General features: G+C 39.4%; 5 protein-coding genes across 5 annotated transcripts; 2 read left to right on the top strand and 3 right to left on the bottom strand.

Annotated features, from left to right (window-relative positions):
• Positions 1-73835: 73835 nt before the first annotated feature.
• On the bottom strand, positions 73836-150845 carry HS2ST1 (heparan sulfate 2-O-sulfotransferase 1; the record flags this gene model as incomplete). Its single annotated transcript, XM_084265914.1, has 7 exons — positions 73836-74690; positions 75756-75913; positions 77116-77213; positions 80871-81009; positions 84488-84573; positions 90640-90878; positions 150722-150845. 7 exons carry the CDS (start codon positions 150843-150845, stop codon positions 74464-74466), a joined length of 1071 nt encoding a protein of 356 aa, XP_084122040.1. The 3' UTR covers positions 73836-74463.
• Positions 150846-151827: 982 nt separating this feature from the next.
• SELENOF (selenoprotein F) lies at positions 151828-179485 on the top strand (the record flags this gene model as incomplete). The annotated part of the gene is made up of 5 exons (XM_084266260.1): positions 151828-151896; positions 154497-154664; positions 167450-167513; positions 176388-176437; positions 178497-179485. 5 exons carry the CDS (start codon positions 151828-151830, stop codon positions 178626-178628), a joined length of 483 nt encoding a protein of 160 aa, XP_084122386.1. The 3' UTR covers positions 178629-179485.
• Positions 179486-195371: 15886 nt separating this feature from the next.
• SH3GLB1 (SH3 domain containing GRB2 like, endophilin B1) lies at positions 195372-217507 on the bottom strand. The gene is made up of 9 exons (XM_084266406.1): positions 217356-217507; positions 213086-213227; positions 210853-210981; positions 209353-209486; positions 208872-208964; positions 201404-201493; positions 200780-200880; positions 197317-197548; positions 195372-196332 (listed from the first exon to the last, which is right to left on the bottom strand). Exons 1-9 carry the CDS (start codon positions 217425-217427, stop codon positions 196225-196227), a joined length of 1101 nt encoding a protein of 366 aa, XP_084122532.1. The 5' UTR covers positions 217428-217507; the 3' UTR covers positions 195372-196224.
• Positions 217508-223473: 5966 nt separating this feature from the next.
• LOC311193161 (calcium-activated chloride channel regulator 1-like) lies at positions 223474-239507 on the bottom strand (the record flags this gene model as incomplete). The annotated part of the gene is made up of 14 exons (XM_084265887.1): positions 239343-239507; positions 238446-238586; positions 237726-237876; positions 236916-237027; positions 236074-236245; positions 234528-234755; positions 232614-232838; positions 231299-231476; positions 229444-229550; positions 227975-228199; positions 227563-227830; positions 226283-226447; positions 225205-225420; positions 223474-223892 (listed from the first exon to the last, which is right to left on the bottom strand). The coding sequence occupies exons 1-14, from the start codon at positions 239499-239501 to the stop codon at positions 223474-223476; spliced, it is 2766 nt and encodes a 921-aa protein (XP_084122013.1). The 5' UTR covers positions 239502-239507.
• A 10734-nt stretch (positions 239508-250241) lies between these two features.
• On the top strand, positions 250242-269349 carry ODF2L (outer dense fiber of sperm tails 2 like; the record flags this gene model as incomplete). Its single annotated transcript, XM_084265884.1, is given in 14 exon segments — positions 250242-250403; positions 251962-252024; positions 252272-252343; positions 254043-254159; positions 257217-257402; positions 258138-258247; positions 258691-258826; positions 259370-259480; positions 261293-261397; positions 264612-264647; positions 264649-264734; positions 264819-264981; positions 266267-266392; positions 269221-269349. Coding segments are annotated over 14 exon segments (1602 nt in total).
• Between the last annotated feature and the right edge of the window lie 19009 nt (positions 269350-288358).

Genomic DNA, 288358 nt, shown 5'->3' with positions numbered 1-288358 from the left:
GCCAGGACACCATGCACTGCTTTGGGGCTGGGCACCTGGAGCACCAGCCAAGCTTACAGATGGAGAGGGAGTGGAGAGCAAGCGGTGACATCAGCTCATCAGCAGGCCCAAGGATTGTCAAGACCTTGCAGGCACAAAGGCAAAGGAGAGTGGAAAGGAGGTAGCTGAGAGATGATACAACTGCTTTGGAGAGTACAGCCACAACAGGAGCTGTAATCACAGAGAAAACAGTGTGTCTGTCTGAAACCCTATTTCTGCTTTATTGTGTAAATACAGGAACTATGACTTCATGTCTCACACTTCAAGAGACACACTCTCAGGCTTGTTTTCTTCCATATCGGGGCCCTAAGAAACTCAAAATGTGTCTCTCTATTTCCATTCTGGCTCGAGGTTAATCTCTAGAAACAAGTAATGTAACATTTCCATCTATCTTTTCTACTCTTTTGGCATTTTTAATTATACTAATATGCTATGACAATTTAAACAAGACACATCTCAGCTTCTGGCCTGCTCTGTAATGGTTCAGCTGCTACATGTGCTCCAGCATATTTCGCTCAGACAGGCTGCTGCTGGAGGCAGGGGAGAGGCAGAATAGTGCCCTTCTGTCATGAGAGGTTTCATTGCACTGATCATTGTATGTTTGACAGATTCTTTGTCAATGTCAAGTGTCTTTTGTGGTTAAGCCCAGTAAAGCTAAAACAAAAGATCTCCTAGATATTAGATATATAGTGACATTACTGAATACACTTGGAGGCAGTAATTTTTTTTCAGTATATGAAAAGAAAAATAGAGCTAATGGGAAAACAAAAGGAAGATGCTGGCCTGCCTTTTTTGCTATTTTTGTTTATGTCAGACATTATGACTGACATCTGGCCCTGAACACCTCTTCAACCATTGAGGCTGGTGTCATGAAACAGAACAAAGAGAAATTGCCAGCCAAGAAAACACCACTGGTTCAGAAAGCACTGCTTTTTGTTTATTTTCTTTTAAGTGTTTCATTTTCAGTAATCAGAATCATTACACAAAAGTAGTTCACCCACATGCACCCCCCCCACTTACTAATTGGACTTTTAAGTTTCCTGCGTGTTTTCTTTTTTCCTGCCTGCTTGAATGGCACCAGAGTGCTGGTTTGGTTGGATGACAGTCTGTCATAACAGTGATGTTTGAGGTTAGTGAAAACTGACGTGAAAAATACAATCCACTGGCCTTTAACTGAAATAGCAGCTCTGTTTTCTGTGGAGTTGGCAGGCAGCATTTTCAAACCCCTTTCACGGTGAAGGCAGTTACAACATGTTTTTCTCTGTATCAAGCAGTTCCATCATGAAGTACATTATCTACATCTGTTGTCATATCAGGATATTGCCTTTGAAAAGCAGTTTGCTGTTCCTTGTGTGGGCACGTGTCATCTTGAAGTGCCCTAAAAGGGTTAAGAGAATTTTGTGGTCATCCTCAAGGGCCAGGCCAATTAAAAAGCTTTAAAATTTGTTTAAGAGTAGTTTTTGGAAAATATCAGTGACCAGAATAGGCCCTGCACACACACATCACCAAGGAGACTTTGTTACCAGCGTCTGGCAAGTGCTGTATTACTTAAGAGCCGTGGTCAAAATTATCTATCAGCAGGAAAAAATTATACCTTGTATTTCTAACTTTATCCTGAAAGTATGATGTTGAACATAACAGTAACAAAAGAAGACTTTTCACAAGACAAGGGCAAGTCAGTCCATCAGCAAATTCCATCCATACAGTTATATGCTGAACTAATATCAGAATTTTTACTTTACCAAAACGGGTCTTAATCATGAAAAAAATTCTAAGGAAGTTGGCCATTGAATGCATCACATGTGCTGGAGCTAAACATGTTTGCACCTTTTTAACAGGGTACCTTTCAGTATTGAACACTGGGGTATATTCTCCTGTAGAAGCACACACTTAACTCCCCTCAGCATTAATAGATATGCTCACACATGGAGTGGTGAATTTCTCTCTGTCTTTTTGCACAGTGCTCTAAAAAGAACTTTGAAGAAATTGAGAAAAACAGAGAGCACAGTATATTAATTTTAAGGAGATGAAAGCAGTACATGTCATTTCTAAATTTCATGGAAAATGCACCGTTAGTAACAAAGATGAGTAGAAAATTTCAAAATCATTTTGAGCAGCATTAAAATCAGTCTTCCCTGATTTTCTGTTTTTCCCTTCTTTTCAAAGCACATACATTAAACTCATTTTATGCTTATAATGTATATAATGATTCTAGACAACATAAGAAGGACACTGGGATTCTTCCTATTTCAACGTATAAAGTGGCAAGCCAATTTATGCAGCTTAAACCATTGCTAAAGAAGATGTATCAAAAATTGCCTGTGATCATTACAAATAACAGCCTGAAATGTTCACAAGAAGCTGTTTGCTTATCATATTTTCATTAAAACATCTTTTCACCTGCTTTGCTTTTCCCATGCCTGTAACCTGCATTGTAATCAGTCTTATTAACTGAGAACATAAATATGATTTATTATGGTCTGATAATGGAAGCTGCATGGACCAAGAGAAGGGATATATTGTCCTTTGATAAAATGGCTCTTTTCTCTCAAATAGAGCTCTATCATGAGAGCATGCAGAATGTAGTGAGTGATTATTTCCTGAGGGTGAATGATGGCAGAACCCTACAGAAAATCTTCTTGTTGGCCATGACAGCCTCCGAGTGTCCCCAAATCTCACTGAGTTTGACAACCTGCAGACACTTTTGATGAACTGTATTCTTCTGTCAGAGACAGCCTGTCTGGGAGGAGAAAAGGGAACCTTTATCGTCTGATCTGCTATTATTGTCTTGATCTTTTATAAGCAATCTCTAATGCACATGAATATAATATCCTTTCACACAAGTGCCAAACATAATAGAAATGTAGTTAAAGGACCCTTTTCCCGGTTATGTAAATGTCCTAATACCATAATTAGAAAAGATGGTTTGTGAATGATAGTGGTAAGGAAAGGGTAATCAAAATGTTTTAACATTATCTTTCTGTTTTAAAGACCAAAATTTGTGATAAATAGCATTTATGGTGGATATACGGAATCAGCTTGTGCTGAAGCTTTTAGGTAAAAGAGAATAGTTTTGAGCTTAAAACTGGTGTTATATTTTCATAAAACACATAAATGGCAGCTGGTCTTAAGCCAGGAATGATTACTGGCAGATATGACTTAAAGAAAATGAGTATTCCACTCAAAATCCCTCCATGGCTGTTACAGAAAGAACAAAGCGTTATTATTAAGTAGTGTATTTGGACAAAGGGGTGTTCAAGACCAACTAAAGTTCGCCAACAAATCTCTCTTTTATCTACATCCAGAAGAACAAGCATAACAAAATCTTTTTCAATTAACAGCCGTACACATTAGCAGAACACCCGTCTTTCTCAGCTCAAGCAGCCTGGCTTATCACAAAAAATGAAATGTTTGGGGGGAAGGTTTCCAGGTTGCCCAGTAAAAGCAAGACACTTGATTTTTCATTAACCTTTTGACATCTGGAGCTGGGATGTCCCAATATTAACTACTAATGGTCTTTTACATTACCAGTTGGTGTTGAGAGAGGTCCCAATTGTCAGAGTCAAGAGGTTAATCAGCAATTTCACACTGGTGATGTGGTCAGAGTTCGCATGTTACTGCCTGAACAGTAGGAAGAAGAAAATAAAGTCATTAACAGAAAACTACATCCCAACAGTATTCAATCCCGCTTGTATTTTCTTGTTAGAAAGTATTTAATGATCTATTTACTAAATATTCTGACTTTTTAGAGGCCTTTGCAAAACTTTTCTTAGAAGTCCAGGTCTGAACTTGTAACCAAATTGTTTAATTTATTCTATTTTTCATACCCCCCCTCCCTCCCCCCCACCCCAAGTATTCAGCCCAGGCCAGCACGAGGAAAAAGTCTTCCAGGGCTGTTACCTATGGAGATTTTAAAAAAACCTACCCAACTGGAGTTAATTCACTCTCAGAGTTGTGTCCTCTCTCCTGGCAGTGAGGACACCTGAGTGCCCATTCATTCAGGGTGAATTTCCAAGTGCAGATGCCATAACAGGGATAAAACATATCCAATAGGAAAAACCTGAGAGTAGACTTTCCCCTCCTGCCTCCTTCTGCCTTGACTGTAAAAAATAAGTCAACAGCGGCACTGCCTTAGCAAACAGGGACAGCAGTATTATTTCATGAGAAAGTACTCATATGAACAGTCATGCCAGTACCTCAGCTGGTATCGTTTGACCAGAAATAGCCATAGCATACTTTGACTTGTGTCCCAAGAGCTCTCCTAGCTGTAGCAAAACCAGATTTATGTTCCAAAAGAAAATAAAATATATTTCTGACTTTGAAGCTTGGCATTTGCTACCAATAAGAGTGTTCACACAAAATGACTCCTTATTTGCCCTGGCAATATCTGAAATTGTTGACCATTGTTTAGTTTGTGTTTAGCCCTGATCAAAAGCCCTCTGATGTCACCATATGGATCAGGCCAGTTGTTTTATGTTTTTCAGACATTCTATCTTTCTCCTATGGCTAAGACAAATAAGCAGTGAATCTTGCCCTAAACAACATCCTTCATCCTGGATATTTTCTGCATCACATAGTTCCTCGTCTCTCTTCAGTTCCAAAAAAATCTATGACTAAAATCTTTCTTCTCGTGATTGCTTCAGTTTTAATGGGAAAAGGATTTTACCCTGAAATGTTCTGAAAAAAATTATCAATCTTTCCAAGTGCCCTATTACTTAGTCCACCAATTAGCTGACTATGGAGCCTGAGTGTCCTTGTACATCTTCCCAGTCCCCATCTGTATACTTGGCTGCATATGTTTATGCAATTAGAAATGGTGAAAATCTAATAAAATTAGGACAAACCTGAGTGAGCCATAATTCTGTTTAATCTCTCAAACTGGATTGTTGAAAGCTTGCTGAATTCCCCAAACCTCTCTCAGGTGCCAATGAATGAGTCAATATCATACCAAAGACCTCACAGCATAGCAGACGTAAATTGTACTTCCAGAATCTCATACACACCCTCAAATAATGAATCTAATGTCTCTGAAGTAATGTCAAGGGGCGGGGGGGGAGGAAGCAGTTTCCTTCAGTTACCAGCATCGTACTTGGTGGCCCAGGATGGAAAAAAAGAGAACAAGTATCAGGAAGATCTGGTTGGTCACTTTAAAGGCTTATGTAGTAATAGATCAGCCCAAGCCTTCTACTTTCAGGGAAGGACCACTGACATTATCATCCTGGGCTTTGCTAGTTCTCCTATGATGACATGAAAAACTCAACAAGATGGGAGAATAGAGCTTTCTTTCATGTCAATGTGATGCCTCTCCTGACTTTTCTTTTGAAAGCCTGCTTTACACTTTGTTTTGTATTGCAGTAGTTTGCATAGAAATAATCATCAGTCTGGAAGGATCCCAGACCACTCCATACCTGTGTCCTCTCATCACCTCTCACCACCATTCAAGAGAAGCCAGGAAAGGAAGTGAAGAATTATTTTGACTGAAATTAGGGGCAATTTTCTTTGAAAGGCAGAACAGAACTATTTAGGATTGAAGCACAGCAGAGCAATTAATAATTCTGTTCTTGGAAGAAAGGCCCTGAGATCTTTTACCTCAAGTTGTAAGGGCTTTGGTTTTGCATCTAAGCCAAACCACGTATTTGAGGCAGAATGGAGCTCTTCTGTTTGAGAAGTAAGATGTAAGGGTTGTGGCCTTGGATCTGTAGCTCAGCAGAAAACGTTGTCTTTCAGATTGATCAGTTTCCTTTTTTTCCCCATATGTTCATTTTCCTCATAGATTTCATCTCCAAGTACATGCTGCTGTAAGATCGTACAGAATTTCAGCCATGAGGTGACCAGGCCAGAAACATAATAACACAACTGAGGTTCTGCTCGTACCCATACACTTTGGGATATTGAGGTCACAGAGAAGGGAAATGGAAGGAACTGTGAAAAATTCAATACTTCACAGTATTCTCCAGATTTTTTATGACTCTGTCATTGAAGTCCTCCAGTGATGAAGACTTCATCACTGCTTGTCCCTGGCTGGGATAGAGTTAATTTTCTTCCTAGTAGCTGGTATAGCGCTGTGCTTCAAATTTAGGATGATAATTATGGTGACAACATGCTGATATTTTGGTTGTTGCTACCAAGTCAAGGACTTTTCAGCTTCTCACACTGCCCCAACAGCGAGGAGACTGGGAGTGCACAAGAGGTTGGGAAGGGACACAGCCAGCACAGCTGAGTCAAAGTGGCCAAAGGGATATTCCATACCATATGATGTCATGCTCCATATATAACTTGGGGGAAGCTGGCTGAGACTGTCTCAGAAACTAGCTGGGCATTGGTGGTCTGCAGGTGGTGAGCAACTGTGCTCTGAATCACTTGTTTTGTATATTATTATTATTGTTATTATTATTAGACTTATTATCATTATCATCTTCCTTTTCTGTCATATTAAACTGTCTCTATCTCAAACCACTTACCAGTTTTACCTTTTTTTCCCAATTCTTTCCCCCATCCCCCTGGGGTGGGGGAACTAAGTGAATGGCTCTGCAGTTGTTTTAACTACCTGCCACATTAAACCATGACACTGCTCCAGCCAGTTATCCCAACAGCTAACTGTCCTTTCCTAAGTGACAAATACAGTCCAAGAGTGAGAGAGACTGATTGCTTCCTTAAACATTATGTTTTGCTCAAGTACAACTTACATGTATTTATGCCTTTCATCTTGTTTCTTCTTCATTTATTTCTGTCTCTGTTACCTCTCCTTTACCATTTTATAAACTTCATCTTTCTCCTTACTACCTTACTACCATTTTTTGTTGTTACTCCCTTTCCTTTTTTTTTGTCTTTTGAACTCTGCTCTTTGACACCCTTGTATTTCTTCTCTTCCTTGTGTCTTTCCAAAAACATGAAAAACAGACTCTCATGTGCCAGTGGCCTCACTACAGAGATCCATCTCTTGTCATCTCCCCAGAGGGGAGCCAAAACACCACATTTTCATTCATTGCATCAAAATCACTCTTCTTAAACAATGAAAAATTATACAGATGTATTCAAATTCAGGTCTAAAGGTGATGTTCCTGAGCTGTGACTGAAGAGCATAGCAACTGTGGGAAGCACATGATCTGCTCTGAATACGCACATGCAGGAATAGGAATTATCAACCTCTAAAAAGGAAATCAAACCTCCTGACAGCCATGTTAACTTCCAGACTTAAGGTATTTCATGTACAAGGTTAGTTACAACACAGGTCTGGACCTACAGGTTCAAGAGCACCGGATGAAGTGAATTTGTCTCTAATGCATGTCAGGGGAAGTACTATCAAAAAGAGTTGAGGTGGAACATCACCACAGGCAGAGAACTGTTATACTTTTGCCCCCTTAAGTCAGGCCCATCGCATCATTTTAATATAGATGTAATACGTAAGTATGGTAGTCTCCCTGTGGCACTCCAGGCTGCTTGGCCTAACAGATTTTTGGGAAAGTAAGGATAAACTCCAAAATTCAGTGCAGCTCAAACACCAGTGTTTCTTTAAAAACAACTGTTTCAACTTAGTCATTTAATTTTTGACAGAAAATTACCAAAGAGGTGACTACCCCTGCCATGGCAGGAAGCAGTGTGATAAATAAAGGGAAGGACTAAGGAAAGCTTACTCTCCACACTTAAGAGTAGAAAACAAGTTTGTTTTCCAGCACATCTGTTTCACAGCGTGTTGTTGCTACAATATAATTTTTTGGAACTGGAGTATTTTCCTATCTGCCTTGACCAGGGTCTGTGCTTGAAAGGCCTGAGTGCAGTGCTCTGAAGCAAGACTACTGTGGGCATCTGATAAAGGAGCTGTTTGCATTAGCACAGTGGATCCACAGTGACAAGATCTCAGGCTGTGCCTTTCCATAGAGGGTCCACACTTAAAGCAGGGAAACTAAACTTGGTCTTGAGAGGCAAAGGTTCCTTGTCCCCTGCACGATCTCAAAGAACATATTTCCTCTCTCCAAGCCTTAGTTTTTCCCTGAAATGGGAACTGAAAGCTTCCTGTCTTCTCTCCCTGGACTCATGGCTGTTTTGGTTAGTGGCTGTTCCTGATTATGGGTAGGTCTGATGACTCTGAGTCTGACCTCCAGGAGGCCTCTGGACACTTTTATATTATATTTGATAATGAAGCCTCCTGTCTTATCCAATCAAGACAAAAAAAGTAAGTCAGACCAGAGCAAACTGGCTCAGCACAAAATGGCAGCCTCCGTGGAGTAAAGTCAGAGCCATTAGCTATTGACTACTACAGAAATACTGAATCTGCATCAGGGATTTCTTTTTTTTTTTTTTTTAATTGCTATTTAGGGATTTAAATGAGATTTTTAAAAAGAAAGAAAGACAGAATGTTTAGTCTACAATCACTCTTTGCTGCCAATACAGGCTATCATATAAATTACTTAGACACTTTTAAAAATACATTATTTACTCAATAACCCATAATGGGTCCAGAGCTCCTTTTACACGCTATTATAGAAGTACATAATTGCTGAATTTTCAAATGGATATTTCTTCTAGGCAATAGTCTGTAATAGCTCCTTCAAAGCTCTTAGGCTTTTATCATATGAAGGCCTAAGTAGAAAATGTTTAGTTCACTGATCATTGACCTAATAGAGAGCAACAGCTTCTCTGGAACAACTATTGTCTGCTAGGGCAGATGATGTATGAATGACATTTTAAAAAATTCTTGGAAGTATGTGCGAGGGAAAAATTACTGTTCATGTGCAAAGCAAATACTGCTGATGAGATCCTAGACTTCTTTTGTTTAGCTCTGCTTGGTTTAGTTTTTTAGCTTCTGTGCAAGCCCAAGAACAAAAAAAACCACTGGGTTTTGTGTATGAAACAAGAACTCAGTCTAGGACCCATTCAGATCAATGAGAGATGTTTCCATGTTCTCAGAGGTCATTCAGCTCAATTAAAAGTTCTCTCAAATGAAAATGCAGGTATTTGGTACACATTACAATGTGAGAAGCTGGATTTTGAAATCAGGGAAATAAGGGATACTGTGATGAGGCAAATCACATTTCTTGAAACCATACTGAACACAGAAAACCCCACAGATCTATCCTGAATGTGGATCCAGAAAGGGAAAAGGCAACTTGACACATTTTCAGCACTGTTGCTAGGAATTTCTCAAGTATTGAGTTGCTGTTCTCTACTTACATTTACCTTTGAAGTTTGTTGCTTCCATTTCAGACATGAAGTAATGTTCAGGTTCATAAAAGCTTGGTGTAAGAAAAAACATTTTCTCTGCCAGCAAACTTTGGGTAGCAGAGCCCAAGGAGGCACTACTCCTAAATGAATGTCATATTGCAAGACCAGTGAGGATAGCTGTGAGCTTGGGCAGTCAGGCAGAGACCCTCAGAGACACTGAAGGACACCTCTAGCTCTGAGACTGATTGGCCAGGGGAGAGGTCCTTGCCGACTGGCAAGCACACCCATGGCCTTGGGGCTGGTGGCAATGAGAAGTGCAGCTCACCAAAGACAGCTACTGAACTGGATGTGATCTTAACAGCTTGTGCCATTAAACCAGATCAACTATCCCCACATAGCACTGGTTTGTGTGTGACCTGACGTAAGAAGCTCTCCCATGCCTTTTATCAGTGGATTTCTCCAGCTTAGTAAGGCTGCCTGGGACTCCTGCTGTTCTGGCGTGATTAACAGAAAAAAATACAGTTGCTGGCAATTCTAATAGTTCCTTCTGTTTGATACATCTGATCGAAGAGAAACTGAAATCACAGACCAATATGCAACCAGGCTGCACCAGTTAGCCTCATCATGCAAATGAGGCACACTTGCAGGCGAACTTATTAGAGATCAAATAGTTTTAGGCACCGCGGATAATGAAGGCAGAGCGCTTATGTTGCAACAGTCAGAGCTGGGATTTAATCATGTTGTTGATATCTACTGCAGCAGCGAACAAACACAGAAACAGCCACAAAAATCAAACCGTTACAATGAAAGGAAGGTATAAACCAGACAAATAATAACAGTAAAAAATGACTCAAACAAAAAACCGTAGTGGTTTCAGGAAGGAATAATCTTGCAAGTTAGAACTGCAAAGACTTTGAGCCCTGCTTTTTTCAGTGGAGCAGCTGGAAAAGTGGGGATTGCCTGGTGGTGTGTCAGTTTGTTACAAGAGAGAAAAGGGTCCTATGTACCTGTGGGGATGGCCCTGCAAGGGGAGAGGGGAATGCTCCACAGAACGATGCTTGGTAATAAACCACAAGGTGAAACATAGCCCGTGCTGGGAAGCAGCATCTCCTAGGAAAAAATTCAGAAAGGAAAAGAAAAATAGCCTCCTGGGGTTGAAGTTATAACAGAAGTTACATAACTGACAGGCTGGATTAGCAATCTAGTAGACACTAATAATAAATAAATTCTGCAGAGACATTAGCCCCCTCTGTCTCAATAAAACCCTCACATGTTCCCACCATCTATTATGTAAAGACCTGTAGACCCTGAGCAGACCCACAGAGGTTTTCTTGTTTAAGGAGCAAAGATGAGATCCAGCAGGTAAAAGCTGCAAAATGGAAAAAATTTGGATTCCTTTTGGCAGACAGAAACGGCTAAAAATACCGTTTGGCATTTCTTCTAATACCAGTTGGTAGTAGAAGAGCTCCAAAGATGTCAACAGGAAGCCCTGGAGGTTAGAGGGAATGATGTAACTACATGTGACATAATGCTTGGTGTAGAGATTTCCTGGAATTGATTAGTGCCATTCATGATAACAGCAGCCAGAGAGAGTGTGAGGACTGGGTGAAGGTCCAGGCAGCATTCAGGCATTGAATATTTTTCTTTCCCTTTTAACCCAATGTCTGGTCGTATTGTTTCAGATGCATAATACAACAACTGCATGGTATTCCCATGCAGCTTTGTCTGGAAAGACTTTGAAGTAGCACACACACCACCAACACACAGCTACTCCCACGCAAAAGGTCACAGAGACAACTGCAGAGGTGGAAGGACAATGAAGACTACTGTATCCTCCTTCCTCTAAAATTCCCCCCCTCCATTCCTCTCTTGTTCCTTGGAGTGTAAGATACAGTCAGGTCGTCCTCATCAGTATATTGTTTTATGCCTAGTCTATGTACAAAAGCTATGAAGTGCCATCTATATTTAACGGGAAGCCTCTGATCTATGTGAGTGGGTGGAAATTGATAGTGAGTGACATGGACACTGACAGTGGTACACAAACTCCATGGCACTCTTAAAACTTTTAATTGCATTTTAAAGTAATGTAACAAGGCAATGTTTAATGAGTACTTTGTTTAAGAAATTCTGACTTTATAAGCTAATTAAAAAGAAGGAAGGGTTACTGCACTAGGGCAACAAATCCAGGCTGCTGAATGTGTATAGTACAGCAACGCACAGTTCAGATTCAATTGCAAATTGAATCTCCAGCCAGCCAGCATGAATGATTTTTTTTTTTTTTGACTGGCAAATAAATTATTATTATCATCATGATTATGCTAATAGAAAAAAAGTAAAGGATAGACAAGTAGTTTTTTGCCAGGGCCGGTAAATTTTCGTGACACTTTTTGCAAAGCTGTCGTGTGGCTGGCTTAGATGAAACTGGAAGGCTTTATGTGCGTAGCATTTAACTTTAAACATTCTTCATGGAAACTTACACGGCACATAATTTACATATTCAATACCAGTGACAATTTACTTCTCCCATCTGAGCAGGGCTTTCAACTATGCCACTTGAACTAAATTAATAAACAGTAATTAGAGAATGTTGTGCGAGCGAGCTGTTGATGTTGAGAAGATTCTAATCAACACCTTCTTTTAAGGGCCAATTAAAGCTGAATGTATGCAATATAAACATCTTCTTGTATTTAGACATGAACTGGCGAACAAGGTAAAAAATAAAAATCAGAACAATTACAGCAGGTTAGAGATGATCTAATGGAATGATGAATCTTCATTAATCATAAAAGCAGCAGTAATTTCTAAAAACCACTGGCCACCTTCCATGGTGAAGCAGTAGCAACTTGTGCAAGTTAATTCTGACTAGGATAAATCTTCATGGTTTCATTGACAGGCTTTTCTCTGAAAGCAGCTCTGCATCTGCCTCCAATTTCCACTGCAGTATTCACCTGTCTGTAAGACAACCCTGCATCTAAAGTGAGCCCAGAGCTGCAGTAGAAAGAAAGAAGGCTTCCCTGGGGGGGAGGCAATAAAGGCGAATGTACCCATCCCATTAACGCTGCCTCGTAGCAGAGCGAGAGGCTCCAGCAGGTCATCTGGAGGAGAATTTGTACAGCACAGCCCCCACCAACACTGCTGGTAGGAACACAAATGCAAGGATGAGCCTGAGCGAGGGGTAAAGCTGCCCCAAATTGTCTAACATCTATTACTGGGGAAGAGCAGTGCAGGGGCAGAGCAGCTAACAAACGTGTACCTGTTGCCCGTGTACACTCCTTCACCCTGCTGGAAAAACAAGGTGGCTTATTCCTGAAAGATGAATTTAAGACAACCCTTGTCTCCAAAATTCCTGAAGGACAGAGGAAAGACCATCTTTGATTTAAACAGTGATGATCCTTAGCATACCAAAGGGAGCCTGCAGTAGCAACAGAGACTTGCATATCACTATTATGAACTGTCAGTAAGTTAAAAATAAGCATAACCATCCAAACCACAGCTCACTGCTTCCTAAAGCACAACTTAAAAAAAAAAAAAGAAAAAGAAATCATTTAAGCTGGTGCAATGAAGCACATGCAAAATTTGTCCTCCAAGTTAGAAGTTACAACAGACTAATAAAGGTAAGGGGAACATCTGTTCCAATACTGCACCAGTATCATTTGGAGAAAATGACTGCATCACTTACGGCCGTTTGGTATCCAGAAATACTACCACAGTAATAGGAGATGTTGTCACCTCAGGCTCTGCTGAAATCTACAGGAATTTTACTTGTTTAAGAATTATAGGATTAGGCACATGATCAGTGTTTCTTCCCTTTGAAAATAAACATTTCCACTTCTCATTTCTATAGCAGTGTGAGATCATTATCTTGTGACAGTATTTGGTTCCCCCAGCATTATCTCCTAATTAGCTATTTAAAAATATATGTAAAAGGGTGGAGGTGGCGAGTGGACTTGTAAACCTGACAGGTCTGGTATGTTCTTACAAGTTCTGCTAATCCCAACAAGTGAAATTATTTTAGTAAGGCCAAGCTAGCACTTTCAGGAACAACACAGCAAAAGCCTGACATCTTTAACTCCGGGAGTTTAGGACACAGCAGAAGGGCCCTTATACCCAGATCAAAGCCCTTGGGCAAGGGAGGGCAGTGGCAGCAGGGGGAAGCAGCACACCAAATGGGAACCAGACCTGGGAAGAGTGGCACCACTGAAAGGCTGACAAGGTCTACAGTGTGGCCAGCCCTGCATTACAGTGCTGTCATCGACTAAGGTGATGGACTTCGGGGGACTTCTGAAAAGCCAAGCACGGAGAAGCTTACCAGAGACGAGAAGATGCAAGTAGGGAAAAGATCGTACACAGACTGTGTTAGATATCCTCTGCACTGTCTCCATATCCTAAGAGATTACTGCATTTATAGGCAAAAATCATAAAACCTTTCTCCAAGATGCTTCGTAATATATGAGCAGGTTTGCGATTTCAGTCTGTGGCATGGTAAGAATTAGGAAGGTGACTATTCTCATACGCTGGACCCGTTTTTTCTTCCAAGAGTTAGGTTTAATTCCTAATAAACTCCCTTTGTTGAACACAGGTATACATGACAGGTCATTTTGGAGGTACTCAGACACATGCAGGTCGTGCCCCCTTGGCAACAGTAGTCTTCTAACCTTCAGCAGAGCGAAGAACTATGATTTGTTTCTGTTTCGGAGTTGCTTTTAAACCTCAATTCAGTAAATGTGTTGGTGATTTTCAGGGTGTTCTGAGCAGTAGAAGACAGCAAAGTAAATGTCTGAAGAATACTGATAGTATGAGACAAGCTTTAAACTGCCATTTACTCTAATATCTGCAGTTCCATTCGATATGCAGCATGCAATATGATTTTTATTCTGATTAGATGGAATTTCTAGGCCTGAATCTGCTTTCAATAACCATGGTCCATTGGTAGCTTCACAACAAACAGAGAAATGCAGAGGAAAAAAATGATATAAACAAGAAGGGAATGAGTCTACATTAATGTCCTCTAAAGATTTTTGTTTTCCATTGAAAGTTTTCTCTTGCCTAAAGTCACTTATGTCCTTTTTTCACACCTCTTCAAGTCCACTTGGTGAATAAATTAAATGAAGTTCCTCACTTGCCCTTAATACTTTTTAAGTGCAAGCCAAGTCTCTTGGTTTTTCATACCTGGACATCTACTTTTTTAAAAAAAAGCTCTAGGATAATTTCTCTCTGTTTTGTAGACTGGTGCTTTGGCCTGTATGGACCCTGTGCACTCCCTAAGGCTCATGCAGAACTGCAATGGACGATTAGTCCAATTAAGTCCCAAGCAATTTCAATGGCTTATGCAAGAGTAGATGGGGCACAATATGTAATTTCAGCCTTTTTTTGTGAGGGTTTTCAATCCTGCCATGAACTAAATCATTTTATCAGTTTCTCTTTCTTTCTTTCTTTTTTTTTTTTTAAATTTGTCCCATTAAACTACAGAACTGGAACATATTCATGAATAGTTTCTTTCTGCTTTAACTCAAGGAGTTCCTGACATAACAAAAACTGGTAATTAACTGGCTCGAAGACTTTTACAATAGCCTCTTTAAATAAGTTCTAGTATGCAGCACTTGTAGCACTGACTCCACATTGCTGATACCACTGCAATGCACCCTCTATTAAACAAGGTTTGTTACTCTACCTCAGCATCAGTTCCTGGCAATTTTCTCCACTGATGTCCTACTTGGAAACACCAGAGGCCTCCCACATTTCTCTGTGTGGCAGAAGCTAACCATCTCCTCCACAGTGGGTCCCTGCCCTCAATCCACTTGGCTTTGTGCTGCTTCCTTTAACACTCTGGTGTTAGAAGGTCACTTGCCACCAACATAGGCAGGTCTCCACTAGCAGGGCACAGCTCAGTCCCACCTCCTAGCTACTGTCGCAGGCTTTTCAATGCCTCTGGTGCAGATGTATTTTGGCACACTTTGGCAGTCCCCAGAGTCCCAGGAGTACCTGGCTCCCTGCTCCACACCCACTCAGAGCAGGGAGGGGCTCTTCCTTCTGGTAGAAGAATCAGCTTCTATTTTTCAGATTTCTCTCAGCAGTGTGTGATTTGTAGCTGCTGCTGCATGCTTGCTCTAAACATAGTCGGTTTTGCCTACTCATGCTTATCTCCCCTGGTTACAATACATTCTGTTTCTGATGAAAGTATTACTCTGATGAGTGTTTCTCAGGCTCTGCCATACTTTTATGCTTCCTGCTAACTAGCACAAGCCTTATTGTTGCAGTTCCTAATATTTTGCATCATTTGTAGCTCTAGCAATTTACTTTGTAAATAGCATGAAAGAGTTTTAATGTGTATCTTCTCCCAGTGTTCTTTGACAGACTGGTTCACTGTGGAACAATTACATACATATGTGCTAGCCTATATTTCTTGTAAAATCAAATCATGTAAGGATGCCTCAGCCAGAACAAGCCATAAAGCTAGACAAGTCATGGAAAAAAAAACATCCCCAAATATGTACTGCTTAAATTACATAATGATAAAAAAAAAAGAAAAGCAAAATTGAAAAGGGCAAGGGAGAGGAAATAGAAACACAGGCTTTTATACGCTCTGTGTAATACAGAGTGAACGTCATTTTGACATGCTGGTATCATGAGCTGCCAATGTAGTTCAGAAAATAAAGAAATATCTCCAGAATTATGGCAATGCTGCTTTCTTGCATCAAAGCCAGTTACAAAATCTATGTCTGTGGTTGGCAGATCTGTCTACCAGGAAACTAAACCAGGAGAAATAATTTCCTAAGTAATTATATTTCAAGTGTCCAGAAAGATCATGAACCTTTGGAACCCCCCTTGGAAATGTATCCCTTTTAGTGGGGGCTCACAACCACCCTGCTCAGTGCAGTGAGTGCATCACTGCAGCTGAGAGCCTCCCAAACCTGATGCACTCATGCCTTATGTAGGATGTCAATGAGGCAATTGTAACACACCACTAAGTTGATTTTGTGCCTTTGAAAAATCTCCTTAGAACAAATACTCCATCACTGTCAGCAGAACATGTTTAACTTTTGAATTAATGTTATTTCCAAGAGGTCAGACATGTGACAGTAACAACAGGCTTTTGCCAAGCCATGTACTTCAGGTCTGCATCTGAATTTCCCCAGAGCCCAGTATTGTTTAAATACAAATAACTGACTTTGGCTCATCGCTAATGCAAAACTTGTGTTCTCTGGACTTCTTCAGGGCTCCGCTTGTGGCTTCCATCCCCACACAGGCATGGGGGGGCAGATCCACTTGGTGCCCTCTCCTACAGTACAAACTGCTTAGCAGGTCAGAGGGACCTAACAGCCAGCAGTAGGAATAGCAGCAGTCATTTTTCTTCCCATTTTGGTCCCATCCCAAAGGCTTCCAGGTGTTCCTGCTGAGGTTCAAATGATGGCCATGCCGTTTGTGAAAGCTCATGCTTCCTCCAAGGGCCACAGCTGCCAGGATGCACTGGGCCCTGGGATGGAGGCATCTCCAGTGTGGTTGCTGGTCTGCTTTGCACTCAACAGGGTGGCAAAGAGGAGCAAAAACCTCTGGGAAAGGGGACAGTGGCTGCCTGCTGCCATGGCTGAGCTCTCATGGTGGAAGAGGAAGCTGATCTCCACTGTAAGAACAGTCTATTTTGTATTACATTGCAATTGTATGAAATACCAAATCAGTGCTCTGCACTGCATTTTTTGGTGGTTATACAGATCTAGGACATTTCAGAAGTATTGCGGGAAGTGCTATTTGTGGAGGCACATGCAGCTGGAAGGTGGTTTGGGTCTGCCTTTGGTGGAAACAAGTAATGTGTCTGCCCCACTGCACCAATCCCTGCAACTCTGTCAGCCATCAGTTAGTTGCAGCAGGCTTTGGGAGAGGGCTGGTGCATGTGTGGTGCCACAGCCCAGTTCTCGCCATAAATGAAATCACAGATTTCTGCTGTAGTTCTACAGTGAATTAACTGCTATCACTGAATTAACTATTAACAACACCAAGCAAGACTGCCTAAGTATAGACATTATTGTTCCCCATGCAGTAATGCTACATATCCCATTCTGCCACTGTAAGCTGCTGAGTTGACTTTGGGGGGCTTGGACCTACCTTCTGGGAGCTGTACATGGCCAGTTCCTGGGACTCCTTTCCTCTCTGTCTCTCAGCACAGGTGGGGTCCAGTTCTTCTGTCAGTTAAATGTTATTTTCCAGCCTGTTTTGTAATTCAGATAGTGTTTTGATTCACTTGGCTGGCATGGAGTATTTTCACCACACCCTTGTCTCTTCAGACAAACAACCTCTTTTCTAACCTCTGGCAGACCCACACCTAGTGAGTAAGAAGAAACAGTAGTTAAGGCATAATAAATAAAGCCACCCTGAAGAAATACCTACATAAAGCAAGATGAATGGGCATCATCTACCTGGACAGTGTTGCTGCTAAACATGGGAGGAATAAATCAGACATGTCAGGTGTACTAGGACACCTGACAAGGAGGGAACGACGTTTCTTGAAACAGTAGTTTTATCTCTGTTTGTTTGGATCAAACACTTGTAATAGTTGTGGATTAATTTCCTTCCTATAGTCAAAACAACAAAAGCCAGGCACCATTTTATTAATTTCCAAACCAGTGACAGATAAGCAGAATTGCATTTAAAAAAGTAAACACCCTGCCATAGAATTGGAGGATATGTAAGCGTTTGGGGCTTTTTTTCCTGTGTCTATAAAAGGAGGAGGTTTTTAGCATTATGAATAGATTTCATTTTGTAAGTTGTGCTACAAAGCACTGATAAGGCAACGGGAAAGCAGCAGAGATTGAGGCAGAGCAGGAAGAAATACCACCCATATTAGGAGACAGCCACTTACTTAGTCGCTCCCATTTGAATAAAGATGCCATTGTTCAGGCAGAAGAATGCACATATTCACAGGACCCACACAGAATAGCTCAGTGTATCTAGAACTCCAGAAGTGTCCAAATTACAGCCCCAGGGCCAAAACTGCCCTTGAGTCTTTCGGAAGAATGACCCTCTGCTTAATTAATCAGTGCTTTAACTGTGAGTGATCCCAGGACACACTTTTCTCAGGCCTTTTTCTTAGCCGTGCTTGTTCAGAACAAACCTTTAAATGTTCTCTGGCTGATTTTTGACCACTTTTTTCCCCTTTCAAGATTATTATTTCCTGTTTTACTGTGAAAGCTCATTAGAAACGAAGACCAGCATCTAGATGATCTCAGTTCAGTTTACTTGGATAGGGAATGATTGACTCGGGATGGAGAGACACTGGCTCCCTTTCAAGGCCTACCAAAAAAGATTAAGTCTAAAGGCTCCCAGAATATTGCTACTGCAATTTTCTTTCCATATACTAAGGAAGAATTATAGCAGGGCTGATGACTTTGTACATGCCATTCTGTTAGTCGTATTTGATCCCATCACCATAACTCCAGCTGTTGTGCATGGGATCCTTACCTAGATCTCTTTCCCATTTACTCTGCACAAGACACGTTTGACTTTACAGCACTGAGATCTTCTTGCTGCCACAGTCAGGTTGTCTGGATTCTCATAAGGTCTTTTTCTGTCTGTTACAGAACTGAGATTCGATGGCAACTAGAAATGCATGAAGACAATGAAAAACACTGTGCAAAACTTCTCTCCAAATTGGACTCCACCTTGTGTACTTAGCTTTGATGATAAAATTTATCTTATTATAACTGAAGTTAAACAGGGAAAGTCAAAGGTTTCGCTTAAAACTAAAACAGCAGTGCCCTTCTTTTTTTGTAACAGTGATCTTTGCAGTGAAAACCAAATGAATTTTGACCATCTTTACAAACTTGTAACAAAATATACAAACTAAAAAATGTCAAGGTTTTTTAAAAAGTCAGCATGAATGTTTTGAAAAGCTATAATGATAATATAATCTGCAGCTAGGGAAGCTGGAGCCATACTGTTTGATAGGCCCTATCTTATGATATCCAATATTAAGCTGAGTAAAATGATATGACCGGATGGCCTAACTAAATTTAGTAGTCTGGTGAATTGCCACTCTACTAAATTTAGTCAGTCCATAATGGGCATTAGATATCTACAGTCCAAATCGTAAAAATCCCTCTTGTATTTTTAGGCTCCTAGCGAATGCACAAGATACTATGTTGCACTATTAAGAAATAAGCAACTCTGAAAGGGAAGCCAGGGGAAGAAGGGAACCATTCCCTAAGGAATGCAGAAAGAATTGGGGTGTGCAAATCATCCTCATGCTCAACACTGCCCCAGCAGCAGGCAAAGGTACATGAGTGCTCCCCAGATACGTGACCTGAAGAGAGAAGGAGGATGGCTCTGCAGGCTCACTAATCCTCCCCACCATAAAGCTGCCAGTCCAAATGTAGCTTTGTGCCGGAACCATGGGAAGAGGAGTGGTTACAGGTAGGAGCTGGGCTCGCTCAGCCTTGCGGCTCTTACACAACATACGCTGGCTGCATTTTCCTGACATCCCTTCTACATTTTCCATTTTGGGCTTTGTAACTCTGATGGTAAACAGGGCAGCATGTTTCTATGTTGATTTCCATGCATCTGTGAGCCAGCTTTACAGCTATGAAAACTGCTAAGTCACTTTTCTCAAAACTACATTCAAAACTTACACAGCTCCTGATGTTTAAGGAGGTTTCTGCTGCTCAGTCCATGTGTGCTGTGACCCCTGTACTGGTGTGAAACCATGTAGGACACTTTCGCCTTCAAATGTGAAATCTAATATGGTTAGAAGCTTTTAAAAAAACTGGTATTACTGAGTATAGAAAAATAATAACTAGACATGAAAAAGAAGCACAACAGTATTCCTGTGTCTTTAAAAAGAGTTGCGTCCTAATGTCCTCATCGAAGAAGCTACTGGATGCCTCACGTAACTCAGTGATACTTCTTGACTACAGACAAGAAATAGTGCCCTTGTCCTCACTTCAGTTCCCAGTATAGCAATGGAGACATAGCCCTGATATTCAGCAGATTCTGCAGAACTAGCTTTATAATGAAGGTTGAATATCATAAACTATAAGTTAGCTTTGATCCCCTCCCTACCATAGGCAAATTTAACATGTCTGAAGTTCTATATGCATCATTCTATGCAAAAGGCAATTTTATTGATCATAGCTGGTGTACATGTTCAACAGTCAGAGACTCAGATAAAAAATAACACATCTCAAAATGATCAGTATAGAAACTCCCCATTTCCTTAACCCTTTACGTTAATAGGGAAGAAATAGCTCCTTGCAAAAATACTTTGTCCTTTTGACAAAGGAGGGAGTTTCTAAAACAATAACTAAGAAATAGGCATGAAAAGAAGATCACAGCAGCTATTATCTGTACAGTCCATCTTTGTACACATGGTGTTTTGGAAACAAGAGAAAGCAGAGGGACATAGTCTCAAAATTCAGAGCATTTTGTTCACTTGTGATGTTGCAATTTTCACTCAGAATTCACCCTTTTGCAAGATTCTTAAACCTTAGTTCCCTATAAATAGTTGTGGGAAACGTGAACACCCTCACTGAGTTCCCTGCTCTTCACTTTTGGAAAGGTTGGCCATTTTGACCCCAGGTGCATTTGGAGGTTGTATAGGATCTCAAACACACAGGGCTATCATAGGTATCACAAAGCACGACCTCACCAATATCCCTACTGAGGCGCCAGCCTACTCCAGAGGGGCTGTCACAGGGGAAACCTATTAGACACCAGAGAATCCAACCACAGCATCTCAGCACACCAGGAACCAGGGTGCCCTACTTCTGCTGCTCACACAGTAACTTGTTTTTCTTTTTATAATTATGTCTTAATCATTCTTTATGCTGAAATAATCATAACATATTTACAACCAGACTCTATTTTAATTTTTGTCTTCAGATCACTTTCTATGTGGCCTCATACTGCCATTTCCAGCCCAAATGACACTCTTCCTATCAAAGCCAATTTGGATTTCTTTTCTCAGACTCAATTTTGCAAGGTATTTTTGTCAAATGATTTACTCAAGTTCAGATGTTACAAATAGACCTGCTGGTGTAAAGAGGTAGAACAGCAGCTCTGGATCTGACCCAACACGTATTGAGTTTCTCGTTGCTGTATTTTGTAACTCTATAACAAAACCTCATTTGTGTAGCATGGCTTCATAACCCAACAGACGTGATGCTTGTCTGCTCACTGCAGTTGTGCTTCTCACTTTTAGCATAGATGAGTACTTACTGGCTAGTAACCAGTAGCATATTTTTTCCAAACATCATTAGCCTTTCTGTGGCTCTTACTTCTTCTTTTCTGATCTGACTTTTCCCCCATCTGCCACGGTTTTTCCAAACTACTTGCAAATATTTAGAAGAATTCATTAGTTTAGCATTGCTCTTAAAACAAGTTTCATCTAGACTTGCTCATTTACATATATTCATGTTTTACAAGTTTTCTCCCCTTGCTTTTTAATCAAACACCTGTTTTCACAAGGCCTCCGCTTCTTCCTAATTGTCAGTCCTTATTATTTTTGTTAAAGACTGTTTTTTTTCTTTTTGAAAAAAAAGCTGTTCTATTGCTCATCCATTTTAAAATCATAATTAACTTCATCTCCTTCGTCATTTTCTAATGGTTCTATTTTCTCTCCAGTATTTCCTTTTCCCCTGATACACTCATAATGTCTCTCTTGTTTTTCTTATCCCCTTTGGCTAACTTTAACTCATTCTGCCTTCAGCTGGAGAAAGGGAGACCTTAACAACACAGCACTTACAACTTCCACAACGTTTTATATTTTCAAAGTCTTTTGCAGGCATCTACTCATTAACTTTCATAACATGCTAGTGAGGTAAAGAAGTATTATTAACAGCTTCATTTTTGACAAGGAAAGTGAAGGGGAGGTCCTGAATAATCAATGCTGACTGCAGAGAGGCTGCTCCAAGGGCCCAAATCCCTGTCTGTGTACTCAGGAAAGTGGACGAATAAGCTTGGTAGTGGGCACAATATCAGCGTGATCAAAGTCAGAAAGCTGAGCTCAGGGGAGGGGACTGCAAAATCTCTCTTTCAGCTGCCTTTATTTCAGTTTATTTTTTAGGTGAAGACTCCATAGAGACTTCCCACCTTGGTTTCTGTTCAGTTCTGCTGGTCTGATGTTTCTACGTAACACTATTATATCTGGTTAAAAATGCTGTGGGAGAAAGCGGTGCAATTGTTTGCCTAGAGGATATTTTTAAAAACCTGTTGTTTTTACACAAGTGCCTGACAAACATCTTTACTCTTTGATAGCCATTACTCTTAGAAAAACAATTTCAAAACCATATGCTCAGGGTTCTTGAACTAAGATTTAACTAGCCCTGTTTACACAGGGGCATATCAAGGATAAGTATTCTCATGTAAATATGCCAGCCTGGGCTTCCTGAATTTTCCTCTAGTTTCATTAGACTCACATGGCAGTATACTGCATTCTTACAGTGTTTCTTAGATTGTGGTCCATGGACCACTGGTAGGCTACAAGACATCAGGAAATGGTAGATAAAACAACTGCACGTTTTCCAAGGAAGACTAAAAGCCTAAGCCATACAAATATGTTCCAGTGAGCAAAGAAAGAAGAATCATAGAATCATAGAATCACTTAGGCTGGAAGAGACCTTTAGGATCGTCAAGTCCAACCACAGCCTAATCCTGTCTAGTCCACCTCTAGACCATATCCTGAAGCACAACATCTACATGCCTTTTAAATACCTCCAGGGATGGTAACTCCACAACTTATGGGCAGCCTGTTCCAATACTTGACTACCCTTTCAGTAAAGAAATTCTTCCTGATATCTAACCTAAATCTTCCCTGGTACAATTTGAAACCATTTCCCCTCATCCTATTGCTTGTTACCTGAGAGAAGAGACCAACCCCCATGTATGTACACCCTCCTTGCAGGTAGTTGTAAAAAGTGATAAAGTCTCCCCTCAGCCTCCTTTTCTTAAGACTAAAAATCCCCAGTTCCCTCAGCAGCTCCTCAGAGGACTTCTGCTCCAAACCCTTCACCAGCTTCATTGCCCTTTTCTGGACATGGTCCAGCATCTCAATGTCCTTCATGCAGTAAGTGGCCCAAAACTGTACACAGTAGTTGAGGTGTGAATGAGAAGAAGATGAAATCAAATTAACAAACGAGCAAATCAAAGCCTGTCTTAATTTTTGTTGGGTTTCAAATGAAAAGCCTTGTGTTTAGACATCCAACACTGCCTGAGGATATTTTTTTCATGATCCTAAACAGTGGTTAAACACTACTTTGTGTGTTGGGAAATCTAAAACATTGAAATTATTTCATGAGAGTTTTTTCTTCAGCAACATCTTCATCACCCTTGCTGTACTGTGGTGCATCACAACACTGGTCCCTAGCACAGAAGGCCTAGAGCTTATTGTAATCCTGCCTCTTACACCTGGTCACCCAGTGGATCCTTACTGAACCCCCTGAGGAGTCACCTCCCCATCCCCTCTGTCCATGCTGCCCTCCATGCCTCTCTCCTACAGGCACAGGCAGGCCATGTTCCCCTGCAGCCAGGGGTTTCTAGAAAGGGCGTAAAGCTAGTGCAATGCTGCAAATTACAGCACAAGCAGCCAGATGAGGTACAGACCTGGGATTTTCCTCTGTCCCAGGTGACTTCCCAGGAGTAGAAAGCAATGTGTTGAGGTCTAATTCCCCCATCTCCAGTATGTTTTTTAGAAAGAGGTCCAGCTTAATTCCTGCATCTCCATTTCTGTGTGTGTGTGTACAGAGGGAAAAGGGGGGAAAGTATCCAGGCTAGAAATTACCTGGATAAGTGCTGCTGAGCAGGAGCAGCTCAGCACATAGCCTGCTTAGCACTCCTAAATTGTGCTGGCCAAATACCAGTTCAGATGTTTATGGAGGTTACTTTCCGAGGGCTGAAAGCTTGCATCTGTGCTTCCAGTTCAAGTTCTCTCACAAATTTGAACAAAAAGCTTGTAAAGTTCAGCATCTTCCAAATTGCCCCATATAAGTCACTACTGAAACCATATCCAAATGGCTTCCCCCCCCTGCCATACCTTCCACAGAAATGACCTAAACTTTGTCAGGTTCACATGTCCCTAGAGATGATCTCATTTCACTGCTTCAAAAGAGCTTTGGTCTGCACAGCCTGTAGCAGCAAATTTACACTTCAAAAAGCAGACAGCTTTTTCCACATCTTATTCACTTAATGGGTGAGAATGTAAAATTAGTTCCGTTGCTGATGAGGACCTTGAGCCAAATGAAAAGTGTTCATTTGTCAGCACAGACTTACAGCCTGAAACATGATTATATAGCTAATCCAATAATGGGTTTTGATGCTGAGCATTTATTTATATACAGTATGTCTTCTTATCTGTTGATAATCAGGCTCTACAATTTACTCTCTTTTGTGGCATTAGACATAGCAACATCTTCCAGACATATTACATTTGCGTGTCAACATACAAACACACACAAAACCTTTCTGACCAAAATACTCTCCTTGCCTATTTGCCTGGAAACAGCATTTGAGTTTGAGCTTTTTGTAGTTTAAAATAATTGTAGCAAATTAATCATTTTAGACTCAGAACCACTCTGCATCTTAGAAGTCTTAATAGATTAAAATTTGAAACATAAATTTTGTTGCCTTATCAGTAACATCATATTAACTGATTTATTCTTTTTTTGGCCTGATGTGAATACCAATATCTAATTATCTCAGGTATAAATTTGTATACATTAAATGGTCCCAGTTCTAAAGTATTCCACATTCTAACATCAGATGGTATCTTAGACTTTGCTAACCATGCAAACACCACTATTTGATGACTGAACAGGTTAATCTTTTATAGAACAGAAAGTAAGTATAACTTGTTAATATCAAGCTTAGTTCCTACGTGAAGTATATTAAAACCAAACTGAAAACCAGAAAGTTGTTTCTTTGTGTTTTCTTTTTCTACTTTTAAACTAATTTCAGCTAATATGCCTGAAGAAGTGTGGATGACTGTAAATATCTCACACAGAATTACTGGGACAGTTTACTCCTCATTTAAATATAAAAAACGTAAAATTCAAATATTTCAAATGGGAAGGCATATTCATAACTATGCTATAGTATGATACATTGCAACATTCACCAGATTATTTTAAAAAAAGTGTATGGGAAAGTAAAATCACTCCAGCATTAAACTGGGAGTTAATTGCAAATGTGGGGCACACCTGCAAACTCTGTGAACAATCCTGCAACACTACACAAGGCAATTTTTGTGCTACAGGATAATTCTGCCTGCAGAAACACCCAGGAACACCTCTGAGGCTTGGGTGACGTCTCCTCTAAATTTGGCTGTCATGAACCTTTTAGAAGTTAAGCTATTAAGTAAAATTTGCCTCAAAGGGTACTGCAAATCAAAAGTGCAGGTGAGATGCCAATGATGTATGACCCAAACCCGAGCTTTGCCACCACCTCTCCTTGGAGCAGGATCAGGCCTCCTTGTGTGCTTTTGTTTAGCTGAAATTTACTCTACAATAAATACTTATATATTGCTGCAACATGATGTTTTATTGGGCTGCACTAGTTTACTAAAAACAGCAGGCTGGTAATAGCAGTGCTTGTGGTTTTGCCTGTAATTCATTTGTGCATGGTAATGCACAGGGAGAGATATGATACAAGATAATAAGGCAAATTAAAAAAACTACTAACTTCAGTACTTGCAATATACAGTATATTAGGACAATGTTCCAACAGGCTGATTCTTTGGATATTTTTATTTTTCTGTTTTACCTCGGCAAGGTAATTCATTAGGTATTCGCTTGGGTAAAGAATAAATGAATATAGCATACTTTACATCCTCACTTCAGTTGCTGAAACAAATCTTTCCTGTACCCGCCAATGTAATCTTCAGAGTTTTCGTTATATAAAACACCTCAAGAAAAATGCACCTCGGTAAGATTTACACTTTATTACTCTAATGATTCTACAAACACTGCCACAATGTGATGAAAGGCAAAGCAGTCCTGATCTGATTGAGAGCTAATAAAAATCAGTACTGAAAACTGAAAATAGCACCCTTATCATCTTTCTTTCATTTAGACCTGATTACTAGGGGATTATAATGCAATCACAGCTATGTGTGAGAGGTAGCTATGGGAACCAGTTTTAACTGTTTATCTAGCCAAAGATCTTAATTTAAGTTTGAACACTCTGATTCATTTATATGTAAGACACCAAGGAGACAAAATGCAGAAGAAACAGATGCTCACTTGTTCTTTCCATTTAACTTCATAAGCTACCAGCCAATTTGTCTTTCAGGGACAAAATTAATTTCTGATGACAATGTGAGCAAGTAATAAACTAGGAGTTCCTGTCCTGGGAAACTTGTTAAGGCCATGTAATGTTCTGGAGTTATTTAGAAAAAAACAATTTGCTCATAGACTTGCAGGGACATCTGTAACAGAGTTTTCTTTGTCCCTGTGCTGTTACTCATTTCTGGGGGCTTTATGACACCTTTTCCAGAGGTTGATTTGAAAAAGTTCAAAAGGAAACATATTGCCCATTATTTCTTTCCTGTGGGGTATTTTTTTAGACTGCTCTTTTTTCCCCTTCATATTCACAAATCATGCAAACCTCAACCTACTTGCTTTGCTACTTCCCCACAGCCAGAGAAAGTAACTACCAGCCAGGATGCCTAACAAACAAAATTAATCAAAAATTATCCAAGGAAAAGAGTTTGTCGGAAATTTTGAGGCAGGTACACACCTGGAAACATCTGACAGCACTGTGAAAAAGTCTGTTGTGCATTTAGATGGAAGGAGCTTTGCCCATTAATGCTGTTAACTCTGTTAAGCTACCATCATTAGAAGGGGAAAAATGCCAAAATGAGGGGCGAAGAGAGAAAAGGAGAGAAAGAGATCCAGCCTAAGAACTTGCATTTTTGGTACAGGCCGTGTGTTCATGCTCCTACATCAGTTACTTAACCAAAATGTCTTTCATTATCTTTGCTGGTGCTATTTCCCCATTTTGGTATTTATTTCACACATACAGCTCTTTACTCCCATCATTTGGCTCATTCATTGGGGTTTTATTCCTGCCTGGCAGTCCCTCCACATCTGAGGCTTTCTCTTAGGTAAATTCCTACAGTCTAATGTCTGTCCATTAGCACATTTGAAATCGCCCAGTCTGATGTGCTTAACATTCGTTTACAGCTTATGTGCTTCACACGAACACTCCTTTTCCAGCAGTTCTTTTGAAGAAAGTCTAAAGTAAGTTGCAAAATGTTTCTTTTTCATCTAAACAGGGAAATGAATTTAAGAAAGGAAAAGAAGAGCCTGAAGGTTTAGCTCTTTCAAATTTTAAGCAGAATTCAAAACACTGGTGGAACACATCTGTCAGAGAAAGAACGAGAGCACCTGCATTTTAAGAATGAATATCTTCCCTAACTCCTTCCTTGATAATAGCTTGCACGAACAGCACCTTTAAACCACATCAATCCCAGGCGCTTTCCATCCATCCAGTTATTATTTCCCTTGGCACTGAAGTGCAACTACCTCTAGACTGAAGCTTCTCAGTGATGTGCAGCCCACTGTACAGCACCACAGCTCGCAAGAAGAAGTGATTGAAACTATTCAGCTGAAATTTTAAAACAAGGGGAATTTTAAACACCTAGTTCAGACTGGAGCTCAACCTGGGGACTGCAAAAAGCAATGATAACTCATGTTTTAAAAGCCAGATAGTTTCAAATATAAATGATAAGAAATATAATTCAAAGATTGTGGAGGAATAAAACTAACAATTCAATGAAAATTATAAACTTTACCATGGTTCTGTTTGCATTTACATAGCAGGACCTATGAGCACACTGCCTGAGCTCACAGTACATGGCCTGACTCTGCACGCAAATGCACACCACGGTTCAGCTGTTTCCTACTGCTTTCCTTTACCTGCAGTTAGTTTTCAGTGATCATGCTAGTGCTTTGAGATGTGTCCAACCAAGTGTGGTGGCTTGGCCATTAGCTGAGCACCAATAAGGGTGTCACCAGCAAGGACCACTGCAAACTTACCCATGGAACTCACAGAAACTTTAGGTTCATTGCTTTAACTGGGCTTTGTTTTCATATCATCCTTGCCACACAGCTTTGAAGGCTTGTGTGAAAAGGCAGCATACATACCAAGGCCATACAGATGAAAACAGAGCATTAATTCATTCTTCAAGAAGAGAGAGTAAGGGAAGTTCACACACTTTAGAAAAAAATGCAACATTTGCAAATTAAATTAGTGCTTGGGAGAGGTGAGATCAGCCAGTGCTCTCACTGCTCTGAGAGACAAGCAGGAGCTTGATGGCAGCAGGGACATGATGGCAGGATGAAATTTCCCACCTAAGACCCTCCCAGGCTTGGGACACCGAAGCAAGATTATTAAAAAAGAATGTAAGGGCATAAAAAACTCTGATACATGACTCAACATCACCGTGCAAAATTTCTTAGAAATATAATTTAAATATCTGCAACAGTCTAATGACTGACTTTTAAAAAATTGCAGATCAGGAAGACATTAGTAGAACAATGAAAAACTTGACATCTAAATAACTCCATAATATATTTCCAAAACCAAACAGATATTTTCCACTCTTCCACAAAACTCAATATGGTATAATATATTACACATCTCTATGCAGAAAGTCTTACATAACCTATCTTCATTTCAATGAAGCTGTAAATTTGAGGGTCACATATCACAAATGCAATTTTTATGAAGTTAAGACGTGGGAAAACAGCTATGCTGGAGTCAGGTGAGCCTGAGAAAAGAGGAAGAGTCCACAGGCCTCTCTAAAAAGCCCTCAACACAAAATTCACCTATAACACCACCTTTATGGCACTGAGCCCATAAGCCAGGAGGAAAACAGATTTGCTTAGGGTGGGAGATGTTAAAGCCCTGGAGTAGTTTAGTGTTTTACAGATTACAACCACCTTTTTCCTGTTACAACAGCAGCACTGTGAGCAACGTCAGCAGCGCGTTAGGGTGCAAATGGACAACAAACAAGGAAACATTTATTTTAGCTCCAAAAATCAGTGGAAGAAACATAGCTAAATGAGAGTAATGTCAGTAGTACTAGTCTTCATTGAGACAAATCCAGACTATGTCACCTCTGATCTTTGAGGACATCGACCTTTGGAAGACCAACAAGTCAGCAGATGCTCATCCTTTCTGCCATGCTGCAGGAGAAACTAGATCTTTGTTTCATGGCTAAAAAGGCTGTGAAATTCATGAAGCTCAGAAATCTCAAGGATTACAAAATAAATCCACTCCTGTGCAGTGCTCATACTACAGGAAATTCCAGTGCGAGGGAATACAACCTCTGTCCAACATACTGCAACGAGCAGAAGAATGTGGCTTCAGAGGAAAAAAGCTTTTAACTGGTTCCTGGTGGGCTCATCCATAAGTTGACTTTGCAGTACAGTAACAAGCCTATCCATCTCTTCAGGCATGGATGTATTTCTGCTGGCTTTGCCATGAGAGCAGCAGAGCTGCGGTGGATGGCCTTGCTGGGCACCCTTTGTGGGCAGGCTGCCCTTCACCTGTGAAACCAGGCACATGCAAAACATGGGCAGGATGAGTTTCTGTCCCTGATGAGTTCATGGGGAGGCAGGCAGTGCTGTGCAAGTCTCTCCCTTTGAGAGAAATTAGTAAAAACTACCCTGAGGCTACTCACTCCCCCCTTCCTTGTGAAGTTAATAAAAACCACCAACACCAAACATTAATTTAACTAAACATCAAATATAAATTGAAGCTTAACATGTATCATGAAAAATACTTTTCAGTGCCTCCTGCAGCTGGCAACACTACAAGTTAGCACACAATACTGTCTGTACTGGTCAAATAGAAACCTCACTACTGAGACCTGAGACTCAAACTATGCAGAATATACATGGCCTTCAGAGATAACTATTCTGGAAATGTTGGGGAGGAAAAAAAGGGAAAATATGAGAATTGGCCCCTGGACCTGGCATAGCTCCAATAACAGCATCTTAGAGCCTGCCACTCTTCATCTTTCCTCTGATAAACAGGTGGCAACATAAAGCAAAAGATGCCCAGGGGCACTGCAAAGGTGGTGGCAGAGCATACAGTAGGGTGTAGGTCAAATCATTCACCTCTTCCTTCCGTACAGCTCTAGCTGTCTCTGGTACGGGTCAGGGACAGCTCACACACACCTCATGCTTTGAATTTCTGACCCAGGACTGTCCCTTACAGCAATGTGCCAACTCATAGTAATCTAGGTTTTCAGTTTAACCAAATTATAAATGTTAGCCAGTAATGACAAAAGCCCTTTTTAAAGAAGGGCTCTCTCCATCACCCAGGTGAAAGCTAACAACCTGAGAGTGACTGTTACTGACACATGAAAGCTTGGTTGTTCCTGCTAGATGAAAGGCACCAAACCTGAGACAAATAGTTTGTCAACCCTCATGGGGAATCTTGTAAAACCATCTCCCATCCTGTAACCGTTCTGTGGTTAAATAGTAGCTTCAGTTCTCTGATGTTGCAATCCAGCACCTTTCACAGGCATTAAATTCCCTCTAAATTAATTCTAAGAAAAAAAAAGAAGCATTCTGCTCAGAGTTATTTCTATTGCCCAGTTATTTTATATGAATCTGATAACTGGTTTCCTGCTACAGAGATTACATCTTGAATACTTAATGCCAATTTGGAAATTTTTTAGACAAAACAAAAACAGATCTAAAATACAACACACAGAGTTTAGCTAAGTGTAGAACATTAATGCAAGGCATGATTGGAAAAACAGCAAGTAAATGGGAGGAGGAGAGCAGATTCAATGGATATCTCAGGGTTAGTACATGCTGTAACTGGTCATTCAGGCATTTCTGGTTCTGAAAGTACATTTTTCTTAGCATAAAAATCTCAGAGTTCAACACTTCAAAAAAAAGTTAGAATGAAGGATAGAGTGCAGCCAAAGGATAGTCTTTAACAACCATTTCAAAATTAAATCTAAATATGCTTACATATTAGATAAATGTTGGCTTCCAGGGAAGCTTTACAACACTTTAATTCCATCCTGGACTGGGATATATGGAAATGTTTTGAATTTCCATAAGTGTCCAGAGCTCTCTGCTAAGCTAACAAGCTGATATTTCTATTCATATAATAGAAGCTATTTTTTTCCCTGAAGTAACTCACTGAGCTCTCTTTGGTGACTTTTCTTTCTTTTTTCTTTTGAGCAGCAGTACAATTTCATTAGTAGAACTATACAATAATTATCCTTCTCATATTCTCATCAGCTACTGATAACTCAACTGCCCTATTTTTGCCACATGGTTTCCAGAATCTATATTTTTTAAAGGTTTTTTTCCCCCTTCTCATCACATAATACTCAACAAAGCTAGTGGGTTGCATATGGGTAGAACATCTTCTCACTGGCCAGTCTCACTCCCCCACCTCCTGCACATTTAAATTCTTTGGAAGTTTTTCTTATCTTTCATAGCCAAACCAGCTATGAAAGCGGCCAGTCCACACCTCACACGTGCACATATGCAGACAACTCTGGCAGAAGAGACAAATTAAGGCTGGCCTTAACTTTCCCTAGCTCAAAATATTATGAGGTGAGCAGAGAGACCCAGTGAATTGTCTGAATGCTGCCATGACCCAGAGGAAGTGTGGGCAATTGTACTCCCTGCAGTGGATAAGAAAAATGAAACCCTGAAGACAAAAAGATCAGCTCTAGCTGAAGAGCAGATTGGTACCTGTTCCTAAGACATGCTAGACAGCCCTTCACCTGCATTTTTGCCTTGTTCATACACAAATAAAACGATTTTTAAAATCCTGTAAATCAATTAATGATTCTTAAATGATATATTAAGAAATGTCTCTTGACACTGTACCTTCAGGCTGGTACAGGCAGCCCTTTCCTCACTGCTTGCCCCGCTGATGCTGTGGCTGGCTTCAGTTCATGCAGAGCCCGGCCAGCCACCGTGGCGGCTCTCACGCAGCAGCTGGCAGTGCCCCATCCTCCTCTGCTGTCCCGGAGCTCCTCAGAGACCTGAAAACACAGTGACAGTGGTTCCTCCCCAGGCAGAGCTGCTCAGCCACTGCTTTCATGGGTACAGCACCAGCAGCCTAACAGGCAAATCCCTCTCAAGCAAAGTATGGACACAGAGTCCTAGGGCTCATGTGTGCAGCCTGTAGTGACCATGGGCACTGGTGATGACAACTTATTTACCCACACAGACTTACAGTATTAATTTACAAGCAACAGACAGAAGCAGGGCTGTCAGCCAACCAGTAATATTTTGTAGAGCTGATGCCACATGTCATATATTAAGTCTTACTTCAGCAAAACATATGGTCTAATGCCAAACCCAAGGGTGTCCCAGTGAAGCCAGCTGCACTTCTCAGGGTCTTCAAGATGGTACCTGAAGAGCTCCATAAAAGGGGTTTTAGTTATTTTACTACAATTTTATCTTAGTCTTCATTTTCCAGTGTCTGTGTTTAAAGTTGAAAGACATTACATGAAAAAGCAAAAGAGCAAAAGATAATTAAAGTAGGTTTCATAGCAAAGAAAGCAGGTACTTTCATTTTAACTGTACTTAAAATTAGAGAGGAACTTGAAGGGAAAATAAAATGGCCCATGGTGCTAAACAATTTCTGCAACTTGTCATTGTGCCTTTAAGCAAGCCCATCACTGAAGGCTATAGTCTTGTAACTGAACCTGAAACCTTATACAATGTTTTTGTCTGGTCTAGCTTCCCATGGCTAGTGTACCTCAAGATCCGGGCGGGGGGCAGGAGGGGGTGGGAGATCTTATCAAAACAGATATTAGGAACAGCAAGCAAACCTGCTCAGCAAACAGATATGAATCTGGAGAAACACCCACTCCTTACAAAAACAGAGCCCACAGGTACGGGTTAAAGTGGGGAAGATGGAAAAACATTTGGCTTGGGAAGGTGATTCCACACTGTAACTGCTCATCGGGCACATGCAAACCCTGTAATGTGGCTGCCCAAGCAGTAGCCCAGGAAGAGCGGCTTTCACAATTTGGCAGCTGGATGTGGAGATAATGGTGTGGATATGGGCACTGACCTCTCTGCTACAACAGATAATAAAACAAAAAAAGAGGAAGATGCCAAGGAGATACTTCATTTCTTTAGGTTATTGTGACTTGCAGTTGTTATCACGCCCAAGTGGAACATCAACGGGCTTGGGTTTTTTGTGAATTTGTAGGGAAAATTGATAACATCAGCAGTCAGCTATCTCCTATTGCCACTGCTTTGGTTCCTAACACAACTAATCATTCAGACCTGATGGGCTCCTTATGATCATTTTGGGTCAAGGTCTGGGGTAACAGAAAACGATTGCAAAAGAAGGCAACTGAGAGGAGGTTGTCCTAGTCCAGGACACTAACGCTTTGTGCAACTGAAAATCCACACTACAGACACGATGCTGCCCTTTGTATTCTCTCCACTGCTGAGGACTGTGACTACCCTGACCAGGTGGCCTGTTCCCTGGATGCAGGAACCTGTTCACATCACCCCTTGCTTTCTCTTCAGCATCAGGGAGACATTCCTCCGCCTTTGAAAGACTCAAGTGAATACCTCATTAGGCCTTGATTATCCTGAAGCAATTGCTTAGATTTCTGCCCTATTACCGATCTGCCTTTTTTAGCAGAGGTCGTGGAATGGGCAGTGGCTGTCTTGTCTTCGTTATAATGCATCATTTGAAACTTTTCAATTAAGCTTCAGATCAGGCCACAGTACTGAGACCGCTTTAACGAGGGTGAGTAATGACCTTGTGCTGCACGTGATTTCTGGCACACCATCAGTTTTAATTCTTCTTGATCTTACTGTAACCCTTTGATACTTTGGATCAAGGGTTCTCTTGAAATGCTTTAAGCACATCGTAGGACTTTCAGGGACTGTTCTGACATGGTTTCTATCCTGCTTGTCTCAGTGTAGCCAGACTGTCACCTGTAAGTTTTCCATATAAATTCAAATTGCCAAAGATTAAAAGGGAGCTGAAAATCTGGCCTGTGCACAGAACCGGGGAAATCTAGTGTGGGTCCCCAGAGTGAGCAAACCTAAGGAGGATTCTGCTACGAGAGCAAGGTAACCCCTTTGATGTGCCATGCCCAAGTATAGCAGTGCTGTGATTAGAACAGAAAGCTACATTATGCTGAAGTAGTGAATTTAATAAGAATTACTCAGAGAAAGACTTCCAGAAATTTAGACTTCCCAGTTAATACCTATCTTTATATTACACATAGGTCAAACTAAAACTGTGGTTTAAAACACAGCATAGTCCCTCACCCAGTTAAGCCAGTGACAGAAATCACACTGGCATCAGCAAGATAACGATCTCACCTTTAAATTGAGGGATACTTGGACTCAGATCCAAACTGAAGCTTTTGTAGTTGGAACTGACTTCTAAACAGGCTGTGTGTGGACGAAGCTGATAAAAATTGGTATTTTCAGGGCACTTTCCCAGGTCTTGGAGCCTCATGAACCTGGATTTCCTGCTTTGGTGAGAAGCAACAGCATCTAACTAAAAAATCCAACTCAGTAAGAGTTCCCCAGAAACCCATTGACTTCTCCAAGCTTTGTGGGCTCCCAGCAGCTAACACAAGACTTCTGTGAGCATGAGGCAATGAAACAGACACAGATTTGGCCACAAAACCTCACAAAATGCTTTCATAGCTTTTAGGTATGAGTGTTTCACAATCTCTGGGTGCACAAATCATCAAAACACAGTCTTTTTCAACAGGAGCAATCTGTTCCTATTGACAGCATGAGACCAAGGACCAGATGCACTATAGGCCATGCTCAGTATTCATAAGGGACAAAAGCAGCTACAAAAACCCACCCCATACCATGGTCAATACCAGCAACTTATCAAGGAGAAAGGCAGTGAGAATGGAACTGCAACCTACATCTTGCAGGCAGATATACAGATATTGCTGTTTGGCCCATGACCCTGCTCTGTCCTGTTGAAGCACCCAGCAAGGGGGCTTTGCTTGCTGAGCTTGCCAGAGGGGTGGGAATTTTTAGGTAGCTGTTCTCATCTGAACTGTCCCCTCCAGACATCACAAAAGCTCTTCTGCAGGCTCACAGGGCACATCCTGGGCTGTTACCCCTGAGCAGGCTGAATTATGTCAGAGGCTGCTTACCAACAAAGCAAAGCAGCAAGATGTTTAATGGTTTCCCCTTCTGCTATAGTTTAGATATTGTCACCCTTAAAAGCAATACAATGGACTGAGGTTCCTAAAAATAATAACACCCTGTACCTTTTTTTACAAATAATATTCTTGAAGCTCTTCTTACATGCAGTATGAGGGGTGTTTATTTGCAAGGGTAGCAGAGAAATCCATGTGCTTTATTGCAGTTGGATGGCACTACCAGGGAACTGAAAATGTTTTCAAACTTGCTATCAATCACTTGATATATGCAGGAGATGACCTTTATTGATGTGCCTCTGGTCACCAACTGAAATGGTTTGTCTTTCATTATACCCTTTGCAGGGGGCCTTTTTCACTGCACTTGCCTGGTGGCTTCTGCAGGTCTGGTAACAGTGAACAAAACTAATTTTCCACACTAAGCTTATTGGATAGAATATACATTTTTTTTCCAGGGATGTAGCAGTCAGAAAACACTCTCATCTGTCACTTTCTTGGCTGCAAGGACAGTAGATCAGTGGTACCATTTGTGTCCTACAATAGCAGGCACAGACAAGAGGGTGAGGGAACTCAATGGATTTCACTCTAGACAAAATTATCATTGCAACGTCAGGATTGACTTCTTTGTTAAACCAACACTGTCACACCTATTAGCATGAGAAAAGGCAGGGGCCATTTAGCACAACCCTATTTACTGTGTGCTGGGAACACACCTTCCAGCTCCCAAAAGTCTTAACACAACTGCAAAGAGCAGATCCCAGCCATGTGCTGTGCCCCCATCCCAGGTCCTCTAGACAGCAATTATCAAAAAATGGTCGTGTTATCACCACATTTCAAAGTCAGAGTGTAGCCATGTTGATGTGTGATTCTGAACACAGCAGAGCTTGATCTATTAAACACATAAAGGGGTCTGTGTGTCACAGGAGTCTGGCCTAATCATAGGACAGAAACCACAAACTCCAAATTCAAAACCCAATTTTCTTTGGCTATCTGATCAACACTTCAGAGCACATCCATACGTTTTAAATTTCACACTCTAATAGGAATACACAGCAATACTCCTTTCAGAGGTGTTGCATTGATTAATAAGCTTGTCACTGAGGATGGAAATTGCTACATAAGTGTTAAGCACTGTTAACTAATGAAAGACAATTCCATACGTTCTAGTGGAATCCAGAGAACTTCAGCAAAATTTATTAGTTTCATTTGCATATACACTCTGTCTGACAACAGTGATCAAGCTGGTGAAAGTTATTTCAAATGTTCGTTATGCTCCATGATTGCAGAAAAAAATTAGAGTGAAAATTCTGGCTCACAAGGCAGAATTGTGCCTGCTGAAAAATCTTTAATTTCTGAAATATATGGAGAGCACAAACAAATATTTCTCTCATCAAATTTGCACACGCCTCAGTGATATTTAGCTTAATAACTGTGCAAAGAAGGAACAGTATTGATGAAGTTAAAGTACAGAACAGCATTCTGCAGGAAAACTGCTAATGATTTCCATTTCAGCCACATGTCCTCATTAAGGACTCAGGCTTCTTGGCAAACTAGAGCACATCTGGTTTAGGCACTTCTAGCTTGGTTTTTCTGTGACTCACCTTTGATGCCACATCACCAATGTGCAACACTAAGGACCACCTGAGACTTCCTAGGCACAGGTCTATGGGCATCGATTTTGGATTCTGAGGAGTCAAACTATGGTTTTCCTCAAATAAAAGAATTTGATGAATCTCTATTTCTAGATTGTATTGTCCTTTCTATGAGGACTTCCTGCAGCAGAGTTTAGGATTAAAAACTAAATCCTTAAACTCCCATTTCTATGCCTTTGCCATAAAACCATGGTTTCTCTCAATACCACTGTGAAAAAAAAAAGATATAAAGAAAAAAAAAAGTGATCCAGGGATCACAAAAGTGATCCAGAGAATAGGCCTGCTGAGTTTGGGAGCTAGCAGATGGGAGGCTGCAATAGTCTCAAGAACATAGGACACTTCTCTGACACTGGCCTACTCTGTGATGAAGCAAATAATTTTACCCTCAGATCCTTCCCTTTTCATTTTTCTGGGCCAAGGCTATCTCATAATTTATGTTGATGCTGCATCCCCCAGAACAATGGGGTTTGGATGGCTCCACGTGCTGATGGGGTATGTCCTTCTCTCTGTCTCTTGTTCTAACCAACCATTATGAGATGGAGAGAGATTTATATCAATTCCATCACATTGCTATGGAAAGAAAAAGGAAAAAAAAACCCAACATGCATAATTTCTCAACATATTTGTACACTCCCACTTTGCCAGAGGATGAGCTATGCATCTACTGTGAATTGCTGAAAACGTAAGGTAACTGTGGAACAAAATGTTCTTGTGTTTACCAAGAACCACCAGCCCTTTGCCTTTAACAGAATATCTGTACCCTAAACAGGCAGCTTTAAGAGCTCTCCTGACTCAGTTGCAATCAAGATACCATCTACTTAAATAAGCATTTGTACTCCCAGTGATTTTAGGAGATGAATTACTGATCATATTACCATAGTAAATACCCTTGAGGCAGTGCACAGGCCAACAGAATATTGCTTTCTACTGGTACAGTACCCATTTCCAGGAGAACTCTAGGAGTATTTCTAGCCATATGGTAATAATAAAAGATTTGCTTAGTCTATATTTGCCAGAAAGTCCCATTTGCAGAAGTGGCTTTTAAATCTTTGACACCGTTCATGGGAAACAGCTTGTCAGCTATGAAAATATTCCTACCAGCTCCTGTATATCAGCCTTACCAGTGGGATAAAGAGATTTGCAGGTGGCATAGCTCAGTACCAGGAAGAGACAGTTTTCAGCTGATATGATGACTGGCAGAGTAACATTAGCTGGATGGGCAAAAGCAGTGGTGCAGCCTGAGGTGCCCTTTGTGGACTGTGGCCCTTTCTCTGCTCCACATCCGAGCACCCAGCTGGAGAAGGGCAGGGAGCGAAAGCATGTGGGAGGCCTCCAGCCCAAGCGCACGCCACTTATTTATCACTGAACCATCATCTGGTCAACAGGAAAAGTTGATAAAACTGTTGCCTCCAGGGTTCTGTTCTCCTTGGGAATAGCAAAAAGGTGAAGCTGGTTAAGGTCAGTGCACAGAAGGCCCTATTGAAGGTGGGAGCAGGTTGGCCATGAATTACTGAGCATCATCTGGTGTCAAAGATAAGCAGAATGGGTAAAAGACAAGGCAGGCTCTACAATAAGGGATGGATTTAATTAACAATTGCACAGAGGGAGCAGACCACAGCATTTTGGCACAAGGACATCCTACAGCTGACAGTTACTTAAAGAGACAGGGAGCACCCTATTATAAAAAAATATATGAGAAACAATAACATGTTGTGTTACGTGTGCTCTCCAGAGCTCTCTGGTTACACCAGCACGGAGCAGTGCAGCTCTCTGCAGATATTTTACACTGGGGCCTATTTAAAAACACTGGTCCAAACTTGGTTCCAAAAGTACAACTGCTGAAGTCAGGGGGTCGTGCAGATGTAACTAAAGGCAGATGTTGACCCATATTAACTAAACTCTTAAGTATATCAATCTTATCCAACCATCTGATGCTGTGTCCCGTTTCCCAATATTTTGTTTCCCAAAAGTTTGTTTAAATTTAGCCAGATGACAATTTGCAAGCTTCTGGTTAACCATTTTTTTGTAAGTTTTTTGCTTGTGTTTGGCTGGTTTTCTTCTTTCACTTCTAAAGTTCTTATTTTAATGTTAAGTGAAACTCTGAATTATTTTGAAAGCTAAAGATGCAGTTTTAGCTTTTCATCTCTTCAGTCAGTAAAAAAAAGCCACCTCTACCACACCCAAGGAAATAAGCTGAAACAAACCAGAGTTCAATTCTTAATTCTTTTTAAATATGTGTAAGTGAAACAATTAATTAATTCACCAGCTCCTTACCTGATGGGTGTGTTCAGAGAAGAGCAGACAAGTGACTTTGATGAACACACCTTCCCAAGTAAATAACCTCTGTTCTTCATTCACCTGAATAAAGCAGTGACCAGTTATTGGAAACAATCAACGATGGGGGAAAATTATTTACTAATTAATCTATAGGAAAAAAAGGTTAACAGAGTTCAGAGCTTCTCTACTAGTAATGCTTCTGATTTTCTATGTTATTGCAGCAGCTTTGAAACCATATAATACAACTTAGTCTGGAGACTTTCACTGTTGAGAAGCAAGACCCACCACTGAATCTTTGTCCTTTTCTAAACACATCCGTTCACTAGAGCCCATCCTGGAGAAGTAAATTGCCTTTTTCTGAATCATATTTAAAAATCAGTGCTGTAAATTGTACTCTTAAAAAAAAAGTCATAGAAAAGGTGTGATCTGAATGCATAAGAATTTTTTGAATGAATAGAGCCCTTAATATTTAGTTTTGCCTAATGAAGTAAGGCATGAATGTAAAAGGATTACTATTCCCGTAACGTTCAATTCACACACACAAAGTGTAATTCATGGAATCTGGCTTTAATTTTTTCACATAAATAATTAATGCTGCATTTAAAGCATGTTAAAATGTTTTATTTCTTAATCAGCTAATTTGACTGAGAAACAAAGATGCCTTTATTTTCATTTTTCTTGACTAGAGTTACTGTAGTAAAAGGTCCCCTCTAGCTTTGGCCTTCACTCTCAAGTTTGCTGCTGCCAATTAGTTTTCTAAAGTCACTATTTTACAAAATGTTTCTCACTTTTTTAAAAATGTAATTGAATGTCTGTACATCACAGAGTTTCTTGTGTTCAGACATGGGGTGTTAAACGTTCTTTGGGTTGACTTGGGTCAGCTTTAAAAAATCTCAGACACTGAAACTTGAGAAGCAGTCGTGTGCTACAGTGTTTTCTCCACATCCTGTTAAGTATTAAGTGGTTATTTAAAATAGAGTTGTTATACTCAGCAACTGACTTAAAGTGCTCGATATAGTTTACAAGACGATTAATTAAATGAGAGCATTGCATGTGATGCACATGTATTTCCATAATCATTCACATTGGCCTATCGTTGCCCTTTAATTTTCATACTAATTAAAGTAACACATTGAACTGCAAATTGTAAATGGCTGCATTTCTCAGTAGATGTTAACACTGATGTAAGCTGAATGGTGAATAAAAAACCCCAAGAATTAAGCAGAGTGTTTTTTGACTCTGATCCATTCAAGGTTTCCTACTCATTCCATTACTGGGCTGTGTCCATATTTTAACAAGACTGCACTTTTTTTCTGGGTTTTCAGCCTCATATTTTTCTGATGTACAATGTGCTTATTTTTTTCTATTGTGGTGTCTGGTTAGTGGGTTTCCATCTGATACAATAGAGCAGTTACACAGGGTTTGCAGTTACAGATTAGGTTTTTTAAGTGGTGGTGGGACTGAGGTTTGTAATCTGATGGGCAAAAAGAAAGAAAACCAAAATTTGCAGCTATTTCACCAGTAGTTTTACCTCTTAATTACATCTGACCCATTATCCTCCTTGATTCTTGTTCCAATCTTGACACAGCTGACTTGGAATCTGAAATGCAAACTAGAGGGCTATACTTTCAGGTCACATCAAGGAAGGGGGAAGTTACTCCCAATAACATTTACTGGGACTTGGAAAAGAGAAGCAGCAGATAGGAACAATTACCCTGTGGCTTACACAGCTGCTGGCATTTCAACTTGGCACACTCTCTGATGAGGACCACTGCATCCACCTCAAGCAGACTCTAGCATGTAATGGACATATGGTAATTACTATTGAGTGAGAAGTAACCTTGGACTACAGGCATATGAAAGACACCTTTAAAAAAAATCCTTGACAAAAAAACCCCTCTGTCAGGGCCAACAGCTCAAAAATTATCAACTAATCACTCTTTTCAATGTGTCCTCCATCTAATTGCTTCCATGATGAGGTGTTTTTTTTTCTTCTTCTTTCAGAAATAAGCATTACAAAAGATTTCTTTTTAATTTAAAATGAAAAATTCCTCCACTCCCAGGTGACCTATCCAAGAGAAATAATAATAAGCACTCAATTGCTCAGAGAGCATCAGCTCTCACACATATTACAAGGCTGAGTGTTCATGCTCTCTTATAACCCCCCCACCTTGCTCCCTTCCCACAGCGTGTCCTATCTCCAGATCCTAACTTGGCTCGGCCCAAGATGTTATTTGTTAAAATTAACTTTCAGATCAGGCTAGAGTCAGTGTACTCTTGGCAAGGAGGAGAGGAACGAAGACTGCAAGGGAGGGAACGGTTTCAGGAGGCAGAGAGGGAAGCTGCAGCCAGAGTGGGGGTTTTCAGGGAGGGGAGCGGGCCACAGCAGTGCTACAACAGGTCATAGCAGCAGAGCCAGGTTTGCCCCCAAGTTTGTTGCAGCTGCCTTAAGGACCATGTTGTCCCCAAGTCCCATCTTGTTGGCCAGGCAAAGGCTTCCCCTACGTCTGCCCCAAGCCCCCTAGGCTTCAGCCATGCAGGGCTGAGCCCCAGCTCCTGCCTTGGTGGAGACACCCCAACATGACCATTCACATATTATGTTTTATTCTTGCAAAAGCCTCCTGAAGTTCAGCTGTGGCATTGCTGAACGGCCACATATTGCAAAATGAATGGAGTCACGCTGAGGAAAGACTGATAGACTAGGGTAATAATGCAAGACCTTTTTTTCCCCTCATAAACCAAACTTCCCATACATTTCTGGAAGATTAATTTAGATTTAGGGAGGTTTTGAGCGAGGTACTGGAAAAAAGACTCTAAATGCAAGGCTGGTTTCTACCTGACCTTAACTACTACATCAGCTACAACTGCTCCAGTACATTTATATATGGAAACGTACACGCACTTCAGCTTAATTACCTAAGGCCTCTACAAAAGAAAGCCTTTAAAATGTTTTAATTGCAAATCTAGTCTTTCCAAGAGCTACACAACAGTGGTATCACCCATTGACTAATTAACCATGTATTTGAGCAAAAAAATAAAATAACTCAACTACACGGACAGTCCTGCTTGCCTTAAGTAGATGATGCTTGTAAACATGTGCACATACAGAATTAAGTAGTTAGATGAGTTTGTTGGATTTTGTTTTTCCTTTGAGACTGGTTGCTGTAATGGAATGTTAGATTTATTTTCAAGTTTACTCTCAAAATCTGTTCTAAAAAAAGAAAGGGTTATAAAGGAAAAAAAATCCTAAAAGAAAAACTCTTGAAGCTTTCTGACTCCTGTGGCACAAAAGGACTTGGTGCCTGCTATGTTTCTGAGTGGGAGGTCCAGCTGACTTCCACTTGGACACAAACCTCCTCTCTCCATCCACCAACTCTCCTTTGCACTCTCCTACTAAATACAGTGAAGACTTTCTCTTCCTGTTTTGCCTGCAGAGATTGCCCTCAGAAGGGATAGGGCCGCTGAGGTGCAGTCGGGTGGCTGTAGCTGCTGGCAGGGCATTGTGCTTTGCAGAGTGCCAGGCTGGCACTGCAGCTCCAGCTGGACCACGGAGCAACCCAGAATAAAAGCAGGGCTGAGCAAGACTGCTGCAGCTCAGCAGGGTTCTGGGCATCCAGGAAAGGCACTTACACAAAAGCCAAGGGCCTAGGAAGTCTTTCATCTTTCCAAAATCAAGCACTTTTCACACAGACTCATGACAGCTGGTTATGATGAGGAAATTAAAACTAATTTCAAAGTTACTCTTGGGCACAATTGTCAGGCTTTCATTCAGGAAATTCTCTAAACAAGTGCTTAACTTTAAGCAGGTGCCTAAATCCCATTGAACACAGTAGGATTTATACACCTGTTTTAGTGCTTTCTTGGGCAGGGATGGCCCTCAGCAAGTGGTATGTCACATCCCAGGAGTCCCAAATTCCAGGTGGCTTGTTCTCATCCAGGTTTAATTGCCAGTGCCCAGCCAGCACTGGGATCATACCATCACTAACCAGATTTTATTTTAGTGCATAACCTGCTGTACTGCAAACCTGCCTCAGCCCTGTAGGCAGTTCTCCTGCTAACGAGCTGCAGCACAAAAATCTGAGCATGAGAGCTATCTACAAAGGTCCACAGACACAAACTGCCACCGTGGATGGCAATGCTGCTCTTTCAAGCCACGAACAGCATGTTAGAGCCATTCCTTGAAGTTGCAGCTGGGACTTTTCCCTTTTCCTTCCTCTGAAGACCATCATCGCAGCCCTAGCACAGCCAGGATAATGCCAGGGGCTCCAGTGCCAGAAGTCCTTTCCTACCACAGAAGCAGAGTGTGGAGAGGGCGCACATTTGTGTTAATCTCCCTTTTACAAGATACAGGTAAGCCTGTTCAGTGGCAAAATTAGCATGCTGAGAAAAAACCTTTGCTCACCCTTGAGAAGTAAACTGCAGAGCTGGTGGGAGGAGAAGGGAAAGGAAAAGGGGAGGTTGGCAATACAACAGGTACAGTGAAGTATTTTTTTGAACATTAACACTGACCTAAGCATGACACAAAGTTGAAGAGTAGCAACCATTTTAAATGAAAACCCCTCTGTGTTTCATAAACTTCCATTCATTCTTGTTACTTAATTGGAAACCAAAGCCAGTGCTGTCATTTCTTTTCCTCTTTCTCTGCTGGCAAGAGGAGGATGGGAAAGGAAACAAAGAAAGAAAGGGTCACCAAGATTTCTTAGGTCTTTCCTTTTGATACTGCAACTTGCTTTGGTTACTTTTTCATTACTTATTTTCACTAAAATAAAAGGGTTCCAGAAAAGCATTTGTTTTGGTTAAAAACAAAACTAAATCTGATTTATTAGAGGGAAAAAACCCACAACTGGCTCCAAGGGAGACAACCTCTATATCAGTGCACTTTCATTTTAAAGAAGGCACGTGCAAGTTAAAAATGCACTGACAGACCAGTAGAGGTGAAAAAAATAAGGGGGGGGGGGGGGGATTTTTAACAATCTTTCAGCCCTCTCTTTATTAAACCTTAATTAAATCAATGGGTCAAAGCAACAGAGGAAAAAAATGGTTCAGCTAAGGGACACTTACCAACATCTTTCAGCGGACTAAAAGGTATTTCTTAAGCTAGAGCTAAGCTTTAATCGAACATCTGCCTCAAGTAACACATAAATATAGACATGATTTTTTAAGAAAAAAGTATTGGTAGGACTAACTTTTCTTGAAAATAAAAACTATTTATAAAAGGAAGTACTGCTAATAATCACAAGGTACATCACTGAGCACACTTGAATGAGGGCAACCAGGCAAATCTTTTGTGTTTTGGTTGAACACCATCCTTACATGTATTGTGAGTTTTAGAGAACTCAGTGCTGAACTGAGCACCTGCTCTTAAGTCGGTTGGTGGCGTTGGTTCAGATGACACAGGCATGTTGATCATTAGATTTGTGAGTAGTAATTGAACTATTTAACTGGATTAATCAAAAGGCAAGATTCGCCTTTTCTTGTCCCCACAAACTTTGGCTAGAAGGCTGAACACTCACTAAGATCCAACCCTTATGCTGGAAGGGTCAAATTCAGTTACATCAATGCAGCTTCAGTAGCATCAGGAAAGCTGAAAGTCTTCATCCCTGTGATGGAGTGTGCCACTTGAGCCACAATGTGACTGACCGAGAGAGCGCTGACAATACTTAGCAAGAAGCAAGAGAGTCTGGCCCCCAAAATAGCATGTAGCCCCCCTGCAGGAACTGCACTGCAAACACAGACAATGCAGAGACTGAAAGAAAATGGTTGAGTGTTCTGCCTTGAAGACATAAATGATTACTTGCAAGGATACTCAAACACAGAAACACCATCCTTGTTCTTCACAGCATACGTACAGTGCGCTTGCCCTGCAGCAGCCAAGACAAGTGGTGAGGCCAAGCCAGCACACAGCATGGCTGTCCCCCTCTGTCCCAGCACAATACCAAGGGAAGGAAACATGACTCAGAGCTGGAGTTTTCTTCCCTGCTCACTCCTGGCTGCAGGGGAAGTCAACTTCCCCTGTGCCTAGGCCACGGCTGTGGACAGGGAACACCTCCCCTTCTGGGTTTTTTATCCATCAGGACATCTTAAATACATTTGTCTGATTCTTACCCTGAACGCAGACCCAGGATCCAGGAAGCTCCTGTTATGGCTCTACAAAAGAAGAGACACATTTTATTACCTTCTTGATCTATGCCACATTAGGAGATAATCTCACATCCTAAAGACGAAAAAATAGTTTTTAACTAAACTATTCCAATCAGCACTCAACAAAGTCTGATTCCCAGTATTTATCTAGTAAATCACATGTAATACCTCAAATTAGCTTACAACTGCAAACCTGCTGGTTCAGGTGCTGTTGGTTGTGGCTGGTTCTGTAACTCTACTCAGGGAACTACCCTCTCTTACAGGAGAACATTTGGAGCCACATTACATGCACCATTTAGCCCAGGAAAGCAGAGGTCTCTCCAAACACCCGAATGAGACTGTCTGGTTTTCATGACAGGATACATCCAGGAAATATCACCCAGTTGCCATACAATATCTTGCTTTATTATAATAATTATTATTTGTCTCTACTGCTTAAACCACTGTTGCATGTGAAAGTTAATATTTCCAAGCCACTGGGTGGGATACCTTTCCTGGAAAACATGCTCTCAACAGGAAACCCAAACACAGTGCTAGAGAGTTATCTCAAGTAGATTTAAATAATTAAATCCAAAATTCTCAAACCACTTGCTGTTTCAAATTTATTTCTTTAATAACAAGCTTGTTTCAGCAACACACTGGATTAGAGTTTCATTTATTCAAAATTTAAGGTCTGTCCCACTCTGAGTGTTATTTTAAGTATTTAGGGGAATTTTTGTGCTTGTGAAAACGAAGAGATTGTTGCATTATAAATTCATTTCCTCTGTTATTGCACAGGCCACGCACAGTGCAGCTGTGAAAGCGCCGTAAGAGCCCCAGCAGTGTCCTCAAGCTCAACCTAGACTGGTGAGCCTTTGTTTTCGCACAAAGCCTAGCTGGCCCTTTCTTATGTCTTCAGCTACAAGTACTTTATAAACAACCGCTCGGTCATGCTGAACGACGAGGGGATGTTTAATGACGGCGATGACTGTCCACTAGGGAGGTGGCCCAGGCGCGAACAACTGTTTTCGCGCAGGACTTCCAAGAGGGGTCGAGCTGGGTGCCCACAGCCCTGCACCAAGTGGCGTAAGCAGCTCCTCCAGCAGGTGTTACCCCATAAGGAAGGGCTCAGCAGTGCTGGCTGTCCGCATGAGCAATTTTACAAACAAGCAAGTTTCTTACACGTTCTTCATCACCTCCAGGCATTCATATTCTTTTTAAGTACAGGACCATTAATTAGATTTTGACCACAGACCCCGGATTTGACTTACCCTGACAGGGTTTCCATTAGCGTAATCTGTAGGGGAATTCACTGTTTTAACATCTGTGCGCCTAAGGCCTATCTCACATTTACTGCCGTAGTCTGAAAAGCCTCCCTTGTATGGCTGTGTGTTTCTTCATGCTCCCAATTTCACAGAAGTCATTTCAGCACCAAACGGTAATTAGCAAAGGGATGGGCCTCGGCTGACATGAATGCAATTTATTGTTTTCCACAAGGCCCTGAACCAAGCAAACAAAGAATGCAGTCTTGCTGTCTGGCATTTTATTAACTTGTATTGTGCGACGTACCTTACTGAAGGGAGATCTCTGAGTAAATGCAGCAGCTAGTATGCAGTAACATGCGTGCTTTTCAAGAATATTAATTTCAGTTCAATTAGGCAAGTTCTGCGGGACCTCAGCCTCTAAAATAGGACAGCCACTTTTATAATTATCTTCTGTATTAACTTTATCACCACCCGACTTTTTACATAAATGCAACCTTTCATCTTTAAAATGCCAACACTTCTTCAATTTTGGCAACCGTACAGCATTGCTAATTATTTGCTCATTATGTGTGGTTAACTGATGAATCATTAATAAATGAATGAATGGCTAATATATTTTTATGGTAATTGGAGATATAACTGATTGCAGACTTCCTTTGCTTCTCAGAACTGCCCTGAACAAGCAGTAGCTGCTTAATTGTTTACAGATTATATTTATGCCTCTGACGAGCTCTTCCCATCGCTGTGGTTTATCAGAGGTGAGCCTTCCCTGTGCCAGCCGCCACGGGCGCAGAAGGGAGATGCTCTCCCTTCCCCACAGCCCCGCAGCAGACAGGCACATGCACACATTTCAGACAGGTTTCCCCACCAGCCCTCCACGATGGCTGGGAGCAGGAGTACTGACACCATCACATTTATTGTCGGCATTTCCAAGTAATACCATACCGTGACATGGAAACGATACCTTTCTGCAAGTGTTCTCCTGCAGTCTGGGTGTCTGCGGTGAGTACCACAGATAGGGCAGAGAAATCAGGCTCCGGTGACATTTTGTTTTAACTCCATACTGTGCATTACAGTAAATGGCTTATATAAGCTCTCGCTGCCAGTGTGCAGTTAATGAATTCAGAGATAATTGCTGGGTTGATTTCTTTCTTTCTTTTTTTTTAATAACCTATCTTTCCATAAATCATTCTTAGGGTATACATTTCCAAAACACAGCATTTAAGTCTGCTTGACAATTCAAGAAAAGATAGTAAGATGGCCAAATAAGGCTCCTTTAGTTATGCACACACGTCCTGAAGATCAAGTTAAAAATGCAAAGGAGATTACCAATTCTTAATTATAATTATTTAACCAGGTGGGTAGTTTCTCTAATGAACATTTCTATGAAAACAGAATAACTAATGATGGTCTTAAAGAAGTCTTTGTCTTCCCATGTACTAATGATCACATTTATAAATATGCAGGAAGGCCCCCATGTACATTGCTAATGATAAGTAATTAAGCACCAGGCGTCAAAAGCTATAGAAAAGGGTCAGGGTAATGCAAGAGAAAATTAAAAATGCAATAAAATAAGTTGTGGAGCAAGATTAAATTTCTGGCTTCTGCAGGCCTGGCTATAAAGAAATCTTTTCCCCCTTCAGTATAAACCAGGGCTGCTGTGGGGTATCAAAACAAAATCTTCTAAGCACTTTCATTAGATTTTACTTGCCTCTGTGCTTGTACTCATATTAAAAATAAGTGAACCACCAGCCATTTAAAACAGACGCTATATTCAGCAAAGCTGCAGTTTCTCTCAATGTTTATGAGAAATCACTGTGGCTGAGATTATGACTATCACCAACCTCCTCAGAACCAATTCAAAACTCCTCATGAAAGAAAACAGGGACATATTAAAATTGAAACCTGATTTTGTTATTATTTTTTTAATCCGAGGTACACACATGAAAGGCTTGTGTTTCAATCCCTGGTGGGGTCCCCACCATGCCAAACTCAGAACCAAGAAGCGCGAAGGGCTGGTTCAAGCCCACACCTTCAGTTCAGCCACTGAACCCACACCACAACCCATCACAAAGCATTAAAGGCAGTTTCCAAATTAAAAAGGAATAGGTCAGCTTTGATAGCAAAGATGTCTTTGCCTCTATATATGTGAAGATGTTAAATTAGGGTAAAGCCAACACCCTTTCCTGGGAGCTCGGCATGGCGCTATGGAAGAGCGGAGGTCCCTGTCCTGTCCCTGGCCTCCCTCCGGCATCCTCTGGCCACAGCTCCCTCATGGCGGCTAATCCCACATACACTGAAATGCTGTTTGCTGCTGCTGCAGTTCAAGGTTCAACAAGATGACAGTCTAGGTCTAAGGGAAATAATTAACTAGTATTATTTCTCACTGAAAGCAGAACTAATTTTGTTTTTAAAATCATAGTAAGTAAACAAAAATGGGAGGAAGAGACAGAGCAAAGGGGACACAAACAAGCACTTTCCCCTTTGCCGTTCACCTCACAAAATGGCGTTTCTGTAGCTGCTGCTGCCCTGTCATGGCGCAGGGCCACAGTCTCCCTTGCCATGCTCCCCTGTGGGTGGCAACTTCACCTAACAAGATTTCTTGGCCTGACCTCAAATTTAAAATTAAGATTAAATTAGATTAAAACACACAGAGACATTGGATTTTGAGCTTGTGGAAACTGTGGCATGATTTGCAAATAATGCCATGGCATTTCTTTCAGCTGAAACTAGTGAGTCTCCCACATTTCTAGCATTCCAGAACTTCTTTTTGAAAATAGTATTTGACTTCCAAATGGACCTTTCATTGTCTCACACCAGGTATTTCCAGCATTGGCTTTATCTGGCCGCAGCTCAGGCTCTCACATGAAGCACCATGACCAGAAGAGTGTGTAGGCCCTCACCGGGCAGCGTGACACGTGCTGACAAGTCAGCTTGGTTTTCTCTTTTATGGGCTATGCAGGCCAGCCCGCCTGTTCAAGCTGTTTCATTTTGTCTGCAGCCGAAAATCAAATAACCTGAAATAAAGCCCTGACGGTGAGCCACTGTGGTACAAGCGAGCGCACTTGGCCTGAGAGTGGAGCTGAGTCCCGGCAGGCAGCCAAGCTCCACCCGGGGCTCAGGTCCAAATCAACCCTCCGGAGGTAACTGTCCCCTACAAAATGTCTGAAGGGACATCTCCGAAAGAGACATCTTCACGGAGTTCATGATCCCTCAGTGCTATGCTGTCGCCTTCTTCCCTCACGGGCTGAGCCTATACGTGGCTGTACTTGCTCTACCAAATGCCAGGCTGCCCAACACCTCTGGGACTGCCTGTGAGGGACAGCCCAAACCACTGCCATACTGCTGCTGCAGCCAGGGTCTACAGGGAGAAGGAACGAGTGTCTGCATTGCTGCTTGCAACTGCTAAGATACAAGAGGGATAGGAAAAGCAGGTATTGAATTACAGTTATCTTCAATTAAAAAAATGTTTATCTTTGAAAATACATTTCTGTTACTGACAAGCTCTGAAAACCGCCACTCCAAGCTCGTCAGTAAAACCAAATGTTAAATGGAAAATATTTGCCAGGATTTAAAATTAGACCTACACATTACTTACAGATGTTTCAATGAAAAACACTTGAAACTCAACCACATAGAGTAATAAACCCCACAATGGTGTATTTTTTTTATACTTCAAGTTAATTTTTATTATATAAGTAGCCATACGAAGAAGCCATTGCATACTGCTTAAATTAAATGTGGAGGAATGAAATCAGCAGTATCCCTTTACAGCATATGGTCCAGCAAATCAAATTACAAAGCTTTCCACATCTCATTAACTGCAATGAGTACAGTGAGATTTCTAATAAGTCACTTCTTTTTCATGTGAGAGGTGAGCAGTGACTTATTGTAAGTATTCTCACAGGATGACCCTTGCGCTGAAATTAAGAACTAATCTAAAATGGGAAAGGTCATTTGGTCAAGTCTGATCATAACATTTCCTCGTTATTGTTTTAGTTGGCATTGAAGCACATGCTTTCCCGGTGCACCAGCTGAAAAATGCCTTTGATAATTTCACTGACAGCGAGTAACCCACACACTGCCATTTAATGAGTTTGGGCAGGATTAGCTGACAATAAAGAATACAGTATAAATGTTTTTATAGAATGAATTTTTCAGCAGAAAAAATTCATACAGGCGTACTTAACTAATTTATTTGCATTCACCACTGAGATGTCAGTCTGAGTACCGCTCTGGTGAAAACTCCCTGTCCCCAATTAGACAGCAGCTTCCAGAATCTCAGCCTTCCCTCAGAGGCAACCTGCTCCCTGCTCCCTGCCCCCATTCACAGCCCACCTGTAGCTGCAGCTTTGGTTGCAGCGGGCACGCCAAGGAAAGAACCGCATTCAAACACTCACTTCCTCCTCTGCACAGAAAATCAAATCATTGTACAATTGCTCATCATGTGGCTTTGCTTTATGTGGATTCCTGATTTAGTGGCAGATCTGGTCCAGGAACTCAGGCATTCCTGGCTCTCCGCTCCAGGCTCAAATCTCTAACCTGAACCCAATCTCCCTTCCGCCATCAGCCTGAAATTGTTTGCTATAGGATATGTTGACCATAAAAATACAGCAGAGTGCACAATGAGAGAAACATCTCAAGACAGTGGAAAAGAGAAAGCTCAGCCAGGCCAGCTGAAACACTTGGGAGGAAAATCAACAGGCTGTTTTTAGCAATTACAAAGTTGTTGGCTGATCTGATGTAGCTGGGCAGGAAATTCCATAGTTTTTGGAAATCATTGACAAAAATGTTCTGGCACTTGTATGCTCCATTTTGTACTTCAAGAAGAGTTAATGCACTGTACCCAAGAAGCTCAACATGCAAAGGAAAATGGGAGAAAGCTTTTCAAATAAATATGGAGATGCATCATCTTCTACAGTAGAAGAAACACACTGTGACTTACTCAAACCCCCTGACGCATGTCTGGGCAGTAGCGGGAACGTGATCTTTCCCACCAGGATATTTCATTTGGTTATTAACCTCATGGAAAATTCTGGAGGACTGTAAACCAATCCTCAAAGGATGGATTTCTTATTTGGTCTACAAACATCGCTTACTTTTGAGCAGCCACTACTGAGAAGTCTGAAACCAGGCTACTGTTTAGATTAATTCTCCCTTAATGTTCATTAAATACTAAGTTGTTATTTTAGGGCACTTCAAGATGAGTTGCTAGAGCTAATTTGTTGAAAAAGCAGTGGCTGAGTGCAAAACCCAGCATGCAGGGGATGTTCGCGCCATTTCTTTTGAACTATTTTAAGCATCTAGCATCAAACCTGTTCAGAAGCCCTGAGGACCTCAGCCCCACAAATGGGGACCAGTGGGCAACTGCACTCACCACAGGCTCTGGAAAGTCTGGGAAGAGGGGGCCGTGGGTGCCTAGAGCACCTCCATCAGATGGCAGGCAGCCATGGGATTACCCTGAGCAAAGGCTAAGCCTGGGATCAGCTGCAGCAAGGTGAACAGGAGAAGGAGGATGGGCACCATGAAGCTGCCCACCCCATGGCTGCACCCGTGGAGCACCAACCCCATTGTCAGCTTGTGCTTCCCATGTACCCTCTGCAACAGCCAAGCCTGCTCCCACCCTGCTTCCCAAAATGCCGAGTGGGTTGGGTGGTAGTTTTTCTAAGCTGCATCTGAAAATTCAGGGGGTGGGGAAACCTTAAAAACATGAGTTGGAGCAGTGACACTCAGACTGCAGAATGCCTGAAACAACAATTTTTTTTGGCAAACATGGACAACTCTCACATATCTCACTAGAATTAACTTTTGACCTCCAGACCTCAGAGAGTCAGAATTTCAAAAAATGCAGCTTTGCATGTGTGCACTGAATTACTGTAGTTCTCATGCACATATAATTGGGTAATCGTGTATGCAAAAGGTTAGATTAATTAGGCCAGAACAGACAATGTACTTTAAAATAACCTGTTTTGCTGCAGTGTGTTAAACTGAATGCAACAAAGAATTTGCTAATAAAAGCTGAGCCTCTTCCTTTTTGCAATGGTCGCGTTGTCACCTGCAGGAGGACAGCATATGATGGCACAGTTGCAGGGTCTTCAGTGAAAAACGAACTCATTTAAGAAGTCATTTGCCTCTCTCCACTAAATTCAGCTCTTGACTATGCCTAAATACTACATTTATCTAACTACATATTGACATTCTGGGCATATGGGGAAAAAAAACTGGAAAAAGCTGAAGTGATGATACACTTGAACACAGCACCCTGCAGCTGTTCCAGAGGGATTATTTTTCAAAACATGGGGAGCCCCTAGTGAACTTCTAGCTCCTGCTCCAAGACCTTGGCCAGGCTGGTCTGCGTGGAAGTTCAAGGCACACGACATGGACACGAGGTCACCCTCTCAGGCTCATCAGAGCCATGAATGAGCAAAGTTATTGCTTTCCAAGCACCAAATGTAGGCAACTGCTATTAGCATTTCCATGCATGTTTTACTTTAAATAGGTGCCGGTTGCTCATCCTTCCCGTAGCTGAAAATTACCTACATACCTAAACGCATACACTTGTTATGTGCCTGCATATATTTATTTTAAAATAGCTTATGCATATATAACACAGAGACACAAAAGTTCTCGGATGCTTGTTCCTGGAGGGGTAATAACACAGAAATATTTAAGATGATTCAACAGTGGACAGCTCGGCAGATGTCTCCAGCATGGTGCAAGACATTAACGTCTGCTGACTCATCATTGGAGTTAATTCCTGCCTGGCTCATGTTCCCGTCATCTCAGCAGCAATTTAGTACTTGGTAAATTTTCTCTCATCAGGAGTAAATGTTATCACAGACTTGTGATTATGTGCTATTTGAAACTGGTAGAGCTGAAGCCATGTGTTATAATAAAAGGTAATTGTTTACCTTTGAAGTTGATATCTACGGCGTTTGCTGTGCTCTGCAGGAAATTGGGCCAGTCCACAACTGCTCGGGCGGCCAGGCTGTGTCTGACACTCCTCACCAGGGCGTGAAAATGAGGTGGGTGCACGTGCAGAAGTTGAAACAAGCTAGCGGCACTTTTATGGACCTGTGAGCCCTTACTGAGCGGAGCTGAACACAGAAAGTTCAGTAAGGAAAAATTCCCCTCCTATTTAATGTAATGACATTGCTGGCTAGCGTGGAGTAATCAAATTTCCTGCTGGTGGAAGGATGAGCGATGCAATGCCATTAACGAGTCCGTAAGCGTACCTGAGTATAGATGCAAGTGTCATAGTCATGATGGAAGGTATGGGAGTGCGTCAGCGTGGGCGTGCCGGGTGGCTCAAGCCCAGCCCTACGCCAGCAGCACTGCCATCTTTGCAGGGTCCTGCCACACTTTGGCTGCAAGCTGTTCCTGAACACCTGAGCGCACAGGTTCCTACACAGGCAGCCACTGTGTCCTGGGACACAGAGCAGTCATCATCACTTCCACGTCTGGGATGGGTCACCCCAGCACCCCTGCAGCTGATGGACACCCTGCAGGAGACAGAATTTTGGGTGTTCCAAGGGCAATTTCTCCTTCAGCAGGCAGAAGTCACGGTGCAGTTTCACACTGACCTGAGGAAGAGGAGCCATCAGTGCCTAAACCTGGCTCTCCAGTGACTGGCCTGACCCTAGGCAACCACGAGCTCCAGTTACCACGAATTCCCTGATCTAAGGAAATGGAGAAAGGCGTAAATCAGGAATAACAGTGGAAGGGATTTAGTGTTTGTAACATACACTATTAACATGCTGTTAGCTTTCACAACTCATTTTCAGGGGATTATAACTATTCCTAACAGAAATGGCCAGGGAGATGAGAGGTCTCAACATTTTTGCCTGCTTTTCCTTATTCCGCCTTATCCTCCCAAACAATCCACACTGGAATTCATAAATAAAGACATATGCACATTTGGAGCACAGTCAGATCAATTATCCCACATCTTTTTTTTGGAGCTGGGAAGAAGGTATATTGCCTAGACGCTAATGCCTATGGATCTTTAATATTAATGTGATGCTCAAGAGATAATTACTTCTCATGAACCGGAATGAGTCTGGCCAAAAAGGTTGAACACATCCAAAATTCAGCTGATTTCAGTGCAGCTAATTCTGGTTGAGTTTTTTTTCTCCCCCACTGGACACACTGCCAGATGTAATAGAAATAAGCCCCATTGAAACTGGCTGAGGATACGTATCATATTCTGATTGGTAACAGATTTGCAGATTATTGGAGGCGGGGAGGAGAATTTACTAAAACCCAAAAGTCAGTTAAAGTGCCATTATGGTTCAGGCATAACCCCCAGTGAAATAAGAGTCTTTTCCAAGGAGGATCCTCAGATGGAAACATACCTCCTGCCCTGGCACAGGATCCCAGAAGGAAGTGAGAGGAAACCGTTTACTGTAACCCTGCCCATGGCTGAACACAAGAAAACTCTGGCGCCAATGGGACTTCTGGAAAAAGAAGAAAAGATTAGGTTTGGATTGAACTAAAACGTAGGAGCAGCAGACCTGTAGCAGTATCCTTTGTGGGTAACCTACAGGGAATAGCAAGGTTCGAAGTCAAAGTGAATAAAAGCTACCTCTATCACTTTGCAGAGGAAGAAACATCTCAGTCTCTTGTAGCAAGGCACAGGAAAGGGACAGCCCTCCTATGCCTGTCCCACAAAGTGACACCGAGCCCAGCTGCCACGGGCATGCCAAGTCCTGTAGTCTGGCGAACGGCTCCTCAGTGTGGGACTGCCTTCCAGAAAGCTTCCCAAAACAGGGCTGGGAATGGGGGAAAGCTGCTCCCGGGCGGCCGAGCTCTGCCCTGGCTCCTCTGTCCTGCTATGGATGAGTCATGTATGGAACTGGAAAAGAAATAAATGCAAACACATGGCAGTCAAAATGGCTTTCACAGAAAGGAAAACATTGGGCTGGAGCTGCTGTAGGTGTGCAGCATGGAGTTGGTCCTGTGTGGGATGGGCACCTCTCAGCATGCAGCTTTGTGCATGCCGTGGCATGGGGAGTTACGAATGTTTCCTCACTTGCTAAAGCTGTTTTCCAAGGTTGGGTTAAATACCTCCTGTCTTCATAGCTGGGTTTGAAATGTTTGATTTACACGGTCCTGTTTGACATGAGGAAGGCTGGAAGATGGAAAATGGGGCAGTAGTGCAAAGGAAAAAGTCAGCAACCCTAAATATAAGAGTGGAGGGAAGCGAGAGGAAAAATCTAGCTGGCAAGAATATATCCATCTACTTCTAGTATTAAATGCAAATATACACCTAAGCATATAGGTTACAAATTCAGATCTGCAAACATCACATGCTTATCCCATGCCACTTTTATTTTACTTCCTCATACGACGATTGCTTAATGGTTTTTAATTGCACTATCATCAATTCTCACCTTTCCATAGCACCACCCTGCAAAGGAAGGTGGTAGCTGGGAGATTAGACCTGTGGTGTACCAGACCCCTGCTACTGGACTTCCATTTGCTTTGCGTTTGAAGAAGGCTTTCAGCTGAGCTTGGTCTTGTTTCTCCTCAAGAAGTACCCCTGCAGCTGCTTTTGCTGAGCTTTCTGCTCTGGCAGGAGTGTAAAAGCACCCATAGAATATCCCCTTAATTTTTATTTCAGTGACCTGATAGCATCTTCCCAAACAGTTAAAGGGAATAGATGAGTATATTTTCAACAAAATCTCACAAAATTTGATGGGACAATGGACAAACAGAATTTACTCTCCCAGCAGACTTTCTCTACTCTCCCTCAGAACGATGTGACTTTACAAACCATGCCAGCACTGCAGCTTCTTAAAAAGTTGTAATGTTTTTTCTATAAGCAGAGTAAACATAATGAATTCTACCAGGCTCTTCTACCAAGGTGGTCTGGACCCTGTTATGTGTTCTTGGGCCTTATTCCTTTTACCATCTAGGAAGACCTACCCATTAACAAAGAAGATATGTTGTTTTAGTGACTCAGCATGTCTTCAAAGTCAAAGAAAATACTCATAATTAAAGATACTCATGGAGCAGAGCCATGACTTTTTAAATGCCTGAGCGAAAAAAATATTTCAACCCTTTAATATCAGTACTTCAAAATTGAAAGGAATTCAACAGTTATTCCCACAGAAACTTTTCATATGTGTAGTATACTCTTAGATCTCAGGTTCTGATTTTAAGATGAATACACATATATTTCAGGTATAAAGGTGCAAGAGAACAGTTCAGCCATGGCCTGTTTTCTTAGCATGAGGCAAGATGCTCTGCTCAGCTTTTGCATAACGATTCAGCCATGATTTTAAGTATTCAATTCTACTTGTATGACTTCTTAAAATTCCCTGCAATATAATTATACTGATGGGAATGCAGAAAGATAATTGCTTTTAGAGAAAAGTTTCTCTTTTGTTTCACATTCATCTGGCTTCCATAAATAGAACGAGAGACCTTGAACAGCAGCAATATGCATCCATGTGTCTCTAGCTATTTATTTACAAAGCTAGACCTTGACAAATGTAATTTGTTCAATAAAATTAAAAAGGATGCACAATAATTCATTTAGACAAAAAGGCTTGAAAAGGAGCGTCACCGGGAGCGTGCCTCATCACTGGAAGTGATCAGCTGATTCCTGAAGAACTGGCAGGTGCTCTCCTTTTGGAAAGCAGCAGTGAGGTAGTACTTAGGAGAGGAAAAAAGTGAGCTAGGAATCAGAGCAATTCTTTATTCAGGCAATAATTATACAAATTAGATCCATGAAAGCCAGAGAATGACTGTGCCTTGAACCCTGTCTGTGTGCATAGAACAATGGAGAAATTAATAATTAAATCTATTACATATGCTCATAACTCAGCACAAAAGATACTTCACTAGCTCAAATAATTCTGCATTTTCATTTGAATAAAGCTTTCACACACTTTTTCTCATTATATATGTATTATATTTTAAATTTAACAGCTTATTTTGTTGCCTTTATGTCTTGAATTAATAAGGCCACACTTTAATGCACTAATGTTGAATAGCATTAGCATGCTTTACAGTCATTACTTGGGGGGAAAAAAAAATCCCCAGTTTCCCAGTGGTGAAATCAATTTGCCCATAACTTCCTGTCTCTCATAACCTCTGCAAGCACAGCTCAAAACTTTGTGCTGCTTTTCTTACCAGAAGACTTGTTTATACGTTCTGGCTGCGGACAGGGCAGGATCTGAAGGTAAAACTATTCTGTTAAGTTTGCACAAACAGTACAAGAACAGACAAAAATCTTTTCAGCCAGTTAAAGCAATTAGTGGGCCAGATACACCGACTTAATGCTATTTCCCTTGCAAGAAATAATTTAACCTCAGAAACACAGATGGCTCAGTGAGTTCTGACCCCGAATTATTTTCCTTGGGCCGGGCGGGGGGACGCAGACACCCACAGGCCTGGCACGGAGGAGGGCAGGGCCTTGGAGCACTGTCCGTCCATCTTCGCCCTTTCCCAGCTGGGAAGAAAGACCGGCTGCAGTATCTGAGCACTGAGGGTGGAGGGAAGAGGAGTTGGGGGAGGAAAAACCACTGAGAGACTTCAGATGTAAAAATTACCAAGAGTTCCTCCCAAGTCCTGCTTCCTAGACGGAGGCTGACTCCAGGCCCTCGCAGCCTGCAGCCCACGCAGGCCCTCCGAAGGCTGCCAAGTCAAATAACGCTAATTGCATTACAGATTGCGAGCAGAATTCGCTGTTCTTTTCAACTAAACCGAAGACTTTCCATTTCCATTTTGTTTAGGGAATTTAAGCAGCGTGCTTATTCCTACTGCCAGCCAGGATACGGGGGTTAGGAAAGGGGTGGCAATCGCTCGCTGAAAGACCAAAAGCGGATCTGCAAACTTGAGAAACCAGGGAGGATAACTGAAGGAGCACGTTAGAGACTGGCTGCTGTGGAAATTGCTGCCTTGGCTAAGGCTTCTTCCCCTCACATGCATTGGGCCTGATGGGGGTGGCTGGACCTGGGCCCCATGTGGGGCATGGGGACGCTGCTGTGGCTCTGCCTGCAAACCCAACATGGGGCATCTGCACCCACTTCTGCTGTCCCCAGACCCCCGTGGGAGGCACTGGTGGGGTCAGTCTGCTCAGGATACTGATACACAGCACAGCCTTCACACCCCTCCCAAAAAATGGGAACCCTGAGCAAGCAGTGCTGGAGCTGCTCCCCTGGCAGCAGTGGGGGATGTGCTGGGAAACACCTCCTCTGTGGGGCACAAAAATGGCTAGTGGTGCGTCCCATGGCAGCATGCACAGGAGTGACTCTCAGCTGTTGTTAGCATCGGGGCACAAAATTCCCCCCATTCCCCAGTACATTCTTTGGGAATTCTAAAAAGGTTTTAAAGCTCCAGTAGGAAAAACAGATGCACATATTTTAACTTAAAAACTTTACATCATCCAATTACTGCCTCAGAAACCTACAATATGGGAACGCATGCATGTGTCCTGTCTCTTTTTGCTTAGTTGCACATGTCACATTCAAAATCCCAAACACTACCCAGTCTTGAAGTACTTTGCAATTATTAGGATGGCTCCTGTTATCTGGCAGCTCCGAGGAGAAATGAACTCCAATTTTTGGAGCGAACAGAAATTCTGACAAACCCTCCCATCATTCATTTAATGTGGGAAGGCTCTAGTCCTCTTGAAAACCTCTTCAGGATTGCTAACCTCACTCCATCAGCTGCAATGTAATATACATTTCGCACTGCAGCATCCCTTTCATTGGTGTTTCAGCTGAACAGAGATGTTATACTGTCATGCTTATTTAAGCAGAAGGGTTATCACTGTTCCTTCATACAATACTATATAGCTCAAAGGTGCAATAAGAAGCCAAGAAATATGCCAAAAAGGTTGGGGAAAATAAACAACGTCAATTTGCTCCTCTAAGTATCATCATGACAAATTTACCGGGCGGCTGCTGAGATAAAATGCAGCACTTTAAATACCCAAACTAATCAATAGAGAGAACCGAGCATGCAATCCATTTTCTAAGAAGGGCAACCTTTTAAGGTTAATTCCTCATTCATATAAAAGACAACGCAAGGGCCATTATTTAACTTAAATCAGCCCTCTGTTGTATTATAATAATTAGGCTCAATTTAGCACTAGAATTAGCCACCATACTTAAAGTATGGGCTAAGCCCGGAGAGATAAAATAACGCCCGCGTTTATCCCGGGGGAGTTCCGCCGGCCCCCGCGGCGCACGACGCACGGCCGCGGCTGCCCAAAGCCGCTCGGGGCCGCTCGGGGTGGGGGGGCTGTGCGGTAGCCCCTCCCGCGCCCCGGGCGGCCCAGGGAGGGGGGGCGGGCGGCGGCACCGCCGTGCCGCTCCTCGTGCACCATCTAGTGACGGCTCGGCGGCTCCGCACCGGCCCCGCACCGGCCGCTGCCCCCAGCCTCACGGTTACTAACCGGGGGGGTTATGTCCGCCGCCCCCCGCCCCGGTTTTGTGGAGCTCTGGCTGTACAGAAACCTGGACAGGAAACGATTCAGATCAGTTTTGTCGTTTCCTTAACGCTTCGGTGTGCTCCCAGGAACCAAGGGAGGCCGGGGCAGCGGGATTGGGGCCAAAGCGACGAGTCCGTCCCCGCTGAGGTGCCCCGGTGCCCGGGCCGCAGCCCCGCAGCTGCCCCCGCGAGTTGTGGGAGCCGATAAAGACTGAATCTAGAAGCTTATGGCTTATCTGGCCCCGGGTTCAGCGCGGAACGCCATCAGATTAAAAAGCGGGCCCTTTGGCAATAGTTAGAGCGATAAAAAGCAGGAACGATCTGTGCGATTACCGGTCACGTCACTGTAACTGCACAATCGCCGCTTCCTGCAACGGGGAGAGGGACGGGGAGGGCAGCTCCCCGCAGGCTCCCGCACACCAACCCCGCGCTGGCAGCGCCCGGGCGCACACGGCCTCCTCTCCTCCCCGCAGCCGGTGGCTTGCCCGGGCCCAGGTCCCACTGCCACCCTGGACGGGGGCAGCCCCGCGTAGGTCCCTGGTTGCAGAGCTGGGACTCGGCCAAGAGTCGGCGCGCCCAGGGCCGCGTCCCGCTGGCACAGCACGCTCGCTCCCAGGGCTCTCCGGCAGCACAGGGCTCCAGGTGTTTACCGGCCGCGTCACTCCGACTGTCAGTGCCAACCCAAACCCCTCCTGTGTGCCTTCGGGGAAGCCACCGGATCTTGCCATGCCTCAATTTTCCCCCTTTATGAAACACAGTTAAGTACTTTTTCTAAAGCATATAATAGCACCATAAAAATCCAGTGCTGTTTCCATTATTCCCATCTCAGAACATCCTTCCTTTTCTAACACATTATCTGATTTCTGTCCCTGACAGGCTCCATCACCTTTCAAGTAATGCTTAGAGAAAAAACCCCTCCTGTTACTAAACAAACAAAGCTTTTTGCACACCTTTCCCTGGAATATTCACTGCTGTGACCTAAGTGACACCAGAGAGCGCTGGCATCACCATCTGCAGAGGTACAACACCCAAATGGGGAGAAACACAAAGCACCCGCACAGTCCCAGGACAGATGGAGCTCTCGCAGCTGCTGGCCCACTGCACCACTGGTGTTCATGCACATTGAGCCTCACAAGGAGGAAAAGGATTAGCAGCACTTCTAGTCAAAGCAAAGGAGATAGCTTGAGTTAAAAACAGCTTTCCTGTGGCCACACAGGAAGTCTGCAGCGACTCAGAGGGTATGATCGGAGACTTGAGGCCATGGCTCATGCTGGCAGTGGCAAGGGGCCACCCCTTCAGCAGCAGTGGAAAGGCACATGCTGCTGAGATACAGCTATGGAGCAAGCTCAGTGCCCTTCCTCAGCATAACCTATCGGCAACGCAGTTGTTGGCCTAAAAGGTGAATTAAGTGAACTCCCTCTCAGCATTTGCATTGGATTTCTTTGCTTCTGTTTCTCACAAGCCGAGCGTTACTTAAATCTAGCGAACTTAAGGAAAAATATTATTCTATCTATTTAATAAACCAAACACAAAATAGGTCTTTTGGCCTCCTTGAGAGTCACCTGTGATGTTCAGCCAGAGGGTCTGTGCCCTGTGCATGCTGAGCATTGATGGCGGCCACCAGCAGTCCCAGGCAGGAATTACTTGCATCAGCTTTCCAAGTGTGAGTGCATTAGCACAGACCTGAGAAGATTGAGAAGTCAGAGCAGATACAGGAGACACACAGCATCCCTGACAAGGAGGCCAGGAGAACCTGGTTGAGCACCACACACCCTGGACAGCAAAATCCTTCTATCTCCATAAAAAGAGAAGTTTCTTTTGAAGGGGGTGGGCAAAAAGACACAGAAACACATGGGTTCAAACAGAGTTTTATGAGGAGAGTTAGTGTACCCAGCCTGTAAACCAGCCTAACAGTAGTGGCAGGTCACTGAGTGATGCACTGCTGGTACCTCCTCAGGGTGAAAAATCAGGATATGCTTCAAGTTGTATGAGAGAGATACCACCGTCAATGGGCGATGACACAGCTTTTCACTAAGGAGCAAATGATGGACCATGCAAGGAATCAGCAAGGGGAAAGACACAGACGGACATTTACCATGACATGTTCCTTCCACAGGAGCCAAACTAATTGCACGCGTCAAAAGGAAAAGGCAACGCATGGCTTTCATCCGCTCCCAATCACCATCAGATAGGGCTCTTCCTGTCTTCTCCAGCAGCCCTTCCTCCAGCACAGCATGCAGAGGAGGAAGAAAATACAGCTTTGAAGGTCAGGTAATAGCCTAATTAAAATGGAACTCCGACTCCAACGCTGTGGCCCGGCCCTTTTAATGCACAGTGCTGGGTCAGGCTGTCAGCTGTGGTTTAGTGCAGTGGTGCTGATAGCACACCCCTAGTAATGTGCTCTTTGGCTTAACATGGGCCATTTGACATGCAGGTTTCTAAATAACTGCAGCCAAGTGCAGAGACACACGTTAATTTTAAAGCTGTTACTGCCCTGTAACGGGCACCCGCCCCCAGCCCCTCTGGAGAAAGGGACAGCTTTCAGAGGCCACGACAGCAAATCTCCCCTTTCAAAACCAAGCCATGGTGTGGATGATCGGGGAGGGGTGGAGCAATAGGAAGGCCTTTGCAGCCATGTCTGGGCAGAGTTTGAATCTGTTGTTTTCCCTGAGCCTCCAAAAAGTGTGCAGAGGTCCTTTGGGCATGGGAAGCCCAGGGGGCATTGCTCTCTGAAGCAGATGTGATGCTACAGCACTCGGCTTGCACTGGCACATATTTACAGCCCAACAATATTTTTTTAGAGTGCAGGAGCAGGTTAGATTCCTTCTGACAACGTTACTGCATGGCAAAGGCCCAGGTGCTCTTAGGCATGGTTTTACTTAAACAGAGGCCTGAACATATAGCAAAAAAATAAATTGTTTTTTTTTTTTTTGGCATGATCTCACTCCAATATCCTTGAGCTTTCATTTTGTATGACTGGTTCTTGCTGGATCTGGGGAAGATGTTTGCTTTCTTTTTCAGAATGAAGTAAAAATAACCTGTCTTTATCCTGTTAAACATGAATACAGTTTGGGTGCGAGGGATGTTGGTCTGGGAACACGAGTGGGCAGGTTCTATATAATATGTTGTTTTCTACGTTTCCCCAGTTCTTCCCACTGGTTATATGCTTCATCACAAGACTACCAAAACATTCACTAGACAGGACTCTGGAACACCACTGTTCTCAGTGGCTACAGGTGTCTCAAAGGATCAGATCATCTCCGACCTTTTCCCCCTTGTTTTTTAAAGTGGTTAATATAGCAGACAAATGAAGAAGGTAATTGTGGCATTTCTTTTCTCCAATCACACCAAACCTCTGAAGCAAGAGTAAGACTTCAGGGCAGAAAATCAGGCGCAATTGCTGCGCCCTAATCCCCTAACTGCCAGCACAGATAGCTGTTCCTGTCCTGCTCCTTTTCCCAATGAGGCAAAGGAGTTTGTTCCAACTCTCAGAATGTTGTTGTATGCTATATCCCACTTCAGGGGCTAGGATTCACTTTGGAGTCTCAAAGGGCAACATCTCATACCCTGATATGGCTTCAGCCAACAGCAGCAAGTTGAAGATTTGTAACTCAAGAGCAGCGCTGCAAATACAGCTCTCCCCAGACACCCACACCTGTTCTTTGACCCTTCCTGGTCCCTGAAGCATGGCAGGCCAGTACAAAAATTAAATTCCATATTAAGACATAAATTATTTTATTATATTAAAATGCTAGAGGTTAGTAGACATTAATTGGAGCATTAGTCATGCCAAGGTAGAAAGTTACATGGGAAGATAAGTGAAGAGACATAGGAGGAGCCCTTGCAGGGCTCAGGAGGTCTCAGCTGAATTCCTGGCTCCTCCACAATGTTATTCCATAGCTATAGGCAATGCACCTATACCAACATCCCTGCTGTGTTTGAAGGCACCACATTCCTGGCTTTGGAGTGCAATGAAAAGCTCAATCTTGCTGCTGTCTCAGCATGAATCAATATCAAAACACCTCAGCATGCATGGCCACCAGGTCAGGGACCTAGTCCTCAAAACGGTCCCTGTTTGCTGTACCCGATGGCTGGTAGCAGTGTTCTTGTCACCAGCAGAAATGGAACCCATCCAGCCACCCCACCCTGCATCGTGCACCCCTGCCAAAGTGCCAGCGAGTACGTGCCACAGCTGGGCAAAGGGTGACCCTACACACAGGCAGCAGGAAGGATCGGAAGATGCTGCTTCTCAGGACAGACAAATCCCACCGGTGTTTCGGTGCGTTACCTCTGGTAAAGCATAACACAGCCAGATTTTCTAACAAAAACTGCAAAGGACAAGAGGGCTCTGTTCAATACTATCCCATAATCAGATGTTACGGCAGCCACATGCCAATACCGCTTACCAACACAGGCTTCCTTTTGATCTGCAGCACTACTGGTTTATGTGCCAATATTTATGTGCAGGAGTAAGATCACAGCTACACCAAGTTATCTACAAAGAACAAGCACATATACTGCTCTCAAGTAGGAAAAGAAAGCTCTTACCTGATGGAGGGACTTCTCTCTATGGGACAGGTGATGATGATGACAGATACCCAGAGATGAGTAGAACGATGAGAAGTGCAAGATGCAGAAATTCGCCTCCTCCATCTACATTATTCTACTTGCTTCACACGTGCGGGGCGAAACATCTGTCTCTGATGGGTAACCATGGGGAAGTTACTTCTCAGTTATGCTCCACATCATCTGACAGACTGGAAAATAATAATTTCTAAAACTGGACACAAGTATTCCACAACTAACTTGCCTCCTACCTTTTAGTAGGCAAGTCTTTGCCCAGCAGCCAGTTTTACCCATTGCCTGCATATTCTTCATGGAAGTTTGAGACAGGAACAAATGTTGCTGATAAATCATTATTTGATGTGTCTCTAGACAGCTGATGTATGGGCAGTTGAAGCCTAGAAACCAGCCTGCAGAACCTTAAGAAACACCCCTGAAGGGGCATTGCAAGCATGGCACCCTATCAGTTTCTGAAGTGATGTGGGTGGGGTTTTGCCCCAGCTTTGGGCAGGTGGAGAATTTCCCTCCGTTTTTTGTTTATGCGGGTTATTAACATTGCTTCTCAAAAATCTTTTTAAGATTTTGTTGTTGGCCTGTTCTGGGGGGTTTTCTTTGGTTGCAACATCACATGAAAATCAGCTATTTGTTCCTTGAGGGCTCCCCCTGCCCCCACCTGATTTGGAAGAACAGCAGTACGGGGTTTTTTGATTTATATGGAAAGAGGAAACCACCCTGGGCAAAAAGTCTACAGTCAGCAGAAGCAGCACTTTGTCTTCAAAGACTTAGACACAAGGCTCCCAAATGATTAATGTTCCTAACTCACATTTTTCTTGCAGATGTGATTACAGAAGAGAATATGGGGAGGAAATGATTTTTAAAGAAAAAATATTGTTAGAAATGTATTTTCGTAACAAGGAACAACAGAAAACAATTTTCTGGGTCATTTTAAAAGAATAAAGTCAACAATTACAAACTCAGACACCAAACTATTGACAGATATTAGTACCTTGGCACCAAAACTAGGTATTTTGCTTTCCTAGAAAGTTACTGGTATTTGCTCAACCTGAAAAAAAAAAAGTAACCTGTGAACAATTAGCAGTTACTAGATAACTACATATTAACCTAAATACCAAAATTCAGGCTCCACATTTGACAAACTGACAAATGCTGTCATCACAACACTTAGTTTGCTTTGCTTTTACTACAGAACATCACAGACTCCCAGGAATTTTTGTATATCCTGTATAGCTGCAATACCCAGGTGCCTATTTGCAAGTTTTCTACAATATCATTGCAACTAGACAGTAAAACTTACAGTTATCAATCATGATTTGAATCTGGATAAATAAAATGAGTTTGGCATTGGGGAGAGTCTACCAAGGGAGCTGTAGAGAAAAGCACATTCTTTTGAACACATCTTTGTCATGCATGTGAGAAAACACAAGGAAGAATGAGTTTAAGTCTACACAGATAAGCAGAACAAAAATCATTGAATACATTTGAATAACCATCCCAATGTCTGCATAGCATCAGAGTTTCTCTACCCTCTCAGTCACAAGGTACATCTTTGTCTTGGAAAACACTGTGTTAAAGGAGCAATAAGCTTTAATAACAGGATCTTTCATTGCAGAAACCTCTTATAAAATACATTTCCTAGGTACTCAAATGAAGTAAAGCCCAAACTGGACGCTGAACAGATGCTGAGAGGCCGTTTGAGATACACGCAGAAGTTGGGTTTTGAAAGCACATTTGAGTGTGTGCCTGGGCACACGTTGCTCCCTCTGTTACTGACAGGGTTTTCAAACTTGCTTCCAAAACCGCCTGTGAATCTTTTTGGCATTGTAATTCACTCTCCCTTTATCTCAGATGATCAAGTGATGAGAACTATGACCATGCAGGGGTATACAAACACACGCACATTGTAGGTAAGAGGACATTCCTGGATGGTGAGCAGGGGAGGAGGAGACATGGGAACAAAGTTACATGTGAGCTGGCTGCAAAGCTTCAGTTCATAAAACCTGTTGATCGCAGCCTGATTCTCATCTTGTCATGCACTTGTCCTGCACAAAGGTTTTAAAGAAGCCTGATACACAAGCTGAATACCCTTGCTAGATGTGACTGTCAGATGCAGTGGGTGAATGCATCCAGGCTGCTGTACGCACAAGTAAGTCCACACAACACACACACAGTTCCTCTGACAGAGGAGAGGGACATCAATTGCCACCAGACAGAAGGTCAACCTGAGCAAACACCACGTTTGATAAACTCCATTTTAGAGCGTGATCTCATGCCTTACAACACCACCTGCAAGATAGACTTGTCCTCTGGATGGCTGGTGAAGGGATGAAACCTGTGATGCCATCTCACTGAGCCAGCTGAGAAAAGGGGGAGGTGAACACACATCATACACTCTAACATTTTTCCATAGACTTGGGGCACTGACAAAGAATGTTTGCTGGGTTGGAGGAGCACCGATGCTTTCCTGTTTTCTCTAAGAGTTTTTAAGGGAAAAAACACTCCCGGACTGACTTCAGAAAACCTTAGTTGAAAAGTTTTGTGGAAAAACAATGTTTATGGCAATTTTTGCTGAAAGTAAACCCCAGGTTTCCAACCATCTCTCCGAAGTAGCCTTTAGTATTAACAGATGTCTGGTTGGAATCTGCTGGAGCAAGTGAACTCATTCTGAATGGACACCAAAAAAAGCTCACAATTTTCGCTCCGCGTAACCCGAGCGTAGGATGCTTTCTCACAGACTTCATGGATTTGACTTTTATCATGCAATTACTATTTTATTTTCGAGAAGCACGGATCTTAAATGAAGGGCAGATGAGCCTCCCAGTCAATGTAATCTGCTTTTGCAGATCTATAGCTTAGCTATAAGCAGTACTGGAGCAAAAGTGCTGGAAGGAGGCATTGGGCCTGGGGTTATAAATAGGAGAGATTTCATCCGTCAGTGTACAGGCCTTGCTTATAATAGCAGCAGCCTTGGTGGCTGCAACTTTGAACTTGTTAATTCAGTCAAGGGAAGGCACTGACAACCCCAAGCAGATTATTAGGCCAAAGACTGCCATCATGGTTGTTAACTTAAGGAATTACTGCAACCTTACAGAGTAGTTTGTATTCCTGCCTGCACTTTCCTCCGCGTTCTTTACGTACTGTACGTACCCTTTATTACCATTATCGACTGCTTTGCACAGCTTCTGCCCTGACATTCACTCATCGTTCCACGCTCAGCGAGGCAGTCCTGACAAAGCCAGCCTGTAACTGCATATGTCTCTAGCAGTTAAGCATTCCTTCTCCCCTTGCCAATTCCCCAAGTCACGCAACATTTTAAAAGTTATTAAATTCTAAATAAAGGAGATTAAGGATGCCAAATTCTATTCTGTGCTAAAAATGTCAAGACAGTAATGTCTTTGGGGCCAGAAGACCATTATTCTCTAGACTCATTTTTTTTCTTTTTTTGGTAAAGAGACAGTTCATAACATTTTCCAGTAACTGCTGCATCAAACCCAGAGTTCTGGTTGAGTTATAGCATTTAAATTATCACACCAAATTAGGTATGTTTCTCTCTCAAAACAGAACAGCGCTTTTCCTTATTAATACTGAATTTATGTTTGAAATACAATGCTGATGAATTCATACCCATAGCAGGATTAAACAACACATCCAGGTATACAGCAAGGTATAGAACCAGTTCTTAAAGCATCAGAGAGGAACATGATACCTGTATACTTGAACTACAATTCCCATGAATCACCATTTTAATCTCTTTTGTTACAAGACATAGATATATTTTTTCAACAGGAAGACAGATGGTGGTTCTTTGTGCAATTATTTTGACAGTCATGTTATTATGAGAAGTTCATGCCTGTGTGCAGCAAATCTGAGAGTGAATTCTGGACCAGCCTTGCAAACATGCAGAAAATGGGCAGAGAATGTTTATCGCAGTATTTTCCATTTTTATGAGGATGCAGTTGGTTATTATGTCAAGGTGAAAGGTCTCAAAGCCTTCATTTTTAGGCCACAGGTGTTCTTTGTAGAGGGTTTTTTTAATAAAGAGTATTATTAGTTCTTTAAATTAGCTCTTATTGAAAGTTACCACATCTGCGTTATGTGGTAATGAAGCCAGGGGGAGGTCATAGCAGGGGACTTGTGCTTGAAGAAAACATCTGGACATTGCTTTGACATTCACTAGCAACTTCTTGTATTTTATTAAGAAGTAAGGAAATTATACTGAAATCAAATGCAAGATTCAAACAATAAATAAAATGAAAATACAGAACCTGGAAAAAATGTAGCTTTGAACGAAACACCTTTTTCCTTTCTTTCCCTCCAACTGAATGAGATTAATGAATTCCAACTAATGACATTAATTACCTGTGCAAATGGCAGCATCAGTAACAACAACCACCCCAAAAAAATCACCCACCACACACACACAAAAAGTTCAACCAGCATTTTTAAAACCCATATCTGTAACACTAGAGCTCCTGTCTTTCGCAGGAGAAGCTACTGTCATTTAAAATAAAGCATTTTTTTTGTATTGTAACTGGTCTTGACTGTCATTTTGTTTACTGTACCGTTTCAGAAAGAGGTGCAGTGACCTTAGGAAGTCCTGTGTCTTTATATAGGCAATTTTTTCCTCCACTTCCCCCTGGCTGATATAAGCAGAAAACTTTTGTTTCCTGCACACAATCACACCCATCACTTCCACAGAGGGAATTAAGGAAAAGGCTACTTGCAACGAAAGAGGGATTTAAAAGCCATCAAAATCCTCAAGTGGAAGTTGCTGAGTAACCGTGTGATGGTTCTTAATCATCAAAGCTGACAACTAAATATTTAGGACCTCTTGCATGAAGAAACTTGGCTGGATCAGATGACTGTTCAGTTCCATCATGCACACAGCAAGGAATGCTTACAGCACGCCTCCAAAATCCTAAGTGGAGCGGGGTACCCATGCTCACCATATTTTCTTGTTTTAAGTGATGGCTTCCAAATGCAAGTGACATTTCTGCTCTACTCAAGTTCTTATGCCATATTCACCCCTGCAGTGACTAAGCGTCTTCCAGTACCCCAGCAATTGGTCTGGTTACTTGTTTCCTCTGGCAGGCAAGCAGGTATGTAGGAGTGCACTGTTTTAATGCCAGCCTTCTGCTTTCTCACAAATCTCAGGGTTTAGTGTGTGTACCCTCTGCAAATTCGTTACATTTCTGGCCAGAAAGCCCAATGCAAATTCTAAAGGCCTATAAATGCATTTGGTTAAAGCTATACGAAATTATTACAGACGAGCTACACTCCAGCTCACCCCCTCCCACTCCAAAACCCACAATAGCTGCAAATGAAGCTCACAATACTGCATAACAACACCTCCTAGAAGGAAAGCATTTAATGGGAATGTGACACACAAATATTAAGACAGGACACCAGACTTCTTTTCTTTCCCCTTCCCACTGGGTGTTTTATTTTATAGCATTTGCATTAGGTAATCAACTGAAACACTTCAACAACAGAAAGCTGGCAGCATAGTAAGGAAAAATGGAGATTATTTCCCAACAGCTGTGACAAAATGGTTTCAAGTTGGAACAGTATTGCACAAACGAATCAGTTTACGGGGGGTGAGTGGGAGCGAGCATCTTCAACACGGATTGTGAGGAAAAAAGGCACTATTTAGCTGTGTGTGTGTGTTTAAAAAGAAAAAGTCATGAAGCACAATCCATGTTTTTTCAAAATTACATTCAGTACTGCTTTAGAAATGCTCACAAACCTGTCTCTTTTTACAGAAGCTACAGAAAGCTGCTGATGTAAGTATCAGACAGTACAAGTGTATGAACGTTTATAATTACGCTCCAGAAAAGTCTCAGGAAGAGGGCTCTTTCTATAAATACTGCTGCAAAGGTTGCACAGTTGCATAGGCTTACAGTAAAGGAAGCATCCACGCAACTAAGCAGCCTTACAGTTTTCTTAAGTTAAATTTCTAGTAGTCATAAAATGTGCTCTAATTTTGAAGAGCTAAATTGGCAGTGCACTTGAATCAGGCTTTTCCACTGGCTGCTTTAAGCAGCACAGTTCAGACAGCGTCACCTGCATACCTCTGTCATACACACGTTCAGCAACGTCAGGTAAGCCTAATGGGAAATGGTAACAGAATTGTAACAGAATATAATGGAATTTTCCCTGATAAAAAAATAGAACTGCTCTCAGACCATAAACAGGCAAATGTTTATTCCTGGAAAGTAAAAATAGCTAAGTATCTTCAGAAGGACTAAGTACCCAGAAAAGGCATTTCCAACAACCAGGATGGGCTGTTTCTTTCTCTCCTGTATTGTACAGCTATAGATTTTCATGCCTGACTGGCAATGAAGCTGTGATCAGTATACCATTAGTCAAGAGCCTGCTTGAAAATCAACCCAGAGAAGGGGAAATTCACACGTAGGACATTCTGCACCCTGGCCTCGTGTTTGCTTGTAGATGCACTAACAAAATAAGAGTGAAATTGTTGATGCATGGCTGCAGAATTATGATGGGAAGGAGCAGCTAAAACCACTGTTCCTCTCCTGTCAATACTGCCCGGCGTATCAGGAGAGCCCCAGGCATGCTGTGGTGATGGCTATGAAGTTACCAGCACAGCTGGACCCACTGTTGTTATGTTGACATCAAGAGTTTCAAGAGAGCTACAGTTTTGTACAAAAAGTACAGAACACCATAACAAAATCTAGTCTCACCTGTATATATGTTTGTGTGTGTATGAGCATCTCAGCACCTTTCAAACAGCCCTGCAAAAAACCCATCTCACTCCTGTGCAAAGATTACAGTGACTTCAGTTAAACGATCCATGTTCAGGAAGCTGCATAGCAAGCGTACTGATCATACAACCTGCAACAACAAAAATCCATGTACTGCTGCTTTTCACTGTAAGTCAAAAAGGGAAAATACACAAGATACATTCTACTTATGTACTGTGAAATATTTTTAATATCAACAATTTGGACTGTTTCAATTTCTGAATAGAAGATGAAAAGAGCAGGCTATTAAAAATCTGTATAGCTCCTCTTCCTAAACTGTCTTTTAGGAAACCCAAGTTTGATATTTCTGAATTAAAAGAATTCTAAAAAGTTCACAGTTGACCTAACCGTTGCATTAGATATAAAAGCAGACAGTTTTGATTCCTTCTGTGTTCCACAGAGAACAGTATTTTCAGAGTATATCTGGAATTAATACATCTCCAACTGTAGCTAGTATTTTTAAAACATATTCCTAAAATTCTTGTTTGTCTCAACTCTCTCAGTTCACAACAAACATGAAGTGATAACTCATTAAATAAAAAGTGTTTCCTTACATGAACTATGAAAAATACATTGCTCTTTTAAAAGTAAAAAGTGAAAAATAAATGTACTCTTCTATTATGTTTGTTACTGAAGACTCATAATGAAGAAATTCTAAGTCCTGGAAGGAAAAAAAAGAAACACAATGCTTAAAATTGCTTACAGAATAGAAGAGGTTTCTGTAGACCTTACTGAGATCAGCAGTTTTGCTTTTTTAGTTGTCTGCATATGAATTTCATTGCTTAAAAGAATATTTTGTTTTCACTTAGTGAATTCTTCTGCTCTTAGAGGTGCTCTTCTGAAAATTCTGAAGGACTCTCCAGAAGGTAAACTGATCCGAATTATTCTGAAAGAAAACCGCATTATCAGGATAATACCTAACATAAAGCTATCACCAAATGGATGATCTTTCCTGGGATTATAAATATTCATTTAATTAAAAAAAAAAGGTACTGCTTTGTTATGGAAATTTTTTAAGATCTTCATTAGCTACTTCTCGGGTTCGACTCCTCAGTTCACTTCTTTAGGTAGGAAACATGTTCTTCATGTGTGAACTAACACATCCTGTTCCCAAGCATCTCAGCATTATTAATGACGTCAATAGACAAGAACTAGAACAGGAAATCTTATGCATGGTTCATGCTATATAAATGGTTAGCTATCAGGAGGGACTTCCCTGACTATTTGGGAAGAACAAAGAGAGATCTATTTTTAAAATTCACAGGGAAAAATCCAAGAAAACAAAGAAAATGCAAGATGTACTTGATAGTCTCTCATTATCCTCACTAACTGGCCTGTTGCTTTTGGCTGCAGACATCCAGTTTGCAGACCATTTTCCATTTCCTTTGTTTTCATTACCAGAACAAGCTGGTTAGAGAAAATCCACTTCATAATTTTAAACTAAGCCTTCAGCATCATCCCTTAGGAATTTAAGCCTTTACCACCATTCCTTATTTTGTGTCCTCCATGCCTTCCCCCACCAAACCCTGTGAAAAGCACTTTAAGAAAAGGCAGGTGTAAGATGTGTAAATACTCCAACCTTTAAGAAAATTCAATAGAAAACAAGTTCTTGTAGTTCTCTACTGCCACTTGCCCTAATGCAGTGGCCCCAAACATCTGTTCTCAAATTTCAATTTACTTCATCTACCAGGTGTTTCACATTGTTAATAATGGCAACTCACAAATTTACAATAGTCACATAAGGCAGTCACATAAATACAACTATGTCAGTCAAGTTCACCGCAACTTTCTTAACCAGACTACACATGACATTGTTCTTCTTGTCCTCTTACCATAATAAAAGGACGAAGACTACATTTCTGTAAAGAGAATCCCTGGACAACATTCTGGTGTTGAAGTCAGAGAGGTCACTGAAGTGCATTTCAGCAATGTCCAACAGCTAACTCAACCAGGAAGCAGATGTGATGTTTTTCACTTCACACATAACAGAACTGGTGCAAAAAACCCACTTAAAACTAGTTACTTTAAGCCTTTTGGTCCAAATACATAAAATAAGCAGTATTTACAGCATTTTACTCCTTTTGTAAATGCAATGCTTTAAAACACGTTATAAAGCACCTTAGTAAAAATATTCTACAGGTAAAAGTATCGAAGTAGTAGGAAAACCCTAACCATACCACAGCTCACTAATGGAGTCATAATATGGATTCACCAATACCTCAGTTTACAATTATTACAAAGAATCCGTGGAGAAACTTAATACTGAATTTACGATTTTTATACCACTGTGTAAGGATCAACTAGAACTGCAGACAATACCAACTTCTTCATAGTTTTCCCAACCTCAGTCAGTGGTCATAGGGATAAAAAACAAACCAAAACCCCCACTGTTTTGTTTCTTTTAACTTTTTACAATAATAATGTGGAAATGATGGTTTAACATAAATGATTAGTTGTATATTTTAATAAAACCACATATAGAAATATGGGCAATTTCAGCAGCAGCATTTCTCAGAACATGATTAACCATCCCAATTAATATCATGTGACATGATTCACAAAAGAAAGCACAGATGTCAACCAGTTATTAACACTACTCATATTGTATGCAACCAAAATTTCCATGTTGAAAGCTGGGAAAAATGATTTCCTCTTCACAGAAGTATAAATGAAAATAAATTGCTTTGAAAATTAAAAAGAACATCAACAGAAACATTTTTTGTTTCTTCATATTTTCAACTAGAACTGCCATGTATTAATTGCTCCGAATTAAAGTGTAGATTTCTTCAGGTAAAGGATATTAAGTCCCACTGAAAGTATTAGTTAATAAAAGAAATGAAGCCTTTGCTTCTGGGTTACCAACATAGTTAGCCAGTAACGAACGCCCTGGAGGTGATCCACAGCCCACTTTTCTCAGGTCTATAAAGAAATGTCTTGGAGGTCTACAAGAAATCTAGTTTCCATGGCTGAGGACTAAGATGACGATGTGACCAAAGATTTAGGTCCATAAATCTAACAGAATAGGGTTCTTAGTTTGATTTAGGGTAAATCTTTTCATAGAAAAAGTTTTGAGCCAGAATATACAATTCTCCATCTTTTTCCCGAACTGCATGTGCTCTGACAAACTGAAATTGCTCCAGTGCAAATTCATAGAACTCATTCTCCATTTTCCAGATTTCAGACTGCTGTAGCTTGGCAATAGTTTCTTTTGTGGGAAGTTTTTTCTCAGTTGTTTTCCTAAGATGAGACTTCTTTCCTAAATGCAAAATGAGAGTAATAACTTCACTTTAAAGTTCACGTGATTAAAAAATGTTTATGGTCCTTTATTTATAGAGTTTTATACTCTCAGCAAGTTGATAAACTGCATCAGAAGTGACAGAATTTAATCCAGGATTTATTAACATAACATGCAAGGCTGGGAAATTGCAGTCTCTCTCACTAAATGTTAATGAATTTTGCATCAGTTCTTTCAATTCTTTCTCCTTCCTCTAATAAACCCAAGGAATGAACACTTCATTTAAGGAACAAGATTACTCCACATAATGTACTTGGAGCAAGATCGGTCTTTCAAAATTAATTATTTAGATGTTAATACAGTATTCAATGTTAACAATTTTACAAACTGCAGAGCAAGAGACTTCTTTCATATGACAGAGATGACCAAAACGATAACATTTGCCCTAAGAGATGCTATATGTTGCTTTAAAAGAAGCTTGTTAATACTACACATCTAAGCTGTATGCATCAGACCCTTTTCTCCCTCTGTTTGCAGACAGAAGCTCTGCTACGATGGACCTCTTCTTCATCATAAGTTGGATGGTCAGCTCCTAGAAACTGAGCTGCTAGCATTATAATAAATGTCTTATTATGACCCCAGCAAGATGAACACATACTTAGGCACTGTATCCCTTAATTCTTTTTGCACAGCCAGCCAGGCTGCATCAAGCACAGTTAATTTCATCAGAAGGACCTCTGAGGATAAGGAAACCTGCTCCTGCAAGACCTTTAAAAAATGTTCTGATAAACACCTGTCGTGGTTTTTCAGGTGTGGTATACCCACACAACTGCCTTTACTCCAACCTTAAATATTTACAATTTGTGTAAGGCAGGAAGGTACTTGGGCTGCCTTCAAAAATTTGTACTGAGATTCTTAAAGAGTCTCTTCTGCAGGAACAGCAGCCAACTGAGAAGCAAAGCTGGCAGAGACTCAAAACTACTCATCTAGGCCTAAAGAATTCACATTTAGAAAAAAAAAATAAATAAAGAAAAAATAAGTTATAAGAGGATGATCCATGTAACCTGTGGAAATCTATTTAAATACCTGTACGGTACAGTTCTGTGGCACCCCTGAAGAACCGGGGCAAAGCTGCCTCCAATAACATGATAAAGTCTTCAAGCTCTTCAGTAACTCCCACTAGGAAGTATTCATTAATCAGATTGTATTTGGCTTGTTCCAAAGCCCATCTGCTTCCCACATTCCTAAAATAACAGAGAACAATTACAGTAAGTTCTGATGTCAGCCCACAATCCTTGGTCCCTAGACAGAGATTACATCATAACAGGCCATTTATATAGGAAAGGCAAAACTTACTTCAAGTTATAACCATTCTTAACTTCATTTCCCTTTTCAGTAGTTTCTCCCATGTCTGTTCTTACCTAGTTATTTTGACTAATAAGTTATCCACAAAAAAGTGTCTCTGTATATGGTTGCAGTCTCTGTAATTTGAATTTTTGGAGGATTTACATTTTCTTAGTGTCAATACTCAGTCTCCACTACCACATTAGGTACCAGAAAATGGCTCTGGTACGAACACACCTTTTCCCTTTTGCATCCTGCAAGCACGATTCTGAAATAGAAAGTCATTGTGCTTCATGAGAGGACTTCCATATTCAATGACTGACAGACATTAAACTGAGAGTGTTTTTCTCCTTTTCATAACTTTAGACAGGGTGTAAAGGTAGGTTCAGAGATTCACTCTCTCTCCTTCTCCACCTGGTACAGGTCTCTCCAACAGCCACTGAAAGAGAAACTCTCAAGTGGCCATTTACTTTGGTTATGTTTGTATAAATGGTACCTTTGATAAATAATTGCCTTGATTTCATTCAGAATCCTTCAAATCATCTATGTTGTTTTTATTTTATTTTTTTTAATGTTTGCTAAAGAGCTTTTAAGGTCTGTACCACTATTAAAAATCATGCTGCATTGACAGATGGACACTGTTTACTTTTGTTTCAGTTTGTACTAAGTAACATTGACTACTGGATGCCTGATAAAGGTTTAAGAAGATAAATTTATCCTGATCTCAATTATTTTACTCTCCACGGAAACTCTAGGAGCTTGAGCAAAATATTTCCATTCAGAAAGAAAAATATTGTAGCCTGACACAAGAGAAAAATGTCGACTCCAAATCTACAAAAATTATTTTTTAAAATTGAAAACATCTGTTTTCCCTCACAGCACTGCTGATACAGTATCCAAACATATTGCTTGTGTAAAGAAGTGCAGGACTGTTTCAGTAAAATACATCTTCAAAAGAAAATACATTACTGAAGTACCTGCTGCTTCCCTCTCTCCAATCCCTCACGATTTCCCCAAGTGTGCTACATAGTCAGATTTGTTAAGTTAGATGTTGTCATTCATATACTTTGACTAACAACCTAAGCCACATTTATGTCCTTACCAACATTCGGAGCTGTGGCCACAGAAGAATGGAATTTGAAGCCAAAGTTTCTCTGGAGCACAGTCTGAACCTCCAGCTGCCACACATTCGTCAAAGGTCTGAAAGAAAGACAAAACTGAGTTGAGCTTTAAGATTTAGTATACATATTGATCATCTCAACCTGGTTAGTTGCTAAACATAACAGGGACAGAAAAACACAAGATACGATGTGAAAGAAAAAAACAACTTTTTTTGTGTCAAGCTTTGCTTTCACAGGGTTATCAGGAGGACCTATTTGTCTCAAAATAGTATGTGCACAGTCTTGTATGATGATTAGAACTAACGAACAATTCAATCTTACCTCATACATTTGAAATAATTTTTATGCATTTTTGATAAAGGCTATAAGTCAAATCAAGCAAAACCAGTCAGTCAGTGTTGGGATCTTGCCTTACAAAAGGAGTCACTAAAGATACAGCATCAAATGCCATCAGGATTCGTGGATACTGGAACAGCTGGATCTCCATACCAAACAACACTGTGCATTTTGTGTTTTAGATTAAACAATATCTATCACACTTTAAATAGTGTAACAAATAATTGCATTTCAGAGACTAATTTATTTTTGGCAATCGGAAGAAGTGAAAGCAAGTTGTTCAGATTGGATGTTAGGAAATAAGTTTTTGCTGAAAGAGTTGTGAGGGCCTGGCACAGGCTGCCCAGGGAGAGGGTTGAATCACCATCCCTGGATGTTTTTAAAAACTGTGAAGATCAGGTACTTAGGGATATGGTTTTGCATAGGACAGGAACAGTTGGACTTGATGATCTTAAAGGTCTTTTCCAACCTTGTAATTCTGTGATTATGTTCCCTGCATAACAAAATATTCCACACAGCACCACTCTACCTGGATAGACAGCTGTAACAACAGAGTTTCAACTGGAGTAACACAGTTAGAATAAGAAGGCCAGTACTGTTGGAAAGAATTTTTAAGTGTTTTACCCAGTTACCAGGAAGTATTTATGATATTTCTAATCGTAAGACATGTATCTAGGATAGATATTTTTAAAAAAAATATTTAATAACAAATAAGTGATCACAGAGAACTTTTTAGACAATTAGAAGTTTCTGTACAATTAGAAGTTTCTGCTCAAAGCATCTATGTAAAAATATATTTGCTTAATTATTTGCTTCTATTTCAAGGTGAAGTTCCTGAGATAATCTGAAAAATTCACTGATACCAGGCCAAAGCAGGGATTAACCTGTAGTGGCTTGGTCCACATTGCACTTGAGTCTGGAATAGTTCACGCGTGTCACTTATGACAGATAAAATGGCAACTTTACTAACAAAATAAGAAATGGGCATCCTTTCTCTAGCATTCCACACTGACCTATCACAAGTACTTTATAGCATCAGCATTACCCAAGAACTCAATTGTTTAAATGCACCTCCTAACTCATGAATGTATACACTAAATAGGAACTGGCATCTGCTAAAAGGCTTCTTTGCTTATACTTGCAGGTTATTTTACAGTGGATATGCAAGAGCAAGCAAGTAATTTTCTAAGATAAAAAACAACGGTCTTCTTTCCCCACTTCTTACAGACTTACCTGCTTTGCTCCATGCAAAGCTTTTATTATAAGAAACAGACTCCATATAAGCCATACTCTTATAAGCCAAACTATCTATAACTTTGGAAGCAGAACAAAAATTAATGAAGAACTCTTCCACAGAAATGCTGTGGTATGGCCTGGGAGGGGGCAAGGGTGATGAGTATGTTGAGATTCCTTTACATTTAACAAAGACACAATTGACTTCCATTAGAAAGATTGAATTTCTGACCTTCCCTACTTTTCATCTGAAGAGCTCTTAGTGAAGCTATTACAACACAGATTAGAATAGATATCAGTGTTAGAGATGCTGCGATTGGGTCAATCCATTGTTGAGCTTACTGAATTTTATATCGAACGTATGTAAAACCGACACCATCTAATATCTACAGCTCTCTTGGAAATACCATGGAAAAATAGCATCACCTCATATAAATGAAAGAAGTCCTAAAACTTGGCATATCAAATTAATTTCAATTCAGATGAACCAGTGATTCCTTCAGGACAAGCCTCAGACCCAAAGAAAGTGGTATGTTAGCAACAAAATGAAAAAGACCTCATCATAAATAAAGCCCCATACAATCACTAACACAATGCATTAAAAGCATTACAAATAAGAATGCATTTCAACATCTTCCAGCACTTCAGAACCTAAAGTGCAGTCTACCAGGCAGCAGCATTTGTGATTTTGGCTTAATGTTTTCCAATGACTATGTAAAAGCCTGCTCAGATTATAATTCAAAACCAAGCCAATTATTAAAAATAATGACATTTTAAAGTAAGTCCTATAATCAGTTTGAGCTATATAGATAGCATGCTGAGCTTTCCACTGCATCCATCTGTACCACGCTCCTCGTGAAGAGGAACAGAGTAAGTTGCAAAATTTGAGAACTTGTCTCCATTTTCAAAAATGCCAATATGACACCATAACACCAAATCATCTCTGTAGCCAGCCTGTGAAGACACATTCTTTTAAAGTGTAAGTTCCACCACTGTTCTGCTTGAAGCTCCCCTCTGCCTATGCCGTAGGATGTCTGAACAAACTGAAATGCAGTAGCTGAAGATGGCGCCAAAGCCTAAGTAACAGAGGAGCAACTGGTTAGTCCCGAGTGGAAAACGAGAGGAACGGTCTCTTCCCAGTATTTAACGCAAAGCTATGTTGATGGTGTGTCGGGAGGCTCACAAAATGATCAGTCATGTTTATTAGTTGTCATAATGTTTATAGATTAAGCTGTATTCAGTGTGACTTTTGTGCAGTTGTTTTTTCAACGACTGTATTTGTACGATGCTGTTTAATTGTCAACATCACAGAAAAAAATTAAATCAGTTTAAGAAAATATTGCCACTGAATTTTTTAAAAAGTGTTTGGCACTGTGAAGTACAACCCCCCCCTCCCCCCATACATTTTATAAAAACTTCCACACTGCCTTTACTATAGTTTTATAAACTATATTAATATAATAAATATCCTATTTTCTTCCTGATTTAAGAAAAATTCAAAGCAACATGCTCCAAAAAATGTCTTACTAAAAACCATGACAGCAGATGTATAAATTCTTTCCAGAATAAACATATCATGGAACCTAAATGATGTTACATTCTGAAACTGTATTAGTAATCAAGGTTTGAATACATTAACCTGAGCTACTCCCATCACCACCTAAGATAGAAGGAGGAAGTATAGAAATGTGTGACTCATACTGCGTAGTTTTCAAGCAGACTCTTTATACAACTCCATCCCAATACTTACATTAAAAAAAAAAAGGGTTGCTAATTATAAAAAAACCTAAACATCCAAGCTAAATCATCAGCAGTTCTACAGCTTTCGGTAAAAAAAAATTATCTTTCTTCAAGAGAAGATGCAGATTTCTTCCATAGTAAGACAGCTTAACTTGGTACTTATGGCTCTGCATACCTGAAAACATTATTATAAAATTTTAACTTTTTCAAAGCACATTGGAAGAGAAAGTAAATTTATAGGTTATAAAGAACATACTTAATGTTACACTCTGATCCAATAAGGACATGAAGGGGGAAACAGAACTTGCAAAGCCAGCATCACGATCAATGCCGATACAAAAACTATTCAGCTTTTATCAGGACATTAAAAAAATTCTTTTCCATTAACTTTAGTAAGAACAACACATTATAGTAAAGCATACTTTACCTTTTTATCCCCCTGTTTTCGCCTCCGTAGCCCTGGTCTGTAATCATCTCCAAAACGCAGAAAGTAATAATAAGAAACTAGTCGTTCTATAGGATCTCTTATGACATTTATGTAAATTGGTTTCTTTTTAACACCAAATCTGAAGTAAAAGAGGAGAAAATGTCTTTTAAAGGCGAAATCAAAGCTTCTCATCTAACACTTAAGAGCCTGTCTCTGTCAATACAACTGAAATCTACACACAGAGAAGACAATGGTGAGAGAAGTTTAATGATCACTTCCATCCCCATACCCAGTGGGTTATGTAGATGTGAAAGTCAGTTCAATTTCAGTTGTCCTAGGATTCGGATTTTAGGGGGCTTTATTAGAGACACAAACCAACTAGAAATATTCTCACACAACAGATACTAAAATTGTTTGTACAACCACCTAGACTTCAGAAATACCTTAATTAGGCTAGCAGCCACATATGTGATAGTAACAACTACAAGGAAGTTTTATACTGAGTTCCTGCCCTCTTGAACTGTGCTATTCAAAACTGGAAGTGGTTTTCCTGGCAGGTGTCCAGTTGTCAGAAACATGAACGCTAGCAGAAGGAAGACAGGGCTCAAGAGCCTGTCCATTACCTGGGTTGAATCCATATGGCTAGGTTTTATTAAATATAAGCATAAGATAGTATCTGTAACCATATTAACTTCTTTATCTAAAGATATAAATATTTCCTTGGACATTTACCCTAAGGAAATTTTGATTTACTGTGGTACAAACAGGATGCTTGATGAAATGAGCTGGTAAGCTCATGGGACACATGAGAAAGATTTAAACCACCAAAACTGTTTTGTGCAAATGTTACGGTTCAATGATCTACGTTCAAGACAGAATACCTTTCTCAGTTTTATTTCCTTTGCCATTTGAGACATTGTTGCAGCAAATAAATATGGTATCCAAACATTAAAGAGGCTATATCACAATGGAAGCTGTGAGTGTGTCAAGTGTCCTGAAGTAAAGCTAGGAGCTAGAAAATAAAATCTCTTCTGTTCCCATGTAAACTGGGAGGGTGTTCTGCATTGACAGGGGGCCATTCAAGCCTCCTTTGCTTGGCTAAACCACAGAGTGCTCATGGTTTTCAGATGCAGTACCATTATTGCTGAAGTGGTACTCTGTAGATTTCAAGCCAAAGAACAGAAACAGAATAAGCAGCAGAAAAGAGGAAGTTAGAAACAAACAATTAAAAGGGATCACTTTGCAGATACATAAATTGTTAAAGATCATGGAAAGAGTGATTGATTCTTCAGACGTTGCCAGCAGAGTACCAGTGAATCAGAGAGTAGCAGTTAATGGCAGCACTGCTGACATCTGTGCACATACCAGCTCTCACTGCCCAAAGTCTGCAAAATAGAAGTGTGTGAACGTTTCAACCATTTTGATGCACAGTCCAGACTCTGAACTGCCTCCTCTCTCAGGCTCAATGACATGCCTGAGACATGCACCAATGTCCCATTCTACAGACTCTACTGCAAGTGCTCTGGAAGGCTGTAACAAAGCATTTTGATACAGCAGCAGCCTCAGCCAATACTATGTGTCTGTGGGTTCAGTTAAGGTGTCCAAGCCCTTGGAAATGTTTGCACTAGATTGTACATCCATACGGATTTGCACATGACCTCCCAGGACTAGCTTCAGTTAGCTAGTTCATAAGCCACTTACTGATGTAACTTTATTAAGAATGAAAATGATCTGTCAATCACATTGTCAAAGAACTTTTCTTCTAACCATTTACCAGAGAAAACAGAGAATGGAGGTGGATCAGAAATGAAAAAGAAGCAAAAAATTAAACTATTATTACTACAGTTTCTACATGGATGGGTTATAACCTCTTATACTGTAAGTCATCAATTGAATCCATTACTTCAGGCTTCAGCATAATTTAAGAGGTATTTCCAATATTTGACAGTGGATCTAAGTGATGTCTGTGCATAAGCAGGCATAGACTTTTCTGAAATATTTTATACTTCCCAACTACAAGAATGTTTGCTAGATCATCATACCTCACAGCCAAGCACAGCCAGAGTAATCAAGCTATTATTTAAATAATGAAAACACAAAGTATGACAAAGCAAGCTGTTGTGGGAAAAAAAAGATCATTAAGGTGCAAGGATAACAAACAAACCACAAACACAAGGATAACAGTCCTGGAGGGAAGATGCAGACAAAAGAAGTTTGTGAAATTTCTTATATGCTTTCTAGATGCAAAATTATTACTTTAGTTAAAAAAACCCTCCAGTATCTCAGAATGTTTTCAGCTTTATTGAGTAATGTATAAAATAAGTCACCTTCACTGTTCCAGAAAGCAGTTAGTCAGTTCAAGGTTTTATTAATGTCGCAGCACTTCAACTTTAAAAAGGCAGAAAGGAAGCAAATGAAATTTGATGCATTTTATTTTATCAATTGAATTACAATTAAGACTTCTTGCCTGATACCTTTTGTAAAATTCAAGTTTTTCCTTGGTGACACTGGATATTTCCAGCTACTACAGTAGCTTTTAGCACTTTCTATTACATAATATACTGTACTGTAACCTGTGAAGCTCTCACTTCCCTTTCTCATTCTTTGTAATATAAAGTTAGAATTAAAAATCCATGTGCATAACGGAATGAATAATTAAAAGCAATGACTAAACAAAATACACTTTTACATACAAAAACCTATTTCATTTAAAAATGTTATACTACATAGAAACATAACATTGCTGAAGACTGACCATCAGCAGGAGGTAAAAGTAGCAGTTACTATTGTCTGTGTAGTCAAATACCCTGAGATCTGAAAATTCCACTTTGAATTCTAAACCATTTTCCACATGCTGCAAGATGAAGCCCTGCCTAGCAAGCACCTTAAGCAAAACTGACTTGGCAGTTCAAGTGAGGTTTCACAAGACTGAGCTTTGGAGGATCACTGCTTTAGATCCAGAAGCAAAAATAAGACAAGAAAAGACATGCATGGAAGTGGGAATACAGATATGGTCCTGAACCTTTGAAATTGCTGGGGGGATTTTTAACTTCATTTTCCTTTATATTAGTTTTAGAAGTAGTAGGACCTAGCTCCACAAGAATTATTTCAATGCTTTTTACTGCAAGTCAAATTACTATAAGCCAGAAAACTGCTTTATAATATAATTTAAAATATTTAGATGAAGTGTAAAGGGATGCTCTGATAGAGAACTACTACATAACCTAAGACATAGGTGGTACTACTTGTTATAGGAAACATATATGAGAAGAGGTATCTTAAACTTCCCAGAACAGGAAGCCAATCCTAAGGCAGATCTGCCTGTGTTCTTCAAAACAGCCAGGAGTTTCAGTAAAGTGAGCTCGTGAAAGTCAGGCAAGGAGTACTAGGCCTCGAACATAAGCAGTTTTGAAAGGAGAGTCGATTACACTTTATCATGCAAAAAGACAGGAGAAAATTGTGAAAATCAAACCCAAATACAGCTCATCACAGGTACTTCAGCGTGTTTTTGAAAACTGCTGTTGTCAGACCTGTATCACTAGAGGGCACTAATATTCCAGCTGCAGCCAAGCAACTAACTACATACTACTTAACGGATAAATCCAAGGGTAACATACTTTGCAAAGTCCAAATAAGATACATGTCCGTGGTAAAATCCTGGTTTCATTTCCTTCCAGGAAGTCACATTCTTCACAAATCGAACCTGTAAAAGTAGACAGCAGAAAGTATTTCTGTACAGCTGGCACACATTAAATTTCCTCATATATGGTGTTTTCTGGTTTGTAAGTAAAATCTTATCATGTATTAGAAAAATAAAAGTATATTCTGAGTATTACCAAAGAATTTATGCCAGCTAAAACAGACTTCTCTGCAAGCATACAGATGACTCATTTCAGATCATTACAATTCAATGATCAAAACTAAACAAAAGCAAAATACAGCAATCAGAAGAGCAATTCAAAGAAAGCTACCACAAAACTATTGTCAAGACAAACATTTAAATTTTTGTCAGTCCAGTTTATTTGTAATTTGAAAGGAATGCAGAATTCACCAAGCAGTAAGTAGAACTGCAAATACAAATTGATGGAATTGTCTGATCTGTATTCAGTCCCTCAAATAGAAGTGCATCAGATTTGCAAGCTTGTTCTTAGACCTGTTTTACCTGGATATAAGAAACAAATCTGATGGCTCGTTTGGTCCCCCATCCCAGAATGCAACATATAAACAATCCAGAAATTTTATAAATATATAGAGTGTAAATTAGATCTATAGCTTACCATTTTGAATAGTTACCTTAAGCCTAACGTTTCACTGAAACTTCCATGTCAAAGCATGTAGTAGCCCTTAAACAAGGGCTGATAAAGCGGTTATCGGCAAACTTCACAGAAATGGGACCAGCTTTACATTTCAAAGATAAACCCAAAATAAGATACACGCCCCAAACCAGAAAGTCAGATCAAATTAAGTGGGACATGCAAATCCTGATATAGCTTGGCTTTATTAGATGAACAGAGTATTTTATCTTCAAAGCATTTAACTCCAAAAGTTATTTCAAAACTAGAGAATTGGATAATAAAGAAAAGATGGTAAATTTGTACTGCCTGAGCTTCCTGACATTGATATGCCATTTCTGAAGCCAAGAATTAGAAGATAGCGTTCCCTGAACATCTACAATATCTTTTCTGTTACACAGTGATATAGACAACAACAAAGATACTAAGGTGAGACTAGAGAGTCATAAAATGAAAGTCTGAGAGCTCAAGACAACACACTAACATTCTATAAGGTCTAATGGCTTGTGAGTGTCCTGAGATATAGTATTTACTATTTATTATAACTAACCAATGTAAGATTTTAAGAGGCAAGGCTGGTCTGCTGCTGTTTCTTCAAATGTCCAAAACTTGCACTCTAGGATTTAAGAGGTTGATAACCGCTACTTATTTTTCAACTGGTTCTTGGATAAAAGAAATGGATATTACTTTTTAATAGCAGGCATCATTCCTTTTTTTTTTTTCAGTGTACAAGTTTCCCAGTCTGTGGCATTTCACAATTTAGACCCTATATTCCACAAGAAAATTATAGCAAATCCAGCTGAAAAGCAAGCAAAATGCTATACAATGGCATTTCATAAACCGTGTTGGCTTTCTGCCTAGTTTTGTCTGCAGCACAAACTGATAATATGAGGCTCTGAATCCACTTGAACCACCTTTACTGCTACTGAAACAAACCACACTTCCATTGACTGTACTGTTCAAAGATTAATGGCAAGATAAGTTCAGTGGAGAGCCTCAGCTATGAATATTTCCATACCTGGGAAAGACATTTCCTAAATGCAAAATATACATTATTCTCCCTTCCTTCACCACCAAACCTCAAAATGTCACAGCTGGTTGATACAACTCCACAAGTAAACCAGTTATGCTTACTGCAGGTAGTACAGCATGCATATTAAAGTGTACATTTCAGTTATGTTTCCTTGAACAAGCTTTCTAAAATATAGCACTAGCAAGATTTCAGTTTCTAATAGGCTAGAACTAGACACAGGGAAGTGCTAAGTGCAAAATCCCAAGGCTCAGTTTTGTCTTAGACCTCCATGCCAACATCTGGCATCAAACCTTACGTGTTCCAGTAATAGTTTTTTTAAAAAATCCTTTATTGTTTTTGTCTTACAATGTTATCTGATAAGGAAATAATTTTTATGAACATAGGATGGATGTTCTAGCCTTTTATTAACTTTAACACCAGGCAAGCTAAGAGAAGGTTAGGAAGGTTTTATAGGACAGCTGTGACATTTACATCTGCCTTAAGATGGACCAGAAACACGCTGTGCCCCTATGAATTTAAGTCTGTAACACTGATGACTAGCCTGCAGGCAAGAGATTATTTCCCACACACGCAGTTTGCAGCATTAAAAAAAAATCAGAATTGTCCCAGGTCACAGACAACCTAATGAGCTTGGGTTCACACATTTAAGGGTAGAGATGAATATTGCTTGGTGCTTCATACTGTTAAATACAATAAATTTTACCTTTCTTTTCAGGGTTTGGCAGATACTGGAGCTTTTAAGAGACCAAGCAAGCTTCTCCATCTGAACCCAACTGAATAAAATTTGAGGTTACTTTAAAAGTTCACATAGACGTGAATGGAATTCCTGTGAAGTTGTTTCATAGTGCTTTTATATAATCAGCTACAAAGTTGCTTCACAGCCTTTAGTAAGTGAGAAATCAGCTGAGCTTCACTGAATTAAAAAGCCAGATCAAACGTACTCTGGGGGCATAAGATGTCCTGGAAGGTAAGTTAAATACATTCAGTTTCTAGGACGATAAGATTTTAAAACAAGTCCCAGTGAGTCAAAAAAACCCCAAAAAACCAAACCAACCCAAAACCCAGCATACTCAGTGTGAGCAAAAAACCCTGGGAAATCTGTGCGTGCAGACCAAAGTGATGCTAGAAGCTGTCACCTCTGTCTGATGGGTTGATTGCATCTGAATCTCTCTGCAGCAAGGCACTGGTGGCAGAGCTATCCAAATTGTCATACAAGCCAGTAACTTATAGCCAGCTTTAAATCAGAGGGTCATGTATGCTGGCAGCAGACCAGCAGCACACCTTTGGCTGCATGCCATGAGAAACCACAGGCAAGCTCAAGGTAAGGGCTGCTGAGAAGCAATTCTGTGAGATCATGAAAAGACAAGAGTTCACCAGTTCGGCCACGGTACAGCCAGGACACCCAGCTGGCACATGTACAGCAGTGGACACCAGTACTCACTAGGCCATCTAACTCCAAGAGAAAAATTCATAAATGCTCAGGAGCACATGACAGTTACTTCCACTTCTAACTGAGTCGCTGCAACCTTTTACTTTTTCCATTTCTGACAGGCATTGAAGCCTTCACCAGCAGAGGAAGTATGACCAAAGTCAGCATGAGTATGCTGTCCTCTGAGAGGGCACTGTGTCAGAATACATTTGGAAGCAAGACTGTATATTTTCAGGTTGCTCTTTTGAGAAAAATGGAGAAACTACAGGAGAAAAGAAGAACAAAGAACAGCAAGCTGAGTGAGTGTTGGATAATTGTACCAGAGCTTTTCCATGTTCACAACAGTACAGAGAATGTGTTCTCATAATGTGTCAAGAATACATGCTGTAAGACAGAACAGTAATTTTGTTTGAATGTTTTAAATGACAAAGTCACCACATAACAAGAAAGCTGAAGTTAATGTGGCTGGTATGCCATCCAGTCATAACACAGGCACACATACAGGGACAAAACATATGAGGGCTGAAACACACAAGCAACAAATAAAATCTAACCAAACAACACTTCAATGTAACCAAAGCAGTTTTGTTACAGACCACCAGGTCAGAAATGCAACATGGGCAGCACGGCACTCAGCTTGCTGCAAAGAAAATGCTCAGCCTGTGGAAAGAGGGACAGTTCCCAGGGTCCTACTTGCCAGAGAAGCTGCAAAAGAAAGGAGGGGTGCTGGGTCAAGTGTCAGCTGAAATTAAAACGGATGTGTTAAGGACACTCATCGGATTATCTCAAATCAGATAAAATCCACTCCAAACATAATCTGCAAGTAGAGCTTTTTTCCAGATTGCATTCAAGAAACAAAGGTTTCATATATGGGCAGAGAACTCAAAATCTGTTACAGAATTAGAACAGTTTGGGAAAAGCACAGCAAAGTAGTGCATAATGAAAGGCTCACTCTTTTATAAATGTCAGGCCCAAGACAATCTTCACCTTACTTAGGGAGATTTGCTTTAACAGACACTATCACTGATAAACCAATTGTCCTTCTGTGAAGTGTTTATGTGTTTTTCTACTGGTGCATATACACCTAATGCACTCAAGTGAGCTATACTGATGAAGGTGGCATGTGAACATTTCAAGCCCAGAAAGAGCAAACCTTCATTAGCTACTACTTGGCATCCCTGGCATCTCCAGAATTGCGTGTTATGACTTACAATGGCAAGTTGCTATCTCAATGTACTAAAGTAATTATTTCTTCTTTCTTGAACAAGTGTGATATATCAATTTTTTCATTGTCAGCATTTTCCAGTTACTGGACAGTGAAGAAGAAGAGTACCCATTGTCCAATTAAACAGTGCAATTTACCACCTTGGACGATAGCATAGTACCAAATGAAGGCAGGACTGCCTGTATTGTATACATGCTCAGCACTGACGGATTTCCATTTATCTATAGGTAGCTATTATTAGAGGGAAGATGAAGATGATAGTTTCTCTTAGACAAAACTAAGCCAGTAAAGAACAAATTCAATTTGAACTAAATTTGAACAAAAATAGAAATGTAAGGCAAGGTTGCCTATGTTTAATTTATACCATCAATGACTAGTTCTTCTATCTTTCAGGACAGACCACAATAATTCAAAGAGACACCTTGACAGAAACAGAATGTGTGGCTGGAAGTGCAGCACTAAGTATGACTGACTTGAACATGATTTTTAATTAACATGTATAGGCTTGTCAAATAATTTGAAAAAAAAGTCACTCTGCTGTTGGTGCATAGCTCTTTAGTACTTGTTTAGTACAGTGGACAAGACCATAGGGATAGCCACCAGGTTTAGTCTTAGCCATCTTAATTGTGTATGACAACACCACGTTCATATTTAGGAAAAGATTTCACAACAGCAAAAACCCAGCAGTAACACAACCCCACTACCACAAAACAGGTTCCCAGTCCCACCCCAAGTACACTCTGTGTCTCCTGCTCTGAAATCCCTACCTCAATCTTTCTTCCACATACAGAACTAAAAGTGGAAGGCCCTACCTTCTGCTTCCCCTTGCCCCACCCCAGTAGCTGTGCTGAGCTGCTTCTGCCTCTAGGCATGCAGTTCAAGGAGCTGGAAGCCTCAGTGCTGACATGCTGCAATGCAGAACAGCTCCTGCCTCTGCTGCTTATCAACTTAAGATGATCAGCATACAACTGGTAGTACACACCCCGGAGTTTGGAAACATTTGTTTTACAGACAGGGATGAAGTCATTGTGATGCTTCAGGCCTCTGACCTGGGTTCCCTGCATGTGTGTTCGTGATGAGCAAAGAAATATTATTTTAAAAATTATAACAAAAAAACTACTCCCCCATCACACCCCACACCAAGAAGAACAGAGCATTGATCATTATCTCTTTTCCACTGCATCAGTGTAGTCCCATCTGATGCAGTGGGACTTTCTAGTCTGGGACTACACTGATATTAGTGGCAGCTTTAAGCCAATGCAAAGTGACCTACCCTTTAAATTGCAAGCTCTTTATAACCACTTCTTTCTACCTGTTTTTTATCACCTGTGAGACTTGACCAGACCTAGTACCAAAGGCAGAAGTGCAGCCCTGACAGCATGACACAGTACTTGTACTACTCAGAGGATAGCACATAAGAGTGCCTTCACTGCAGATGGAGATGAAAGGCAAATATTATTACACAGCCAAAAGGCAGACAGTTGGAAATAAAATAATCTTTTACAGTTAGAGCAACATTGGTCATTTCTGTCCTAGCTATGTTCCTTTTTAGCTTTGTTTTTACCCAATAAACACTTACCACCTTGGTAGCACAGCAAAAACCTAAACCTATTACTTAATGAATACTAGTAATTTTCTAGACAGAAAATATAAACACATTAGAATTCACTTATATTGGAAAATATGACACAAAACCCAATTCCATCAGCCCGCAGAAGTTTGTGACAGCAAAACAAGTCTTCTAAACTTTCCCCTTGTTTAATTAAGACATCCCAAACGCATCAGCTTACCTGATCTTGCAGAGACATAACAGGATTATTTTTGGTTGTATTGATATGTAGAACATGGTATTTGTTCTTTGCACAAAGATCATAAGCAATATTTGTGAAGGACGTGCTGGCAGTCTTAGGTACTCTGTTGTAAATAATCACCACATCATCTTCTTCATCCAGTGTCACATCTTGTCGGGGGCCATCTACTGTGTGACGTTGTTCTATTTCTCTGACTTCATGTCTTGCAATAGCCCTTTCTGTTAAGGATGACATGTAAAAATTCAACATAAGTATCACCACTTTTGAAGTTCAAACCACAGAATTGAAATAAGCCAGTGAAAAGCAGTAACTCAACAATAAAGGAAACATTTGCTGTCATACATATTTTCGACACATCTGAAGCAAACTGTAAACCTGTGAAATGCATGAGTGATAAAAGGTGAGCTAGTTTGGCACAGAACACAAAGACTAGAAAACAACATACTTAGGGTACACATACTGTATTCTATGACTCATACTAGTGTACTAAAAGCCATTGCCTCTAAAGAAAAATGTCTATTAAGCGTTATCAAAACGGTGACATTCTCAAAATATCCCAAATAATTCCTATAAAACACCTATGTAAAATTATCATAGGAGTAACTCAAGCCATTTGGAGAATACAAATTTTCTGAAAACAGTAGAAATACTAACACTAGAGATGCAGTCAATTAACTGTGTAGATGCACAGGAATTCAGATGAAACCACTGTTTTGTTATTTCAATTGATACAAGCCCCAAGTGGAAAGCATTACAATAAATGGGTTTGCAAAATTCAATTAGATTGACTAATTTCAAGTTTGACAAGAATAGAAGCAAGATGTGCTTACCAAACAGTTAACATTAAGGCAAAGAGTAATCTCTGACAACTGAAATACATCAAATACCTCAACAACAAAGAAATGGGGGAAAAGCAAGCTGTGAACAAGCCATTTTGGCAAGGTGAGTCCGTTGCAAACAAACTATTTTTCCTTTTATACAAAGGGCAATACTCTGAGCAATTGAACTCTGCTTCAAGTGCTAGAAGTCTGTTTTGAAAATAAAAACCATAGTATCACAGCATTTTTTTCCTCTGCTGCTGAATTTCAAACATTTTGTGCTGATTCAGACACAGCTTTGTTCTAGTTTAGATAAGTATATGCTTTAATATGATTTGTAATCCAGATGTCAAAGTATCTTTTCTGATTCATTTATTGGGATACTGCCTTTAATAACATATTCAACGAAATCTGTGTTGGCCAAAGGTGCAAGTTAAGTCAGTACCAGAAGAATAACCTGTTCCCTATTATGTTCTTACCCAGGGAATAGCTCTTTCTGGGTGACATACAGCAGAAACTCTTGGCCTTTACTTCCCTTGCTTCCGGTAACCCAGCTCCTTCTATTTTCTTTCACCATCTCTTTAATTATAACATAAAATCACTTTAAAAGCAGAATCATTAAGCTGTGAACACCAGTAGCCTGTAATTCCACATAAATTGTCTTCAACCACAAACTTCCATCTGTCTGAAATGCTTCAAAGCTTAAACTCACTCACTCTCTCATATGCTCGTATCTCACACCCCATAACTAAGTTACATCAGTATGAAAATGTTTGTAGAAAATGCTTATTGAGTATATCTCAATTTTCCACATGACATCTGTTGCTCCCCACTACATCAGTCACAGTTTTTGCTCCTTCTTTTCTCATTTGCTACCTCTCCCATCACTGCTGGCAAACGTCCTATTTTGGAAAGAGATGAGGCAACAGACTGAAGCTTCATCCATCTGAAGACGGCTACAACAAAAAGGGACAAGCAACTCTCCTCTTCCTGCCAGTAACAGATTAGAGGAAGCATTTGGTAGGGGCCGTAGTTAGCCACATGGCTGCCCAAGGCCACGTGGACACTGAATACCTCCTAGAGAGGCTGAAATGAAAAAAAATTAAAATTTGTATTTTCTATGCCAGAGTAGTAGATCTCAGCTAGATCTGAATCATAACTGCACAGAGCTCCAGGGCTGGTGTGGCTGGCTGGTGCAGAGTGAAGCTTCCCCTTTCACATGGAAGAAGTAAACATTTGTGAAAAACAGACCTGATTTGCAGGAAGAGTGATGAGAAGCATTCCTCTAATGAGGTATTTGAAACCGTGATGATTCAAGAATTAATATGATAAGTGCACTTTAAAGGCTACAAACAAGATATAAAAGATGTATGATTAGATGCAATTAGCAGAAAGGGTATTGCATACAATCACCTTCAAATCTGTACAGAGTGGAAAGTGAGAACCCATACAAGGAGAGGAACCTTCACAGGTGTGAAGCACACAAACAGTTCTGTTCCCAAAGAGTAAATAGGCATCAAACAACAAATTAGAATGAAAATTAATCTTTACGATAAAGAACAGAAATTACCTTTGATTTCAAATAACTGCAACAGTTAAAACCAAAAGCAAGGATAAAGTGCAGGACAGAAGCTGCTCAAGTGCAAGGGAAGCTAAAGGTGGTGAGAAACAGATGAAGCACCCGAAAGGGCCGAACCTGGTCAGCCATCCCAGTGACCTATTCTGTTACACTCTAATAACAGGACAACAAGGCAAATGGTAAGTTTTGTAAAAATGCATGGCTTTCCCAGTCATGAACAGTTTGCAGTTTTTCCTGTGAAGTCAGAAAGCTTTCTGTTACTTTCTGAAAATTCAGTTTCACTGTTCAATGGCACGTGATTTGATCTGTATGAATTTTATTTATTTGTTTATTGGGGAGGGGGAAGAGGTCCAGTAATGGTAACATGCTACTCTGGCTAGTCTTTGGGATAAATATGTTAATCAGAAGTTAGAGGATTTGAGGAATCGATGAGCCTTTGATTAACAACCACATTTGCTCTTCTATAAAATTTTAATTGTCCTGGAAGTAGAAGTCCTGTAATGGTTGGAAAATTAACATTGCATTTCTTCTGCAGTTCTGAAGACATGAAAGCAATGTTAGGCTTTTATGACTTTTTGCACATGGAAGATGGGGAAGAAGAAAATACTAGTATTGTGTATATTTTGTTTACCAAATATCTCCTTGGGTGACAGACCCACAAATTCAACATCAATTATGAGAACTTGCCTATGTAAGGTCAGATTGGTTACATTGAAATCAGTTTTAAAAAAATAATCAGAGATCCTGTGTAAAATTATGTCCTACAGTCTCACTGCTTTCATTGCATTCTGGTTAACCTTGATTTCATGAGAGAAACTTCTAGGCAAAATTATTAAGAGCCAAAAGTCTAAACTGGGTTAAGACTGTCCACACTCAGTTTCACACTAATTAGCTATATATATATAAATAGCTAAACAGCATTTAAGCAAGTGGTACTTTGAATACAAGGCAGTTTTACACAGTAATCTAATACACAATCATTTTAAAGGATAAAATATTTTTGTCTTCACTTTTTTATTACTGCCTGTTTAGGTTCAAACATAATGAATAATATAATTACCATACAGTTGGGAAAAATGCTGTTCTGTCATCTGCAGTTGTCTCCTGTGCAAACGTTCATCAACTACAAGGACAGTTTGTACACAGGCAGTACCATATATGGTCAGCCTAATAAAGGCTGTATACTGGTTATTTAAAGCAGATTAATTATTTGCAGAAAGTCTTCAAGTGGCAAAAGTGGTTGTTTTGTAAACAACAGAACAAGCTGATTTCCCAAACGCTACTCTACATGTTCTTTGAAATCCTCCTTTATCCCATTTCTATAGCTGCCAGCACCTTCCTATGATTTATGTTTCTTGAGCCATTATCTTGTAGCAACCCCCCATGAAATACCATGGCTAGCAGTAAGTTGGTGTGCCAGCCCGATGCTACCGGAAAGTAACATGTAATGGGCAAGTTACGGCTTCTCCTTCAGCAGATGCAGTAACAGCAGCATTCATTCCATATGCCAACACTGATTATGGGAAAATTTGAAATTATTTATTTTTGAAGTCAAAACAGTTTATCAACTTGAAGAGAAACAGACCAAGTTTGATTCCTTAGCCCTGGTGCAGCTTCTTGCCATTTCCCCTCATTCTGTCACCTGCCACCTGGCTGAAGAGGCCACTGCCCACCTCTCTACAACCTCCTGTCAGGTAGTTGTAAGCGGTGATAAGGTCTCCCCTCAGCCTCCTCTTCTCCAGGCTAAACAGCCCCAGCTCCCTCAGCCGCCCCTCATAGGCTTTGCCCTCCAGCCCCTTTAACAGCCTGGTTGCTCTTCTTTGGACTTCAAGGACCTCAACGTCCTTCTTAAGGGTGAGAAGCCCAGAACTGCACACAGTACTCGAGGTGTGGCCTCACCAATGCCGAGTACAGGGGCACAATTACTTCCCTAGACCTACTGACCACACTGTTTTTGATACAAGCCAGAATGCCATTTGCTTTCCTGTTCCTGGCTGCCTGGGCACACTGCTGACTCATATTCAGCCTGCAGTCAACCAACACCCCCAGGTCCTTCTCTTCCTGAAAGCTCTCCAGCCAGTCTCCCCCAGCCTGTAGTGTTGCATGGGGTTGTTATGTCCCATGTGCAGCACTCTGCACTTGGCCTTGTTAAACTTCATCCCATTGGTCTCAGCCCATGGGCCAGCCTGTTCAGATCTCTCTGAAGAGCCTCCTACCCACAGGCAGATCAATACTTCCTCCCAGTTTAGTGTCCTCTGCAATCTTACTGAGGGAGCACTCAATTCCTTCATCGAGGTCATTGATAAAGATGTTGAACAAGACTGGACCCAGGACTGAGCCCTGGGGGATGCCACTCGTGACTGGCCTCCAGCTGGATTTTGTTCCATTCACCACCACCCTTTGGGCCCGGCCATCCAGCCAGTTTTTAACTGGCTTGCACATTCAAACAGATGAATGTCTTAAACCAAGTTTCTTAGTATTTACTCCAAATCCATGTGTTCACTGCATATAAAATATTATCTTCCCAAAATGGAGTGGTATGGATTTTAACAACTTAAAGGTAAGCAAAACTAAATATTTCAAATTTCTGAAATTTTTCACAAAAGCACAAAAACCTCCTGGGATTTCTTAAAAAAAAAAAAAGTCTACCAAAACCAGAAATTCTTCCCCCTACACCCTTGCACTTTCCACTCCTGATGATGGATACATTTTGAGCCATTTTGTGAAAGTTACCTGAGTATCTGGAAGAATAATTCAGAGAATACCACTCTACTTCCACAACCTCTGCTCTTTGTCCTGTCTATTTTCCTTCTGTATGTATCTATGGATATTACTTAGGCTCTCTCTTCAATGTGTCTTATGCGCCTGCCACGCTTCCTTGTGAAAAACTCCCACACAGATGAGGAAAGGCTCAGTCTTAAAATAACTTTTAGCTCAGCAGCTTTCAAGTGTTTGCCCAACAGAAGAAAAAGATGTGGATTCAAACTTCATTCATACCAACTTGATGTGAAGGAACTGGACAGCTAGTATTGATAGCACTATCCCTCACCAAACGGTTGCTGTACATCTACAACACTGGACGCCGCTTCAAACCAGCAAGCAGATTTCTTCCAGTTTGGAACAAGAAGCCAGCTGACTTGGTGTCTCAGCTTTCTTTCCACTGTGCTCTCAGGGCAGTTAGACAAGCAGCTGGCAGCCTGAGGCACTGAGCAGCTCTCAAGCTGCTTCCCTGCCCAAAAGCTGCGTTAAACATATGATTGGCCTAAATACTGAAACCTAGCAGGACTGAAAACCTACTCACTATTGACTCCATTCTTCTCTGATGAAGAATGAAAACTGAACAGCAGCTTAAAATGAACCATAATTATACAGTGAAGTTAATGTCCTGATTCATTTTCAAATTATATACACCCACCATTTACACGTAGCCTTCATCCTTCACTGAAATGCAGCCTCCTCTGGGAGCTGTTTAGCAGCACACTACTTACAAACCAGAGGAGTGCTGCTGGAAGTGGGTACCAATACTTTGAGGTGGAGAGGAGGACAGAAAGAATCAACAGTGCTATGACAATTTACGGCCATGGAGTATGTGTGTCACTATATCTGATCAAAACTGTAGAAAAATCAGATTGGATTAATAAAAAAATGCCTGAAGTTAAATGTGTCCAAGGTGTCAGTATTAACATATCAAATCTTTCAAAGACCTTTAAGAACAACAACTCTATCCCACTCTAGTTTTAAGTCCTAATAACAGTAGAACCACTACATTGGCTCTTTAGCAACTTCATGACTTAAAAGACCAGTAAGTACTTAGGGCAACCTTTGGTTTCTCCTACTTTCTCTTCCCCTATATAAGCATTCCATAAAGCCCAATTAATGAACATTGACTACTCCCAAAGGCAATTCTGGGTGAGCCACTGGGCAGCAGTATGTCGATAAGGTGCAGCAAACCCTACCCTCCTGCTCCAGTATTCACAGTGCTTTAAAACTAGTCCAGGGGACTTCAGATTCTCTCAAGTGAGATCTCTCAAGTGATCATTCTTAAAATCGGAATTAGCTATTCCCATATGTAAATATACACAGTACAACCAACATTAAGAAACAAGGGAAGCAAAATGCTGGCTATCTGATAGAAGTATGAACTGCTAGTCTTGCAGTACCTGTTTATCACAGGCTTTCCACTGCTAAAGTGAATACAACTTCTAGTGTGAAGCAATACAACACAAGCACACTTACCCGTTTCAGACCAAAATTTTAGTAAGAAACAGGCTGCTAAGAAACCAAGCTGCACTTTAGGTTAGGTTTTGCCAGCCACCAGTGAAACCTGACCAGGGGTTACAACACCGGTACCCAAGCAGCAGACCACCGCCCTTAGACAGAGATCCTCTAGTAGTGTGTTAATCACTTCACATCCTCAGCAATGTTAGTTAACTGAGATACCATTTGGGGAACCACACTTGTGGAAATCACTGATAATGTCATATGCAAGAGCCATAATTTATTCTAATTAGAGTAATTTGGACATTTTGCTTTCTTTTTTTCTTAGATGTTTATCTGCACTGCTCAGAACAACGTACCCAATCAAAAATGTCTTAAGCCTTAAGATATTTTAGCTATTTAAATTTTAGACAAAAGAAAACGTTGATCTCCTTTGCAAATCTGGCTCTTTACTCAGCCTATGAAACAGCTTCTAAAAACTTCAGTTCAATGCCTGTCTTTAAAACTCCTCAAATTCTAGGACAGCCTCAGCACGTATGTGCTCTGAGCGCAATTCTGACCCACAGCAAGTGAAGATCGCGTGCAAAGCACATATGAGGACAGAAGCAGAGCACAGGACTTAAAATAATACCAGAAAAGTTATTTTAAGTTTTTTTTCAGACAGGTCAAAACCCCATCTTTTCCTTCCCCTTCTAAAAATTCAGCTGCCTTAGTGTCTAGAGATTCTAATGACTATTTTTAGAAATGTAATTCCAGCTTGGTTTTTTCCAGCAAGACATGAAAAGAAATAGGTATAAATGATCTTCTGTAACAAAACCCAGTAGTTTAGTGAACAATTAAAAGTCACTAACACTGCCAAACATTTTCTTTAATAGTCGTAAATGCATTTTCAGAGCAAAACGAACCATCCAGACAGAAGATAACTGTTTTCAAACTCCAAATTACAATAAATGCACATCTGAACTGGCTAACAGTACAAAACCAACACACACACACACACACACACACACCCCCACCCGCTCACCATGGACCAGCAAGGAGACATCTCCAGCTAGGCACTGAGATCATTAACTAAAATCTAATGCAGCAGCTGTCTGAAAATTAGTAGTAGTGGTGCTGAAAAACCTGCTATGGTTTCATTAGCATTTGATTCTCACCATTTAATTTCAAGATTGCATTTTTGCAAGGGCTTTATTTTGAACACGTAAGTAGAAATATATTTATTAGTGTGTAATATTCTTAAGGGTTTTATATTAAAGTAAAAAAAATAATTTAAAAAAAATTACCCAACAGTAAAATCACTATTCAACACACACACATCCATACTGGTTTTAACATCAGGGCCTGCATTTCTCATTTTTCTGCAATTTTGTTTTAGTCAACTGCATTTGAAAGAAATATAATATTTAAAGATTAAGCCCTGACCAAGTATTTCCATTTTAAAATATTAAGAAAAAACCCAAAATAAATTAAAGACCCAAAAAACTAGATTAAACATACAGCTTTACACATTTTTCTTCCAGTGTTCTGTTGGGCAGACTATTTTAATTAAAAAGACTATGTTGTGGCCTTTTTCTGACACCAGACTAGAAATATGATGCACGTACTATAAAGTCTGTGTTTTAGTTACACAAGATACAGGACATGTAACAGCCTACATCTCAAGTTGCCTCAGGAAGGGCAAAACTAAACAAAAGCCCCATGACAAGTGACATATCAGATGAGCAGCATTAATAGACAAAAGCTCAGGTACACTAAAAAGCATTATTACTTCCAGAAAAAATATGGCTTATAGCAGACATTTTTGTGTAATAACATCCAATAAAATAGAAACAAGGTTTCATTCTGCCAAATATGAAATTTTTAAAAATCTGTAATTGCTTGAAAAGGTGGATTCTAAATGCAGCTCTTCAGTGCAAACTTCAGCATCACTACTATGACTCCTGAATATTGCAAATAACATTAATTACCAAGTTTAAAAAAAAACAGAAGCATCTTAGGCAACATGATGTAGTAGTAAGATTTAAAAATAAGTATGTCCCAAACCGCTTTATAAGCTCTCCAACTTCAGACTGAACTGTTTTGCTTGACACAAGTGTTGAATTCAAGTTAACGAATTACAATGACAGCAAACACAATACACACTACCCATCTTTATTTCCTGCAAGTCACTTGCAATTTCAAGTTTCTCTAGGACATGGGAAGTAGAATAACAGATAGTTGTAAAGAGAAGGATGTAATCATGCAAGGAAAAGGTTTGTGGCTTCTCAGAACCTCAAAACTGTCCGTAAACTGTTATGAAGCATCATGACCGTGATAACGGCGATGAAAAATACTTGCAAAACAGGGACTTGTTTCTTTAAGTAATAAACTGCAGCTGAGAACGTAAGAGCAGGGCTTGCTCTTATTTATAGTGCCTTAATATTGTAAATGCAGGCCTTCAATGTTAGCAAGAAAAGTTAATGGAACTGTTTTATACATGGATACAGTTGTCACAAGTGTTTCACTATACAAATGTGCATGTCACTCCTTCAAGCAAAATCCAATGGAAGTAATGAAAGAAAGCAAGACCAATACAGATCATCTGACTCCATTTAGTAAGGCAGCCTGCAGACTGTTTTGCTACTTTCTACAAGCTTCCTCCAAACGTGCAATAGTTTACTTTTTCTGAAAGGGAACTGGTTAGCGTGAAAGCAAGAGGGGTTGCTCAGCTGTTAGAATCACTGGCACACCTGCAGTGTCACCATCACACTTAATAAAACTAATTGGTAAAATATACTGTTATTTCCAATATATTACATGTACAGCCCAGCTTGTCTTCACACTTCTTGGCTATATTAACTAACTGGAAAACACATAATCACCAGTTGTTCACAGTTTTCATTTTTTTGGCTACCAAGAATAAGCTTATGATAACTCTATGCAGTACCAAGAGATACAGCATGAAACATCACCTCTCTGCAGACTAAGGGCTTACAGTGGTAAACACGCATTCTAACCTTAATGGAGTTATAGTAGTTTCTGTGAAGTCCTTTGAAAATACAGAAATTAGCCTGCATGCTGAATGAGCCCCAGTGTTAAGTCATAGCAGAATTAATTTTAATTATACATTTTAAATACTGAGTAGATAAGCTCTTGATTATAGTTTTGTTTTCTTTGTGAAAACCATTTATCTCAGTTTCATTTTAAGAACTTCAATTTCATTCTATACCCTGGTTGCTTCATATATAAATCAAAAGCATGTCTTCTTTTCAAAAAAATCTGCACATTGTTAATAGACAGATTTGCTGGTTCATATAGCTTAAACATCAATGTATATTAAAAAAAAAATACTGCCTTATCACTTATTCCAACCTTAGGCTTACAACCTAAAGACCTCATCTGAGATGAAGATGAGAAAAAATGAGCATGAATAAAGATAAGGTCTAACACACACCACTGAGAAATTACATTTCAGGAACATCAATGCCGTTTTAAGTAAATCAAAGTACAAGAAGAACTCTTTTTTAATTAGATGCTAGAACTACAATGAACACTAAATTAAATAGTTTTAAAACTACCTCTGGAAAATTCTTCTTGCTATATCCTACACCTCTTCACACCTGGGCGTCCAAGCTACACTCAGGCAGAACTAAGAAAACAAATATATGCAGCATTGACCTGGTTCCTTCTGAATAAAATAATCACCTATTTTAAAGGTAGCCCTTTCTCTCTGAGTATGAGGATTAAAAGGAGCAGTGGCCCAGTGGACTGAGGTAGTCAGTAGAAGGAATATTACAAAGGACAGTTTGCAAGTCCTCGCAGTCCATGGAAGCTCAGTCGGGCTTTCAAGACAGAAGACCAGATGAAATTCCCCGGATTACTCTGAAATCATGCATTAGAATCATAGAATCATGATGGGTGGAAGAGACCTTCAAGATAATAAAGTTCAAATGCCAGGGTTACACCACCATAACTTCTAAACCACCTCATGAAGCACCACACCTACTCATTTTTGAACAGCTGCCAGGACGGTGAATCCACCACCTCCCCAGGCAGCCTGTTCCACTGCTTCACCACTCTTACGGTGAAATTTTTTTTCTAATATCTAATCTGACACTCCCAGGCATAACTTGAACCTGCTCCCTCTTGTCCTGTCACTAGCTATTAGGGAGAAGAGGCCAACATTAGAGAACACTTGTGGCACAACTAGCCAGCTAATGCAAACCTTCCATGTTCATTCTCTCCACGTTAAGAAACGGTAGCAGAAATACCTCATTCAAATAGACTAGCATACCAGCAACACTACTGTAAAAAACTCTGCAGCAGAAATTGATTAGCAAAATCAAAATTGCACAAACAGGAGGTTTATCTAGTTTCATGTCAGTGTGATACAGAGCTCCCTGTCCTTGGTAAAAGCAGAAACAGTCCAGGATTTGTGAGGTGTGCAATAAAGAGGTTTTGGGCAAAAAAACTTCCTGCTGGTAGGAGGGAGCCAGATGCTCACTGAAAGCCTCTGGGTGTTAATCCTGATTTAGATTGGATTAAGGTTTTTAATTAAAAAGAATTCTTTTCCTACATGCATGAGAAATATTTTGTTCTTCCCCCAAATCGGTCCTTTTTTGAGCAAGGAAGACTATGTGATGAAAGATGAAAATTTGACCAGAACAAAAGGGCAAGCAATTCCCTCACTGCAACTTTGGTAGCTGTTGCAAAAAAGTAAAAACACCTCCAGCCCAGTAAGGGATACAATAGATTTGTATTCATCAAACTAACAATCCTTCCTGACTAAAATACACCATAATTATTAATTACCGGAAGGTACATCATCACTGAACTTACTGAGTCATAACTGGAGAAAGCTATGCTGGATAATGCAATGCCACTGAAATAAAAGTAAAAAAAAAATCCTACAGATACCCCTCACTAAGACCAGAGAAAATAGGAATCAAGATTCTCTTTTTAGTATTTCAAATTTATTAAAAAAAATTTTATGAAGTCTCCTGGAACAATTAGAAAGTTAATTTAGTTTTACATATTTTGTTGGCAGCTGATGTAGAAATGCATAGTATATAAAGAACTAACTGGTCTTTAAAAAAATCTCCAAAAAACAGAAAAACAAATCATCCACCAGAAACACCCATATATTTGGTCAGATTATCTTTTACAGACATTAAGACCTTAAATTGTCAGATTTTATTTTAAACAAGCAAAGTAATCTGCTTCCAACAATAGTCAATAGCCTAAAATCTAGCATTAACCCATTTCTAATATGGCAGAAACCTGCAGATATCTGTAAGGGAATAATCCTTTTGCTGTCATTCTGAGAGAAAGTGGTTTGAACTAATATCAAGCCAATTAACTTGATTTTCAAGACTCTATGAGATACTCAGTACAGGTGAGAGTAGCAGTGCTAAAACTATGTAGCAAAGCTTTGTGGAAGCTTCGTGGCCCATGTCCCCGAAGACAGACAGGGTGTGAGGTTGAGAACTACGTGCTTGCACCAAAGCTGCAGGTATTGGTCTCAGCTCAGCTTTCCCCAGAGAAGCTGTACAGCCATAACACTTCCTTTCTATGCCAATGTTAAAGCTACTGGAGTCATCTAAACCAAGCTTTCATATCTCCATACGTGAAGCCCAAACTTCTGAGTTGCTTTTGGTTTAAGTCTCCAATGACTACAGATAGTTTCCATATGTATAATTTAAAAACACCACCCCAAATTCCATTAATCTCAATGACTATTTTTGTGAATATGAAGAATAAGACTGAAAAGTTCATTTTTATGTAAATAAGCTGTAACCATGTAACAATGTAATATTTTAATATCTGTTGGCAATTCAAATAAAGCATGTATGGAAAAACACACAAGTCTTCCTTTTTGCTATGTGAAGTGGAAGTTACTTTTTCAGAGTGTTAAATCAGGAAGATATTTTAATCCAAGCCATTACTCTGTGGGGGGTGGGACTATTATAAACTTCTGGGGGAGGATATACCAATTGATACAGTGTTTTGTAAGAAATAGCTTATTTATCTGGGATACTTCAAAGCAAAAATACCACTGGTGAATTCCGTTTCCAGGGAGATGACATATTAACTTCCAGAAACATGTCACACGCTGAAGTTATTCTTCAGATTGTGTGAGCAGAGCAAAACATGAAAAGGACGTCTCTGCCATGACACAGACTCTCTGGCAACACAGTTACATAAGGAATAAAATGAAGTAAAATGAAATTAAATACAAGGAACTTCAACTCACAAACCCCGGCAAATGTAGTTGCAGTGGTTACAGAGGGAGCTGCCCATGTATCAGCAGAGCTCTAAAGACACCATACCGTTGTAGAAACAAATCAGACACGTTTGGTTAGATAGGAGGGGGAAAGGCAAGAAGCAATAGCCTTTCACAGCACAGAAGGTTTCAAGGGAAGCTGCAGGATAAGTAATAGTAAGAATGTGAATCTGCATATCCCCAGCTTCATCTCCTAGAGTCACTGTTTTAGATCCACAAGGTCCAAAATTCTTGTGAAGTTTTAAGGTTAACCTCATTGCTTCATGCCCCTTTCTCCTCACTACTTTCCTTAATGGAAAACAACGCTGTCCCTTCTGAAAAAGGCAATATGAAGGAACCAAGCAGCTGCTTGTGCGAAAAAGAATGACAGTTCCCATACAAGGAGGTGGGTAAATTGGTACTTAGAAATAAATAATAGACAAACTTATACTGTTTGGTAACAAATAATTTAGCAGTACAGTATGCCCATTACAGAATAGCATCTGCATACCAGTCTCCTTCAATTGCATTATCCCATGTCTTCTTAAACCTTTCAGGTTTTGCCACGTCTTTCTTCCTCAGACCCTCTCAGAGTGCTGGAGCCTCCCCTCATGCACTCCTGGCACCGTGCTAATAATACGCCTCTGCTCACCGTTTCCCATGAATCATTTAGATTACAATGCCCTGTTAGGAATCAGCAAGGATCACATTTCCACTGCCTCCCTGGAAAGCTAGTGCTAATGCACTTCTCCCAAATCCTGACATCTACAAACACTTCTGAAAGACACACACAAAAGCCACATCACTGCTGCACATTTTTAAAGTGCAAAGTCATTCGGCCTTTTGATTCAAGTATGGGTTTTTTTTGCCTCTTTTTTCTTTTCTTTTTTCTTTCATTCTTTTGTGGGGTGGTTTTTTTTTTTGGCAATATGCAATTTATCCTTCAAAATGAGGACAGACTTTGGCTGCACATAAGCTGTAAACAAATACCTCCTTTGGTCATAGTTCTGAAGCCTTACTACTTTCACATTCCCAAATAAAGTAACTTTTCTTAGTTTCTGATAAGCCTACTCAAAATGTTTTCACACCTTTTAACACCTACCTCACACCATGTTACCCTCTTCTCAGGAAGGAGAGGGTATCGTGGGCTGACAGCACTTTTCAGGGGTAAAATTGACTCCAGGTAAAAACTGTCACTATGTTTCAAACATCATACCAATGAGAAAACAGGTCAATTTTCATCAAAAGGAAATTTTGTACTGAAATTGTTATAGATCAGGACTTCACACCTCTGTATGTTACTAGCCTATGGCCCTATTGAGAAGAACTCTCGAGCAAGAAGCGGAGCTGTACTTTGATACCTATGTGAAGGTACCTATGTTTTCAGCACAATTCTGTTAAGTTCAAAAGAGGTTATACTGTGCAAGTGGCCTCCCCTCTATGTTCTCAGATGCAGACAAATTATCCTAAATGATACTTCGGTTTAAACCAGTAGCCTTTTTTTCCAGAAAAGGCTACCCCTCTAGTCAATGTTATAAGCCTGAAAATTCAACAGGTAGCAGAAATTTCACTTGAATTTACATGAGCCCCTTAAAAAGTATCTGGAACTTCAGTAATTTTTGCATGCCGCAGTAACTGTTTTTAACTTGTTCTGCAACTGAGGTATGATTTTTGCAACATTAATTTCTAAAAACAGTATTTACAAATGTATGTAGTAAGGTTTATTTCAAAATATTGTATGTTTACAAATAGCAGGTTCCTGCTGCACGAACAACTTGGGCCACCAAAGCTCCATTCTGCTTTTGTCTTCTAACTGCTCAGAAGGGGAAGAAAGTTGTTTTAAGTGTTGTGGGGTTTTGGTTTTGTTTTTAAATCACAGCTCTCAACATCTTTGAAGCAAAGGAGTTTCACACTGCTTCTCTCTGAGGAAGAAAACATGACTCTGCAGCAGAACACAACAGACATGTCTCCTGACATCAGAGGAAAGATGTTGCAAGCCGCTGTGATGTGACTGGCAATGGGGTAATTGACAGAAGTTTAATGGCGCTGTCTAGCCCAACAGAGCTGTGGGAGTCAGACTAGCTGTCTCTGCACATCTGTTGTGGATATAAGCATTTGAGAACAATCCCTGCTTTCGGCCCAGATACTAACTCATTCAATATATTCATCAAAAAAGTAGTTGAATCCAGTGGCTTTCATTTTACAAATGATAGATCCATAATCCCTCATGACTACATATGTGAAAAGTTCCAATTTCTGAACTTCAGATGAATTGCTACCTCTTCCTCCTCTGCAAAGGGTCACAGGAAACAAACTGCAGTAAATTAGCTTATCTATAGAGAAGATTTTAAAATTAGCAAGAACTGAGCTGCAAACCCCACAAAAATTCAAATTCATGCCATTAAAATGTCTGCAACAAACTGTCTTCATGAAAGGAAATCCAACATGGATACAAACCACACACCTATCTTTTTAGGAACTGAGAGCTCATTATAACAATTATTGAGGCTATTATAAAGCTAATCCCGTCTGGGGGAAGCACAGCTCTCCTGCTCAGAAGTGTTTCAGCCCTATTCAGAAGCTGTAGGCAGCATTGTGGCCCATCTAATGCTCAATACAGTTGTCCCTAAATTAGCAAATAAATATTAAAATGGTTTTCATGTTAATTTTATTGCTCATATAATGATAATATGTGAAAGACAGGAACTTCCAAGCTGCAAAGATATAACTTGATTGCAAATCTTATAGAGGAAAGCAATGATTTACCATTTTTCACAGCACTGCCCATCCCAAGTTTTCAGAGACGGAGTCACTTGTACAGATATCAAGACTGACACATGATGAAGAGCATGAATAACACAGGTAAGCTGTTTTTTTAAGTTTGCCTTTGTGTTTTCCCTCCATGTGGACACACCTGATTCCCACTGCTCAGCCTTTCTTCCCAGCTGTGAAGGATGGAATCCTTCATTTAAAACATATGCTGACATACATCTTCCGAGAGCTAGTGCTCTAACAGTTTTATCAATTACTCTTAATATTTGAGGAAAACAATGGAATTGTCAAAATTAAAAATTATGTTACCATAATGTTCTTGAATCTAGTCCTCTAGTTCCTAGCTGGGAAACACACTGCAGAGATCACAAAAGTTAGTTTACTGTTTCTGCTGCCTTCTTTTTCTGTCCCTCCAAATCTAAGGGTGCATTTTACTTTCTTATTTTACCATGGTAGTAAAACTATTTAAACTTTTCTTTTAAAACATACTGGCACTAGAAAAATGAGGCACTATCTTAGTTAATTAGTGGAAATTTTTGCATCAAGGAAGCTGTCTTTAAAATGACTTACTTCTCTTCAAAAATAAATGAAGCACTCATTAGAAAAAATAATTAGTATGTAAAACAATCACTTGAAAGCCTATTTCCCACTATAGGACATTTCTATTGGGCAGCAATCTGGACTGCATTATAAAACACTATTATACATGAACAGATGGAAATCATAAAATGATATTTAGCTACAGATTTCCTGTCAGAAACTTATATAAAAAGAAGGGGGGTGGGAAATATGCTCAACATTTTCCATTAGCCAACATTAAATCGCTGAAAAAAAATCAGAGGAATGTAATGCCTATGACACAGCAACCTATTTTTAATTTATATTTTTTCAAGTCCCTTGCATAAAAGATAGGCATAAATAAGACTATGTTTTCAACTGTAAGCACACAATATTGGATCAAACACAACTAAACTACCCACCAAAGAAGAGACACAAAAACGCACTTCAGTTTTGGGTAAAAATTGAGACTTCCCAGGTTTGAATTCTTACTTTTGGCTGAACAGCAGTGGTAGCCACGGAAGCTCTACAGAGCTTCTCCGACATGTCAGAAGAGACGATTACAGGATCATGGTCCAGAAACATATTAAACTTTCCCCTCATAAGCTGTAATGAACTGTTTTGGCTAGAACAGCAAAGGCATTGTTCATTCAGATATGAAAGTTACTCCAGTTGCGAAGATCAAGGTGTATAACATCATCTTAGTATGAAAATAAATTGTGCCCTTAGTTTCAAGGCAAAATATTATCAGCTGCTGTGATCAATACAACTGCTTTAAAATACAGTCTTGTCTTGGATTTCATTTAATCAGAACCTTTTGCTTTACTGCTAGTACTTAAGAAGTAAAAATTAATGCTATTAAAAAACAATACAGAGATCCTTATAGAAAAGTGTCAGAATGTCAGAACAACAGTTGCTGAGCATACTGCCCAAGAGGAATGTGGAGGTAAGAGAGGGAAAATACATATGTGAAGGGTGAGCCGCTCCTTAAATTACTTAGCATACCTTATTAAACAGATTGAGTTCAGTTTATTGTTCAATATAAATCAAAGTTGTATTTCACAACTGATAAAGCTACCTGAAAACTAGCAAATCTCCAAAGTATTATTTCACCAAGACTTTAGAACACATTAAGTACCACATGAATGTTTCCTTCAGCATGTACATCAACTGTAGCATACATTTTTAGTCTCTACATAGACTGAATTTGCTAGTTTCTTTATAGACTCATCAATGAAAGCTTTTAATATTGTTTTTCCATACATTCAGCTTCTTTCACTTCACTTGCTGCACAAATGCAATACAAGGAAAGGACCATACAGACGTCCTTCCATTTCAATGGTCTTTAAGACAAACCAACGTTCCAGATCACTGATGATCTCAAAAAGGATGTAAATAATGGAGGGCCTTACTATTAATTACCTCAAGCTAGCAACAGTTAGGGCTTCAAGCACATCCATGACAACATTCTTAATTTCCCAATTAATGTGGTAAACTCAGGAAGTCAAAGTATATGAAACATGGGGACATAGGAAAGAAATGACAAATAAAATAAGAAATTCCACATTCCACTAAAGACCAAACTATATGTATCCAAAATTTCTTATTTGTGCATTCAGTTACATAAAAGTTAAAAAAGTCCAGGTTATTTTGTTGAGAGTTGGGAACAGAGCCTAGGTAAACCTCATAGCTCAAAGCTATCTCAAGCTTACCATTGGGAAGGACATCAGAGTTCTGCAATATATGTCTGGACAGAGTTAATAAGGCTGGCCATTTGTAATTAACAATGTTCTCTTTTTATTTTACATTATGCTGCTAAATAACAACTCTTCCATTAACACAGATGGGAGAGAAGGCTTTATTGAAAACCACCATTAAAACCAAACCCTAGTTCTAGCAAGTGAAGTTAAAGACAAAATAGCCAGAAAACCACTAAAAAAGGTGAGAAATTATCTCAGAGAGCAGAAAAATACACCCCTGTTCAGTACAACAAAAGAACACCTTGAGGTCTAACCAAGTGCACAGGAGGTAAAGAAATAGTGCTTGTTCCACACAAAACCAACCAACCCAGCAGTTTCGGAAGCTTTTAAAGTTTTTTAGGTAGCTTTTAATAGACCTGAATGAGAGCAGTCTGAGGCCAGGAAGCAGTGAGAGGCCTGCAGATCCCATCTTCCAACCATCAGACTTATGCAATCAACTGCCTGAGCCTTTTTTCTGTGGTTGCTTTATCAAAGAATGAACACAAATGCTTGTTTATAAAGCCTCGGGAATTGGAGGAGGAATGGACATTCGACTTTCTCTATACAGAAGAATGATAGTCTTCATCTATCTTTTTATATGTAAGGCAGTTGAGATAACATTAGGTCTTGTCTTAATGGATTTTGTTTTACTATCTTCCAACTCAGGGGTAATACAACATGACATACAAAAGGCTCGTGAAGCAGGCTGAAAACACTGGGGACATCACTTTAGCTCCCCTTGAACTCCCTCCAAGCACAAACTTCTGCTCTACAGAATGTACCTATTTCTATAAAAATAATCAAGACATTTCTTTGCCCATTTATTAGAGACTGAAAAAAGAACCAAGCACACAGAGCCACTGATCTGTGCAGAGAGAGTACATGGTATTCAGCAATATATCAAAGTGAGCAACCAGAGGATCTTTCAATACACTTGGTATTTGTGCTGGCAGACCAAAGTAAACAAGTTTTTTGATTGCAGGCCCGTAAACTAAAAGGGAGGAATATATCATCCAAGTGCTTTCTTCTCAATGTTCTGCCAGTGGGAAGACAGCACATTTACTCCTTTTGGTTTTTTGGTTGTTTTTTTTTTTTTTGAAAAAGGATCTAGTACTCAATTACAGTACTTCTTAAAAACAAAACAAAAACAACACCCAAAATTATTCCCTGCCACATGAACATCTGCTTACCAGAATATAATTATGCCAAGCAGTTTGCAATAAAGTCCACAATTGTGAGTTTTCAGCTACGATGGCCATATCTGTGTTCTGTGCACAGCTATTAGTGCCTTCTCAAATGCACCTTGACCCCCTTCACTGACGTCATTTTAAGCACCAAGCCTTTAGCTCTTCAGCTTCCAGCCTCAAATTTCCCCATTATTCCCAAAACTCTCCTGCTTCTTATTAAGTACACCGAAGCTCCTACTCCTCTGCCTTAAATACCCCATAATGTTAAGGAGCCTGCATCCAAACTGCTGTTTCCTGGTTTCCATTTACAATTAAAAACAAAGCACCAGGAATAAAGAAGCTAAACACTGATGGATAGAACCATTACTTTTCTTATCTAAGAAAATCCACACTTTATCTGCTGATGCAGAAGCAGTCCCCAGATTAAGATAATGGCAGATGTGAGAGAGCTCCCCTGGCACAAACACACCTATGGAAAAATAAACACAAGTTACGCCTTTTGCACTTAAAGTTTTGTTCTACTTTGCACCCATAGCCAACGTTTGCTACCTCAGCTTTAGTTCTTAAATGTTTCATTAGACATTTATCTTCACCAGCATATGGATGCTTCCTGGAAAGATTTCACCTTTGCTCTGAGAAGCTGTGAACACCAGACAAACAAAAATCACTTGGAAGCGTTTATTCTTAAGCCCTCTTATGTATGTCAAGATCTGGATAATCGCTACACTGTGGCAAATGGAACTACTTAGGGTTTTTTCAGATGCTTTTGCTTTCTGCTCCATGTTATAGTTTTAGAGATTTATCTCCCAATCCAAGTTAGCCATATGCATTTTTATGGCTGTATTTTGCTAAAAATACATAAAAAAAGAGAAAGAATACAGAATTCTAATACAGAAGAAAACATCGATATAGCAAGCAGGCAGATGACTAATATACAGACTAGATGCTTGAAACTGGTACTTTAATCATGGTTTCCCTATTCAACTATTCCATAAAATGAAACCAACACTTCACTGACAAAAAATACAAAAAAAGTCAAATTAAAATAATTTTTCAAGTTACAGACATGTAATATGCTACTGCTCATACTGGTGGTCTATAATTATGCAGCACATATATAGCGTACTTATGCAAATGAAACTTATGCTAAGGGATCAATTTCTCCATCCTTGAAGTGCAGAGATCCAGTGGAATATCTAATGACACCAAATCAGAACTTCCTCTGAGTGGAAAAAAAATTGCCTGTAAAAAAATTAAATAGTGCTCATGTATATTTGAAAGAATGAGTTAAAGACACCAGACTTTTTACAAAGTGAAAATACTCAATCATTCTTCTTTCTCTCAGAAGGAGAGACTATTGTCAATATCTATTTTGGAAGCTGCTATTGCACGCCAGCTTGCAATGCACTTCCCAGCACTGAACGAATTTAAAGATAACTCAGACCCTTCAAAGGTTCACAACAGTGGCTTGCTGATTACTTTCCTTTCAGAAGGAACCTGGACTATCAAAATATGGCAGTTGCTCCTCAAAACAAAACATTCATATTACACACCATGATATTCTCATTATATAACTTCAGCTACTGTGTACACTTCAAACTGTCAAACTCTGTAAAATCAAAAGCAGTCTTTACATGGTTGGTCATTAAACTTTTGCTTTACTACCTGAGCATCTGCTTCTATTAAAGTATTTGTAGTTAATGATGATGGCAGATGTCACACATTTTTGTTTGGCTTTCCTAACATTCCGATGTTGGTGCAATTATTTGTCAGCTCCTTTGGACCCTGTTGCACAGCAGAGCTCAAACACACACAGCAGAGGATACGAAGTACCAGTCCATACCAGGAATGAGAAACAGGTCATATGTCTGCTCCTTCTCATCCTTACCTCCCATCTTAGCCTCTTACCACAGACTGATCTCCATTGCTGGCTTAAGTTGGTGTGGTACATCATGAAGAAGTGGCAGAACTTTCCACAAAGACACAGCAGAGCTGAAGGACACCGAGGACAAATGTACTTTTTCAGTAGCCACATCAAAATACAGCAAAATTCATCAACCAATTTGATCCTACTATGACTTCTGCTTCATTTGAGAAGCAACACTGGGGTGAAGACGAAGCTCTGAGAGAAGAGGACTTTGTTAAAACTGCCTAGTGCTAAGGAAATGTCATAGCCATTAAGACTAAAAAAGAGTTTGGGATGGCAAAAGGCACATCACTATTTTGCATAAAGGCAGCAAAGAGAAAAATCAAAGTTTTCCCAGGAAATCCATGGCCTTTAAACAAATATTTCAAAAGAACAAATCACTGTACATAGCTTAATATTAACAAGAGAAAGTATATCAACTTTGTTTTGCTGTTCCCAGTATCAGCTGGTAATTCCTGCTGTATACCTGTACACAAAGACATGCTACTTTCCAAACCAAAACAAACTGTGTGAGTAAAAGGTGCAGCCTGAAACTCTGTCTCGACCCTGATAACGGATGATTTATCTCAGTGAGAAGCTGATAGAAATCAGGGTTTCTACCTCTAAGAATAAAGATCTGGGGCAGAATTGCTTCATACTGTCTGCATATGATTTTTATAACAAACACTGGAAGACAGTTGGATTACTACATGAACTGATACCTGATTCTAGTCATGTTAGAACTGCACTGACATTTCTAAGCAGGCCCAAAAGAACCATTACAGGCACAATTAGTGCTAACAGATGAAAGATGCTGCTGCAGAAGCACTAACAAGACAAGCCTGTGCTTCAAATGACTTGCTAAACACCATTCAGGAATCCAACAGATTACACAGTGCATTTGTACTGCTGATCATCTCCCTCATAATCCGATTCTTACAATATGCCTGCAAGTATGTAACTCCCTCTAGTCTTGTTCTGTTGGCAACGGAAAAATGAGAAAAACACACTTTAGCTGCTTCTGAAAGATGGGGTGGGGGGCAAAAGGGAAAGATGCATAGTATACTTTGCTCTTTTTTAAACTATCACTACTGAAGAAAGCAGAGCACAGAAGAGGTCTTTTATTCTCTTTTTTTGTTTTCAGTCTCACTTTTTCCCTATATTCTCATCCTTTGCATTTTTCAGCTTTCCATTCAATTTTCCCGTGCACTGCCACATCAGCTTTTGACCAAAAAATTCCATAGTCGACATTTCTCTTCCCTCAAAATCCTCCCATTCCCCGGGAAGAAGCTTTTTTTCCCTTATTCCAGAAATATGAACACTAACTTTTGGGTTGTCAAGTGATAAAACACTTTTCAAACACAAAGAAAAAAAATCCAAACCAAAACACCCCACAAAAATAATAAATAAATTACACACTGAGAACAGGTTGCTGATTGCCATTTTATATTTCAACTAAGGTGTCACAAATTATTTTCTACCACTTCCTTCCATCATTTTATACAAAATACTATTACCAGGAACAGAAGAAGCAAAGAAATGAGACCAGGCAATACCTTATCCAAAAATAACTATTTCTAAGTCTCTACATATTTCTCTGTTTCTCTTCATTTTAAAGTGACTACACTTCCACTTTAAAAATGGAGAAAGGAAAAAACAAACAAACAAAACCATACCACTTGTTTCCTTTAGGCTGCAAGCCAAAATTCTTTAAAGATGTTTTTAAGCACTTGTTATTCTCTGGTTCCAAAGATTAAGTAGTACCAAACTAGCAGAAAAGAATTATCACTCCATAAATAGCTAAAAATGGAAAGTGATCATCTAAATTAAAAAGGTTGAGAAAGATTAGGGAAAGTTCAGGTAAGATTTATGTCCAGAGAGCAAGCAATAGAAATGAGTTATAAAATATCAATCTATAAAACATCTTAAAAAACATTTAATATAGAGCTTGCTGAAGGGATAGTTAATATCAGTTTTCACTGTGACAGCAACTTGTAGTTTAAACTAGTTGTTAAATTTGTGTTAGACATGCACATACTAAAAATTAAATTTAAATCCTGCCCTTTTCCAAATGCTAAGAACAAGTGCTTGATTAACATTATGTAAATGTATTCCTATTTTGATCATGACCAAGCAGAAAAAGTTCATTAAGATGCAAACACAATATGCTGAGAAAGTGTCAGTCCACTTCTTTTGCAAATTATTCATTAGGAGTCAGACACTACATTAACACAATTAAATTTCTATGACAATAAATACACATAGATCTGAAGCTTAATGTGGGATTAAGTGAAGGGAACATTTGCATTTTGAGACCAACTTTAATATACTGCAGTATTGGATAGAATTTTTTGGCTCCTCCCCAGGACTGCTAAGAATTTAGTCAAAAGTCTGTAAAAAAATGTTTAGATAAAAACTGCTGCATATTTACAATTTTTATACAATAAGCAATGCAACTACTGCTACAGTGAAGAGTCTTAATCTCTGTGCACATTGCACTGGAAAATAGCTGGCGATTAAACTTATACAATGTACTTTTTCATTGCTTTAAATGAACTCTGAAAGAAGAGAATACATGCCAGTCACTGAAAAGTTACTGCAGAGTAACTGAAAAATTCATACGATTTCTGGTTCGATTTTTTTTTCTTGTAAAAATGCTCATAGGTGTGATCAGAGAAGCCATTCACCACGTCAAAGCAATCTACACACATGCTTTGGAAAGCAGCTCCACAAGGATGGCACAGTTTTCCCTATTGACCAAGCCTCCTATTCACTCCATGTACAAAATAGGTTCCTTCCCTCTTCCAGCTACCCTCCCAGATTCCATGACTGGGAGAGTAGTCATTGGGAATGTACCTGGCAAGAATGTTACTCCTTGCAAAACTAATTCCCATCTGAGTTTCTGATAACTCACAGTGCTTGACTCCTAAACTCTGTTCCTGAAAAAGTCTCTCCAAATGTACAGTGATATCCTCCACCTTGGGGTATTACAAAGGGCTGGAATGTTGCAATGGAGCTGCTCCTTCTTCCCTGTAACACGCTCTAGTTTCTTCTCTTTCACTTCTGGTGAGGAAAACAACCCACCACAGTGTAATTACCAAATTTAGAAATGATTGCAACTATTTACTAAATGAATATTGGCCTTGAAGCTTAAATTCCTAGCAGGGGGAGTGTTTTTAATGTTGTACTGGGACTGTTTCATAGAAGTAATGAGAAAGAATAACACAGCTAATGCCAAGAAAATGTCATTATATTTATCTATAGCTATTTGATTCCAAGCTGGTATACTCCTAAAATGGAGCATCTTCTCTATAAAAGATTTTTGTAACGAGAGGGGGAAAAAAAAGGAATATTTCTTAAAAGAACTAATTAGTACACAATGGTCCTTAACTTGACCATTGTGTTTAGAGTGTTTTAGGGCAGGGTGGTGCTTTCTTGTATTTTAGGATTTTCCGGAAGGACCATGATGGCCACATCTGCCATGAAATCTGCATGCCTCCAGAATTTATGGATTTAATCTCCTCAAACTCCTTTGAGATTGGAAGATGTATTTTCCATTTTATAAACAAGGAAGCATAGCACAAAGAAGTAATTTGTGAATGCATACGTGCACACATACACACACCCCAGAATGTGAAGCTACACTGCACAAATCCCAGGCTCAGACCTTAATCATAGTATCAGTTCAACCTGTAGTTTTCTGTAGTCCTGACTTATCCAAAAGAGCAGCTGATATTTCCAAAAAGGTGTCTTGAAATCTTATTCAAGTTTCTTTCTCAGAAAAACCTGAGCTGCATACCAGCACACACATTTTATTTTCTATTTCTTCACCAGAATGTTTTGCCAAATAGCCAGGCAGGATTTATCGTGCTGCAGTATCACCTTATGCCCTATTTGACTACTAATGCAGCTCTCTAATATGCATACAATTACCTGTTTGGGAACTTGACACTGAAGTAGTAGCTGGATTAAAAGGGCATATTGCGCTAGGTTTGAATCTTGCTTCCTGCAGAGACTCAAGATAGCAATGAAGCTGACAGTGCAGATAATTCAATTACCTTATTGCATGAACTGCAATATCTTACCAAAATCAGCTAGTTCACTGGTGTCATTTGAGGATGACAATAAACACCACACAACTATCAGAAAAAAAGGTTTGTCATCAAAAGTTTACCTTTCCCCATCTCATTTCTCTGGTGCACTTCAAATTAAAAAAAAATAATATGCTTGAGGAAAAAACCAAACCAAAACAAAAACCCACCAAATCAGAAACCAGGTGGGCAAGTGTTCAGTCTCTGAAGTGTCAGGACTGACAAGAAGTGACGCTTTCAAAACTCATTACAGTTTTAGAGAACTGTGCTTAGTTAAACTTAACTATACTAATTAGGCCCCTTGAGAGATAAAGAGTAACTGGCTTCAAAGAGTTTATTAGCATGGGACCAAGTTGCTAGCACCCGTATAAAGAGACAGAAACAATGCTGCATACCAGTTACTGAAGGGTTAGCTGGGGGGAAAAAGAATTAATCTATAAATATCAGTGTCTCCATCAGGTACAAGGTTTATTCAACAAAACTTTACATTTCAGTTAACAGCCTTATCTTACCTAAGTATCTTGCAGTTTTCCCTGAGAAAAAACAGTGAGTTACTACACTGCAACTGGATGTTTACCAAGAATTGGCACTCGAGAGTTCGTCCTCATATTTTAGTTCCACCAACATGGTTTCCATGAGGGCAGAGTATCACACTAAATAACAAAAAACTGTTGCAACTGCACACACACAAAATTCATGTAGTTTAATGTATTTTTCTGACTGCAAGCTTTACATATTGCTCCAGCAAGGTCTGGTACCATACGATGTTTCTTGCTCTCTATTAGTAATGATTCAGTAGCGTGTTCAAGCAGTTTCAAAGCCAGGTGAAAAGAAGTTCTGGCATATTCACCCAAGATATATGTTCCTCCTCCCTCCTAACACAAGTAGTAATTGTGTAATGATTTTTTAAAAGAGATTATTAATTAGGGAGTATGTGACTCAGATGAGTATTTGGCAAAAGGGCATTCTCCCTTTTAATAGTAAATTTGTACACAGTATTTATTTAGCTTGTTAAAAGAGGGAGCTTTATTTCCCTAGAAGAATTCTTTGTTAAGTGACAGTCATGCCAAAGTTGCAAAGGAGAATGTCAGCAGCATTAGCCTCAAAAATAGATGCATAAGAACCTGGCTACATTCCTCAGCCTGTTCCTTGGATGATAGCTAGTTCTGTAGAGGGAAGATTGCTGGCCATTGTAAGCATCCCACTTGTTAGGCTGAGATCATTATTACTTTGTTTTTCCATTTTTATACTCAATGTTAAAATTGATTTTAAAAAGACTTCAATCACTTCTTTGTGCTTCTGGAAATGCGAGAATTCTTTGTATCCTGCAATTTTCATGACCAGTGTTATTTGTCCTTTCTATCAAATATTGTGATTTATTTTGTCTTAGAGGCATTGGGTAAACTCATATTCTAAGCATAAAGAATTAGATTCATTAAAAAAAACCTTACATACCGTTGTATCTTCACAAAATTATCAACTGAATTAAGGGCTTTAATAAAAATTTTAAAACAAATCTAATACTGACCACATTTTATCATCAATCAGTTGGTTTCACTTGCTGGCTAGAACAAGAAATGATAAATCCATGATCTAGTCTATCCAATTAATGATACAATATTTCCTAATCAGAGTTTTAGCAAATTAAATCATAGGAGGTTCTGGAAAGGCATGCTCTCTCTCAAACTATTTATTTTCTCAGTCAAGATACTCCAAAGTCTAGTGATGGAACACACTACCACTTCCCAGCTCCCATACTCATTTCAATGCCTGAAGAGCTGTGTAATTCTTATTACACAATTACTAGAACAAATACTGCTTTAAGTATTTGATAATCGACTGTTTTGAAACTATATGCCCCAAAAGCTGTTCTTTCTTCTAGTATCTTAAAATTTAGAGGAATGTAGATGTTTATGACTGGTTTCCCTATTTTCAGGTTTTTCTACAGTCCTGATACGAAACATTACAAATAGGAATCAATAGTCCCACAGCACACCCAATCAATGAGATCAAGAGCTATAATTTATCTACTGGCGAATTACCTTCTATACCTGGCAGTCAGCACATAATTACCCATTTGTTGTTTAAAACAAATACAGCCTTACTGTAATGGATGTCATCAATCAGCATACAACCTCTGTCTATGCAAATCAGCCTCAGCTGACTTCTACATATTACAGACATGATTTACATTAATTTTTTTATTAAGGATTTAATGGTATTTATAATGCACTATACCAACTAACAAACACAAGTAACATAGCTGAAAGTACCACTACAAAGCTTACTGAATTTTTCTGGCAGCAAAAAGAAGCCGAGCTGATAATGTCAATGTAAAAACCAGGCCTTAATACACCACCAAAAAAAATATTGTTATGACTAGTTTGCAGTACATTTTAAAGTAACAGAAGATACCCTAAGGAAAAGAGCAAGCATTTTAGTGCAGTCCTGCTGAAGCACTGAAAGGCCTGTCGATGTGTTCTAGAATTTCATTACAATTTACAGTAAAAGAAAAGGTCTCCTCATCTCATTTTGAGCAAGAAAGGTAGCTGCCTACTTTAACTTTAAAATCCACATCTCTTAAGAAATTAAATACGACCTGAATGCTATTATTCATCTCAAGTTCTTCTCTCACATGAATGGAAACAGGTGTAAATATTTAAAAATATATTACAGTATGTAAGTGGAAAAGAATTTTAACTTTTTGTATTTTTTCTGGGCAAATCAATTGTGAATGTGTCAGCAGGAAAAGCTGACATTCTGCATCTTAAACTGAAAGGAATTCTAGATTTTATGAAAGTCAAAGGGAAAAAAAAAAAAAAGAGATAAAGCTGTAATAGGAGTCCGGGGTAATAGGCTACTTATCTATTTGCAGCAAATATCTGGAGTGTCTGTTTCATACATACATGCAAACCCCAGCACTTAGTCACTGACCAAGCAGTTCCCTACCAGAGATTTCCTGTTCACCACTGAGATGAAGCAGTATTTATAGCCATAAATTGGGAGTTGTTTCTCTCTTTCATATTTTCCATTATGATGTTGTTGTTGGATTTTTTTGGTTTTGTCCCCTCAGAGATAACTAGATAACTTCAATGATTTCTTTCAGGAGCTGTTTTGTTTCCCTTGTGTCATACTGTTTTTACCAAAAGATGCATCAGCAATATTCCTATTACAAGATGGGATGGGGGACTTTTTTCAAAATATCCAGGGAATCCATTAATATATTAAAAACAAGTCAGTAATGTGATATCTAAAGGAAATGCAGAGAAACAATTAAATACAAATTTTCAAGCTTCCTCCAAGGGAGGTGAAGTGTCCTGAGGTCAAGGAAATTCCCATTACTAACACATTAAAGGTAAAGATGAAAACAAAAGTGCTGTCCTACAAATGTAGACACTGTTTGCATCAGGCTATTTCCAGAATTTTTGTATCTTTATTCTTGTAACCAAATGTTGAGGGCCACTCTTCGTTATTGTTGCACTAAATCAGATGAAAACAGAGGAACATCAATTGCAAGTACAGAGAAATGCCTAAGTAAAGTATGCATTAGAGCATCTTCAGGATCACGAACACCAGTAATGAATAACAAAATACATCTACCATTCAGATGAACATACAGCACTCAGCAGCATACTTTTACAGGTCAATGGGTTTTCTATAGAGCTAGTACTGAAAAATATTTCTAAAGTACCTTCTGAAATACGCCTGTCTAAGTCTGTATGTCCAACTGTACAAGTAAGCTGTCAGGCCATAAATAAAGCACGCTATTTGGCAAGCTATTTATTTATCTCCTCAGATGCTGTTTATATTGTTGCATTTGCTTTTAAAGTGCTGTATCTGTAAAGGTATTTCAGGTTAGGTAAGTAAGTAAGTACTATCAAAGTATCAGCGGTTAAATTGGTTGTTTTCTTCTTTTAATGGCAGTCATAGTATTCATACAGCTCACGAAGTCTTAAAAGCCTGGAAAAAAGACTGATGCTTGGGGTTTGAAAGTTTTTTGGGGGTGTGATATCAAGTGTGCATAAAGAATCCATGAATACCATTTTCAGCAGCTGCAAATTCCAGATACAATCCCCATAGTCTTCTATTTTTACTGCTGCCAAAACCAAAGCCTTATTTATTAATAAGTGCAGAATTTCCAACTATTTTCAGAGGCTTAAAAATAGTACAATTCTACTCATGAGTAACTGCAAGACACACTACCAGTTGCACGATGCAAAAAACACAAGAACTAAGAAAAATCTGTCCAAACCAGAAAATTCTACAATGGGAGGGATCTCAGTAAGCAAGGAGGCTGAAAAAATTACTAGTCCACAAAGACAGCTCAGATCAATGTATCAAGACTCAGAAATGGTAAGATTCAGGCTCTCATGAAAAGCAGAATGGTCTTAATTGAGCAGGCTGCTAGCATGCCCAGATATATATCAATATATGCCCCATAAAGTCAGTCTTTGAGTATATGAAATGCCAGGTAATCAAATACTAAGCAATTCCAGATCAAACCTTTGCATAATGCAAAGTATAGAGCACGTTAGGCTAGCAAGCTCAATTACAAGCAGTTTCACTTAGAAATGCTGATTAGAGCAAAATGCCAGGCATACAGTACGTAAAGAAAATGTGTGCAATACTAATCAAGTCTAAAGATGACAAAGATGGATACCTACAGTTTCATTCAAATCCTCAAAGAAAAGCTGCAATCACTTGGCCAGCTGGAAACAAATATATTTTCCAGGCTCCTGAAAGAGCAAGCAGTAAATCTCTTGCAACTCAGACAGCAGTTCACCTTCACAACTGAAGGCCTTATGCCTTCAAATCAAACTGCGTTTTCCAATCCAGCCAATTTCTAAAACCACTGCACCATCTGCCCAAAACCATCACTGTCTTTAGGAAAATTGAAGCACATGTCATCTAGCTTTCTGGCTTCCTAATTGTTTTAGATACTGGTAAGACAAAAAAATGTTCAACAAATAGATGGAGAAAAAAGCCTTTGTAGAGCATCTCTGCTGACTTCCACAGGAACAGTTACCATGCAAGATGCAGGACTAAGGAATGACCTATACCTAATGCCAAAGCCGAAACAATGAAGACTCTTTCCCAAAACCTGAACTGCAATCCTCCATCTTTTATGAAGTCTTGATTCCAGTGACTTTGAACATGTCAACTTTAGACAATGGAAAAGTAGAAATAAATACCAATTCTTGTTACTTTTCTGTCCCCTTTACCTACCTTTCTTTATTCTTCATCAGTGCTCCTATACAATGGGATTAAACACACTTTCAACTGTGCTTTCATTAATAGTTTAACTGTACAAGTGGTGAGGGGGAATCTAATCTTACAGAGGATACATATTTAAAGTAAGTTACTCTTGGGGTATGTTTCTTCACTCTCTTCCTGCTCCCTCTACTGTGAGATCAACTCTGTAATTTTCTATTCCAATGTCCAGCAGCAACACCTCAGACACTAGCTTCTCTCTATGTAGAAGTATCCATTTTCAGAGGAAATAAAGGAAAGAAACAGAAACAGCCTCCCACTGATACACAGATATTTAAGCAATGTCCACATCCTCCACTACTCTTTCTGTCCTTATGCCTCCCAGTACCACTTTTACTTTGTGGTAAAAGAAGTATCTGATTCAGTTTACCTCTGTATCCAACAAAGATTATACAGAATTTAGAACAAGCAGCAAGGGAAGGAGGAGTGGAGTATGCCTAAATCAGCATTGCTGCCAGAAATAATGCATGTCAAAGTACATCCCTGAGACATCTAGAACATTGAGAAATGAATAAATAATATGTCTGTATTCCAGACTGCCTTTCAGAAAAGTAAAATTCTTCTCAAAGACTCTTCGTCCTCAGTGTAGTATTAAATATAACTTATGGGATACCTGAAAACAGAAGATAACAACAGTTAAGATGCCTTTTAAAAGCGAATGAAAAAAACTCTCCACAAACAACAAAACAAACCCCAAAATCTTCCAACAAGATCTTATATGTTTCAGTGTAATATGACTCAGCTTTCAGGATGTAACTGACAAACATTTTAATGGAAAAGCAAGCAAATTTAAGTTGTGTATTTCAAGATTTTGTAGTATTACTTCCTAAAATTAGAAATACTAAACCAGTAACAGATAGCTAAAGCAATTTTGCAGGCTACACTTAATCATCCTAATAGAAAAAAAAATGCTCTGTTCAGTGTTCCATAACAGGAGGAGAGCCCACTTAGACAGCACATTCACCAGCAATATGCCCCAGGAGTTTAATTCCTGGACCTGTGCATGCAAGATAAACATCTATTCCTGTACCGGTTGAAGATACTGCTAATAGCTCAGTTTCCAGTTCAACAAGATAATTAAGCACGCGAGTATTTCCACTCACTTGTACAGGACTAGTTACATTTAAAATGATTTGTTATCAGAAATCTTGTTTCTGGGGCTTTCTTTTTCATTTGTTTAGGAGACACTTTTTTTTTTTTTAATTCTTGTATGATGGAGATAATCACATATCCTGTGCATCACAGAAGTGTTCACAGGAACACCCAGAATGTTTTACGACATCTGTATGAATATCTGTATAATAGTTAAACTCTTTGCTTGTAAAAAATCAGGATCATTTTGTCCATTGTTACCAAAGCAGAGACTGATGTCTTTGTTCAAAAACAATCTGCTGTCATAAATATTGCTTAGGTAAAGAGCAAGGCCAAAATTCACAAACACAAACCTCAGAAATCTTATGCCTTTGTCTAGTAAACATGTAGGCCAGCAACTACTACCTCACTGAAGTTAAAACAATTACAGAGCTGAGAAATCATGTAACCGAACTAATTAAGGAAACCCCATGAAGTCATGTCTGCACAATCCAAACACGCAAACAGCTATCTGTACAGAAATTCCTTAAGGTTGTTTTCCTCAGGTCATAGACCTAAAAGGACCTGTCTATACCTTATGATTCTTGACCACTGTTCTCTATCAGATATTACTTCCTTTCCTCTACAAAAAAACATCTTTAAGGATGTGAGCTCTCCTAAAACAACCTCAGGCAAGGTCAGGTGAGTTAGCTCATATCAACCTTTATCATGTGTTGAAACTACCAGCCTAAAGCTGGTGAGGAAGCATGCACATAACCACCTTTTTCAGTAAAACTGTGAGTAAAACTTCCAGCTGGGCAGCAGCAACATCCTGTATAAGCACAACTAGACCCAGAGGACCCATGTCCCAGCCATTAGGCACCTTCTCCATTAGCTACAGAAGCACCCAAGACACTTCATTTTACAGTGCAAAAAGTCTTGGCTGGGAGTCCCAGCACTGATAAAGTTTGAAAGGTTGTCAAAGTGCATGAAGAGAAGCAATGTCTGCCTTTGCTTAAAAAAGTACTAATCCATTCCTTCTGAACATTGCTATTGATTGCATTTAGCTACTACCTTTCTAAGGGAAGAGCTTACATGCCATTTTTTTCTAAATCAGAGCTATAAAGCTATGACTGCCTTACGGTTTCCTCCAGCAGACTTTGTATTGTACTTTTACTGGTAGAGCTCCTCAACAACACTTACTCACATATAACAAAGCCCTGGCCCCTTTACTCAGTGTGAAAACACTGAAAATTTAAAGTATCAATACAGTTTAAAGTAAATAGCATCTGGTTAATTTATATGCATACAGCACTTGTGAGGACTGCATACCTACACACCTCCTATTGCTTCCTCTCCACCTCCACATCGTTACACCTCACTGAAATAGGAAAACCACTTCCATGACAAGGTTCTAGCTCTTTTGAGTAGTTGCCCACATAAGGACATCTATCCCTGTTTCAGTAACTGTAACTAGAAAATATGCTGTATCCTATACAAACACAGCACGAAGCCCTACATACTGTACAACGTGTATGAATCAACATTACAGCCAGGGATACTCCACACACTGCGTACCACTGAGTCATGTCATGCGCAATTAAGAAAATTACAGTAAGATTTAAAGTAGACTTACAAAATGTACCTGACAAGTGCCTTTAAATATTCAGAGTGTTACTGTAAAATAAACTATTTTCTTGTATTTATTCTGTATTAACTAGAAAATAGTTTCTCCTCCAAAGACAAAGTAGCTTCCAGATCTTAAACTCCTTTTCTTTTTTGGCCCTTTATGCTCACGAAGACTTGCTAGATCTCTAGCTACTCTAAAGGAATGTTAAAAATGTTGAATAATCAAACAAATACTAATGGAAAAAGTGTTATATGTATTGTTTTTCATATTGTTTTCCATATTGTTCTGGTTTAAATCTAGACGACACAGAATCTTAAACCACAAGAAGCAGATCTACCCTCCATGAAAGCACCTGTGTAATCCAAAAATGTCATTAAAGAAAAAAGGTCTTAATTAAAAGGATATTTCTTGCTATTTCTGAAATAAAAAAGCCACCCAAAACTAACCGAACAAGTCACAGTAAGCAAGAAATTCTCTTTCATATTCACCCGAACTCCCGTTTACTAAATTGCATCAAGGGAGAAAATATAATCACAGTGAATTGATTATGCAATTATGATATGATTATGCTGCGTTTTCCCTCTTGGTACAATTTGGTAAATGTATGTTTATGCAAATGTTAAGCAATATTCCACAGGTAATCCAAGTTACACTGAACTTAAATGGAAGTATCACCAAAAAAACCCCAGGTGTCCTGAGTGCACAATTAATGCCTTACTATGGCAGATTATTTCGAGTTTACATGACTGTGAGAAGGGATAAACTGCCTAGATCATTACTGTTACATTCCGGTAAATTCATCCTTGTTTTAATTTATGTGTACGGTACATAAAACCTGGAAATTCACAAGTCTGCTGCAAACTTAATAGAAGTAAAGCAACAAAGTAAGACCACAAAAGCAGAGGTGAATGGATGAGTTGGGTTCTGGGGTTTTTTGCTAGTAAGAAATACACACACTGGTTTTATTAAGTCTGTTTGGACTGTAAGCAGACTTAAATGTCTCTTTTCCTTACCTCTTTGCTTCTAAAAAGCACAGATTTGTAAAGTCAGACAGTACAGAAGAGTATAAAATAGAGTATTTTCAAATATCTGAAAAACACACTTCACATTTTCAATTCCTGCTCTTGAAAGAAAGGGGGAAATAATCTAGCAGAGGGTTTTCAGGATAACTGTTTTGCACTATTCTTCTTTCCAAATACCATTAATAAATACTTATTCTTTGTTCACAAGTCTTTATTTCCTGTACTAACTAAAATTACTTTATAGAGTAGTCAGGGAATGCTTAAGCACTTTTCAGCTGAATTGCAATTGTGTCCACTTAATCCCTTTCCTTGACAATCCTTATTTACACTGATATAATACAAGAGCTACAAAGCATTAAGTTTTTTATAAAAGAGAACCTAAGTCACAGTACAATGTGATCTTACATGATCCTAACATAACACATAGAGCAATTAGTTACAGTGGTTTAAGTAGGAGTTTGAGTCTTTGCCCAGAAAGTAGAAAGCTTCATCTAATGTCCTCGTGGATATATGCTCAGATGGGCTAAACATTGGGTCAAGTTGGCACATTATTTAGATGGAGATCACCATTAAAAAAAACAACTCACAAAGCACAAAGTTGATCTTGATCGACCCAGACCATTATGAGAAACCTCACAACTTGTCACTGCATTAAATATTTCATTATTCACTCTCAGCTAGAGGAAGCCCCAGGCTCATCTTGGCATTGCTATTTAAAACCAGCATTAGTTCATATAAGTTTTCTAAGATATTTCAAATTATCTGTTCCATGCAGACTTCCAAATTCCAAAATACAACTGGCAGCTTATACTAATTGTACTAGACAATAATGAAGCAGTTAAACACTGTCTTCACAAAGAATTTTATTTAGCAAGAAGTCAAAGAGTACATCCATTTATTTGTTTCCACCGACTTGCTTCAATATGTAGCATCCACTATTTACGTGTTTTCATACTTTATTTTTCAATGACTCCCCTACTCTTGACTTACTTTTAAAGTGATGAAACATATTATCACCAGATCTCTGCTTAGGACCAAAGCTTGATGGACTTTATTCAAAGAACCCTTCTAAATAGAAAAAAAAAAAACCCTACCCCTAGTAGTAAACTACCAAGCACTGTGATCCCATGGTGTATTCTACTTTGGAATCCAGACATCATGTACTTTCAAACCTCTAACAAGGAAAAATCTAGTTTAAGTATTTTGGCCAAACTTCACTAATGTTAATTAGAAAGATGGATTCTGAATTGTACAATGATTCCTCGTGTGTTTAGCAACAGGCTGAATGAGGATGTGCAAAGTTTAAGAGCCATTCTCATTTACATTCTCCCCAAGGCAAAAATCATTATTTCAGAAATGCCTGAAAGCAAACGTAATTGAACACTGGAGTTGTTAAACACTTGCATTTCCAAAATTTAAAAACAAACAAACAAACAAAACCAACAGGAGAGCACAAAAGCCTTAATGGTACAGAGGAACATGGGACAAATAAAGAAAACTTTTCTCAGGGAAGAAAATCTGATACACCAGAGTGGTGATTTGTTACCAAAACCCTCAGAAAAGGGAAAATGCTACATTCACAGAGCTTTGGGGGTAGAAGGCTCAACCCAATAGAGTAACTGAAATCCATCTATGCTTCCAGCACTGAAATGTAATGCTAACAGACTTGTCGGTGGCAATTACTTCTCTCTCACCAACCTGCCTCATTTGTGAATTACACTGGGTAAAATAGGATTTGCCTCTTGCTAATCAATGTTTAATCATTTTAACAGAGATACTTGAGTTCTATATTCAAAGATTACTTTCAAAGGAAATCTATCAATTATATATAGTTGGCTAAAAAAATAATTACAAATTCTTAAGCTTTTCTCAGAAGACTTTTGATTAACAATATGGAGCCTGGGAAACCAGTCATGAAAAGTCCGTTTTTAAATCTCTGAAATCTAGCAAAGCGCAGTGATTTTTTTTTTTTTTTTGCCATTAAATGACAACAGGAGGGAAAAAAATGCTCTTATTCACAAGTTATCTCCAGAATCATGACAGATGACACAACTTACACAGTCTAAAACACTATGTCACTCAGAAAATCTGCAACTTCACTGTAATGTAGTCTCATGTACTTTATAGAAATTGAGCACTATCACTTGAGCTTGGATGTAAAGAATAATTGAAGTGAAAACTCTTATTTTCCAAGGTACTAGTTCTGAAAATAGTATTTAAGAATTTTGGTTCAGTAGCATTCATATTCAGTCTGGAACACATCTGTAGTGCTTCAAAAACCAGAAAAAAATATTTCACTTGGGTGGTACTTTTTCCAAGAACTCTATCTACAAATTTGATTTCTAAACATGATGCATGAGTCAAGACTTCAATGACAGAAGTTAAAAGCATGTTAAATTATTTCAAGTAATAACAAAAAAATGTAACTGTAAAACCATTTTTCAGGAAATACAGCATCATATACAGTACTCAAAAATCAATGTTACTTAAAAAGGTAACTTAAAGCTTGTATTGCAATCATCATCTGTAGCATATTAAATCATGAGGGTGCCCTCGCTCGTAACACAAAGCGCTGACTTCAGAAGAATGAGGGTAAGCAACATTGTCCACAAACTTTTTCCAGATTTTGGAAAGCAGAAGAGAATTTGTTGCTAGGCATTTGCTAATATTTTACCGGGTTTCCTGTTCTTTATTAATAGAGCATTAAAGATAAATTCATGTTGTATTTGGAAATTTCTGAGCAGTGAAGGTAGCCAGACACTTCACGTGTCCATGCCTTGATTATGAAGCCTTTCTCTACTCTCACCCTTAATTCACTAAAAAAAGTAGGTAGTGATAAAATTGCCTGAATGCCTCTGAGCACCCAATCCAAAGCCCAATGCACTTCTACTATGCTGTTCCTTAAGCCAAGAGACTCTATCCTAGAGTTCACACCAAACCTTGAGGGATTTCAGTGTAAACGGGTCCATGAGCTGGTACAAAGCCCCTTCTACCATCTCTGGCAAGGAGCACAACTACCTTTGGCAGATGGGAAGGTCAGGCCCATGAGACAAAGAATCACTTAAACCAAGATGGCAAAATCCATCTATGAACGTGAATCAGTACTCTTTTATAAAGGAGGGGCACCAGATTCTTAAACACTTCAATCTACTGTGCTAACATTGACTGCTAAGCACCAACTGCTCACTCCTCACGTGGATTTACAACAGCACATTTGGAAAGGCTAACTCATATCACCAGAGGATTAATTTTTCTTGAATTATTATTCTAGAGAGATTATGATATGTTAATATAGAGGAGCCATAGCAGCCAAAAGGAACAATTCTATTCTTATACAGGTTGTGATAGTAGTAAAGGTTTGAACTCTTCAAATCAAAGTAATGTCAACCAGATACAGGAATGGGCTTATTAAAAGTTCAATTACATTTAAGACTTTTCATGAACTAAAAGTGTTACTTCTTAATTGGGAAAAAATTACAGGACGTTGTTGTTATTTATTCCCTTATTAAGTAATATGGCTTTTGTTCAAAAATGATTAAAATGTCTGGATTACTCATTTTATACTTTTAAATGAAGGACAGTTAGATGAAATTGGAGACTAGCCAAAAAAAAGGGGGGGCAGGGACGACTTGAAATATTTGCTTCGGTTGAGTAAAATAAAGCTTCTCTGCTGGATAGCCTGGATGAAGGAAAATAACTTGCAGACAGATTTGGTTAATCCACCCTTGATTTATCTCTATGTCTGGATACTCAAAAAAAGGGTAAATAGTAATGAATCTCATACAGTTTCTCTTCCACTATAAATCCAAAAACTGTATTAAAGTGGAGTTAAGCATGATAAATACACCAGTGCAAGCCCATGGTGATGCAGAACTGGCTACACTTAGGATATTGGTTCATTCACTTCACTACCTTGACTAACTGTGGCTAAGACTCACTTTTCCTATTTTGTGAAAGATGTGAATAATTAGCATCAGAAGGAAGAAAACTTTCCACCTAACATGACTGAAACACAGTGGCAATACAGCAGGAAAGTTGAATAGCCTGATTTTTCTTGTAATCAAGATCAGAGTCTTTGAACAGAAAGAATATGGTTATGGATATTCATATATATAATTTGGATTAGCAAAAGCTGTGGATCAAAGCCCTCATCATTCCCTGCCCCCAAAATTAAAGACAGAAATGCTCCTATTTTCCATTTAAAACTCCTCTTTGCCAAGGTGGTATTACTTCTTAGTTTGCTATTCCCATCTGCCACATGTCAGACATATCAATTAGGTACCACAAAAACACTCTACTCCCATCAGTGTGTTTTGTAGGCAGTAGCTGGGAACAAGTGACACTCTAAGTTACAAGTGGATACAAACATAAATAGCACCTCCCTAGAGATCTATATGTGGACCCTAAAGCATCCTAGCAATCAGGTTCCCAGACTCTGAACTTTAGCTGCGCATGGCTGCTGTCTTTATGAGGAGAACTCTTTGGCTCAGCTACAGTTGTCATGGAAACAGCAACTTTGATTTTTAGATCTTTGGTATACGTGATATTTCAGCCATATGTTGCATGCATTTAAGTTCTCTACGCATTCCTCCTTTTTAAAACTGAGGGAGGAGAATCTGAATGATTCCAAAGTTCAAGTAAATACATGCAATGTACTTCTCAACGTGGAAAAACATGCTAGCAATCCAGCAGAATCACAAATTTAACCTACTACAAGCATACTGATCCATGTTTTTTTCTGCCCCAAACACTTCCATTTATGACAAAACTTCATGTGAAAAATGACGCCTCTGTTTTTATGATAAAGCCACAAAATGGACTTAAGCTTGCTTGCTACCACTGCAACCTGCTTGTTTTGTTTTATCCCTGCATTAACAGTGTCTGAAAGGTTCCAGTCCCAACCACACAAGAGGTACTGCTGGGCTGAAAACAACCTCTCTGATATCTCCATCAGTTTGTCTGTCTCTCTCCAAACCAGGACCAGCATAGTACTCACAGAACCTTATGAAGCACTGTAAATAGAATCCTGGTTTGTCAGCACGCTGCTGCTATAGTAAGCATCATGTACACTCTAGGTGATCCTGCTCTGGCAGGGGGTTGGACTAGATGACCTTTCGAGGTCCCTTCCAAACCCTAAGATTCTGTGACTGACACGCCCTTCCAAAAGATGCCCCCAGCATCCAGTGGCTTACAAGACTGAGCTATAGTCTTGTTTCCAGAAAATGAAAAAGCAAAGATAGGAAAATACTGCTTAGGTTTAAAAAAAAAAAAAAATTAAACAAAGCAGTGCAACTGCTCACATATCCTGCACTACAATGATGACTGCCTGTGCTTCCATACTTTCAGCTTGGGGAAAAAACAAACAACAACCCTCCCCCCCCAAAAAAAAAAAAAACCAAACCAACCAAAAAACCCCAAACAAAACACCAGAACTGTAATAGCTGCTCTATTCCTTCATCATCCAAAAAAATCTGGATAGGCAACCAGGGAGACAGAGTGCCCACTCCTCTAATCACTCAGGGTGCACAACAGAGTACCAACCTCAGACTGAGCAGATAACACCCCAGTATCCATAACACAGAGATCACTTGTTATAAACAAGCGGGTAATCATTTGCTCAGCTACATTCAAACTCTTTACTTTAGAAGCCAGGAACACAGGTACCTGGCCAATGATTCCAAAAGTTTAGATCTGAATAAACAATAATTAGTTTAGAAAAATTGAGAACCTGATGAATATTAAAAGTGTGTATGGATAAGATCCCTTGCAACAGTTGAATCCAACACCATAATGCAGCAAACTCACAGCTTCCTAGATTAAACACAAATGCCACTCTCACCATGTATGTATTTTAACTTTAAAGAGATTTAAAGAGATGCCCTTGGTTTGGTTTTATTTTTGCACATTTTCATTAATGAGGCTCAGTTCTAATTAAAACTATATAAATAAACTAGACCCAGAGGACTCTGGTCTTTTGAACTCAAATGCTATTAGGAAGCAATCAGCATACTCCTAAATGAAGGCTTTTTCACTCTAGATTTCTTCCTTCTCACTCCTGGGGATAAAGAAGCAAATGGATCAATCAACAGTGAAGAAAAAGACAAGACAGCAAGTTACTTTGCCATGGGAACACCTCTTAAAATTCAAAATAGATCACTTTCTCCTATTTAAATATAAATGCAGTGTAAAGCAGCTGCTACAATGAATGACATGTTCTCCATGTAGAGATACTACCACAAGGGCTTCCAACCTCTAATGTGTGACAATATCAGCTACGGAACAGAAAAACAAGCTACAAACCTCTTGATCTCCAGCTCAAGCACATCACAAACAGAAATCAGAACACTCAGGCAGGAAAGTAACTGTTGGTCTCCTCTGAAGCAGAAGAAATTACATTTCAAATATTTAAGGTAGTCAAACAGCAGAAGTTCCACTTATCAATTATGAATTTCAAAAAGCCTAAGTACTTTCTCAAGGAAAAACTGGTGAAACAGTTTTCTGGAGGAAATTAAAACACAAAAACCGCAATCTGAGAGATAAAAGTAAGTGAGCTGCTTTCTCTTTCACTGTACTATTGCACCTAATGAAAAAGAAACATGTTCTCTTAAGATCTGTTATTTACCCCACAAACACACTCAGAATGTAATCCATCACTAATCCTTAAACATGTGCTATGTATCATACTGTTCTAACACTGAGAATCTATGCAGTTTCAAATAAATAATAAATTCACACGCATTTGCTCCAAATGCTACTTAGAACTTTAAAAGTAAAATCTGTTTGTTAGTTTGGTTTTGTTGGGGTTTTTTTTCCCTGATTTGCTTTCTATAAAGAAACATATCCCTGAATTATCATGTGGACAAACCTGATACCAGCTGAAGAATAAAAGCAGCACAGTTGCACAGATAGGGCTCCATGCAAGCTCAACTGTAAGTGCTTTTGGACTGGAACTAAAAACTGCACATTACATATAATCACAGTACTGGATAGAAGGTAGATAATAGATTTTTGTATCAGTAAAATAAATCAGTAAATACTGCAAGAATCAACTCTTCAAAGGAGTTTGGAGAAGTTTTAGCTATACTTTCATCTCCATACTATAAAAGCTTTGTAGTTTGATTTTTAAGCCAAGTTGCTAGTATCTAGCAAATAAATTGAAACTGAGTATTTGTTGGCATTTTTAGTTTGGAGATAATATGATAAATTCTCTGCTTTCAATTTCATGTGATGCTGCTGTTATCAGAGTTCTATCTACTATTTGATCCCTGTAAAAATGGAGAAATTTTGGAGCACAGCATCTGGTTAACAGAACCGGCCACTGAAGCTGAGTGTAATGCTGCCAATCAACCAGACATGAACTGCATACACAGATAGGTCAGAAGGGCAGGACAGAGGAAAACCAATGGAGCACATAGCAGAGAGGAGGCTGCTACTGTAACACAGCACAGTATTTTTGTCTACATTTTAAAGCAGTTGGTAGAAAACTAGAGAGGGTGCAGAAGTGCCATAAAAGTGATTCAAGGACCAGAAAGCTACCTTACAACAAGAGGCTTGGGGAATTCAGTGTGTTTAGTTTTTCAGAGAGATTCAGAAGTGAGGTCATTACAGGATTTAAGTACCTTCACAGGGAAATACGTCACAGGGTGGAGGGGTGAAGAGCAGAGAATATAACAACAAAATCAGTATCTGTAATGCGAGACGAACCATGACTGGATTTTAAGAATTTGAGGCCTTATTTCAAAACAGTGAAAGGCCCCAAAGGTCATTCATAAACAGGCAAAGGAATTGCTCCATTTCTTGCTGATATTTTCAAAGCAAGATTGGATACCCTCCTGGATGAAATGGATTCGCAGAACTTTTGCTAGGTACCACATGAAATTTAAGTGACTAATGACAAACAAAAGGTCAGTCTAAGTCTAATTGCTTTCTGAAGAGGCAAAAGCTATGAATCCACACAATGCTGAAGTACTGTCAGTCAAGACCTTGCATGAAAAGGTTGAATAGATGCATTAGGGACACATGGTACTTAAGGGAAGTGGCCTGGTGCACATTATCTGCTGGTCCAGACCAAAGCTCCAATGTCCTGTTTCTGACAAAGGCCAAGAGATGTCTGAAGAAAACACAAAAACAGGTCAAGCACAAGGTCATATCTTCCTGATGTATTTACCACTCTCCACCTGCTTGCAACTTAGTAGATTAATGATATTTTTTGATGAACAATTCTTCCACTTCTATTTTGTCTCAGCATTTCATTAATCTCTATACAGTTCACCAGTTAGTTTCAGTACTTTTGAAGCTATCAACCAATAATTTATTTCCATTTCCTACACTTGTATAATAAGCATTCTTTGCTCATTTTTTCCATACTACTCATGAGTTTGCGTTCTTCTACCTTTCGTTTCCTAACATGTCCTCCCATGTCTGAGGAGCCGTGGTCTACTTAATCATTCCCTATCTGGCAGATGTTTTGTTCCCTCAATTATCCTAAGCAGTCATGTATCTTTTCCAACTCTGCTATAACCTTTTCTGAGATTAAGGGCAAGAAAGGACAACACAGTAGAAGTGCTGTACTCAATGGAAAAAAACAGTTCTCGTGGTTCTTCATTTGTTTTAATGACTTCCAGCATGCTACATGCATTTGACCACTATTGAGAACTGATCTGATGTTTACATAGAGCTAACTTCTGCAACTCCAAGATTTCCTTTCTCAGTGATGACAGTTCAGAATCTAAGATGTAAGTTTGGGATTGTTTTTCTCCAAATACACTGAGATATGACAGAATTGAGTTTCATTAGCTATTACATAGTCACCTGGTATTCATTCTCCCCCTAGCTTGTTATCAAAGTGTCACTCCACAATGCACAATCATATCTAAAACAAATTGAAAAGTGCATATCACAAGTTCAAACCATGAATTAGTGCTCAGTAAAAAATAGAAGTAATAATTCTAATCACAATGCTCAAAAGATTCAGACTTTTTTCCTGCTAATTAACAGGACATAAAGGCTTTTAAAAAACATTACAAATCTCATTCAGCTACCATTTAGCCCTCTCTCTAAAACATTAGAAGGAGCATGAATCAGATGCGGAATAGGAGATACCTGCAGAGGTCACACCATGTGGTTACCTTTTAAAAGCCCACAGAGGCTCCAACACTCAATGACTTAAACTCCACTATTCCAAAATACATTAAAGCAATTTCCAAGCAATAGAGATTTTTTTTTTTAAACAGACTTCTTCAGAATTTAAGTTTAACCATCTGTATGTATATACGCTTAAATAAAATGTAAAAGCAGTCCCTGAGTACCGCTGTATCCAGTGTGACTATATCAGAAACTTAAGAAATCGAATTGCAGAAGGACACTCCAGATTCATCAGTTTTACTATTAACAACTGTCTACTCACAAGCTACCAAAACCACCAGATTTAAACCAACCCTACCAAGCGGCTTGATTAAAGATGGGCAGAACAACAGGGGCTTTTCTTAATTGTTGAAACTTTAGCCTCAAAAACGTTTTCTATTTAATATGTTGAGAGTAACAGATTCAGTTAGAATTAAAACTATCCTCCCTAAGTGAAAGTGCTGTGAAACCTTACAGTAATGATTTCTCATGCAATGAACATAGGAACAGCTTGATGGCAATAGGGAAGGGGAGGAATATTGAATTCACTGTCCAGCTCCTATCTCATTTCAATAAATCTGTGCCTAATGTGCCTTTATCATTTCTGTGCAACAATACACCCACTTAGTGTTTTATGTTCTCTTGATAACACCACTTTCTGCAACAGTTTATATTAAATCAGAGTCATCATTCTGAATTCATTCTGTTCCCAATCCTTTGTGACATTATTAACCAACTGGTTTTCCTATGCATTGGATAAGAGCAAACATTTTGAACATTTAAAGTTTTCAAAACTTCAAACTGTGTATTTTATAATGGGCTTTGTTGGTTTCATTTGAGGACCATTTTCCTGGCATAAATTTCACTATAGTAGGATTTAAAAACATGGTTCATGCAGACAAATCTACAGTTAGATTATTTGTTGACTTAATGTTAAATGTATATAGTGTGGTTTCCAAAATACAAAAATCTGTTCAGAGACTGTAGATTTAACGTGCTTGCTTTAAGTTATTTGGACCAGCTGTGTTCCTAATTTTCCCTAAAGCCAAACCTGCACAGACTCTTGACATACGTCAGTTGTCTATCCTCACCCTGAAGATTGCTATGTCTAAAAATACAGTAATTCTATTATTGCATATACAGTGCTGTAAGTTTGAATGGCCAGGCCAAATTAGTTTAAGATGATATTTGTTACTCTCAAACTTATCAAACATCTTTAGTTCCTCTAAGAGATGACAAATACATTGCCACGTTCTGAAGCAACAGGCTTATGACAATGGAGGTAAAACAACATGCAAGGCTGGAAAGTACCAAAAATTCAACACTGTTACTCTGACCTTCTGTACTTTGTTTCTAGACCCAGACTTAAAAAAAGAAAAAAAAAAAAAAAAAAAATCACCAAAAGCCTTTGTGTATATTATCTTACAAATGTCTCTCCCTTTTTTTCTTCCACAGAGGGAAAAGCTCTCATTAATGGTATATCCTGTACTCCTGTACTTTTTCTAATTTAACATATTTTTGGAGTACTTCCAACAACAGCAAACACAGTTGTTGTGGGGAATAATTAATATGCAGCAGCTTTTCAATTCATCATCTGACAAAAAAGGTAGGAGAAATGGAGAAATTGTCTTGTCCCTTGTCCTAAGGGAGATGGTAAGTTTTCTTCTATTTACCACAAAGCTGCACTAGCAAGAAGTGTGTTGATTAGTTGGCCTGTGATAAGTGAAGCATCAGGCCAAAAAGAAAACACAAAAACAGTGGTTACTCATAATCTCTTTTCTCCCCATTACTGTATTCTGGAACAAATTAGTGGTATGTTTTCATGAGCATGACTAAGAAATCACATCTGCAGAAGCCTGCTATCCATTGACAGATGTCAGTGAAGTATTCCATTTGCAGTATCTCACAAGGGATTTTTAGCGAAGCCCCTCACTGACTGTTCCACAAATTCCAGTAACAGAAATACTGCAGCAAGTTTTCCACTTTAACAGTAGGGCCATATATTGTCATTAGAGAAGGAGCACTGTTAAAATATGACCAATTTCAGCTCTGTGGTTTCAGATCAATATAGCAAGTCTTCAAGGAAGGAATAAGACTCCTTGAAAGACTACATTTCATCTTTGCAGACTGGAGGGGGGATAAAAAAAAAATAAGGAAAAAAAAATCAATACATGAGAGGTTGTTTTCCAGAATGTTATGAAATGTTATCATCTTACAAGCAATTTTACATGTCTTTTCTGTTACCAGCATCATTTACAGTATGCTGTTCTCCCTAGCTGATTTTATTTAACTTACTGCTGAGTAAGTGGTATTCAAGCTGCTCTCAGGAAGAAACTGTGGAAGTGTCAAATCAGGTAAAATTCTTGACACAGACAATGAGGTCCCGAGGCCAAAAGACTAGTGCTTATTTAAGGAATAGAATAAGCAGCAGAACATTTTTTGTCCACACATGTTAAACATAGGGAAGTCTTTAATAGCATGTTTTTATTATGAGGTACTGTGCAGAAATTATACACTGTCCCTGAAACAGTCATCAGTCTTCTAAACATCCACTCTCTCCTCTGAAACATTAGTTTAATGAGCTTATTTCCAATTAATCTAAAAAGTAACTAGCTCTATAAAGGCTTTATTTCATTGCCTACTGAACATAGTTATTTAAGTAATTAACAATCCACATGGACTAATAACTGAAAATATTTGAGAAAACCCTTTAACCCCAACTACAAAGATTCACTCAGCACAAAGATAGGTCCAGGACTCCACGGGAAATTTTGCTCTATATTGGGTGTGATGTACAATGGAAAAAAAGGCATACAAAGAAGAGAAGACCCATAGGCCTCTATGTTGTAGTAACTTCAGAACAGCACACATCATGAACAGACTTATGATTAAATCTACATCATAAATGCAGCACTTTGGAAACATGCAAGTGAGCTGTGGAACAAAAAACTGGTCAGAAACATGCTTAGAGAAGCCAAGTTCGTATCTCCAAGACAGGCTGCAGTAATGTGAGTAAGCACACTGGCTCATTCAAACCTAACTCGCACAGCTTTACAGAGGGTAACAGAGACTAAGCAGTTCTCTGCCAGGCAACACAAGGCTACCAATACGGTTTTCTATCCAGAGCAGTATTTCTCAAATTTGTATGAAGAAATGCCAGGTTTAAACTTGAGTATAAATACAACCAGGGATTTTGTACATATACAAGTTTATAATGTCACATACCTGAAAAATACCTGTGAAGGACATGGATTACGCAGACAGGCTGTACCATTTCTGTATTAGGGTGGTTCCTACAGATATTTTTTTAATTACTTTCCATCTGAAATACAAAGTCTTTTTAATTTATCCTCTCTCCCCATATAAACCAATCACCTACATCCTTGGGACCCCACAGATAGGGGGAGCAGAGGTAGAAGTGTCACTGAACATTTCCATGCTTGATGGCCATTAGTGGCCCACACCATTAGTACTAACCTTATCCCATCCCGTCACCTGTTTTACTGCTATGAATCACCACAAGGCTCTACAGCCCCAACCTTCCCCCTGCTTCAAGAACAGACTCTTCCAAAGATGTGGGAAAATTACTTTACCCAACAGACTCTGTTTTATTTGACTGTTACTCCATGTTACAAGGCTGCACTTTACAGTCTGTAAAAGTTGTTCTGTTCAGTCAGTGGTTCACAAATTAACCTGTAAAATGGCAACAAGCTCAATAAAAAATGTTCTTCATTCTAACGTTGTAGCCAATGCTCACAGAGTGTAAAAAGGAAAATTTCAACATAACAGGTAAACAAGGAAAGCCATATGCACTTTTCTGATCCGCTGGCTACACCACTCAAGACAAGGCATCTTAAATTTTCATTCGAAAATGCCATTCTAGCAGTTGGCATCAGTAAACATTCCTCTTGGATTTCACTTAAAAAAAAAAAAAGACACCCCCTCAAAAAACCCCCCACTAAACCCAATAGCTACTTCCATACCAAAACAAAGTTTATCTCTTTAGCAGCCAATCATGATAGTGTCACTGCACACTTTTATTCCAACTATTAGAAAATAAAAAGTAGACACAAGACTGCCACCAGAATTGTTAACATGTGAGTCAAACACATAAATTTTCAAGTACAAGTTACACCAAAATTACAAGTTACATAGTCAAAGCAATCCCTTTATAGAAACAAAAATCCAAAGCACTTTATATTCACCTGAAATAAGCCTGCAGCCAAATCAAACACCACCACCCCAAAAAAACCCAGTATCTAATTTAGAATGCTAAACATCTAGTCAATGCTTAAACTACTGCCTACACAAAATTGTGTCTGGTTCTAGTCTGGCAACACAGCTACTCCATTTAACCAGCATTCTGTGATGCCTACTGAGGCTACAATCACACAATTAGTAAGTACTGAAATGCAATCTGGGAAATTTGCTTTAGATCAGAATATATTATTTTAAAAATTTTAGAAAAGGAATTATAGCATAAATAATTTTTATATTTATAAAAGCAGTACTGATGTCAAGACAGGAGAGTACAATAAAGCAATAGCATTAAAATGTGCAATTATTTAAGTAAGATCAGTCATAGTTTGGAAAAGTGTCAACTGTTACTTGTTTTCTAAATACACTGTTAAAGAAGACCAGCCACAATTATCCAAGAATACTTTTGGCAACTAAATCTTGTGTTATTTAACTTACCCTAACCAGCTCTTCAATGATACTCCTAAAAAGTTTGCATTTAGTACTAAGTGCCATACTTTGCAAGCAATGTTGGGATAGTTTTAGCTAATTTTGACATTGCATTTAGATCAAACATGAAGTACCAATGAACTTAGAAATTAATTCTCTTCATTAAGTTCTTTCTATCTACAAACCGCCTAAAACAAAGATTCTTGGCTCTGAAACCAAACCAAACTCCCAAAACCTGTATGAGGGTTTCCCTGGGACAAGATGAGGACACGCACACCACCCATTAGCACACAGCATGTTCCATATTCCAAGCAGGCAGTTGCTTCAGATCTTGTCACCACAAAATGAAATACTGCAGGAAGATTATGAAGGGTGCTGCTGAAATTACGTAAGACAACAAGTTTACTCAAGTTCAAAAATCAATGAATTTCTGATCCTTAAATATCACAGGGTTTTTAGCTCTTCAAACACCTGGTAACACAAGTTTTGAACAAACAAAAAAGAACAATCCCTTTTTATGTTTTTATGCCCGTAGTTGGTTAAGCCTTATTGGTTGCCAATGCTTTAAATTACCGCTGCTCCTGTCTGATATGTATTTGTGAGGTCCAGACATTCTTTTACAGAGAAGCCAAGTGCTCTTGCCAATTTAGGTCACTATTTAATTATGGAACCTGATACAGCAAAGGTTGAAGGATAAATACAATTTGCAGAGAGTTTGTAGATCTGTGATTCCACAGGCAGAAAACTCATTCAAATCAATTCCTGGATATCTGAGAGGATTTTCATGTAGGTTTCTCCTGCGTACTAGTTAACTCTAGAGTGCCACTTTATGTTTACATTTACATGTATATACTTAATAATATATATTAAGTAAACCAAAAGAGATCTAGGATCACACTGCATTTCACATTCCTGCAGGTACAGGAATACTTGACAGATTTCGTTGTTTAAGTGTCATGTCAGAAATTTAGTAGGGTTTTTTCCATACTTAAAAAGCACATTAAGCAAGTGTTGTTTTAAGTTATATGTTTTAAAATAGCGTAACTATGAGAGGAAGCAAGCCAAAAAAAAAGGTTTACCTTGTTTTCTGACATTAATTCTTGAAAACTAGTATTTTCATCTCAGTTAACATTTAAAACCTTTTCTCATCCTCTCCAGCAAAACAAGTATTTTATAGTAAACATCAGTTTATTATATCCCATTACTTATCACAAAACAATGTGCTTTAACTGCAACCTTGACACAATCTTCCACCAGTCAAAGAGTGTACATACTTAAACATAATCATCATTAATACTCCCAGTAAATATAAAAAACATTTGTTCAGTTTCTAAGGGCTTTTTCTGTGACTTACAGCAAGAAAAAAAAACTCATCAGACCTTATCAGTATCTTCATTCCTCCTTCACAAGTGTATTTTTTTCTTTAAACTTGACAAGTGAATAATTTATCGTCTATTTCTCTTTTCTAATTCTCATATAAAGACTGCCTTGCCATCTGCACTATGCAATCACACATAAGCAGGCACATAAAAATCACTAGAAACAATGTTTGGCTTGCTCCAGTCAGTGACCACAAATGTTTAGAAAAATGCCTCCACAAACATGTTAGCAAGACCATGTTTTTCAGAGTATGGTCTGGAAAGCACCGACAGGAAAACCAGAAGAGGATACATATAAATATTTTACTCTTTGACTTATTGTTTCTTTCTACCAAACTACCAGCTCACTTCTACATTGCTTTTTCACATCACTAAGACAGGAAGGCTTAGTAATACTGCAGAGGGTATACGACAAAGCAACAGGAATCAGAAGCCAGCACATATTTAGACTGTCAAGCTAAAATGAAGCGTGGCACAAAAATAAATGTATTCCCCAATACTCTCTGCCGTTTTGCTGGGATCAGATAGACTGTGGATAGATGGCACATGTAAGAGTTGCACTGATCATCACATACACATCCTTTCTACTCATTTCCCCTTTTCAAAAGTTCAACTTTAATATTCTCCTTTAAGCTTGACCACATGCTTACAAGATAAATTTCCCTTTTGGCCAAATGCATCTAACATGCCCTATGAATAACCAAGAAGCCTGACAAATATCCTCTATCAAGTTTTGCTGGGTTGGATGAAAAGTTGGCTGTCCTTTGCTGTCCAGAAGCAAAGATATGCCATCTCTGTAACTCAATGGGGTGATGCTTTCCCACCACAGAGTAGGGCACACTGCTAGTAGACCAACATTTTTAAGGCCTACTGCTAACTGTGACATCTCATTTGTGGGGTCTTCTGACTGCTCAAGCCCTCTCCTGCTACCTCCATGACTGACTTCATTAGCAACCCCAAAATCTCTCCTCAAAATTCAAAACTCTGGAATAAATACCACTCCAGCTGAATTCTGTGGAAAAGTTTCTACACAACCCTAGCTGCTCTGGCCATTGAATAGTTTCAAAGATAAAATTCAAGTCTGTACCAGACACGACAGGTTATGAAGACTGCTATGTTTAAATGTAAGCTTAGACAGGTATTTCTGGTCATTCAGCCTTTGCTTTTGGCTCAGAAAGCATGTTTGTGAGGCAGTACTAGGAAAAAAGTACTTCTGGCCTACTAGAAAGTAAGGTGTTCTGATACTTAAAGCAGAAAATACCTAGACTGCTAATAGACACACAGCCTATGAGCCCTAACACAGAAGGATGTATCCAGCAGCATACCAGAAATTCTGTAAGTTTGGGGTGGTTTTTTTCAGCTTCATCAAACAAAAACATGAAGTATGCTTCTGTTGAAGATAACTTTAAACCTTCCACAGGTCCTGCTAAAATACCAGACCTGCTGCAAGTTTTGTCTTTGCTCAAACCAACAGCAGTTGCACGATTAGCACATCGGGGTTAATAACTTAAGACACATAGAAGGGAAGATCAAATATTTAAAAAAAAAGCATTTGTTTTAATGAAAGTAGGAAGACAGTAAAAATAGAAAACATTCCTACTAAATCATGATACACCAGACGGTCATTCTGTAGATGAGAACATTCTCCAAAAAGCAAATATAGATACTATTGAAATGCTATCTTTGGAAGTGAAATGGATTTCAAGAACATGCTCAGTCCAATACCACTTTACACTTTGAAATTGTCCAATTGGACAGCAAGACCTAATAGCTGCACCATAAGAGAGCAAACTATTTATTCAGTACCTATCTTTAAAAGCTTACTTTGTTGTCAGCATCACCAAAGTTAATACAAAATAGTTAATCAGCCTAAAACCCTATTAAAACAGTCTGTATTATTCTTAGACAAGCACAAGGGTTTTGTAAGCTTCTTTTGTTTGGCTTAAAAAAAAAACCATAAAAAATAAGAGGGGCAAACTATAAGACATTCAATATTCCCAAGGGCACTAGCTTGATTAAAGGAGAGCATTTTAGTGCTATGGACATCCCGGCACAGTTCATATGGTAATGTATCAAGAATATTATACTATTACAGATATTTTGCCAGGAAAACATTTTTTTCTCACTTTTAAGAGCACACACTGCTGAAGGTTTACTGACAAATGAGATGCTGAAAAATCTTGGCTCCAAAGCTGTCAGTGGGAGTGCAGCTGAAACAGGATTCTACCTAAGAAACATTTCATTCGACACCAACACACCAAGAGTCTACATTACGACTTCGTTTCCTAAATCATGGACCCTCACATTCATTTTATGAAACGGGTGCAAATCTGGTATTAGTTATTTTCTCCTATTCAATTTACACCTCTCATTCAGATGCTAAAGGAGTCAAAATCTTAGACTGCTTTGTTTTGTTGTGGAGACGCTTCTTGGTCTATTAAATGTCTCAGAGTAAGATTTTATTATTCTCACGTCCAACTTGTGACTTCATTCCCTTTCACTCTAAATTGTAAATTCTTCTTAGAATTACAGAAAACCTTTGCTCAGAATGAATTATCAAAATCAACTCCAATATAATACATTCAAATGCAGATTAAAGTTTTGTTTATTAAAACCCACTGCAAATGCCACATGGTGCAAAGAGATTTCTACCACTTACAATTCAATTATCTGGATTTTCCTCTCCACTTTGCAGAAAGTGAGATGAACAAGCATAATCTCTGTTCACTTGCCCTTACATCTCTAAGTTCCTTCATGTTCTTCACAGACTTTTTGCACCTTTATTCAAAGTGAAATGAAATACTGTTGCCTTTCAATCAATCTGTTGTCCAAGAAAGACCACTACTACAACACTGGGGATGAGGAATCTATATACACACAGTTTTTATTTATTGTCATTAAATAGATTATAAATTTATATACTCCTTACTCTCCCTTCTGTGCATATTATAATATATATTAAAAATATAGACTAAACTAAGAACTTCTGAGAGAACAAACACTACAGAAGTAAATGGGAAGATATGCATTTCAATTTAAGGAACCTAAGATCCCATCCCCACACTCTTTACAGTTTTACAGCAATTATGCACAAGGTTTGCATAAACACTTCAAAATCATCAAAAGCTGTTTTATCAAAACAGCACTTAAGTTTTACATATGTTTCAACACAAATTAGTATTCAGAATTAAACAGCAAGTCGATTTAAAAAAAAGGATGTCAGCTGTCATTTCAAACTCTAACCGGATAGAGAGGGAGAAGGGACACAAAGGCAGGCAGAGACTGGGCCGAAGTGATAGATTGCTTCTTTCCAAATACTTTTTGTAATTTAATTACCTTACTAATTCTCTGACTGCCCTAGACTCCTAGCTACTCATGATGAATTTTATCACTACCAGAAAGCTTGGATAATAATTATTGTAGCAGTAATGTTATTGGAACCATGATGACACAAGGATATTGCAAAGTAAGGACAACAATAATGCACTGAATACTAGAGACAATAGAGACACTTGCAGACGTAGCCAGGCTTCCTGCAGACACCCTTGCAAACAATTCCTCTATGGTAAAAATATGCTCTTAATTTATAGCCATAAAAAGCTAAATTACAGCAATGAATTAATTACTTGGGAACATGTAGGCACTCGGTATGAAGCCAGACCCTGACACTCAAGGGCACATCCCACAATAACACTGAAGTCCTGGCAGTCAGCATATTACTGACACAAAAACATACACGTGCAACAGGAATGCTTCTACAAGTTTTGAGAATTTATACCATGAGTAAACAGCCTGAGCATACCAACTATAATCAGCACTAGCAGAATTTTTAATACAGGGCATTACTAATAGGAATGCCACATGGAGGGACTTCAGTTCTCTGACACTCACAAGGTCAAGTAGAGAGGAGTTGAGGGATGAATAAATGACCAAATGACCCAATTCCTGGAAAGAAAGAGGTTGGCTCTTCTCTGCTGAAGACTTCTCTGAATGCCACCTTTCTCAACTTGCTAGGCTTTGAACACAACTACTTCATGGGGCCACGTGTTTTTAGGGAAGTAGGCAAATCCAAAATAATTGGTGGGCTTGAGCATGAGACAAAGCTACTGGTTTGAAGACAATGCCTGCCTCCATCTAGATAGTGGAATAGGACAAATTGCAGTTGAGAGTCTGTACATATTTATGAAAGGTTACAGCCAGCTGGCCAGATTTCAGATGCCTCTCTCAAGACTGGACTCTCGAGTCTTATCTTTCTCTCAGTCTTTTATCTTTTATTTCTGCTTGAAAAAATAATGCAAATACATGTAACAGCTCAGCTATTTTTCTACAGCATGGCACTTTCAGCATGTTTGTTAGGCTAGTATTTCAGATATATAAACAGATAAATAGCACCATATTTCAAGCAAAGCACTTACCACCAGTTTAATACTGCTTTGACAAGGTTTACATACACTTCAGGGAAGCGACAAAAACTACAGATTGCACACTGCTACACAAAAAGTCTATCTTTTAACCCAATTAAGTAGTAATACATGTAGGATTCCAGATGCAAAAGCCATCTACTTACTAAAGAACAAGAATTTCAGGGAAGGCATTCATTGTCAGAAGACAAGTCTGGCTGGAGTAACTCTAATTGTGAGTGACTCATGGTTCCAGTCAGTAGATATGGAAATTACTTGTTCATGAACTGTTCAAATGTCCCTAACTTCAACAGCCAGGGGCAATACAAAGCTGTGCAAAAAATGAATCCAGTTTCAAATATGTCAGTTTTCTGAAATAAGGAAGAAAAAAATATCGTAATATTTATTTAACTTCAGATGTACATGATAAAGTGGAATGCAATGTTTTAACCTGTTAAGCTAACTCCAAACATTAAGTAGTTTAACAACAGCTGTTTTGGACTATATTTAAATATATGTATGTATTACTGGTTTTATACATGTTTATACACATACTTACACATATGCATACATAAAATGCATGACCAGGCAATTCTAATTTAGTGGAGTATTTGGGAGTCTCTGGTTTTGTTAGGGTTTTTCTATATTCTAAACAAGTTCCTTTGATAATAACTTCCAGTCAGAAGTTAAAAAAAAGACACAGTACCTTCCAGTCATTCCATTTCAAATGCACATTGCAGGTGTGAAAATTACAGTTACATTCCCCATGTCCAGAAGTAGAAATGGACAAGAAAAACAGAACTAGCACTGGTGTGGCATTATGCCATAACGCCATTCTTTTAGTTGCTTTATCATAGAGTAAATAAAGGCACTGAACCAGCTTTTTCTGATTTCCAGTAGTGCTACCGCTTATCCTTTGGCAGTGCCAAGCAAATTACTGGAACCTGCTAGGTATTTCATTATTGAAATAACTCCTTTCATTTGTAGAAAAATGATGCGGAAGAACAGGACCTCGAACTCCCTTAAAGACCTTCTCCTGAGTCTCTCAGCCTTGAGCTAATTCCCTGCCTCATAGCTACTGTTACCAAACCTGTGCTATTGCACTATGTCACAAAGAAAATTATCATAGCACTTTATTTTCTTTGGATGCCCAACAAACCGTTTCTAATCCTGCTGATTGTGATCATGGCTCTCTTCTGGTCTTTCCCTGGAGGATGAGCTTGTAAATCTTTTTAATGCATGTTTAATCTGAAGAACACAAAGTAACACCCATAGACATGTAGTGGCCCAAACCTGACATTTTCCAGTGCAGAATCTAGAAAGATGCAGTGCCTTATGTGGCCATTAGCTCACCCCCTGCAGTGCATGGCCAAAGGACTGCTTTGTCTCATTTCTCAAGTCTGTTCCACCTCCCAGAACTGCCCTCAAAATATCTCTAACCAGAACATCTCCATGCCAGATAACTCTTCCCAACAGCACCTGCTATTAGAATCGAAGGCACAGCTCTCAACACATGACTAATTCTCAAACCTATTTCACTAAAAGCATGGGGCCTACAAATTATGTACAACAATATTAAAGTGTGCAGCCTTCCAGAAGAAAAAAGAAGTTTTTAAAAGTTATGCCTCTTATTTCTACTCTTTGCCACCCGAGTGCCGCTGAGTAGGGGTGAGATCAAGCCTCAGAGCTCATGAGCAAGTCTAAGCTGTCTTGGCATGTGCTTGGGAACATGCACACTTCTGTGTTAGTCAAAATTCGGACATTACAAATTTGATAGAAAAAGGAACAGCAGCAGCTGCAAAATTCACCTTCCCTCACAAGATACAAATAAATATAACATCCCAATCAAGAACTAAACAAATACATGCAATTGCTCCATATCACACTTTTCAATGAGAAGTACAAGAGTAGTATGGGAGTAGTTTAAAGTTTATTCTGAAAGCGTCTGGAACGACCAGGGGCAAGATGAAGGGGAACGGTAAGAGGGACCTGAATGTAGAATTACAACAGAACCAGCAAGGCAAAGTAGAAGAGTGGCTGAAGATATACTGAGGAAGCAGCATTGAAACTATTATTTTGGGAAACCTAGTACCCAAGAAAGCAGCTTCTGAAAGAATGCCTTGGGCTACTCAGTGGAAAATAATAACTATTAGGCAGGAGAGCTAGATTTAAGAGAGATGCTAGTGAATATTTGCATAGCTGTGTGCAGTCAGAACTGGCAACAATCAAACTACTCCTTATAAATTAAATTCAAGTATAAATAATACACTAAAGAACCACACATGCTGTATTACAAGGGACAATTTACGAAGTTTTCAGAAAGAATTTTCAAACACATGCAACTGGCAGGCCTACTGACAGGAGACTGCTTTTTTCCCCAAATGAAGGAGACATAATACGCCTGTTATTTCAACTTCCCTGGAAAATTAGAAACTCCTCTATTTCTACAAAACATTGGGAAATGAAATCATTTAACTTCAAAGGAACAGTGATTTGTTAGGTCCTTGCATGGTGCTTAGAAGGATACTACCCTGCAAGGGCCACAGGTGCTAGGAAACCACCTTCAGAAAAAATTAATCTGGCAATGAATTAATCATCAATTACGTTTTATTCTCTTGGGTGAGGGAAAAGCCTTAGCCTTTCAAATTCTTCACCTATATTCAAACAAAAGTAAAATATTAAAGAATTTATTTGAAGTGACAGAATTCAAGGTGCTAAATGAACAGATAGGAACGGGAAGTTTATCACTTAGCAGGAGAAACACTCCCACAGTGCAGCTAACCAGTGTTTCAACCTGATATGAAGCAATAATCTGCGACAGTAATAAAGTTGTTCAATTCTTGCTCTCCCTGTTATGGTACATTATGTTACTCAGACTATTTGAAAATCCAATATGTATGTATCACTAAACAGCTGGAAAGCAGCAGCATTTCTTCACTTCCACCCCACTGAAGAGGAAACCTTTCCAACCTGCTATCCTCACCTTCTCGATCAACCCTACAGACTCTTTCTTGAAAGAGGGACTGTCTTCCTCACCACTCTGCCCATCCTTAAGTGCTCCTATTACTTGCTATTGTAGAAGAAGATTTAACAGAAAAAGCAGAACATGTACAAAGTCCTCTCTTCCTTCTCCCCACCAATACTTTATAGAATTTTGGCGAGGGAAGAGAAGAGATGGCTGGATTATCCGCAGCTGTAAGTTTTTTTGATCCAACTCATCACAAACACTGGGCATTGCTACAGCTAATGACCAAGTACTGACATCAGGCTTAAATGAAAACATTGAAGTCCTCGCTGGCAAATAGCTCTAGCTTAGTCTGGAGAGAATGCCAGTTCAGCTGCCCTTACATGTAAGCTTGGAAATAATATGAAAGATTAATAGCTGTATGTGCAAATCTCACCAAAAAAGTACTTGAAACTGGGTGCTGACAACACTGATTATCTCACCCTACAAAGTATTTGTAAAAAGCTTAAGCACAACAGCTGCAGAGAAGTTATGAGTATTTTCTTTATTTTTTGTTATCTTTAATATGACAAAGAAACCCACAGGTTTACAAATACATTTTAAACTATATTATAATCATCATAATTTCATCATAGAGAAAAAAGCAACTTCAGATGGTCATCTGCTTCTCTCTCCTACACTTCTGAATGTGAAAATTTGCCAGGGTGACTCAAGTTTTACCTATATAATTTGTTACAAGAAGAAAGAGGGTCACCTTTTTTTTTGCCCAGAAATGCATTCCAATTTCAAAGGCAAGATATTTTAAGATGTTGAACTGAAATTAATACCCCCAACCAATTGTTCAGTACAGAAACAAGAACCATGAATTGGTCATATGTGAAGAAAGTGGATAAAACATTTTCTATTACAAAGTATGAGTGAATATTATTAAAGCTGCTGGTAAGATGGGGTAATTATTTTATTTGCTATCAAATCTCAAATCATTCAGTTTTCCTGATCATAGCCTAATTCTTACAAATACTTTCCAAGATGACAGTTAATCATCTGCCACGTCAACGCAAATCACAGCATAGTTCAAAACCCAGTCAGTACTCAAGCAATATGCAACATAACTTCCAATATAAAGTGCCTACTGAAACACAACTGAAAGATCAAAAGAACTACTTTGTCATTATTATCGAATCACAGTATCACTTACATGCACACCACCACCACCCCCCCATTCTCTCAGAAGGGCAGAGAGAAAGATTGGAATTCAAGTGCATTGGTAATTTATTTGGAGAAAACCATTCTCCACATCACAGCTCAGTAGAACCATCACCACCAATGATGGGAAGAAAGTTCTGTAGTGAAATCTTATCATTTGCTAGTTCTAAAATACATACCAAGCACATAAAAAGGGAGACATTCAGAAAGGTAGAAACCTTTTAAGAAAGTACTCTTGTGTAAAAATAACAGAGCTAAAGTTCAAAGTTGTTGCAGAAAGCCCTTTTTCCCCCTTCTTACAGATTTTGGAGAATCACTAGTAAGTTGCATACAAAGTAAATCTTTCCATCATACTTTTAATAAACTTTACAATAGTTTTTTTCCTTCTCCTTAAGAAATAAAATCAGCAGAACATAGCAATTAGACTCTTGTCCCAAAGCAGTATGAACTGCGTATTCTAATCCTCTAAATATGTAACATAATTATGCCCATTGCATATATATTGAAGAGGAAGTTGTACCACAAAATTCTTTATTTTCACATGCATTACGTTAATCTTTTCATGCCAGGAGGTAGATTTCCCTACAGTAACATACACTATAAGCAACAGAGGCACTGAAGCCATGGGTACCAACCAGTTTAAAACAGATGGATAAAAAAATTCCACTGAACCTTGAGCACTATGCCCACATCTGCTTGAATTATCTTCCAATTTAGTTAACTTTCTTCTTCTTCTTTTTTTTTTTTTTTTTTTTGCAGTGATTGAGACTCAGCAAAAATTGTACCTCGATTATACCTGGTACTAAGTTTCAGTTGAAAAGCATTGAGAGTAATAAAGGAGCATCCCGTAACTCAAGCAGTCGACCACTGCCATTTCCAGGGTCCTAATGTCTAATATCCAGTCCAGAGAGAGTAAAGTGACAAACAGGGCCAAGAAGTAAAACCCCAATGGCGTTCATACAGCCCAAACTGAAGTTATGCTGACTCTGGCTCTAGTAGAAGCTCACTGTTAAACTTCCCATGTCACTCAAAGTCCAATTCTAGTTTCTACACCAATAGAAACGTGACATCCACTTTTCTTCCTAAAAACTTGAAGAGTTTATAGTCTAAATATCTTACTACAGTCAAATAATATGAGAAAATAAATAATGTTTGTAAACAATGCCCTGCACTTGTATACACCAGAAGTCTCAGCAGTCTTGTTTTTACAACTCCTAGGCACAAACTGGGTTCAGACTGGTATTTTTTTCACATTCCTGATACCACTAATTAAATAATGTAAAATTTATACAAGTTCTGCAGCCATATGTACAACAAAGTAGTATGATGTTACCTACCAGGCAGGTATTACTCTAAAAGGGTCTTTTTAACACAGGAAAAGCAAGATAAACCTTACACGTGAGTTTTCAGGTTCATCATTGTTCTGTTTAACTACAGCTCAGTGGCAGTCTAGGAGACAACTCAGTGAACTGCAGAACATAACGTCTCACGTACAGTGAGAGTAAAACAAATTGCACGTTTGTCATTAAGAACAGTAACTTTAGCTTCTTGGGGTTTGGTTTTTTTCCCTCTCCACTCTGAGCTTTCCCTTCCAGCGCCAAGCGCAGGTACAACGTCTGAAGTAGAAGCCAACTGTGGAGAGGATGGCAGCTCCTTGCAGCAGCAGAACCGGACTCGCCTCGGGCGCCGCCGCCGCCTCTCTTCTCCCTGCCCAGGAGCCCGTCAGAAGGCGCAGGCACGCCAGCCCCTGCTCCTCATGGCTCTGAACACCGCAGCTCTTGTAGGAGAGCCCATGGGGACGCGCAAGGGAAGTATTTACCTTCCCACCACCGATCTCTCCCAGGTCTCATGACCCGCAAAACACACACACAAGCGAACTCAAAGGCCAAGGCTGCTGCCTCTGCTGCCGACAGCCCCTTCCGCGGCGCCCCCAGACGGTATCGATCGGGTCCTTTCCCGTTTCGGGCACGTGAACGCGAGGAGCCGCACGGCAGGAGTAGCCAGCGGCGCGTGTCACCCCGGCCCGGCCCGGCGGCACGCGAGGCGGGGCGAGCCCGCCCGCCAGCCCTTCGCGCTCCCGCCGCCCGTCCGGCTGCCCGCGCTGCCGTCCCCCCCTGCCTCCTCTGCCGCCCCGCGCCCTGCCCCGGCCCGGCCCGCTCCGCGCCAGGCCCCCGGCCGCGCCCCGCCGCCACTCACCCAGCTTGCCGCGGGACTCCTCCAGCTTCTGGATCTGGTTCTCCAGGAAGAGCACGGCCACCCCGAAGACCAGCACCGCCAGGAGCTGCAACTTGGGCGGCAGCATAATCCTGAGCAGCCCCATGAGCAGCAGCAGCAGCGCCGCCCGCCCGGGATCACGACATAACGCGGGGCCCGGCCGCGGAGGCCGGCGGGAGCCGCCGCCGCCGCCGCAGGGACGGCGCGAGCGAGGGGAGGCGAACGGAGCGCGGCTGGCGGCGCGCGACAGGGCCCGCCGCCGCTCTCACATCGCCCCGGAGGCTGGCGGGCGGGCGGGCGGACAGGCGGACGGACGGACGGAGGGAGGGACTACCCGCCCGGTGCCCGCGCCCGTCACCAACGGCTAGCGGCCGCCAACGCGCCCCTCCCCCGCCTGCGTGTGCTGCTCAGCAACCGAACGCCCAACCGCGCACCCGCCGCCACCGTCGCCGCCGCCGATTCCCGGTGGCGGGACCCGCCCCCGCGCCCTCCGCCATTGGGCGGTGCTACCGCCACCCCGCCTCTCCCTCAGTGGGATTGGTCCCGCTCAGGAGCCGCCCCGCCCATAGCGCGTTGACTCCTCCTCTTTCCCCCTCAGCTCTGAGCTGCCGAATTGAGGTGATGTCCCGCCTACATGCGACCCTTCGTGATTGGGAGGCCCTTCCTGAAACCCCTCCCGCCTGCCAGCTCTCATTGGACACAGGCACCGCGGCACTCGGGAGAGGCACGATAGTATTGCTCAGACTGGCTGTCAATCAGCAGGTCTAGGGGCCTAGATGCCGCTTTGCCAGTTGGTAGTAGCTCTGGAACGATTAAGGGCTTTATTCAGGGTTGTTTCGGTGATGCCTGGCTAAAGCTGAGATAACGGCGTCTACTTTAACCTCGCTGTGACGTGCTAGTCTGAGCAGACTGATATAGGCTTGATCTGAATTTTTCGCAGAGCTTCTGGGTTAGCTATTTCTGCTTGTAGCGCCGGGAGTGGGAGGAAAACTGACCTCTCCCTCATCAGGCAGTGTGTTGGGCATCCATAACGAGCGAGGTCCTTCAGCAGGCGCCGGCGACGCCAGCTGGAGCGTTCCGGCACCAAGATGGCGGCGGCTGCCGAGCTAACGGCGCTGGGGCGCTGCTGGTTCTGGCTGTTAGTGGGGCTGCAGGCGGTGAGAGCCCGTTCCGGTTTGCGTGCGCTCGGGGCTGAGAGGAAGGCAGGGTGTAAGGGGAGGGGTGTGGCGGGAGCGAGACGTGTCCCGCAGCGGGAGGCGGGGGCAGCGGGCCTCGTCCTGTCCTGCCCGGCCCGGCCCTTCCCCGAGGTGTCGCCCCGTGCCTTGGCCTCCTCCTCCCGCCGCGGCCGCTTCTCTTTATTCGTTGCCGGAGGCTGTCGTCTCCTGCACGCTTCTCGTCGCTGCCTATGCTCGTCCGGACTGCGGGAGCCGCGTTTTGAAACCTAAGCGCCCCTCCGCCTTGTCCCTCGCCTCGGCCCCGGTTTGCCCTGGTAGCTCGGGAAACGTGGCGGTTAGCGTGGCGTTGCTGTGACTCCCGAAATCAGTTTGCAGGCTTCCTCGCCCGCGTTTAGTACGGTTTCTGGGTTGCTGTGGACCCCGCGACACGGGTTATCCTTGGCAGTAAATGGAGAATGGGTTTGGAAAGTGAAGCTGGGGGGCTTTTGGCTTCTCACTGCAGGTTGTTCTGTGAAAGGCTGTCCCCCGAGGTTGTCCGGCCAGGCCAGCTGTCTCTAGAGCACCTGATGCCCAGAGAGTTCTGACCCACCTGAGCTTCAGGGTGATGAGGTTATGCAAAAGACCTGTTCAAAGTTTCACTCTCATAACTATTAAGTACTTTTTAAAATGATTTGTATTGATACTGAAGTTTCTTTAATATATTAAATTATGTAATGTGAAAGCAAAGCAGTTGTGTAATGCATAGTTCTAGTTAAAAGCTTTAAAGGAAAGCATGCTGCTGAAATGAGACACGTCACTAGTTAAGTATCTAGCATTACCTTATTCTGATGGGAAATCAACTTCTGAAATATGAGGGATCTTTTTGGTTTTTCTAATCCTAGAGACATTTATGACAATTAGTATACTTACTATTTCAGCATAGTACAGTGCTTATGGTGCTAAAAATTGAGGAAAAACCCTAGGGAGAGACACTTTCTTCCTCTTCCTTCCTCCCCCCACCCCCCCCTCCCTTCCTGCTTTGGTTTTCAAGCTGTTCTGAGCTTGTTATGTAATCAGAACTTCAGAGGAATTCTCTGGTAATGGAGGCTTTGTTTGCATTTATGTACTGTTTGGTTTTTTGGTTGGTCCTGCCCAAGAGCAGGAGAGTATTTGCCTTACAGCTTATGCTCTAGAGCTCTGCTGGGGAAGGAGATGAGGAATGTTGCTGGTGGAAGCAAAATGGCAATGGCAGTAATACCATTTTTGCTCCCAGGTGAACTGTGTCAAAAGTGAGGAAAAGATGATAGTGAAGCACGAAAGGTGTGGATGGCAAGCCACAAGATGTGAGAAATTTGCTGGTGGGACTGTCGTCAACATCATCATTAATAAGTGAACGATAATTAAAATATAGCATTGGTAGTGTTTAGTATCCACCTTAGATTTTCTGTACCACATCTATAACATCTCCTGTCTGTCACATCAGTGACGTGTCTGTGGGGATAGGTTGGCCACTTTGGGTAGGAAATGTGTTATGTTATATATGTTATACCTTACTTGGGTATGCTGAATTTATTAAATAATGGGTGAATGTAAAGAGAAGGCTGATTTGCTGAAGGACAAAATTAGTTTTTCTTGGGTATTTTTATCATCTCAGTGTAATTCTTCTGACTCCTGGTCAGTTAACATCCAGTCCAGTCTGCTGATAGCGTCTCACTCTTCTCTGAACACAGTTGTTGGTGCTTTAAATATTGTAGGTTTTGCCCAAGCTCTTTCACCCAAACTGGAAAAACTTTTTGCTTTCTTAATTTGCTTTCTCATTTCTCCCTTCTCTCAGTATTCAGATGGAGGGAAAGGTTTTAAGCTACAGCGTGAGACATCCCTGTGTAGGGAAGTGAGAATGTGAAAACAAAGCCCACGGTGTTATAGAAACACTCAGATAGTTGGTAAAATTGGTTTTGCTGTTCATTAAAAGCAGCACTGGTGTTTTACATAGAAGCCACATAATTGAGTTGCCTATTTTAATGTATTTCTAGTAAATAAGAATTGCAGGTTTTTATCTACACTTCCACTTTTAGAATGCAATTTTCCTGTAACATTAATGCATACACAAAATTAAAATCCTACTTGTATGCCTCGTTTGGCCTGTTTCATCACTCCCTGTTGTGCTTTTCCCAGGCTCAGCTGCTGTACTTATTTTCCAAGTGTGTTTTCAGTGATATGAAATTTACTGAACTTGGTTTGAAAGAGCAGGCTTTAGAGAGCTGTAGCCATGTGCATTTCAGCTGATTCGTTTTGTATGGGTTTTCTTCTTAATTTGAAGCTAGCAGTAGGAAGACACTGGAGTTGTCAGAAGTTTATATAAATTAATTTGGGCAGGTCTGGTACTAGAAAGTCGACATATTATGACTGTCTAGTATTCACTCTTAGTTTAAGGCCATCCTTCAAAGTAAGGTAGTGTTTTACACCTGTAGGCAGACCATTAAGTGTTACTGAAAAATGGTCACAGGAGACTTAAATGTTCTCCCTAATCATAGAAGCAGTTACACTACTCCTTTTTTAAACAACTGTTTTAATACTAAAATATAGCATGTGTTGATTTTCAGGTAACTGTTTATGGAGCACAGTTGTCATCAGAGGCTTGCAGAGAGCTGGGCTTCTCCAGTAACTTGCTGTGCAGTTCTTGCAACCTTCTTGGACAGTTCAGTCTGAATCAGCTGGATCCGTTCTGCAGGCAGTGCTGCCAGGAAGAAGCTCAGTTGGAGACTAGAAAGGTAAGTTTTGGACCAAATCCTCCTTGAAGTAATTTAACACTTTGTGTTAAGTTTATGAAACTGCTTATTTAGAATATACATGGGAATCTGGATTGTAACCTCAAGAGGAAAATAGAATGTTTCTTGATAGTCCGGTATACTTAGGGTTGAAATTTGCAGGCTTTCCATACTGCTCTGAAATAACACTGCTGTATGAGCAGAGGGACCTTTGGTTCTGTGGCAACCCTTCTGTAGTGTGAAGTGACTAACAGGACAAATATCCAGATTCCATAAATTGAAAGGTATATGGGATTTTAAGGGGTGGGGAAGATGGGGGTGGGGGAAGGATAAGGAGACTGATGTGCTTGATCACAGCTCTTGCTTGGTCCTTATAGTATAATGTCCAGGATAGTTCAGTCCCTCGAAACAAAGGCTGGTGCAGCTGCAGGTCAACTCGGAACTGGCATGAACCTGACAGAAGCAGGACTTCTCAATTCCAATCTGCAGCAGTGAGAACAGCTGGGTTCTAACAGCTAGAAAAAACTGTTTCAGTCAATTAGTTAGGTTAAGGCAAAACTTCCTTTATCTGTAGTAAATAAAAATCTATCTTGCTTGATGTACATCAGTAAGGAAAAATTTTTACAGACCCCTTGAAAAGAATACATGCTTTCAAATGTGTTGTTATTTAAGGGTATTCTGAAATACATTGAAGACCAGTCAGTTATCAGGAAAGTAGAGATTTGAAGAAGAGATGATGCTTAGGAGATAGCTAAGAAACGGCCAGTGTGAAATTAGTGAGGAAATCAAGCAGGTTTCTCCTGTCAGTTACATTCAGCATAATATTAAAACAAAAAGTCTGCCTATAATTTTTAACAAAATCACCGATTACAGTCTTAGGTACAACATATTAAATCACAAGAGGCAAGTGTTTGAGATTTGCAGAAAAGAATTAGTAATTCCTTAATATTAAGAAACGATTAAGGTAAGAGGTAGGACTGTAAACTGTGTTGTTTCACATAGTGACAGAAGAATGCTTACAGTAATGTCAGTACAATCCTTATGGGACAAGGTAGCTAAGACTTTCTTTGCTAGGTATGTGACTCTTATAAAGGGAGGTATGTCACTAGAAAATGCTCTAGTTTTTTTTATATCTATCTATATATATATACAGGCATGTACATACACACATAAAAGCTGAAAATTTTCAGAATAAACTAATTAAATGTACTAAAAGGGCATGGACATAGGAAAGGGTGCTGTTCTGTGGCTGTGTGCTGCTGTCAGTAACCGTTGTGGTAGGAGCAGCAAGCCAGAAGCAATGTGTGTATGTAATGAGTGGATGCTTTTATTTGTTCACATAAAATTCTTAGTGTTGCCTCAGTCTGTATATGATGTAGCACAAGAACTTGTGGAGCAGGATAGTGTCTGTTGTCATTTGTTGGGAAAACAAACTAGAGGAGTTCTTTTGCACTTCTGTTGAAAAACAGTAGTAAGTTAGTCAAGGACGTAATTTAGGTTGTATTGTAAACATTGCATTAATGAAAGTTGGATCAAACAACAGAATTTAAATCAATAGATATTTTTTCTGATTATCCTGAGTCAGAACTAGAATTCACAGTGTGGATAATTACACTTTTGATAATTACACCTTTTTGTGTAAGACTAATAAAATGCCTTTTTTTTTGGCAGGGCTTTACATTATAAATATCTTTAGTTTGAAAACTTTTTCTATTTTAGTCATGCTGAATGTAGTAGAACAGAGAGCATAGGGTGGGACAGGGTCTCAAGTTTGTTAAATTCCTTAGTGAACCAGAATTTGTTGTTTATACATAGGAATAAAGAGGTTGTATATTATAAGTTGTGTTTCAAACTATTTGTGTTGGTTTATCCAATTTCACTTTCCAGTTGTACTTTGTGGTAAATATGAACCATTTGCTGCTGCAGCACAATTCAGTGTACATCTTGATTATTATATCATTGTTTCTTACTTCTGTGATGGTTTTTAAGAAAGTTAATGCAAACGATACTTGAGCTCTGGAGCTGGTGTGTTAAGTATCAGCTTGAATTATAGGAGTGATTATGATTCATATCTGGGTTTGAATGCAGACTTTCCTTACTGTGCACAAATAGAAATACTGGATTCTTCTAACATAGTTTTGTGGTTGGGTGCTAAATTACAACCTCATTTCTAATTTTCTTTTGAATGCCATTTCAGAAGGTGGAAACTGTTACTGCTGCTTGGAAATGTAGATTGCTTTTTAGTCTTGGGGTTTGTTTGGTTTTTTTAAAACTGGTACTGAGTAACTTTCCTTGAAGACTAGCCAGTGGAAAATTAGCATTGGAAGAAATCACCATGAATATTATCTTAACAGATTGTGTTCAGAATCATCATGTTTTGGATTGACTTGTGTTGTAACATAGTGCCAGTTGTAATAGGTGTCTGGAATTGAGCTTAAAATTTTACTCATACGTAAAAATTAACAATCTAATTTATAGTAGTTTCTTGCTAAAGTAGTATTTTCCTGATAGGGTGCAGAATAGAAAAACTGAATGCTGCCCTTGGCTATTTTTCCCTTTCCCTATCTATTTTAAGGTTACCACAGAAAACTTCTTTCTAATGAAAATTGGATCGTTGAGCCTGAACAGATGTTGAAAGTCTTAAAAGCTGGGCGGTTTTTCTACCTTCTTGCTTGAAGAGCTTTTTAATTTTACTCTAAAAACCTGCATATGGATGTCAGATGTCTGACTTGCTGATTAGCAGCCTTCTATGTTACTGAGTTCCAGAACATTGGTGCTCTGGGTTTTCAAATGCTGTGACTACATACTTAGACACCATCTAAGTACATGACTCTCTTCTGAGCCATGATTCCAGTATGTGGCCTAGCTCATTGCTCACCACCATCATGGGATACAGTGTGTTGGTCGTCTGGCTTACTAGGACTTGCAAGCTGTATTAGAATTCCAGGACAGACTTCAGGATTTTAAGTTAGTGTTCCTTATGTGTATGTGGCAAGTGTTAGAAATAGAAAAAGCAAGAGTTAGTTAATTGAGTGACTTGCACCTGAGTTTTAAATGAGACTTTAAAATTAAAGGTAAGGGGGTAGTGTGTCAATCTGAGAATTTTTGTGTATCACTGCTACTTTTCACAAATGATCTGTGAAGTATACCCAGTCCTAAAAATACTCTGTGCTGCACAGCATCAGTGCAACCACGAATGAGATGTTTACAGTTTTCAACTGTTTCACATCCTTGAAAGATGCTTATTAATCTTGGTCTTGTTATTGGTCTGGCATTCTGTGAGTTGACATTGCAGAAAATAGCTGTGAGGTACTCTTGTTACCCAGTATTTGTCGTGCTCTTAACTTCTGCTGACACCTGTCCAGTGAAATATTTTAATTACTTCATAATTGTCCTGTGAGTAAAATGAAAAAATATCTCGGTCATTTTCTCCTCTTCTAGAGCTTTTGTATTCACTTTCAAACTAATTCAGAAGCTGGCTTAAACAGTATTGCTTTAGACAGCTGCAAGTTTTAAGCCTCAGCCTGTCAGATGCAGAGTACTGCTGGTGTGTAAAACGTAGAAGGATGAAATGGAGGTGAAGCTAACTGTGCGTGAAATTGTAGTAGCAGGAGGGATTGTCCATATTTTGCAGTAGCTGAAAATAGCCACACTCCATCTGCAGCTTCACTTACGCTGTGTGATCATTTCAGACATGCTACCAGCATATTCCATTAATTGTATAATATAATATTAGATTTATCTCAACAATATATGCACCTCAATCAAAATTGATTTTTAAGAATCAACTCTGAACTATATAGTACATTGAACTTCACAGGGCACCGTGCAGCATTGCTACAACCCTTACAACCCATCAAGACTCCTAAACGGAGCTTTGAAGTATGTTTTGCTCACTACAATGTGTTGAACTTGAGCCTTTTAAGTTTCTGTTACCAAGTATTTGTCATGTTGTAACATGATGGTGTTGGGTGGATTACATAACGTGACATCAGGTGGAAGCAAAAGTTGGCCAGGAAATTTGAGACCTGGAAATGGATGGTTTAGGTGGCAAGTTGTCATTGGTAACATCACACCTGTCTGTCATATGTTGTTTCTAAATAATTTTATTCTACTGTAAAGGTAGAGGATTACATAGAGGTGGGTAATAACTGCTCCACTGTACAAATTTAAGCAAAAATATCTAACTCCTGGGATTTTTAGCAATTTTCTTGCACAAATATTCAGTGTTGTCAAAATATGATAAGCTGTCAATGCTTAGTTTAATAATATACTGGAATATCTGGCCTCTTACTGCTAAGATAATGAAAAATTTAGAATTATTTTTTTGCCAAACATGTACTAGGCTCAACAATGTATTTTAGAAGCCTGAAATGAATTACTGGGGATGTTCTCAACTTAATGTTCTTCCCTCCCTCACCAGTAAATATAAATTTCCTTTTATTTGGACATGAAATAATTGTGAAATATTAACATGAAATAAATGCAGGCAGCCTAAACTTCAGCTGTTACTTAGAAAAAAACCCTCAAAATTAAAGCCCATCTTAAGGTTGCTTTACATTCAGATCCCCATTCTGCATCCTACCTGAACCTAAATGATTTTCAGTATTTATGACTGCTGTTTGAAATTTAATTCATGTCTGTAGGCATAACAGTATTTAGCTGTAAACAAACAGAATGGATGAGATGTAGGAAATAGTGATATTTAGTGACATTTAGGTATTGTGTTTTCTCAACACTTTGAAAAATGCTGAAAACAGAGAACCAACTAGGAAGAAAATCCTAAGAATGCGTGCTAAAGTACCCTGGGAAATGGGGAGAAGCCGGGCATGTTGCAGACCTGTTCCCTCCCTGGTTGTTTCACTGTAACTGGTGCTGTACTTAACCAGGTACTTTGATGTTTCTGCAGGAAGATCATACTGTGTTTTCACTGCATCAAATTGAGGTTTTTTCCTTGCTAGTCCTTGGCACTTGGAATTGTAGGAATTCATTTTAAGACATGAATGATTTGGCCTGTTTCAACACTGCAAAACCACAGATCTTCTAGCCTATTTAAAGTAAAGCCTGGGCTCTGACCCCTTCTTCTGCATCAGCCTCCTGTTTCTGCATAGTATCATACAATTCATGAGAGGTTTTTTTCTGGAATGTGAGGGATGATATACAAGAGTCAATTACATGTATTTAGCCCATCTAACAAGTAGATGCTAATGTTCAGTTTGCTCTAATCGGAAAAGATGACTATTGATTTCACTGAAAGGTAAAAAATATGCCTATGCAAATTTGGTTTTCTGCAGTCTAGCTTATCTGCCACTCAGGTGTCTAAACATTACAGGGTAGGAGATGCAAAAACTTTCACAGAATTGAGTTATTTTAATTGGATAATATTTATACGCTCCTTATGAAGTAGTGTGACCATAACTTAAAGCCAGTTCTGTTATTAGAGCTGGTGTTAGATCCCTCCTGGAAGTGAAATAAATTTTTAGTGTAATATTACTAACAAACATGTCCACTGTAAGTATGATTGTGTCCTGCTTTTAATTTAAAGAAAAGTGAAAGTTTCTTAAAACTCCTCCTCTTTACATGTTCAGACCTTTTAAGGGTGCTGTTATGAATTACAAGGAGGAATAAGGTGACATTCTTGTTCAGACTTTTTAAAACTCAAAATCGTTTACAAAACTCTCGATTACTGAAACTAGAATAACTTTTAATGCTTTAGGCTACTGTTGTGTGACCCAATTTAGTTTCATATTTCAGGGTTTTTCTTTTCATTTCACTAATTAAAGTACTACACTCAAATTACTGTTGGCTGCCTGCATGTTCTGCCAGAGGCTCTTAATATGAATAGTTCCAATGAAGCAGTCTCATCTCTTAGATGAATTCATTTATATCAGTTGTATAACATATAAATATCAATAACATACCGATTGTAACATATCAATACTTCTAGAAATGATTTTGAATTTTAGTTTACTTGAAATTTTTCTGTATTTTGATGTGTCCATAAATTCCTTTGTAAAAATCAAATAGTGCTTTTACGTAGCTGTATTGCTTATTTCTAGCATGCTGCATAGAAAAGTTTCATGTTCATTGTTGTGCTAAGTGTGGCCTTTAAAAATAGCATATTTCATTGACAGCATCTTTTATTTAACACTCAAGTAAATAATCAGAACTCTGTAATTAAGGCTAACATGTCAAATGATCTCCTTTCAAAGTCTGCTTTGAACTTAGAAAGGTCCCATACAGCTCACAGAGAAATAATTTTATGGGGAATATTAATAAGGAAGTTGAGGAATTGAGAAGACTCTGTTCTCTCTCAACGAGACAGTATCTTACCAGAGTGCTGGTGGGTGCCTCAGCATGTTATGCACAGTAGTGGTGGGTTGACCTTGGCTGGAGGCCAGGTACCCACCAAGCTACTCTATCGCTCCCCTCTTCAGCAGGAGAGGGGGGAGAAAATAAGGTGGAAAGAAGCCCTATTAGGGCAAGATAAAAGCAGTTTAATAAAAGTAGAAGCAAAAGAAAAGAATTATTACCAACTTCCCAGCAGCGGTGATATCTGGCCTCTTCCCAGGAAGCAGGGCTTCAGTATGTATAGCAGTTGCTTGAGAAGACATATGTTGTAAATAATAAATGCCTCCCTCCTCCTCCTCATTTCTCTTGGCTTTTCTTGCTGAGCAGATGTCATATGGCATAAAATATCCCTTTGGTCAGTTTGGGTCAATTGTTTCACTTCACAAGATCTTGCCCACCCCTAGCCCTCTTGTGAGGGGGGAAATGTTGGAGAGGCAGCCTTGGTGCTGTGCCAGCACTGCTCGGTAGTTGCCAAAACACGGGTGTGTTACCACACTAACATACTCACACACAGCACTATGGGAGCTGCTGTGGGGAAAATCAACTCCATCTTGACCAGACCCAATACAGCAGCTGTTCCTTCTACTAAAAATATGCTGAAGTGTATGTCCTTCCCAAGAACGTTACCATCGACGCTCTTTCCCTTCCTTCTGTACATGATGTTATCACGAGTGAAAATTAATGTTGACAAACAGTAGTTCTAGATAAGGAAGGTACAGCTAGCTAGTCAATGCCTAAGACAGCAATTCACCATCTTTTATTTGGAGCAGATGCACTTAAGGTTCATCTCTGTCAAATAAACAAAGATAAAATACATCAACTGTCTGTAGTAGGGCAAGCCTTACCTATGGAAGACTTCTTTCTAGTCTTATCAGGGAAAAATGAAAGGTTAGGGAAATTATAAATGAGACTTTGCTAAATGTTAGTTGTTGATGTGCATCTCTACTGGTGAATGGAGTATGTTCAGCTAATTAAATCTGACCACCTTCACCTGGATGCAGTACTGCCATTTGACTCTACGTTGGTTGAAACAACTTCCAAAAGTACAGTTTCCAAATTACATAAATGCACAAAGTCAGGTAAATAGTTGCTGACCTCCATTCTCAATGTGTGCTTTGAAACACTTTGAAACTCTTTGAAGTTGCTTGCCTTGTTAATGAGAGCACAGTTTCTGGGGAATAAAAGAGGTGTTCAGGGGCTCTACTTGTTAGAGGTAAGTAGAGGGCTAGGGAGCAAAGTTACCTTGATAGTATATTCCAAAATTGGAACTGTTAATTTTCTCTCCTTTTTAGCTTATGTAATCCTGTTCACTAGATCCAAGTGAGAGCCTGTATACATCAGAGCCCCTTTTCCACCACCCTTCTCTATTCCACTCTGTCCCCCGTCCCCACTCAAATAAGTTGGGCATTCACGCTGCCTAATCCATGCCATGGCTCCAGAGGTTTACTGTTGATGGTTGCTCAGCTTCTGCATTGTCTCTTGCCCTTGTGCAGATCTCTTGCTCACGTGACCTTATGCCAAACCATTTCAGAGAGCAAAGTTAAAAAATAGTCTGCCAGGAGAGGAAGGTGTCGTGGAGCTTTTTTGAGGTGGTTGAATTTAAAGAGCAAAAACATTTACATCATACTGCACAGAGGAGATTGTTCCACATCACAAGTAAAGCACTTGGATAGATGACACATTTTCTGTATGCCAAAGATTGTACTGTAAGGCACAACTATTTTATGTACTTAACGGAATAAAAAAGTTGAATCTACTCAAAGTTCTGAAGACCTCCAAGGATACAGATTCTGCAGCCTTTCATTTCAGTGCTTAAACACCCTCATTGTGACCTTTTTTCACCCTTATATTCAGTTGGAATTTCCTTCCCTTTGAATAAATGAGCTTGGATTCGGCTTCAGCTTTGTTCGGAGGAATTTGCCTGTAATGCACAGCAGTAATGGCAGGAATAGCACTAATTCAGATAACTGGGTTTTGGACTGTTTGACTCCTTGTTTCCAAATTCTAAACAGGAGTTAGGCATCTCCCTTCCCAGGGTAATGCATTGTGAATGGCAGCAGTTTCTTTGTTGCTAAATTTACTGATGACATCAGCTCTGAATGATGTGTGTGTAGCAATGACTTTATTGGCTTTCTGCATTACAGAACAGTAATTCATAAAGTTCCTGGCAATGAGGCTTTCTGACTGCTCTCTTAACCCACAGATTCTTGCTCATTTTCTGTCTCCAGGGAAGGGGAAGGCTGGAGTTATTGTGGAAAACTAACTTTCCGTGCAAATACCCAGCATTCGCTCCTCTATAGAAGAGAAAATACTTTATAGTTAGTATCTTGGTGTATATTTCTTTATTTTTAACTAATATAGTTTTCAAGTAAAAGTAACAAACTAATTGGTAGTTATAAGAGTTTAGGAAAGAGCAGAAGACTCTTGTACCAAAGTACCTTTGTGTGCCTTTCAAATAAGAGATGCTGCACCCTACTTTAAAACAATACCAATTTACACATACATAGCAACTTTGGCCAATAAAAAAAATAGTATTTGGCTTTTCCCCAACTCTTCTTTGAAGTACAGCAATAGTATGAGTTGATAGGAGATGAGTAGGTTTCTTTGGAAGATCTGCTATATAGTAACATGAAATGAAAGTCACAGTGAATTTCATTTGCATTAGAAGGAGTTTAGTTTGTGATTAATATTTTATAAAAGATTGCCTTGTACCTGAGGCCAGTGAAAATTCTAGAGTTTTACCAGTAGTCATAACTCTTGTTTCACTGCTTGTTTTCAGAGCTTAACTGTATTTTATAAACTGTTTGGTATTAGGAGAAGAAAATATACAGATACCAGAGGGAATCCAGGTGCTGTAAGGTAGCTGATTACCGTTGTGAGGCTTTACCTTAACAGCCCTAAAGCATGATACTGGAATTGGTTTCAGCTGCTTGCACACAGCTGTACAAATCCAGTTTGAGTGACACTATGTAACCTGTGCAGGGTCAGGCTTAGCTGTTAGAAGAAACCAGTGTGCAAAGTATAGGTGCTATAGAAGGAAAATAGGAGGTAATTTATTGTATTTTGCAAAACTTTTTGTCGCCTTTGATCTAACACCATTTTATTGTGATCAAGGAGCAGTCTCTGCTAAGTAACATTTTTTTCAGTTTGGTTTGACCTGAATTCTGTTTGGTTGCAAATACTAACAGTTACATAGCAGCTTCGTAGCAGGAATGTAATTTTTCTTCTAGAATATTCACCATAAGCAATTGTGATAACACATTGTGCCTATTTATAAATGAAGCACTGGTGGAATTTTGTCTTGCAGAAATTATTTCAATTCCCTTTCTAGTAACAGGTGAAAGGCTCCTTGGTTTTAATTGCTGGAACAATTATTTTCACAATACACTTTTTTATGTGATGCTATTCTTATATAAACAGTAGATTATTCTGTTATAATTACCACTTCACTTCATCATTAAAGGAGACATGACTGGTAGCATGGCTTTCCTTCTCTGTTGTGAACAGCCGTCTTCATTACATCAGTGTGAACTGTCACAAGACAGTCAAAAAGCTTACAGAAAGCTTTTGAATAAAATTTAACTCAAGCTGATGCTTTGTAAGAGATGTGGGAAAAGTTCAGATTGTGTCACAATAGCCTTAGAAAGCATCCTACTGGAATGCTTTAAAACAAGCTGACTTCTAGACAGACATGAATCAGCCTGAAAATCATAACCGCACTTGTTTAGGATGTTAAAAGGGACAGTGGTATAGAAAGTCTTTTTTTCATTGCTTGTAGTACTAAACTCACTTTCATGAGCACTAAAACAAGTGAAGCATTATTTTAAAATTAACTAACTTATGAGTTAAGCATTGTGTAAAATGAACTGACTCACCATGTTTGTATGCCTCCACATGGAGTGATACATGTAGTTGGTAGTAGTACTTGAACACAGTAAATGCCTTCACAAGGAAGTTTGGAGGACATCTGCTCTGGACATGATGGGATGGTAGCAGCAGTAGATGTGAACAAGAATGCTTTTGTTGTGGGCTACATGATGCAAATAAACCTGTGTTTCTTGCAAAAGACACCTCTGTTTGGAGTTACAAATGAAGCCAATTGATTTTTTCTTTCTTTTTTTTTTCTTGTCTAGCCATCTAGAGAGCAGCTGTTTGTCCCAGCATGAATCTGAACTTTTTTGTACCAGCACAGTTGGGCTTCAATTATGGCAGAGTTTATAAGCTCAAAATATAGACATCAGCGATTGAGCTGATTTCTTTGTTAAACTTTATGTCTACTGCATGTTGGCTAGAAGTTACAAACTGGGAGTAGTTTGTAATTACAATCTGTATTGTATATTTTAGATTCCCACAGTGATCTTGTTCCATAGAAATCTGTGTTTGAAATGAAGAAATAAAATGTAAGAATTATTTGCAGCAATGAGAATAGAAAAATGCTCAGTTTACTTTTGTCCTGAATTTATGTGTACTTGGTTCTTTATACATATAAATAGTCAACTGGATTAAAAAGTCTATTTATTCCCCTGTCTACTCATTTATCCTTACTTCTTGATAGAAAAATGCAGATAGCTGTTGGTAAATGGGTTCAGTGCATTAGCAAGTGTGCAAACTAATATTTTAATCCAGGATTTCTGATATAATTGTTGTTGAACTTTTATCTTGTTACTATTCATTAGTCTTTAAAAAAGACAAAGTTTATAATCTCACTATGTTTCCATCTTTGTAATTAATTCATGTTTTAAGTCCAGAGGAACTTTAATTACGTGAGATAGTGCCTGAGCTGTTTATCGGTGCCTTTTTTAATTAAAATCTTTATTTGGACGTTAAAAAAAAAGTTTTTAAAAAATCTGGTATTTTTGATCTCTTGAGTATTGTTTCGTAGGAGTTCCGGGCTTCAACAGTCAAATCTTGGTTTTTATCTTAAATCTAATGTCTGGTAGAAAATGTAAATGCAGTTAAGCAAATTCCTGAGGAGCTGCTCTGAACAGATAATGCAATGTAACATTTCTAGTTCTGTTTCCTGTGGAAGTAATGATTACTCATTAGTTCATATCAGGAAAGAAGTTTTCGTTTCCTTGCGATTGATTGGAGTATTTCTTATGTTCATAGTATTTAGGCAAATGTTGAGTTGGACCTTGAGTTTGTAGATCATATTCTGAAATATGAATCCAGGCCTATTCCTGGCTGTCCATAATGCCTAGATAGATAGGTGACACAGTGTTAATAAAATTGCTGTTGAGATTTCTGCTGTATCATGTGTGGTTTGCTTTTATGACCTGTCATGCCTCTTTCTAGGGGCTAGTACTCATTAAATTTCATATTGAGAGCTTGTTTTTAATTACGTGTGTTCACAGTTTGTACTTCATGTGAAATGTGAATTTACTTATTTCAGTAAGGTTCTTTTTCCATGTCCTGGCTTGCACATTCATTATAAAAACATTATCTAAATAAAGCAGAGGTCTTAATTGCTTATAAAAAGTAATTAATTAAAAAGTTTTAACTGAAGCTTATTCTGTCAGCTTCTCTATAAAATGGGGGTTTCAGTGCTAGAAGGATGTGATGTGTTATACAGTATTGACAACTGTGTGGTAGATTAAAATGTCTGGGTTTACAGTATGAAGTTCTATTTTAGTAGCCAGAAAAATCTGTTGTTAAGTTATATTTAAGATTCAGCAAACTATAGAACTAATTGCATGTTGCCCTAAAAAGTTTAGAAACACATGGCAGTGTGCAAGATGAATAGGGCTTTTTATTTAGATTCTCTCTAAAATTGACATGAACTTACACTTTGTATTAGCAATCTGGAATCTGAATATTTTTCACGTCTGACAGAAGTCACTGACACTTACATAAAGCATCACAGCCCAGCCTGTATATACTACTTCAGTTAAGGCTTATTACTGTGATCTGTGTGCAATCACAGTTAACTACAATAAACTACTAGTAGTTAGCCCCAATGGGAGGTCTAAAGTGACTGCCTTATCTGTATTATAAACAGTATTTGACTGTCCAATGTAGGTTTAAAATGGAAACTAATATTTCACTTACTGAGATTTGTTGGCATCTTTTGAGGTGGAAGAAAGAGAGTTTTCATATTACTAGTCCTTAATTTCCTTTGTAACATATTCAGTTGCTTTTTTTTTTCTTTAAATAAAGCTTTGCTTCTAGCAACAAAATATCTCAAACAATCATCCTTTTCCTGATTTTACATTTTATATAGAAAGAGTGGGAACTATATTGTACTTTGAGTGAACAGTCAGTTGTAAGACAAGGGTTGGAACTGGGATTCTGTTTAGGATTTTATTTGTCTGTAGTTACCATCAACACAATAGTGTATTGTCTCCTCAGAGAAAAATAGTTGTAACAGTTAACATACCATAGGTAAAGTAGTAATGTAGATCTTTTATGTCACTAACAGCTTCTGTTTATTATTACAGCTTTACGCCGGAGCTGTCCTGGAGGTATGTGGATGAAAATTGGGAAGGTTCCCTCAAGTCCAGGGTAAGTAAAACCATGGCTGTTCTTTCAGATAGGAAATACTGTCACAGCTGAAGGACAGCATGTGCTCTTAAGTACTACTACAAGCAGTCATAAATTTTGTAGATTGTATCCGGAAAGTTGCATTGACCTGAGGCTCCTGGAACTGGTCTCCAGGAATTGACAGGTGAAATTATACTGTGTGTTTATGGAACTACTCTCTTTTTAGAGATTCTGCGTAGAATTGTTTTGTCAGTGGGTAATGACAGTCAGCTAAAGTGAGTGGAATACAGCAGTGCAAAAGGGGAGTCAGTGCCATCAAGATGTGGTGGGAGGAGAATGCAGAACAAACTTCTGTGAGAAGGAATTTTCTTGTAAATGGGGAAAGGGTTCAGATGGGAGCATTACTTTGATTTTTTTTCTGTAATGAAGATCCTAATAAGGTACTGTGGACATAGGAAAGAAAATTAATCTAGCTTTAGGCATAAAATTGCACAAACAGCACCTCCTCATCTACCATGACCACCAATATGGTAGATAAGATATGATAATGATAGATATATGACCATCAGTACCTCTGTTTGAAGGCAGACTGATGAACAAATATAAAAGGGATTTTAAAGCAGATTACAACTAACCTGTTACGCCGCTGTAGACCCTCTCCTGCAATCTCTACCCACGCACAGTTCTGTTAATTGACTGCAAGACCAGAGCAAAGCTGTCCTCTCTTTTCCCACTGTTTTAAATGCCAGACCAAGAAGTTGAAGTGACTTGTCCTAGTATAGGGGCGTGAGGAGATTTAACTTTGTTAGTGCAGGAGTCCATATTATCTCCGTGACCATTCACATTTAGCAAAAGTAAAAACGTTCCCAGTTGTTGTTGCCTGTTCACTCAGCTGCTTTATGGTTGTGAATTTGTAACAGTTAAGTGCTTTTTTTGAGCGCTCCTGTTTGATGGAAAAGGTCAGTCTGGCAGCCTGGCTCCAGCCTACCTCATGTCCTCTTCTGCATAGGCCCTAAAATGGCCTCAGCTTCTGTTCTGCACACGCTATAGAACACGTTCCAGAAACTTACAGTATAAAAGGAAAAACTTGAAGGCCTTAATTTATTCCTTTCCTTTCAATCCTTGGTTATATAAACCCGCCCAGAGATTTAATTACATTAATCATGTAGCTTGCTTTTTAAAATGACTGAATACATGTCGATGGTTTTCAGCAGGCTCTCCGTTTTGACTACAAGTTCCTCTTTGGTAGACTAAAAAGAAAAAAAAAGACCAAGTGCACTTAAAGATCTCTTTTGCAGTTACCCAATCTAAATTTGTCTTGACCAAAATTTCCTGCTTGGGTATTAGAACAGATTGGAGAACGGGATACATTTTAAGAGCATTTTAAAAAAAATTAAAAAGCATTATAATATATTCTTCCAGGTTGTGTTTGTCTTTGCATTAGAATTAATCTCAGAATACTTTTACATAGATTTTTCCCTTGATTTTTAACTTCTACCAGAAGCAATATTTATTGTCTCTGTCTTAAGATACTAAGATTCAGGTAGTGTTTCCATGTCAACATTTCACTTGGATGTTTGCTGTGGAAGTTAAGTTGCCTGAAGGTCATGCTGCTGCTTCTGAAACATTGTCTTTGTAGGCTTCATTGAACTATGTAGCCTGTCAGTGACAATGTCTCATTGCAAATGACTCCAATTCTTTTCCCATAGCTTCTGCTGGGATTTTGTTGAGTTTTGCTGTAGGTTTTTTTCCCCAAATGTACACAAAATGGCACCACTAGTTGCAGGACTGTGTATGTAGTAGAATTACTTAGATTAGTATGTGTTACTTTTCCATCTGACTGTGAAGTCTTCACCTTTAAGTACCTGTGGAAATGGTTTTCTCACTTGGTTGACTCCCACAGACTTGACTTGTCATGCACTCCTTCTGGTCTGTATGGCCAAAGGATGAACAGTGGGTTTGTTACATAGTGAAATTCACATGTTAAAATAGTTAAGGATTGACATCTGTTCAGTTAATAAAGGTTTGTAAGAGTTACATAGTAGGGCCCTTACGTAGTTGGAAAAGCTTGTGCGTTGCTCGTGGTAACTCAGTGCAATGTTCTGTGTCCTCCTTTATCAAAATTTCTATCAAAATTACTGGTTACATAATTTTTAACTACAAATAGTTGCTGGATACACCTGTGTGCCTGAAATGTGAGAATCATTGCATATGGCATATATTTATAGATACTGGGAAAGCAAAGAAGTGACAAGTGATAAAAAAAATTCTAGTCCTCAACAAGATGAAAATAAATCCAGTCCTCAGCAAGATTATCTTCAGCTTAAACTGATGGTTGTTCTTTGTAATATCATGAACTACTATGTGCTTTTCTGAATATGGCCAAAGATGTCTATTATGTTTTTTCAAATACAGTTTCTTGTCATAAATCAGGTAACAGAAAGCATTTCTCTTAAGTCTCGAAGTTCAGTACTGAAATATTTTTCCTGCTAAGTTTCCCTTAAAAATAAATTGTTCCATTATAAATGCAGTTCTGTAAAGTCATTTCCTACATTACAGATATTTGGAAATTGTTCTGTATAAAACTGTTCTTAAATATTTATCATTTAAAAGCACTCTGTCAGAGTTGAACATTGAAAACAAGTGACAAGACTCACAGATGAAACAATATCTTACTATACCAGGGGACACAGAAAATGTGACAGGTTTTGGCTGACATCCATAAAATTAAGGCTTTGTAATAAAACAATAAATTAGCTGGATCAGTGATTACTTCTTGTAAATTGACTGTTCATTGACAGCTGTGTTCTGCTCATCATGAGATAGGAGATTACAGTGTGTAGGCTCCAACATTCTTTCTGGACTAGGCTGGTTCTTTTCATCGAACATTTTTTCATACTTCTCTGCATTCTTTTTGTCCATCAGTAGAGTAACTGTCACCTTTCCCTGTGTGACTGTCTTAGTTAGAAATGGATGTGCTCCCAGCAAATCTGTTATAGAAACAGGGGCCTTAATCCTTGAACTCGTGCAGTATGCAACTACGTTAGATCCTCTGACTTCACAGTCAGTAAGCACTCTGCTATATTGCCCAAGTTCTGCAACTGTGAAGGGGATTATTTAGCTATTACCACCTGTGTATTTTAGTCTGTAATTCTTAAAGACTGATGAAAGAAAGTTAGAAAGTTTATTAACCTTAAATCTTGTATTGGTAGAAATGTTAGTAAAACTCCTAAGAAATGTAGGATCCTGTTGCAGGAGACCTGAATTGTTTTATCATAATCTTTTGTAAACAGATGATGTGCAAACCAAAGCAATACTTCTCTTCAGATTTAGAAATGCCTCTTGCCCTACTGCCTCTACAAAGTACCCTGTCTGGATTTTTGTGAAGTTTCTTCTTTAGGTTCGATGGGAGCTCTGTCTTGGATTTGCTTTTGGAGGCATGTGGTGCTTTGTATAAAGTCATGAACAGCTGCATTGTAACTTGATTAATAGACTACAAACAGTTGTTATTGATGTGCTACATAAATTCTTAAATTTAAATTCTTATCTTAAACTGAGGTCCCCAAAAGGTAAAGAGCTGTAGCCATTAAAATGTAAATGAGTGTTTGATGTCTGCTAGAGTTCTTTTTGCTAGGCCCTCTCCCTGTCTTTTGAAGCAGACTCATGTGATCTTCAAAACTGCAGAGCATGTGTTTGTCCCCAAAGCAGGTTATTAAAGAGTCTGAGGAAAGAAATTAATGGTTTGGTTTGCCTGTATGCCCAGTGATTTACACATTCACATTTTAGCAAATATTGCCAGTTGTCTTAGCAATACTGAGGTATTTTAGTCTGGGTGATCCTGGTCTGGCAGGGGGGTTGGACTAGATGATCTTTCGGGGTCCCTTCCAACTCCTAACGTTCTGTGATTTTGTGATTTGTGATGTAATTAAATGTTGGGTTTTCTTGTCTTCCTTTTGTTTTGGTTCCTCTTCCATAGGTGATTATTCCTTGATAAAACCTCATTTTAGGTATAAAGTGGTCAAGTCCGTGGTATGGCCAAGTCTGTTTTGTCTTTACATACCAGCTGTGACATTCTGGACAAACTTGTGTTTCTAGTAAATATTTTTTTTAACTTTCAAACTGTGTCTAATTCAGGGCCACATTAACAAATTGTCCTTTATTTCATTGGTTTATACTAGGTAATATTACATTTGCTTTCTGTATCATGAAATTGACTCAGAACAACTGTATATAGAAAACCTTACTTGATGTACTTTGATCATCTTCTGTTGAGTTAGCATTAGATCACTTCAGTTGTTTCCTGTAAAAGATCCTGTACACATTTGGTCCTCCTTACTTTTGAGTTTTAAAAATCAGTTGTATATGCTGCATTGGGTTGCACAAAGTACCATGCTACCGTTTGACTCATGTGCTTCCTATTGCCAATTCAATGTGTGAAACATTTATATGCATCTCAAAAAAAATTCAGATACTCCTCTAAAAATAGATCATTCTTTATACTAATTTTGAAGCGTTCCTCCTTACTTGTGAATGGTGATGCAAGCATTCCTTGCTGATGTTGCTCTCCAAGCACTAACAGGTCTTTGCCCTCATCACTTATAATTCTGAGGGACAGAAGGCATAGTCACTTTCATAAAAAAAATATGCTGCTGCTTTTCAGTGCACAATCAGCATTTTTGATGAGACTTACCTGTAATATGAAGCTGTGTTACCTGTACATAACACCAGGAGTTTAGGAGAAGCAAAAGGGGTTTGTTTACTAGAATGGTAACGTAAGCTGAGAAAGGTAGGTCCAGTTAAAAAAACCTGGATGAATCCCTGTGGGTATACGTAGTCCTTGTAAGTGTTACAACAGTAAGCAGTGCTATAAATCTGAACTAAATGCACAGCTTTTTAAATAACAAAAGGATTAGAAGTGTGAACAAGTGGACTTTTCCATTACTGGCAGATACTTAATCACATTAGATTCTTGCTAGAAGACATGCTGTAGCTTACCAGGACGACAATTGCGCAGTAAAAATTTATTGCTGACCTTGTGCTGAAGATTTGACTAGTTCTGACTTGTGCTTTTCTACCATTAAAATCTGAAACTGATCTAATAGAGACAGTAGAGGTTTTCAATCTCCTCTAGGCCTGATTTGAGGTCATTATAATCCTTCTGATGTGTGTAGAGACAAACAAGATTAAAAATGCTTGTCTGTGTGCATAGTTATTTGAAAACTACTGCCCGGTTTTACTGCCATTGTGTACTGGCTCTTATTCAAGTATTAAGAAGTAAGTTTAATTTCTTTCTCAGTATCATTCTGTACTTTTCTTAGTTACAGATCAAGCAGATATTCACTCCTAAAGCAGGGACCTAAAGGATGTGAATATTCCTGAATGTAGATATCCTTGGTAATCTGGATCATGTTCATAATATGTTACAGTAGGTAGTCAACTGTTTACAGAGGAGTTATGCCTGGCATATAGGTCTGCAGCTTTGCATGGAGAGATGTGGCATCGTGTCCATTTTGGGTCAGGATGGCACACCCTGCTGCCCCTCAGAGAATGTCTGCCCGCTCAGACAGGTGTGTGCCCGCACAGACGTGCCATTTGGGCACAAGAGACTCTGAGATGCCTTACCAATCTCCATTTTCGACTCTAGGCTTTCATTCCAACAGACTAGTTTTCAGCCTTTCTCAAAACAAAGAGGGGTTGTGTGTCAAAACAAGTGACATTATAATGGTAGCAGCTTCTCTGTTCTGCTGTGTCCATAGGCAGAGGCTGCTCTTTACAAGCACTCTTCAGTGTTACCTCTGCAAAACTGTCTGGCGCTGGGCAGGCTTTATAATGCCTGTGCTCCCCTGCTCCTGTTCTCTGACCTTTCAGCTGTAGCTGATTGTGTGGTAATCAAGCCTACTCTGTAGGCTCACCTCAGGGCTGCCTTCCAACAGCAGGTATGTGCTTTGGTGTTGCGCATGTTTTATACGGTGATTTTCTTAACAATCTGTGAAAGGACAGACACAAAGCTGGCAGTAGAACAGCTCTGACTTCTAGTCTGCTGTTTAATTCACCAGAACATAGTGTCGTGGCACCGAGCTCAGAGTTCATCCTGTGGAAGTCAAAGTGAAAAATGCCTTCCTTGCTCTCCCATGGTTGGGTTATATAAATGCTTGTTTTTCTGCAGTGTGTCATTTCTAAAGCTGCTACAGGGAGAGGAAAATGGGGAGAGAGCTATTCAACATCAAACTATTTAACAGTGGTTTAAAGATGTGCAAGTAGCCTTCAGACATAGAATCATAGGAAGCAGCAATGTTGCAGTCAGGGTATAGAGGGGAAACTTGGGTCAGTGATGAAGATGGAGCATCATATGATAAGCCAGCAGCCACATGTCCCGAAATGTGTCCTGGAGCTGCAGCTGACTTCCTGACCCCATCAATTCCATCCAAAGGCTGTTTATTCAACTTAGGGCAGAACTTTGTGGAAAGGAAAAAAAGCATTTGATGGGATAATCCATATTTTTAATGCATGTCAGTATATCAGTTTCTCACTTTAGCTTCCAAAATTGATAATATACAAAGTAAATTATTTGTACAGTGAGTGTTTTTCTTTGTAGCATTGCAAATTCAAGTGACTAATGCAAAAAGTCACTGTGATCAGCATTAGAAATAAATATGCCATTAACAGAAACCAATTTTGTTCCAGCTGTCTAAAATTTCACAAAGAATGTTCTGTAGTGCTTCAGCTTTGAGAAGATTTAGACATTTGACATTGATATAAGCGTGTAATAGCTACTTTTAAAGTGACAAAATGTAATACTGCCTATAGAATATTTTCTTCTTCCACCTAATTCTGTTCCCATTTCATATGAGCTTGTTCAGTCCAACACTGCAGCCAGAGAACAGCCACTCATGTCCACATGATCTGTCACTCCAGTCCCAAATCCTCACACCTGTTACAGGCTGAAAGTGCTGTAACCTGAGTTAACCCCCAAGGGCTGTTCTTCAGTTCAGTGGAGTTCTGCCTTCAGATTTGCTTCCGAAACTTTATCCATTTTACAGCCTTTCTTTAACTCTTGCAATTTAAGTTACCCACTGCACTGACTGCTTCTTACAACCTCCTTTTCATGTAAAGCCCTAGAGACTGATTTCAGCTTTAGATTGAAAAAAATGTGGAAAACTTCCCCATTAAATAGTTCAACATGCTATGGACTTAACAGAGAATAAGAAGTATCTTTGCCATTTTTTTGGCATGTTGCTGTTGAGGACAGCCAAGACAACTAACGGGACACAATGACATGGGAAAGACTGAAGCCAAAAACTATGGCTTTGAATTTAAATCAGAACTGAACTGCAGAACGTGAGCAAGTACTAGTTACGTAGTGCTACTTGAAATTGTTATACAAGTATATCTTACAATATGACATTAGTCTATAGTTCTACAGAAAGAATGAAAACAAACCTTATTTTCTCTTTTCAGGAGTATATCTGGGCAGCTCATTGGGCTGTTGGCACTCTTTAACTTGTTTGAACCATGTAGTGGTCAGTGCAGCAGGCAGAGTACATGATTTTGATCTGTACCAGTAGTACAATGAGAGAGGAAAGAAAATAAATGCCACCCTTTATATACATACTGAGAAAGTGTTGAGGTAACTGCCTACAGTAATACAAAGATGGGTATAAAAATGCCAGGGAACATCTTCACAACGACTGAGGAAAGCACTGTGCTGGGGTATGAAACATCAGCCCAGAGGTTGCCCTCATCTCCATGCACCAGCACTGCAATTTGTGAGGCACTTGTAGTTTTCTAACCTTGAAAAAGCAGCTTGAACAAGCAGCTAGCACCTTTGTAAGAGTTGATCTGTACTGACAAGGTTCATCCTTGGGGACACTCTACTGGCATACTGCAGGAGTGTCCTGAGTCCACCTATTGTCAGTACAGATACTAAATTCAGCCTTCAGCATAACCTGAGTGTAAGAAGGAGGAACGAAGGCTATGCTATTTTCTAAATAAATTTTAAATACTTACAGAATTCAGACATTCATTATGCTAAAGTGTTTGGAAGTAGGAGCACACTCACACTTTGTCCTGAAATAATTCCTATCGTCTTGTGTTTTTCACGTTAATGCTAACACAGGGCCTGGGTTGTGCTGTAGGGATGGATGCAGGGACCGTGCTGCTGGTAAGGCTTGCTGCTTGCTCCTAATACTTCAGGCAAAATACTGTTCATCCACAGCCCACCTCAAACCTGACCTTCTCTCCATGTAGCTACATGAGAGGCCACAGAGTCCATCTTAAAGCTGATTGCCTTTAGGAGGGTGAAGAGAAGAGGCGATACAAGCTCATTTTCTGGTTTTGTTTTCGTGCTGGTTTTCGACATGTAATCTCAGAGATCTCTGCAAGACAAGATTGTCTGTCTTGTTAGCAAGAATAACACCTCTACCCACAGTTTCCTCTGTGCCCTTTCACCCGCCCTGCTGCAGCTCGTGTGGAGCGTGCTGATGGGGTGGGTTGTGTTCAGCCTCCCTCACGAAGCTTATCTCCAGCCAGATTCGGATCGCTCTAACCCTCTTCCTCTCCTTTGTGTATCGCAGCAGCATGTGGGCCAGTCTGCTGAACACTGTCAGCTCTACATGCAAATAAACTGATGTAGACAGTTGCAGTACTGATGTTCAAGGAAAATCCAAGCAGATACAAAGCTTGTTTGCAACACTAGCAAAACTAGGGTGTTCCTTAGGCATAATGGGTTGAGTGTTACTAATTTTGTGAGGATATTAACAATTTTAACATTAAAATACCTTATAAAGCATCATTCCCAAAGTAATAATCCAGGGAATAGTATCTTGAATGTAAATCTACTTTGTGCAAGTGGAGAATAATTTGATTATATTTCTCTTTCTTTTCTCCAAACCACAGCTTTTGTCAGGAGTGATAAGCCAAAACTCTTCAGGGGACTGCAGATCAAGGTGAGTAGTAACCTAACTCTTTTATTTGGGATGTAGGAAGAATTAAGCTTGGTAGAGAGAGTCCTTCTATGGACTCTTCATTATTTTACTGATGAAGTAATCCTTTAGCAGATGACATGTATTTGCATTGCCAGTATAAATTTGCAAGCCCCTGCTGCTAATATTAATTGGTGGTGTTTTGGGGGTTTGTGTTTGTTTTTCATCCAAGGAAAAAAATATACTGGAACCCGTAAATGATAGCAGATGGCAAGAGAATGTGAGGAATGCTTATGTTCTGTCCTTACTCTGTGGATATCTTGGATTTACTCACGCTTATTCTGCCTTTTCTCCTGTTCTGGTCTGCCCTTGCTTTTTGATGGAGCTGCCGTATCCGCACATGCAGTGACTTAGATTTTTCTCTTCCCTCTCAGAATTTCCTTTCTGTGTTCTCTGATTCTGTTTTTCTTCATAGCCTTCAAACATCCAGCTTTATAGAGATGTGTATATGAAATGGTGTTTCTTAAGACTCGTGTGTATAGAAAGTTGCATAAGCTGCACCGCCTTAAGCTCAAAACAATTCTTTGGTTTCCAGATCTAGTGGAAGACTTCACCTTCCTCTTAAAATCTCGTGTGAACTGCCATTGTACTTCACAGATATACATCTTGATTCTCAGATCTTGTGCTCCCATCTCTGTTCACCAAATGGCACCATCTGGAATCACTTCATAGCTGTGCATGGCTGCAATAAGTGATTTGTCTTCTCAGCAGCAGATTCCGTCTAAAACAGATTTTCTGTCTGTCTCATGCATTCACGTCTCGGTGTCCTCCAGTTTCTTTGAAAAGCTTTCTCTCCTCCTGCATGTCTGACTGTTTCATTTTTATTTTAAACTCTGGAGCTGCATTGAACATCAAAGCAGTGGAGGCTGCAATTGGTACAGAGCTCTACCGGCAAAAAATAGCCCAGATGGATCTGCATGTATTTTACAAGCCTTTTGGAAAATGGATTAGAGATGCCACTAGTTTCATTAAGTAAAACCAACTAGGTTAGCTCAGTAGGGCAAAGTAAAATACTCCTGGGGAAATCTTTCCATAAACTTAAATGGTTAGAGCCTTCTAATGCTGTTAAAAGCTTCTATTTGCATTACATATTTTGTGACTTAGTGAGTCTTCAGAAGCATTAAAGTATTATGTTACCAGCAAAGCCTAGTGGGCACAGATACAACACAGCAGGAAAGGATGTAATTACATTACATATTGATAGTAGAACTTTGAGCTGGTGAAGTGACCGGGAAATTCTAAAATGGTAAAACGGCTACTGATTGCATGAGAGAAATCACTCAGCTGCTTGATTCAGGAATCCAGCTTGGGCAGCTGAAAGCAGTTGGAGTAGAATGCCATCTTTCAAAGCTTGGCTTATGGCACTGCTCCCCTGTATAGGCATTATACAGGGCCAGGGAGAACAAGAAGTAGATGCTTGACACAAGCACCTCTCTTCATTTGACTTGTCCCTCCACTGTCTGCTCTTTGACATTAAATCAAGTCAGAAGCCTGAACTGAAGCTGCTTCCTACCTGTTTTATTTCAAGCGAGTAACTGTTCTGCAACTCAAGATAACATTTACTGTCCTTAAATGAATGTGTGTTAATAAACAGCTGAATGACTGATCTGAGAAGCTTTATAGATGTTTTCTCCAAGAAAAGTAGAATGTGTTGCTGTTAAACACTCTAGTAATGAAATGTATAGAATGAAAATGAAATGCATTGCACTGGAGTATTCATAGCATTGAGCATTGTCAGGAACAACCAATCTTGTCTGGTTTGGTTTTTAAGAATTCTGAGCTTTAAAAAGCCAACACTTAGGTTGATTTCTCAGCACAAATTATGCTGCCAAAGCTTGCCCAGAATACTCTGCTTTAATTTAGTGCTCTGTTCTTAAGTATTCATACTTCATGGTGTCACTCTTTGGACTTTTTACTATTCTTGCTTTGACATCTTTTTAGCTGTTGGCAGGGGAGTGTTAATATGGAAAATGCATTTCCCAGCCTGAGGTAACTGACCTTTTTTTTTTTCCCCTCCCTGCAGTATGTGCGTGGTTCTGACCCTGTACTAAAGCTGCTGGATGACAGTGGGAACATTGCAGAAGAACTGAGCATCCTCAAGTGGAATACAGATAGCGTGGAGGAATTTCTAAGTGAAAAATTAGAACGTCTATAAATCGTTGCTTTCAGTCCTCTTTCCTTTTCACGATTTGCCATGGCAGTCTTCTCAGATGGAGTGTGCCACAACTGAAAAACATTCCTGCTTCCATATTAATTTTAAAATATCTGTTGTGCTATACTAAACATCTTGTAATTATAAGGGCAAGCTTCAGCACACATCTGACAAGCTGACAAACAGAATAGCTTGTCTTAATATATTTCAGCTCTTAATGCATTTATCACTAACAAAATCCTTTGTTTGAAAGTTAATTATGCAAATATCAGTTTGTTATAATAGGACCTGTTTTTACAAATGCTCTTGAAAGTGAAGAGCTTCAAATAATTGAAATGATTACCATGCTTTTTGTCTGCTGCTGTCTGCAAGAAAAGTCAGAACCAAATGCATTTTACTGTCTCCCAAAGAAACTTGACTGCTGATGCCCTCTTCTTTTTTGTATTTGAACTGTCCTTTTTATAGAAGCGTTGTTTACAGTATCTAGTTCACAGGTTTTGGAGCTGATGGAGGAACTCATGCTCTGGTGCTGTGAAACATTTACTAAGTACACTTTAGTGAAGACTCCATAGAAAACCTCTGAGGTGTATGGAAGTCAGATGTCAGGTGTGCTTTACATTAAGTGTTTCGCTTCAGAAAACATGAGATGTAAGTCTTGAAGAACCTTTCCTTCTAACTTTGACAAGTTTATTGGAAGTCTGTTCATGAAATGAATTTATAAACTTCTTTTAAAAATGTATATTTTTCTTTCTCTGTTGAAATTCATGTGAACAGGGAGTATAGACTATGTATAGTAATGAGTCAAATCCATTGTGACTTGTCAGGTTTTTCCACTTAAACTGAATAAAAATGGTAAGCAAGAACAATGTGGGTTTGTTCTGAAGTCTAATTAGCAAATAAGTCTTCCCTTTACTTCATGCATACCAGTTTTTGGCTGGAATTGGTACTCAGTTTCTCAATATATAATTTTATATCTCCAACTTCTTTACAATTTACAGATTTTATTCCCAAGAAATCATCAGCTTTATAGCTGAACAATAAACTTGGGCCTGAGACCACACTAAATTATCAGAACTAACACACCAAGGTGATTCTTTAGGCATAGCCTTCTAAGCCTTTGCTGCTGAAATGATCTGATAAACTCCTAAAGCACATACAGCTAAGCCACGTGACGTGACCCTCAGTGTTCCTGCTGGCACGTTCCCTGCCTGGCACTCCTGTCCTGGCGAGGCATTCTGCTCAGCTCCCAGGGACTCGCTGTGGGACTGCTACCTGCTTGCTGCTGTCTGAGAGAAATATGAACTCCTCACAGAGGGCACAAATCTTTGCAGCTTGTGCTAACTTAACAAACATGGATTTGTTCTTAGAACATGTGATAAACTAGTCAGCAGATGAGCTACAACCAAAATGTGTGGTGTGACAACGCAGTATTTTGGTAGCAAAAATATGCTGCCATCCACTGGTCTCTTAAAATACTGACTGTCCAATACTTCTCATTCCATCTTTGCTGAAAAAGGAATTCAGTTTCTGTGCTGATGATATATCAGGCTGTTTTAGCAGAGTATTTTCACCTTGTCCTTCTCTCCAGGCTTAGGTCCTCTCTGCCACTCAATTCAGATGGCTTGCTTCATTTGATATTTGTGAAATATTTGTGTCTGCTTCTATTTCCTTCCTCTTCCCTAACATGATGGCCAGCAGGTTTCTGACCTTCAGCCTCCCTTTTCTTTCCATGTCTTCCTACTGCCAGCTCACTACATCCCTACAGAAACTTCCTCTTTCAACACCAGATACTTCACTCCAGCTCTCACTTGTCTTTCACTGAAGCAAGGCTCTTCTTGTAGCAGGGGACAGTCATCCCATACTGGAGGAGGATGACAGGCCAAAGAATTTCTCCTCCAGCATACCTGGGTTTAATGACTGCAGCCCCAGTACAGTACTGTTTCTTCAGCCTCTTACCTTTCCCAGTACTGGCTCTTCACTTGTTTTCATCAAGGAGAGTGGAAATGATCTTTTCTCCCTGTTTGTGGGTTTCAGTTTCACCTATTAAACTCGCCTTGTATTATAGAGATTTATTCCTTTAGCTTTAAAGCGTGTGGGAGGCACACTCAGTATTTCCCTGGATAGAGGAAAATGTTACAGAGTCTTCCATGATCCTGCTGCTGAGCCCTGGCCCTACTTGCTGTCTTCACCTCTTCCAAAGCTTGATTAGCTGTGCTTCTCGACCCAGTGGCTGTTCTCCACGTTGCTCCCAAAGTGTCCAATTCATACTGCCCCTGTTCTGCTCTTTCTCATTCTGTCCTTTAGATGATACTCAGACCCTTGGCTCTCCAGCCATATGCAAGGCACATTAACAGTCTGGCAGAAATGAGCTGGGCATTGTGCTAAAAGAGGCATTTGGAGTGGGGAATAATTTCTTTTGGAAATTCTTAAGTTTCTATTTATCAGTGTGGCTTTTTCTTCAAGTCTGCAGCTGTGAAAATGCATAGAGCTCAAAAGGTTATTTTGGCTTGTGGCAATTGACTACACAAAATACAAGATTTAAAGCTCCTGTTTAGAAAGGAAGTGATTCATTTTTACTTATAGCCCATGATAAGCATCCCATACTTCATGAAAGGCGTTCAGTCAGATTTATGTAAGAGTTATTTAGTCTTATATAATGCTCTTGTTGTGCCAAATCTTGAGAGTTAATGAAAGGAAGAATAAAAGCAGCAAGCATGCATGACTGAGTTGAAACATGAAGTGTCCATTTACCCCTCCTATCTTTTTAAAGGAGAAAAAAGCCAACTCATCTTAAAGGAGAAAAAGTGTTATACATTATTTTGTACACATATATGATCTGTAGATGAACTGGAAGCCTTGTGTACAAGCTGCTTGGAAGGGTTTCCTGGGTACCTACTTAATCAAATTCCTGCAGCGTGAACCAGAACAAAATGATTGTAGCAGGCAACAGTCTGCCTCAGAGCTAAGGGAAGCCTTCTAGCAGACATTAAAATCATAGTAAGTACTCAGTCTTTTCTTGTTGCACCACAGAGGTAGCACAAGTACAGGTTGCCAGATTAATGAAGAGCACATACACAAAGTGTGTGTATTTAGAAACCTGGGCTCCTATTGAAAACATCAGATTTTTATAACCTGCATTAGAACTTCTCTACATTATACCCAGAAAGTCAAACAGGTTCAAAATGTGACATAGCATTACAGCTGGTTTGGGTTGGAAGGGACCTCAAAAGCCCATCTAGTCCCAAGCCCCATGGGCAGGGACACCCTCCACTACCCCAGCCTGCCCAAAGCCCCATCCAACCTGGCCTTGAGCACTGCCAGGGAGGGGGCAGACACAACTTCTCCCAGGGCCTCACTGCCCTTCCTCACAGGGAAGAATTTCTTCCTAATATATACTCTAAGAATACTCTCTCAGTTTAAAAAACGTTACTTGTCCCATCACTACCACTTGAAGCAGTTTCAAGAGCCCAGTGCCAGGAACATCATCACTTGCTGTTTCTTGCAGTGTGTAACAGATTTTGAAATTTACCAAGTGAGCCTGAGAAGGGTCCATCAAATGTTAAACCACAGAATATTTCTATCAAAATCAGCTAAAGAAAATACCATCTTCTGAATTAGTGAGGTTTTATTCAGTTGTTAAGACCCAACCCAATTACTTAGACATGACAGCAAATTTACTTAAAAGACGAAGAGCCCAAGAGCCAAGGAGACAATGAACAGCCCACTGGTACATTCAGTTATTGAACACCCGTGGTTCAGACCAGCAGCTTCCCTCCCTCATGACAAGTCTAAGCAGCCTCTGCTGGAGAATATGTATGTGCAGTATTTTTTTTTTCCTTATCACTTGTCATAAGGGATCAACGGAAGGGAACACATTATTAAATTACCTACCTCGTGAGCACAGGCAGGAGACACTATAGACACAGTTGGAGTATTCTTGCATTTATTGATTTAAATAGGAACCATGGTGCCAGGTGAGCACAGACTGTCTCAAGCAGTACCTGATTATCTTTTGAAATGGATTCCTGATGGTCCAAGAAGCAGCATACGGGTTTCAGTTGCACCTCTTATGTCCAGGAGCACTTGTGCCCACTGACATAGGAGTTAAAGCTTCTGAGCACTGAGAAATGGAATCTACCTCTCAACAATTCACTCTACTAAGGCAACCACCATCAAAAAGAGGTGACCATGATTTAGCCTTGCACGGAGCAAGTACTTTGCAAATCATTTTGTCTGCTCTCAGGCTGAGCTGTCAAGCATATTTGTTCCAAAGCACATGCAGCATGCAGTGGTCCCAGATGACCCAGGCAGTCTAATGCATAAGCTTCAAGCAGACTGGTGACATTAATACCCTGACATGGGTATTCCCAGTGGTATCTGTTTTCCTTGAAAATACACAGGCACCCAGTACCAATCTGTACTACTGGCATATTCATTATGCATCTTTTGGAAGTTTCTAGCAATACTAGTTTTTTACCATGACAGCCTTCAGAGGCTGTACATGCCTAATGCAGTGCAAACACACTGGAGAAAAGGAATTGACCCTAACTCTAATTGCATAGAGTTCAGTTAGAGCTGCCAGGATGAGCACTTTGGTGGTCCTGGTAAGCGTGGGTAAGTCTGTACTGCTTCGAAGGTAGGTAAAGAGCACGTGTTGTGCCTTGGGAAGTTATGGTCTGACTAGCTTCAAGAAAAACAAGACACACTGAAATGACTAGCATTTCAAGCTATACATACAGCAAGGTGATGTTAAGAGTATATACCACAGCCACCAAGCCCACATAATGCAAATTTAAGCCACAGCTTTGCTCCAGCGTGCTGCAGTTGTGCCTTGAGTGCTGCTGTCCCTCCTGAGGGTACCTGTTCCCTGCTTTCAGAGTGAGATTAAGATCAGGACACTTGGATTACAAATTCTGTCTTTACCCATTTCTGAATAGAAAGATCCTTCCTCTGCTCTGAATGTCTCCCAAAAATGACAACAAATAAAGCAACATATTAGAAACGGAGTGGAGAGAAAAACAATTCCCTATTTTCACAGGAACACTTAATGGTGTTTTGTATTTAATAGGTACAAGGGGGGGTGAACTGAAGGCAGCAGGATAGTAACAACCGAGCAGTAATTTCAATAAAGTTCAGGAAAAAAGTGGATACTAAAATGCTATGAAACAGCATAGTATTTTCCTATAAATAACTCAGGGTTTCAGTCTCAAAAAAGCAGCAAAGATTTGTGCACAAAATACAGCACCTTAGTTTCTTGGTTTAAAAAGCCATGTTTAACTTACTGCTATATTAATTACGTAGGCTCTCAACAAGTTATTCTAAAGCAAAGCAGGTGTATGTTCCTGTGCCATGCAAATTACAAAAAAATGTTAATAAACTAGCACAATCAACTTCCACAGCCTGGAATACTTCTGCTTTGTCTTGCTTTAAGTGCCTGATTTACTCAGCAGCAGCAGGAAGGCAATCACTCCACTGAGTCAACATCGTAACAGAGCACAGCGTGAGAATGTCTTAGTTCTCAGTTTTCCCAAGATTGTATTGTGGTGAAATCCCACTATAAGTCATGCTGGATGGAATGGAAAAGAGTAAATCAGTCTTACTGTATACACACAGATTCATCGAAACTATTTCATAGTTTCTGTATAACCCCCAGAGGCTGCATTGGTATTTGATACACAGGAGTAACTTGACAATAGATTTACAGTGTAGAAGTCGTAACATTTCCAAAGTGATTCACCAGGGCAGTTGGATACCTTGACCTCCTAGGTCAGCACGCAGCCAGCCCTGCAGGACAGCATGCATCCTGGAGCTGGGACACAGTTCCTTGGGGCCAAGCACATCTGGCACAATGTTACTGTACATTCTAGGCCAGTTTCTGGAAAGCATTCATCTTCAGCAAGAGGTCTGGAGACCAGACACATCTTTAACTAGCAGCTTGGGTGGCTCATGGTGGAACACCTCAGTGCAGCCAGGCTCCAGCCTGCAGTTTCCAGTCAGGCTGGCTCATTACACTGCCAGCTTGTTTTTCCCCCTCCTGGGTCTGACAGAGCAGAGCGGAGCTGTAAGGTGGTGACAAACCACAGCTTCCCTCCACTCCCAGCCCTGAGGAAACACCCGCATTCACAGTCAAGTGTTCGTCAGCCCCAAACTAAGCAGCTGTGTCTCCAGGGTGCAGTCTGGCTAATGCTTTTATGAGATTATCTGCATCAGTCACAGAGTATCCAGTTTTATGACTTCTCACTTCTGAACGCCACCCCCTAGGTCACAGGCATCCCTGGGAGCCCAGCCAGGCCTTCCCCACGTGGGACACTCGGCCTCCCGCGGAGGGTCACTGCATGCAGCGAGTCCCTGGGGAGTAGCCAAGGGCCACCCACCTTCAACCTCGCCGAAAGGTCACCGAAGGGACTGTGACAAAGACAACCCATAATCTGATTTTCCACATTGTGTGGAAAAGGCAGAGGTACATCAGTGGCTGTGGGAGAGCCTCCCTGTGACCTCCTCACTCAGCCTGCACCGCTACTGCCTGCAGCACCTCCCTCTGGAGCCAGTTCCTGTCACACCAGAGGCCACAGAACAGTATAAAACAGAATAGCAGAGCTTTTACTTCTTAATTCTATCTGCAAAGATCCAGGATTTCCAAAAGAAAAGCATGGCAGCTGTCACTAGTACTTAAACTGATTTGCCAGTCCAAGAAACAAGCCTTATGGGTAATTTCTGCATCACTGGAACAAAAGGCAGATCTTGCCATGAAACAAGTATTAGCGGACATCTGACACCCACAGGAAGAGGTGTGTGCATGAATGAAGGCAGAGTGCGGCTGTTACCTGCGCTCTGGGCTGCCTGCCCTCCTGCCAGCAGCACCCAGGAAGGGGACTGGTCTCCACAGCAACTGCAGAGTGGCTCATGTCAGCTGGCATTGAGGCATTCAAAGCTGTGCGCTGCTTCAGCACTAGTCAACCACAGCCTCCCTGGCTCACCCTCCTCGTAGTGTACTGACAGATCCTTCCCTGTGAAACTATTCTATTTATCCTCATTTATCATTGTAACAGCTGGGGATTGCCATAGATTATTTCTGTGACAGGGAAACTCACCCCTCAGCCTAACAGGAGCATTGCTGCTGTTCACCATCCATGCAGGTACAAACACTGGAAAGCCACAAGATTTAGTAGTACTGGAGCATCTGTTCTCCCACTTCTCCCCCTCTTCTGGGACTGGCCCCCAGCCAGGTGCTGCTCAGGTTGGGGGTGCGGTGACAAGGGCCGACCCCACTCTCTGCCACCTGCTCACATGGTACAAGTGTAAGGGAGCACCACTTACACACTGTGAATCCGTATTGCAGTGATGTGTGTGAGCGACAGGTTGCCTATTACCAACCTCTCCTTGTTCAGGCACCAAGCACGGCCAGCACCCTCTCCCCTGTGGATGAAGAGCCTTCCAAGGGGCAGAGCATGTCAGCACACTTCTGACAGCCTTCTGTTCACACAGCAGCACAGTATGAAGATGCTAGCATCCAAAGTGGTTTTCAAAGTGTGTTAGTTATGGTAACTGTCTCGGAGGAGAAAGGAAGGTGTTTGCCTATGTGTCAAATGCCAGCACTTGAGAGACAAGCCAAAGTTGTGATCTCGCTTAACACAGTACCACTTCATGAATGACTCAAGAACTTGGGTAAAGATCTTCAGCTGTGAGACTTTCTGAAGAGAGTTTTCACTGCTCTTTGGTGCCCATGAGCACCTCTGTACATTAGCGTGACACAGGGGGAGAAGACTACAGAGCAAAAGAGCTAGTGCTGAGAATCCAGCATCACGGGATAGCACATTCCAGGTGTGCTCCTAGGGAACATCTACCACTTTCACATTAACAGAATACAAAGCACACTAAACAAAGGACAACTTGAGGGTTCACACCAAAAGCACAGTCCCATTGCGAACCAGAACACTAATGCAGACAGACTGTGTCCCTTCCCAGTCCACGTCTCCTTTCCTCTGAGCACAGCCATTTGTCGAAGAACAACACCTGCTCCCTGCAATTCACATTTTAGGACGGACACCACTGTCACCATTGTTAACAATCCTAAAGTGTGGATTTAAAAATTTTATGTAGCACGCTTGTTACACTGTTTTTTGCTGCAGAATTGATAGGATGAGGAGAAACTACAGTAATCCCCACCGAGACAGAACTGGCATTTGGCAGCAGTGCCACAGAGCAAGGCTAAAATAACACACTGTTCCCCACACTTTTTACAGATGGTTACCTCTGGAGGTCAGCTAGCATTTGATTCCATCCAGTACAGACCGACCAAACATACATAATCTGAACGTACAAACCATCCCCTCCCTCATACAGGCACTTTTAAGAGGTTTGCTGGACTCAGAGTCCTAAGTACGCTACAGCTTGCAACTGCAAAGAACAGAGGCATCAGCACTTCGCTAAACTGGAACGACTAAAGGTCAGATTCAGGATATGCAGGATTTTGCAAAACCTGAGAGCAGTTCAGTGGAGCACAGAAACTAAAGCCACTGGCTCCCATCCTCTGGGGCCAGAGCAGCCATAACCTACAGTGGTTGTTGGGACAGAAAGCATTGGGAAACATATAGATGGCAGCTCTTCCCAGACTGGGCAAGCGTCATATACACAGCGATTGCAGTCTCCAGGAGAATTAAAGGAAACTACCTGCATGCCCACTCAGTATTTCATCTGGCACCAAAACTTAAATTCCTCTTCAGTCAAAGCCCACAGTGCTTTCTAGGCATGAAGCTACCGTTCTAGCCCATCACACTCTATCCATGAATTCACATTCAACCAGACTCCCCTCATTTATAGTCTCTTCCAGTTTCCTTATTTATTCCATCAGCCATTCCATGCCAAACTTAGCTGAACACTATTTATCCTTAAGTATGTCATAAACTAAAAAGTGTGCGATCTACAGACATTTTTACAGGATTAACATAATTATGGAACAGCTTTATGTTCTTCCCTTGTGACCACAGATTTCTCCAAGCTTCTCTGCCTACTAGCAATGACCCCCAAATGGGACTGCAACTGGAGCCACAGGGCTTCTACTGGACGCTAAAAGCTGGAGTTTGGGGTTTGGTTCTCTCATCACTCGTTTCTTCAGCCCTACAATCTCTTACCTTCTTGCTTACAAATAATGGTAGGGTTTGAATCTGTCTGGGAAGCTGGGAGGGGAAGAAGCAGCTCCAAAAAGCCATCTCCTGCAGCATAAACTGTGCAGAGAAACTTCAGGCCCCGGTGGTACAGCAAGGAGCACGTCTGGTGGAAGTGTGCCTTTTGGCTCCTGTCATTCACAGCCACAAGCTCAAGTGTGTGAGCTCAGACAAGCGCAACTTGGAAAAGCCTTAGGGTAGCCATGGTAAATTGCAGACCTTCACCTGATAGACTGGAGACACTGTATACTACTTTTGAGAGAAATACTCTTGTCTATAGAAGGATCTTAATATTAAAATCCCCAGATCTAAAAAAGCTCAAAAGCTTTGAATTGATGTGGATTGGGAGGCATAAATCACTATGAAGTTGACACTAGCAGTTATTCCATTAGCACTGGACAAACATCTGTTCTGATCCAGGTTTGACCCCGTCTACTTCTGTGTTCACAGAGCAGCTGCAAACACTGCTGATGAGCAACAGTCATAATTTTTTTATATATATATATATATATGTATGTATGTATTTTTTTTTTAACAGGCTATCCAAAAGCCAAAGCAAAATCTAAGTTTGGGAAAGTGAAAAACTAACATCAGGGTCTCCTTTCAGGACAAGGAGTGAGAACTTATTCAACCTGAAGTTATTTTTTCTCTCTTGCTTTTAATACAAAACATGAGCACAGCCCTTGAGAGGTCATCTCTGAGCCAACCTTTGCAGGAAGATATGACTGAAGCACAGGCCATCAGGGAACAGCAGGCTCAATCACCACATCACTAAGACAACATGGATGAATCATTCCCCATTTCTGTGCTGCAGTTTCTCCCATGTAAAAAATGACAATCACCTTTGTAAAGGAAGGTTATGATCAGCAATGTGGAGGCATTACACTGAAAAAAACAAATAGTTTCTCTGCAGGGGGAAGAGGATTAGAAACCTAGAAAATTTACTGGACGCTTAATATTCTTAATGGAGAAGCAACAATGCACGCCACTGGGTGGCATGTAAAGGCTGATGTGGGAAATGGGAAATTAAGCCTCAGTGGCATTGACGCTTCCCTTTTCTGAGGCTAAAACATAACTCCCTAAAATCTGCAAAAAGGGCAGTGTAACATTTAAAAAAACTCCTGACATCCAAAAAACCCCCCCAAAAAACTCCATGCCCTATTTGAGAGACTCCTGGTGTATATCGCATCACTGTTGAGTATCTAGAATTAAAAGCAATTTAACTCAAGAGAAGTAAAATTGGAAGATTATTCCTGGCTTCAAATGTTTCTCCTTTTGAAAAAGCAATTCCCTAGCTCATTATTTCAGTTCCAGTACTTTTGCTTCTGCCTATAACTGTGTGAAGACATTTTAAAGCTTTAATTCATTTTGCAATTCTAAATAGCATCCCTTAATCACTCATGTCAAACACCTATTGCACATTTTTAAAAAATTTATAAAACAATTCAGCGCTGTCAGGAGGAAACAATTTCTTAGCATCCAGATTATTAACTGCAGGCAAGCTCCCCATGCTCATGTGCTTCCCATCGCTGACTTCTGGCAGGAAACTATTTCTAAAGTCCATCCATTCACGGTACGTTTTCTCACCATTCCCCCAGCTGAGGTACAGAACTCACCAAGTCCCCCAGTTTGTCTGGAGGGGCTTCTGCCTGCCAGCTGCCACGCTGAACGCTCCGTGTCACTGAACAACGGGCAGGGCAGTAGCGCAGAGGAGGACGGAGGTTGTGCCTGTCAGCTTGACTGATGCCTTCGCGTTTTCACCCATCAGAGTCTCGCCGCTAAGCAAAACTAACAAGCTTGCAATGTACTGCCTTGTACTGCCATTAATAGCTGTGTGATTAATTGTTACAGCCCATTATATCAGAACATCCCCAGTTAGGAATTCTTACTTTAAAAAAAGGAAATGGACCGGGATTTGGCTGCAGACCAAGTTTAGCAAGGATTTTCAGCAATTCATCATTTTCTAAGGTGAATTAAATGGTGTGAACAACTCAAACGGTTTCCAGTAGCTCTGAGATACAGGGGATTCAACTCAAGTCTCACAGGCCTCAGTTGACCTATACCCTAAATAAATATATACATTTGGCACCCCATGGAAAACACCACAGCCTAATTCTGCAGTCCTTCTTTAGTCAGCACTTGTAACCATAGTGCCAGAAAGGCAATGACTAACTTCCCATCATCTCAAACACAGCCAAACATCATCTACTAACTCTCATAGAAGTTTCTGTTAAGCAAGATTCCAGCATTTGGTTTAGTTGTGGCTGGTAGGGCTTTGATAACCCTACTCCCTTCCCAGAAGCATTTATTTCACACCAGATGACCACCCAACCCTCTAAATGACTAGCTTTGTGTAGGGATAAGGGAAGCCACAAGTAAATTATCATAAACTACTGATTAGACATTGAAACGTTAAAGCCTTTTGCTTTCAGTTTCATGTGGAGTTGCATGGCTAGGTGGAGATACGTGGCAAATTCTGAAAGGTGATTTAAAAGGTAACAGGGTGCAGGGCAGAATTTCACAGGGCTTTACTATCTTCCACTAACAATTTCAGTCTCCACTTTTTTCGGGAACTGAAACTCCCCTTTATACTTAACTACTTTGTGCTAAATAAAAACAGGAATATTTGTGCCTGTTCCTTCCAGGTGGAATCAAAATTACTGAGGGGACTAGCACCAGAAATTTACATCAGATAAACTTTGTTTTTTGCACAGAGAACTTTGTTTCATAAGCCTATTGTATTTGTGGGCTGCCATGGGTGCCTTTCTGTGTTCAACATTTAAACGGCTTTTAGAATGAAAACGAAGTAAGAAGCAGTTTGTTGCTGTTCCCATACAGTCCCACAGTACCTAGCTTAAACCCCAGACCAATGACCCATTCCATGGTGTCTGTTTTTAAGCCCTCCCAGTTTCCAAGTTACAACGAAGCACACTTCAGCTATTCCAGTCAATTCTGACAGTATCATGTGGACACCGATACAAAATTCTTTGAGTGAAGTTTTGATTCTGAAATCCCAGACAAGGTGTTTGCAGAGCACAGACAGAGCCAGCATGTGTCCTGACTAGTTTTATATTTGTTCTTAGGTTTTCCAAACTGCAGTATGCTCTTGGTATATTCTATAATTCAGGAAGCCTGTGCCAGCTCCTTGTAAAATCTGGAGTATCCACATCTTCAGTGTGCAGAATACAGATGTGGCCAATCCTGACCAATACACTTTCCTAAGCCATCATACCATTTATAGATCCTTGGCTATGACACTACATGCAAGAGTAAAGACCAGGCTTGTCAGACCACCACAGTTATTCAATCAGTAAGCTACCAGACCATCTCAGCTACCACCAAAGCTGACAGGAGTCCTTCTACATACTGCAAAGTCCTAAATATAGTTTTCCTCTAGGTTTGACCTACAGAGGAACTTTTTTTCCTGTACACTGTAAGGAAGAAATTTATCATTCACATATCTTGCTGATTGGTGCATGTGCCCCCTTGTCCTTCACTGCTTTCCAAAAAGCCCACAAGAGACTGCACTCAGGCTTTCTCCCAGTACTGCAGTCTTGATGAATTAGCCACTCCTGCCTTCTGAGCTGCTTTTTTACTTCTAAATACTTGAGTTAGCTTTAGGAGAGTTTTTTGAAAGCCTTGATGGCCAGTTTCATAGCTAGAGTAAGATCTGGGACTAAACTAAGAAAGGAAGAAAAGCAAGCAAATTATATATTCAAGGCATCTATATTCAGTACAATAGATACACAGAAAAACAGAATAATTCTTCTAAGACGGATGAGAGAATGTGGCCAGATTCCTAGAAACCCAGTCCCTGGGCACCGCTAATCTAAAAACACACCACTACTTTGGTTCTGTTCAATATATTATGTCTTAAATGTACCTTCCAGTGATTACTGGCATTATGCTACAAAAGTTATACACGAAGGAGACATCTTGACATACTCAACTTTAAATATTAAGATGTTCATGTTAAAATTTAAAGGTATAATGACATCTGAAGGAAGAGCAGAACCATTATGAAGCAACCCATATCCCCAGCGGATTCTGCTAGGGTACCGTGTAGTACCTTGGATTTAATAGAACTGTGTAATTACCAGTACTTGTTGGAGTCAGCATGTATTATCAAATGCCTCTGCTTGAAAGGGAACATCATTATATTGTCTGTGTTGTTGCCAAGTCTAAAAGCCAGTAGGACAGACTGCTGATGGCAGAAACTCGTTGCTGGAATGAAGCAATCATGACCATGATCTTCTGGCAAAAACAGCGACATATGTTGTACTTCTGATGCTTATTATGTGACTGAGACAATAGTAAAAAGCATTGTCACAGGGTATTAAAATGACAGTTGGTGTTCAAAGTGGCCTCATAGATGCATCAGTGCAACTGTTAAGGACAGACAGGAAATGTCTGTCAAACTCAGAGAATGAACGTCAATGAAACTGCCTGTAGAAAGCATTCCTGGAAAGGCCACATGTAACATATCAAAAGCCACATTCTACACAGATCACTGAAGTTGCATGTAGTACACCAAGTTATTCTACTGATAATTCTTTTGAAGCACTATAGAGGCAAATTCATTAATTTTCCATATATTATCACACCTAGGCTCCTAGAATACACCTCAGGTCACTCTTGAACAATTCTCCGAAAACAACTGAGTTGAGATCAAAGAGACCATTTTTCAGTGCTGACACTCAAGAATTAATTTCAAATTAATTTCACTTAATCTATCAAAGCCTTATAATTAATTCTCAGATTAAATGTATTATTGATAGCAGTTTTAATGCTACCTCTTCCCCGGGCCAGATTTAAAAGCAAAATTGTCACACGTGTTTCTTCTACCATGACAGCAAATTGCAATTATGAAACAGTGTCCTATGGCCAAACTAGGGTCTAATTTTACAGCTACCCACATCCAAAAATTTAAACTACAACTGCCATAGTTCCAGAACACACCTATACTTTTTCAGCAGTTACTTACTGTAAACCATATGCTAAGAATATACATAAACTCCAATTACCTGCACAGTTTTATCAAAATATTTTTATATTTCTCCTTGGGGCATTTCCCATTTCCCTTCTTTCCCCTCAGTCCATCACAACCATCTTTTGGAAATGTCTGTTGGATATAGTCTTGATAGTCATTGACTAAGCAGCTTGTAAGTAAATTCTCTCAAGTTCCATTTTAGCAGAGCACCTACAGTTACTCAACTTTGAGTTTTTCAAGCCTTCATATTGCTGTGTTATTCTACTGCTACAGTATCCACATTGTAACAAAAGCGATAGTCAGAGTGTTCCTTAGAGGTATGGGATATCCTGACAACTAGAATATACAAGTTTAAGTCTATCCTTCAGCTTCCACAATAGTCAATAGAATGCACATGACAGAGGTACCCAGGCTATTGACAGAGTAAGGACACAGCAGCATTAATTTGCATACTGTACAGGAGACCCAGAAATGTCAGCTCCATCCCCAGAGGCAGCAGAGCTGTAGTAACAGCCTTGTTTGTAGGCCAAGTGTACTTGTATCTCAGAAGGCTGATTACTTTGGGCAGAGACCTATGCTAAATCCAGTACCTTTGCACAGTGATGTACTTCATGGACATACTTCTTTCCTTCCTCCATCTTCCCCCTCACATTGGCCTGAATTAAGACAGTATGTACTGATGGTTTTACCTGTAGTCAAAATTTCCGTATGGTAAAGAATTCTGCTTCAAGATACAACACTACTCTAGAAAGAAACAGAAGCAATACAACAAATGATAAAACTTTAATGGTTTGCAAAAAGTCCAAATCAGGATTTCTGTTAAAAATCAGTAGGAGTTACTGTTCAAGATTAGCCTAAGAAAGCATTAAAAACAGCAAGTGTAGTAGAAACTATTTAAAGCTGGTATTTAGTTTTCTAAAAGTGTTCATTTTCTCACACTAAGGATGCTGCATATTATCCCATCTGCCATAAATGCTGATAATCTTTGATGAAAACTCACTCCAGTTTGTTACAGAGTGGGCATGGGATTGTCCAAAACCTTACTGTTAAAAAAAATGAAGTAAAATGCCAGTAAACATGGAGAAAAACAAAAAAGGAATGCACTGAACAGCAATGAAAGTATTTACCCTCCCATACACACATCCTTAAGTATCAATTCAACAGTGCACTCATCTTGCCAAGCCAGATTAAATACAAGGCAATTCACATTCTACACTTTTTTCCATGTTTGAAATCTGACTTCCCGGGTGACTAGAACTTTCATATAATTTTTTCTGGCCTGGATTAGGATTTTGGTTTGCGTTTTGTTTTGGGTTTTTTAGGTTGTTTTTTAAGCTTTCTTTCAAACAATAAAGCTTGGTGTAAGAAAACAGGAATTAAACAAAAAAGTGAGACCCAAAGTCAACTTCAGTTACTTTCATATTTGTTGTAAAAATTGAGTCTGAAAGCAAAACTAAAGAAGGCCAGTCAATTTTTGTTTCAAAGTTCCCCACAAAGGACATTTAAAAAGGTTGAGTTTTGGGATTAGCTGCACTAAAGTTCTATTTGACATAACCCTAGTGTTAAGCAAGCACTGTTCAACTAGCTTCTCTTCTCAATGATGCAAGAGGAACTCAGGATAGAGGAGTTTAAGAAAATTTATCAAATTTAAAAGGAAAATTACTTTTGGTTTGAAATTAAACAGAATCATGGATGACTGAGAATATAGATTTGCAGTTTTGCTAGTTGGAGTCAATCACAGTTTCTCTCACACACAGCTTAGGGTGCTGATGTATGACAGAAAGTAACTTTGCTGCCGAACGCTGCCTTCCCACAGCTGCACTACCGATACCCCACTAAAGCGCCACCAGCTTTATAAATGCTGCTCTATAGCATTTTATTGCATTTAAACAGGAAATAATTAGTGCAGTGTAACAAACATTCAATTATATTTTTTAGTTATCTTACATATATATTTTTGAATATTCTATCAATTAAGTCAAATACTGCTGGTGGAAGTTCGTGTTAGAGAGGACTAGAGAACACCACTACTATGGTTAAATCATTCGGTCTTTTCCCTGCTAAACCATAGAGCTTTCTCCTCCTACTAATTTTATTTAATTCATCATGAATTATCCATGGTTATTTCTAATTCATCACTACTGTTTCCTCTAATCTTTGTATTTAACTGACAAAACAGATCTAGGATTTGATTGGTAGTTGCTCCAAGAAGGTTGAAATTGATGAACCAACTCAATGTATTTGTCCTAATGTAACCTCAGCACTCTAAAAACGAAAGAAACCATTTCTGGAAGGGCAATTCAAAATAAAAATAATCACTTTTTAATTAACCTGGAACTTGGGGGAAATAAATCAATCACTTCAATCTGCCCTTTTAATCTTTTTACAGCCTTAAAAATATGCTATTTTTGAAACATTAAAAGGTGCAACGATGGGGAAAAGTTAAATTATTTGCAAAGAGATCTTCGTTAAAGCTTTTTTTTCCACCCCTTTCCAATAATTTAAATGAGGTCCTGTTGCAAAACAAAAGGTTGACTCCAATTAGAACATAATGAAAATCCGCATTCACTATTCTTATGCAACAGTTTATTGTTAAAACCTATAATCTCAAGAAATGTATGCTCGTCTATAGAAGTACTTAAATGTAGAGAGACAGTGAATACTTGTTTAGCAAAATGGAGTGCTTAATTTAACATAAGGGCTGATTTACCATTAAAAGAATCTTAATTACTAATCAAACTGAATTAGCCTCTTTTCTGCAAAGCAATTAAAGGGAAAAATACAAGGCAAGATTAAAGCCAAGTCAGAACATATCTCACCAGCTTGTGTCAGTCCACCTAGGTGCTGTCTAAAATCTCAACATAATAGCATTTTGTCTTAAATTTTTAGCAGTGAAAAACCAACTGTTAATTTTTCAAAGCTGATTAGTTGCAAGAGTTACTCAGCAGACAGCCATATAGACCTCCACACAGTTGTACTTTGTACTCCACAAGTGTTGGGGATGGTACCATACAGACTTTGTTAATATGGTTCATGTTTGGCTTCGGTTATTCAAATAACATGCATTACACCCGCATCAGTTCACAAGAAGTTTATTTTATGTGAAGAAAAGCTTTGCCATTAATGAAAAAGTTCAGTAGAAAACAGTACCCTCCTGCTTTCAATCTAAATTACTCAAAAGTAGAAGCTTGTATTAGTGAAAACTTCAGTAGAAACAAATCTGTAGGAAACATGTTCTTGGCACGTGAAGTAAAAGCTTTAAAACACATTAAGTTTGAATAGAGTATTTACCATGCAACCATGCTGGCAGAAAAGCCAGTTTGTAATGGCTGGTATTTGTCCCTCAAGACAATAACATGGAAGACACTTAAACCTGCTTACATAATGTTAATTGTATATAAATATGGTGTTGCCATAATCAACAGTCTTTATTCAGACCAACCATTTAGTTCAGCAGTTCTAAATAAGTAATAGGCACTTTGCCTTTCTGATTTCCCCTTTCGCCCATCAGCCAGTCTGAATCCATGCCAGGGATACTGTACACTGTTATCACCTAAAAAAACAGAAACGCATTATTGCACCCTTTCCTTGCCCCTGAAAAAAATACAGTCTACCCTCATGTGATTTCCAAGGTCTTCAAACTGAGATTAACCAAATTACACAATATTTAACAACATGAGCATCCACAGAACGTAATCCAGTACTTATAAAAAAATCATTCCACTGACCCATGGAAAAGAAGTAGATATAGTAGCATATTTTAAAGTCCCTTTTTTTGGATGAAATTCTATTCATCACTATTCTTTTTCTATTATTTTATCCATACATCTTGTATATCACCATCAAGTATAACAGGCAAACTAAAAGAAATTTTGGTGGATCTTCAAGTGCATGATAGAAAATGTTGATGTGCTACATCTTAACAGAAAATCTTTGGTCACAGGTTCTAAGTCACTACCTGTATAAATATTTCTATTTGACTATTTTTCTTAAGTAATGTGCATTTAAAATATCCAAACAAAACAAAAAATAAAAGCCTGAAAATTTTGTGAGTGCTTTTCGTCAGGGTTAACCTACAGTTACACTTCTTGGTGGCAGTTGGTTTCAGCACCCTGCTTCACTGTAAACCTCCACCTGCTTTAAGAATGTAATTGAATTTGAACAGGAATAAACACAACACAACAACAACCATCAAAACAAGTAGTCTTTGCATTTTCATATTCTTCCCAAATAGCAATATGTAATGTTTGAAAGACTAAATATATTGATAACAGCTCTAAAAGTATGATAAAAAGAAAACAGCCAACTTACATCTTTATTGTCTAGCAAATGCTCTTGCAAGCTAAGACGGTATAAGAAATAAATCTCACGATAGGATAGTAGACTATATAGGTACAGGACAATGCTCTAAGACTGCTACTGAAGTTTAGTTAAAAATCAACTACACTGATTCCTTGATGTAGCACATCTTAACTAGCTAGTCAAAAGCTATTCTGATCGCACTTTTAAATGACCAAGGTATATAGAAAGCTCTTACCTCATCTGCAAGTAGTGATAATTCACTGCTGTTTGCAGCATCATAATCGTAGAGAACTCTGGCTTTCCTGCTGCCACTTGACGACTTCAGTTCACTGATGCCTGAAGTAACTACTGAATTGCTTACTGAAGGCAATGATGCAGAGGCTGAGGCCAAGACTGAGGGAGAAGAAACACTCTGCACAGGAGTTGAGGAAGACTGATTGTTGTTAGAGAGGAAAGTAGATGGAAAGCTGTGGAAGAAAAAACACAGAAACAAAGAGACTTCTGAGTGAATCAGTCATGTTGTATCTGACCAAATGCAAACAGCAGTACTATATTGTGAAGGACGGAACTAGCCCTCAACAGTTAAACTGAATTGCATATAAAAATTTGGGTGGAATTTCAGGAGAGTATTGTGAGTTTAGTTAGCAGTTTACTACCATCTAAAGGAGAAAGTCCCACTTTCCTCTCTGGCTTACCTTGACCTAATTTCACTATGAAGAGCTGCTTCAACTTACCAAGCAGAGACCACAACTCCACAAAAAAAAAGAAAATTTGTTTTAGTTTACCAGGTTCATTTTTCAGAGCAGTTCACCATGTTCCCTAAGCAAATTAAAGGAGCATAACCAAGAGAGGAAAAGCTAGACCCCACATTTTTGTAGGGATAACTCATCTCTGCCTCATTATGTGTTTATTACTTGATTAGGTGGCAGAGACTTCATTTTAAATGACACTAAGATGTTTTTCAATATTGCTAAACTACTGTTTAGTATCCTGCTTAACCTGTTCACTGTTAAGGCAGTAATTAATTGTGAATCATTCTGCTCAGTTCAAAGGGTCACTGGTTTGTATAGCCTGTGGAAAAGCAAGGCAGAGCTTTATAACCGCTTCGTCTATCAGTAAAGCACTAAGCTCACTCTTTTTGCCAAGCCCTATGTAGGCACGTTACTGGAAACCTTCAGCTAAACAAAGATGTTTTGGGATTTTTTCATAGAATCACAGAGTGGTTTGGGTTGGAAGGGACCTCAAAGATCATCTAGTTCCAACCCTCCTGCCATGGGCAGTGACTCCCTCCATCACATCAGGTTGTCCAAAGCCTCATCCAACCTGGCCTTAAATACTTCCAGGGATGGGGTTTCCAAAACAACCTGTTCCAGCACCTCACCAATTTTGAACACTTGAGTAGCAGGAGTTTCACAGATTGTTGAGTAGTGGAATAGTAAGGGGTAATTTGAAAAAATAATTGTGCCAAAACTCAGGCTTGGCTTTCAAGGAAGCTGAGAAAATTCAGAGCTAAAGCAGTTATCAGCAAGAAAATAAACCCAAAACAGAGTACCAGGATATTTGCTGATGCTGCCTTGAAGAGAAACATCCATAAACCCACTTTTATTTATATAAAGAGAACAGAGCAAAAGTTTTCCCCCCCACCTTCCCTACAGCAGACTCAGGAGAGTACATCAGGAAAATCAGTGCTCAGCTCTGGAACTTGAACAGTCTCAGTGCAAACCGGGTTAGGGTTTACACCCTAAGTTCTGACTCAGGTAACACATGTAATAAGGATCTACACTGAGAACCACATTTCTGTTTCAAACCACAAACTACCATGCTATGAAGTTGGATTCATCAATAATCTAAACCCACTGCTAAGTCCCTCACAGTTCTTGGCTTTCATATGAGAATCTGTCACAATGTCATTCTTAGATGAGAGAAAAGAACACATGTATCTCAGCACTATACATTCCTTGTTCACCAACACAGCACTGGCAAACCCAGCTGAGCTGCCTGAGCTATTTATTGGGTACTATATCTGCCTACACCTAACCCAGGAACAACACTACACATATCCTGCTTGTCTGTTTATTTAATTTGAGTGCTATGCACCATGTGCCTATAAACCGAGGAATTCTTCCAAAGCAAGAACAACTTGAGACCCTGTCCCAGCACTCTCTGTTATAGTTCAGAGGGACTTCCTTGCACAAGGAAGGAAAGACACACCCAAGATTCAATACCACAAAGGCAAAGAAACTTCATTTGGCTGTCTGAAGCACTTAGAACTTTGCAACGCTTTTGATCTTCTAGCAGTCATAGTAATTTTATCAAAAATACTAATCGGATCATAGCCACATAAAGATACATCCTTCTGCTTTCTTGAAGGCAGTATTTTCTTTAAATAGGCTTTTTTTTATACCTGGTGGCAGTTTGCATACATTTTAAACAAAGACAGCTGTTTTGGAACATGCTATATACATCCTAAAGCAACAGATTTTAAAGAGGAATATGTTCTTCCTTGGGTTAAGGCTATAATATTTAAAGCTTTTTTGTTGGTAAATATACTAGGATAAGAGCACAGATTTTAAAAACATCCTCTCAAAATAGCTGTGTAAATATACTTCACTTAACTTCTAATTTGAGGTGCTTGTTTTTAATCCAGAAAATGTTTATTTTCAAGCTTTCAATTCTACAGCTTGTATTTATGTGCTACCGATTTTTATAGTTGAATACTTCCTTTAATGGAATGTCACTTTAAAGATTTACCCTTTTTAAAATTCGCAGTTTCAAAGACTTGTTTATAAAGGCTTTAAACTACCCATTCAAACAAACCGAGGAAAGGAAATCAAATGTCACAGGAAGTTGCAAGTCAGGAAAAGGACAAGACTCAAGAACACATTTGTTTGTACTTCCTTCATGAATAACATAAACAGAGACACTTTACAGAAACATTTGGAATAGACACCAGAGCAAACTTCTAAGTACAGACAATCAATGCCTATGCTTACCTCAGTAACGTGGTCTAGTATAACCCTAAGAAAGGCTGATTTGTAAATAAGAATAAGAAAATTTTATGAAAAGTAAGTACGTAGATCCCTGTACATCACCACCAATCACCAAAAAAGGGTTATGTGCTCAAACTAATGTCAGACAGTTTCTTCTCTTATTTTAAGAATTACAAACCCACAACGAGTAAAACTAGACAAACTTGCTCAGCCCACTGTGAGTGCTTTGGATTACCCATTACAGAAATTACGAAGTGTATTTCTCTCTAGATACAACATCTATGCTGACAACTCACCTAACAGTGTTTCGCTTAAAATCAGGTGTGCCCTGAGTGAACTGGAATCTACAGGCAATCCAAAAAAATTCTCCCACATTGCGTTGTGGTTTTTGTAGCATGAAGCAAGAGACAACTGAATGATTACAAGTAAATCTCCAGAAATTATTTTTTGTGTCATTAAATGAGGTTACCATGGTCTCACCTTCCTCAATTACAAAATATACAAAATCTCAGTAAATGAGCCCTCAAAAGGGATCAGTACTGTATGTAGGCTAAGGGAAGTAGTTGCACTGGGGTAATTGTATATTAATTACCAGAGAGCTGATCTATTTCCCTCGGTGTACTCAACAGTGTCATATCAGCCTAAGTTCTCCTACTATTCATAAGCACTTAGAAAAGACAGGGTTTTTTCTGAAGCTTTTGCTACTACCTTCCGAGTTGTTTCTGAAGATCCAACATATATTGGTAACATTGTGCATAATAGGTCATCTGAGCTTCAACGAAATCATTCAGACAGCGAAGATGATGTGCCTGTAATATAGCAGAGGATTCAAGTTTTTAGCCTATCAAAGTACTAAGCTGCATTAGAAAGACTGGTGTCCTAATCAGGTGCTATTTCCAACATTGGCACATAGGGATTTACACCACAGGCATAGTGCCTGAATTTGCCAGGTAAATGGGATAAGGTGTTACAGAAGTCGTTTTTGAGCACAAAAAGTAGCTGCTGTATATATCATGCCATTTACCTCTACTGTTGTCACAACAGAAAAAAATATTTTAGCAGCTTTTTTGTGGTTTTAGCACTCATTTGATCTGATGAACGGGAAGCTGAGTTTAAAGGATAAAAACGAACGCTTCTGCATACTCAGGGTTAACGGGAGACTAAAGTTGAAGTCAGTGGATACTACACTAGAATTCAAAAAATAAAAAAATTACAGTTTGATTTAACGCACTGAAGCGAAACTTCATAGCCCAAAGTTCCCACCTAGCTTATGGTAGTTATTATTAGAAAGTGCCTGTCTGGATTTTGACTCTACCCCTTTTGAGTACTCACATGTGTGCTGCTGATTCCTTCTAGCAGAAGTCTGGTAATCTCTGCTTGGCGGTCAAATTCACTCTGAGTAATTCGTACTTCCTGTTCAGACTAAGAGTAAGGATGCATGTTAGGTATTTGTACAATGCACTGTTCCACCCTCCAACAGCAACAGTTCCATTTTACTCAGAGCTACTCGTACAGATGCATTAATCACAAACCTAAGCATTCAAAACTTGTTTTTTCTGAGCAGATCTTCACTAGACAAAATAACCCACCCCAATATAATTGCATCTTTGGTTCAGACATGTTGAGTCCCTGTATACAGAACAAACGGCTTTGTCATCAAACACCTAACACATTGAGTCAACACACACAAAAGGAAGGCATTTGTATGCCAGCAGTACCACCTCCCTTCTCCCAAGCCTATGCTAGCATAACAGTGTCTTCATCAGGGGTTCTGTCAGTGTAGCAGTGGCAGCCAAGGACAATGTAACTTTTTTCCTTATTTCAAGTTAATGGGGCTCTGACCAAGTAATTCAGGGTAAAACATTATTTCTGTCATATAACGACATGGCAATCAGCCATACATAAACCTGTGATAGGAAGTTTTAACTCAGTATTTTATAAATTAATGTCTCCTACTGGCCACCAAGTTACTATAACTATTTATGGATGTTTAATTGAGGTGTCTATTTAAAAACAAATAAATATCAACAACAGCAAATATTTTAACTTCAATTAGAGTAAAATTTGTATTAAAGTCATTTAAGTTTCGTATTTAATTAATTTCAATTATATTTATCTCATTACATACTGTTATCAGCAATTCTTAAGTAAATTAACAAGGTAATAGTTTCAAAGGATTTCCATCTAGCACAAGCCAAAGTTTCTTTAGAGGACTTTTTCAAGAAAAAAAGGACACCTCAGAAAAACCACAAGTACATAAAAATGTGTGTTGTAATATCTAAGATTTACTGTTCCAAGACAGAACGTGCTCAGCCTGGAATCTAGATTACCTTGCCTCAATGCTATATGCATGTGGTACCTTGTTTCTAAAAACAAACACAGAGGCAAAAATCTGCACCAAGTCAAAGACACAGTAGGTCCTGTTCTCAACAGGAGAGAGAAAGGAAATATATTTTCAAAAAATTTAATGAGGTGATACTGACAAAACACTGGTTTCAAAAGGATTGTAAGTGTGTGCAAACATCCTGCTCCTGCATTCCACTAACATGGAAGTCAATGTGAAAGACTCATGGAAGGATCGTAATCTAAGAAATGAGCATAGAAGAATGATGCAGTTACCCATGAAATATTTTTGATCTGAAGTCACTGCAGCTGGGAGGGCTTACACATTAATTAAACAGTGAGGAAGCAGCTATAGAGTACTGCATTTTTCTTACTAGAACTGAGAGCGCAGTGTATGTATCAAGTTACAATCAAATTAGATTTTCAAAGTTTTTGAGACAAGAATCTTTGCTTCTGCTTTTCCTGTTAGATCTGTCTTAGTATCAGTGAAATCCATCTGGCATCACCAAGAGAAATATAAGAAGAAACAGAGCAGGGGGGGAAGCAAATTTGAGAGCAAGGGGGAGAAAAGAACATGTATTAGGAACATCTTCATTTCCTTTAAAAAAATCCACAAACAGCAAAATCATAGGTAAACCATTTATCTGGAGATAAGTTATCTAGTCTCTTGCTTCTCTGAAGTGAGCAGTTGCTAATGTGTTTCTTCCTGCCAGGTAAGTAAATACATGAGAACAGGAACAAACAAGAAGGGGAAATATCCATCAGAATAATTCAGTCTGTTTCAACAATATTTTAGCACATGTGCTACCTTCTGTAAGAAAAGGTAAAGTAAGTGATGCGGTAACATGAATTAACCTAGCCAGTACAGAGTGACTTTTAATAAATTGCTTTACAAAGGCCTGTTGTACTGGTTTTGTAGATTTACATAAACAGAATTACGTGATGATGTCTTCAATCTCTCTCGCCCCTCCCTATTTTCAGTACTGCTAAGGGAACCGTGGAAGAGCATACCCCACACCTCATTGTAGGAAAACAGCTGACTTTACATCTAGGAAGCTTATGGCCTGATCACCATTCTTTCTGAAGAGAATGAAGCCTAAACTTTCCACTGACCCCCAACTGCTGCCATGTTTTGGTTTTAGAACAATCAGAAGGCCTCACACGGTATCTCCCATGAGGATGGCTCAAAGTGGCAGTCGGTCCCAAATTCCAGAATATGAACCCAGAGTTCATATAATACAGACAAGTCATAATCTCACCAAACTTCATGAAAGAATGTATGACCTCTCAGAAATACTGTGCAACCCTGCAGCTAAGGGATAACACACAACCATAAGTGTGCAGGAAATATAATCACCTCCCTAATGTTCTATGGTTAGACATGCTATTAGTAAAACAGTGATAACTGATATATTCATGCTACCCAATATATCCGGGCCTCTTTGTCTCCACTGTAGTCAAAGACAGACAGAAGTGCCTCCTGATGCTCAAAACCAGTCTAGCCTCAATGTACTGGACATACACTAAAAGCCTCTTCTCTTTTACAACTGACACCTCAGAAATGACCTAACAAAATCCATATGTTTATGAAGTGTGCAACACTGATACCTACCACATGTGATTTAGAGTACAGTATTAATATCCTCTAATTCCACATTTCAGAAAGGAAACTAAACTGGATAAAGTCTGTCATTGCCATCATGTGGATTTTTTTTGTTCTCAATCAAAAAACCCCTGTGACTGATCAAGAGATGACTGGACAGTCTGAAATCCTTGTTGAGAAGTTTCTTAGATTTAAATTGAAAACATCTATGAATCTCTTCCTTCAACTTGCAAACACAGAAGGACAGATTGCCTTTAGAAACCTGGATGGATTACTGTTTCTTTGGCAGAATGTGTTGTAGATTCTTTTCTATATATTTAATTTTAAAAAGACCTGTTAATTACATAATTTATTACAGATTTTAAAGCTTTACATCTCCTTTACGTATGGTTAAGCACTTTGTATTTTTTTTTCTCTCCAAGACGCAATGTTAGATTTCACTATTGAAGTTGCTTGCTGTTGTCTCTGAAAAGCAAATAGTTTTATTCCTAATTGTCCTATAGCTTCAAGATCAGGTTTTGTCCTAGCATTACTGCTCCTCTGCCGTCTTTTTCCTAAAATAGTACCAACTTTGAAGCAGGAAACATGTGTGCTTAAGAAGTTGCTACTTTACTTAGTCAAATAATTCTCAAACTTTCAGATTAAAACTGACCTAACCCTCCTTTAACAGCTCTATCTCTAAACTCCTTTCCCCTACACTCTACACAAATACTCCCCGTTTGCATTGTAACTCACAGAAAGTTGGAACAGAAGACAACTCCATTTACTTTCTCTCACAACTCCCAGTATTTCACCCAAAGCTCCACATCCCAGCTTCTGGGATACTCCTAGGAACTCCCTACACATCTGCCACAGCTGCCTACCTAGTTCCCCCTTAAAATCCAAACTCCAAAGTTCCTGCCCTCCTTTACTTTCTATAGCTACTCTTAATTTTTATTTCCCTTCCTCCATAGAAACTCCCTAAGAAACTTCCTTTCAATTGTTAGTACAGCTTCTTAAAGCCTGTTCCAAATACTGCCTTGTCAGAGCCAGTGAGCCCAATCACAGCAGTTCCCATGGCACCACAGAAGCTAACACTCCATTTGTCCCTTCACAAGGGATGGCATGACAAGGCACTAGCCTTCATCCCAGGTGCAGTTATCAGACTTGTCTAACTCCTAACTTCAATTTCTTAAGTTCCTAATTCTCTACTAACACTGGAGAGAAAGACAATGAACAAAAAGCCCTACAAAAACCAAACCAAACCTTTTAAAACTGTTTCCTCAGAGTTTCTTGTGTACACTCCAGCATTTCAGTTACTGCACCATGTTCTGGGTAAAAATTGGAGATAAGTGTTTTTCAGGACAGTTTAGATTAAGAAAGGCTGGGGTCTAGTAAAATTTTCAAATCAGCTCATTCCTAAAAGGTCATTTTTAACAGGATGCTATACCAGTACATTTTGGCAATCAAGTCCTGTGGTTCTTTTTCTGTTGTATCTTGTCACATGCGAATCATATGGTACTAAGTGACAGCCAGAAAGAGCTCACTGTAAAACAAGCCCCAGGCATTGTTTCACCACTGGAGTCTCAAATGCCCTACAAGGGAATCAGGGTATTGTGATGTGATGCATCAGGCTGCCAGCATTAGACTGAAATCAACAACATGCAATATCCTTTATTACATTAGACCAGCACAAGTCATGGCTTCAGAATTCTGCAGTCTCTAAGTTGTTTACTTACTTTTGTCACTTCCTCAGCCCATATCTAGTCAGCATTAAGAGTAGGGGGAAATAAAAAACATATAAACTTAGACATTTATAGTAATTTAATACAAAATGCAACCATACTTTGGCTTTTAGCTACCTTCCTGTCCTCAGAACCTCACAGGGATTTGAGGAGTGCTGTAAGTCAGTTGTGCTAGGCCCCTCAGATACAATGAAACTACAATGAGCATGGATAGCATTATTGTGAAGTATATTTAAGAGTATATGACTTCTAGAACTTGTATGTTACACAAATTATTTAAAACAAGCTATTAGAATACAAGACACAGCTATACAAAGTGATGTGAATCAGACAAAGTAAATTACTTTATGGAGGAATTTAAGTTACCTTAATATGTTAAAATACCGGAAAACTATGGAAAGCTATTCTTATTTCAACACCACATTAAGTAAAGACTAAAACAAATTAATGATTTCTCTTGCTAATTCCATTAATAGCTTTCTACTTCACAAGCATTTTTATTGAAACCTAAATTTAATTAAAAATGCTACAGAGGTATCTCAAACTGAGTATTAAAGTAGCAAGTAGTACAGCAAAATCATAGAACTGCAAAGAATTTACTCTAGAAGTTATTTACTTCAGCTTGCTGTTCCAATTCTCTCTTGCAATGCAGTTTTCCTTTAACCTTCATTTTCTGCAGTTGCAAGATGACACAATCAGGACTTTGGTAGGAAGAAATATGCATAAAGGTTGCAGAAGCAAGTTGTAACAAATAAGTTTATTTGCTCTTTTATCTGACCATGACTGAGAAATTTGGAACTTCAGATTATCAGCAATATTATGATAAAAATATCATCTCATGCTGTACTAACGTAAACGTATTTAGCGCACTATACCAAATCTGTTTTCTAACAGAAAACACCTGAAACAAGACCAAGCTGGATAGCAAGAGGAAACATTTGATAGGAAAATGAATGAACACAGGAGGCCAACAAACCTTTAGCCATTTTACATGCAGCAAGTTGAGCACGTAAGAGACATTTACCATAATGTTATTCTCTTCTGGCTGAGAGGTGTTTAGTTGCTTAAGTGCATAGATAGAAGACAAGAGCTAGTTACAACACTGAATACAGCATGTGAAAATATTATTGGCACAAATCACCTAAGCAAGACTGTGAACTGAATACAGATAAATAAAACTGGTTAGACTTCTATTTTGAATCTGGATTAAGCTACTTCAGTTGTACAGTAAGCATGGTAGAATTTAATTTCATCAAATTATCAGATGTAGATGCAATTTATTACTTTATCTGTCAAATAAAGCAGTGAAACACAGAAGTTTGCATCATAACTCAATCTACTTTGCTAGTCTACCAGTTCAGCACTGTTTGTCAGACATCTTCCTTCATAAACAAGCGACCCATCGCAATACGAATCAATTGCATCATACCTATGTCCAGGTTAGCCTTTATTTCTGTATCACAGAGGATAAAGTAGACACGCAATTTTTTCACTTATCTGGGAATTCTACAATCCAAGACTTCTTAAGCATGCACACTGCTGTTAAAATGTAATTAAAACTGAAATACTGGCAAGGTAGTAAGAGGCCTAGAATTTCATGCTCTACCAGCACTAAATTATTTGTGAATAATGCTGTGAATTACTTGCTATATGAATATTTAAAGCTGTCTAAGAAGTAGCAGCAGCAACTGGCAATAATAATAATTTTGTACAAGTACCAAGCTCTGGATGATTACACTGTTGATGGAACTAAAGTATACAGCCTCTCTCTCAATACTAAGCTCAAGGGGAAGTATTTCACTATGGTTTTTCTATTGCTATAGAAAGCAAGGTATATACTTGCAACCACACCACACGGAAGTTAATACCCAAAATATCACTCACACCCCAACACCCCAGAAACTTTAAACAAATCCAAGAAAATGAATAGTTTACTACCTACTGCTTCCAAATTAGAATACTAGCAGACTAAAACCCTGCTCTACTCTCCATTGTTAGTCTCACAAATTAAAAAAAACCTGACAAGTACAGAAGTAACTCCTTTTGCATAAAATTTATTTAATAGAAGAGGAAATGTGCACATGGACTTAAATACAGATAATTTAAATACACAGGGGGACAGCATGTGTTACTTGGAGGACACACACAGAAGCAGTACTGTCAGGTTAACAGTTCAGATAGAGATGACAATGGGTTTGTTTTCAAAGGATCACCATTCCAAAAGATGTGAGATGCTTCATCTAAGCAGCTCAGTCTCAGAGATGATGCTTCTGACAACTTTCAGGACAGTGATTCATCTAGAAAAGCCAGAACAGTCTGACAGTTCCACTTCTACCTTTGTCATGGTCACTGTCTCTGTGTGTTTAAATTGTCTGCATTCCTTCAGCAACTGTGCACATGACCCCTACTGCAAAATCCCTTGTGGGGGATAAAAAAAAAAAATCATTAATGGCTGCATTTTTAGGAATGTAGTTAAAAAAATAGCTATGAAAATACTATCAGTGTACCCTGCTGAAATACCATCTATCCAATTATATATTCCTCCATTTAGAGGCCTCTTAAGAATTTTTTTTTTAAAAAAAAGCTTTTTTTATAGTAATTTTTATTTCTATGAACAAGCATTGGTTAAGAAACGTGAGTTTAAGAGTCTTGCCCTGTTTGGTGATGGGAAGTAGTAAACAACATAGAAAGAGTAAACTACAAACTTTGTTGATATAGAGCAGTTAAGTCTAAATAGGTTCATCAGTTGGAAGTAATTATACATATGCTTCCACACTTTGAAAGATTCAAATGCCAACACTTGACCACTGAACAATTTGTATTTACAACCATCCTGGCAGACTACAGCCAAGTCACTTTTGGCAGTATAGGTTCATCAAGTATAGAACAAGGGAAAAATATTTACTTGGGTCAAGTAAGTTCAACTTGATGGAACATCTAAATATAAAGACACCACCTTTATCAGCAATTTGCTTTAGTTTTCTTGTATTCCACTGCATATCTAGAAAGGATCTAGAAAAATAGCATGGGTAAGAAACTAGGACTAGAACCACAACCAAGCACTTGAATTTCTAAATATATAATCAGTAAGTTGGAAAATTATGGACAACATTTTTAAAAAAATACTTACTGCAGCTCGAGCTTCTGCAACTTTCGCCTTCTTCAATCTGGTTTTAGCCGCATCCAGATCTAGTCTTTTATTTTGCAATAGCTTACGTTCTTTCTGAAAGGGAATTAGGTTAGTTTGTGAGAACGGGTACACATCCTCAAAAGCAAAAGCCTATACACTTGGATTTTTTTAAACTATGTATCACACAGTAAAAGGTTCTTTGGTTGAACAGAGAGGCAGAATTACATCCTAATTATTCTCATACATTTTACACTCAAGACAAGACACACTAGAACAGTAGTTACAGAAAGCAAGTTTTCAGAATTGTTCTGATTTTCTCTGGTCAAAAGGAAGGAAAATGTACCAAAAGGCACAAATCCTACCGGAATTTTTTTTACATTAGTTTGAGGAAAGCAGCAATCTATAATTAACTAATACTTAATTTTAAAGACTTACTGTTAGAATTGTTGTGAAACGCTGAAGAATGCACAATTCAACTTACAGTAATAGTTTTGTAGTCCCCTTCAATAAAGTTTCTTAGGGGAGTGAGAAAGTTTATAGCAGAAGTTTGAATGAGTTCTCTGTCTGCTGTCCCAATTCGCTTTTGTGTTTCTCCACATTTAATGAGTGCATTTCCTGCAAAGAAAGAAAATAATAGTTTCATAGTGATTCAGGCAGGTGGTTAACAAAACAAGTTCGTACAGGCAGGGAAGTTTAAGCCAGCAGTTTGAAAGATAATCCAATGCCATCACAAGGGTTTTCAAAAGAAATGTGAACCAGCTACAATAAAACCCAAAAAACCCACAGACAGGACACTACCCTGTCTCCCCTCCCCACACCCCCAAAAAACCCCAACCAACCCACCACCAAAAACATCCTACCCAAACCAAACCCGCCCACTAAAACAAGCCATTTTTATTAATAAGAATCACAGCTCAAGGAAAGATTTCAATGACAGTATATACAGTATTGTAGAAGCAGAACTACCGATGGCAACTCCATTGTGAATGCCTGTTTAGGACTGGGTATCCTGCAAGTTAAGGGACAGCATGCCTAGAAGTACAACTATATTAGATGTTTAAAAGCAAGATTTGAGGCTGCTGATCACAAGTAAGATCACAGACAACTGCATAAAACCATATAGACATAAGAGGAATGAAGCCTGCCATTATTGATTTTGTACCCATAAGTCTTCTATAAAACATTTGCTTTTTTCTTTAATTTCACTTTCCTTCTTTTGAAACAGAACCTCACTGTTTCCAGATATAAAGAATTCATTATTTCCAGAACAAAAGTTTTCCCTCACACTGCAATTCTGAGAAAAGCAACTGAAGAGAGCTAACTATTAGACTTTAATTACAGACTATGTTATATATAGACACCTATGCATTTCACCTGGTGAAGTTAAATTAACAGCTAAATCTGTTATAACCAACTTTAAGCATTGTAGAGAACACTAGAATTGTAGTGTAAAAGTGTTAGATATAACCCTCCCAACCCTCCTGTCACAGGTATATAAATTTGCTGGATGAGGAAGAAAAGTTGGGTTACGTTCTACACTCTCACCCTTCAAAAAGTATTAAGTTTTAGGAAAATCAGAGAAACTGTAAAGTTAGGCTTCTCACCAAAGCAGTAAATTTTGGATAGTGTTTTTACTCCACGCCACAAACAAAATGCCTAAGTGATGTTAGATGTCCAAATGTGTTCCTTTAATAAGGCAACTAAACTCCAGAATTCTTGGTTCTGATAAGAAAATTACCCACCCACAGAGACAGATATCATTCCAACTGCAGGTTCTATTTCTAGATTTGCATAAAAAACTCATCATTCATCTCCTAATGCTCAAAGTCATATAGCAAATCATTTCAAACTGGCACAGAAGTCGTTAAACTGTTTTATCTAGAGGAAGACAGGAAATTTTATACTGTTAAAAAAAGCTAGATCTATACACTTTCCCCCCCATTCATTTCTGCAACACAAGACATTGTTTGCTTCTACTTACCATACGCTGTTCCTGGGCCAAATTCATTCCCAGCATCAATCATATACTGGCCCAACAACTCTGGATTATTCATGCGACTTGGTGCTTTGCGGTCCAGCTTCTCATAGACAAATTCTTCTATTCTGGCATCTAAAAAACCACCCCAAAAATATTTGAAATAAATAGTAATTCAAAACACAAGTTCAAAATAGAAACACTAAAATACATATTAAAAGGAAAAAGGGTTTAAAAATCTGGACATTAAACTCAACAGTAAGTATACAACATTAAGCTGAAGATATTTTTCTTAGAAATTCTGTATTCACGTTTGTCATGCTATGTTCAACTGTTCCTTAGAGCTATCTGTAAAAGTGAAAATTTATGCTTTTCCTTTCCTTCCTAGCAGCATCTTTATATGGTTTTTAAAAATTTTGTCCAGAAGTCTTTGTTGTAAGAGCAAAATAGAATGCTATTCCTTACCAAAACCAAAGTAATTTTTTCCTGCTCCAGGAAAAAAATTGTGGGTTTTTTTCTACTAGGATTAGATACTAAGTTTCACAAAAAACATAGGTTCCTAATTAAGATATTCTGAATGATAACCCCCACCCCCAAAAAAAAATTTCACTATTTCCCACTCCCCACTGCTTCCTTGAAATGCTCTGAAACAAACACTGAAGATGCTATTGTTCTCCTTAGTTTGATCTACCTACTATAATATTAAGCCACAGAATGGCTTTCAGGTGAAAGAGCCTCACAGACATAAACAGGGACACTGCTAATTACAACAGCAAACTCATTTTCTCTGACCAACTGCTTGGCTTCATAACTGGCTCAATTTATTCATGCAGTCAGCACAAACTAACCTCAGCCTGCAACAGTACAGACAACCACAAAGAAACTCTCCAATGAACAAAACTGCCATTTCAAGGCAACCAAAAATAATACTGTTAGACAACTTTCACCAGCATTGAATAAAATTACTCTCTCGTGAAGGTCACAAAATTAACCTGACACAAGCATGGTTACCACAGCATTCCCCATCACCAAAGGTGAACCAATAGTATCTAAATTAATTGCTTTTTCTTTCCTCTAGTCATAATACTTATTTTTCACTAAACGACAAAAGAACTGAAGAGCAATATGAAATTGTTGGACTGTTGCACGGGTCTGACCTAAAAGTACAGTTACAAATGTGACTGAAATTTATTTTTTGCTCCCCCAGACGGAGTTGCTGCAACAAAATATAACCAAAACAACCTAAAGCAGCTCTCCAGAGGAGGTGATAGTCCTCCCAGGTAGGTTGCCAAACAGCTGAAGTTGCATTCACAAAGATGACTGCTTAAAGCTGAGTATATTTAGCTATCAGAAAACTGACTGGTCAGCATAACTGAGATACTACCATATGTTATCCTTTTACTGAATCCTCCTCTCACAGTTCTACCAGCCTATGGTTAGTGATTCAGTATTCTACACCTACAGTTTCTGAAAAAGTCAATACATATAGCAAATACTGAAATACGTTGACTATTTTCTCTGACCTAGACAAAAATAAAAATATGAGTTAGAATGTTCCATTCTAGCATTCTTCCTACAGGATTGGTTGGTTTGGGTTTTGTTTTTTTAAATCCTGCTTTTATGTAACTAAAGAATGAAACAGGCTTTCTAAAACAATACTTGAAAATAAGGTATCTATTGACATATGCTAATCCAGTATGTTGCTACAATAAGAACATTTATGTTTTCAGGGCAGATGGTTTAGCGATATTTTATCATTATGACTCCATATCTGTCCAACAGGCATTTCAGTTCATCTTGCCAGCTTCAAGCCGAACTGTGTTGTGTAGAAAGTTTAAAGTAATGAAATAGTAATGAAGTTTCTTTAGCTACAGTATCAACTCCGTGGAGAATTTCAGAGTTTTTATAGCTACCTAAGATTTCTGGAATTAAGAGAGGAAAATTCAATTAAACAGAAGAAAACTCAAAATCCAGTCAATCTGAGACTGACAAGAGTACGTATGTAATGCTGTAGTTTAAAGAGCTCTGTCTAATGCTTTTCATATTTGAAGGGTTAAATAAGTACCAGTGTCTCTGATTCTAAGTAGCTCTTAAAAATACAATTTCCCTAACTCCAGCCTTCATATTTTAAAGCAGCGATATTTAGTCACAACTTACGCAATACCAGTTACAGTAAACATTTACGTTGGAAAATCTATTCACTCAGAAGTTGCAAACAAAAATCTGAAGGGCTCCTTACTTGGATTTGGCTGCAATAATACTTCTGTTTGTTTCATTATTTTTTCTGTCCACAGTTTAGTGCATTCTGCTTTGCTGAGAAGGTTCTCCAGGTGAGCATCCAGTTCAGTCTTCTCTGCTTGACCAAGCTTTTCTTCTGTGAACTACAAGTTAGTCAGAAAGTCAGAAAATACTGTTCATTCACAGAAATCATTTCCCAAGACAAGTTAAAGACAGTAACTATTAACTCAAATTAGTTGCAGACCACATTTTCAAAGACACAACTGTTATCCAATCATTAATAAAAATCTACGGATAAATTGTAAAGCTGTTAAATTCAATAACACACCCTCACTATCTTGAAAGAGAGAGGTTTGGTGGGTGTTCATCATACCAAGACAAGGAAAGTAATTTACACAGCATGAAGAAATCCTCTACTTGGTGTTGAGAGTTCTCACTAGAAGCATTTTGTACAGTGCTCCTTGAAACATGAGCCAAACAGAAAGAGAGTCCAAAGGTAACACAGGCAATTAAAAGATTACTTCAAACTCGTATATTTTGTAACTAAGTTCGTCCCTTCTCTGACAGTAAAACCTTAAGACAAAACAGATTCTCATCACAGCTATCTTTAATGTGTTTTATTAAAAATGTTATTCTGCCCACAGCAAACAGAACAAAACATAGTAAGTTTAACCTTCGGAACGAAGATTTAAATTAGAATTAGACATCACAGAGCTTCTAAAGCCGAGGGTTAAAAGCTAAAATAGACTTCTGGGGAAGTAATGGAATACGTATCTTTGAAGGTGGGGTGTGTTTTGCTTTTTAGAATAGGGCAAATCAGCATTTTGAACATCCATTTAGATATAACTAGTCCTGTTATGTCTCTCAGAAACAGTAAAATGACCTGTCAAGCAGCGTTTTCAGTGACAATGAAATACAATGTAACTCCATAAAATAATAAATCCATCAGGCAGTTCATTTCACTTTATATTCATGCCGACTCTCATTAATCCACACGCAGTTTGTACTCCAATCCCAGTTCTCTAGGAGAGGGAAGCCACACATTTCACACCAAGGAACCGAGCAAAACCGGAACTGAGGGTTTTTCCTGCCTCTCTTCAGGGCAGTGCTTCCTCATGACACTGGTGATGTCATCACTTGACAGCCTGTTTCAGGCATTTTCACAAGAACCTGGTTTACTATTAAATCCTTAACAAGCTTACCAATGCAGAGCATAATAGGACTGGAAGCATTTTTGACTGTCAAACTTCCTTCTTAACAAGTTCTTTATTGGGATATTTCAACTTGCTGTCAGAAACCAGAATGCAAGTAAATCACATTGTCCAAGTTTAACTTCCATCACACGTAGACTAAAATCAACTTTGATAGTATGTAGATCTAAAGTCTAGATAAATGCTGTGGCATTTTCAGTTCTATATAAAAACAAACTGCCTTTCTGAGAAAGATCAGTTGCAGTATACAGAAGACTGGAATGTATTTATGGCTGTATTACTACTACTGCTGAAAAGGCTCCTTAAAGAGATGTCAAGTACTGCAAATTGCTCTCAAAAACTTTGTACAGATTCATCAAAATACAGTATTAATTTTTTGAAATTATTTTTAGCAATTAAAGCTTAATAGATCTCAGAGATACTTAATATAAGCACTTGCTGGGAAAAAAAAATCATATTAGTAAGCCATCTGATCCATCCATTTCTTAAATTCCAAATACACAGCCAGGTTGCCTGAACATGACCAGTCCCAACAGAAAGAAACTGAACTGGTTTGTATACAACTGGGTTATCAGACATGTCAAGTCTACACCGCAAAACTACTAGAAAGAGAAACCACATTAAAATAGGACTCTAACTTAAGGTAGAGGTCATGTACAATAAAAGCGTTCCTGCTACCAAAGAGTAAAAGCCCAGCTCCCTCCTGACCACCACATGGGCAGCTTGTCAATTACAGAGCCTGTCCAGAGGAAGGACTGGCATTGCTACTACTACACTCTATGGCATTATTTCTTTCACCTCAAGCACCCGTAACTATAACCATTTGGTGCTTTGTTCCACAAACTGCAACTACTGCAAGACTGACTGAGAAGGACTCCTTCAACACATTTTCTGCTTGTCAGAAGGAAGACTGGGCTTTGAATGAAGACAGTCGGTAGGCTTGATTTTTCTGTACCTTACTACCTGGACCACGGCAGCCTGAATGCAGTATGATGTCACCCACAGGAGGAACAAGCTTCCCGGAACATGAATATCATGCGGTTTTGGCAAAACAGCCCAAATCCCCTTATAACAGAAAAGTCCGATAAGCCTTTGAAACACTAACAAGATGTTCACTGCCTTGTTCAGCAGCTGAAATGGAAGTTTCAAGGGTCTTTCCTACATACAATTTTATGCTGCCAAACTGTTTCATAGGGTTTGGGGTCTTTTCTTGGGTTTAGTATCTGAAAGCAGTTAGTGTCAGGTCATACTACATCATCCAAATTGAATGCCTGAACATAAGAGTTTAACTCAATACACAAAATCAAATGTTTACTGGAGGACACAAAACCTACACCCAGATGATACTAAAAGAAATCTATAAAATTATTACCACTTAATACCATCTGTAGGCCTTATACAGTAACTTTAAAAAAACCAACAGGGGAAGCAACAACAATATACAGAACCTGAGTTACTCAGATTGTAACAACAAGTTAGGGATTTGCTCCTTCCCCTCAATGGCTTCATTTAACTTCTCATTTCAGAGGAAAGGGGCAGCTGGTAGAAAAAAATTATTAGTTCCACATTTCCATTGAGTTTTAATGTAGGTTGATCAGATACCTAACTTAGCTATTCAGATGTAAACCAGCAATGTAGATAGAGCATACTGAAGCAAACCACAGTTCACACTGCCTGTAAATCATGACAGACTGCAAAAACCTACATTAGTTTTAATGCAATAAACTGATTGAAATGTAAAAAGTCTAGATAAAAGAAATGAAATCACATGGTTCCACCCGGGCATCTTAAAATAAAAGGTGAAATGAATCTCCTTTTTATCCTTGTCCAGCAAGAAAAGGGAAATGGGTGGAGGCTGGAAATGAAGAGATGGTCTGGAAACATGTAGACAGGGAAGAAGCTGGGGGGTTGAGGGGAAATGGAAGTATGGAAAGACCTCCATCACAAAGAGAAGCTAGAGAAGCCACAAGGGCTGCTTTAAATTCATTCAAATTCGAACAATGTTTTCTGACGAGGTTGCATTTTAAGAGCTCTGCTCTGCTGCTGATCATTGGTTCTGCTTGAATATTGAGATTTAGGGCACTACATCAGACCGATCAGACCAAATAGCAACGCTAATTACGTTTCAAACCTGACTACGACCCAGCGAGAACTCACGAGAAACCGAAGTGGCTTACTATGCACTGCTTGGGATGTGCACCTCCCGACAGGAAATCTGTTCAGGTTTGATTATATAAAGAAACGGGATTAGGAGTCAAGACAACAGCTAAGGAACAAAAGCCAATTATAGTGCCCTTAGCGTGAAGAAAGGGGAAGGCCGATTCAGAAACAATGAGCTATCAAACAAGCTTAAAAACGATACTAAAGCTCAAACAAAACCAAAAAGCCTAAACAGACAGATACTTTCACGTGTCACATCAGAGCTTGAATTTTACTCATCAGGCAGCAGGATACATTTTTAGCAGCAGGCATAACCACCAGCTTATTTCAGGCGAGACACACCTTTGTCCTTTCCACGCTTAAAGTGCGACCGTATCTCCTTGCAGCTGGTGCCTGCTCAACTTGTCGCGCCCAGCCCAGGCGCCTTCTCCCCTCTTCGCCTGTGCTGACCTTGGGCTGCCTCAGCCTCCCCCGCCAGCCCCCCGAGGCCAGCTGTTTTGCAACCAGCCTACACGAAACCCCCGGGTCCTTCCAAGCCCAGGACTAGCAGGGGACCCGCGGGGAAAGGAGCTGGCTCGAGGACGCGCCTCACAGCAGCACAGCGCTGCCTCCTCGGGAGAGAGATCTGGGCTCACCCCTCGCAAGCGCGGCCGGGCCGGGCCCAGCGCTCCTTACAGACCTAGGAGCCCGCGGCGGGCACAGCCGCCAGCCCGACCCCTCCCGGCCACCGCTCCCCCGACCTGGGGCGGAGCCGAGCTTCCCGGCCACCGCCCCGCGCCGGGCCGGGCCCAGCGACGGTCCTGGGGAACCAGCCCGCGGCCTCGCCCACCTCCCGCACTAGGGCAAGGAAGCGCAGTCCCCACAAGGCCCCACCGGGGCGAGCGGGCCACCGAGGCATACCTGCACGGCGCGGCTCAGGAAGGTGCCAGCGTCAGCCGCCAGCTTCTTCACATTGAAGTCCATGATGTTCATCTTCAGAGGGGGAGGGGGCGCTGACTCAGACCAGGCAGCCGCGGCGGCGGCAGCAGCGGCCCCTCCGGCCCGTCCCTGTGGGGAGCCGCCGGGGGGCGGTACCAGGCCAAGCCCGGCGCCTCAGTTGATTGGCAGCGGCTGTGGCGTCAGCCGCAGAGCCCGGATCGGCCGGTAGAGTGGCGGCGACGCCCGCCCCGGTCCCGCCCCGGCCCGAGCTGCCGTGAGGGGGCGGTGCACGGTGCACCCAGTCTTTAGTGGTGGCCGCCCGGTGAGGCCCCAGCACGCGCCCTCGCCTCAGGAAGCGCCGGCGGTTATCTGCGCGTTGCAGGGCCTGCGGCTGTCTCTGGAGCGGGCCTTGAGCAGCCCGCCAGCCGCGGGGGAAGGGAAGCTTCCCGGACTCGTTCGCGGCCTGTACCCTAAACACTATTTAAGGGGGCGGTGATGAGTGCACGGCCGGAGCCACGTTTATTCGTCGCGCTGTGCGCGGGATCCCTACCGCCCGGGAGGCTCCTGGCCTGTTCCCCAGGGACTGGCACCTTCTGAGAGGATAAGCTCACCCCGCCCCCATGTCTCGAGTCTTGTGTTTTGTAAGTCAAACCTCGTTTGTCTTCAAGGAAAATAGTTTTTGGAAGGAACGTGGAAGTGGAAACATTTTTAAGATGCTGTTGAGAAAAAGGCTGCTTATTAAAAGAACTTATTTAGATAAGTGTATACTGAGACACACCTATGAAGTAGCACTAAAGCTTCACAGAGGGAGTATTTGGAAATACATTGAGTATTGTAGCATAACAATGCCAGAAGTTAACCAAATTATTCAAATTGGAGACTATTTCCTTGTAATTCCCATTATTATAACATCTCTCATCATGATTTTTGAATGCCTGGAAGGAAGGGGCCTTTGACATGGCCTAGCGGTTAGGAAACAGACGATGTGGTATCATTGGCAACAAAAAATTGAAAATCTTGAAAATTATTGTGGTCATTCGGTTATCTACCTTATAATCCAAATAGTGAGTAATATGTGGCTAAATTTGTTAAAGTCAGAGAAAATTGTAGGGCATTATGACAAGTAGTGAATTCCAGAGAAAGGAAGTAACTAACAATCCACGCAATGTTGCTTACGTGCCTGTCAGATTCCAGGAATTGAAAACAAAACCCAGGCTTAATAAAGTTCTCATTGTATCTTTAGTACTGATAAGGAGAGAGCCTGGAAGCTATTGTGTGTATATGTTTGCTTTGCCTGAATGTGTTTTACCTTTTTCAGGTTTTATTGTCTCCTTATACATGCGTATAAATGTTTATATATGAAACCTACATAGCAAATTGGTTTATATTTCTTAAAATGAGTTTTACTAGCATATAAAGGCTCCTTGAGTCTCTTCTATAATTCTCAGCACTACTTAGTCATGTAAGATATGCAAAAAGACAGCAAGATCAAAGATTTTAGATTTGGATGCACAGATGCAGTTAGTTCATTCCATAGCTTGCTTTGGTGCTAAGTATCAGCAGTTCCCATCAATGCCGTTCAACCAAAAGCCAGAGGTGCCGAACAGTTTAGAGCAGTAGTGCCTGACCTTGAGACAGAGCATCTCAGGTGAGATGTACCCCAGTAATGCCTTGGGAAAGTGGTATGTGAAGGCTGGAACTGACAGCAACCAACACAGTCCAGCTCTTCCCAAAACAACATACTGCTAGTTCTTCCCTGAAGCTTGCACCCTGCTGCTGCCCATGTAATGTAAACATCAGCTGCCAGAGAGGAAAGAGCTACTTTCTGTGGTATATTGACTGACAGCCTTGACATTCCATTTTTTTACATCAGAAAATGGTTAGATACCTCTCCTTTCTAGCATAACCTGGATGGAAGGGAAGATGGCTCCCATCCTTTAAACTCACATGGATTAGAGTGTTCTTGTAGGATTTGGAATGTTTACTTTTAATTGTTCCTTTCATAAGGAGTTTGAAACACAACAGTACCACTTACTAGGAAAATGCCTTAAGTAGATGGTGTCTCCACCTTTAGCAGGTGGGCTGTTTCACATAGGGGCACTGAATGTGTTTTTCAGTTCTCCTTTTTAACATCCTTCTTTTCATGAATGTTTAAGCAGTCAGAATGTGAGAGGGAGAACATAACTCTTCAGGATAATGGTTAATGCAGTTATCTAAAAGGAAGATCTAGTGCATTATATATATTTCACATAAGGCCCTTTTTCCCTGTTTCATACAACCACATTAAAAAAAATCAGTTATTGGATCTCAACCTGGAACCTGAGTTACAGAGTGTGCTTCTACTCTTAAAACACTATTGAGTTACTCTGTTTCTTGAAATTCTCTTTCTCCACACCCTTTAGGAAATTTTTCTGGCCCCCTAGAAGGATCAGGTATTCAGGTGTTAACAGCTGAATCTTGGAGATTCCTGTTGTAACTTTAAGAGACTATCACATGCAGGCTTTTGGCCCTGTCTTTTTTGGGAACTTCAATACCTGGTTCTAATGGGAAATGCAGTCCCTCTCGACAGCTGCTATTCAGACCCAAAAACATTGTCAGGGATTTGGGATAAATGAATACATCTGGCTCAGGTAAGGAGAGCCGTACCTAGCATGTGGGGTCAGTGACAGACTAGATACTGAGCAAGCTCTGAAGGTATATTCAAAGAATGTGCATGTGTAGATAACCTAGCTCATTATGATAAAATCAGCTGCAAACAGCTGAGTGGTCAGATTCTGCCACTGGTGCTGTATCTTCCTTCAGAAGCTGTAGGGTAGACAGCAGGGATGGTCACTTGAAAAGGTACTGAAGTATAAGCTACAAAAGAATCTACAGAATCATTTCAGGCTAAAAAGGAACTTAAAGCATGCCATGTCCTCTCATCTCTGATGATTAAGCAAGCGAGTAACCAATGCACCTAGTTCTTGATCCTGTAGCTGTAAAGTTTTGCAGCAAGGTGTTACATTTGAATGCACTGCAAAACAGGGCAAGAAGCAGGAGATCTGTAGATTGAATAACTAGATGTTTCAGCATGGTCTATGTTACTAACTTTGTTTCTATGTCAGGCCTATCTGTGAAGAAATTAATCTTAAGGTTTACTTTTTTGTCATTAGATTTTCCTTGAAAAGCTCAGTGAAAATCAAAAGCATTGAAAGTGTGTGAAATCTTGATAATTTTTGAAGGTCACTTTGGAGAAAGTCTTTACGGGTAGCACAGTTTAGTATGGTTCAGAACAGCATGATTGATAATGTCCATTTTTATTTTGTTTTTTTACCTTGCCATTAAGGTGCACTTTAATTTTAAAGAATATATGATTGTCCAAAACCATTTGAAATTTAAAGCAATCCTTTGAATACGACTTACTGACATCTAGTGTATCCATCGGGAGTGCTTCCAGTATTTCTTCCTCGATGCTATGAGTCTTGGACCATATCCTTAAAGACTTAACACTTGCCAAAAACATTCAAACCAACCTATCAAAATTACATTAATAGATTTATAGTATAATTAAGAAAGTAAAATATTTTTACATAAAGAATTATGTCTTATAACTTAAATGCTTCTAAGCTGACTGCCAGTACCACTTTCTGACTTTATGGGATGGCAGTGTTTAAATCAAAGGCTTTGAAGTCAAAGATTTAGTGAAGACAATGAAAAAATACCTCTATAAGTCAGTTTATATCCCTGTGAAAACACGGTGAAATAAACAAACAGATTTTGATAGCATGTACAATCTAGTAATATAGTACCCATGCTGGAATTCAAACATTTAATTCAATAATGCATTAAGTTGTATGGGTCACATTTTGTGTCACTGTGTGTTAATACACTGTCCCCCTTCCCACTCATGATTATATACCTGAAGCATATCTTTGCATAAAGCAGCTGTTTGGTGAATATTTATTTGTTTATGTTGTCTTTTAATGCAGTTAAGCAGTGGGAAATGAAGAGTTCTGGCTGTGTATTACCAGACACAACTCTGCGAAACTCCAACTAATATTTTGAAGAATAGCAGCAATCCTGAACCAGATTTGTAAAATAGATGTGTGTGAAAATCTGAAGGTAAATTTGATTTAATATTTATTAATGTAATGAAAAGACACTTTAAAATAAATGGAGCACAATGCGTCAATTTAAATAAACATTATTACATTTTATTTCTATTTAATAGTCAAAGCTTGTTTTGCTAAAATAGGTAAGGGCATTTATTTGTGTGTGAGTCTGTAGCTTCTGTGCCAATGTTAACAACTGTGAGCTTAGCTTGATAATAACCAGACAAAGATGATAAAATCAGTAGTGCCAGCTGCCTGGCCTCTGTACAATCAGGCTTTCATGGAAAGTCTGGGGACGGGATTTGACAGAACCGGAAAGCAGCTGTTCTCAACAGCACACTTCCGCTCAGGAACTACAGCTGAGTGGAATTAATGCTCCTTTTCCACTGATCCTTGCAGCAGTGTGCAAAGATAGTTTAATGGCTGGAGGTGTATTTGCAGCTCTACCATGGGTGACTGAGGAAGTCACTTCATCATGTGGTACTACAGGTTCTCCACACATGGCATAGGAATAATTTATCTTCTCCATGGAACACCGTGAGGTCTGTGTATGAAACTGGAAGCAGTTTAAAAGCACTGGGAAGACCATATTGCAGAATAAAGCTGATACAGTTTTACCTCTAATAATTGCATCTTTTCCTACATAGCTTTTGAGCATACGTTCTGTTACTGTAAACATAATCATTGAAAACAGTCAATCTTACCCTGTCATTTTGCACTTGCTCACCAGGAAGCATGGAAAGAGCAAATTTTGTCTGCCTTTTGCAGAGATGTTCAGGGATTGCTGAATCCTGAGTTACTTGAATTGAGTTCTTCAGAGCTTTTACTATAGACAGAGTTCAGTAAACTGAAGCTCCTAATTAAAATAAATCTTCTTCCTACTGCTATAGTAAGAGCCAGCCTTAAGTACTAAATTAAGTACTGTATTTTTTGAACATTTGGGAAAACTTGAAGTGTTCTTGGAGCCCACTAGATGTCAGTACCGCCACACAATAGACTGCTGCAGCTCTCATCCTTCCGAGTAATGGATGAGTTGACAGGTCATGGAGATTGGCTATGTAAAGTCTGTCATATTTTTATGTAACTCTGGGAAAAATAGTTGCAGGAACCATGCTGCGACACATATTTTGTGATTGCATGAAGTATTTCATACCAAACCCTTTGTATGCAGCAGAAATACTGTGAATGCTAGACTGTGAATGATAATCTGGCTATTGAACATAAAATTTTTGGATTATTGTACATTCTTCCCAGCTTTTGGAAGGCAGAGATTAAAAAGTGTGCCGCCCTCTAAGAAATCTAAAGCATTCTGGTTTGAGCCAGTTGTTAATTTGCTAGTCAGCAACCTAAGAATCATTCAGATAATTCTTTTCCCTGTATACCCCACACTCCTCCATTAGCAACTTTTAAATTACCTCTTGTTATAAAGCAGTGTATTCTAACTCTAAATTTATAGCTGTCTTTAATTTCCACCTAGGAACATTTTCCATGTGCTCATTTGCATGTACTCTGCAACTCTCCTTCTGAAAGTATTTATATACTCAATTCTTCTACACACCTGAAGATATACATATTGAAAAATAAACAGCCTGGAGGTACATATTTTTTCCTTGGTTTGCTAAGCCTAACTGACGACATGTGAAAGATACATAGGAAATCATTACAATACTTCTGATCTCTTACCCACTGTGCCTTACTTGATTGCTATGTGGTGAATAAGAGTAAGGAAAGTATCGTATTTCTTTGCCTTCTTCGTTTAAGAATCCACACTTCATTGGAAAAATGGATGGATTAAGTATTTTTATCACATAGAAACAAATAATGACAATACATACTGTATTTCACTATATATCTGAATATGTGCTTTCATGTTTAACATTTAATCAGTGTACATGTACTTGAATAGAAGACATTTTGAAAATCTGTGCACTGATTTTTTGATTGTACAAATACCTCTTTCTCTACTTTTAACTTTCTGCTACTTTGTGTAATAAAAGTTACAGTAAATTTTATGCATTCTTTTCCATTTCTTTCAATAAATGGAGTCTTCCCTTTCGTTTTTGTAAAATGCACAGAGTTGAAGTTATAATACAAACAAATACAATGCACAGACCTACTGTCGCTGCTATTACTGTACTGTTAGCACCATCACTGTTGCTGTCATTATCTACAGCCGCAGGAGGAACAAACCATGTGGCTCGTGCTATATTAGACACCTCTGACATCAAGTTGGTATCATCAACAGCACGTAGAGCGAAGTAGATTATGATGTCTTTTTCCATTGTGAAACTTTCTAATTTAATTTCAAACATTTCTTCTCTACCAGCCTCTTTAGGTATGACATCAGAGGAATTTACAGAAGTAGCACGATCGAAGTGATCTCTTAGGTCCAGGAGATTTTCACTGCTTTTTATTATGTAGTGATCAGCTAGGAAAAAAAAACCCACAAATACATTCATTAACCACAAATTAGCATAGAAGTCTTAATATCCCTGCTTGTGGTGCCAGTATGAGACTTCTAGAGCCATTTTGTAAAAAAAATGTGTAGATTATTCCTGTTTTACTACTATTTCTGAGCATGGAGGGTTGGCAAGTTTGCTTTTAAGCATTACTTTAGTGTCAAGTGTCTTTTGTTGCTGAGTCGAAAAACTTTTCCATTAAAAATTGAAATTGAATCCGCATCAAAAAATAGTTTTGTCATCTCTCTTAGCTTTGTGCAGGTGTGTGCAAAATGCAGCTAGATGAGAAACTTCTATCCAAATACAAGCATAAGGTGAAATGGCAATTAAGATACATGCATAGATAGAAGGGGCAGGCCTTGCATCTGGTCTGTATGCTCTCTTTCAGCATGAGGTTTTGATAGCAAAAACTGTAAAATCAAAATGATTCTCACATTCGTAATCAAAAAACACGTAGTTACACTGCTATAAATGTGGTTGGGAGAGGAGGGGGGGTCCTGCTCTATTTCAAGTCAGTATCTTTACAAGGATTTCCACTCTTCCTCCTGTCTTCCTCTTATCAATAGCATTCCCTCTTTAGGTAGTAGAGAGATGTACATGATATGCCACCTCCAAAACAGCGCAGGACCTTCTATGTTAACCTTTAATGCAAGGAACTCACCGTGTTAGCAGAAGCAACAACCCAAAATTTTTAGACATATAGTTGCTAAATAGCAATTTAAAAAGTTGAGAATTTTTTAATTTGTGTGTCTGTTTATTGAAACTTTTAGGTAAATGTAAAATTTTAATATGAACTGTAATCTGCATGACTCTTCATTGTCTATTTTAAAGTGCAGTCTCTGATTTATGCAAAGAAATGCTGTATATTTCATCATTTAGTTTCATTTTTCCTGTACAACAATCATAATAGTTTGGATAGAACGCTACCCCGTCTATGTAGTCAATTTACATCTTTATAAATAGACAAAAGCTTTGTGCTGTCTATGTTAGCCGACTTCTTTTTTTTAAATTATGCATAGACATGGACTAAGATTTCTTGCTCTAGCAGTTGTACTAGAATTTTATTTGTTTGATTTTTCAATAATATTAATTGATTTACTTGGTTTGAGGGTTTTTTAAAATGAAAAATAAGGAGAACTAAAATATGCATCAAGGTAGCTTTCTGTTTTGTTACATTGCCAGGTGGGAAAAATGTGGCCCTCATCCCTGAATGGTGGTCGCAGGGTATGTCCTTTCACATAAAAATATCAACCTCACATGAAAATGCAGTGCCTGACTCACCTTTTCCATTGTCAAGGTCACCTCCTGGAGCAGTCCAAGACAAGATGATTGTTTGGTTTTCTACATGAGCATGAAGGTCTGTAACTTTACAGGGTGGATAAATAGAGTCTCCTCCTGTATTCACTGTGAGAGAACTTACTGAAATTCTGCTGAAACTTCCTAGCTGGATTTCTTCATCCGCAAATTTAGGTCTCAGTGCATTCAGATAAATTTTACCTGTTTAAAACATTTTTCAACTTCCATCGTGACAGAAATCTGAACTGCATTTTCTTCTAATTTTTATTACCTTTTATTATCTCTTCTCACCCTATAAGCTTTCTTTAGCTTATTCAAATTTAGCAGAAAGTTAGTGAAGTAAAGACAGAAAATACAGTCATCTCAGGATTCTCAGTATCAAATTTAGGAAACCCAAAAAGCAGACAAAGTCTGAAATGTGTACAAATTGGAAATGATGCAACCAGTTAAGCTGGTGGCAGACATTGGTGGGCCATGGCAGCAATAAGGTAGTTCTGTCCACCTCTTCAACCATATTGCAGGCCTTATCCGAGTTTCGGTTTTAGACTATTATTGTGCTGATTTTTCTAAATTTCACAATGGATAAGTATGAGAACATTCAGTTAGGACAACTAATGTTTTTTCAGCATTAAGATACATTAAAATACTAGAAGACCAAGAAAGCTTAGAAGCTAAGTTTTCTACCAGCATTAGTTTGTATACCAATGTTGGGTGCTGAACTTATTTATCTCTAATACACATTTTAAAATCTCAAGAGGATTTATACATTTGAAATTTTTGTTGTGACATGCTTAAATACAGATTCTGAACAATATTCATCCTTTTCATAGTTGTAAGAGAAATATTTTTTTTTAGGACAAAAGTATATGCTATCCTATACATGGCAAACAGCACTTGGAGATGGTTCTTGTTTGGGCTTTCTTGTAGTGAAAATGTTAGATAGAGCATCTTTTACAATCAAATGGAATTTTTATGAATGCAAATTATCCCATTTGCTAAACCATTACATCCCCCATACATACACATCATGCAAAGAATTGTTTGTTTCATAAATGCTCTTTACCATTTTCTTTGTAGCCTGGTAGATACGAAGGTCGATTTTGCTTGAGGCTAAGTCTGGTGTTTGTATTTTCCCCATGGACAGTCACTTTTAGCCTGTATCTGCCGGCTCCCCGTAAAGAAGTAACGTACCTTGAGTAGACTCCATCATTCTTCTTCACGTCAGCACCTTGGAATAGAATTATTAAGAATTAATATCTCAAACAGGCTGAGAAAATTGGGCTTGTTCAGCCTGGAGAAGAGAAGGGTACAGGGAGACCTTATTGCAGCCTTCCAGTATGTAAAGGGGCATACAGGAAAGATGGAGAGGGACTCTTTATCAGGGAGTTTAGTGATAGGACAAGGGGTAATGGCTTTAAACTAAAAGAGGATAGATTTAGATTAGATATTAGAAGTAAATTATTGTTTCCCTGGTTGCCCAGGGAAGCTATGGCTGCCCCCCCCCATGTCAGTGTTCAAGGCCAGGCTGGATGAGGCTTTGGGCAACCTGGGCTAGTGGAGGGAGTCCCTGCCCATGGCATGGGATTGGGTCTAGATGGGCTTTGATGTCCCTTCCAACCCAAGCCATTCTGTGAGTCTATGAAACAAAATATCTGTTGACAAATAAGGTTATTTTTGTTATTCGTACATAAATGTAAGACCTGAACATTCCTATGCAGAAAACCTGGCAGTGTTCTTGTAGTGTGGACATCTTTAAAAATAGCTGTGGTCCCACTGTGACAACCCGCATTTCATAAGTATTTTGTTAGAAAGAACCATTTTGCATTAACAACTTTAAGTGGGTAAATCTCTTGTTCTAAAATCACTGTTACTGAAAAGAATAATAATGTACTGAATTTAACATGATAAAGCTAACATTTGGTATGCTAGTGTTAAGGTTGCAGTCCACCTTTGAAGAATATGAGATGGGCTATTCAAACAGCTTGTTTTTACCTTGCCTTCTGAGGGCAGATCATTATATGAAGTACACTTTCAGAAAGTAGATATGAGCAATGTGCCCTCTACCATTCATGGTTCTTCTGCTTTCACCCTCTGTATCAGCAGGAAAGCAAGTAGAACGCTTTTTAAGGTAAAGGCCAAGGTCTTTGTTTTCCTCACCAAGAAGCAGCTTTGTAGCTTCCTTCCATCCCAAAGCAGTAGGGTTCTCTGCCTCCCTTATGTCTTTTTCTTGACTGATGGCATAGCAATGACTCAGTCCTTAGTGATTAATGAGAGGGGAGCATGCAAACTTCAATTCCAAAATGCATAAATGCAAAGGTTTTCTCTTTATATATGGAACCTTACCTGCACCATTATCAAGAAGTTCAAGGGTTACTGCTGCCTCACCATCCTTCTCTATGGTGGCTACTGCAGTTGCACCAAGAACAGGCAAAATCCCTTGGCTGACCTCTGCATAAATAACGACTGGATTAAATTTGCTATTTGCCCTGTGCACGTGAACTGCAGCGTGCACAGGAGGAACATCAGAACATGCTGGTCGAGAGATAACTGTTACTGATACAGTTTGAGTTGCTTTATGATTATTTTTAATACAAATCTCCCATTCGCCCACCTGCAAATAAAATAAAAAAATAGAAAAAAAAGAGTGAAAATGTTTTGTGTTTTTGCAAGGCCATTGTTTCCCTTACATAATTAAAGCTGTATGCTAGTCTATGGGAAATTTTAATTCAGAAAAAAGAAAGTGTTCGGTCTTTACCTCTGCAGTGCCACTTATAGTGAGTTCAGCTCTCTTTGAGTCTCGTTCACCAAATGTAAGGTCTGAGCTTCCATATACTTTTCCTTTAGGGTTCTTCAGGAAAAAAAAAAGCTGACTTTCATTCCATGCAATGCTGAAGAAAGTGTCATTTCCCACAGTTTTATCAACAGGCACCGTAATATTCCTCCATTCAGAATGCTGAACAAGAAGCTCTTTGCTTTCAAGCTGTTAGAGAAATAAAATTTGTCTTATTGCTATTTAGTGAAGAAGCATTGAATGCTTTCAGAGTGATTCCTCATCTGTTGCACAATACTATATCAATTCATTGCTGACTTAAAATAGATTAGTCTTGGAGAATAGAGTTGAAAAGCACTTCTGCCTTTTGGAAAGTAAAATGAAAAAAGGTCTCTGCCCACTTATTTATGATACAGTTATATAGAGAAGACAGCAGGTTTTCTAGTTCTGCTGTCTCTATCTACAGGAAAACTAAGTGCAATTTTGCACAACTACCGAATGAAGAAAACTACTAAAATCCCAGATTCATTTTATTAAATGCTTGCTTGCATTTTAACATTGCTTTTAACTATGAAAAGGTGCTAAATAGGGTAAGTTACAGTAAATGTAGCTCCATCATTTCTGCATCTAAACTATTTTTCTACCTATCTAAAGCTTTGTGACTGTAAGCAGTATTTCCACTGCAGTTTGTGTCACAGTCCTGGAAGAGAGAGAAAGAAAATGTCTCCATATATGACTGTAAGGCTTGTAAGTAATGAGAGAGACAGAAATAAACAAAACACAGGCCATTTATAGAAAAATAAATATTTCCTTTCATTAAAATAATTTATTGTAATTTTTATGAACAATATAATCAGCAATTAGAAAATAGTCTGTTGTAAACTTTTTTCTGTTAAAGGTGGGACAGAGATTCAATTAAAGGCAAGGTAGCAACTCAAAAATCCTAGACTTGCTCTTCAAATCAACATTTACTGCTGCTTATAATCTAGCTATATATGTGAGTAGTATATTTTGGATAAAACACAGAACTGGGTCTATGCTAAAATATTTAGAAATTGAGGAAGGAGTTACTAATTCTAATCTAGCAATTGGCCTAGATGAAAAGTCTCAAGATACATATGGATTAGGGGAGAAGCTGTGCTTTTAAATGTATCTGTTTTACTTGAGTTAGACCATTCAAGTGCTTTAATAGATGTTTCATATGAGTGAACTAAGCATCCTGGGGGATTTATGCATTCTTTTTTCTCTCAAAGTCTCTTGAATATTGAAAATTATGATAAAGATTTTATTTTCTCGAATCAAGAAATTACAGAAAACAAATATTTATTTAATTGCAGTGAAATGTAGAAAATGCCTACTCCTATTTTCCACTGCCAATTATGATCATTAACATTTAAATTAAATTACTAATCAACTAAAAGCATAGCATGAAAAAGAACAGTTGAAATTCAGACCAGAATAGATTGTTGAGAAATATCTCCATTTCCTGATGTAATTGCACTGAATGTCTCAGTTAATTTACTGGGGACGACTCCATCTGTAGCATAAAGATTTAAACCTCCTGAAAGTCAAGAGCAAAAGCATTAGAAATGCTGGGTTTTACTCTAAAATTGCTAAATTTTATGTGATTTCTGGTACTGAATGTTCTGCTGAGGCAGCCAATTTGTTACAAAATCAAAAAAGAAACATATCTCTTTATTAATATGTTAATGCATGCGTCCTAGTAAATCCTGTCTTGTGTGATCAATTTATTTTATCTCCCATTAACAAAGTTTGAAAAAACAAAAAGTCCCTCCCTGCAGCGGCGTATCACCAAGTACAGTGGTTTTAGAGCTTTCCTAGTACCTTTAGAGTCCCATATTATTACCCTTCAGTGAAATTCTGCTCTGAAAATACTTCTCTGTAGAAAAGACACAGGTGGCATCCTGTGGGTTTTGACTCTTAAAATCCAGATCATCTTTATTTCCAAATGCGAACTTTACTTCTTTTCATGCACACTGAATTCAAGCAGCTCTAGTCCATTGAGATTCTCATACTCAGCACAGGTCTGTGCACGAATTTGTTGTGAATTGGCTTCATACTGCTCTACTGAAGCATCTGCACTTCATGCATTTGCAGCAATTCTCTCTCAAACAAGGATCATAAGTGCCAGACATCATCCAAGTCACCACAGTGCTCCTAATGCATAGGTCATTGGAATCCCAAAGTAGGGGAGAGACTACTGTGCAGCACCGAGTCCTGGGGAACATTCTCAGGTGCACAGAGGCTGCCCACATGCCCTCCATACCACCTAACGCCTCTCACCTTTGTCCCTCATGCACAGACTGACATAAGGTGTGCAGGTTACATCAGGTGTGTGGCTCCGTTGTGAGAGAATGCGTGGAGTTGTATGAGCTAGAGGAGGTGTTAGCTCAGAGATCTATTTAGTATCTTTGGAAAACTTATTTTTGGTTCTAAGCAGGAAGGCCTGCTTGTTGAGGACTGCTGAAGGACCATGTGGCTTCTTTCTAGCACAAATAATTCTTAAATATTCCACAAGTGGAACTTAAACAACAAATTTTATATTAAAATACAAGCCAGAAGAGAATCAACTCTGGAGTCTCCGATAGTCATGTGGATGTAATGATGTTGAAGAATGCATTAGGGTATCCCAAGTTATCTGAATTGCTAAAACAAGTACATTGCACAGGATGTGCACCTCAAATATGGATGCTTATTCACCATGCTTTTTTGGAGTCAGCTTGCTTTCCACATCTACACAATTAGTTTTCGTTCTTCCATGGCATTTGCAGGTGCTGTAGCATGAAGCAACACCCCTATGGATAGTTTTTAATGGTTGATTTCAAGCTAATTATGTAGTTCCAGCTCAGCTGACAGCTATGCTTGCCAATGATAAGGGTTGTCACTGTGCTTACAATTTCCTAGCCACAAAAGTTGGAGAAAAATACTATTCTTTATGTAAAGTACTTATAAGTTAAAGCATACAGAAGCTTCTAGTCATTCCACATAATGCCAGAAATAAAATTCTATACTTTTTGAATGTTATACAACAATATAATAATTAAATCTCCATATCAGTAGGGTATTGTCATTGCTTTTAAATCAAGACAGCTCTTAAAGCAAATCTGTGGAGCTAAGGAGTTCTGACTGCTTGTATTAAAAAGCCTGTCACGAAAGCCAAATTCCTTTACAATTAATTTTTTTTCAAATTTCTTAAATTTCTTTTTTGTTTACTGAGGAATTGCTATGCTTTTATATTTACATACTTGAATAGTCATGCCAGAGAAAAAGTGCATGAAGAACATTTACCTGTTTGTTTTGAAAATTCTTCTAGTTCTTTGTCTGCATCTGGCCCCAGTGCGATGGTGTGAATCTTTACCCCACTTTCTTTTATTAAAGGAAAGCAAGCGCTTTTGTTTGAGTCCAGTCCATCTGTCAGCAACACAATTTCTGAACCATATGTAGTAGTCATTTTATCTTCAATTAACTGCATCAAGAAAAGAATTAATGGTATAAGGAGCAAAATAATTTTTAAATACTAGTTTATCACAGGGCATAATCAGTGTATGGATTAAAAACCATTAACCTCATATTTGAGACAAATTTATTCTTTAATAAGTGTTTGAATTTTCATTTAACACTATTTAATTAATACTACTACAGTATTAATTATTGCAATTGATATTACAACATCTTATTGCTTAGATTTAGTAAGTGTTCAGTTATAAATAATGAATATTTAATATATGTTTCCAGAGGGAAGGAACCCATCACAAATTGAAGATGTCAGAAGCATTCTGCTGTACATGCTTTGCTCGTTCAGGGACTGGATGTTTAAGGACATTGTATTAAAAACTTCATGTCCAGCATCTGGAACCACCCTTTAATCTCCAATCAAAGTTTCAGGAATAGAGGACAGACTTCTGTCTAAGCGTGGACTTTGAGGTAACTGAAGGTGGGCAGAAAGGGGTAGGGAGCACCCATGGGGGAGGCCTCTGCCCTGGCCTGGATCCCTGTCCTGTTGACATTCTTCCTCTTGATGTCCCCCTGTCCTGAGCCTCATCTCTGCACTGTACTCTTGGCTACCTCAGCATTCTCATCCTTTTCTGTACCATTTCTCTTTCTTTTTCTTCCCTTTTCCTACACTTTGCTCCTGATTTTCAGTTTTGCATTTGAATTAGGTGACATCTACTGGGACGTCAGACTGCCAGGCCAAGGAAATAAAACAGACAACTAATAACATATGTATCCCCCACTGTTTCCCAGTCTCAGGAATTGCATATGGTTTCACAGTTTTAAGGGCTGGCTTGACTTGTGACTCGTCAACTGCAGGAACTGTTCCAAAATTTAGATCATTCTTGTAGTTCATTGTGCAATTTCATCTTACTTTTCAATGTCATTTTTGAAGCATGAATATCACATCTGGCCTGTTTTCTGGTAATACTATTTCTAATGCCATGGAACAGTAATGCCAGATAGTTTCAGTACCAAATTTTCTCCAGGTAGATTCAGGAATCATATTATCTTTAACTCTACCATTGCATAAGAAGTCTATGCTCAACTGTTTCCCACTTATTCCTCACTTTCCATTCTTTCCAGGAGATGTTTCTATATTGCACTTTACCTGAAGTCCTTTGCGTATGCCTGCACAGATATTGGTTTTTCCACTAGCACGTGTAGGCAAATGCTGAACAAGTTCTTGGCGTGCTGCATAATTGGTTATTTGTTGCAAATGAGCTTTTACCAATGCATCAGAGTCAAATGTGACAATTGCAACCCAGGAATCGATTTCAATAATACAGAGCAGAAATAGCCGTGCAGCTTCATTGAGATTTCCGATGCGTTTGTTCTGTATGTGGAAAAAAAACACCCAGCGTCATTGCAGTGCAATTTCTTCTGAAAAGCTATGGCTATGAGCAAAATGTGGGACTTTTTATGTTGATAGGGTTGCAATTAAAAATGTAAAACTATCTGCCATAAGGAAACTGCTATATATGATCAGCTCTAGGGAAGAGATCTAAATAACATTCTGGTATTGTAAAAGTGCAACGAACTGCAGCTTCCAGGAGAGATGTCACCAGGCAAAGTCCATTTTCTGACTTCATTCCTAAGCAAGATTCTTGTAACTTCTTTTTTTTTGCAGTGGCAATGCAAAAGGACACGACCTATGATACCTAATTTGTAGGTCAGTCTAGCAATGGAGTATTTTGAAAATAGAAATAATATTAAGTATGGATATTTAAAATGCAAATATTCAAATTGATTACTGGAAAAAAGTTACACTTGAACTGGTGCTAGCTATTCTTGCAATATTTATTTCATGATTATCTTCGTTGTGGGGTTTAGTATTACTTTATTATTTGTTAACTGATTTCATAAAATGTACTATGGTAGACATCTGTATTATGAAAATATCATTTCTTACAATTGCTGAAGATCAGCCTCAAGAACAGCTCTGCACTAGAATGGCATGTCTGGAAATAGATATGTTGATGGAGCACTATGGGAGAATCCCACAGTTAATATATGTATGCCATAACTACAGTTGGAGCATATACTGCTTTATGCTTCTTCATGTATATTTGGTCTAAGGTGTGACTGTCAATTGCTTAAGAATATTTCTCAACATGTTTAAGTTATCTAAATTACCTTCTTTTGATGAATAGTCTTATTTTTAGGCTTGAATTCCTCTAAGAAATGAAACACTGAGCTTGTGCTATTTTCAGTAAGAGAGTAGTGGTCACTGACTCACCACTGAACCTTGGAAGAAGTAAATTCCAGATAACAAAAAGCCATATGTCATCAAAAGAATATTTGGGCTGATTTTTAAAAAGCTATTAGGTTATGCACCTAAGTTTTACGTCTGTTAATAACTTATGAAATACCTGTCTTGCCAACCCAGATAATTTTATCATCTACAGATCACATTGTTTACAGCTTAATAAAAGTATTGTATTTATGCAAATAAGCACACATTCAGGGATGCTTACTAAACCTTGCATCCATTAAAAAAAAGTATCTCATACCACGAGATGCTGTGAAAGGATAATTGTATGCAAATTTTTATGGGGGAAAAAAAAAGGAAAAATAATCTCAGCCTTGATAAAATGATGTAACACTATGTCAGCTTCCATTCTTGATTCCAAAGAGTAATATTGTCATATTACAATCTAATATATTAACATATTGTGACCTATGTATTTATTTTAAATTTTAGAATAATTCATAACAAAAATACAGTGTCAAACTCAATCTATGATGCATTATTTGGCTGGAAGAACTACAATGGCATTGTTATTCTAGGTCTGGAACTAAGGGAGGAAAGTGTATAAAATTAAGATTTTACATGAGAAAAATAAACTCTGACCTATAACTCTAAGTAACATCTTTTAGGAATAAAATTACCTAAGAGAATAACAGTAGTCTTTTTTAAAAAATAATCAAGTTAATTACAGAATCCACTGGGGTTTTTTTATTTTTTTAACTTTATTTTTCTTAGATTTTTGCTAAAAATTGCTTCTATAATGTGTATTCTTACCATTGCCATGCTCCCAGAAACATCCAGTACTAAAACCACTGTTCTGTCTTGGGCCTGCAGTGACCTGAAGGTTGTCTCAGAGGGGGGCACAGGAACATTTAGAACAGCCGAGTTTCGAAAGTCATCAGATTCCATAATTACTTCCCAGGTGCTTTTGTGGTTGCATATCCTGTTCTGCATATTTGGAGCCTCAACATTGTGAGTGTTTTTATCACAAAATTCAATTGCCTAAAAAAATAAGATTGAAGTTGTTAACAATTCTGAATAATTCTAAACCCAACAGTATGAACATAAGGAAATAGCTCAGAAAATACAAAGTTTGTGGTGGATCACAGGAAAAATGGAAGGGTTCTTTTCCAGCACATATCATCTGTGCCATGGTCAGCCAGGATATGAGAAGAGGCAAGCAAAGGAAGTGCTCCCAAAGAACTTATCTCAGATTTTACCTAAGTGCAAGTATGTGTGCATGCAGAAACAAAGCTTTGTCTGTGAGCACTGAGATCCTTAGAGTGACTGATTCATGGAGGTCCTACTAGATTTAAGCCCGATAATGTACATAGTGTAGCAGAACAGTATGAAGGTCAGCACAGTTAGTAGCCTGAATATTTAGCAACTTCTTGAAAGTGGACAGAAGAAACAAAACAATATGAGTGGTACAAAGGCAATTGCTCACCACCTCCCATAGGTAGACCAATGCCCAACCAGTTCCCGTGCATAAGATGGCAAACCCTCTGAAAGCCCCCTCTTGTCATGATGCTATATGGTACTGAATATCTCAAGTTAGTTTGGGACATCTGCCTTGCTGTGTTTACTTCCAGCCCAACGCACACTCCCCGTTCTCTTCAAGAACTATAACGAGGGTGTTACTGGAACCGTTTCAGTCAAAAATCTAAACCACTATGAATAAAATTAACTGTATCCTAGCCAGGCCCAGTACAGCCATAAAAGTTCTTGGAAAGAGCTTGCTCAAAGACAAGTAAGGGCAATAGTTGGAGGCATTGTGCTCCCATACCACCGACATCTAGTCTGCAAGGAGACCATCCATCCTGCTAACCCTTCTCCCAGCATGAGGATGCTTGCCTGGTTGTCTTGGCTGCTTTAAAGAGAGGTGGGCTGCTGCTGCTGTGTTAAGGATATATATACTGGATTGCTCTGCAATGGTATGTAATAGGCCAGACACAAAGTTTGGGTGCCAGTTTACATAAAGAGTGATCAAAACCTGCAGTTATCTTATGGACAAGGCATTTAGCAAGAACACTTTCCATCTATGCCTGTTGACCTCATTCTCCAACTATGGAGCAAGAAGGATGCTGAGGCTGCAGTGCATCTCACCCTTATTGGCAGGAAACAGCTGTCAAATAATTTCCCGTAGCTCTTTTGTCTTCCCTTGTGAACAGATTTTGATAGAAATGATAGCATCATGCATATCCTTTGAGATAGAAATTATTGAAGAAACACCTGACTGATCATTCTCCCCAGCAGAAATAAGTGACTAGACACCAAATGTTCCTAAACTTTCAGTCTAGTAAGGTATAGCAATACTTACAGATGACACATATTGTGCATACATGACAGAACACAGGACACTCTGCTGTCTATCTGGAATAAATAGGCATCCTTTTTCATACAGGCGACCATCATGACTACAGCTTCTTTCCTCACATTTGTCTCCACTGCAGTCTTGGAAAACAGCTTTTCCAGTCACATTGTCTGGACAGCTATGGGAGGAGAAGATAGGCAAGGTGGTTAAGAACACAGTCTGTATCTGGTTATTTGAATTTTGGCTGTCCAAAGCAAAATTGCTGTTGATGCAGCTCTATACTAGACACTGAATAGGCACATAGGCTGTCTCTGTTCATGGCAGGGTCCTCAAACTAATTGAGAAATAGATTCATAAAACACTTGTGGTCTTTTGTGTTCTTTCTTATGATAATTACAGGCTGCTAGAAACTGCAATGTAAAGGACTGTATTAGTATGCCTGAGCTAGGAGAAAAGACAAACCTGAACTAATTCTCTATATCTATGCAGTTGTTGTCCCTCTCTGTAGAAGGTGTTTTAAATTCTGTGGTTTCAGAAGCCAGTTGATTATTGCTCTTTATTAAGGTTAAGTTAGATGAGTACAAAACAAATGTTGGCCAGTCTGCAGTGCACACAGAGCAAAAGATTATCCAGGATGATCTCTTGAACCTCCTACAAAAGAGCACCGAAGGCAGTTGTGGTTTTCTGGGCTGCAAAGCAGTTGCTGACTAAACATCTTTTAATCCTACAAACAGGTCACGGACACACTACAAAGTATAAACTCCACACAGATGACAAGACTATTGAAAACATTCCTGAAATGTTTAAATGCATGTAATGCAAATGCAGAAATATGGGGGAAAAATTACCTTGTTGCTTTTATCCTTGCAGAATTTCTAGACACATAAAAAGGTTCATCATTATTATATTCATCGAACACCCCCCATCGAAAGTGAGCCCATTCATGGACAAAAGCTCGTCCTGTTGAAAAAGAATAGCATATGCACATTCTATATACCACTGTTTTGAAGCTACTCAGTGTTTTACTTAGTAATTAATTTAAATTGTTAAAATAGCTATCTGAAGCAATACAGGAAGATATTGAAATATTTAAGCAATTGGAATATTAATTCTTCCTTGAGCTAAAACTAGGAAGGCATCAGTTCAGCAATCAGAACGAGAATTTTTATTCATATTCGACTCTATAAATGCAGGAACTGTTCTGCATTTGTTGGTATAACTCTCCCAAGGAAACTTAAGGGTTTTGAGGTTTCTGTCCCACAGAGCAGCAAAGCTTGCACTTTCTGACACAGTGTAGTACAAAATAAGATACACAAACACTGGACAGTTTATTTGCTAAGCAGTCATAAATGGAAGGCTACTGCTAACAGGAGTACTTAAGTGCAGAGAAATAAATATTAAAAGTTTACAGAGGTGTGAAGAATTGGGGATCCTGTGGGTGAATATTTCAGTTCAGACATTTCATGGGTATTTGCCACTTCTGAAAAATATCTCTAAGTTTCTGTTGGTTTGTTTTGGGTTTTTTTTTTTCATTTTAGCAAACAAATTGAAGTATCCAAATTCATTAATCACTTAGAAAAATCTTGGCCATTTCATATGAACAATGAAACAAGCAACTAAAAAGTTTTTTTTAAATTTTAATAAATACAAATGATTACCTTTGTCTCTATAAACATTAGTCGAATAGTCACTTAACAGGAAGTTTGGTGTGAAATAGATGTGCTGTCCTTTCTCCTTACATCTTCTATGATGTGATGTATAAGGATCATCTGTATTTTTTTTATAATAGTCTGATATGATGACATCTGCCTGACATAATAAGAACAAAGCTATACATGACATGAGTGTAGAGAAAGGCTAAGTGATTCTTGTTAAATAAATTCAGTCCTGCATTTTTTTTAATCCTACAAATCCTCTCAACACTGTTGAGCAAGAACTTCCAGGATTAGTCCTGGATTTTGCTCTAATTCATAATGCAACCTCATCGGTCTGGTTTTTCCTTGTTGTTCTATGGCAGCTCAGCCCCAAACAGTGATTGACCACCACACACTGTTCACTCACTCCTGCAGGAGAAATGGACAGGGTTGGAATAAAGACAGCCTACTGACAAAAACACTGTGAAAGTAGAACACTAACAGTCAATTACACTCACACCCAGTGAAAACACAGACCTTACCACCCCAAACACACTCAGGCTGCACTGGAGTGCACCCAGGAGCGCCACATCCCCCATCCCCTTTTATGGGGAAGTGATGTCAGGTGGTGTGGAAACAGCCTGGGCTAACACAGCTCACCTGGGCTGGATGTTTGGGGAGGTTAACTGTGGTTTGGTTAGTACCAGGACATGTTCTAATTAGAAAGAGTTCTCAAAATCTTACCTTGTTATATGATTCTGTTTTTAATTTTGAATAGTTGGGGCTTTTCTTCCATGTTTTGGGAATTATAAGTTTTACAGACTTGAAGAAAAATCGATGTTTTGTCATTTCGAACAAGTGATTAGAAGCATTTTTAATCATGTTCTAGAAAATTAAAGAAAATGAAATATTAATATAAATAAATATTGTAGTATAGGCAAGGTTCAACATTGCACCGGCTTTTCATTTATCTATCATAATTTTCCAGTCAATTTCACTGTTTTGTATATCTTATTTGTATTATGAGTTCTATATGCTGTCTTTATTTTTCTATTGCTCTTTTACCACCTCTCATGGAGTACAGTTTGTGAAGAACTTCACCCTGTGGGAAGGGCTGATGTTGGAGAAGTTTGTAGAGGACTTTCTCCCATGAACTGGAGGAGGGGAAGAACGTGAGGCATCCTCCCACTGAAGAGGAAGGAGCAGCAGAGACAACGTGTGATAAACTGACCACAACGCTCAGGTCTTTTTTGCCCATGGCAGTAATTGGTAAGTGATCTCTCCCTGCCCTTATATCAACCCATAAGCCTTTTGTTATTTTCTCTCCCCCTTCAAGCTGAGGAGGGGAGCAATAGGGCATCTTTGGTGGACACATGGCCTCCAGCCAGGGTGAACCTACCACATACTTAAAGGAATTTCAGTCTGTCTCCCAACAGAGATTTTACAACATTGTCTGAGGGAATTAGTGTTCCTAGAAGTGACAACAGATGACAAGACAAATTAGAAATTAAGTTTAGTAACTAATTATGAGATTAATCCATGAATAATTCAAGAATGGAAGCTGAACCTGATCTATGCTACTTTCCAAGCAGAAAGGTCAAGTCACAACTGCTGAGAAACAATGCATGCAAATGTTCTTACCACTGTGTTCATGATTATCTTGTCATCTTCTGGCACCTGAGGATGAATTGCAACAACCAGATCTTCATAGCCATTCTTATTTAGCCATACCATAGAACATTTTGCAACATGCAGGAGCTGAAAAGACAGCAAAAATATCAACCCCCCTATCACCCCCATTACTTGTCCCTGTCTGCTCTTGGTTAGAAAAGCAATGGCTTATCAGTCTTATTTATATGATTGCCTGTAGGGCGTCAGAAGAATTCCTTTGGTAATTTGGGATGATGCACCTCCCCCATCTGAGTATGGAGAGTCCAGAGATTATATCATCTACTTGTTACAGCATTTTGGAATAGTTTTCTCCTTTTCATTCAGCTGTGTAAAGTCCCAAGCGTGTCTTATCTGGAATTGTTTGCTTCCCCCACCCCATTGCATGGCTACCAATGTGCCAGCTGCAGATCTTGGCAACTGGACAATAGGACACGCATTATATAATCAATTTTTCTAATGAGTCAAGCAGGACATTGCATATGTATGATACGTGAATCATTTTTGCCCTGTAGTGCTTTCCCTTGAGCTTCACTCCTGAGCAGGGCTCTGCTGCGTGGGCTCCCCATTTTGATTTGTGTGAGTGTCCTGGGGCTCCTGCTATGGTAACGCTATGCTAAAGCCAAGTGTAGCATTCGGCGATGCTTGGCTCCTGCATAAAGCCAAAACTTTCTATTGCTGAGTGTTGTGCCTCACCCCTTAGGAAATCATACGTGCTTTTTGCTCCTAACATCACTTTTGTGCTGAAAAGTGATTGTAGCAGCTTGCAACAAGACACTAATGTTCTATGCAAGTACAGTTATATCAGATATGTTGGTTGTGTTTAGTGATGTGTTAATTTTAGGAGGAAATACTTGATGGTTTATTATGCACTAACCCCCCCGCCCCCCAATTTATTTTCCCTGTGCCTCTTCAGGTCATCTATGTTCTACTATTCATTCAAGTGGAATTTCCTGGGTAAAAAAACCCCCCGAACAATGCAATACTTATGTAACAGGCAATGGAAACAATAGAAACAGCAAGATTAGATAGTAAAATGCTGATAAGTTCTGTGTACAATATTCGGCATGCTAAATCTCCCCTTTTAAATAGCACCATTTACCTTTAGATGAATAACCATCCCATTTGGAATAAAACATGTTTTTCTTGAGTGGAAGTGTTTGTCGAGCAAGCCAGATTGCACTGTGTGGACATCCTATCCCTCCTCCTCATTTCTCACTTCAAACTTGAAGGAACTTGTCCAGAAATTACTTTATGTGGTATGAAATTATATAACCCAACTTCTTCTGAAATACTGGCCAGAAAAATTGGCTAAATTCTTCTCTGTGTATGTGTATGGTTTTGATTGAGGGTATTTTTTTCAATACCAATATGGAATAATGATTGTTTTCTGTTGGGGAAGGCAGCAGGTCCTCATGGCCGAGCAAATTGACATTCACAACATTCCTGCATTCCCCTGTGATAGAGAAATAGCTCACTTTGTAACAAGCTCATGGGACAGGGTGATAATGAAGTCCAGATTCAGACTGTCCAGAGCCAAGAAGGCGGCTGAAAAAGATGACCAGTGAAAAAAGTGTAAAACGACCCCTTAGACTACCTATTTCCACCCTTCACCCACTGGTAACCATCCCAAAAGGTATTGCTCAACTTATTCACTTTGTGAGTTGTGTTCCCTGAATAGAGCCACTGGAGCATCAAGATGGAGGATTCGGGTCGACCGGACCTCCTCACATTCTGTGGTCGCAGCAGGCAACCCATCAGCAGCCCCAGCTGTCCTGCATACTTGTCAACAGAAACCACTTACCATCGTCTGTTCAAGTCCAGGGCCTTTTGGACACTGGAGCAGATGCAACTAGTATCTCACACCTTATTTGGCCCAGTGCATGGCCACTTGTAAGTGTGGGTATTGGGGTGGTTGGCTTGGGGGGGTCAGCAAAAGGCAGGGTGTCAGCCAAGCCAATTCTCATCACTAATCCTGAGGACCAAACAGCTATGGTCTGCCCATACATGACACATGCCCCCTTGACCTTATGGGGCAGAAATTGTTTATGACATAGGGGAGTAAAAATTACAATGGATTGTTGACAGGGGCCACTGTGTTGCAGGGCATTAAACAGCCCACCTTAACCTTGACATGGTTGACTGAAAAACCTGTGTGGGTGAATCAGTGGCACCTGCCTCTGGAAAAACTGCAGGCCTTGCAAAAGTTAGTGAATGAGCAATTGGCTGCGAGACATACTGAACCATCTAACAGTCCTTGGAATATGCCTGTGTTTGTGATAAAGAAAAAAATCAGGGAAATGGCGACTTCTACGTGACCTAAGGCAAGTAAATGCAGTCATGGCAACTATGGGAGCCTTGCAATCAGGTCTTTCCTAACATTCACCAGCAAGCTATCCTTTCTCCTAATTTTTTTCACCAAGGTTTTTGAGCCTTGATGAAACAGTTTGGATTATCACATTCAGAAGCATGTTCCATTGTGGCTGCCTGTCCAGAATGTCAAGGGAATCACATACCAGTTTTCTATGGTACCAACCCCCACAGACTGCAAGCATTGCACTTTGACAGTCGGATGTTACACGTTACTGAATTTGGGCCCTTGAAATATGTGTATGTAACTGTGGATACGTACTCTCATGCACTGGTAGCTATGGCCTACACAGGGGAAACTGGAAAGGATATTACTCGACACTTACAAAAGGCGTTTTCTATTTTGGGGGTGCCAGGGCAAGTGAAAACAGACAATGGTCTGGCTTATGTTTAACTCAAGGAAATGCAAATTATTAAACAAAATAATCGATTATTTCATTATAAAGCTCAAGAATATATTATTTGCAAAATCTGTACAGTTTTTAATTACTTCTCATGTACTTCTGTAGTCATATGTTCAGTTGTGCAGAGTGTGTGCTTCTCTGTTCTGGTTATGCTCATTACAGAATTCAGCCCCCTACAATGATAAAAAAAGGGACAAAAATGAAAAGTAAGCAACAGAAGAGTAACAAAACATAGGGATGGAACCAAATCTTCACTGCTGATTTGTACAGTTGAGACACCAGCTGATGGTGAACTTCATTTCACATTGATAACAATATGCTTTATGGCTGATTTACTTACACAAAAGCTGAAATAAGTGCTGCTTTTCAAAAAGGAAAAATCTGTTCTTACGTTTATACTTTCAGGTGATAAAATTTGCATATACATTATTGACATTATTTCAGAAATAAATACACATCCTTCCTTAAAAAGCCATGTTAGCCATTAACGACTCAATTACCTTCAGTCCAGCAATAACTTTCACAGATGCCAGTAAGATCAGAGGGACACCTAAGGATAAAACAGAATAAATACATTTCCACTTAAAAACCTTATCTGAGTATAGTGCTGATATTAACAGTGCTTGCAGTGTAGTCTGCACTCTGCCCAAGTAAAACAGTTATCCTCATAGAAAGATAGGAATATACATCGCAAAGTGACACAAAAAGCAAGAATTGATCCTCTATTTCTCCATGCCTGAGTAAAAATATGACAGTTACAGATTTAAAGATTACAATTGCAGAAGGAGTCTTTTAATTTGGGAGATACCGCTTCCAAATGCCATTGTACCCTGGACAATGCCTCTTAAATGGCTTGCTGGTTTACCATATGTACAGGCACTTGGGCAGTAAGCTGCAGGTCAAATATGCTGTAATAAAACTTTGTTTGTCGAGGCCAGTTGTCCCTGTGGACAGAGAGGAAAGGCGGATAGTGAGGCAGGTACTTTCTGCAGTGGTGAGAGGAAGGGGTGAAGTTGTGCAGAGGTAGCAAAGATGAAAAAAGAAAGATAATAAGAGTTTGAAGCAAGAAAGACTAAGCAGCTTGATAGGAAAGCCTCAGAGGTGCAGTGTACTCAGAGAAGGGATTGCTGAGAAGAGGAGGAAAAGCTTAGATAAACAAACAAACAAAAAAGGGGGAATGGAGGATTTTTGGACGAGCACCATTTCCTCTCTGCTGGCTGCAAACGGAAGTGGTTAATCTCCAGTGTCAGTTGGGAAGAAAGTAATGCCCACAAACACTGCCAAACCATCAACCATAGAAAAAGGTAAAGGTGAATACAGATAAAATCACATCATCAATTCACAAAGTATGGCAGATATAATGAGGGATAAAATCACAACTAAAAGAAAAAGTTTACAGAAAATGTTTACAGGGAATGGCCAGTCAGGTTTCTAAAAGGTGCCACAAAGGGCTCATAGGAGGAAAATGCTGAACTTGTAACTTCGACTGGACTGTGCCCAGTTGCATAGAAATGTTTGTCACTGTCATACTCATCAAATACCCCCATTGAAGCCCGGACCTCTCATGAACAAAGACACTGACTGCAAGGAGAACAGAAAGGCAAATACATGGTAACTGTAGTCAGCTGTTATATCACTGTACACAAAATTAGCCAGCAAAATTATACAGTGGACTTTCTGAACAGGAACTTTCCAGCAACACTTGACTTTGGGCGGTTCTAACATCAAGTAATTCACTTTTGTGGCTAAGTGTGACCAACTGTAAAGAACACCATTTCAAGGTCTTAGCTTTCCTATCTTCTAAAATTGGCTTCTTTTACTGTTATGTATTTGAATTTGAATTCTGTCTCTATAAATGTATGATGAAACAGTGATAGTTTTTAAAATGCCCTTGCATGAGAGTAAACAACACATCAGATTGTAATTTAATATTTGATATTGTAAGTTGAACTAAACTCAAGAAACCAATGCTTCATTTTCCATTAGATACACAATAGGGATTATGAACAAAATGCTACCTTTATTCATTTAACTCAGGTATTGCACAGGAATACATGTGTTGGAAGCATATAGGAAAGGATTAAATAGCATGTGCTGCACATTCATTCTTCAGTCTTTTGTTGTATACAACTGACAGCAAACCAGAAAAATAAAATTATTTGGGGAATTTACCCTTAGGTCTATAAAATTATCATTGATTAGGTATAAAATATATATATTTTCCCATTTTTCCACCTGCTTCATGTTGTAGGGTGTATAGGTCATCGCCATGTTTCCAAGAAGGAGCTGCCATTATATATGTAGAGCACAGCAGGCATCTGAAGGAGGAAGAGGATGGAGAGAGTTGGCACTTGCAAATCAGAGAGTTTCATAGTGAGCATATACCCCTGCTTCAGATAGACTGGAATGTGAACCTTGGACCTGTCTCTCTTATTCTTCACTCAGTCTCTGATAGCTACAAGTGAAAAGTGGCACACAGAGAAGCAAGGCTAACTAACCAGCTCTTATGACCTAGTCCCTACATCTTTGTTTTGCAACACATAATCAAAGCTTTCTGACTTGTAATAAATGGGAAACCAAGTGGGGAAATGAAACTGTGTATCAACAAGGACATTCAGACTAGACAGGCTATTCAAGCCATCATAGAGTACGTTTCAAAAATTATTAAATAGCTTGCAAGGACTCCATTTATGGACTACAATACACTTAACCTGGAGATTTAACTCTGACTTGGCTGGTCCTGTGTGGAGCCAAGAGCTGAACTCAGTAATACTTATGGGTCCCTTCCAACTCAGTATATTCTATGATTCTATGATTGACTGCACCAATAAATGTATGTAAAAGAGCTTATTGTGCTCTATACCCTGCAATGGGCTGTGAGCCATACCTTTTCATAGGACTCATGGTTTGATTTCTCACTGGTGATTACCAGAAATGTCAAAAATAAATCTCTCCTTGAGTGTGAAGGATGCCTGGGTGGTGCTGGTGGCAGATGCTGAGGGCTGGAGCCCCACGCATGGAGGGCAAAGGAGGCACCTGCTGGGCACCCTCCTCCCTGGCTGTCTGGCTCTGCCCACAAGAGGGCATGGATCTCCAGCTCCCTCCCAGTTCCCACCACGGGATGAGTCAGGGCCTTTCTGGCCCCTCTCTCTCCTGAATAGCCATCCTCAGCCAGATGCTGCCAAACTCCTGTGAGTTGCAGGCCACTAGAGCGCCATGTTAGCCAGGCTGTGCTAAGCCTGTGAAGCCAGCCCTCCTGCCATGGAAAAGCTGGAGTCTTTAGCCACAGGGATTACTGCTCCCATAGAGAGTGCACAGGACTGACAAATGCAAAGACTATTGGGGCTTAGGCAGAGGTTGGTAAATCTGAGTATATTCTCTAAGCAGCACCATGAACGACCAGCAGGCGATGGGGTCCCTGCTGTTACACCAGGAGAATGGCTTGACATTTGTCATGGTGTGTTATATCTGCCCAGGCTTCCACTCATAGTTCCAGCTGGCCACACTAAGCACTTCCAAAGTTCCAGGGAACTTTGAATTTTCCTGTAGGTATTTGTTGTGTTCTATTAACGTCAGCCCTGCTATCTGCTTCACCCATGCACAAAAGGGTCTCTTCCTCTGCTCCCTCCAAGACAGAATTTCCAGGACTACTTGTTAATGAGCTGTTACTGATAAGAGAGAGAGTTTGGCCAGCTTTCAAAAAGTCTGTCTAAAATTGAAGTTACTATGTTTGAGTGTGCCCCTTTCTCTTGGGAAGGACTTTCTGTAACTAAACTATGTTATACAAACCAAGCTACCTTAATCTCGAAAATGCAATGTGCTCTCAGTTGTTTCTACCCTTTTGTTTGGACCTTCACTTTATAAGGTGTCTTCTTGCTCTTTCTCCCACCCTTAAGGTCTCTGTCCTATTTCCCAAGCCTTAAACAGACTCCTGTGGTACCTGCCCTATTTCTGGGACCTCGCCACGATCTCTGGCCATTTTGCACTGTAAAGAAGGAGCTGTAGCAATTTAGGAACTGGACCAAGAAGTTTTGCAGGAGAAGCACATCCTAAGGAAGGGGAACAAAGTGGGCTCATACTCAGCCCCGGGGTTGCACTGTGCAGGGAGAAAGTCTAAATTAAAGAATGAATGCAAGTGGATTTAAGGACTGCTTAGTAAAGGATAAATAGTGAAAGCTATTTTTGCCTCCTTTGAAAATCTCAAAAGTCTGCTGCAAACAGCTGAGACATCTGACTGAGATGGAAGTGACCCACACGGAACTGAGGAGTGGCACCATCTCAGTCGGGTTCAAGGTGAACAATTAGCCCTTGGGAACTCTGATGCAGGCAGCGTGCATTAGCAGCTCAGGAGGCCAACCATATCCCAGGCTGCATCAAGAACAGGGGCTGGCCAGCAGGTCACCCTGCTGCCCCTGTGCAGTGAAAGACTTTCTTGCCTACCTGCTCGAGAAGCTGGCATGCCGTGTCACACAGTGGGAGATGCAGAGAAATGGACAAAGCAAGTAGCAAAACCCTTGATGCCAATTTTACAATAGTCTGTGAGAAGAACTATCTTTCCATCTCTGCCAGAGATGTATTTCTGTGTAAGGCAGTGAATGTCTAAGGACTGCTGGGAGACAGAAATTCTGGTCAGTATTATATTGTGTGCTACATGACAGGATGGGGAAAGAACAGTGTATGATCAGGGTTGCACCAAATCTGCTGCTTTTGTGAAACTTGTGTGGTAACAGGCTATTGCCAAGACTAAATAATAAACAAAGAAAGGCATTAGAGTCTTGAATTTCTGACACAGGAATGAAAGGTTCAATTTCAGCATTAGAGCAGATAAAATCATGAGCCATGAGACACAGGAAAGTCCCCATGGTATCTAGAGAAGCCTCTCTCCAGCACACTCCTTCTAGTAAGGCTTGTAATTATGTCATCGTGGAACTGTGTTTCATATTTCCTGTAATTATTTTCCACTCTGTGGATTGTGCCGCAGTTATTAAAATCTGGTTTTGTTGGCTGAAACTTGCAATTCATTCTTTGTTTTTGAGGTACAGAGTGCAAGGCTAATGATCATGCTAATTAGCCCTTACTAATGGAGAGTGTTTACTTTTTGTAGAAGCGATCACCACATTTTTAGGTAATTGCAACAATTTATAACTTTCTTTTAAAAATGAGTCAATCATGTAACGAGTTCTGGGAAGCTAAAATTCAGAACTCTGTCTGAGCTGACAATGGATACCAAAGCCAGAGCTCGTAAGACTGACAGAGACATTGACCTTGTAATTCAAGGCTATGGGTCCTTTAGAGAACAGAATATTAGGCCTTTTGCATGTGGAAAGGCAAACTCTCCCTTGTAATTCAGGTACAAACAGGCACTCATTCCACAATGTCTAAAAGGATGTTTTCATGTCTACTAGAATTAAAGAGGTTGAATTTAAGCCTTTGATTTTTATTACCGTGCACACACGGTTAGATAGTATTCTCCAAAGAGCAAAGGGAAGAATTTCTCTGACTTCTTGTCACATTTTTGCATGGCTCGTTCTAATGGAGAAGGGGGGGCTGTAGGAGTGGCTTCTGCAAGAAGCAGCTAGAAGCTCTCTGCAGGCCGCAGAGAGTAAACATCGGCCAATTCAAGACCAGAGTTGTTGCTGACCGAGGTCAAGCCAATCAGCCATAGTCATAGCACCTGTGTGAGTCACATTTAGGAGAAAAAACATGCTAGCAGGTGCATTTTGCTACTGGAGACGGGAGTGAGACGATGTAAGAAACTCTGCAGGCACAGAGGGCAGTGAAGAATAAGGGGGGGGGGGAAGATGAGGCACTCCAGGTGCCAGAGAGATTCCCCTGCAGTCGGTGGAGAAGACCATGGTGAAGCAGGCTGTCCCTTTGCAGCCCATGTGATAACAGGGAGCAGAGATTCCATCTGCAGCCTGTGGAGAGATTGACCCATGCAGCAGCAGGTTTGATCAGGGAATTGTGACACTGTGGGGGACTAAGGCTGGAATGGTCTGAGCCTGAAGGTCAGCACCCCATGGCAGGGACCTGCGCTCAGGCAATTGGTGAGGAGATGACACCCGTTCTTCTTCGATGCCTCCATTTCACCGGGCTTACGCGGGCCTCACCGGCCCCGAGAGGGGAGCGGGGGGCGGCTCCCGGTGAGCGCCTGCACCCGCTGCGCCGTGGGCCGGATGGGTCCCGGCGCCTGGGACGAGGCTGGCTGAGGGCAGGGCGCCGCCGCTTCCTGCCCGCCACGGCAGGAGCAAGCCGCGGCAACGGCTGGTTGCCCCGGCAACGGCTCCGGGCGGGCAGCGGCGGCGGTTGTGGTAAGGGGGCAGCGGGTGCAGGCCGCGGGAAGGGGTGTTGAGGGGACACTGCTCCGCGGGAAGGGGTGCTGAGGTGGGGGGGCTGCCCGAGAGACCCCTCCGGAGCAGGAACCGGGTGCAGGGACGGCTGGGGACGGGGGAGGGCCCGAGGTAGTGCCGGGGTGAGGGCCGCTGGTGGGTGACCCGCGCCCCTGCTCACTCCGCTCCGAGGTAAGTTGCAGCTGTGAGCTGTCCTGTGCCTTCAGTTTTCTGCTGTTGAGGTGTGTGCTGTCTCTGCACCGCACAATTCAGTGCTGCTGAAGCCATTACAAGTTAGGAATGCGTGTGCAAGGTTTCAGTTGCATTAACTGTGTTCTATCTCTGATGAGACTGGGGTCACTTGGTCTGGTACACTGTATTTTCTAATGGGAACAACCTGGGATGCTGATGAAGCTTTGGTCACTGATTCACAGAATACATGTTAACATATACTGTCTTTTACAGAGTCTTAAAACAAAATGTCATCATGGTCTTTGCCTTTATATAACTGTACTGCTCCTTTACTGGACTTGGACCTTCAGGAGAAGTTTCTTCTTCCTCGTGCTACTGAGGCAAGTTCATTCTCTTGATGTTAAGCTTGATTTTTTTTTTTTTTTCATTCTATTACTATTTTAACGAGATTCAAAGCAGGTATTTCAAAACATACTTCCTAGCTACAGATGGAAAGTAGTGGATATTTCAAAAAGTGGCAGAGTGAGAGTGCTGGACATAAAAATGGTTTACTGAAACCATGGAAGAATCCTTGTTTGTTCTTTTTTGCTTACATAGATGGGCAAGGGTAAATGAAGCTCAATGTTTAATCTTCTAAGATGCTGTTCTCATTGGAAGTAATTAAATTCAGGAACTTAGTTGCACTGTGTTACACAAGTTGAGGTCAGCCAGGAATGTGAGCCTGTTACAAGACACAAACACATATAAATAAATAAAAATTAGTCGTTTGGTGTGTGGTTATTTGGCCTATGGCAACAGTTGGAAGCAGGGCTGTTTACATGCTGATTCTCTGAGGAAGTGATTCTTTTAGTTGGGAATGTCCCAAATCTTGTTACTCGTTCTCTCATTCTGTCAGTTGTGCTAAGGAGATACAGATGTAAGGATATAAACTCTTAGTCTAACGAATGCTTTTGATGGACATGCACCTGACAGGCTGAAAGCAGGAGAAATGGGTCTTGGTGGGCACAGAAGGCATGCCAATCCACTTCTGAAAAATAATGAGCAGAGTAACCAGATAGTTTTATCCTTGGTGAGGCCCTAATCACGCCGGAGTGTGAGGGTAGAGGCAGGAGAGAGGTATTTGGAGAAGGGGTGAGAGTGACAGCAGGCTCCTGGAAGCAAGGGGAATGGGATGCTTTTAGGTGGTACATACTTGGCTCCGGACTTGCCATGACATGGGCAGCAGTGTTGTGCAGTGCTGCCCGCTGAGAGCTTTTGCCAAACTGGGAAAAGATCAAAGCCATTACTGCCTCCAAATTGGAGGAACTCTGCTGTGAAACAGGGTGTCAGTGTCTAGCAGGACTTGGCCTCTACCTTCACAGGAGGGAAACTCTTTACCTTTGCCTTGTAGATTAGGTGTGTTCTGTCAGTGATTGGTTTCAGGAGCATCCCATAATATCACAGTCTTTTACTCTTGTTGGAAATCATAAATGAGAGATTTCTTTGATCTTGAAAATTTCTCCTAAATGAATCTCCTAAAGATCTGACTTAGTTTATGTTGATAACACTCAATTAGCAAGAACATTAGATAATTAGGAATGCTATTTCAGGGAAGAACTTATTTGCCACCTGGAGAAGCAAGAAAACTCTGTTCATCAATTCAGCCATATCAGAAAGATTATCACAGAGCTACAAAAACCATCCAAGATGGAAAACATTTTTCTGATCTAAGGAAAGAATCTGAGAGTCTGGAACACCTAGTAAGACAACCTATAAGACATAAACATAGACTCAATGCAAATGTACCTTTCTTACACAAATATTAAACTAACATTTAGTTTTATAATCTTCTTTAATAGGTGCATTGGGAAGATTATTATTATTTTTGTTATTATGTCCTGTGGACTGAGAAAGTTCCTGCAAAGTTGGAAGGAATTTGACAGGCTATGTATGCTAAAGCAGCACATGGATCACAATGAAATGATATTTAACAGTAGTATTGTATGGTACTTGCATAGAAACCTGACAGAGTGAAGAGCACGGCTTTCTCTTAAATGCAGTTTGTCATTGCTGACTTTCATGGCTTGCTTTCTGAAGTCATAAAGCTAACCTTTCATTCTTATAACCTAACAGAGATGAGCATTCATTTTTAACTTTTAAAGATAGTATTATTGATTTTCAGATTTTCATGGACCCTGCTAGCTAGATATCTTAGAGCATGAGGCTTTTTATTCTTTTTGCTGATTGTTACAAAATTCATAGATAGCTGATTCTGGGGAAGACAATTTCCCAAGAAAGTAAAGATGGTATGAGCAATTTAGGCTTACAGTCACTTCTCAATTCTGGGAAGTTTCCTAACGACTCCTGGTTTTGCTGATAAGTTACTGTGGGGTCACAAAACACCATTCCTGTTAATATATTAACTTTCTGCTAATAGCAAACATGACTCTGTAGTCAGGAAAGGGTAGGACTATTACTGAATATGTTTAAGTTTCCAGTGCTCAAAGAGGTGGAAACCTGGATGCAGAATTGGGGTCTACGTACTGACTACAGATAAACATGTGTCATGGTTTCACCCTGGCTGGGAGCTGAGATCAAGATTACAGAACATTCTGAGCATTTACACACAGGCCAGGATATTATTAATGCTCTGTAAGCAGTTGTAGTAAAACTTTTGATGCCAAAGTTTCCATCTCAAAGGAGTACATTTTTCTTCTCAGTAGTAAAATTAAAAAGTTTAGGATTTACAATCTGAATGTCCCACAAGTCTCTTTTTTTTTTTTTTTAAGTTTCCCCACCCCCAAAATTGGACATTTTAAAATGAGAAGTTTATTTGACAACATTATAGGCACGTAAATTGTTTTGTATATGTAGGAACAATTTATGTGGGTTGATTTTTGTGAGCTTACAGCCTATGCTTTGTGGTTCAGTCTGCAAATTCTGTTATCGAACTGAAGGTTCTGAAAGGCTTTAATATTAATCTTTAAAATATTGTGAGTTGTATGTATGCTTTTACTATTGGACTACTCGTTAAGTAACACTGAGGTATTTATGCTACCTAGAGTTCTTTCAGATAAAGTGATGTATGGAATGATCGTAGTTTGTTTTCTTCTGCTATGAAGTTCTATGCACAAGATAAATTGAATCTTTAGGGTTTAAAATGCCAACTCCAAGTACCTCATGAGTATGTGAGCATATTCATATGTACCAGATTTTTAATATGTAGCAAATTATATGTATCAAATTTTAAAAAGTGAAAAAATGCTAATTATTTATAATTGGGAGTAATTTTTAATGTTTCTTGCTTCTGTCTTGTAGTTAAACAGTAAAAACATTGAGATTTTGATGGAGAAATTAAATGCATATGAAACCCAAAATGCTGTAAGTAAATTAAAATTTCTGGCTCTTCTTGTTCTACGCTGTATATCTGAAAATGGCTATGTCACAGAATTATACAGTTTCAAGTGACAGTAGCAAAGTTGGAGGATTTGTGGCTTATCATCACCAAATGGAATTTCAGTTTTACAGCTGAATGTTCATCAGTGTGCATTACTGTTGCATTGTTGGGTGCAGGCATAAAAATAATTCATTTGTTCATTTGGTTTGTTTGGGTTTTTTTCCCATGAAGAATCTGAGGAGAAAAATACTTGAAAAGGATAAACATGTTAAAGAACTTTCATCCCAACTTCAGCTTGAAAAAGTAAGTAACCAGTTCTGTTGGAAGGAATGTTTCCTCCCAGTGCAGTAGATTTCTATTTACAAATTTTAATTTTTGAGAAAATAATTATTTCAAAGATGCATGAAAAAAAGGAAAATCCTGAGAGAAGTTACCAACAGAACTATCTTAAACCCATCAAGACCGTATCCAAACCTGTCAAGGATACGGTTTATCCCTATCATTAATGTCTTACAGTTCAGGCAGAGGTATACATCTAGACTAATGGCTTGTGGCTTCTCATTTACAGATTTGCAATAGTTCTGGGAAAAAATTACTTGCAGTGAAGTAATACAGAGTAAACTAAATGGGTATTGTTTATAGTTAGTTTCCAAGGCTCTTTAAGCTCTAGCAATAGGGAAAGGTAGTACTGGCAGCAGAGCTAATATCATCAAGGCTGGCAAGACTTCATTTATTCTCTGAACCAAAGGAAGAGGCTTAGTGCTGAAACCATGACAGGGAAAGAATTGTCTTTATAGGAAGGTACTATAGAAGTTTCAAAATTATTTTACTGGTAGTTTAACAATCTGTGTTACAGGACTTGTGTACTTAAAGTGCACTTCATGCTTGTGCAATGCACCATGGTTTGGTATTAGTGACAGAGTAGGCTCAGTTAAACCTTTAAAGGGAGTAATGGTGTCCTTTGATTTCTGTAACTCCTTGGCATTTGATGAGAGCCATGATTCTTTGAGAATTTTTCTTTGTTTGACCAAGAGAACCTCTCACTTGACTGCAGGATAAATGTAGCTGGCTATTTGTAATAGAGGCATCTGTGGGTGTGTCCAATTTCACACCTGGCAATTGACATGTCCTCATCTTTAACCTGAAGTGAAGCAGTATAATGCCATAGAAACATCCTTTTGCTTGAGAGCAGAAATGCTGAATATAATGCCAGGAAACCTCAATTAATGGGGTCTGCAAAGCATGCTGTGCCCTATCTAGAGATATATCTAATGTTGAACAATTTGGGGTGCCATGCATCTGAAGGGATAACTGATTATCTGTGCTATCCACTTCCTGTGTTATCTCCACTAAATGGCATTTTCATCAATAGGTGATTGAGTCTGAGTCTGCCTTTCTTCCCAGTATCTATAATGGACACTTGCACTGGTACATTACAAGGATCTTCTAGTCTATACTGATAATATGACTTATTTCTATGCATTTTCCTTATTTGTTCCTTAGAACAAGCCAAAGGAATCAAGTTACAAGGAATTTCATAAAACCATCCAACCTCAGTTCTGGTGACATAGGGTGTCTCTTGTATATCCCCTTTCCAAGAGTTTGAGTTAAATGTATGCTGGTGGTCTTTGGTATTTAATGAAGATCAGTTCATGTCTAATTAATCAGGGCTGAGCTGATTAGCTTAATTTTGGTCAGCCTGCTAGGTATATGCTTTTGCTCAGCCTGGATATCTGAGTTTGTGCTTCCAGACCTCATTCATGCTACTTACAGTGTTAAATTAAATACGTGGCATCAATTATACATACATTCTTTCAAGTTGGTGAGTTCTCTTTAAAGTTAATAACAGTAGTAACAAGTTACTGATTGTGAATATACTTCTAGAGTGTGTTTTAACATATCCAACTCTTGAGGGCACTCAAATGTCAGTTAAAAACTATGGCAAAGTAAAGCATCACATGTCTTACCTCCACAGACTAACAGATTTGTGTTTCTTTCTGAGGTCAATGTACAGAAAGAGGACAACTTGTCAAGATCAGCGAAGTCAGTAGCTGCTCATTTACAACGTCAGGTTCAAAGAAAAGAAGTGGAAAATGATGAATTAAAAGGGAAAATGGAGGTCAACATATTTTACTTGTGTTTCGGTTTATTGGAAAAAATAGCAAAGACATTGTGGTTAGAGTTTAACATGGATGCTTTAGAATTGAATCTTAAAGTATCAATTGAAATCCCAAACAGTAAAAGTCATTAGCACTTATATTTTACACAATCATCTGCCTGACCACACTATCTTAATTGCAAGGTTGGGTCTTTTCTTTTCTCAACTTGTGCATACTAACAGCTCTGCTGAAGAAGTTAAACACTCATAGAAGCATTTGCACTCACCTTACTGTGCTGTCCGGAAGATAGATATCAATGCTGAGTCAGTCTCTCTAAAAATTTATGGAAAGAGATGGGCAAGTCTCCAGGATGAGTTTCTGTTCTAAGATAAGGGTGTTTAAATTATCAACTGTTTCTTTTTATTGTCTGTGAAAGAATCAATAAATCTTTTAATACTGAGTGAAACACTTAAGACTAATGAGTCATGTTGTTTAATGTAGGTGAAATTGTTTCCTTTTTCTGTTTTAAAAAGCAAGAGGTAAGTTTTGCCATTTGCCTCAGTTCCTGGTTTTAGAACAAAGCAAGGAAGAGGTCATGTCAGGGCCTGGAGCTGCATGTGACCTCAGATTTCAGTACTTGAAATTTATCAAAAACAGGCATGAAAAAAAAATGGCCAAAAACATTGTATTTCTAACTTTGAAATTATTTTTAGTACCGTACATCCCCTGTTAATTATATTATTTGAAGTTATTAAGGAACCTATACCAACTCAATTTCAAAATAAGCCATGTGTGTCTATGTCTGTATAAAGACCTAATGTTTTCTTCTGAATAACAATTGCTTTCTTGTCTTGTCTAGTACAGTTATAGAATTCTAACAATATTTTCATTAGATAGATAAAGTAACTTCATAAGGCAACTGTAATTTCATTCAATCTTTATTCAGAAGTTTTATTTGTTTGCTCTTAAAGTGCTGAAGTCCATTGTTGGCTTAAATCCTGGTGATGATTTTGCTAGCATCTGGGCAAAAGCTTGTGAAAGCTTAGCCTTACCCTTATGAAATTAATTTTTAATTTAAATTTACCTCAGCCACTGAATAATGCTCAAGCACTTATTCTTAGTGTGATTGTGACCTCCTGCAGTTATTACAGGGAATAACAGTTTTTTACTTACACCAACAGGTAAAGTTTGTACATAGACTCAGATTTTGTGCTTGCTCTATTAAAGGTATTCTCCTGCCACCACCCCCAAGTTACATCTTTATTAAATTTCCTATAAGAATCTATATATGAAAACCACTTCATGGGTGTTTGGGGTTTTTATAATTTAATTTTTTGAAGCAATACTTTTCCTTTTGGTGAGTCCCAGTAACTGAGACCATCTGTCAGTTGGGAAACTGCATACGTTTTCCATTGATGTTGGATAAGTTTTGGGGCTGTTAGCGGGACCTGTACTGACAGATATCCTCTCATATGCACAGTATGTATATTTTCTAGTGACTGGCAAATAGTATAAGGCTGACACATTGATGTAGTCAGTAGGTAAATGGTATGTCACACTGGTCTTTATTTGTGTAGAACATAATTGAAGCATCAGGCCTCGACTCAAATATAGGAAACAAATGCGTTAATCTTTCTTACTATTAGGGTATTTATCAGTGGCTTGAAACAAATTTATTTACACTGCCTGCCTACTGACATTGCTGTAATTAGGCAGAAGAGTAGTAAGTAATATGAATGAAACTTGGACTTGTCATTAAGAACATAGCTGTCTCCTGGTAGTTTGGGCATGTTTTTCATAAGATTTAGCACCTTAAAAATAATCACATCTGAGATTCTCTTTGAAGCTGAGTCCAGTATTGATTTTATTGTATGTTATCATGTAGTGTTGTAATATCTGGTCTTTTTCCATTCATATTAAAAATAAGTGCTATATAGATAAAAAAATACCAAAGTCTTGAAATTAGAGAGGTCAGCTTCCTGGATTGGGTAGGATCAGTACACTCACTTCATCGGAGAGATGTAAAAATATATATAGTCAGAAATATTAACAACAGTAGAAAAGATAATATGATGAGAGGTGTAGAACTGAGCTGTTGTCTCGATTGCATTGTACACATCTGATAATGCACTTAAATGCGTTAAAACACATGTAATGCAAATGTATTGAATTTCCTGAGTGCTTCCAAGTCAAGTACTGGGGAAATTATAGTTATTTGTTGTCTTTGCAACGTGTGAATTACCAACACGGTTTAAACTTCTATCATAGCATGTTTTAATGATATTTAAATAATTGTCTGCTGTGGGCAAGGCAGCACTTAAACTTTTCTTTTTGTATTTTCTGCTTCACTGGCCATTGAATGACAAATACAATTACTGAAGAAAAATAATTTATTCAGTAAACTATTCTGGTTTTGTTAAAAGAGTAGGTGTATTACATGCATGGGAAAGAGTCACAGATCTTGTAAGAAAATACTCTATTGTCATCTAATTACAGACCATATCATAATACATATATTCAAGAAAAGACCCTGGCCTTTTATAGCTTCTTGACTCACGCTTAACTTTCATATTCCGATTTCATATGCAACTATACTGACCTCCAGCACTAGTTATGTGTGTGCTCACTATAGCTTCTGAGCAGAGACCACTACTACATGATATTCTCTACAGAAAGCAGTTACTAGGGATGATAAAACCACTTTTATTTTCCTCCTCCGAAGTGGGTTTACCATCCATGCCATGTCTTCTGCATTAAAATTCTGCATTCATTTCCAAGAGCACGCAACAATGGTTAGATTGGTGCCTTTCCCCCTACTCCTGCCTGCTTCTGCACTTCCTCAACCTATTCTCTTGATTGTCTTTATAATGAGTTTATTATACATATACATATATTATTTTCTCTTTCCTATTGCTATACATATCTTGGTTAGCTCTTTGTATCAGCCATGAGATTTGAAATACAAAGACATCACGGAAACATTATAAATGCAATTGCTATTCCTGATGATGTTGTGTCACAAAACGATCTGTTAAGGTATAGAATTTTAAAATAGTTGATGTTTAATTATACTGGAGAGTCTGGAAAAGAAAATAGCAGAGTGGAAACTTCAAGTTTGTGAATGCAAGCACCAGATTTTGGCCTTAAGGGAAACAAGTGTGCGAAAGAAGACAGCTCTGAAACAAGCAGTCAGGTCCCAGAAACAGTGTGGTGAATGCTTTGAAGCAGCTGTGGAAAATTTAACCTCCAGAATAAGAGAACGTGTAAGTGGCTATGGTGTGAGCAATGTCACACTGTATTGTTTTAAACTGAGTCTAGAACCTTTCACCTGTAGAAAACCAGAAATATTACTTGGTCACACTGTGTTTGTAGCTCTTGTATTTTCTTGCACCTAGGTTAAGGAAAAGGTTCCTGTACTGTGAATGTCTTAAGCCATGAAGTTATATGCTTCAAATAGTAGCAAGAGAAGTGGTTTCTTTCCTTATTTATTGAAGACCTGGTGTACTTTCCAGATAGCACGTTAGTTAATTATCCATGCTGCTTTGAGACTTTGCTTAACTTTGCCTTTCTTATTCTTAAAATATTCCAGCAGAATTTTAAATTTGTATTAATATATCTACTTTATAGGTAGTACAGATATATTGGAGACATTTTTGTTGTACAAGAATATTTTCACCATACATTTTAAATTATTCTACCATTGATATACAGCGCTTAACTGAATATATCTGTACTTACGTACTGTAAGTTTTTAAAATATGTGTAATTGTGTATTTTTGAGACAAGAAAAAGCGTATTGCTTTGCACTAGGGAGATCTAATCCATCTTCTATTAACTAGGTCTTGTGTTCAGAAAATGGTGTAGAACTAGGTGGTGGAGCCAGGAGTTGAACTCAATGGGGTCCCTTCCAACTCAGTATATTTTGTGAATCTGTGATTCTGTGGTCTTCTGTAGTGGTGTTCCTTTGTTATATAATTCATAACTCCTGTATTCTCTAGGAAGTCAAACTGTCTGAGATACTGTCAGCTTCTGATGTCTGGAAAAAAAAGAATGATAGCATAGTGGAACAAAAGGCAACATTAGAAATTCAAACAGAAGATCTCAGGAAGTAAGAAACTGTTGCTTTTTTGTTTTGTAGTCAGTCTTGATACTTAGTAGTGTAGCATGGAGGGTGACAATGTAAACAAGTTTATGTATTCATGTTTCAAAATTCTGAGCAGAATTAACATGTTGGAAACTAGAAAATATTTAGGTATTCTCTGCTGCATTTCTCAATTTTAAAAAACTTACTTGTTTGGAGGAATTAAGGGGCATGCTCTTTCCTCTGCATACTTCCAATTAGCCCAAACTTGCTAGAAACTACTATGCTGTTTCTTATTTCAGTAGATACTGCTTTCTTGGGATGCAGAAATGGGTTTTCCCAATTTTTTTCCTTTTAATTATAAAGGAACAATTAAGTAGAATTAAGGTACAATTTAATTTGCATAGTGAGGGTTTTGGAAGCATTGTAAGCATTGTAAGTGATATAGATGTTATTACCTACCTAACAAGGCAGATCACGAGCCTTTTGGCAGAACTGAAAAGAAAGGAAGAATGGGGAAGAAACTCAGATGAGGAAATTCTTGGAAAACTAAATTCTGTTAACTCTGAAAACGAAAAGATTTACCTTGAAAATGAAAAATTCAAGGTGAGATTATTTTAAATCATTGTTGAATGGCTCTGCATTTCTGCTACGTTAATGAAATAGCCATATTCATTCCCTTTGGGCCTTCTGTCTAGAGATCTCAAACCTGTAGAATAAATTTTGCCATCCTTTTTTACAGTAAGTGAAAATGAGACATTGAAAAAATATTGGTGGAATCTATGGGAAATATAAGAACAGGATTGCCTGATTATCTTATCCACTTAACCAGGGTTTTCTTAATTAAAGAAATTTTCTTAATTAAAACCTATTATTCTAGGTTTCTACAATTCTCTTTCAAATTAAAGAACTGAGTTTAGCTCAATTACAAATTTCATTTGAAGGGTTTACAGGGTTTCTAACATTTATCCTCCAAATTTATTATCCTAATGAGCTGACAAATGAACTGTGAGTTATAATTTTTGTTTGACAGGATAAATAATCGCATTGCTCTCTAATGTCTGCAGGTCACTTGCTAGTAATATCATATTGTAAAATGTTATTTGAATAACACCCTTACAGTTTTTATATTTTCCATGTTTTTTCAAGGCTTCCCTTGCTACATTGGAAAACAGTACTGTTTCTGTTGAAAATGAACTGCTACATCTGCAAGAAAAGGCAAAACTGCAAGAAAACCTTGTTCAACAGTATAGAAGTCAGGTGACTAGTATATTTGAAAAGTTCAAAAAGGGGTTTTAAAACTTAACTGTTTTGTAGAAATGAGAAAGATATTATTTGTAAAAAACAGATTTGTTTTCATGTTGACTGAAATACTGTCATATTGAGGGTTATATGAGAGTATGCCATTACAAACCATATCCAAGGATAGTCTCCACACTATCTCTTGGTACACTTAATCCTTACTGAATTGTGTGAAACCTGGTTGAAGCTCATTGAAGTCAGAGCTGTCACTTTCTGTGTTTACATTAGTAGGTCCACATTGAAAATACCAAACCATACAAATTGGACTTAAATCTGGCATTTTATCAATTCTTTTTTTTTTTCTTTGTATTTGGCTTTTTTCGCAGAGAAGGAATTTCAGAACATTGATTCCAAGTGATATGTAGTTATCATAGAATCATAGAATGGCATGGGTTGGAAGGGACCTCAAGGATCATAGAGCTCCACAGGGCCACCAACCTCCAGGCCTGGATCTACACAAGGCTGCCCAGGGCCCCATTCAACCTGGCCTTGAACGCTTCCAGGGACGGGGCATCCACCACCTCTCTGGGCAGCCTGTTCCAGCACCTCACCACTCTCTCTATAAAAAACTTTCCCCTAGTATCTAATCTAACCCTTCCTTTAGCTTTAATCCATTCCCCCTTGTCCTGCCAGTGTCTTCCCTTTCAAAAAGTTGATTCCCCTCCTCTTTGTATGCTCCCTTCAGGTACTGAAGGCTGCAATAAGGTCCCCCCTCAGCCTTCTCTTCTCCAGGCTGAACAAGCCCAGCTCCTCCAGCCTCTCCTCATAGGGGAGGTGCTCCAGCTCTCTAATCATCTTTGTGGCTGCTCTGAACCCTTTCCAACAGTTCCACATCCTTCTTGTATTGCGGGCCCTGACCTGGACACAGGACTCCAGATGGGGCCTCACAAGGGCAGAGTAGAGAGGGATAATCACCTCCCTGTCCCTTCTGGCCACCTCTCTTCTGATGGAGCCCAGGAAACCATTGGCCTTGCGAGCTGCAAGAGCACACTGCTGGCTCATGTTAAGTTTCTCATCTATCTGAATCCCCAAGTCCTTCTCAGCAGGGCTGCTCTCAAGGAGCTCTTCTCCCACTCTGTATCCATGTCTGGGATTCTTCCAGCCCAAGCACAACACCTTACACTTTGCAGTGTTGAACCTCATTAGGTTCCCCCAGTCCCACCTTTCCAGCCTGTCAAGATCTCTCTGGATGGCTTCCTTTCCTTCTGTTGTGTCAACCACACCACTCAGCTTGGTGTCATCTGCAAACTTGTTGAGGGTGCACTCAATTCCATCAGCGATGTCATTGATAAAGATGTTAAAGAGCACCAGTCCCAAGACAGACCCCTGGGGGATGCTATAGGAGAGGTTCCATTTCACTGGCAGTCTTCACTTATCACTCCAGCACAATTAAATTCGTTGCTAACTTTAAGATGGGAGGTGTAGATCCAGGGAAAAGCCGACCTTTAGCACAGAATGGGCTGGGAGTCACTAGGCCATAGATGTGGTGATTGCAGATGGGACCTCCCCTTGCTTAAAACTTGTTATCTGGCAAGAGAAGGGCAAGTCATGCTGGCTGCTTCTGTAGCACAACTGTAGCTCATTCTCCATTGCTGTTCTCTTTACCTGGTTACTCTTTTATATTTGGTGTAGTAAGTAGGATAATAAATAATACCACAAAACTTGGGATTCTATTCAGAAATCAAAGGCTTTACTTTATGCTTCGTATTAGTGATTCTCATATTTAAAAGAAACACATTGAAAGTATGTAAAAATTATATTGTGTCCTAGGTACAAAAATTACAAACAGCAGTAGAAGAATTGAAATCCAAATATGAAAGAGTCTTAAATGAAAACAAAAGAATAACAGAAAACAAATGCTTAGAAGTAGATATGGTAAGTTTCACCATAATAAAGGATGTTTCCTTTTATTAGAAATCACAAGCTACTGGCTTCTTTTAGTTTATTTGCCCATCTATAACATTGATTTTAAATTAATTGAATGTTTTACTAATGCTTATTTGTGAGCTAACGGGTTTTTGGATGCTCTAAAGTTGCAAACAGGTGAGAAATGGTTCCTAGAGTAATGACTGAGGAGTTGGGCTGCTATTTTAGAATTCAGGAATTCATTTCATGACTTCTAAAAATATATTGTTACTGTTGATTTTAAAACTAGATCTCTTGACAGAACAGCTATGAAAGTTGTATAAGGAAGCACACCTATTTTAAAACTTTGCAGTACAAGTTGTTTTAACAAGCTGTTAAAAAAAGAGAATCCACACAGAGTTGAGTTCTAAGTTTTTTCAGCAGGTGGAGCTAAATACTATAACACAACATATTCTAAAGCATCAGAAAACTAATTGCTTTCCTCAGTTCAACTGCTCTTCAAAATACATATTCTTTCAAGCGGTAAAGCTGAGGGAGAAACAGGTTTTGCGTTGCCTGCAATGTTCTGTTTTAGGGAACAGAATTAGTCCTCACAGAGAAGTGTCTCAGATGTTAATTTTAGTTGATAATGATTTTATTTTTCAATGATTCAGTTGTAGAACAGAAAATATCTTTTCCAATCCCCTAAGCAGAGTACTGGGGCTTCAGGTGTTGCCTGTGTTTTAGGTGTTGCCTGTGGCTTTAGGTGTTGCCCTCTTCAAATTCTGCAATAGTTGTATGGTCAGAGTTTTTCCTCTAAATAACTTAGTGTGTCTAGTCCATTTTCCACAGTATATTGCAGTAAAAATTGAAAACATAGTGGGGGTATTGCATTAACTACTAACACTTGCATCATTTTGTAAGTATTGATTGTGAGCATTACTGAATCTTTAATGAAATGCAGAGACAGAAGTTCCTTCAATGATAAACTTGTAAATTCATCAGTATTTATAGAACAGGTGACATTCTGCAACTTCTGTAGCATTTCAGATTTATTACTTACATGGAAAGCCGTTAAGTGTTACAACTAATCTATGTGTTTTCACTTATATTTTTCTCCTGTGATGCTACAATGCAGGTGAGGGACAAAATGGAGGCTCAGTTAAAGGAGTTAGAACATGTTTGTCACTTGCTGAAAGCAGCTGAAGAAAAGCAAGGATATCAGGGAAAGCTTACATCCTGGGAAAGGATCCATGCACAGAAATGCAAAGGCCTTAGGGAGCTGCAGGTTCAGGTGCATAGAACATGCTGATTTTTAAAGATAAATGAGAAAATTATGTGGAAGAAAGTCTCTGGAACATTTTTTTCCTATTAGTGTGACAGTTGTGCGGCTTCCTTTGTTATTTGCTTCATAAATCAAAAACATCAACTGCAGAAATAGCACCATGCAAATAAAACTATCACCAGCTATATTTACCTGAACTCATTATGTGCCAAGACTAGCTACTTATATTTACTTTTAGATTCTGTGTCTCTTGAGTCTATTCTTGAGGCCTTTTGAATATTTGAGTCCTGAAATGTGTGTTTCTTCCCTGGAAATAAGTATTTAAGTCTAGTTATTTTTTGTATCTAATAGAATAATTTAAACCCACATTCATTTTGTTTTTAATGACTAATTTATAAAACAGGCAATACTTACTCAAGTAAATAGCCAAATTATATTGTGGAGGATGTACAACTTCAATATTTTAGTTATTACATTGTATTGGTTAATAAAATATATTTTAAACTATACTTTAATAGGATAATTTCTGTTTTCAGCAGGGTTTTGGTATTACTGCTTGTGTTCTCTTAAGCCTGAATGTGAATATTCCTCAGCTTTGTCATCTACTTCAATGGCAGGTCTGTTTGGGGTTTTTTTGTTTTCTTTTTTTCCTGTTGTGCTTTTCAGTTAAAAGAGAATATCTTGCTAGAACACAGTGAGTCTATTTCACTATAGACTTTAAATGCCTATTAAAAATAGCTCTTGATTTTGTTCTAAATTTCTTGGGAAGATGATCTTCATAGCATTAAATTTTGTTCTTGTTCATATTTTAAATACTTCTAGGAATCCTCATAAACTCATAGAGCAGTCTTTGCTTATCAAAGTACTTAAGCAACAATTAATTTTGAAATGCATAAATAAAATTACATATATAATTTTAATCTAGCTACATGTTTTCCTGAATAAATGCAAAAAACCCCTTTAAGTGTAATGAATTAATTGGGAATATAATCACTCATCTAGTGGAACAACAGTTAAAGTTCAGCATTAAATCTTGGTGACATCCTCTAGAGTCTGCCCCTTGATCTTATGATTGGAATTTAGGACAATTCCTTTCCAAAGAACTGGCCCACATGCAGAAATCCTGGTCTCTGTTCAGCTGGACCAGGACATCAGTTTACTGCCCCTGTGCTGGAGGTTTCTGCTACTACCAGTCTGATAGCTGAACAGCCTGCAATTCACATAAGCAAGGTCAGCAACTTCAGATCACATTACTGGATGGAACTACCTGAGGTAGTCCCATGGATGATGGAGGTGGCCCCTTAACAGTACCAGGAGGCTGGTGATGTGGCTGTTAGCTATTACTAATCAGCTGTTGATGGATGGTAGTAATAGCAGCAATACTCTTATATTTTATTTTATAATCTATATTAATATAATTTACTGGTTCCAGATTTAAAGAAAATATTTAACAGCTGAGATGCCGAACAGATGAAGACAATTTGGCTTGTTTTCTTTGGCTTCTGCTACAGCTCTTCTTATAACCTGGATTGCCTTTTTTGATATTCATTGTTTTCCGAAATATTTCGCCAGTGCTACACTCTTCTTCTGTGGTATCTGTATATATATGTGGTATTATTTTTTTGATTCCTGTGACTGTTAGTGTGAGGGACTTCATTTTTGCCAGAATCTAAAGCTTTTCCTTCATAAAGAGGTAGACCTGGCCAGCTCCTAATACGCAAGGCTGCATGAGCAGCATATGGGTTTGGTTAGGACTTCACTGTGCTACATGGCAGGGTTTCAGTCTTAAACCATTCCCAGAAAGATGTAGTCTGCTACTTTGGCTGTATCTTATTTGTTTTAAATATGAGATAATGCTTACTTGAATACAACATAGTGTTTACCTGAGACTGCAGTTAAATTGTTTGATTGGATTGTAATAGGGAAGCTTACTTTTACTCTGTAATATCCTGCACATAGGTCTCTTCAGCTAGAAATGAATTGTTATTTTTCATAGGAGGAAGACAGTGTCAATTCCATGGGCTGTTGCTCCTTAGAAGAAGAAAACCATAACATTCAGATAAAATATGAAGACCTTAAAAGGTAACTTTAAAAAAATCCAACTGCAATTAAACCCTACTTTTTTGCTATAATGAATTATAATGCATTCACCTATTTTGTTTAAAGGCAATTAGAAAAGATGGAATTTCAAAATGAAGAACTTGCTTGTCAGCTGAAAAAAGAAGATGAGAGTCTTCAGTGCAGTAAATTACAGCTTGAAGAGAAAATTGCAGAATATAATGGATTAACTAGACAACTGGAGTCTGCTTTGGAAGAAGGAAGAAAAATGGTATCGATGATTTAATGTATCTTTTAATCTTGTTTGTCATTTTCCATTTTAAAATAGTGTTAAATCCAAATGTGTTTGAGAAAAGATGGGACAAAATTATTTTCTATGTAGGGAGCAATACTAAAAATTTACTGGAAATTCTACATGCTTACATATGAATTGCACAGCTCAGCTACTTTATGGCATTTGCATCCTATTGTAATGGCGAAGTTCAGTGGACTGACATTCCACCAGCATTTTTTGGCGACAAAGCAAAATCCTTTAGCTACCTGATATTAAATCCCACACATACGTTAAAAGGTTTCTGAACACAAGTCTAATCTTGCCTTTTTCTTGTGGTCTACCTGTTTTCAAGAAAATAAGAACTTTGGTGTTGAAATCCATCTCATTTTAGAGGAAAGCATTGTACACTTTCAGTATTAAGCAGAGATTTGTTGTTTGTAGAAACGCTGCAAACAGTAAACCAAATGGAAGAACCAATGTGTGGTGGTTCAGCCCCAAACAGTGGCTGAGTACCACACACAACTCACCAACTCCAAAAAGAGAAACAGACAGAGCCTCTAGGGGTTGGGATAAGGACACTTTACTGACAGAAGCACGGTGAAAGTAGAACAGTAACAGCCAGTTACACTCGCACCCAGCTATAACACAGAGTACCTTACCAGCCCGGCAATTAGAGTGCTGCATAATGCAAGGACAAGCCCAGCTCCCCAGCCACACTCAGACTGCCCTGAAAGGACCTAGGAGTACCCTTCCTCGATTAGCCCCATTTATGGGGAGGTGATGTCAGAAGATGTGGAAACAGCACAGGCTAACTCAGCTCACCTGGGCTGGCTGCTAGGGAAGGTTGACTCTGGTCTGGCCAGAAGCAGAATGAAATGTAGGAATTTAGATTGTGTTGAAATATATTTGTTTTATCAGAAATTTTGATGAAGTTGTAATTTCTGTCTCAGATTAATCATATTAAAATAAACTAACTGAATTTTCTCAATACTGTCTGAGGATATCAATTTGGTTTTGAAAAAATAATGTTTGTCTTGCTTTTGTATCTCATTTGTAAGTTACCTCCCTCACAATAATACTTTTTTTTCCTCCAAATTGAAACCTCTTTCAAATTTAGCCAGAATATTTCCCAGATTTCTTTAGTTCTTTTGCATGGGGAACAACTAAAGTATTAGATGACAGAGTAGGAAATAGAGCTATTAATGCTGAGGGATAAGAAAATCATCTGGTTTGAGCTTTAAGTGGAAGTAAATAAACATTGTTTCTCTCATTCCTATTATAGGTAGCTGAAGAACTTGAAAAAATGTCATACAAAGAACAAGCTCTTCAGGCAAAAATGCTCATGCTTGAAACTGAAGTGAGAGAGAGGCAAGAAGAGAAAGAACAACTCCTCTGCTTATTCCACCAAGTGAGTAAATAATACAGTTTATGACTTAAGAAATTACTTACCACATTGCCATTTACATAAAATGTGTTTTACCGAAAAACACAGTTTTAAAACAATTGATACACATTTCAGGGAACAGCAAAGTCATTCAACTTGACAAGAGTTTACATCTCTTATTCAATCCAATTTTCCTAGCGAGACAAAAAATCAAAAAGCTATGTATCATGTATTAATTTCCCTTTCAGACTAATTATGTTCAGTAAGCATACCTACATATGAATAAATGAGTAACAGTTCCATAACAACATAGTGGTATCTTTTTTTTTCTTGAGTTGATGTAAGATTCTGACTTTATGTAAAGATTTCAGCTTATATACTAGTGTTACACACAAATGCAGTTAGTAATAAAAGAGATATTCTTATATTTCAAAGTGTCAAGGCTTTAAATGTCAACATTCAGATACACTGATACTTACCTATTTAGCTGAGCCACAATTTAAGAAGGTATTTTTGGAGAACTAACAAAAAGGTTTAACTTGCTATTTTATCTAATCCAAAAATTCTTGATACATTTTCTATTAATAAAATGTCAAACATATCTGAATTTCCTAGACAAGTAATGAATGGCATATCATTTGCTGTAATCAGTTTTGATACAGTTAGAGATTTGTCCTGTGATCAGTAATAAAGCTAGTTAAAATAAACACAGAAGATGATAAAAAGGTTTGCTACCACCATTCGGCATTCTCAAAAACAATATTCTGTCTTGAAGCATTCAAGAATAAAATTAAGCCAACCTAAATGCAAACTTTATTCAAGAAGAAAAGAAGACATCAGATTTGGTTCTGAAACCAGTGTGTTTTCATAAATTTTTACACTAAGACAAAAATGTTCTTGAAACAAAATTAGACAGCTAGCATTTCATACAACTTCAAATATTTTTAATAGGAACTTCTTACTATGTTAAATAGAAAATAAAGAAAATTGTCTTTATTTTTTTCCCCAGAAAAGCTCAGATTTAATTGGGATATGAATTTTAATCATATTTAATAAGAAAATTAACATATCCTAATATTAAGAAAGAAATTAAGTACCTTTCCCCAATGAGGTGTACTAAGATCAGACACTCACATCATCTTTTTGGGAGTGGAGGCAGGGAGGGTGCTGTGATTCAGTTGAAAGAGGCTAAAAGACCATTTAATCAGAGCCTTTACCTTCAGAGATCCTAGTTTGGTTGTTCAGTCATCTTTTAGAGCTTTTGGTTACTAGAGGTTTATGGTGAGCTAGAAACAGTATGTTGTATTTCAAATTGATTTTTCCTACTCTTGTCATGAAATCTCCTTAAAGATTCACTGATTACATTTATCTTAAAGTCTTGGAGTCTTGAAAAGAACCTGAAAATGTACATCACCCTCTATGTGTGGTTTTGGATTTTTGCTTTCCTGCAGTTACATTGCTTGGTTTTGATATAGTATCAAGGTCCAAGGAAATGTAACATTATGGAGGGAGTTACTGCCAGTGGTATGAGTTTCAGAACAGATTGTTTTGTACTGCTACACCTTTACTGACAGTTGTGCATCCTCAAAATTAAATCCTAATTTATTTCCCTCTGCAATTTAAGAAACAAGTAGAGAGGTTTGCATTTCTTGGCAGAATTTTTTGTTCCTTTTAATCAGTTTTAAAGGAATCTCTTTTTATGCTACTTTTATCATATCTGTAGGTTATTTCACTGTTTATTTTTCAGCCTCGTCCTGCTTTCTGTAAAATTCATAGTAGTCCAATTACTGAGTTTGGGAACAGAAATGGATCTCAAGAACATAGTTATATTTAAAATTATTTAAATTTGCTATGTTCAATCAAATTACTAGTATATTTTAATTTACAAGTAATTTCTTATTAGTTTTATATCCTCACACCAATGGCTAAAGACAAAGAAACTCAGAGAATCAGTAGTCCTAGAGGATAAGAATTCACATCACTTGCCAGAACACTCCTGTTAATCCTTCTGTGTCGGAAATAAAGTATAGTTTCAAATGGTTTCCCTTCTGAGGTTAGAGTTAAAATATAAATATGAAAGGTATATATGTCAGAGAGAAGAACTGTTCTAAAATAATTGCTTGCTTTTTATTCCAATTACACTTACGTATAACTAAGAATGCATTATGGCCATGATAAAATGGTCTTAGTCCTGCTGTAGTGAACCTGGAAATAAAACAGGGTAGTGAAGGTAATGTTATGCAGTTATTCCTTGTAACCTGATCATTTTTTCTAAGTCTGGATTTAAATCTGAAGACTTTAGTTACATTTTTTTGAAGTTGAATATTTTTAAGCACCTAGCATCTGAAATCTGTAATAGACATAAAAGACCTTAATATCTGTAGTATTTACATAACAAATTATCTATGATCTGCATTAGGTATGGAACTATGAGCAGGCAATGTTGCTATCAATCATCTTTTTAAATATGGAACAATAGGCACCAACAGTCACGTTACATCAGAGATTAATAACAGATGTTTCCTGGAAAAATCGACATGAGTGTTAAGTCTGTAATAGATCTAAGATGTTAGAAATCTTTCATGATAAAAATTCTGAAGATAGGTTTTTACCTTTCCAGCTCTTTTTTGCATTATAAGTCTATTCAAACATGTCTGGCTTGGTCCTGTCTGAACATAAATGAAGCTTCAATATTTCAAGTTCCTTTTGGGAATCTTCAGTTTTGTGGAGCTTCTGAAAAACTTTATGGGTAAATAAGGCTTATAAAAATTAGGTACTAGTTGTCTTACAGTATTATTTTGATTGATTTGTGTTTTATTGCTGAGTTGCATTGCATTTCCCTTTTTCTTTAGAATGAAAGTCGCCATGAGGTATTGTTGAAAGAAATGGAGAATAGACTGCAGAAGTCAGAGAACAAGAGCCAGAGCATCCAGAATTATGTTAAGTTTTTGAAAGCTTCATACATAACAATGTTTGGCTGAATTCTTTAATTGATTTCAATAATAAAAACACTTCAAGTTTTGGCTAAGTCTTGTTGGAGGCAAGGTTCTTGATGCCATGTAGTATTTTGCAGGAGTGAGTAGTATGATGTTAATTCTTCCTTAGGGGACTTGTGTTGTGAGCAGGGAAAAGCAGGGCAGTCATTACTGTACATCCTGCTGGCTGGTCACATATGTAAAATTTACCTGCTGTCACTGACAGAAAGAATTGTGTTATTCATGGAACAGGAGTGGAAAGAGACACCATGCAGCAGTAGTGACAGTTATTGGATATGCACAGGAAGTTGTACACTGGTCTGTGAATTTACCATGACTTAGGGCCTGTGCTGTAAAATCTTACATGGGTCCTTGTAGTCCATAGGAAACCCAGATGATCACAGATTGCCTTTCAGTTCCTTTGGGGGAAGAGAACATCCATGGATTGTTTGAATATAATTTGGGTATTTTAATTATTAACGATAATATATTATTTAGCAGTCATTTTGCTTCTGTTACTGTAGATGTCTGGCTGCCCAAGATAATGATACCTATCCTATTAAGACAGGCAAAAATTTATGAGCATGAGGTTCCCCCTGTAGCTTAGCACCAGCACAGCACGCACTGCAGCACTGCACGGAAAGGCAGCTGCCACGAGGCTGTCCCATCCAGCCTTTTTCCCTGCCTCCCATTATCGTCAGGGGTATGCTACAGTAACATTTTACAAATGGAAGTAGGAAAGTATTTTAGATACAATTTAAGCTCTGAATGTGATGATACACCCTTTAATGGTAACGCAGCTCCAGTAAGGTATTTAAATATTTATCAGTGCTTGAGAACAGAACAGAACTGCAGTTCACTGAAGTAAGATTGACTTATGCTTCAGGTTAAATACATGTAGATATGACAGGGCTAACAGAAAAAACAATTCTGACTGAGAAAGTAACTGTCTTTATAGATGTATATGCTTATAGAATTGTGATATGTTTTTTTAAAAGTAGTACATTCAGATAAATTAAACCTATGTAATTTAAAACTTGGTGGTTTTATAATATATAGTTTGTAACTGAAAATATAAATTAGTTCATACACAGATTAACACCTGTTTGTTAAATGGAGTATTTAGCTGGTATTTAAAAGGTGCAGAATGTGATGTTCTTTTTTTCTTTTTTTCCAAATGCTTACCCATGCTAACAAATACTGACATGTGATAATGATCTGCTTAAGTGCACTTTAAAAAAATAATTATGATTTATTATATATGACTTATGTTAGTAGCAAATATTTCTGTTGTATTTTTGAGGTTTTTCATCATACATTCACACTTACAACCATATTTATAATAATTTAATTCTGCTTGTGCTACTTAAAATATCAAAACTTTTTGAAAGATCTGGATTTCTTTACTACTGAATGTCTACAAACAATAAATTTATGATATGTAAAAGTACATGGGACTAGAATTGGCTCATAAAATTATGGTTTGTAATTTTTTTCATCTTAACCCATCATTTCCACTCTATTAATCTATATTTAAGCACTGGAATGTACATTTTTTACTTTGAAATCTCTTCAAAATCTCTGAAAATTAGGACAGCATTTTCCAAATGATGGTGATATTTTTATGGCTCTTGATTACAGATTTAATTTTTTTTTCATGGTAGAAACAGGGCTCCTGGTGACAAAGATCACTTTTTTTTCTCAGTTGTATTTGGGAATTAGTGTTGGCTGATCATGTTATTTGCATTTTAAATTTTATTAGCTCATTTATTAGCTCAACAGGAGTTGCTGTGGATTTTAGTAACGAAATTATTTTTCTAACTACCTAAGGATTTTCCATTTACTCTAGATTGGTGTTTGTATTTTTAGTAATGGTGTAAAATAGAGGTAAAGTAGTTCTTGCCTTGTTCATTTTGCAGCATAGAAGTTGTGTGTCATGATGCCAAATTTCAAGAATACAGCTATACAGAACTGAATGCATTTTCTGATTCTAATGTTTTTATTTAACACAATTTAATTTTACTGTCTGCATCGTGTAGCAAAGTGACACTCAATTTTCTAGGAATAATCCAACTCATTGTTTTTGCTTTCTTGGGAATGTTCATGTCTATATTATTTTAGAAGTCCTTGATAATGATGCTGTTATCAGCATCTCACCTCTAAGCATGTAGAGTCCTAAAACTGGCAAACCATAAAGAGTGGACCTGAACTCCCTATTCCTACAATTCTTTATCTGTGATAAAATGGACAGTAACACATTGGTGCCTCATTTCTTGCTGGTTTTGAGAAAGGAAGGACTTAAAATAAACAATCATTATTTTATCATATGTTTCAGATTTGTTGATGTGTGGGAACACGGAATTTAAAGCAGAAGCGTAAGTCTTAGGGCTACTTGGGGTGCCTACCCCCTTAAATCCTGTCTGCCAAGTAGCTTATTATTAGTGGCTGAAGCTTGAGCATAGAACTTTGTGTTTCCTATCTGTGGCACAAAACCTGCTGTAAATCCTAGTGTAAAGTGGAGCCTTTCCAGGAAGAGCACAGAAACTCAAGAACTTATGTCTGGACACCTGCCTCCTTAAGCAACAGCTTTATAGAAAAGATGTAGTGGTCAATGAGCTCCATATGGATGGCTCCTCAGCTGAGTGGGATTGCTTACTAGTGCAGCATTTCTTTTGACTAGTCCTTATATCTAGTTAATGGTGAATGAAATCAGCACTTGGATTTTTCTGAAAAGCTTAAGGAAGGGCTGTTCTGTGGCTGAAAATGTCTTCTTCCAGAATCGTGTCCAGCCTTGGAAAAAAGCCAGAAGAGACTTTTTGTGACAAAATCACTTTGTCAGTGATTTTCCTACAGAAGCAACCTGACAAGCTGTTGAGCAGCGTAACATCTGTGTACAGCCCTTACTGCACTGGGAAGCCTGGGGCTGGCCAGCACAAACAGGGATCAAAGCAGGGCCCGACAGGAAAGAGTTGTGCAGGGTGTGAAGTAGACACAATGATTTCATACAGATTTCTTCTTGCTTTTTCAACAAAAAACTTCCTGTGGATTTCTTTAAGGCTGAGACATAGCTCAAGCCATGTTCCTTAAGGCCAGACAAGTGAGAGCACTATATTGATGTCCACTGATGAGGAATTCAAGCAGTCAAAACTGTGAATTTATTGCAGTCATGCAGATCACCCTCTTATACATTTGGGTTCAGAATATTTTCTCATGTACTTATGGTAGAACAGTAATCGGTCATGATTTAACAGTAATGACAGCTGTCACTCAGTCATAAAGCTTCCAAACATTTGAAGGTGGAGCATATTTCATATTACCATCCACATCTATCCACACCTTTGATGTAATGCTGTTGGCTTGCAAGCTCTGGACAAGGCACTTACAGCTACTAACAATCCAAAGGAGTGTCATCTTAGTGGTAAGTAAATCCCTCTAGAAATCTAATGTCTTTAAAATGCTGGGTTTACTGAGAACAATAACATTGTTTCTAGGAAGTAACTGACTTATAAACGGTCCTTTTTTGTTTGAGTGTTTGACAGACAGGATCAAATACCAGATTAATGTATCATATTACTTTCAAAGAAGATTACTTCATTTGAAAGTGATAGGGGAAAGGATGTCTTTATGTGCAGAGACTGCTGCAATTTTACCTTGCTCTTATGACAGAATAAACAGTATTTTGTTGGCTGCAAAACTGCACCTTTCAACATTGACAACATAAATATTTCATATTCCACTTTTCCTTTTATGGCATACTAATTCAGAAGGTTGAAACCAGGTATTATTGTTTAAACTTTACATGCTTGTTTTCCAATTCATTCTTTCAAAAAAATCTTTAACATCTAATTTCTAGAGCAGCTGTTAGACATCCAACAACCATTTCAAGATCTCCCCTCAACATCTCAGGCCTTCTGAGCCCTTCTTCATTATCACTGTGACCACATTCCTATTCTTAGCAAAGATTCTCCTTTGCAGAGCAGCAGCCTCCTCTGCTGTGGCAGCAGGCCACTTACTAATTTACCACTCCACCCACTAAATGCCACTGTGAATTATAAACTACCAAAGTAAACCATGTATTTTTAACAGCCTCAATTTTACCATCGTGCCTGTTTATAAAAGTTGAAGACATTTTGAAGTGCAAAAATGCTAAGCTGGCGTTTCAGGTTATTCTCAGGACATGGGCTGTTCTTCCACACTAAGGTTTCCTCCTGCACTCTCCACTTGAGAAATTCAGTACATTAACAAACACAAACTATTTTGTACCAACATTTATTTCTTTTTCTAGAAGAAAAAATCCTAAGACATCTTTAGTAAGATCCCAAACTAGGAGCTTTCAGGTCTTTATGCGAGTCCTTTGCCAGAGTGCAGCGAACTTTCCTTATTCTGTCCTAGTTTTTGTTTCTAATTTGTTTCTGAATTTCTTACTATGCAGTAGAATATTAGGTTCTGTGCATTCAGAACTGCATACAACATGGTAATGACACCAGTTTTGCACGGCACTGTTTAGTTTTGAGTGATGGTTTTGTGTTTTTTAAATTGCATTGTGTTGTTAAAGAGTTGATGTTTGAATTTAAGTAGAATTTGCTGTAGCAAATTTCACCCATAGTCTCGTAGTTAGTGTACTTTATGTACACTTGAGACAGTCTGTGATTCAGAAGCCAACCCTTTTCTCACTTTGTAGAGACAAACTCCATGGGTTGCTATATTTAATAACCAATACAATTGTTTTATGTAAAACATAAAATCCACCTCATGTCTTCAGTACCCTATCAAAGCTGTGAAGTATGCTGTCATAAGTAATTCTAGTATATTTTTTTAAGTTACAAGGCTGTGTAATTATCTAAAATTGGCAAGTACCAGAAGCATGTCACATAATGTTTTAGTAGCCTGTTTCTTTCTTACCTTTCTGCTTGTTGTTGCCCACAATGAAGACCACTTTAATTTTGCAAACCAGCAAAATGACAGACAAATGGTGTTATAATAAAATTCCAGAACCATCCAGACTATGATAAAGGGCCACACCTTTGCCTCAAGTATTCTTGAAAATCATTGAACTACTTGGAAAACTTGCTTGGAGGCCTGGTTGAGAATTGCTGTAGTCAGGACTGCAAGGTTGTCTAGGATTGATAAACTTTCTTTTCTTCAGTAGCTTCTGGCCTCTCATCTTTTTCTAAAAACTACAGACCTTGAATATGGTTTGGAAAGCAGGGATGGTGGCTCTGGATGGATCTTCGTCAGGATGACAAGATCCTGGAATTGATGGAAGAGAGCATCTCCACAGGTGGCAGCCTGCTGTTGGCAGGAACAATCAAAAGAGAGGGGAGTGCTTTAAATAATGTAACATTAGATGCTTGCATTTCTCTGGAATTCAGCGTAATCTGAACAATCTGGTTTGGAATTTTAACTCTCAATGTATTTTTGAAAATCCAGTTTCTTTCCATTTCAAATAGATTTCCTACTTTTATTGTCTTGTTTTACTGAGGTTTGGGTTTGGGAGAAAGTTCCCATTGATATTTCTGAAGAGATGCAATACTACAGTGTCTAATATAGAGAAAAATGGAACTCAAGTTCTATAAATGGAGAGTTCAGATACTGTTCTGATGTTCACTGATGACATTCCAACCCTTAGTAAATCAATGCAGTTATACTCATGTACTGACATATTTTATGAAGCATGTGTGATGCAGAAATAGACATTTAAATACTTCTTTGCATGCTTATATTTCATGGGAGGTTTCCCCAGACTGAAGCATTCAGCAGTGTGCACATATAATAATGGAAGGGAAATGCATTTGTCTTCTAATGACATGTTTCTAGTAGACCCATCACCCCAAGATCTGCAATAAAAACAAGCTCCCCAGAATGAAATAAATCCCAGTAACAGAAACAAAAACTCCATGCTGTTGTTTTGCAGAAGACATCCTTTGAATCCTGCTAGGTACTGCTTGTTGATGGCATTCTTGGCACAGCTCCACTGCTGAACTTAGCATTGCTTAGCATGCTTAAGCAATACTAACATCTGCTGGGGGTACAGGGAACAGTGGTATCAACTGCAGTTCATGTTTTTTATAAAATACTGTTTGCTGGGATTCAACTCTTCTGGCTTCAGTTACCAAGCGAACATCTGGAAACAGGACGACTTCATGATTTTTATACAATAAGTCTTGTTTCTTTCTAGCGGCCTAATCGCTTCTCAGTTCTTGGCATCATATCCAGTTTTGAATTGTGAGTATCAAGAATTTCCGTTCCTTCCTGTCTTTTTAGTATATTTAATGAACTAAGGAACTTTGCTTCATGCAATCCTGCCCCCTTTGTAGCAGTTTTCACTGTTGTATAACAGAAAAACTGTCTCTTTCTGTGAAGGCGTCTTTTACGCAGGTACTTTATTTGAACAATCAAGCAAAGTATAAAAACTTCAAATGCCCAAGCACCCAGCTTTCACAAGCCCTCTCAGCATCCTTTCTCATTGTGCCTTTTGGTACACTCCAGATACTTGATCTAAAGGATGCACACCTTGATGATTTAGTTGTCCTTTCTTCGAGCAATATTGAAACTCTTGAAGTGACTCCCCTCCTTCAAAATTTTTTCCAGGCAGGAACAAATTTGTTTTTTAATAATTTTCTAAAATCTGTTTTGGAAGTCAGACCAGAGTTCCATTAGAAGTACCTTTGCACATATTAGAGTCTAATGCCTGATTTTTTCTATCCACTGCAGCTGCAGCAGACCAAGTGAAGATGTAATTTAGCCCCAGACTTGTTGCTCGGTTCCATTTTGTCTTTGCTTTACATTTTGCTGTTTACATTAACTGTAGAAGTTTCAGAAACTCCAGATGATGTACTTCCCAGGGATTATACAACTCTACAGTGAAGGCTGTTTTGAATAGCAATTTCATTTTTCTCACAAATGGCACATTTCAGTGACAGCTGTGATTTGGCCCATCAAGTACTGGAAAAAAGACAATCATGCCAAACATCCTCAGTGTGAACTCAGTAATTATTCTCTGGTGCTATTTTTTTTTTCTTTTTGCCTCTAGCACAAGTAGCCCAAATCTTAGAGGAAGACTGCAACAGAAACTGCTCTCCCCAGGACATTCTCTACAAATCTCCTTATGAATTCAGGACCATCTGAATTTGCTGTTTGTTTGGGTTTTTTATCTTTTGGATAGAATTTATGTTTTAAAATCTTAGTTATTGGTCTCATGTTGCCATTTACTTACATAGGGGAAAAGTGTGTTTTAGTGTAACTCTGACCTCCAGCATAAATATTGATTTATAGTAGCAAACCTCTTACTTCAATTTGAATGTCGGACTTTGCTTCCCAGGTATGAAGAGATGCATCTAAGAACTGTACACGTGGATGAAGTATTTAAAAGTGTGTCGGAGGTTGCCAGATTTTACTCCAGATTTTAGTGATTTAACATCTACTTCAGTCTGGGATGATATAAATTGAGTGCTTCCAACAGGAGATCATAATGAAGACTCATTCTCACTTGCAAAGCTGTGCAAAAGAACATATGGACAGAAATCCTTCCAAGGCGAATGCCCAAGCAGTTTGTTTTGGATGGATGGATGGATGGATGGATGGATGGATGGATGGATGGATGGATGGATGGATGGATGTGGGATAGATGGTTTTGGGTACAATGTCTGACTGTGCTGTCAAGTTGCTCCAAGAATGAGATTATTTCCTACATGATAGATGAGGCCTCTGGTGGGGTACGTGAGATGTGATCAGACTTCCTGAATTATCTTGCCATTGTATGTATTTGATTAGCCATTCAGAAGCTTGAGTTCTTGAATCTAAAAATCTGGAATTAATTATCCTTGCTTAATGTTTATCACACTGGAACGGATTAATCATCCTTTGAACTAGATTGTTTCCATACCAATACATTACTCAAGATTAACTTGGACCTACCAAAATTTTATTAACTAAAATATGTAGGCCATTAATAAAGGCTCTCTGGGTCAGTACCAGTCTCAGACATTTCCTTCGAAGCAGTAAACTGCTCGCAGTAAATGCTCTGTTTATTCTGCTTCTGCAGTGGCTTTTGATGGTGTTTGGTGTGCTCCTGGAAGGTGCTCCTGGCCACTGCTAGCAGAGAGCATCTTTCCAGCACGCTCAGAGACGAAGGCACACATGGTAGTGGTTCTCAGTCCCACATTTGTATGAGAAATGCACAGACTTGTGATGCATTTTGGGTATGCATGCAAACATCAAAAGCAAGGGGTTTGTGAGCAAAGTGGGAGTGTGCTTGTGGTTGCAGCTATTGTGCCCTCATTTCAGAACACGCTCCTTTTGTCTGGCATACCTGCTATTCCTAGCTAAATGAAACAACACTCTCACATCGAAATATCGATTGCTTAGTTTCATTCTTCTGCTTCCCTACCCTTCCATCTTTAAACCAGAAATGTTTTCACACAGTTTTGGGGGGAAAAAACCTGCACAGATTTGTGAACTTTGGTATCTCTACTTGGAGATTGTACGCACTTCTATGTACCCTTAGATATATGGCTGCTCTTAGTGGAGAAGAAATGAAGGCAAGAGGTAAGTTCTGATCCACACAATGTGTTATATTAAATGAAGCAACTGCTATGCTCAGTATGTAGTTAATTTTATTGATAATCTAATAGTATCTGTTAAAGTCAATGACCAGGGTTTTATTCAAACGTCATAGAAGTTTTGCCAGTGACATCTATGTGGCTGGGACTTTGTCATGTACATTTCTACTCACTGTACATAAAAGAAAAATCTGTAGCTGTTTTCTGAAGCTGAGTTTTGTGTTTTATTCAGAACTATAGAGCATTGTGGACTGATTCAACCTGGCTATAAATGAGAGCAGCACCGTTTTAGTGAGTGATCCTGTTCCAGATCCTTGGCTTGCCCACTTGACAATACCTGTATTAAGTGCTCAGCGAGCACATAACACAAAAATAACTCCCACACGCGAAGCCACTTAAATTTGTCAAACGTGAGAATTTATTTTACCCATCATAATTCAGCATTTGGATGTAGTGATTTCAAGTGACAGGCTGCCCCACAAATCATGTTTCTTAAATACACTCCTAATGATGTGAAATTCCTCGGGTAAGACACCCGGTAACCATCTGACGGTGCCGAGGCGTTTGATGGTAATTTGAGAGCTCTTAGAGTTCCACTGTGTAAAACGTGGTATCATCATCTTCATATTTAATGTGCATATGTGCTGGCAAGTACAGAATTTATATTTGGACTGCACACCTGTCTGTGGGTGACCGTCGACTGGGGCCACGTTTTTGCAGTTAGAAACAACAGACAGCGTTCATATGAACGCCTCTCAGAAGAACATATTGCTGACAGCTGTTTTATTTGCTAGGTACTAAAACATTAAAGGAAGCTATATTTAGATTCCTTTAAATAAATAATCAGAGGGTTGTAGTTCTTAACCTCAAACTCTGTGAAACAGATTGATAAATTGGAGTTGACTGCCTGGAGCGTCTGCTGAAGAAAAAGGACGTTGAATAGACTTTCAGTTACATTGACCTCATTAGATGAAACACTTCTCCTTAATGAGTATATTGGTGTTATAAAAGAACGAAGGTAATGATTTAAATTGGTGAGGTTGGATGAAAATTCTACTCATGCTTTTTCTGTAAAGCACCCAGGAAATCCCAGACTCATGGCTGATACCCTGGAAGAAATTACTTTTCTGTTGTTCTACTTCGCTCTTTCTAAATACTCACTGCAAACCAGACTTCACTGCTGTTTGGAGGCATGAATACTCAGTTCTTGGTGAACTCTCAATCTTGAGAAACTGTCCTGCCCCACCTAAGTTGTCCACTGACACAGCGAGCCCTGGTAAGCAAGAAAAGCCAACTTTCTCCTTCCTGCCTTGAGGAACAAGTTCCTAAAGGTGTAGGCTCTCCATTTATTAGTATTCAAAGGAAGTGCTTACATACAGGTTGTATTTTTAAGAGCTTTTACACATTTCCTGCTACAAAACTTGCAGGTATTTTCAGCAGCACCCAATTGCTGAAGATACGTGTGAGCAATGAAGAATATATTCTTACACCAAATCTGCTGGAAATTAAATATAGTCCTGACCAATTCCTTATTATTTACTCATTTCTCCCAGACCTCAGAGTGTGAGCAGCATGGCAGCAGGACCTCAGCCAGGGAGGGCTTCTGCACTCAGAGCGGGCGGCTGCCTCACCTCTGGTTCTGGAATGCCACTTTGGCTTCTTCACGGGGCCCCAGCTCCCCTCTGCAGGCAGCTTTTGGAGACGTGCTTGCTTGGAAATAGAGCCAGAGCAACAGTGGGATTTTGCTGCTATGCCCAACAATCAGTGTAGAGGCACAGCACTGGTCCTTTGACATCCTGCTGGGGACAGCTACGTATAAAATGAAACTTGCATCTTTTTTAATGTTCACAATTCTTGCTGATTATTTTGTTTCTAGCACTCCATAGTACAGTGCCGATTCCTATGTCCACAGGTGGTAACGATGATTCTAGGTAAGGCTAAACATTCCTGTCACTATATACAATCACCATACTCACTGCTTTTATTCATGGATGCATTCTTGCAGGAATAACTGATAAGTGTATATGATTGAACCACAGATACTTAATCCAGGGATGGAAACCAATTTCTGCCTAGTGTTAGCTTTGAACTTCTGTCAGTCTATAAAACATAACGAAGCACTTGTGATCTCATTCTGGTAGGGAAAATATCCAGATCAAAAGAAACTCTTTTATGTTTTCTTCATTCTATTATTCACAGTTTTAATTCTATAGGTTATTGTCCACTGCATAGAATCATAGAATCATAAGGAGTTGGAAGGGACGTTGAGAGATCATTGGGCCCAACTCCCCTGCCAAAGCAGCTCCCCAGCTCATATTGCACAGGTAGGCATCCAGATGGGTCTTGAATATCTCCAGAGATGGAGACTCCACAACCTCCCTGGGCATGAGGATGCTTAATTCAGTCAGTGAGCTGTGTTGATTTCAGCATAATCATTAGAGAATTTACTTGAAATATGCCAGATGGATTATGTTTACAGCTAAATTAGCACCCTTGATCTATTTTTAAGTGAAGACACCTATAAACATATATACATTTGCAAGAGGGACTTAAAACTAGAGTGTGATAAATGTAAAATGAATGACAGTAAAGTGTACTGCTGTACCATGCTTTAAGCCAAGCATCACTTGCTCCTTTACTAAAGGTGCTCTCTCCTGCCTACCAGTTACGTTCAGTAATAAAAGTATCACATTATCATATCACATTTACCGGTATAATAAAGATTTTGGTCAACGTATAAATGCTTCTCTCTCAGGGTGCAGATGGCACTGGCACAGCCTGGGTTCCCAACCATAGTGGCAGCAGGGTACAGAACCTATGCGGATCCCCCAGCAGCCCTCTGACCAGTGATGGTGCTGGCACTGACCAAGATGGTGCGTGGTGGTGAAGCAGGTCAGGGTGAGGGGCAGCCTCTAGGGAGCAGGGCTGTGTCCCAGAAGCCAGTGTGGGGAGAGGGAAGGTGAAGGCAAAGCCCATGTGGATGCTATGCAGCACTGGACACTGAGGAGAAACCAGTGCTCCCAATGTGCCCAGCACCGGAGTGGGGACAGACCTGTGCCGTTCCAGTATAGCCACAGTTACACTCAGGTGGGACCATTCCCATTTTCAAGCCCATGGTTAAACTTTTATCAAAGATAAAATGTGAGAGAAGTAAAAATAAACTTCACACCCAGAGGTAGTTTCTACTGTAGATATTCTTTTGATACGGGACAAAGGGACCATGCTATGAATTTTGGGACAACCTTTTTCTTGTTTTTATCTTTTGTTTTGCATTTTGTGTTGCCCTAAACCCACTAATACATCTTTCCTTTTTATTACCTCACAAATATTGCTCTCAAGAACATTAAGAGGGAAAGAAAATGATTTATTGTGCTATAAGGCAAAGACCTGCACTGCCTGGAAAAGCAAAAACTCTGGACAATGTCAGACCAAACACTCTCCTATTTCTTTCTGAACACAAACAGTACAAAGGAAACAGGGTCTGCACAAAGACATGATGTATAAACAGCAATGGTAGGACCAGCACAAGCGTAAGCAGGAAAACCAACCTGAAGTCTGGAGGTAGAGAGATGTCCTGCCCCCAAACCTGGAAGACGCAGCGGTGGGGCTGGCCTTGAGCAGGAGGTACAGGACGTTGCAGGAGCCGCCACCATAGCAGGCACCCACCAACCCAGGGCTGCCCAGGGGAGACAGACACAAGTGAGCAGGGACAGATGCGAAACATCTCCCGAGCGGTGAGGGGCAAAAGTATTGGAACAAATCATGTAGGAATGGAAAAATCCTGACTCCATACTCACCCAGACCAGGGCAGGCAGAAAGGGGCATAGTTGTCTACCTCTGATGCCTCACCCAGAGGACGGCATCTTCCCACCCAAAATGTCCTCACCACCCACAGGAGTATTTCTGCCAGCACAGTAAGGATTTTCCAAAATTATCAGGCCAGCAGACTAGAATAATTACTCCTTGATTTTACACTGTGTGGCAAAATACCGACACTTTGTCCTTTCAGGGGAATAGTAACCCCCTTCTGCAGTGGCTGACAGTTTCAGCCCTTCGGACTATTTGTGACAACTTATCCTCAAGAATTTATTACTGCTGCTGCAATCTCAGTATGATTAATAACACAAAACACACTGCTTTTTACTAAAAGGCACTCTGTCGCATCCCAGGCTAACAGCTGGAAACAGCCTCCAGAGTTTTTCTCCCAAGAGGAATGCAGAAGGTCACCAGAAAACCAAGTTACCGTTCCATGTTCCATGTGTTCTCCGTTCTGTCAGATTAGGTTTCAGTAAATCAGGATTATCAGTTGCAACTTTTCTCTGCTGCCAGAGACCAGATTAAAAACTCAAGGGACGTGTTTCTCAGCTATGAATTGCCACGAAGGATGATCCCAGCTGGGGGAAGGTGCAGAGCTAGAAAGTTCCTTGTGCTCCATCTCTAGTAGAAAATGGTTTGTGTGGAAAACTGTGAATGGGAGAGCATAAGGCACAAATTATACCATAAGCACTAAACAGATCTTGAACTGTAAACATCTTCTTGGGTTAGACTTGTTCAGCAACATTCTGCTGTCTCTGGCATAAGCCGATGGCCCCAGTATATGCTATTTTACTAAGAAAGTTTATTTCTTTTGCAAGTTTTATGTAAGAAAAGTGACTGGCTTGCTGTGAGAGCCTTCTCAGCAGTGGCACTACCTCCACATCCCTCCATGTAGGAAGAATGGCCAGCCCAGTTTCTGTCCTGAGAAGCTTCAGGCAAACGGGTGGTTGTGTGACAGCAGAAGGTGCCTCAATGCCAGCTCTGCTGGGAACAGTCAGCAGGAACACGTCTTAAGATAGAGCTGCATCTGGGACCCAAAGATGAGTGTCTGTGGCCATGGATTATATCCTTCTGTGCAGGGGAACCTTTTTCAAATGTTTTAAGCTGTTGCCAATTAACTGCAAATATTATCCCTAGCATATGTGGAGCTCTAAGCTGGACTCAGTCGAGCAAAGGCACTCTGATAGCGTTTCTGGGGTACATTTGATTAACCAAGCGTATGCTGTAGTAAGCAGGATCATGACTTACACTGTGCATCATATCCAAATATACTCGATCTTCAGCAAAATAATCATTAATATTTACTAATCAAATGGAAACATGTTCTGTGGAATCTGTATTATTACTGTGTCTCTAATAAACAGCACAAACCAGCATCTGTTGATGCTCTTACTGACTTGATTTCATTCTATGCTGAGAGCACTTTTTTCTTTATTAACTGTTATTTATTGTGAATAAATACCACATGCATAGCACAATATCTCTATATAATCTTCTGAAAATAAAAGATGCCTGTCTCCTTGACAAAAAGCTTTACAGCAGAAGGAATCCCTGAAGTTTTGTAGCCTGTAAAGAAAATCTGGGGAAAAAAATAAGCTAAAATCTTCAGATACTTAAAAATGTGTTCCTCCAGACAGACATTAATAACTGTAGATGTGCTGAGTCCTCTAGTATGGAGTACAAAGTTATTTTGTTATTATCTAGACAGATTGTTAGTAACTAAAAAGAAATGTGAGACTATGAGAAAGCAAATGAAAATTTCACATACTATATACTATCCAGTAATAATTACTGACAGCAGAGCAATGTATAAAATTATGATGAACATCTTTCCAAGACAAGACTGTGATCTCTTCTTCCCTTTGGTTAAAATGTTCATACTGCTTCTCTCTTCTGTATTGGCTCTTTTAATTAACTTGTGCTAAGAGACTGAGTCCCAACCAGCAGAACTGGCAGGGAAATACATCTTTGGAGAAGATGCTTTTAAGTCCTTGATGGTAAAAGGTGAAGAAGAGGGTCCACCCTCGACCAGGTCCTGACATAGAGCTGTTTCCCCAGGGCCCCGGCAGCAGGAGCCACCACCCTGGTACCAGCCACTGCAAAAGCATCCTCAGGAGAACTGGAAATGTAAAGGCAGACTCTGACATCACTTTTCACAGTCTGACAGGAGTTCATCCCCTTGCGTGCACATCTGGTATGAATTTATGTGCTCTAAAATGTGGAAAAGTAAAAGCTGAACATATGGACTTAACGCATTTCACCTAAAGAGGTGAAAAGTGGGTGTTTAGATATTGTCAGGTCTGTAGCTGGCAGTCATATACACACTGCGTCCATCTCCCTGCACTGGAGGCACGTGGTGTGGGAAGGCATCCACTGAGAGCAGCCAGCAGAGCCCAGCTAATGCCTGTTTGTGCTCAGCACCATCAGACCCCGAGGTCAGTCACCACGGGGAGGACTCGCCCAGCAACATGACGTGCCACAGACAAGCCAGTAACACCCTGGCATGAAATACTGTCATGCTCTTTCAACGCACGGGTGCAAAAATATCCAGGACAAAAGCTCAAGCAGAACTTTTATACAGTGTTGTTTCAGGTTTTACTGAACACTGTGTGGTGGCCTGTCCACTGAGGGATGTCCTCAGTAAATTGTTTTTGAGTATTGATGCCATCTTTAGCGAGACAATCGTCCTGTTTTGGCCTCAGACTCAGTTTAGCTAAGCAAGCCCAGGACTGGAGGGCATGCAGCAGGACCTTTTTCTTGCCATCATTCGGTGCAGCTCAGTGTACTTTGTTCAGGAGAAGCATTTTTGATTTCTGCAGGTCTCAGAAAACCAGCAGTACTGCAATATATATTAGAAGATACTGGGATGATGCCCAACATCAGATGTAATCCTGAAGGTACTTTGAAATGTGCTATTTACAGTGATCCATGGTCATCACTGATATAGGGCATACTCAAGCCATCGAATGAAACAGTTCCACCTTATATCAACGTATTTCTCCATCTCTCTGAGTACCTGGCTTATTAGTAGCTGTTGATTCTACTTTAAAAGGTGCTTACAGGCAGATGGTTTAACCTCATAAATCACTTCAACATAAAGATGGATGTGCTTCACACAGAAGTGGAGTTTGTGCCTTTTCTTGCTTATTCATATTAACAGGAATGTGCATGCAAATTTTCCTTCTCCGGGCAGAACAGTAAATTGCTCTGGGACACTTGAACCCCTGCCAGCTTGATTTAGAAGTTCAAAGCTTAAATGAATTTCCCCAAAAAAGCCGGGGCAGGGAAAGTTGACTGCTTGGGTGAAGGTCTGAACCCCATGTGAGCAGTTTTTGAAGGAGCAATGGTTTTGATGAGGTACAACTGTCTTCTTCCCATCCCCAGCATGAGGGCAGCTCAATAAGCAGGAAAACCATCAATAACGCAGATTTGAATGAGAAATAAAATATAGATGGATGATTAAATACATGATTACCCTCTATGTGAGAAACACCCTCAGCAGTAGCCCTGGGTAAAGCTCCAGCTGAGCTGCATCATCTCACTCCCAATCACCTGGTTTCCCATATAGCCCCTGGGCCTGGGGCAGATCCCTCCCTATGGTGGGAGGGTGCTAAGATGTTCTGCAGAGCTGCTGCTCTTCAAGTGGGTGAATGCTGGCCCTAGGCAGCTATTTTGGGTGTCTCTATAAGAAGTGATGTGTAAGTAAGGCTGTTATTACATGCTTTGGTCAGAGCATTGTGCATAGTAGGGTTAGTGTGTCTGAACACAGCTGATTCTTGCTAGAGTTATGTTTGGGTTGTTTTTAGCTTTCCTTTTGGGGAGAAATGGAGGTGCTTCTGCTTGTAGTTTCTGATGATTGTTTGAATGGAGTTGCTTATGCAGCCCTTGCACACGGGTGGGGGTTTTGAACCCATGTTTGGTTCCTCTCTACTATATTCTTTCTCTGTTGCGATGCTTGTATGTGAAAGTCGAGAAACCTGTTTGTGGTCAGCTGGGCAGTTAAATGGGTTATTGTGGTCTCTCAGCATCCTCCTGCTGTAGATGGCTGTAGCTGCCGTCACGTGTCAATATCCCAAAATGTCTGTATGTAGGTTTGTAACTGCAGATGTGTGCTGGGGCTGTCTGCTGCCTGTCCTCCCTTACAGCCTGTGTAGGGGGAGAAAGCTGGAGTTGTTATGTTGCTGTGAAGCTTTGAAAAGTACCTGGAAGAGTGCTCTGCTTGCACTGTGTCATGCATAGCGTAGTTCCCTCTGTCACTGGTGGGTGTTGGTGGAAGGAAATCCAAAGATGAACTTTGGTTTCTGTAGCTGCTGGAAAGCAAAAAAAAAAAAAAAAAAAAAATTAACAAAAGCTTGATAAGTAAAATGTGCTGTGCACAGTATTGTTTCCAAATTCTTCCCCCTAACCATGTTGATACATAACAAATGACTGATGAAAGGGACTCTTTCCTGTCTGTTCTGGTAGTGGGCAGTTTCAGACCCTGAGTCTTCACTGCTGACATCAGTCATGTTGCACCACATGGACTCGAAGCTCTGCTTTATAGCTACATCTCCACAATCCGCCTTGGAACTCATCTTGGAGGGGGCAAATCCAGATGTGTCTGGGTCTCCAACGCAGACCCTGTGCTCAGAGGGGAGGCACAGGGTCAGAGCCATTCCCCCACATCTTCCTGTATCAGAGTGATTTAGCTCTGTGCACACAGGCAAAGCATTTGGACTTCTGCCTACTGAAATAAGCCGTCATTTTTCATATCCAAAGTGCCTTTGCCTCAACCTGCACCATAATGAGGATTAGCTTAAATAATTTAAAGCTTTCTCCAGATACGTCTCACTATCTCAGTGACATTGTTGGGAGCTGAGAGCATTCTGATACTTTGAGGATGTTCTTTACCAAGTTAAAATTACCAAATATATTTGAGTGAAGATAGTACTAGGGAGATTTTTTTTTCCTTTAAAAGCAAGATGTTCTTAATTTGTTTCTGAAAGATGATAGACATGTGGGGCCAAATTGGCTGCTGAGACAGACAGGAGTAACTGTTTTATTTAATGCAATTTTATTCACTAATAAGATCACAAGTTTTGTCCTGTAAATTGATTAGAAATACTAATAAGCATTTACAGCTTTCAATAGAGAACTCTAAGGGTCTCATCTACATTTTAGACCAGAAACTTCTCTGAGGGCAGCTGGTGAGAGTACAGCATGTTGCAGAGTATGCCTGTCTCATCTTGCTCCGTGTCTGCTGCAGAGGGGCAGACAGACCAACACCATGGCCTTGTGAGGCACGTGTTTAGCTTTCTTCTTTCGTACCGTTGCAATGGAATAGACAACTGCAGTGGTGGGGTAATCAGACTTGTCCTGCTGAGTCTGTACCTGGAATCCTGGCTGGTAGATGCGCTAAGCTAAGCTTGGGGTACACTAGGTTAAGCTTGGGACTACTCAGTAAGTAGCATTAACTTTCACCCCTGCTCACCACTAGCCGCTTTCCATTCTCTGAGCTGGTATTAAAGATTTCTCCCATGGCCTTCAAAGGGCAGGGGAAACAGTCAATGAAGAACTGCAAAATAACTAATCGGCTGACTCCGAAGTAGTACTATTCGCGTACACACGGTAGGGATTAAAACGAGGGTGAATTTACCTCTTTCTTCTTTAAATTCACCACTCAGCAAGAAACTGTATTATAGAAAAGCATTCCCACTGTTTTGGCATGGCTGCTGTATCTCTTGCTTCTTCTGGGAGTATCATTTTAGTAACATAGGAAAGGTGGAGTGTGATCTTTGGAGAAAGAGAAGCTCTAAGGGAAGGGGAGCGATCTTAAATGTTGTGTTTTGATGAAAAGAGTCTTTGTCCTGCATGACAATTTGAATCATAAAAAGTTTATTTAAAGATGATCTGTCTGGGTAAGTAATGCATGCCCTCTGGTTGCTTCCCACGGAGGCATCCAAGCACGCTATTTAATTCTCCCTCGCAGCACAGGCCATTGTGTAGGACTGACCCAGCATTACCTGTCCCAGGCAGAGGAAAAAATGAGCTAAACAGTGGGTTTTCAGCCCTGTTCTGTGCCACCTGTCATGTCTAGCAGTGGTGGTGTCTGGGTGAGGGTGCAGCTGTGATGTGGAACCTTAGTGCAGAGAGAGACATGCAAGAGAGAAAGGTTTCATTACATGCAATTCAACAGTGGCCCTCCATCCCTGTTTATCTGGGGGTATGGTTGCATTTTTTTGCATCCAACCAGTTTAAAATTTCTTCGGGAGACAAATATCCTCATGTCCCCTGTGCCATTGGTGGGAGCAGAAGGGCTGAAACCAGTATTCCATGGCAAACTGGAGCTGCCTGGTGTGTCACTTAGTGCTCGCTACAGGTGTTTGACTTACCTCTGGAACCAGAGGAAAAACAGGAGTCACGGCGAACAGTTAACTTGCATGGAGCTCCTCTCTCATCCAAACCAATCTCCTTTAAACATTGCAGACTTTTGGAACAGCTGTGTGATACAGGAGTGTTTTTTTATAAAAGAAATTGCTGAAAGTTATCTCAGCTTTAATACTTTCCACTGGCCTTGTCTGCCGATGCTGACACCTATGTAAAGGTAGAAGATGACAAGTATCTACAACTTCCACCTGGGTCAGGTTTGCCATGTCTGT

Source organism: Gallinula chloropus (genome assembly GCF_964237585.1).
Source record: "Gallinula chloropus genome assembly, chromosome: 6".
NCBI classification, from domain to species: Eukaryota; Metazoa; Chordata; class Aves; order Gruiformes; family Rallidae; genus Gallinula; species Gallinula chloropus.
Note: the sequence above shows the minus strand (reverse complement) of the source record. Positions and strands in the feature narration are given on the sequence as shown.

What these genes read in the sequence shown, in the direction of transcription:
- SH3GLB1 (XM_084266406.1), bottom strand. Translation starts at nt 217,427, where the DNA reads ATGAACATCATGGACTTCAATGTGAAGAAGCTGGCGGCTGACGCTGGC. An exon ending in TCCTGAGCCGCGCCGTGCAG is followed by an intron (nt 213,228 to 217,355) that starts GTATGCCTCGGT and finishes ACTAACTTGTAG; the next exon opens with TTCACAGAAGAAAAGCTTGG. An exon ending in GGGACTACAAAACTATTACT is followed by an intron (nt 208,965 to 209,352) that starts GTAAGTTGAATT and finishes ATTCCCTTTCAG; the next exon opens with AAAGAACGTAAGCTATTGCA.